The sequence below is a fragment of the Poecilia reticulata genome, chromosome 3, assembly GCF_904066995.2.
Source record: "Poecilia reticulata chromosome 3, P_reticulata-male-v2, whole genome shotgun sequence".
NCBI classification, from domain to species: domain Eukaryota; kingdom Metazoa; phylum Chordata; class Actinopteri; order Cyprinodontiformes; family Poeciliidae; genus Poecilia; species Poecilia reticulata.
In genome coordinates this window covers 24,930,761-25,164,853 of record NC_088832.1, presented here as the reverse complement: position 1 = coordinate 25,164,853, position 234,093 = coordinate 24,930,761, and the positions used below count along the sequence as shown (strand labels likewise).

General features: G+C 37.6%; 1 protein-coding gene and 1 long non-coding RNA gene across 3 annotated transcripts; one reads left to right on the top strand and one right to left on the bottom strand.

Annotated features, from left to right (window-relative positions):
* Positions 1–37,895: 37,895 nt before the first annotated feature.
* mdga1 (MAM domain containing glycosylphosphatidylinositol anchor 1) lies at positions 37,896–213,909 on the bottom strand. Of its 2 annotated transcripts, none has more exons than XM_081605316.1 (18): positions 213,018–213,909; positions 211,978–212,067; positions 158,258–158,397; positions 136,078–136,252; positions 102,813–103,009; positions 101,003–101,135; positions 87,988–88,257; positions 83,956–84,285; positions 81,302–81,598; positions 74,955–75,221; positions 74,708–74,856; positions 66,081–66,261; positions 65,937–65,960; positions 63,202–63,354; positions 62,212–62,373; positions 58,083–58,213; positions 48,096–48,213; positions 37,896–40,875 (listed from the first exon to the last, which is right to left on the bottom strand). In XM_081605316.1, exons 2-18 carry the CDS (start codon positions 212,042–212,044, stop codon positions 40,790–40,792), a joined length of 2,880 nt encoding a protein of 959 aa, XP_081461442.1. In that variant the 5' UTR covers positions 212,045–212,067; positions 213,018–213,909; the 3' UTR covers positions 37,896–40,789. The 2 variants fall into 2 exon arrangements, with proteins under 2 accessions (XP_081461442.1, XP_081461443.1); XM_081605317.1 differs by having other exon boundaries at positions 48,105–48,213.
* Positions 213,910–220,538: 6,629 nt separating this feature from the next.
* Positions 220,539–226,434, top strand: LOC145551136 (uncharacterized). Its single transcript, XR_014086957.1, has 2 exons — positions 220,539–220,703; positions 220,970–226,434. It is a non-coding gene; the product is annotated as an uncharacterized LOC145551136 (long non-coding RNA).
* The last annotated feature ends 7,659 nt before the right edge of the window (positions 226,435–234,093 follow it).

Genomic DNA, 234,093 nt, shown 5'->3' with positions numbered 1-234,093 from the left:
ATGGGAAATGTTTATTGGAAAGCTAAAAACTAATTAAGTAGAGTTAGAAGAGTTTTTCCTAAAACGCATACCAACAATATTATTTATAAAATAGTTTCAATAATTATACACAATTGAGAATGAAATCAATATTTTCCAACTTTTTCTTTTCAAATATTTTTCGTGTTGGTACTTTAAAAAGATATATTTATTATTTTTTATGTTTTTTCTTCTCAACCCCCCAATCGGTTGTGGCAGATGGCCGCTTGCTTTGAGACACATTTTTCTGTTAAGGGAAGATTTTTCTCTCCACTGTTGCGCCATGAATTCTCAGTGTGAGAGAATTCTGCAATTTGTTGTAATTTGCTGGATTTTCATAGTTAGAAAACTTGGAATTATACAGATTTTAGGTCAAGGAAAAAAAATATCAGATTTATGTTTGCAGCAATTGAGAGTAACAGGTTTCAAGATTGTGCAGAGACAGATGCTATATCGTCATCCTTATCCACCTTAATCCTTGGTTTAGTGATGCACTGCATGCACTCTGTTGGCATCTTCCTCTACATGTAAACAACCTTGAAGAGCAAATGGAGGTAAAAGAAATGTCTTAAATGGGATAATACTGTCATGACAGTTCCTTCATCTTTAACAAACTGGAAGGGTGACCTAAACAAATGGACTCTGAGTACAAATGCCACCATATCGGTCAAGCTCTTGAGCTAAAGATGAATAATAGAGTTAAAAATAAAGCTTAGAACATCATGGATTTGGTGTTTTCTATTTTCAAATCACCAAGAGTGTACTTGCTGTCTTTTGGAAATGCAGTCAGAACTGTCAAACATGCACCAACTGAGTAGCCCATTGATGTTTGCTTAAAGTTGCAGCTGCAAACAGCACAAAAATTAGGAGTATTCAGATCCAAAAGGCTTGTGTGTCAGAAATACATATTTGCTTTGAAAAAAAATAGAAACCCTCATTGGGATTTATTTTTATCTCAGTCTCAAGATTTTTAGATTTTCTAAAATGACTCTGACATTTAGCCTTTAAAAATGTCAGAGTTCAACATTTGGCTTAATTGCTCTGTGAGCTCTCTCTCTCTCTCTCTCTCTCTCTCTCTCTCTCTCTATATATATATATATATATATATATATATATATATATATATATATATATATATATATATATATATATATATATATATATAATTTATTTTTTTATCATTTAACTCCAGGGCTAAAAGACCTGCAGAAAACTGCATCATGGATGCAGTTTTCTTTATTTCTTTTCCAATTCCCTGTTTCTCTACAGTTGCAGCAAAAATAATTTGGTGACTTTCACATTTTGTGTCCCTCTAATTTTGATGTTACCTTTTAGCCCCTTATCATTTTTTGCCTTTCTTTCACTGAGACTCATTGTCACACTAGTCCTTGTCTGCAATTCTGCCTGCGGCCTCATTTAACTGCTTCCATTCATTAGGGCAGGATTCTGCCCTCAGATCTTCTAACACCTTTCCACTTCGAGCAGTCCATTGTAATTAAACAAGGTTGTTGGAGAATGAAGTCTGAGTTGCAGCTAACTGGTTTCTTTTCCACCTACTTTAACCGTGACTCATTTGTTCGCACTGAGCTGAGACACTACTGTAAGACTTTTTATGAGGGAACTGTGTTTAAGTGTCTCCACTAAAACTAAACATGATGGGCTGTTTTGTCTTAGAATACATGATTTAGTACTACACAAATTCAGCTTTTCAAATTTTGGACACAACCGCAAGCAATGCACTAGTGCAGAATGGAACCAGAACGGAAAATGAAATGAGTAATCCTTGAGAAAAACCTTTCTTTATGATCTAGCTGGATTTCCCAAAAGAATTGTAATGGCATTGTATATATAATAAAGACAATGAAAAAGGAATAAGAAAAAAAAAAGCGTAATTTAGCTGCAATCAGTTCCTTTTTGTTAATATACATCAATATGTCTGGGATCTTTAATTAGCATTAATCATTAATTAGCATTTAGTGCTTTGACAGCGCAGGAGCTCATTAAAGCAGACGTAACATGCATCCACATAGCTGTTGCCATTTATTTCGTCTGATTGGAGCAATTCTCTTGACAGTGTGGGTGTGCATACATTATAAGTAAGCATTGTATTTTGTCAAGTTTAGCTACGATATTTGTTGTTAGAATGTGTGTGTTTGTTTTGGATTGACAACTGACATAATCAAGGCTAATGGCTGTTAAAATGTTTCTATTTATGTAAAGTGTCTGCGTGTGTGCATGTGTGTGTGTGTTGAAAGAGTCTAAATTTGGGGAGTTTTCGCCATAGTTATGATTAGGACTCCTATTCCAGGTTCGGTTCCAGCTATTTTGGCATCTCTGACATAGTCAAAGCACATGCAGGGTTCTTTTGCTGTCCTGTGGATTCGGTTCTCCCACTTCCAGCTGTCACAGGGCCCAGTCTGTAACACTGCTCTTTCCTGCTGGCATTAACCAGCAGACCTGAAACCAAACCCACTTCGTTGGGTTAGTGGACCAGTAAAGCACAAGGCCTTTCTTGGGGGGAACTTAACGGGGAACCGGTGAGATGCAGGTCCCGTTTAGCATCTTTGTATTTTTGTGAATTTGCACCTTCACAAATACGCTGACGCAGCCTGTATTTGTGACACATTCATGTTTTAAAACTGTGTGAAGCCGACAGTTTCAAGGAACATTTAGTTTTTATGATTATATTTAATGGGGTTGTGTGACAGGCTTACAGGGCTAAAATTCTCTTTCAGCATTGAATGGATTAATAGGCATACAGGGACAGGAACATTTTCCAAGGGCAAATGTTGATTGGTACGTTGATTCAGTGCTTTAATGTGCTCTTTTTCCTTGTGATGTCTTTTGAAATCTCAAGTTTTCTTCTTCTCTCTGATCCCTTTCTCAGAATCTGAGCAGTGCACCTTAAAAACAAAATAGAGTAAAAGTTTCCTTATTGCACCCAAACTATTCGATCATTATGATTTTAACATTTCAATACGAAAATGAGATTAAAACTTAACATCTTACGTGATTAGTACTGCTCACAAAGATAAACTGAAAATAATTCAGTTTACTGTCCCGCAAAGGGAGGGGAAATTCAGACAGATAAAACATTTCTTTTAAATAATATTACCAAAAGCACAAGGTCACTTGTCTTCATAGACATGAATTTGAGTGACACCACAGTGCTACGTCTGTTGTTGTAACACACTCATAACTGCAGAGGCTGTTTATTTTTATAAAATCTCCAAACACTCTAAACCCAAATCCCATTTATAAACCTTGCATTGTGCACTGATCTTCTTGGAGGAAAGGAGCTATCCTGAAACTGTTTCCATAAAGTTGGGAATGTAAATTTTACCCAAATATCTTAGTAATATGAAGCAATAGGAGATCATTTTGCTTGAATGGGACTAGGATGGGACTAACTTTTGAAAAAACAGCCCCTTCCCACACTGATCCCCTCTCTACCAAACCTGATACTTAACCACTGACAAAAACTCAACATTAAACAAAATCATTATTGTCTTAGAGCAGAGGTCTCCAAACTGTGGGGCGCGCCCCCTAGGGAGGGCGCCGTGCCATTGCAGGGGGGGGGGGGGTGGAAGCCGTCTGGAGGAAATAAATAAATAAATAAAAAAACAAGAACGCTGTATGCGCTGGGTTTTTACCTTAGAATGGCCAACTCTCTGTTATTCCTATGTCAATTTGATACAGTAGGAGCTTCCACTTCCCATATCTGTGTCCTCTGTCACTTTTATCAGCGGTTAAACTGTTTAATCCTTTGTTAACATGTCGTAACCTGTTTTTCCGAGCCGCCTTTAAACGCAACATGATGGCAGCAAACCAGCAAAACGCAAAGGATTTTTCAGTTTTTCCCCCAAACTAACAGTTGAGTAAAGCTGTTGGATGCAGGTAAAGTTAGCTAAAAGATGACTAGCTAATATCAATACAGCACCTTAAGCTTAACAAGTAGCCTGTAGGCTACTGATGTTGTTGTCTATGTTCAGCTACGTACATTCATTTTGCCCCCAAAAAAGTCGAGGTAACTCAGTTGCACCAGTTCTGTCAGGAGGAATGGAATGGACTACATTTCCGGAAAAATACTGTAAGCAACTTGTGCAGAAGAATTCCCAAATTGTTTGAAGTGCATTCTCAAAAAGCAACTCTACACAATGTTAAGGAAATTTTAGGAAATTTCTGAATGTGAAATATCAAACACAGAAAAAACTATCTTTTTAAAGGAGTGCATGTAAATCTCTGATTCAAACCTTTGACCTTCCTTGTGTGGAACACTTTTTTATTTCCTGTAACGACTAATACTCAACTTTGCTTTGATGAATTAATTCAAATTTATTTTAAGTCTTAGTGGAGCTGTGTGTGTGTAGTTAAAAGTTGTACAACATCCTTCTGAAATCACTTACACAGCTTGTAGTACACATGGGTTAGACTTAAGTGGACTTGTGTGGGTATTAATCAATGCTGATACTAAGGACTTGCAGCAGATCTTCCCCAGTCTTTTACACAATATGACGGTTAAAGTGAAAAGTCTAACTAGGTCAAAGGGAGTTTGAAGACACCACCATGTTAGGGTCTTTGAAGACCTGAAGGGAAGGCCTACAAGCATTTTGCATGTAAGTCCTGTGCTGAGTCAATTTTGCCAGGCTGGAGAAGCATATTTCTAATCAGGCTCAGGGCCTTCACCGGTGACTGCAGGCCAACATGACAGACTGGAGTGAGAGACTCCTGGGGTAGGAGGGCAGCTTGTGACCACAGGAAGATTCTGACTTGATTTCTTTATCAGCAGGTGCCAAAGTCCCCTGACACTTGGACACAAGCCAGTTTGCACGCATATTAAAACACGGAGGATGTGTTGCAGGGCCATAAGCACATGCAACCACGTGCACACATATTTGACCCCATTCAAGTGAGGGTTGAGTTCTCGTGTTTAGCTTACACGCTGAGGCAACCCTAGAAGATCCCATATGATGACTTGGGTGTACATTTGACCTCGTTGATGTCATCTTCCTTTTTTTGTGTGTATGGGGGTCACTGCATTGTCTGGATATTTTCAGACAACAAATGTTGATAATTCTCTGAAGTTTCTGTGTTGAAGCTGTTGTTGTACGATCACATTTTGCTTCAGTAGCTCATAAAAAGGTTTTCAGGACTCTGGATACTATTGATTGTTTTCAATCTACACAATTCAAACCTGCTGTCCAGCTTGGCCTGCCTAATGTCATCAGTTTTGATGTGATGCCCTCTTACCCATGTTCTAACAACAGTCAAACTATCTCCATTACATTATCCTTTCTGGTCTTTTTCCTCAACATGAGTCATTATTTCAATTTAACTTGTTTAATTAGACAATGTCATCAATGTTTAAAATAAACTTCTGCATTCATAAAAGCTGACTATTTTCCCAACCCCAGCTTTTTGATGAAATTCAGTTATAAACATTACTGTTTGCTCAGGTTTCATTCCCACCCAAACAAAAACAGGACTCAATATAGCTATGGTATTATTGTTCAGAATTGTTCATTTAATGTGCAAAAACCAGATTCATGCGTTAACAGTAATTCTGTTTAAATTATTTATCTATTATGACACAAGAACTTTACAATGTTGGAAGTGAAAATGTAATGTAAAGCCAGTGTTAAACGAAAACAATGCTCACTTATTTTGAACAGCACCTTATAAGTAGGGCATAAATGTCCCATGGTTTTCTTTTGACACACAAAGTGTTCTATATTGTGATAAACGTTGATGTTACACAAAGGTGCAACTGTGTTTTTAAAGTGGACTAAATTTATGTGGTCTACTAACCCAGTTCTTTGAGAGGTGTTGCTGAGGGAAGTTTAGCACAATGGACCCCAAACCAAAACCTCAACGGAAAAAAAAAAAAAAAAATTCAAGCTGGGTATTTGTCATTGTCATCTGTGAGGAAGCCCCAGATCATAGGGATTTATCTTTACTACAACAAAGTGTAGTGGTTATATTTCCTGTGCATTTATCTAAAAGGAGCAACCTACAACAGTCTGATTTCACAAGGCCAGTTTTCCTTTGAGTAAACCCCTCCAGTGTGCAATAAAGGCTGAATACAAGCCAGAAATATTGAAACACGATTTGTGAATACGTTCCAGCGCATTGTGGAGGTATTAAATTCACTTGCTGACTTTCAAAATCTTGCAAATGAACAATCCCTGCTTTTTGCAATTAATTTCCCTAAACTCTACTAGCAGTATTTTATTGTTTTGCATTAATTTTGAACAAAGTTTGAAATATTACATTGAAACTCACTTAAAATCTGACATTCCCATCTATTGCAACCTTTTTATGCAGTGAGCCAATGCACTACTGTGTTATTGAAATACATTTCAGCCTGTAGCCTAATACTTAAGAAGGTTTTCAAGTACACAATTATAAATCTAAAACACCTTTACCACAGAAAGCCAGCCAGCCTGATTCCTGAAAAGAGTAGCAGATCCAGGATCTGTCATCGTTAAAACTGAGCATATAACACATTGTAACACGGCTGCCGAATACTCCAGCAAGTGGTGCACTTTTTCTTTTAGTGTGACAAATTTTCTGGAATGATTCATATGTGACAACACGTCCAACACCCAGCAGGGCTTTATGAATAAATAATGTCATCTAGTTTACATGTACACACAGCCAAGAGAGAGATGGAAAACCCATCCAGGGGAAGACTCTCGCTAGTTTTGGGATGAGTTTGTTGTGCAGATGAGACTAAGAAAAAAATATGAGGAAAAGTTTAGAGAAATTAAAGTAGTTTTATTCTGGGAAACCCCATAACATATTCTTAAAATATCCACCATGCCATGGAAAGCGTCATTACAGGATGTCATCAAAACATGACAAAACTGTATGCAAATGTTATTAGTTTTATATGGACCAACATTGCAGTCTGAGCGCATTACATCTGTATTCAGCTGGAAAGGATGCATGAGCACCTCATTAGTTTTTTTTAACAACTTCTTCCAATTCAGTTGTATTTTTTGGATTGTAGCGCATGATGGTCATTTTCACTCCCATATCCAAAAATCAAGAAACATACACAAGGATGAAACAAAAGTGGGCACAGTGGAAAACACTACAAAAGGAGTGATAATGTTACCTCTGGAATAATAATAATAAAAAAAACCCTTTAAGTATCATCAAAAAGTATTTCCAACAGAAATATTTATCTTAGGTGATGAGAAATGTATCCTTTTTACATGTTTAGTTTTGCAAAGTTAACTGTTTTCTGCATCAAGGATCTTTGAGAAAATATGAGAGGGTTCCTTCTTTCCTTTCAGTTGCCAAATGCAGACACGCATAGATTTGACATTTTGTCTTTTGTCAGAAAAACAATCTATTTTCTATTTACAGCGAAAGACGGTGAAAGTGACAAAGGCCAATATAGAGCCTACCTAATTTATAGATGCAGAACTCCAAAGGCTGTTGTGTCATAAAAGCATATTTTAACGTTTGTTTTTTCTGCTTTGAAAACCAGAGATGGATTGTTTAATCTATTGCAAATATGTATTTTCTGGCTCTAAAATAAATGATTTGACTTTTAATGTTGGTTGCAACAACTCCAGAAATTCCAGCCATTTTTGACAAGATACTTTGTATCAGCATTGTTATATTTTAAGTTCTATTTGTTTCAAACACTCATTTCAGGTTTTGCCATGCTCTATTGTAGCTGTATTTTGTAGTTCAGTCACGAGCTTAAATGGGATCGGACTTTGGTTTTATTTCTGTTGGTCTGGTCTCTGATTGGTTTTCTGTTGATCTTTATGTTGTGCACAAACACACACTTTATCTGATTTACTCACTGGCACACCTGGTGCTTTTAATATTGAAGTGAAACTCCAAACAGAAAATTATAATAGAGTAAATTGGACATTTTGCAGTTCATACAGTATCACAAAAGTTCATGAACGTTGATTAAGCAACTTTTATTCAAGATATCCAAATACTTGTTTGATTCATTCCTCAGACATAATTAAGTGGAGCAAAAGTTAAATACACGCAAAAGTAAAAACAAACCCTCAGGTAATTATAATAAGAAATAATCTCATTTATGTCTTTGTGATGGATAATTAAAATTTGCTTTGAGTTCATAATAGTCAAACTTGTATTTATTTGGCATCAAATTCCTTGCAGTATTTATAAAACAAATCTACATATAAATGGCAAAATCCCAGAAACCATAATTCAGCTTTTAATCTATTAAGGGGAACTATGTTTATCTCTATTTGATTTTTATAATATATTTAAATTTTTTTTACAGTTTTAAATTACTTGCATTAAGAGCACAACATTTGGATCTGAGGTGACGTTTGTGGCGACGGTAGGAGTTTATTCTGTAATCAGTAAGTTGCCGTCCGAACCGGTTGTAGCAATAGTATCTTGCCACCATAAGCATGTGAATGTGTGCATGAATGAGTGAATGAGTGAATGTAGAGTGAAGCGCTTTGGGGTCCTCTGGACTTGATAAGATGTTAAACAAGTACCAGCAATTTACAACTCAGATGAAACTATTAGAACATGCACAGCTTATGTTTTAGATTTCCATATTGAACATTTGTTTTTAATCAAACCAAAGACCACTTTTTAAGTTTACATCTCTGCAGTCTCACAAACAAGTCAGGGTTGGGCACTTTGTCAGTTTGAGAAACCTTTAAGGTTTGAAATAAAACATCAGCCCACACAGCAGTAAACACTTCTCAAAGGACACACTGCTTTCTGCAACAAGCTAGGCACTTGTGTATTTTCTCATCATTGAATATTTCGCTTTTACCATTCTATATAATGTATTTCAGAAGTTTGGGACTTCAACCCTGCACTCCAAAATTACATAAATTGGGTAGCCCCTCTGTTAACTTTGAGACAACGTTTTGACTTATGGAAATGGAGAGCTAAGCTTTGCTCTGACTTTAATAGAGAAGGCATTGGAACTTGACATTAACTCGACAAGCAGTGCTGTCTTCCTGCCTTTAGCTTTATTTTAGATCCTCACAATGACCTTTATGAATAATGAGGTACACCAGCAGTAGCCCTGACAACAGGTCTACTTCGGAGGTGGTTAACAGACGCTGAGATAAAGCAATTTAACACCTGACAAGGAAGTGCAGTGTGTCTGTTCACCCTCTGAAAAGAGGGATGAAAGTCTCCTGATTAACGCTGACAATCTGAAGAGCACATTGTTCGAGCGCATTAATAATAAACTTCTAAAAAGGCTGAACATGCTTTTACAGCCTTGAAGGGAAGGTAAGATGTGGGAATGAAAGATGAGGGAGAAAAGACAGAGAGGTTAAAAGATAACTTGGCTTGGTTTCACATACTTTATTTTCACTCCATGTCCCGTTTGGAGGACTTTGAAATTAAAATCTGTGGGTACTGATTCACCTATTTTCCCTTTTTCCACCTTGAATAAAGGTGGATAATTGAGGAAGTATAACCCAAGAAAAAAAAAAACAACTGGGTGGTGTAGACTTGGATGCCTCTAAATATTAATAAATCAATAGATCACTAATCAAAATGGGAAGAAGGATATCTAGTTAGTAGAGACAAATATTGAAAACCTATAGAAAGGATGTTTTATAACATGTTTATTTGGATTTAATGCTATCAATCATGGATTTTTTTTGGGTTAAATGCCATAAAGTGTTGCAGACAATTCCCTCAGCACACTGGTGTCTGATACATCAAATCATACTCCTGTAAAACACATATTCTCCAAAAGTCACAAGAATAGTCCAGACTTGAGTGCATCAGAGGATTGTTGGTGAATGATAAAGAAACAACATGATTCCAAAGAAAGTTGTGGAGAGCTGTGAAGCAGGAATAGGTTCAAAAGAATACCCCATACTGTGGACACCTCACACAACCCTGTTCGGTTTATTGTCTAAACAAAGAAAATTAATAAAGCACAGCTGCAAGTTTACAAAGATGAATTTATATACCTAAACTGACAGCTAAAGCAAAGAATTCATTATTCAGAGAAGCTGCCAATGACCCCAGGGTAACTCTCCAGGAGCAGCAGAGATCCACAGCTGAGATGGGAGAATTTGTTGACAGGACCAGTATTTGTCTTACGCTCCACATATCTGGATTTTATGGCAGAAGAAAAAGAAGGAAGGCACTGCTAAGAAAACATTTTGTCACTTCCTATTTAAAATTAGTCTCAAGTCATGTACGAAGTGCAGTATGAAGGTGCTTTGGTCAGATGAGACAAAAAAATTATCTTCTTGGCGTACATGGAAAACAGTATGTGCACATCATCAACAAATCATCCATATTGCGGCAGGTATAATGTGTGGACGATGCCCCCCCCCCCCAAACACCTCTCCACATAAAGTGGATCTAAATACAAGCTAATCTTAAAAACATGTTTTAAAATAGCACAGTCAGACTCAAGAGCAAAATCCAATTAGGATTTGTGGCAAGACCTGAAGTTGTGTCTACACTCATCACCCAGTCTGACTGGGCTTCAGCTATTTCGCTAAAAAGAAAAAAGTAAAAGTAATTCTTTTTACAAAACTCTGAAACTGGAATAATTGGGCTGCACAGTGGCGCAGTTGGTAGAGCTGTTGCCTTGCAGCAAGAAGGTTCTGGGTTCGATTCCCGGCCTGGGGTCTTTCTGCATGGAGTTTGCATGTTCTCCCTGTACATGCGTGGGTTTTCTCCAGGTACTCCGGTTTCCTCCCACAGTCCAAAAACATGACTGTTAGGTTAATTGGCCTCTCCAAATTGCCCCTAGGTGTGTGTGTGCATGGTTGTGTGTCCTGTGTGTCTCTGTGTTGCCCTACGACAGACTGGCGACCTGTCCAGGGTGAACCCCCCCTCTTGCCCGAAACGTTAGCTGGAGATAGGCACCAGCAACCCTCCCGACCCCATTAAGGGACACGGGTGCAAGAAAATGGATGGATGGATGGATGAAACTGGAATACCTCAACGAGTAGGCAACTTGGACTGCAGCAAAACTTAGCTATGTAATAGTTAATGCACTCTAAATTCACCATAAAAGGAAAATTCAGTTAAATTTGTAGTTGTAAAGTTAGAGAATATGTGAGCGAGTTCAAGTGCTATGAAAACATTTGCAAGGCACTGCATGTTGGTGTGTGTGATGGCATTTACGTATGTCTCAAACACTAAAGAGCTGTGACATTTAAACAAACGTGACTCTACAAAAAACAATGAGAAAAGACCGATTAGAACCTTTTCCTCCCATTGTTTTTAGTGGCCAGCTGCAGACTGCACTTAAATTGATTTGTGTTTGAGTATTTTTTTTTGTTAAATTAATCTTTTGACTGTGAAAATTTCAGTGTACTGCAAATTTTGTAGATAAAGGGGAAAAAAAAAACAGTAACTCACATTTACACAAACATTCACAGCCTTTGCTTAATAATTTGTTGATCCACCTTTGGCAGCAAGTTTAGTCTCAAGTCTTTTTCCTGGTGAATATGATGCTACACGCTTGGTTTGCCGATCTTTAGGCAGTTTGGCTCTTTCTTCTTTGCAGCTCTTCCCATGCTTAATCATCTTTGTGAATCAGACCAAATAATTTCATTTCCCATGGCCTAAGAGTACTTCACGTGCCTTTTGGCAAACTCTGGATGGGCTACCAGGTGCCTTTTATCAAGAAGTGGCTTTTGTCTGGCTGCGCTGTACTGGCCTGACTGATGGATTGCTGCAGAGATGTTTGTCCTTCTGGGAGGCTCTGCTGTCTCCACAGAGGAACAAAGGAGCTCCGACACAGGGACCACTGCATTCTTGGTCACCTCCCTGACTAAGCCCCTTCTCCCCTCAATTTAGATGGGCAGTTCTCGGAAGAATTTTGCTGGTTCCATTTATGCTCCATTTATGAATGTTGGAGGCCACTGAGCTCAGAGGGACTTTCAAAGCACAAACCTTAACCAGATTTGTGCCTCAAGACAATCCTGTCTACAGACAGTTGTTTTGATTTCTTGGTTGTTCAGGCTCTAACAACTGTGGGACGTTCCATAGACAGGCGAGTGCCTTTCCAAATCACGTCCAATCAAATGTATTAACCACAGGTGAACTCCATTAAAGCTGTAGAAAACTCAAGGATCATCAAGGGAAACAACTGAATTTTGAGATTCTTCAACAAACTGTTAAGCAAAGGCTGTGAATGCTTATTTAAGTATGTATTTATTTATTTATTTGTAGGACACTCCAAAAAATATTTACTGTCATGAGGTCAAATTTGTGTGCAAAATTTTGTTGAAGGAGATTAATTTAATTCAATTTGGATTAAGGGTGCAGCATCACAAAATGTGGAAAAAGGAGAGTGCTCTGAATACTTTTTGCATACACTGCAGCTTCAACAACACTAAGACTAGATTTATTTTCAAAATGAACCAAACTGAGTCAAAGAGTCAGAAAAAAGGACATTCTGTGATTATAGAATGTAATGGCGACATAAAAGAGTTCAAGATCACAATTTTTTCAAATGCTTTGAAAATATTTACTAATTTGAAGGCACCCTCCATATGATGTGCTGTGCACCAAATGTGCCAAGCCAGTGTGCCAGCTCAGTGGGTGAAACTTCCCTGGTGTCAGATGACCAGGTTGTGAATCATTGATCTGAGCAAATCAATAGTCCGCACGTCCATCTCCCGTTCACTCTCAGTGGGTCACCATCTGTGTGTGTGTCCATATCCTGTCCGAAGCTGTCGCATGGAGCCCACCAGCACGCGCCAGGTGGTCGCCATCTGGGTTTCACCGCTTAACACACAGCATGGTTCTCTGTGTAGGAGAGTGTTATATGGATGCATGTGCTTGGGAGATAGAGAGACAGAGAAAGATAGACTCTTAAATGTCACATTTGTGGGTGTGTATCCACAGTAACTGCGCTGAAAGTGCTCAAAGTGAGCTGCCTGGTAGAACCTTAAAACATCTCTGTAAAAACATCTCTGCATCCAAGCAAAGAGAACATGAAAGAAGGTGCTATTTGGTTTAAAGCTAATATGATAATGATCGGGAAACTATTGTGGTGTGGGCTCATGTGTGTAAACTGGATAAACGTTATATAAATACCATACCATAAAATCTCAGACACAGTAAACCAACATTTACATTTAATGGTGACTATTCCTGCAGTCACACATTGTTCCCCATTACAATTTTTGTTTTTCTTTTTTTTTTGTGACTGTGTTAGAAAAGTGTGGTCACTAAAAGGATCAACCAAACTAAATCACACATCCTGGAGAGTCTCCTCAAATGTTTCTATGCTTGTATGCAAGGATCTGTGAGGCAGGAGTTTGTAAAACTGCAGCTCTGATGAGGAGCTGCGCCTTGGTCCACCCAGGATGTTTACACAGCTGAATGGTTGCCAAGAGAGATTAAAGCATTTTTCAAACATGCATGAAAGAATCAAGGCAGCATTCCAGGTATTCTTTTTGACGAGAGACTAACATTATAACATGATGTAAAGCTCAAAGAGTCGATTTTACATAATGCTGCCCCTGTTAGTACGGGCATCGTGCAGGTTTTCAGAAACATCTGCACGTAGGCAGGAAATTAACTTATTATTGCAGAAGTAGCAAAAATCTAACAGTGAGCAAACATCATTTTCATTCAAATCAAACGTTATACTTTCCACAGTTAGACTGTCTGGAAATGTGACGACACAAATGAATATAAGAAAAGTGAATATAAGAGAAGGTTAAAATGATCATAATAAACATTTTTCCAACAAATTGATTCACCCAACACGCTTCCACAAGACAATTTCCCACTCTAAATCAATGCTCACCTCACTGAGTTCTCTTTAATGTTACACTCAGACTTCTAGTTGCATATTTATACATTGAAGATGAATAAATATGCAGACGTGTTCCACATTCTGCATTCATATGTTATTTAAATATGACTTTAATAGGCTAAACACAGACAGTTGATATTCCACAACAGCATTAATTTAATCAAATCATTAAAAAACTTTCTTATTACTTTTAAGTTCCAAACAGATCCAAAACTGTAGCCAGAAGTTTATTGCCTCAAACGTATTCAATGAAATGACATCACCACAATTAAAGCTTAAAATGTCCAATTCCTCTGTGATTAAATGTTTGGCATGCCAAACATGTGGAGCACAGAAATAACATCGTAGTGTTTCTATGTAATACACTCTCAGTGTGGCTGAAATGAGATTATCTCTATTTAATTGTTTTTATTCTCAGTTTGTGGATAAGTAGATGTATTCTCAAGTTTTCTTTCCACCTTGTATCCGATTACATGTACAGTACATCTATTTAGCACTCCATGCTCGTGCAGGGGCTTCATCCCAAATCCCAAAGCAGTGCTACCTGCTATCAGAGTTGCAGTTACTTAAGCTGCACTGTGGAGCAGAAAAGTAAACACATTGTGAACTACTCTGTGTCCCTAGGCAAAAGCAGCAAGAGTCATACATCACAAGAAAGTGACCTGGAACAAAAAATAAATGAAAAGCAGACAAATGCAGGTTCATAGGTTTGGGTGGCTGCGCTGCTTACTGAACGGAAATGCATCACTGCGCTAAACTGTGAATTTCTGCAGGTTGCTTGCTAATTAAAGAAAAAAATATATTTTGAGAAAATTTAATGTTTCATGAAGAGGTAAGACCTTATAGACTCGTTGTTGTAATAAACTTTTAATTTCTCTTCCTAAATGTTTACTGACCTCCAGGGGATTTTAGGGGCAGAACTCTTCCCAGGTTTTCCTTCTTCATGCTGGTTTTATCTACCCAGATGCTCATTGTGAATTTCTGTAATACTGTTTTAGTTTCCCATCAAGTATCACGTTAACTTTGGAAAACAGAAAATTGTGTTTGTCTGTGAGGATCGCATGGTGATAATGTGATTAACAAGGTGTGTTCAGATCAAGATGTGATCGGTGCTGAATGGTCACAGAAATCCTTTTATTCTGGGTCATCATTATAAAAGTCATGTGGTGAAAGTTAACTGAACTCAGATTTGTGATCAATAACCTCATCTAACAAAATTAAGCTTAGTTTCATGACCAGACTAACACAGATGAAGAAAGTTGTTGTCACTACATTTTCATGTTGGGTTGTATTTTGCTAATGTTTCACTTGGAGATAAGAATGTGTATCATCCAATCTGTTGAATTTTATAAACCCATTGTCATTTATCATTTAGAGAACATTTTTCTTTTTCTGTGTAGGTTTTCCTATACTTATCCATACTCAGCATGAGCTCTGTTTTGGAGGTAAGATTAATTGAAAACAACATTTGTCTTCTCCAGAATGTAACTACAACTTTTCACATACATGCTCTAACTTAGAAGACAGTAGCAAGCTTATAAGTAAGGAGGTGTTGCTAATCATTCATTCTACTGCTTTTGACATAGTTCAAGCTGTGTCACTGTTAAACTACATACATGTATTTTGTTGTTTTTTAAGGTGCTGTTAGTTCAGAGGTTTTCTTCAGAGTTCTAAACATCTAATAAAGCTCTGATGGTAAGAATCCACTCATCATCTTCATCTTAACACACTGGCAGATGCACTCGCTTATTTCATGAACACAAGCAGGCATCCCACCGTGAAATGAAAAGGTATCCCAGCTGGTAAATGTTTAGTTTATTTCCCCGTTTTAGCATGTGACGATTAATTAGAAATTGAACAAACCAAGTGCACAGGCCATGTGAAATGGGATGAATCTGTATTTAAACATTGATTGTTTTGTAGTGTAATTCAGATCGGACCTGACCTTAATCCTTAATCTGAATAGTTATGGATTTTAAATAATTTTTTATGCCGAGTCTGTTTATATCTAACAGAAATGCTATTTGATATCATGATACACACTGCTAAGCTGTTAAGTGCTAATTTTGTTTTCATTTTAACAGCTCATTCACTCTGCACATGTTGCATGGATGCAAGCAGTTTATTAAATATAAAACACAAACACTAATGGAGCACATAATTCTCCCTGCGTTGTTTCTGCTCATAACTATAATGTGGCTGTTGAACTGTTGCAATAAAAAAGGTGATTCTAAAGATTAGAAACAACAATATGGCACACTTAAACATTCAACAAATCTGTTTCACTATCGTCATTCTAACCTACAATGTTGTGCTGATAAAATAACGTCAAACTTAAACTTTATGAAAGATGTGCCAGTCGATTTTCTCTTGTTCGTCACATTTAACTTTGTCTGTTCTTATTTCTTCCTATTCATTCAAATTCTGTTTTACCCTCTTTTATTTTGTAAAAAATGTTGTTTGATGGTCATAATTGTCTCATTTTAAACAATGAAGTATAATAACATAACAACAATAAAGTGCTAGGTATCCATTTGCCTTGCAGCAGCTCATTTGAGAACACAGATCCACAAAGACAACTTTGTTCTATACGCTACGGCTCCGGAAGGTCATTATAAGAATATTCTAATGCATTTATTGCTTTATTTACTACAGCAAACTAAGTCAAGCAAAGCTCTGTCATCTGAGTGTAGACATAGAGAATCAAAACAAATAATCATACATAAACATGGGTACACACATAACCTCATGCTCACGGGCAGTCAGACGGAAAATTGTTTGCTGCTGATCTACCATGTATAGGAGCCATGGAGAGAAAGGCTGAGAAATGGAGAGACTTTTCAACAAATCCATGTTTATAGTTAGCAGCACACATTGTAAACTACACAACGATTTACTGAATGAAAACCACCCTGAAGTTTCTGCACTACAATGGATCAGTTGCTCATCTTATATATGAATGGGAGTATAAAATGCTAACTCACCTCAAATTCCACAAAGTGCATGACTGATACGAAATCATGTATTTTGTATCAATCAAAATATATATAAAAATTTGTACTCAACAGGGCTGCACAGTGGCGCAGTTGGTAGAGCTGTTGCCTTGCAGCAAGAAAGTTCTGGGTTTGATTCCCGGCCCCGGTCTTTCTGCATGGAGTTTGCATGTTCTCCCTGTGCATGCGTGGGTTTTCTCAGGGTACTCTGGTTTCCTCCCACAGTCCAAAAAACATGACTGTCAGGTTAATTGGTCTGTCTAAATTGTCCCTAGGTGTGAGTGTGTGTGTGCATGGTTGTGTGTCCTATGTGTCTCTATGTTGCCCTGCAACAGACTGGCGACCTGTCCAGGGTGACCCCGCCTCTCGCCCAGAATGTTAGCTGGAGATAGGCACCAACAACCCTCCCGACCCCACTGAGGGACAAGGGTGTAAAGAAAATGGATGGATGGAATTTGTAGTTGACTGGTTGTTTTGTTGTTGCTGTGAGTATGTGGCTTATTTCTATGAAAACGTTGTTAATTCCTTTCTCACAATCAAATACAGCTTCGGTGGAAACGGTGTGATGGTGAGACTCTCTGGAAAGACAAGGATTGTCATTATTGGAGGCAAACTTACTGTGAAGATACGTTGAGACAAAATTCTGCAAATAGTGCACTGAACTGAGCCATATTTGAGATGCCGACGTCTGCCCCCACAGAGCAGGTTTTATGAGAAACTAGAACCAGCATTTGGGAGAAGAGAGAATAAATTAGCCAGCAGTCCTGACCTCGACCCCACTCAACAATTTTGGCATCAGCTTGAGCATGCTGTTCCAGCGAGTGACCGACACAACCATATTGGCTCGCTTTCCACAAATGCAGGTTGAAGAATAGGATTTTATACGGCAACGATATATGGCCAAGTTAGTGACTACTATGAGAAGGAAGTGCTAGATGTTGTATGGTCTCCTGTGCAATGTTGAGGTCACTGATGCTTAATTCAATAAACTAAATGATCAATATGTCTGTTTTTTGTTATCTTTCTTTCTTTTTATCCAGCATCTAACTGTTTGACATTGTTGGAAAAGTTCTTCATGGATTCAAGGCGCTTACTGAACTCTGCAGCACAACTTGCTCTTCATTAATTAGTTTACAGATCTTGGTCTTTGCTATACATGCAAACCTTTGACATTTACAGTGTGTAAGTTTTGTCTCAATCTGACCAAAGCATCTTGATTTTTTTCAACATGGCTTGAGATGCAAATGTTGATAATATTACTGTACACATTAAAATTTTCTTAAATAATTGGATTCAAGACTTTTTAAGCAAAGACATGACAACTGTGAGTAACTCCAAAAAGTGTCTAAAAAGATCAATTTTTTAAAGGATTAAATTAATTCAAATGTCTTTAGCTTTCAAACCTCTTTTCTATGCACTTAAAAAGGTGAATTGTAACACAATTAAACAGTAAAATTAAAGTCCTAAGCACCCATCTGGAAACCACAAAATAGGGCCTCCATCTTTTTGTAATAATTTGTTTGCAATAATTGAGTCCATTGCAATGTCTCAGAGTGTGACATGATGCATAACACACATATCGATGTTTACTTTCCTCATCGCTCACAAAAAAAGACTCATCACAGAGTCACGGACTTCATCTCAGTTATTGGGTAAAGCATTAATCACACTGTCACAACAAGCCTTTGATAATGTTGTCTCCTCTCCTGGAGTTGGGGCTTCTGAAGGCATGAAGCAGAATGGTGAGTTTGGGATTTTTAATTACAGCCGTTGGTTATATCTTTGGCTTGATTATATAACAGTGCAGCGCTGCTCTGTTTGGAGTGAAAGAAAGAAGAGGCTCCCTCACATCACTTCTCATTAGAGACACTCCCGGGGCCTCATCAAAGATTTCCCTCCTCTCTGCCACTTCCCTTCCTCTATTCTTCTATAATGCACCGTTTTCCCAGAACACCACTCCCCACAGCTTGAGGACATGCTCAACAAACACACCAGCAAAATACTCCTCTTGATGCTAACTTTTCAATATTTTACTTTACCGGAGTTTAAAAGTAATCTTGGCAACTTTCTTCAACTTCCAGCTTCGTTGGGCGTTGTTTGCGGATAAAAGATGGTTTTCGGAGATTGATGTTTGATCTGTACTGTGTAAGACAGGGAACCAAAGCTACGATGCTGTTTTAGTGGAGTTGATCCGAGATTGAAAGACTCGTCTCAAAAGGAAAATGTGTGAGCCCACCGTTTTATTCTGTGTTGCGTGAGTGAAAACATTTTTTTGTTCAGTTGCTCACAGAGTAACAAGTGTAGCTGGAGGACAAATCCAGCTTACCGCATAGGAAGACTGTGAGGTGAAAAACGTTTCGCATAAAGCGAGTGTGTTCAACTCAAAATTCACTTTTGTCTATTATTTTCCAAACATCATTTAGGAGGAAGTGATCAGCTGCACAAGTAGTTGGATGAAAAAGTTCTTGTTACTTATTTTCTCATGTTTAGCAGTAACACTGCAGGAGCCGGGCTTAAAAGATCTACTTTTTCTCATATCAGTGATTTTGTTTTTCTTAGTAGTAGGTGCCATCAGTCCTCAAACATAATCTGAAATTCTTAAATCTAAGAAAAATAAACTCCTCAAAAATTTTCCATTTCTCATCAAGAAGGCTTTTTCATGTCTGTTCAGGATTTGGGAATTTGAGGTTTAGAAGAAGAACAAGTGAAAGGATATTTAATTAACTAAGGTGCTTTGCTTAAGCGTTCAATCACATTTTCACTTTTCCACATTCTGCTACATCACAACATATACCTAAATGTATTTTATGTAAATTCAAATGGTTTGTAATATCTTTTATGAATAAAAATCTGAAAAGTGTGGCAGGCATTTATATTAATTTTTCCAAACCACCTTTTGCTTTCTTACAGTTGCAAATGTTTATTAGTTCATATTTGAATAATAACTCAAGCTCAGTCAGATTATTAACAGTATTTTTCATCTACTCCACTTTGTTCAATTTGATTCAGTTAAATTCAAAGTCAAACCAAATTAGAACCTTATAGTGTTATCTTCGGAAACAGATGCTGCCACCACCATGCTTTACCATGCTGTTTTAAAAGTAATGCACAATACTTTTTTTCCTCAAAACTGAAGGAAAAACTCTGCAGCTCCTCCACAGAGGCTGCTTTTTCTTCTCTGGTTCTTGGCTCCCCTTGTCTGGCTTGTCATGGAAGGCAATGTGTCAGCACTTGTGTCAGAGAAAAAAGGTTGTTTGAAAAAAAAAAAAGAGTTAAAGTATCTTTAAAATCGGCGTTAAACACTGGAGAATAATATTAAGCACAAAATAAAGCCTCAGGTTCCATCTTTACAGCACCGTGACCTCCTACAGTGCAGTCTGTACTGCAGGATGGAAAGCTGGGGCAGTGAGTCATGTGACCTTCACAGCCCGTTGTGGTTTTTGCAACAATGAATCATTTCTAAAATTCTCAGCCTTTAGGATGAAGGACAAAATGTCTTTTAAAAAAGGAGAGCAGGTTCAAATGCCTTTGTATTGTCATGTCCTGTAGTAATAATTCACACCAATTCACACCACAAAGAGCTAATCTTAGTTCCTCCCATCTGATTCTGTAGTTTTAAACTATTTCTGCTCGCTTGGTATGGTGCAGCTAAACGAAAGGGAAACATGACATGAAGTTTGAGAAAATCTGTGGCTGTGGAGCTTTTATCAACATACCTCACTTGATTAACTGTCCAGTCCCCCATGAACTGTAAATAATGTCTGTAAATGCAGCTCTCTTCATCTCTTTCACAGACATGTCTGAATGAACTCTGAGTGATTAATGGTTACTTATTAGCATAGATCTTTAACAGACTAATGTAGTCGATAATGTTGTACATCTCATGTCAAATCATAAGATTAACATGTTGTTAAAATACTTCAAAGGGGATGTGAAAGTGACAAATATGTCCCCCCCCCCTCCCCCAAAAAAAATCACTATAAGTTTTTTTCAAGAATTATTTTGAGTCTGCCTCTCAAAAGGTCATCTGTTTATTCCTTTGCAGCTATAAGGTGGGAAACAGACAAACAACACGTGTACATAAAATGCAGAGGCTTTTGCTGAGCAAATAAATGACAGAAAACAATGTAGGAGTTCCTTTATCCTTAACCTGCCTCCCTCCATGTCTCCCTCTTTATATTCCTTTCTCGATTCACAGCAAATTGCTCTGAGACTTATAAAGCTCCTCTAGCAGAGTTATCACCAGGGAACTGGCCCAGGTCTGAGATCTATTCCTCATGTACCTCTAACTTTAAGTGTGATGCCATCTGCTCGGCCAATTAAGTCTCTTGTTCCCCTTAACTTCTACATTTTCATGCTGAAGCTGGCCATTAGCGAATGAAAATAAGGCAGATTGTTTTGGCAGGAAAAGAGAAGGCGTTCTTTGCAGTTGAAGATGTCGGCTTTTTGACGTGGTCAAGCTTTAATGAATGTTAAAATCAGTGCTACTATATGCATTTAATAAGGTTAATATATATACATTGTTCCCTGGGGAATTTCAATGCACAGGCAGCTATTATCAACAGTCTAATTTTCCCAGATCAAAGATAAAATTGGGAACAAACATACTTGCATTAGACCCCACAAATATGTAAAGATTTACAATTGAATAGACGTAAGAGAGAACATTAAGACAAAGTGAAACACCATGTTTCTGAGTGTTAATAGTCTCCTTTGAGAATACATTAGAATTCCATTAGTTCTAGAGGATCCATTGTTTAGTTCATTGTAAATACATACAAAAAGGTGGATATAGTTTATGTGCCTCAATTTGCTGTGGAGCAATATAACATAAGTACACCATTCTCTGAGCTGAAATAAGCTTAGCAAGTAAAAAATGTGGCAGTGATGCACATCAAAAAAGCATTTCTCAAGTTCAGCTGGAAAATTCAAACATCGTCTTCGATGTAAAAAGCATTTTAGTCGAGTTAGCAATTTGAAGCTTTTCTAATTGAAACTTTTTTGTTTATAACTCTTCGTATATTTCTAAAACTGACAGACCTTGTCGATATGTGGCATTTAAGCATTCGGCAGAATTTTAAATAAAAAAAAGTTATGTGGCGTTTTGGCAAAGAAAGTCATTTCCTTATGTCACCGAGTGCAATATAATGTGCAAGATGCAGCTGTGTAAAGCACATTGCAGCTGGACGTCAGAGCAGCTGAGACCTCTCTATGTAGAACCCTGATGAGAACCATTTCCCAATAAATTACTTTCCCTGTCAAGGTTAGAATAATGGAATAATGCATCAAAATGGGATGATCATGGTGCATGACAGAAAATAAATATGCCTGGATTTATCTCCCATCTCTGGTCTCATTGCCACATTCACATCATCTCAAGGATTTAGTAATTCAAATATAAACAAATCAAGCCTTACTTATTGCATATTAAAGAAGCCGAATTAAATATTCAAAATGACTGAAAAAAAAAACATTGGAGACTAAAGCCATGTAGGAAGAAATAATTCAGCAGGCTAAACTGTTCCCCACATTCAATGCCCGCTCATTCTCTCCCTTCACCTCTTCTGATTGCTGTGATGTTCATTTGCACCCCGTAATTAACTCAGCATATCGCCGTCATGATGTGGAAATAAACCACAATTTAGCTCAGAGGGCAATTATAGCATGCGTGTGTGTATGTGGAGCAGTAATGGTAAAACAAATGATATGAAGAGGTTAATAGGAAGAGAATTAAAAGTGAGATTATACACTGATTAGCCTGCATAGAGCCGGTAAAGCCAGATGATGAGTGGAGGAAGTAGATGAGTGTGGATTAGGAAAGAGGCACGTGATAAAAGAGTGAGAGGCACTGAGTAATGAAAACAGGAGGAAATACAAAATGATTCCAGGTGCAAACACGGGACAAGGAATACAATTCTACAGGTAGCTTCTTTAAGCAGCTTTTATAACTCAGATACTGATTTTATATGTCTCAAAGAGTGATTCATATTGCACTGATCTACATCGCTAAGGACTACAAATTACTACAAACCCCGTGCGTTATGGATAAGACGCTATTTGATTTCAGAAAGGTCAAATTTTTGGCATGCATCAAGCATTAGTTCTTAACCCGAATACTGGTTGGGTTAAGAACGGTCCGATAAATTACTAAAAACTGTAAGGATAGCGGGGAAACCGCCATCTTTGTAGGAAAACAACATGATTGAAAAAAAGAATCTCGAACGATTGCCGATCAGTTAAACGTTTTGTAAAATCAAATTGCAAAATTAACAAAAACAACAAACAGAACTCAAAAAGAATCTGGTGTTGCTGCAATAAGTCAAGTCAAGTTTCTTTTGTGTGGCACATTTTAGCAACAAGGCAGTTCATATGTTATCAAAATAACTCAGCACTGGAAACCATTTTGCTGCAAATCATAAAATAAGCACCAAACATTGCACTTTGTCAAATGCCATAAAAAAAAGAACATGAATAATAACATCAAACACATCAATATATTGACCAGCATTCCAGCTAAAGGCAACTCAAAACAAGTGTGTTTTAGCCGTGAATTAAAGGAACTCATTGTTTCAACTACACCTGTGAGTGTGATTAGAGAAAAAGCGTGGTCTGAGGCTGAGCTGTTTTCATTTCCTCCCTCACCACAATAGAGATCTGTTTTTCTTCCTCATGTCCTCATGCAGCATAAGATCAAGTGGATCTATTGCAGAGGCCCTCGGAGGCTGTGCAGAGTTTGAATGTAACACCATGAGCTCAACTGAAGTCTCCATTAACAGTGGCTGAGTACTTAAGCCTATTACTGAGAGTCTGAAACTAACTGACAAATTGATGAAAACAAAACACAAGAAATTGTCAATTACCTTACTTGCAAAAGTGAGTGAAATCACCTTAAGTCTAGTAATTGCATGTCTCTGCTTTGAGCGAACCTTTTGGGAGTTAGTGTGAGTGCAGGAGTAGAAGTATATAGCAAATTATTTTTGGTCTACACATGCAATTGTTGTTTTTCAGTGAAAACAAAGATGCCCTCCTCTTTTCCTTTGGTTTTATTCTGAGAAAAACTATAAAGAGAATGATTAGTTTGCATCAAATGCAATGCATACTATGCACAGCTCAGGCAATAGGGCAGGGCTTGCATCAAAGATCATGATTAAACTTTTAAAGATTTTCTCCAAGCCATTCCTTCATCGCAACACAAATATGAATGAAAAGGAACAAATAAATGGGATGCATAACATTTTTTTAGCTTGGGTAAAATGCTGTATTTCAATCACATTTCTGAATGTATACAAAATCATTGCAATGCTGAGATTTGTAAAAAAATAAAAATAAATAAACCATCTGTCCCATCTCCTTATTCCTAACCAGGATCAATTCCCCTGCGGCGCCACAAACATATGTTATATACACAAGAAAGCTGGAAGTACACTTGCCTGATAGAATGAGCTGCAGTAACTTTAAGTTTTTACTGGCAAAAACTACATTAAGTTCAAGGTTCTCAAAAATGTGAGCTCCACTCAATACCGAGTGTTTTTACTAATTTGTGTGACTAGAAATCCCAACATTTTGCTGGCACAGTTCCTACACCAAGCTTGTTTTTAGTTACTGTTTCGTACAACATCCTGCAGACCTGCTGTGTGAAAGACCTTTGAAAATGTACAAAAGTAACCTTAACTATCAGTATCCTGTACTGAGAAATGTATTGCTGCAGTTCTCTAGCTTTGAGCTCTGGAGAACTTTTCACCTCCAACCTCCTAGCCCGTATGATAGGAAGACAGACGTTTGTTTCTGCCCAGTCTTGACACAGTTGCTTGTTTAAACTTGTTTAATAATTTCTCTAACTGTAAATGTGAGCAAATTTGGGCAAGTAGCTTGTTGTTTTATTTATGTTTCCCAATTATAGACGATTACACAACTGCCTTGCCTAAATGACGCGCTCTCTTTCTTTCTGATGTTGAAGAGTATAAAAAAAAAAAAAGCCTCTGTGTTCAATCGTTCTTAAACTCCAGGGACGCATGGAGTAAGTAATTATTGTTCCTTGACTCTTTTAGTCAAACTTAATTGGCAAAGGGTAAAATACAACAGAGCTTCGGTCACATTTATTTGCTGCCACTAATTGTGACACAAGCAACTGTATGAAAAAAAACCTCTATACGTAATTGTTTCCTCACAGAATGAATGTACTATAAAGAGCATTTTTCCAAAATGTTCAATGTGAGATTGTGCTTTTCGTATTTTGTATTTTTTTTTATCTTTGAAATTAACCAGAGGGACATGTATGTTATTATGTCTCCCTTTCCTCCCTGAAAACACTCTGTCCTCACAACATCGTGTCCAGAGAGCCTGTCGTTGCATTTCTTCACACATTTGTTATAAAGTTTAAATGTTAATATGTTGGTGGACATTAGTAAAGCACAGATTTATGACAAACTAACAAACATTTATTTGACTTTAATCACTATAATGAAAATGAAGTGAATTTAAAAATGAATTTTACAATAACGCAAAAGGAAAGATCAAAGAGAATTATACCTTGTTGTTTACTGTCAGCATTGCAGTTTGGTTGTAGTTTCTTTTTCCTTGCAAAGCAAATTTGAATGCAACTGGCCCCAAAGCAAAGCAGGTTTATTCATCTCGTTTTATGTATGCATCCCCCTTGTTTGTTTGCTATTATTATTGATGGGTGTTCTCTTTTGTATTACCAGAACAAATTTAATTAGAGCTGAAGGAATACAAATCAGAGTTCACCCACCAAATGCTATTTGTTCTCCTAATAAAGGACTTGGAGAGAGGAAGGGAAGTATTACAAATGCATTCAAGGGCTAGAAAGAGAATTGCTTGAGAAAAGTAAAGTCTTTTTACAAATGTAGGTGATTTTACAACTTAGCCCTACAGGCCAAAAGAGATGGAGTGTCAGAAGTATAAAAAAGTCTGTTTTGGTCCATTACAATATCAAAGCTGTAAACAAAAATACATGAAATGTTCGAGTTGAATTTTAAGCATTTCCAGCTGCTGTGATATCACAACATTAAACAAATTCAGTCAAACAAGTTAATTATGTTTATGTTCAACAGATGTTGCAGATATTTTGCACTTTGGTGGTCGTACCTCGTAAGGAAGCCCACTGTGTTCATGCCTGAGTCTTGAGTTTGTTTGGCCACGTTAATGTCCACATTAACATTTGGGAAGGAGATGATGTGGGATGATCTTTAACGGATTGTGCTAAAAAATACTGCATTGTGGTTGAATTAAAACATCCGTTGCAAGAAAAGAGGTGACGTTTATTAGGTTGAGGGAGCAGTTCCTGTTTCACATGAGACTAGGTTGGTTTGAATAGCTATTTTACATCAATAGATGAAATCGTTTCTAAACTTCACAGCCACTTTTAAAGGTCGTCTTAAAACCCATCTATTTTACTTGGCTTTCAACTCCAGCGGGATCTAGTTTTAAATTGTATGTTTTTGTTTTTAAACTGCAAGAATTTTTTTTTTAATTATTATTATTATGTTGTGTTTTAATGTACAGCACTTTGTATCAGCTTTATAAATAAAGTTGGTATGGTATGGTAAACTGCTGCTGAATTTGTATTTACTCAATTTATCTTTGTTTTTAAGAAAAAATTAAATGGAAATGGACAAATGCTTTTCACAGTAATTCATTATGTTAAGCACCAATTCCAAGAAGAATTAAAAGTGTTTGTTTTTTTTAATTACAGATTAGCAAATTGTCTATTCCATTTGTTCTTAAAAACAGTTTGACAAGTATAATGACCTACCTTTTTTTAATGAAGCACTGGCAGCAATTACAAATTAAGAATATCAGTGGCGGAGTTTTAAAAGCAAAAGGTTAATCGTCTGTGACGTCTCAAACTGCTCTGGAGGCTGACCCTTGGATAGGTCACCAGTATTACACTTACAATCACACACATTGAAAAAACTCAGTTATTACCACGGTAGACTTATTTACCCTGATAACATCCTGAAAGGGAAGAACCCTCAACAAATTTCAGCAAATAAATCTTGAATCGATTTCCATTGCAGATGTAATGCAATCAAACCACGAGTTTAGTCAAAACAGGTTTGACTTTGTGATGCATAAAGATATTTTGAGGTAAAGTGACACATTAAAATATATAATTTTTGTACTCCATTTTAGTCCTTACTGAGGATCCAGCAGAAACGTCTGGTTGTCCGTTTGTTGGACAGGTACTCTATATTCCTATAGGTTTCCAATGGAGTAGTGTGAATGTTTTTGAAAGATAAGATGGTCTCAGAAATGATCATGTACCATAATCACAACTTTGTAGTATGACTCACTGTTTTCTGTTATTCTGCATCAACTGGTAACTAAGTAATAAGATATTTGACTTGAAAAAAGTAAAATGGTGGAAGGAATCCGATCATTTTGGGAATACTGGATCAAGTCTCCTAACAAGGTTTAGAAAAACATACCAGCCGTTTCATTAACCTGCTTTTATGTAAGTGCCCTGAACGCCACATTACGGACCAGTTTTATAATGATACTTTCAGTTACTGTTAATTTTTTACATGTTTAGCATATTAGAGACAAATAGCAATGACGATTTGCATTATTCTAATAAGGACAACATTGGATTATACTTCATTTCTAATAAAACACGGTTTTTAAATAATCTTTCCAACTTTTTATAGAAAAGTCACTTTTGTGGCCCTGCAGACACTGCATCAGCCTAGCTGATTGGCTGCTGCGGCCGTGACCTTTTCATGAAAAGACTGAACGAAGCGATCAGTGTCAAGTAAACACAAAGCCATGGGTTGTTTCTAATGCTGGATTATCAGCCAATATTGGATCAGATGTTGGTCAGTAACAGTGAGCAACTCAGTTGCTTTAGGGCACAGGATGAGAGTTCAGGCTGTCTTGGCTCGCAGGCCAAAAATGATAAATACATGCTGGGAGTACAGCATGGTGCCAGAGAACCCTCTCCAGGAAAAATACAAGTAAACAGCATTCATAATACTGTCATCCTGAAACATCCATAAATCTTTTACATTGTATACAGTATTTCAGGTACAGGGGGCATTCATTCTCTGAGATGGAAGCCATCTGCCAAAAACAGTTTGGAATAATTATTATGGTGTTTAATGCTATATTTACTCAGCAAGGTTGGCAGTATCCTTGTTCTAGTTTGTTATAGATTCGCTCATGGGCTTTGGAAGATAATCTTTTGCTTAAGCCAATTTAATCCAAATTTCAGATGTTGGAAAAGATGGCTGCATATTTGACTCTGGAGTATTTTCAGAAGCAAAGTAGACCATAATTAACTCACAGACTGAAGTTATCTAAATGTATGAGCAAAGCAAGCCTTAGTCATAAATGCTCTGCAGCTGTGCTTGAACCTGGCCACTGCATTGTTTACACAGCAGGCAATTTCCTGTTAGCGTCATATCGCAACATCAAATGGTACTTATTGATGAAACTTATTTATATTTTGTTTTTAAAACCTAATCTGAAAATCTAATTGATCTTTAATTCTTTTTATGTGCCAAAGTAGAATGTCCTAAAGTCTTTATTTCTATGTTACAGTCAACTTTCCTCAAATCTATAGTATATTAGCTATTCAACTGCAATAAAAATGTCTAGATTTTGCATGTAGTGTTTACCCACCTCCACTCATCCAGCTTTTCTTGTGAGCGCTCCAAGCACTTCTGAGAAAAATCACCTCATTTATCTTTTGTAAACCTTTCTTATCATCATTTTGAATAAACAGGGACCACACTGTTATTGATTTCCCCCCCAAAAAAGAAAAATCAAACAAAACAGATTTTGCATCCTCAACCTGAGAGATGGTTTCTCATCCATGCTGTACCCACTTCTGGCTCTTTTTGGCATTTTATTCCGTGGATAATACCATTTCCAACTCATTAAGCTAGGCTTTTTTTTTTGATTGAGTTCAAATTAAAGTACGGGATGCACTTTCTTCATCCTCCTTCCACTTTCCATCTGTATGAATCCGACTCCACCTTTTACACAGTCGAGTGTTATGGTGAGCATGACTTTGTCTCTGAAGCACTAATATACAGTCCATCTCCTCCATATGCTCCATGTGGCCCCTGTGTGTGCGCTCAGAATTGCTTTTATTCCTGCAAATGCAAGCAGAGGTGATATTTATTTTTCCATATTTAATCTTGTTTCAGTGGAAGCTTCAATTCACACGTTATAAACTGAGTATGAATGAAAAGGAGTCAGTTTATCTTAAGGTTTTGCTATTCATTTTTACATTTTCCTCAACTGTTACTTGTTCCTTTATGTTAACAACATGAGAACAAGCTTCTGTTTTTTGATATATTGCAGAAAATAATGTAAAAAGCATGGTATTTCTGAAAATCGAATGTGTGTTTACAATATCAATTGAATCCATTGTATTATCGGTCTTTGATCATCACTAGACAAGCAGCACTACACATACAGGAGCTAACGCTAATTAGTGGATGCTGAATATATCATAAAGATGTGACAGCTGCCGTGGTGAGTCTTCAAAAGTTTGATGTTTTCTGCAAGCAATTTTGATGATAAGTGCATCTCTGCATTAGGGTCCATATGGATAATTTCAATTTCAATCCCACAGAAAAGGTAGAAATGTTAGTATAAATGTGTTCAAATCCTTCTCTTTCAATTGACTTCAGCAATTTTTGCTTACAATGTAAATAATTTGCTGATTTCCCTGAAACCTTTCAGTAACCTGAAATAAAAGATAACACATCCACTTTGGTGGCAGTAATAGCTGTTATCTAGCAATGAGCACCCTAAGAAAGCAAACATACTTAACGCAACATTCTATATCTGGTCCACTACAGAGTTTATACTGTACTGATTATGCCTGTGGGTGATGGAGGCAGCCTGTTTATGCAGAGAGTGTGCAAACAGAGGAGCAGATAAGCAGGCATTTCAGTGAAAGTGGAAATGAGACTAATTGGCCTGCAATAAAACCTTTGGCTAATTACTCACAGCTTGTCTGAAGCAGAAATCACGATACTCAAATAATCTACACAAGGTCAGTGATAATCTGTGGCAACTTTTCTGCTGCTACACACCTACTGTGTGTTTAGAGTTAGTTGGAAAAGCTAGAAATAATCTGATTGCAATTGATAACCAGCGATAAAAGTTTTAAAGGGACAATTTAGATTTCTTAAGGAAGCTGCAGCATCTGCTGTGGATTACTCTGGGTTTCAATTTCAAAATTCCATATAAATTTATATAAGCACCTTTTTCTAAATTATAACACCAATTATGTTCCCATCAGATGGTTGTTTGCTCACAGGTTGATGATTAGCAATAATCCATCATGATACCCTTCCGCCTATGAAGCATGCACTGCAAAACAGAACTTGTTAAGTATATCTCCTAACTGTTGCTTTGCTGCACTGCTGTGTTTCTGCCATGTCTATCTCACCACCATATCCTAATATTTTCTATTCTTCTTTCTTCCCTTTATTTTACCAGGTAAAACCCCAAATAGCAAAACAGTTTAAAAGCAATAACATTGGTTAATAGAGTCACGTTGCTTGTCTATGAGAGCCTCTTGTCATAATTCCAATGAAATAAGACATTGAGTTCAGACTGGAGCCAATTCCGTAACACTGAACGCTCGATTCTCTCGCTCTGTTTGAACACGTGGAACATGCAAAAGAAAAATCTTGCTGGAGCGTGAATAATGTGCGGTAATTGATCATTGTAAAAGATAATTTAAGTAAGCTGGAGCAAAGCCAAGTAGTTTCATAAATCATTATCATCAGGTGATTGTGTCTCCGTATGCTTGAAGGAGACCATTCAGCTTTTGGATACAACTCCCAATGATGTGTAGGATGTCTGCTGCCAGTTAGAAACCTCAAAGTGCAATCATAGGAAGCATTCAAGGATCGAAGACATTTGGTCAAAGCATTCATATATAAAACATCTCCTTAATTCAGGAGTAGTGACAAGGTAGCTGATACCAATATTCTTCAAGCTTTGAGAGAAAAACAGGATCCATTCCTGATAATAAAACCCAATCTTCATTCTAGGTGTCTTGGTGCCATGTTCACCGATGAGTCTCTGGGATTTAATGACATGTTTGTTGTAAAGAGAGTAAGTGAGAATACAAGGTGCCAAAAAGCCCCCAGCATTTCAAGTGGGGCAAATTTTATTCAGCTGGTGTCTCTGAACTTTTCAAATAAGCTTAGTCAATCTGATAAAACTTTGCTTCCACCTTGGCTCGGAGAGAAGCTCAGCTGAGACACTGCTGGGGCTTCAGCTAATAATTTGGACAGGTACGGCCTGGGATTTGTACGGCCCTCCGTCACACTAATCTCTACTTTGGGGCTTTCTGGAAGCGCGAGGCCTTCCATATTAAAGTGGCTGCACATTATTATGTTACAGTGGAATATTACAAAGTAATTAGAACAGTAATAATATTCAATCTTTGCAGTAATGAACACTTTTACATTTATTTAATGGCTTTGTTTTTCATGTGCATTTCTGGCTTAATATTCCTACGTAAGTTTGGGAAATTTTAGAGCTTTCTGCATCTCTTCTACTTGGAATATTTACAGCAAAAGAGATATAGGTTTGTTGAGGAATGCAATATCTATTTACAACTACATAGTTTTTTTTTATTACAAGCAGCTCTGTCATTGCAAACAAATTTTATTGAGAGAGAAAACATATATATTTTTAAGGTGAGACTTTTAGAAGCTTTGTTTTTGCTGCATGTCCAATTGGAAATATTTGGAAACGATGACAAAGCAGCTTCTTTTCAGAATGACAACTCAAGCTTTAGCTAGTATCCACAATAGCAGTAGAGCTATAAATGATGTCAATCAGTGCTTTCCATAGACCCTCTAGCAGGCTGAGGTCAGGGAGTTCCTCGCAGGTCGGTCAGGTTCCTTCAAACCAGACTCACTCATCCAAACCGGAGAAATCCGTATCTGTCTGTGCCTTTGTGATTTACATCACTACATCTGATGGTTTATATTACACTTACTACTGCAACTGCTAATCTACAGGTCACAGGATGCGTGGACGGTTGTAGATACTGACCATGCAGAAAAGTTGCGACTTCGGGGCACTCTGCCTGTCAGCGCGAGCTGATCCTGCTGAGCTGTCTTGTCCCCCACTAAGAGTAGCACTTCATAGTGTTTAATCAAAGACATTTTTAAAGGTTTCATTGGCTCTAGTGGCCTTTATTTGAACGTGTTCATACAGGAAAGTGAGAGGGGGAAGACATGCTGCAAATGTCACCAGGAACTCTAACCTGTGACGGTCGTGTTGAGGACTAAGGCCTCTATACCTGGGATGAGCTTTGCCCTGCGGCACCACAACACCCTTAGTCAAAGACATTTCACGGCACTCTTTGGAAATAACCATTCTTTCACAAATATTTGTAGAAGAAGTTTAACTGCTGGATCATCTGCATCTTTGGCCATGACCCTGATCATCTGAGGTCAGTGATTTGTTGGGGTGTCCGAATGCTTTTGGAAATACATGTCATAAAAGACTGGATGCAAGCAGTTTAACATTTTACCTCCTGATTTTTACTTCTGACAACACATTTAAAGAAGAGCAGAATCAGAAGAATTATGCAACCAGCACAATTGTCAGAATGTAGACACCTTCTGTCCCCTATACTGAGTGTCTACATGAGCACATAAGATATCTTATGGTTGAATACAACACAAACTGAATATTCTCCTCAACCATGACAGAATGTGTCTTAGTCCTTAAAGAGGAATGCACACAGTGAGGCCTTTATTTTAAATTTAACTTTGGTTTGTTTGTTTTTCTCTCTCTCAGGGAACACAGCTCATGGAGATGAGCAGAAGTTGATTTGTGCAAAGCAGGTACAGAACAGACCACAACATGTGAATGTTAAGTCTCCAATTGTGCATGTTCTGAACATTTTCTTCCTTTTTGTGTTTTAAAAATTAATATGTATTGTACCTTGGCATCACATTGTTGATTTGGTTTGGGGTTTGTGACTTCCCTTATTAAAGTTTTGAAACCAAACACGTGTGTTAGTGTGAGCCAGAGACATTTTCTTTAAAGCATATACAGTATAGTTTAGGGGAAAGATAAACCTAACTTTTATTTCTTAGATGCCACCACTTTCATTAAAGTACAACTAAAGAATAACCAACATTTTAGACACATAAAATACTTTGAATACTCATAATATAATTAGTATGGCAATTTTGTTCTTTCTTTTGTCTTTACCTATGTTTTATATCTGCTATTTTTTGCTCCCACTTCTCTCTGTCTTCTTCAGGCTACAGTCTTAGAAACAGCTGCAGGATGCAAGAAGAACTTATTCTTAGAAGCAAGACCATTCAGGACAGACTGCTTTGCTCTGAGTTCCTGGAATACATTTGCTGACATTCAGCGATTCTGTGCAATAATGGTACATAGCCGATAGGCCTAAAAATACATATTTCCAAATTTAAGATCAGTATACTTAGTATCTAGGACACCAATTGCAAGACCATCCTTGTTGCACTTTTGCCTTAATGTCTAACTATAGTCCAACTCAACAGTTGCTCAATGAAAGCCTGCTGTCTCTTGGCGTTCTCTAAGGCGTCTCTAAGAATTTGCTCTGCTATACAAACATTGAACTGCTAGCTGTATCAAGCACTTAGCATTGGATTGCTAGCTGTACCAAGCACTTAGCATTGGATTGCTAGCTGTACCAAGCACTTAGCATTGGATTGCTAGCTGTACCAAGCACTTAGCATTGGGTTGCTAGCTGTACCAAGAACTTAGCATTGGATTGCTAGCTGTACCAAGCACTTAGCGTTGGATTGCTAGCTGTACCAAGCACTTAGCATTGAATTGCTAGCTGTACCAAGCGCTTAGCATTGGGTTGCTAGCTGTACCAAGAACTTAGCATTGGATTGCTAGCTGTACCAAGCACTTAGCGTTGGATTGCTAGCTGTACCAAGCACTTAGCATTGAATTGCTAGCTGTACCAAGCGCTTAGCATTGGGTTGCTAGCTGTACCAAGCACTTAGCGTTGGATTGCTAGCTGTACCAAGCAGTTAGCATTGGATTGCTAGCTGTGCCAAGCACTTAGTATTGGATTGCTAGCTGTGCCAAGCACTTAGTATTGGGTTGCTAGCTGTACCAAGCACTTAGCGTTGGATTGCTAGCTGTACCAAGCACTTAGCATTGGATTGCTAGCTGTACCAAGCATTTAGCATTGGATTGCTAGCTGTATCATAGGAGTACCACAACTGCTTATGTCCCACCCTTGGCTAATGCTGCAACAGCTTTCGATGTTTACTCTACACCAGCAGACTCCAAAGACAGCACTAATAAGGCCTCTTTCTAATCTTTGGTGACTTTAATAATTTCTTTCTTTACTCCACTCTTCCCACTTTCACCCATTATAACACGTTCTAACACCAAAGATAACAAAACGTTGGATCTAGTAACACCAACACGACGGGGACATGCAGCTCATCGGCTCTGCCTCTCCTCGGGGACTCAGTTCACAACCTGGTTCATCTCCAGCCTACCCCTCGTAGACAGAGACCCAGCTGTGACACACACACCGTCTGAGGAGTCTGAGGAAGCTCTAATAGATAGTTGCAGCTCTACTCTGTGGAAAAAGCTCTCTGTCATCATGGGGAGAATATTGACAGCATTACTGATTGCATCATGGGCTGCATTAACTTTTGTGTGGACAACACTGTATGTTGAAGTAGTGGCTAATCTACTTGTCTAAGAGGAAGAAGTTAAATAAACTAATCAGGAAGGCCAGTTCTGTGCTAGGATGCCGCCTCTACCCAGAGCAGGTGGTGGGATCTAGAACGACTTTGGCTAAAATGACGTTAATGATGGACAACGTCTCCTACCTCATGTATGAAACTGTTGCTGAACTGGACTGTCATTTCCTGTATGTTCCTGTGTGTTGTCGTCTCAGTAGCTATTATTTGGAAATCCTAGAATTTTTCAGAACAATTTTCAGATACTCGTTGCCACTGCTTTTCATTTAGACAATAAGACATGCAGAACGTGTCAGCCTTGAAAAATCGAATAGAAAGGATTTAGGCTGCCTGTTGTGATGTGAACTTGAATGAAAGCAATGATCTCAAAAGGCAAAGAAAAAAAAAACATTTTAGGATCAGATCACCCAGCACAGCAGTTTGCTGTTGTGTGTGTGGTGCTTTTATTACCATTTGACACAAGACTGTTGCATTTTCAGTCTTAAAGAAAAAAGGGCAAGATCAGAGGAGGCTGGGAAGATCATGTGGTAATAACACAATGTGTGAAACTAATCTATCTTTTACGGGAATAAACAAGCATAGAGCTTGCTGCAGGCAAAGAATCAGATTATGACAAACCTAATTACTGTGGAATGTCACATTGTGAGCATGTTGCCAAGTGAAATGTAAAAACACCAGACATAGAATTTTATTCAAATGTCAATAGAAGTAGAAAAAGAAAATCTGTTAAAAGAATTCAAAACATGACTTGTGTACATAGAAAATAAAAAGGTATGTGTAACTAAAAGGTTTCGTAGCCTTTCAGAATAAAATTACCTCTGCGGAGACTGCTAATGACCCTGAAATTAGTCATGAAGAAATCAGATCATGAAAAAAAAAAACACTAGAGGATATTACGTTATGTTAATTTTTTGCAGCGTGTCTCATTTAAATGTAAGTGTATCAGTATAGGAGAAGTGGAATAGCTGAATATCATTAAAGTGATGAGTACAGTCTATTAAAATAAGACGTCCCAATCATTTAGATGCTTTTTCATATGTTGAAAAAAACAAATAAAAAACAATTAAATTAATGGCAACATTTTTCTCAGTTTAAGTCCAATGGGAACATTCACATCAGGAGTCAGCCCATGTAATCCACATCCAAAAATAATTAAAATTATTACACAAAAACACTAATGGCTAAATAAAATAAGCAATGAGTATTGAACACATGAAGAAAATGGTGTGCAAAACTGTACAGAAAGCCAAAACTTTCCTGCTGCTATGAGGCAACAATATCTCCAGCTTAACATTGACCAAGGGCCTTTAAAGTTTCCTTTCACAATCAAGTCTTACTGTTGCAAAATATACGAATGAAAATGGTCTCAGCTGCATTTGTCAACTTCTAAATGTTCCAGTGAACAACATTTGAACCATAATCCACAAATTATGAAAATAACAATTTCATAATCAGCCATCAACAGCTCGGTGCCTCTCGTAAGATTTCTGTTTGGTTTTCAAGAGCAACACCAAAACCTCACCAAACGCTTAAGAAATGCCTGGAAATAGCAGGTACAGTTTTCCCCATGAAAACAATAAGTACTGCACTCAGCCACAATGGCCTCTATGCCACAAACTGCACTGGGAGAACGATCAGGTCAAAGCTGTGTTCTCAGGATAACTTAGCACACAACAGAGAAAACATCTCCACAAAAACATCATGCCAAAAGAGTAAAGTGTTTGTTCCGTATTTTACTCACTGTACAGCCCTTCTAGAAGTGGAAGGCCCTAGCACACTCCAGGAGGATCTAAAAAGTGTTAAAAGGGAACAAACTGTCTAGGTTCTAGTTCTTGACCTGCTGTCTGAACGGACAGATGGGTGATGAAGGATTTATAGATAAAGGATTTACCATTTTCATTTTAACACTGACGGCAAAAATGACAAGGACAAGTTCTTGGTTGACATTTATTCAAACCTTTTTGTCATCTTGTAAATATATTGTCATGTTAAATACTTATGTATTTGACAGAAATATACAATGTGCAGCATTATTTGTTCCCATCTGTCTCATTTTGCTCAGAAAATGCTCCTTTTAAATGCTTACTTTAAAAATTACATTGTCAAAAGTGTTTGTGAAAACCTTTCTGGATGTATTGTTATAGAAACAAACACTTTCCTTAAACTCAACGTGAAGACGGTTCTTTTCACAGTAGGTTGAAACAGTCTCTTGAGTCATTAAGGAAAATAATGCAGTATATAGGATTTTAAGGCGTATCGCTTTGAAGCTCCTTGTTTCCTCCCATTAAACTTTTTTGCACAAATCAAAGTGGGCCATGCAGGCATGTATGCAGTTGTGTTTTTACAGTGTTTTTAACTGCTGCTTCTGCTCGACTCAGTGAAACGCAAGCTTAAAATGGAACAGCTGTAGTTAATGTGCACAGCCTGTACCGTTATTAAAGCTTAGGCTACAACTGGTCAACTGCAGAAAAACCTGGAGGGCCTTTTAGGAGTGATACGTATAAAAGTATGTACAAAGGCTAACAGTGGACAAAGGAGCTGTGCAGAAGTCTTAAGCAAGAAAATGCTTCACTAACATGCTAGGTTTCCTTAAATTATGGAAAAGGACAATTGTACGTTAAATGTTAAAAATATATGGCAATTGCATCTGAGCAACCTACATTTTCTTTGGCCAAGAGAAATACTGTCACCACACAGTTATTGGTGAAATGAAAGTAACTAGAGAAAACAAAAATTATGAATGCATCCATCCCAGGTTGTCATGTACATAAAAATGTACAAAGGTTGATTCAGATGTTACTATAAAAGGAAAGTGCTGGATTAACTTCAACTTACTTCACCTTCACCACTTGACAATTTGGTGCATAGTGGCACTTTACTTGTAAATGGCTGCACATGCAAGTTTGTGTTAATGAATTAATCAGCATATTGCTAAAAATATGTGTAAAAGACAGGTAACTAATGCAAACAATCTGGTTCTTTTATTTAATAAAAATCTGTCTTAAACTCTCAGAGCCTGCGAGGAAATGAAAGAATAAACAGCTCATTGTCATTTCTAGGTTTTACAGTAAAATTTCAGTCACTCTTCAGTTTCCTGTCTTTAGATTTATCACTTCATTTAACAACACATTTGATCCCACCTAGTTTAGTAACTAGACAATTCCTTAGAAGATTACACAAATCATAAAGTTTGTTTCTGGAAGCAATAAAATATAATTTTGGTTTTCATACGAAAATAGACCAAAGTGAAATTTCATGTTCTTCAGTATGTGAAAAAAATGAGTTATGCTTTTTATGCTGTAACGTTTGAGTGCAAAGGGACAAAGGTTTGTTTTACGTTAATGAAAAAATGAGTGTCACTTAATAAATACGTGAAAATTTTAGCATGTCACTTTATTACGGAACATATATGGAACCCTCCTGTTGCCCAAAATACAGTTCTGCTACAGGCTTAATTACATTCTTATGAACTATTACTTAAGTTCTAAGCAACTACTGAAAAATGTCTAATTTGAAAAGATGAAAATGTAAGTATCCATAAAAATATCATTAATGACTTGTCTGTTTAAACAGGAATGAAACCACTGTACTACTTCATGTCTTACGGTATTGGATTGTGATGGGATAAAAAAATGAAATTATTTCCCCTATCGGATTAAATGTCCCCTTCCAACAATGTTCTCCCAAAGGACCATTTTTAGAAGATGTCTCTCTTTTAAACTCAAGTTTTAAGTTGTCACAAAATTAATAAAAAAAATGTGTTTCCTATTGAGTAAACCAAAATAAAAGCTCATATGTGGCACTAATACCATTAATAATTTCAAAAAGCATCATGCTCGCATTCAGAAACTGCGAGCATAAACTTTCACCACTCACTACTTCTACCTAAGCAGTAAGAGGAATGGCTGGACAGTTAACATGAGGAGATGTCATGCATATGAATGCCTTATATGCCATCAACATACTTGCAGCTAAGTATAAAGTATTCACATATGCAATGTGTACTCATCAGTGTGGAATACTGCTTATGAGCAACTTAACCTGGAATTAATCCCCCAAGTAAACAACTGTTTAAAAGTTACTACAAAACAAGAGGTATTTTCTAAGACGGATGTAGTCAGATAAGATAATGCACAAATCATTTCTTTTCCCAGAAACCTGTGAAAACTTAAATTTGTGTGAATGTTGACACTGTGGGATCTTACAGATGTGTTCTTATGTGCTCAAACAAGCATAAATGGGTGAGTCGATATTTAACAGACACATGGCGCCTGTGTGCTACTTATCCTTCAACAAAAACAACAACGTAGCTTCGTAAAACTCAAATAAAAAAAATAATGAAGACAAAAAAAAAAAATGTAATGATCAACTCAATGTTAACATGACACAGGTAAGAAGTGAGTACAGGCATGAACAGACAGCTTCACATGCAATATACATGGCAATGAAGGTGATCAGCATACAGAAACACATTAAAAATAAGTTTAACAGCTGACAGTTATTTTAGGTAAAGCATGGTAGCAAACCACAACTGCATTCAATTTAAGTAACATTAAATAAAAGATGGATTACGCCTCCATTAAGTGGTTCATCTGCACATTGAGGTTGATATATGACGCTCAGATTGCTTAAATTTAACAATCATGTAAATGGAATTATGAAATCTGATTAATCTAAAGACACAACTACTGGACTAAAGCAATCCACACACACCACCTGGTAGACACAGAAATCCTGCTGTGAAATATCCATACATAGCATCAAATGTTAAAAAGAAATCAGGGAAAAGGGTTTTCTTAATATTTTTCAACACTTTAATTTTCTTTATATAAGGAATTTTGTTTCTATTTAGTAATTTAAACATTTGTTCTTTTTTTTTTTTACAAAAACAAGTGCATCAATATAGTCGTTAAAATCTTGTCAACCATTCTTTTTATTTTTTTTTGCTTTATTCAAGAAGCGGTCTTTCTGCAGGGTTTACGGTGAAGGCAACAAGGATAGATGGGTGTGTGTTTGTGCGATGTATGTTTAGAGGCGTGTGTCTTTTAGTGTTAGTGCAAAAGAAAAGGTTGTGGTTTCTATCCAGATGGCTTGAGTCATGTGTGTATTCCCCCTGCGTGCTCAGATCAGGTTCAGGACCATAAATCATCCTCTCTACATCGTATAGATATGAATATAATAATACTTTATTACTCATTGTCGTTGATCCTTAATATGGCGAAACAAAAAACCCTCCAAAATATCAAAAACATTGAAAAGATTTGACTGCAACATCACATAGGAAGTGAAATAAAACTCAAAGGTACAACAGAGTAGTATAAACATTGTGCTTCTTTAATTTTACTTACTACAGTCCTCCATTGTCCTTGTAGTCTTTTAGTTTAAATTTTGTTATATTTAATATATAGATATATATATATATATACTGTATGTATATAGAGAGATAAATGTACACGTATAATCCGCACTGAGGTTTGTCTTTTGTGGCAAGCAGAGAGGCTACTGGGGGCGTCCAGCTTTCATCATCCTCTTTATATGCGTCCTTTTTCCACAAACAATTATTTTTGCTTTATTCATTCATGTGGTTCTTCATCTCTTTGTCAGTAGTTTCCAACTACCCCAAAGAACGATGCAAAAAAGATGGCAGTCTTTGTAAAAAAAAAAAAAAAAATCCCTTTTTTTAATCCTCTCCTGCTTCTTTTCTCACTTTTCTTTTTGGAATCCCTGTTTTTCGTTTTATTCCCTCAGGTTCTTTGTCATCTTTGGTAGCGTGTCCGACACTTTGCTGTGTCTGGAAATAGGGTGCCAGGAGTGTGGGATGCGGTGGTTGGAGGGGAGGGTGGATGGTTACAAACATTATGCACATGGACAAACAAGGCTGATGAAGCACAGAGAAAGGCAAGAAAGAGACACTAATATGAATAAGGTGTTCCTATCATAGTGTTTGAGGTGAAAGGTTTACTCTTCTACAAGTATGTCAACCCTTAATACCGATTGTGAGTCAGATGATTATGCTCTGGGCATAAATGCTGCAACAGTCAAAGAAAGAGGACAGAAAGTTGACAAACTGATAGATCTTTGTGACGTAGGAATGGAACCGATATAAGGCAGGAGGAATATGACAGCGAGCGAGGAGGAGCGACGACACATGTACAAGAGAGGAGGAGGAGGAGGAGGAGGAGGAGGAGAAAGGGGAAATTTAAAAAGCGCGAGTCAGGGCAGTGTCTGTTAGTACAGACAAGTGGTGGTGCTGTGGGAAGTGCTCATCATCTGTAGAGGAGTGAGAGGGAGCAGGAGAGGCCAAAGGTCAGCCACCTGGCCAGTGGGAGTGACCGTGATCCTCCAATGAGAACTACGGGAAGAAGGCAAACAGAAAAAGTCTCATCAGTTTATGCAGAGAGGCAGTGCATTTACACTTGACTTTTGAACAGTTTAAATGATTTTTGTGAATCAAAACACTATGAGGTGTGTTCACAAAGTCAATTGGAGGTGCTACATTTGGCCAAATTTTAGTTTATTGATGATTAAAATTCTCAAATTAGAGGCATAACTGCTCTTAAAACAACTTCACCGAGCACATCATGTCTCTGCACAGTTTGCTGACATTTAAAGAAAGTACAACATATGAATTTAGTTTGAAAAACCAGTGATAGAGGTATGCATGTATGTGTGTACAATGCGGGTATGCACACTTTTTGATTTTCAAAAATAGTGTGTGTGGCTTATATTCAGGTGTGCTCAATAGTTCGCAAATTATGACACAACATATAAACGTTAATTACAGAACACAGTAAAAGGTATAGAAATGCATAGAAAATAAACTAACTTTGTTACAACAATCCATGTGAGTTGTGGAACAGAGGCAATAAAGAATCTGTCATTCTCCTTATTTTCAAAGTTCAGAGCAATGCCTCATCAGATCAATAATTGGATTAATGAAAGTAACAAAAACAACAAGAAACAGAAGCATTGGTATCTCACAAAATGGTTTATTTCATTACTACTTCTGTGTTTTGTAGCTGATGCAAACGTAGGTGCAAACTGCTTCCATCTCCTGAACTGTTTGCTCCTGCATGTATTTAGTGCAATTTGTTTTGTAAATCCAGGGCAAAATAAAAGCAAATAGTTGGTTGGTCAAAAGCAGGAGGCTGCAATTCCTCATGAATTCCCCCGACGGGGTTTTATTGGTGAGTTTAAGACTGATGTGCTTAAACGGACTAACATTTCCTTATCAGTTCTGCAGCGATGATGATGATGATGATGATGGATGATGTCATAAAATGTAAATAGAGTGTTTCTTGGATGAGCAAAGTGAGCTGAAATGAAAAAAGAGAAGAGTAAACAACAAATTCCAGACTCATTAAAGTTAGTCCATGGCTCTAATCTCGTTTTTAGACATGTTTTTAGATAAACATGTTTTTAGATAAACTCAACCGTCAGCTGGACATTCAGGATCAACTGAAGTTTATTTTACAATGTTAAAATCTTATTTTCCTTTCTAAGTTATTTACTACACTCTTACCAGCCATCATCTCTCCTACTACACAAACAGTATAGACTAGTGCTTCATAAAGAAATTAAAATTGTTACCTACTTCAACAAAGTTCTATGAATAAAAGAGGGTGTCGTGTATTCCAAAATCAATACGATTTCATAAGAACTGTCCATCCCTCAGGCACAAAATCAATATCTATAATAAAGCTTAGATCAATAAACAGTGCACTCCACATTCTTGTAGCACAGAAGATGGACAATAAATTGAAATAGAATCTGGTGTTCTTGTTAGAATTTTTATTTTGACCAATTAGTCTTGTAGTGTTTTTTTTTTTTTTGTTAGTGTAGAAATCTGTTGAATGTTTTGTGGTCTTTTGGTTTTAACTTTCTATAAAATCACATATTCTCTTACTGTTGGTCTATTTTGTCTAGAAATCTATTCTGAGCAACTCCATAACCAGGTGTGAGTTTCTCATCACTACCTTTAAATTAGCAGTTTTTGTTCCCCTCTTATCATATCCATAATTCTGATGGACATTGAAATATTTGGTTTGTCTTCAAGTCTTCGTTTGGAATTTTAACGCACATTTTTTAAAATGCCTCATTACGTTTCTGTTTGACTTTGTAAGTCCAACTGAAATGTTCAATTGTATATTATTTATACCATTGTGCTGGAATATTGTGGTTTGCATATACAGGCATTTAGTTTTATATACAATTGTTACGACTGGCTCAATGTCATAACAAAACGGGAGACCATGCAGGGGTTAAAGTGTAGAAAAATGAATATTTATTAACAAAAACAACAATGGATTGTGGATATCAGTGGTGTAATGCAAATGCTTGGATGTGTTGTATGAGTGCATATGGAAGTGTTGAAGTGCCAAAACAAAGACAAACGCAAATGTGCAAAAAGGAGGGGAGCTGAGGCCTGGCAACAAAACACCACAAGCGTCAAGTGGCAGAGTGGACGCTGAAGGCGACCCAGAAGATGGAGACAGCCAGGTTTAAGTACTCTGCGTTCCCAATCAACCTGATCAGCAGCACCTGTAAAGGGGAGGAGCACAAGGACAGACAAAAGCAACACCTGCAGCCCAGCCCTTAAGGCCCAGGGCCGTAACACCCCCACCCTTAAGAAAAGGGCCCCAAAGGGGAACCTTTAAAAATTCAAAACAAAAATGAATTTAAAAATGTTTGAGCTGGTAGTACATTACCCAAGAGGTGTTCATGATGACCACCGTCACATCAGCCTTCATGTCTCACTGGTTAGGAAGAGTAGCACAGAATGGTCGAGCAGCCAACAGGACATGTTCTGTTTCAAAACGTTCAAGGTACCTTACGAGGAAAGAACCCACTTACGAACACAGACCTGACACACAAGTGACCTACCACAGGTTCACAGCCAAATCAAAATGGATTCACCCAGTTACCACTCGCTAAAGCAATAACCAGTAAACCAACCAGATCTGAACTGGTGATACCCAACACAAAAGGTCACAGCAACAAGTGGTCCACTACCACAAAGCGTTGCTCCACAAGTCAGGTAACCAAGCAAGTGACAAATTATGGAGAGCGACACCCACAACACGATGACCCTTAGCATGGTCCAGCACCATACTCAAAGTTACTGCCGTCTCACAGCCAGCAACACCAAAAGGGCATCAACCAAAAGGGAGCCGACATCTCCACAAAACCAAACAGTCACATCATTGCTTCACAAATTTTTCCCTGGATTCTCATCACATGACCAACAAAACACAGAGAGCCACACGCATAACAAACCCAGCATGGTCCAGCACCATACTCTCATGGGATTCAAACAAAACGTGGGCCAACTCCTCCACCAGAACGGTCATTTCACAGGCACAACCTGGCTCAAAGCACACTTTCCTTCCACTGAACTTGAAACGCAAGTCTGTTTGCTGCCCACCGGACAAACCAGTAACGCTCGCCATTAAGGACGGAGACGAGTTTAGACAAGGCTTAAGCACACACCAATCTCAAATTTAAAATTTCTAGACGTGCCGATCACATACGTGACACTCAAGTGATCATCATAATGCTCTGCCATCATTATAATTGTTCTTCACACTTTAACCATTAAAAGCCTAAACCTGATCCATGGTTTATAAACAGACAAGCGACAACATGCACAATAAAAGCGACCACCCGCAGCGTGTCCCCGCTAACTGCCTAGCGAAGAAGCTTACAAACTCAACCCTAGTCTTCGTGAGGCGTGGCGATGGGTTCTTATGCATTTAAAAACCAGTGGTACAAGAAAGGCGACCAGCAGGCTGTCACCCCCTCGAAACCACGGAATGCTCCCGAGCCGATGAAGGGAAAGGGGAAGAGGGAAGCTCCACCCGCCGTACCTCCACACTAATAAAGAACGCGGTGAAACCCCTGTTGGGAAACGCCGCTAAAGCCTACAAGGGGACACCTGCTCAAAACGTTTTAGTAGCGCACATTTAAAAACTTGCCACTTCCCTATCGCTAAACTCAAATCCATGGAACAAACATCCTGCTCCAACAAAAATGCACCGCACTTCATCCAAACCACCTGCATATCCCCCAAGAGCGCACAAGTCCAAATAAGGACAATTGCGTCACGGGCTTCCCCCGTCACCAATTAAACGCATGGAAATGAGCGTCCAGAGCGAAACGCTAACAAGCAGTTGACCAATGCGAAACAAGCGCTCACAAAGAAGAACGTAATTCAGTTAACACAGCAAGAACAAAAGCCAAACTTACCGAACCGAACATAACCGACAGAACCGTTTGACGAGCCCCCAATGACAGTTTTTTTTGTCAAACCAATACTTTAATTTATTTTCATTTCTGAGGGGATCATCTCTAAAAGCTTCAGAAAATTCTCCCTGCTTGTATCATCAGCAAATAGTATGGATTTTACCATGTTCAACACTATATGTGTAGTTTAAATATATCACAAACAATTGATATTACTGACACATGATCTGCTTACAAAGTCATTTTGAGTCAGTGAAGCTGTTTGGATTTCAAAAATTTCTGGTTGTAAGGGTTTCTCACCCCTTCGTAAGACTGTAGACTAAAGTCTTATGTGTTACTGGAAATGTCAATTCTGATAAAAAGTCACTTAGAGAGATTTATTTAAATTGTATATGTTTTTGTAAAGGTACCGTTTTCTTTTCCCGTCTCCTTTGCTCCGTGAACAACATAAGCCAGGTGGAGCTCTGTGATTTGTGCAGCTGGAGTTGCACTAAATAAGTCAGAGGCAATCATCTTTCATTTAGCACAAGAGTCCCTTGTGTATGCACTCTGTTAACCTGATATAAATGTGAGCATTGTTAAATGTAGGCTGCTTATCTATAGTGGTAATAAATGGAAAAACTTTTGGTCTTGTTTTGTCCTGATGTCATTTTTACACAGCGTGTGGTGTGTGACTATTTGGGTCAGGATGAAGTTCAAAATGCCGATCACTTGTTGGCCTGGGAAATCATAACTCATGCCATGATAACCGGACTATTCAAAATTTTTTCAGCCACAAAGCTAAAGATTGTGCTTAATGTTGAAAGTAACGTTAGCCCAGCAGAACACTTTCAGACTATCCTTCCAAAAAATACAACTAAAATCTGCAGGTGAATCTTTTTAGATGTGGGATTTTGTGCGGTTTGTGCGTGAGACACAGCTTGGTTTTCCATGATGGGGGATACGACTGAGCTTGGTTCCTCTCCCACAAAAGGGGGAGGCAGAGTGGGGCCGGTCTCTGTGGGGAAAACAAAGTCCCAGTGGGAAAACAACACCTGTACTTAAGCCTATTTAGGAACTTTGGACACAAGAAACAAGGTCAGAACTCGTGCTTTTAAGGCTCAATACATGAGATGCAACTTGCATTCATCACGTTATTTTATCTTCTTTTAATTGTGCTTCCCTTCTACTTCATTATGTGCTGAAAACTCATTATGTGCTACTTATTTTACCTTGCAGAACCAATGGAGGTAACATTGCAAGAGACATACTTATGTCTCTTGCAATGGCAAAGACCTTCGTGTCGCCCGCCTGATAATTACCCATCTGTCTGTGCCATGCGAGTCTCAAAGAACCCGTAGGACACAATCGCACATGCACACTCTTTGAGCTCAAGAGCTTTCCTCTTCCTGTTTATGCCATCATCTATTATTTACACCATCCGCCAGTGTTGTTACATGCACATATGTGTTACATTGCAGCACAGGCTTGTAGGCGTGCTCATACACATGCATCTCACGCAGAACGTTCCAAAAGGTTTGAAAAGAAAACACAAGTTGTTAATAATTCAGTGACGTTCATGTTTTTTTTGCTGTTACGAGATGATTTCGTGGCTCTGATATTTTCTCTTGTCGCAAATCCAAGCAAAAGTTAACAAAGCCCTGTAGATTCCCACCACATGTTGCTGAATAAAATCAAGCTTGTTGCTCTAATACTCAACTCACACGTCTCACTTCTTCCTGGAGTTGCCGCTCTTTTGATCTGCTTGAGGTTTATTTAGCGTCTTTGTCTGTTAGCCTGTATTTTTCACAAGTTTCAAAGAATTAAGAGCACAGGAACACTAAAAGCAGCGGCGGCATGGACTAAGCCAGCTGAGTCAGTGCTGAATATATATTTTCTATGAAATAGTTTCTGACCACATTTTAGCCGTCTAAAGCGTATGTATTCACACACTTTAGTCTCTCTATGTCTTTGACCTTTTGTTCTTTCTTTGACCCTTGAGGCTAGTTGTGTCACTCCACATGCTTATTTTGACATGAAGTGTTTTGCTGAAACCCTTGTGTGTGTGTGTGTGTGTGTGTGTGTGGGTGTGTGTGTGTGTGTGTGTGCGTGCGTGTGTGTGTGTGTGTTACCCTCAAGGTAAAGTTGCTTGATAATGGCCGTGCTCCTGTTTTAGAAGTTTAATCTCAGTTCATCAAGTGGCTTTTTTCTTTTTCTTAAAATTATTATTAGACAGAAGAAGTCTTATGTTTGCAGGTGCAAATTTATGTGAGGTACACACTAGTGCTACCTCCATATCCACCACCCATCTCTCTCTGTGCTAAAATAATGCAAAACGGCTCAACATGCAGCACAAAAAAGTGAAACTAATAAATATTGTTAAATGTGACCAAGAGTTAGTGAGAACCTGATTTATATGTTGGTACTGGTGCTGGGTCAAAAATAGGTAATAATCCCATGAATTAATAAAGATACCATTAATAAATTTATTAGTAGTATTAATGATGCTTTTTTCAAAGCAGTTATGATCAGGGAAGCTTTATAGAAAGACTATGGGAATTTAATATGAAAATAATAGATTGTGTCAATGCAAAATGAAAACAAAGATAAAGCAAGGACAATATAATTGAGCTTTTACTGCTTGTTGGCTTAGTAGCAAACTGGGGTCCCAAATAAAATTCATGTAACATTCATACAATTATGAGTCAGCTTTTACTGAAATTCTTCCTAAAAAACACAAAAAATCTGTTAACAATTTAAAGTTGTCTTGTTTTTCTGTCTTTTTTTTTTTTTTTTTTTTACCTCTGTGTCATTTACAATCTTGAAATTACGCTTATTTTATAAAAAAAATATATTTTTTAACAAATGGTGTTCTTTCATTTCCTTTTCACGCCGAAGGGTAAATAACTGAACCTCTCCAACATGAGGCATGGTGCGCAGAGGCAAACATTTATCAGAGGGGAAGATGGAGCAAGGAGGAGAGGTGAGGCATAATGAAGTTGAATATAGGGAAGGCAGCAGGAGTGTGATGTGACAAATTAGAAAATGAAAACAGGTAAAATTGGGTGAAACAATTGCTGCTGAGGAAAGACACACAAAAAATATTTCCTCTATGTTCCTAAACACAGAGACGCGTATTTATTTCTCTTAAAAGCTAAAGAGAAATAAACCGCTTCTTTCTCTTCAGTAGTATATTATGCTTTAGCTAATATTATTTCAGCTTAAATTAAATTGTCTACCTTTTAACACATGCTGCACTGGTTGTCTTAGTGAAAATTTTTCTGCATGTTCAGACGCATTTCTCTTCACACACACTCGGGCACCAGTCATTTCCCATCAGTCACATCTTACCTGTCTTACCTGCGTTGGCTACCGTGTTCTCCTGCTTGCACTTTCCTATGGTGATGGACACATCGTCGATGGCGATATCTCCCTCAAAGCCTGCGCCTCGGACTCCTTCAAACACAATCTGTTTGGGAAAGACAGAGACGGGCAAGGTGCTGCGTCAGTTAATTTAAAAGGTAAACAACAACCAGAACATCTGCCTCAGATCCACACCAGTGCAGTTGTCAGTGGTAAAAACGTGGTGGGATATTTTTGTGGTTGGTTAACGGCCTGTTGGTCATTCACTCAATCATGTACAGTTGTAATACAAGGTACTACATTCACCTTGTATTGCAACTATTCTCAAAATGTTCTACATTTCCACAGGAATATATCTGAAATGAGAAAACCTATCTCATTGTTTTTCTCATTTCTTGGGTTTCTGAAATTATACCTTAAAATATTTAAACATTTAGGGATAAACTTAAAGTTATTATTTTTTTAAAGAGCTTTAAACAGATACACTAACAAGAAACTGGAAAATATGAATACAATACTCTTAGCATTCACGCTCATGTATAGTAATGTTTTCTGGGACCACAACAACAAGACTAAACAGGAGTCTCATCTGAAAACTTCCCATTTTAGCCAACAGCCATCTGGTTTCTGAGTGACAGCCTAATTACTGCGGTGTAACAAAGGCACCAAAAGCCCATTGCACCCAGCTAATCAAAAAAACAAGCACATTCTTTCTGAGGAAGGAAAATAGAACAAACAAGGAAACTTTGTTGCTTCAAAATACAGAAAAAAAATACAGACCCCACATTTCTAGCCACTGCTGGAGTTTAATATATGACAAATGCAGCATTTCATAAGGGTAAATAATACATATGATTTTTAATGCATTAATAGTTTGATTTTTCAGTTTTACAGAAATAGCAAGCTAATTTAAGTTTGGTCAATACACACAGTAATATTTCCAACATCATCTGTCAGCTAACTTTAGAGCAAGGCTATCTAACTTTACAAAAAAAAAAAAGAAAAAAGAAACAAGTGTTGCTGTGTGTTGAAATTCCCTGCTGAAGAGCAACCTGCCTGCTCTGTGCTTATATACCACCTCTATACATATAGCTAAAGCTCGGGTTAATAGGAGCAGGTGCAGACATAGAGGAATGGCAAATAACGCATGACTGGTTTCACTTTACAAACTCCATCTGTTCACGCTAACATGCTGCAGTTAGGGGACATGCCCTGCCATCAATTTGCGAGTAAATATATCAAACTAAAACAAGTGTGGGTTCCATTAACCTGACTCCGACCCAGCGAGTGGAAAAGCCTGACCTCAGCGCTCATGCTCTCGGTGGATGAAAGGTGAAGAATGGGTGAGCAAACGGCACGGCGAACACACCTCATGTTTGATGCCTTCCATTGCCTTTGCTTTCATCTGCGAGCACTGTGGTGTTAGTGCCTAACAGGAATGTCAAGTTGAGGTATCAAACATAAAATTCATTGGGCAGAAACCAATAATCTAGCCATGAGCGTGTGATGCAAGTTCATTCACGTCTGGGAGGGAACCTGAAGTCTGTGAAAGCGATGCAAGATTCCCCGCAAAGTTTGATTAAGTTCTGATTAAGAGTATGTATAGATTTACGAAATGTTTCCTTTCTGGGTTTGCTGATTACTTCATGCAGTCCACGACCATCCGTGTAATGACTGCGGATATTGAAGAAGTCTTCTCTGAAGCGACCAAACTCACTCTTTGTCTGAACGAGACTTTTAACATTTTCATTCGGTTTTCAGTCGCCTTCTCTCCAAATAGAGTCCAATCAATTACATTAATAAAAGGAAAGGAAGAACGAGTGCAGTGCCACCCTTGCACTATTTACTTTAATTTAGGTGAGGAATGAGAAACCTTCTTGTAATGAACAAATAATATAAGTAGGAAAACCTTGAAGCTGATTGGGTGGTATTTAGGGGGATAAAAAGAAGGTCGACAGCATAGTATAGATTTAGGTGGTCGGCTCATTTGTGCAAGGGATTTGATTGTTAGGCAGACTGGAAGCTGTGAAGAAAACCTTAGGAGAGGGAAAAGGCTAATTGGGCAAAAGTCCACAGTTCTCTAATTTATATACACTTCCAAGCAGTTTCGTCACTGCTTAGCTGTGGTGAAATGTAACGCACCATCTTTGTGGAAACGTTTCTGCCAGCTGAATCAAGTTTTACGCATTCATACAATAATACCCCTAAAACTAACTAGAGCTTTAGATGCGTACATCCATACACCTGCGACTGCTTCCTCCACGAGGAGTATTCCAGATTGTCGTATAATTACAGGAGATGAGAAAAATAATTGAGTCAAGGAATCCCAGAACTGTCGCTGGGTTCGACGCACAAAAAACACAGAACTACAGCATATTTAAAGTACAATACAAGTTGCGCAATGTGTAATTACTCCTGCAAAGACAATCAACATACTATAGAGTACATAGAGTGCATAAATATATGCTTTTCATGGGGAAAATGGGCTTGTGCCCTTTCACTGAATGTGTAGTGTAAAAACAGCCGACTGAAGTGTGAGTCGGCTGTGTCAGCAGTGCCTCACACTTATAAATCACTGCTGGTGACTAATTCGAAGTCAACTACATCTGTTTCTGAGCTTGGGGAGTAGAAAGGTTGTTCATGAAAAGCTTTGTAGACTAATAAAGGGAAAGAAAAGCTTTAAATAATCAACAGTAAGCCTGCTAATTACAGGGCAGAGGTACAGAAAATGACATAGAAACAAGAAATACATTAAAAGTTTCATACAGTAGAAAAGACCCAAATTTTTTATTTTATTTTAGTTGATCAATTGTACTTTCCTCCAAATACAAAGCTGTTATTTGAAAAATACATCAGCAGTATTGTTATTGTTGTTTAGGGGTTATCTAATGTCACAATATTATTTTTATTACCTCTAAGAATCGTAGACAGTAGAAGGAGGGACCGGGTCGGTTGGCATGCTTTAAGTCTGTCGGCCATACTGGATTTAACAAAAATAATTTCTTGCGTTTGCAGCTGATGGCCAGTAGTTGATAGTGTATTTTATGATGCATTAGTGTCCACTTCAGTGGTCTGTGTGCATTTATAACATAAAAATCCACAAGAAGCACAAGAAAATGGCTTTTAGACAGCTGTCCACTCTAGTGGCCACTATGCATGAAAGGGTTAAAACTCAACCCTAAATTTAACTTTGACACTTCCCTCTGAGTCACAGATAATGTGATTTAACATACACCCTATATTAAATCCTTAATACTTATATAATTTGTTGCAACAAGACAAAACTCTCAGTTGGGACTTCCCGCAGTACAACATCTTTTGTAGACGTAAAACAATTACATTTATTTGAAAATGTGCAGAATTGTTATCAACCTGTGAGAGTAAAAATGACCCAGATGGACAACCTGTGAGTGTGTAGGTGCAGAAAGAGATTCCAGGATCAAAGGAGGTACAGTCAGGTGTCAGGCTGGAGCTGTGAGAGTGTTGTTTTGTCGAGTCTTGTAACCTTTAATGTTCCCATTGATGTGCTGTCCACACACCAGAGGGGACACGGTCTTGGGAGAAGGAGGAGAAAAAAATGATTGACTTTGCATGTGTTAGAGAAGGAAAAGAACTCGCAGATATACAGTGAGGACTTTGAAATGCCAACGCGGAGCAGATTCCCCCTGCATTGCAAGGCACGAGGAAAATATAGGTTGGCCTGGTTTCCCACATGCCCCTCAGGTACGAGGACACTGTGAGGAACACAGATGGCCTTGGGTTAATCCGAATAAGGGTCAGAGGAAACGAATGATCTCCAGTGTGTTACTGTGTTTGTGCTATTGTGGCACAACAGCACAAACACAAATCTATTTTTTAATTTATTTTTAGAAGTGGATTTCACTGTGAGCTTACAGACGAGGAATTAAGCATTATGAATTTGTTGTGATGTGATTGACTTCTTTATTTTACTGTAATTCATTTAATCTCTAAATATGTAGGTATCTAATTAAAAAAGAGAAAACTTTGCGGGCAGGAAATTAATTAAATTGCAAAGCTAACTTATTGGATACAAATTCCAATACAATTTTTATTTTAATATTACACAATGGGTGGACTACATCTTTTTTGTAAGACAACTAAGCAGCAACATTATTCAAAAGGTATATTTACATTTGATGGATGGAGCAAAAACAAAGGGAAAATGCAAAGATGAGCAGCAGCACCCAAAAGGCCTGTATGCAGCCATGGAGCTTTGCATGGGATGAAAAGGTTTGTGCTCTTCATGGACACGTCTGCACTTCATAAAAATTAATGTCATCATCACACTAAGAAATTGACTGAATTTAAATAACTTCTACATCTTTGAGAAGGAAAAACTAAAGAGAAAATAATGGGTCCAGGAAGTTGGGCAAAAATGTACAATGTTTTTCTTGGTGGAAGGAAAAATACTCAGGAGACAAACAAATAAGTATAAAATTTCAATTGATAAAAGTTAAACTGTTGTAGTGAGTCAAATATAATACACAACTTATTAGTTTTATGATTATTACGAGACAGAGTTAAAATCGAATTAATTTTATTCTAAAGCAGCAGTGGAAGTCGTTGATCAGGTCAACATAAAGAAAACAAGTCAAGTCAGATCTCTGACGACACAACAGGTCAGACGCTAAAACAGCCAAATGAAAAGTGAATCAGGTGTTTGAAAAAATTAAAAAACATGGAGAACATCACTAATTTGTCCCAAATGAGAAAGCAATAGCTGCTCTTTGAGTGAATTGAGTGAAATATTGTTAGTCTGTTGGTTGGAAGAGCAAATAAGTAGACTAAGATGATCATAAAGGAAAATATTTTGATAAGTGAAATATAAAAGCTATAAAAATCCCATCAAAGTTTTGTAAAAAATTATATAACAAATAGTCTCCTATCAATTCAGCCATCCAATAATATGCTGTTTCATTTTATCGCATATCAGCTTAAATTCTCTGCAGTGATTCGTTCATTTACTCTGCATCATCATTTTAAAAACCTGTTTGTTATCCTGCATGTGAGGCATCTGAATAATAAAGTAAAACTGACATTTAAAGTGAGTCTAAAGATAAAATGAATATCATTTGAAAAACAAAAATACACCAGATTTGAGATGAACGTCCCTACCATAGTGAAATAACTTTCCTCATTACAATAACACAGCATTTATGAAGCCCTATGAACATATTGACTTGGTGGCAGAGGCAGAATGTTGATGTTCAGTTTATTTAAATAGCACTAATTCACAACAAATGTTGCCTTGAGGCACTTTACTAAAAAAAATAAATAAATAAATTCAATCGCACATCTATTGCACTTAAAGTCATCAAACACTACAATAAGCTCAATTAATTTTTCAAAGTAGTTCAAAAAGTTTATATCTTAAGAAACAGCAGATTGCATCGAATCATTGACTTGTAGCAACGATATAATTTTCTTTTTTTTTAAAGATAAAATCACGCAAAGAATTTTAATTTAAAAAAGGCACAAGTATAATCTGACATTTCTTAAAAGTAGTTGTGCTGCCATCTGGTAACCCTGGCAACTGAGTATGGGGAGGAAAAAGCTTGTTGCTTTTTGTGGCACCAGTATGTAATTTAAAGACATTAAATGCCTCCACCTGAAAAGCAGGCCTAGGATACATTGACAGTTCATTATTCCTGTGAGACCAGGTTGAAGAAAAGACATACTAAGAATTGGTTGGAATCTACAGGTTAAAACAACAAAAAAAAAAACTACTTCAGCTAAAAGGTTTTCAAACAAATGCAAGGGATGTCTGAGCTGTCCATTACGGCCTGCAAAGTGCAAGAAGAGAGACAAGAGGTTATCTTATGGTTGTCTTGACAGATGCTCCTTTCAGATTTGGTAATAACGCTTGAGAACTGCAAATGTAATAATTTTTTATTTATTTTTTGTTTAAACACTTTTTAATTTTTTTTTAAATTCAGAAGTAAACACATCATTGAGAGGAACATCTGTTATGTTAGGAGATACAGCAGGGGTCTTCAAATCCTGACCTGAAGGCCGAATGCCCGGCAACTTCTAGATCAGTGGTTCTTAACCTTTTTTGAGGTACCAAACCCACCAGTTTCATATGTGCGTTCACTGAACCCTTCTGTAGTGATAAATAAAATATGATCTTTTCCCCCAAATTCAAGACATCGGGGTGACCCCAGCTAGAGTCTTGATGGTGACCCACCAAGTCGTCTTAAAAGGTAGAGTCTCTGAGAACAGTTCAACAGTTCTTCAAAATATAATCAGTGTTTTCAGCACAGTTGAGCTGACTGTCAAGGAATGGCCAAAGGTATTTAAAATTTGCCACAGTTTCAGCAGGTTGGCCTTCGAGAGAAACTGGGACCACTTCCAGGTCTTGTTTAGATCATTTAATTAGCTCTACATTCGTAAGAGTATGAAAAAATAATAATAAATAATGAAGACTTTGCGGTATTCTGATTTAGTAACGTAATTATATTAGTTGTGTTACCACCCTCACGGCACTAGAGGCAGTAGCAACCCCGAAAAGATGCGACTTAGGAGCAGATTCAGAAGTACACCGAAAGCTACAGAATTTGGTAAAAACTGAGCTTTGCTGAAGTGACTAAAGACACAAGTTCAAATCCATGCTGAGAGTGGAGCTCCTTCAATCAGTGCTCCTCCGCAGCACTGATTGGCTAAGCAATGTAACGTGATCCTCTGCATTAAGTGGCGCGTCATCACGACTTTACACAAGTGTGTCTTTACCTCCGCGGCAGAGGCTCCGCCGAACCCCTGAGACTGACTCATCGAACCCCTGGGGTTCGATTGAACCCAGGTTAAGAACCATTGTTCTAGATGTATCCCCAGTTCAACACCCTTTATAAGCAGCCAGTCAAGTCATCCAGAGTCCTGCTAATGACCTCATTATTTAACTCAGGAGTGTTGGAGCAGAGACATATTTATAAGTTGCGGGACACCAAACATGATAAAGCATCTGAGGCCCCTGGAAACTCCTGGAATACGATTTGTTGGGATTTATCCTGTGATGTTTAAGGTGGAGTTCTGGGGATTAGACCTGCATTAAATAAATAAATAAATAAATAAATAAATAATAATTCTAATAATAATTTATTACATAGTTTAGGAAAAAACATGTATAATAACATATGTATGAGTTCACATAAGAAATGCAGAGATTTGTAGATGGGAGGTATAAAGCATATTCTACACCCACTGATTCAGAAAATTGTTGACCTTTATAAAACAGTGTTTCAAAAGCATCATAAATACTGAGGAAATGACTTCAGCCCACATTAACAAAACACCACAAGTGAACAGCCTGTGAAAACAAAACTAGTAGGGATCCTTAACTCACGTGCAGCTATCAAATGATCCCACAGACTGATTCCAATGTAATAATTACTTAAATGTAAGTTGTGTGTGAAGTTCATTTAAGCAAATAAGTACACGGTGAACAATTAAGGGGCAGTCAGCTCAGCACAACAGTTGAAAACTTTAGTTTTTAGATTTATTGTGTTATCAGCCCTGAGACAGGACAGAATGAAGCAATTGACCCATCTGGTTCCCCACAGAAAAAGAGGAAACAAATGAAAAACAAAATCGGAACGAGATTGCACAAAGGCTGTCGATGCTGTTTCCTGGGTAGCATCCTTGACTGTGGTAGACACACCTTATCACAAACATACACACACAATGAGTAAGCAAAGATGGGAAAATGAGTGTGATGAGGGGATGCATGGCGTCAATCGGAAAGCTGGACTGAGTCATCGAGTTTGTTTTGCCTACAGGGAAAAAAAAGACGACAAGCAGCCAAAGAGCCAAAGATGCTCAGTGATGTGTCAACAGACAGCACTAAAACACAGGCCTTCTTTCTGCCATGTCTCCCAGTGCACTTCCCTCAACATTGACTGAATGTGACCAATTCATTTGAACTTTGACTGTCCTATAAACCTGAAAAAGACTAAGTGACAACTTGCCTCAAAGCATCAGAGCTTGCTGTAAGTTTAATTTGATCTAAAAGTTAGTAAGTAAAGCCTACAAAACAACACTTTTTTTTTAATCTGTGTAGTATTACAAGTTAATTAGGTGCTCAGAGCTCTACCTTACAGTTTAGCTCTGACGTCTGTGGTCGTAAAAACCTTTGAGCCCCAGCTGATGAAGCATCTGAAAGACATCACAGGCCCCATGCTGGGCCCCCTGCAGTTTGCTGACTGAGCCAGCAGGTCGGCAGGGGATGCAGTTAATTTGGGTCAGCGCTTCATCCAGTGCCACCTCGACCATCCAAGGACATAGGCCAGGATTTTCTTTTTGTAGACTTCAGGTCTTCCTTCAACACCATCAACCCAGACATCTTCCACCAGAAGCTCATCCAGCTCACTGTACAAGCCTCCACATGCCAGTGGATCACCAACTTCCTCGCTGATCAGCTGGAAGGTCATTTCTCCAGCTCAGGAAGCATCAACACCAGTTTTACTCCCCTTGTATACAAATGCCTGCAAATCGATTAACGCAGCTGTTCATTATCAGGACACAGACTGTTTCAGGACACTGTCATTGTCCTGATACAGTCTGCATACACACATGAGGTGGATTGGTTGGTTCACCGGTGCAGACAGACCCACCTGGAGCTAAACCCACTAAAGACAGTGGCGATGACAGTGGACTCCAGGAGAAACCCCCCTACGCTGCTTCCTCTCAACATCCTTAATGTGACATCTGTGAATAACTCCCAGCTCCTAGAATCCACACTTAGATTTCCCAGCAGAGTTCATGTCCTACGGCAACGTAGAGTTCATCTTTCCACATGAGCTGCAGATCATTTTCTACACTGCCAGCATACAGTTTGCCATGTGTTCATCCATCTCTGTGCAGTTGGGCTCATCCACATAACATGTAGCAAACAATTAGGTCTGCAGAGAAGATCATCAGGACAGACCCTTCCTTTAACCATGACCTGTACAGGTCTAGGACCAGTAAAACATATCTGTCGATCCAACACCTCCTGGTCACCTGTTATTTAGTCTTTGACTTTCAGGTTGGCATCCATCAATACTCTGAAGGTATTTAAACCTAATGGCGAACAGTAGCTATTAGAGTTGGCAAACCTTTTCCTCAGCTTCAACAAACACATTTATTGATGTCTGTTAATGAGTAAAATTACACCAACATGAGATGACTTCTTAATAAAGAACAGACTATTTTATTGGGTGTCCTATTGATGTGAGGTAGCAACCTTTCCAGAAGTAAATATGAGGCTGTAAGTCTTTATTCACTGATTTTCCTTTGCAAACTTCAAGACACTGCAGAAAATACATTGTAAAAAAAAAAAAAAGTATAAAATTTGATTCAAGGCAAACTTTCAGGTCCAACTGTTTGTGGGATTCTGTGAACCATGTACATATAACTCCCCTGTTAATTTCTGGCTGTATCAGAGGTCTTTCTTCTGGGGAAGACATAGTGGAGAAGAAATGGCTGCACTAAAAGAAATGTCAAAAAGATGAGAGAGAGATGACAAGTAAAAAGGAGTTGTAATTTATTTTTCTTTCTTCTGCCTCCGTTGAGTGAGCCAAAGCGACAGTGGTGGGCCATGATAAAAATCAAGGAGCAAACACTAGGAGCCAAATTGCCTTTAGAGGCTGGATTCTTCAAAACTCACGTTAACAGTAGAGAGGACACTGCATGTTTTTCCCTTACCAGATGACTGGGTCATACCTGCAGGTCACGTTCTGAATTTCACGCAACACATCTCAATTGTTGAGTGTGATGAGGCAGGGCAGAGGGGGAGGGGCCCTGCTGTCATTCAAACAAACACACAGGTTCCCATCTCAGAACTGCTGAGGTTTTTCTTGAGATATCGGTTTTATATTTGAAATCCTATCGAAAGATTTAAGTGTGCAGGTTTTTCACTGCTATATTATTGACTTTGCTGTTCCCTGTGTTGGAGAGAAGACACGGTGATAGAGGTTTTACCTGGAAGGGTCCGCTGGGGCTGATGTCAAAGAAGGCTTTACTCCAGTCTGGGCCCTGATGACCTGATTTTGTCCACACCACTGAATCCACAGGCGCAATACTTCTCACCCTCAGAAGGACGTTGAGCGTGCCTGTGAAAAAGTTACACATCAACGACAAATGGTGAATCTGTAGCTGTCATGGTCTCACTGTAACAAAATATTTTTTTATTTTTACAGACAATTCAGGAATAAACAAAGGAATAGGTCAGGTTAAAATCTTTTGTCACTAAAGACATATGCAGAAAAGTAGGCACCTAAAGCAAGCCTTTATGACATTTAGGTGAGATGTTTAATCTGCAAGACTTTCTAACGTTGAAATTTCTCCTAAAATGTGTGAAATGGCAACACACCGAAAAGGCCTACTTTGACACAGCTGTAAAGCACGGCAGAGAACATGGGAGAAGAATAGGAGAACGTGTTAATTAACCATTCTCTTTTAGTATATTTACAGTATACACACTTCGCTCTCGTGTGATGTGTTAGTGTAAGGAAAGAAACACTGTGTGAGCTATGAGAAGGGGCCCTAATAGGCTCGCTCCCTCTTGTCTCTATCTCACTCAGCCCTCTAGGATGTGAGAGAATCATTCATCTTCTTAACGACCACCAGCCAGCCCCTAATTGGAACATTAACCAACCACCAGTCTTCTAAACAAATACACAAGCAGGGGGCATCCGTGCACTACATGTGGCATTAACGGGTGTGCAGACAGAAGTAGTATCTATATGTCTGCACATCAGAAATCCCTTCTGTATTAAATGTGTGCTGTGTTTACATAGTAGAATTATTTAAACCTTGATTGAGATAAAACCTCTTCAGAAGGCTGAAAAATGCACACAAAAAAAAAGTACCTGTGCAAAGAAACCCCTCAAGTAAGACTAATTTCATGATATGGGAATGTTAAACGAGTTGGGCTTTTTTTGCTAAATAAACGGTAATAATATAAATAGAAATATATTGATATCAGGCTGCACAGTGGCGCAGTTGGTAGAGCTGTTGCCTTGCAGCAAGAAGGTTCTGGTTTCGATTCCCGGCCTGGGTCTTTCTGCATGGAGTTTGCATGTTCTCCCTGTGCATGTGTGGGTTTTCTCCGGGTACTCCGGTTTCCTCCCACAGTCCAAAAACATGACTGTCTGGTTAATTGGCCTCTGTGTGTGTGCATGGTTGTGTGTCCTGTGTGTCTCTGTGTTGCCCTGCGACAGACTGGCGACCTGTCCAGGGTGACCCTGCCTCTCGCCCAGAAAGTTAGCTGGAGGTAGGCACCAGCACCCCTACTGACCCCACTAAGGGACAAGGGTGTAAAGAAAATGGATGGATTGATATAGATTTGTATTTATTATTTTGTTTTCAGACATGGATATTTTTGTTTTGCGTGTGATGAAGAGATACAAACTCAAAGGAAGCTGTATTCAGAAGTTAAGTTTGAATCAGCATAAAGGCTGGAAACACTGTTTTCATCACCAAGCAACCACAGAAATGATGCGTATCAGAAATGTCTTCCCCAGATAAATATTACGTGAAATAGAAAGGGATCTTGGAGAATCAGTAAATTAAACAAAGGAAAAGCAAAGATTTTGGAAGAAAAAAAAAAACAGAAGAAAAGAAATAAAATGATTATAAATAATAGAGGAAATCACAGATGAGGTGACGAAATACTGTTAAAAATAATATGCTATCTATTTTCATAAACCCACACACACGCACGCCCACACACACGCACGCGCACGCACACACACACACACACACACACACACGCACGCACGCACGCACGCGCACGCACACACACACACACACACAGTCTTTCAGTCTACAACCACATATTACAGCCTCATATTGTTCCTTTTTTTGTTCAGCTATTCTCTTTCACCACCTACACACACACACACACGCCATTCCTGCAGGTCCACATAAACTGCACAGGATAAAGAAGACACTGACAGGCAGCCTACTGATTGGTCAAAGGCATGGCAAAGTGTGGTGGTAAAAGTGTCAGAGGAACAGCTCTATCAGACCTATTTATCCACACTGTCATCAGAGGAGACAGTGTACAAGAGAGCCACAGCCTCACAAACTGACATGAATGAACAAATGCTTTTGAACTCAAATGGGTTATTTCATTTGGATGACTGAAATAAAGCCTTCATTCCCTGTAACATCCCGCTAACCCTTCGTTACCACTCCATTTTTTGCAGTCATTTATTGTCAGAACCAAAAGTAAAATCTAAAAAGGTGAAACTAACTGGATGTCACGTACATGGAAGTACTGTATGCATAAAGTGCGAAAAGTTTTATCCAAACAAAAAATTACATTATTTGGAAACTTTAGTCTTTAAAACATTCCAGTGAATGTATTTATGCACGTCTTGCTGCTCTCAACAACAGTTCTAAACACTTATCCAATGACCAACAAAATTTTATTAAATGTAGTTTGCTGTTGCTGACAGTGATCCCAAAGAGGAGCAGAGAAACATTACCTGAGGTATGTGTAAAAGATTCAGTCCAACTCTTTCACAACTTATACCTAACAGTGAGAATAAGGACATCTTCCCTTTTTTTGTTGTAGCAAACAACACTTCATTTCTTTTTTTTATCTTGCCCTGGAGACATTTAATCAGTACTGCCTTTTTAAACAACATTTAAGTGTTGAATCTCAAGCATAAAGGCATAAGACGGGGGCTGGAGCCTTTATTGTCCAAAGAACCTTTGAATTTGTCCAGATCCAGAAAATACAAACAGCCTAAAGATAGGAAACGACAGCTTGTCAATAATTAAGGAGAACTTTTGTGTGAAATTTAATGGTTAAACAGTTACAGTTTCATTTTGAAGTCTAAAACTTTTAAAACTTATTGTTTTAAGTTGTTTAACTTTTAAATTGGCCTGCTAGTCTTAATTTTTCTTTGGAAGAACCTTAACATATAAAAGAGTAAAACAATGTAATGAGAAATTTTTTATGTAATAAGGTTGAAGATAATTGAAGAATTACAAGATTTTATCTATTTTTCATCGTCAAAATAGTTTGAAAAAAATACATGCTTTTGGTTGTAATGTGCTGTAGATCAACAATGGTGGGAGTTCTTAGTTTTGATGAATTTAATGAGGATAACTGAAGTTCAGATTTTTTTTTTTTTGGCTGCTTGACTGATGGGTATAACTTTCTCATCATGCCTACATTTTAACACATTGATCCATTCATATATCACTTTGCGACACACACTGTTGCGTTAGCTGTTGGACAGTCAACATTAGTCAAAATATGGGATACTTTTTTCTGCACTCATCTTGAAACCCTCATAGTCATCAGCTTGACTTTAAACTCATCTTTGTACTAAAATATACTTGAAATATTTAAAATGACATTCGTTAAACAGCTAAAGTTTGACAAGAACCGGGTAATCAGCAGAACAGTTGGAACAGAAAATGTATAAAAAGTTGGCAAAAAAACTCTGAGAACAGAAGAGTAAAATTAAACCCAAATGAAATGGGCAATGTAAAAAAGTGGAGCAAATTCCTCCACAAGATGGAGAGAATGATGATCATGACCTTATAGTGTTGTTTAAGTGTGGTTACAGTGTTGCTGCTGTTTGTGTTCATGCATATACATTATTTAAGAACAGTGAATTGAAGCCAGTGTTTTCATTTATTAGTGTTCTGGTCTGTGTACATGTGTGTGTGCAACTGTGTGTGCATTCTAGCGCCGTGACAGAACATATTATGATGAACAGCTCTGCTAGATGACTGATTGTATCTTGGCCCCTGCCATAAATCACAAAGCCTCTGCCCCCTTTAGCCACCTCCAAATGCACACAAATGCAGACACACTGATGCACAAGCAAAAACGTGCAAACAGAACACTGATAACATCCTAGGGCACACCCTTTAACACCCCCCCTGAATAATCTGTGTGTCCTGCAAACACACACACTCTGCGTTATTGTGTCACACAAGCTCCACACATAGGGGTCAAGCTCCAAATTCAACCTTTGCCCGGAGACAGAGGTGAATGTTTCTGCTAGTACATTCTTGTGCAATGTGCTTCTATGATTGCTTTTATATGATAAATGAAATTATGTGAATGTTTGTGAGCACTCACCAATATGTTTGCCCTTCATGTGATAATAGAAGGAGACGCAGTACGGGACTCGGCCGGAGCCCTTGGGACCCCTGACTGAAGACACATTAAAAAGTGGAGAGAGAAGACGAGCCTTGTCGCCTTGAGCGCGCGGCCGTGATGCTTCGATGTACATGTAATACCCTGCAATCAGCCAGGAAACAAAAAGAATTAGAGCTGAGATTTGATTCTGAACTGTCAAGGAGTCATTAAAAGTCAAGACAGTGAATCAGTGTTTAAATAACAGGGTCACAGGCAATGATTTGCAATGTTTTTGCAATTGTTTGGAGATGAAATTAAAACTGAAATCCCAATTTAATTAATAGCATTTCCTTCGTTCTCCAGCACGGTTCAACAATCCACAAGCAAAGATCAGAGTTTCCTAAGCCTTATTTTTTCCTATTCTGTTTCTGCAGGGTGCACATTTTGATTCACATTAAATAATAATTTTGTTTAACTATCAACTGCTTAATGCCAGATAGTTCCTGCATTTTGGTGCTCCAGCAGAACATTGTATAACATTTTTATAGAGGACATAAGCTTTGAAAATTGTTTTAATTAATTAAGTTAATCTTTATGCAGATGCTGTCAGACAGACTGTGACAATCAAATAGAGCCACTGTTGACACTGAATAATCTAGCAGTTCAAGACTCAACTTTAACTTTTCAGCAAATACTTTAAACCATTATTTTACACACATTTTTGTGCACTTTTGATGTGAATGTTGCATCAATATTGGCCAAATTATTCTTTTATTTTAAATACTTAATCATGACATGGTTCAATATCCACTCATACACACATTTTCTTTCCAATTATCCTTGAAAAATGATAAGGCTAACTAAAAGTACTTCTCCAAAGCCAAAGCTCAGAATTCCTTCCATGCCCGAGTTTCTGCCTCTTCAACCACTGGTTCCATGTTTCTCTGCAGAAACGAGATCAGTTTTAAGACGACTTCCCCATTTCCTTACCCTCTTTTGTTCCACTGCGGTCACTCTCTGGTCCAGTATTCGCAGATCGTTTGGGATTGTGCGTCAGATTATTCTGTCTTGTCCAATCAAAGTTATCGCTCCGGTCTTGAGAGAAGCCACAGATCCGGTCATCCTCAAACCCACACACCTGGTCTAAGATGTGTGAATATATGGGCGAAAAGAAATGAGAGACAGAAGAAAAAGGGAAAAAAAAACTTTTATTCATAATATATTATGTTGGACAAAAGCTGCACAACACATTTGTAAAAATTACCTCCTCGAAATGCACTACAGAGTCAACAAACTAGTAATTACTAACAAGATGATAGACACAGTGTGGAAGGCAAGTTAGATATTACGATTTGGCATCTTGGCATCTTATGTCTGAGAAATAATTCAGACATAAGATGTACACCAACCTGAATAAATGTAGATTTATTTTCCAAATCAGTTTTTATTTTGTGCTGCACATTCAAAATCCCCCCCCAATTTAAATTACATGATTGAAACAGTAACTAACACTAACATGTACATTCAGGAAGTTTTTGATTGACAAAGAAGAATAACTTAAAGACAAATAAAAAAATTCCCCAAGGTGGCTACACTTTCATAATGTAAAATATAATTGTACTCAAAGATATAAACTGGTGATGTGATCAGATTTAGTTTTACTACATATTCTTCTGGGATTTTTGGAATGACTTTCTTGTCTTCAGATTTACTTGTTTCCTTTTGAGTTACGGTGAACGTCAGAAACAACATATTTCATCATTCCTAATGCTGACGTCTCTTGTTAAGCAAGATAAAGTGGCTTTTCTCTATGGTGTTGTCACCTTCATTAGCCCATCTGGTGGGCTTTGCCATTATCAAAGACTCACTAGACATAAGAGTATGACAACAGCCGTCTAAAACCATCCCGGAGACACGCAGACATGCAATCTGATAAAGATGCTCGTGGTTCTCGCTCCCCATGAGGATGGCCCGCGCGCTCTCTTTTGTTTCAAGGAGCTAATCTATTACTATTCACACCCTTCTCCACTTCATGCACCGCTTTCAATTTACACCGTTGTTCCCGCAGTCTGTTCCAATCTGCTGTTGTTTTAATTGCTTCACCCTGGCAGAGCCAACTGCCACTCCTGGCAGGAAAATGCAGCGTGTCTCTTAATGAACAAAACACAGAAGACCCGACTGACTGAGAACGACGGGGATGAGATGCATGGAGACAGTGGAGTGTGCTTAATAAAACCAATAAATGCAGGAGAAAAGGAGGCTAAATTGTACAGTTTGATGTAGTATGTTTCAGTGGTATTGGTCCATAACCTGATAAAACTATTTTTTTATAATTTACTTTTATATTATATTTAATTATCTTTTCACATTTTTAACTCCCTTTTGTCTGTAACATAAAGATATGCTTGCAAATCCCACTTTAGTAAGGCAGGTGTCATCTAACATTTATCTATGATATAGATTTGTATCACACAGAGTGTTGCATATTAAGCATTTATTTCTCATAAACTTGGAGATTGTTCTTTATAGCTAAAGGAAAACCCCAAATTCAGTTTTTCCAAAAATTACAATATGAGATAAAACCATTTAAAATGTGTTTTTGATAAGAAAAGGTTATTGTTATTTTCTATAAATCACTCCATCAATGTATAGTAGGTTGATGATGATCAGATAGAGGCTCCGCTAACGTGTTACGCCCAGGTCAGTTTACTAGCAGCCTTCAGCTCAATTGTTGGCTCTGGTATCTTTCACCTTCCTCTTGTCAAAGCATCAAACACTGTGAAACCTTCAGCAATGAGGATTCTGTGCCTTTCCACTCTTGCACAATGCATGTTGATATAAAAAAAGGGACTTTGGACTACTAAGCAACAGCCAACTACTTTTCCTCCTCAGCATAGGTAAAAGGTTTCTAATTTAGTATGGTGCAGAAGTGGCTTAACACAAATAATGTGATAGTTGAAGCTTATGTGTTTCCTCTTTCGGCAGTCCATACACTTTGAATTTCCCCTGGCTTTTAAATGGGCTTTGCGTCAATCATCCTAAGTTTGTGGTTATGCCTGACAGTTGCTTATGCACATCTTTCCATAACACTTTTACATAACTTTTAACCTACCATTAATATGTGTGGATTTAGCACTCTGTAAAGCACCAACTTCTTAGCAATGACCTTTTGTGGCTTACCTGCCCTATAGAAGGTGTCAATGACTCCCGATTGGAAAACTCTGAGCTCACTAAATAATATGGTCAAACAACAACCTTTCCATATCCATAAGTAATATTAAATTTTTTAAAAGCTTTTATTTCCAGTAGCCGTAATCATAATAATCTACATTAACAGAAACATAACAAGGATGTCCATAAAATACCTGATGATATTCTAATTTACTGAGATAAAGGTCTGCACAGACTAAAAAGGAAAGCCTCATCGTTGAATTTCTCGACATTATGTTTGTGGAAACGGCTGTCAAGTAAAGTAAATTCACTCATTCATTTAAAATGGTGGTTATGCTACCCAGTCTGGCTCTGTGACTGTTCCTCTTGCGAACTCAATGGCATACTAGTGTTAAATCAAATCGAACCCAAATTCTTCTAAAGTAGTTTAACAGTGATGGGCAACAAAATTATAGCATAAGCATCCTTAGTTTGAGGAGTAAGGTCTGAAAAAGAGTATTCCTCACTTTAAAATAGAAAAATGGAAAAAATAAATAATATTTGTTTGGTCTTACCTGAAGATCGTGGATAGGTGTAGGCTGTAAGAAAATTACATTTGCATTATTATCTAGATAAGCACATTATTATCTGTGTTTTGAGCATATTCATAAACATCATAATTCTTTACACAGGAACGAATGATGTGAAAAGAGACTTACGTTCTGAGTACAAAATGATTCGGCTGACATAGTCCCCCGTGCTGTAGGTGGTGATGGGAGCCAGTCGAATCTCATAGGACAGGGGGATTCTCAGGTCTGTTATTATGTGGGACATCAACACGCCTTTCTCTGGCTCCTTACCCTTCAGGTCTATTTGCTTTGACACCAGGTTCTGCTTGTTCTGTGCAGGTGAAATGCAAAACATTTTGCAAATATTAGAAGAGCAATGCCGCAGGAGTATGATGAATCCCGCTCACACTGTATTTGGCACTGAAATTCATATATTCACCACTGCCAGTCATCATTCCTCATCCCTAAACGAAAAGTGGGCATAGTGATGTTCACTCAAAAAATAAGAAGTGAAACCAGACTATGAGTTGAAGATTTTTCTTTGTATTATCACTATTTGTAAGTGCCTTTATCAGAGTCTTAATTATCCACTATCACCACTGATACAGCCATTTTACTTAGTAAATGTGAATACAAACTTACCACATCTGGGCATTTTTCCAACATCATACCACTGGGCTTAGATAGTCTTGAATTCCATACAATTTTAAGTCTAGTTTTTTTTTTAATCCAAAACAAATCTGTCCTGCTTTACTCATTAAAAGCTTTGGAGGCCACTGCATGCAATATTACTTTGGAGCTCTCCGTCTCTCAGCAATTTGTGGTCTAAAAAATACATGTTGGTCCAGTTTTAGAGCACTCAGCGAGATAAGTGATTTTCCATAATGATGACATGACAAGGACTCAATAGCCATTACTTGAGAAGCAGGAATCAAACACATATTTCTTCAACTGTCTCTGCTCAGCCATTTTACTTTTCAGCAAGCGTTGCAATGTACAACCAAATCCCATCGCCTCCCACATAAACAACTGTAAATCAATTAAACCGGCCGTGGATCATACAAATGTAAAATGATTATCATGTTAACCAAGTCCAGTTATTGTCTCATTTTTTAAGTTCTTTTTTTTTTTCTGTCACCATCGCATTTAATAAAGAACTATGGCTATGTTATTCCACCCACGGAGAGAAGGATCCATTAGCTGTGTATCTGCCTCTGATCCCAGCTACTTAAAGACCTGACAGTGAACTCAATCTAATGCATTAGGTCAGCCACTTCACCATAACAACTTGGTACACCCACAGCATGCCATTATCAGGTAACTGCATGAAGAAGAGCTTTCTCTCTCTCTCTCTCTCTCTGTGTGTGTGTGTGTGAGCAGATATTATGTGTGTGATTTTGTGGTAATGGTAAATGTGCAGTGTACCAACTCTAAATGTTCAGCTAATGGAGCCTTGGGTGATTCTTCCAATTTGTCTGTAGCACCACCTTTATTTAGATTTGTATCACATTTGCTGAGTATGATTTCATGTATACCTGTTGATGTATTGTTTTTAACAAACATAAAAGTTGGCTACTATCCTGTTCAATCTCTACACCACCATCATCCCCATAAGTGTTTTCTTTCACATTTTTGTGTATCTGTTCTTTTATCTCAGTTTTCTACATCACCTAAACATAAAACAGTGAATTCTTTGGATTTTATCAGTTTTGTTAGTAAAATATACAACCTAGCAGGTTTATTTCTATCAAACCTATGTACTGCTTCCAGGTCTACATCAAAAACATTTCCAAAAGTCTTAACGATTCTGGATCCAATAACATTTCCTATAATCTTGCTACATGCAGCTCCGTACACCATGACATCCCTACTCAGGTTTCCTCTGGCAGTCAGTTTGAGGTCTTGCTGCTTCCATTGTATTCCCATAAACCAACACAAATTCAAACTTAGCCTGGCAGAGTTGATCATTTTTATTGACAAGACCACAGTGAGTCATGCCCTGGCTGCCAGGAATTTGGTTCTCTCACTCCAATTACTGTTTGAGCCTCCCATGGCAGCCACAGCCCCAAGCCCTCCAAGTGTGCACTTGGCAGCGAGCTTTGAATCAAATCCTTCTTTCCTAACCAGGCTCTGCGCCACTAGCTGTTCTGCCTGTTCATTCTCCTTTTCTCACTGCCGTTCTGGCTAGGTCCAGGCCAGTTGATCCAACTTTTCACACTCTGTTCCCAGTCAGGAAGGATCTCCACCCCGACTTTCTGACACTAAACAAAGCAAACAAAATGGTGGGTTTTCAGATTAAACCTTTCATCCATTTAGTAACATACCATAAGATTCAGCATGTATAAGATTAGCTGATGCTTGAATGATAATTCAGACAGCAAACTTGACCTGTGCCGCTGCTTCACATTTGATCATATTGGCTGAATATATTAAGCATGTACTAACAATCTGTGTGGACTATTTAAGCTACAAGACCTCTGCATCTGCCTTTGAGGTCAGAAATCTTCTCCTCACTTCCTGACATGGAGAAGACAGATTCAGAAATGTAGAGATGCACCTGTCATTTCATGATCTGTTGAGTAGCATGGCCATGGGGTGAGGAGATCTGAGAAAAGATGCCAAACTCTTATTGCATTATATTCCCTAATAAAAAGATTTTTAAACATTTACCTGTTAGTTGTAGGAGTAAAAAAAATATATAATTAGGCAATACGTTGCTGTATAGTTGATGAAAAGTTACAATTAAACTTTAAAATGACACTACACAGTGCACTAGAGAGTGAAGCTGTGGCCAATTTAAACAGAGCTTGAGCTTTATGTAATATTCTCCCTGCCTCTTCACCTGTGCTTAGTTCCCCTTTTATCTGCACCTGTGTTTTATCTGTTAATTACCCTGCCACTATTTAGGTGTATTACTTTTCCATGTAACTTCCTGATCATCTATCTTGTCTTGCTTGTGCAATGGGCTATTTTTTTTCCCTTAAGATTTTTTGCTACAATTCAGCTGAGGTTCACACATTTCTAAATCTGCTTACTATTTGTGTTTGGCTCTGACCATACAACCAGTGACAAACTTGACCCATATATTACAGATCTGAACAGCTGAAATGAATGCAATGTAATAACTGACAAGGCTTCAAGTGACTGTTCTCAAGGTTTCTGGTGAGTGTCTTCATTGGCATCCAGAGAAAACTACATGGGCCATGAACAGATACATACAGACACGGGGAGAGAAGAAAAAATGTTTCTGCAATGACAGGATGAAATATCAATAACTGAAAATCTATTCACCTTCTATTACTGTCCAAAATTCTTTAAATAATTACTTGCTGAATAGGAAAGTGGTTGGGACAGTCATCTTGTTTATGCCACTTCAATTAATTAGCAAATGAAGGTGTGTAATATTTCATCAAAGCAGACGTAGCATCTGTATAGAACTTCATGGAATAAGAAACTTCCAATTCTTGAATACTACCAGCATAAATTCCACAGCAGTAAGGTCTTCAAGTTGGGTATATGGTGTCTAAGAACTTTTTGACATGTCCAAGATGTATGTGACATCTTGGCTTAATGTATTATGTATAGTGCAGTGTTGGGTGCATGGAAAGGCCATGCAGGAGCATTACTTGCAGGAGCATTACTACCTCTGTAGTAAACACATACAATATTTCACTCTGTGGGGAATGCATTTTTTGTTTTTCTTTAATACAACAATGCATAAAAAAAATCTGTTTTGAGAGGAAATGCCTATACAGAGACATTTGTTGCTTTGCACAGCTAGTTTAGTCAATTGCTGCAATAAAGCTGAAAAGGTATGGTGATGTAATAAAAAATTACACGGTGATAATTTTGAGATGTTTGAGCTTTAAGAATAAAGAGAAACAGTCTTTATGTGTGAGTGACCATGTTCTGAAGACAGACCTATCTGCTCTTACACTGAGGATGAAATGCAAAAAAAGATATATATATATATATATATATATATATATATATATATATATATATATATATATATATATATGAATGCTGTTTTCAGGGTAGGGTTTAGGTATGAATCAAGTTTAAATTAGGATTAGGATTAGGGAAAGGTTCTTGTGAAGATAAAAAAGACACTATGTATAGATGTGTGCTTGGCTCTAGATTTTATGTAAGAAAAAAGAGCAGGATAAGAAAGATGCAAAACATATTTTGAAATGGAAAGATGTCAGATGATAAAGTCTATATTACCACCTTGATGTGTGCGTGTGTATGTGTGTTTTCATTGGAAACAGATGCTCCCAGGAATTTCAGTCAGGAAGTGTTTGTAGCTGTTTCTTTATCAGATTGTCATCAAAGACACAACAAGACAAAGAATGTGTGAAAGAGGAGACAGGCCGCCATAAAACACAAGCACAGTCTGATATATAAGAGACTTGGACTGACAAAACGTGTGAGGTTAAATTTTAATCTGTTAATGGATCTCTTTCATCACTAATTAAGCAAATGAGAGACTTTAAGTGATATCATGTGTATGTGGAAAGTTCAGAGAGTTGACATCCTGTGTAAAATATGGATGTTTGTATGTCATCTCCTAATAGAGCCACTCATGAATCTATAAGCACGCTCTACCTGCACAGTTAGAGTGGAAATCTTCACGAATTATTCACAAATTTGATTCAATGCAAAATATGTAATGCGTCATTAATATTTTCAATCTGTCATATATATGTTAACGGGGACAGCGGTTTGTCCATTTTAAAATGTTAGATTAAAAATGTATCCATAAATGACATACATTACATTTAATTGCACTAGGACAATTTCCAAATTGACTTATAACATAAAAAATTAGTTTGTATGAATTTCATTTGCTAATTTAAAACGAAAACATGTATGTTTAACATAAATAGACTTCTAAAATAAACTGGGATACAATCTTGTATAAACAGGAGGAAGTAAAAAAAGTAGCAAAACTGCAATTTTGTTGTCTGAAACATATGGGAGACTACTCCACTGGTGATATATTTCTTTCAGATAAAGGACTACAATAATTCATTTAGATTTATGGTTGACATTCTTTTCAACATAATCTATGTACAAATATTTGGGAGTAATTTCAAAAATTTTGTAATGAGAACCACAAATAAAAAAAAAACCTTTGTGTGAGTCTGTTCTTGGTTAAACTAGACTATGCTCCTACTCTGCATCAAACACCAAAAGGCTTACAGCCTTGCTTGACAGATTATAATGTTGAGTGTTTTCCATTAACTGAACACACTGATTTTACTTTGAATTGCACAAACTGCTTTCTATGCGGCCTTTCAGATTTTATAATGCTTTCCCTTTCTTCCTTTGTTTTATATATCGATTTAGGATGTGGATATTAGACAACTGTGAGTCACAATGCTGGACACAACCTAAGGGAAAGAATACTAAATTGTAATGTATTTTCTTTAAGTCAGAAAAAACTAGTTTCAATTTAGGGCTATTTTATTAGGGCAATCTTTATTCAAGTTCACCAGGATCTTTTTTTAACTGTATGCTCGTTATTATTAAGAAATTTTTAGCTGATTAGACAATTGAAAAAAACTGCAGAAATGATAATTCAGTAGGCGCTACGACAAGTAATTTATAATGGTTAAAAGTGTTAATATCTTGGTAATACAATAATAATGTAACTAATTTGATTAATTTGGGTATCCTAATATAATGTGTTACTGACCTTTGACAGCATTAGAAAAAAAATATGTAATGAAGAACAAATTGTTTAGTTTATTTGGCTGTCCTATTGAAAATAAAACTAAAATGATTGTATAACAATCACTTCCAAGAGGTAAACACATCAATTTCCAATGATACTTTGGATGAAGATTATGCTGCAAAGAAATGGAGTGTATCGTCTGCTTGATAGAAAAAGTACGGCCTGTCAACGCAGCTAATTCCTACACAGATAAATCCCCCCACTGTAAGATAACAAGCAGTCTGACTCTGACTCACATGAATATACATGGATATTGGTAAATGCACTGGCGGGCAATTAAACACAGTATTTACATACTCCAAACTGAATGGATAAAGTTGAATAAATGTACACAGGCTTACATCAGAAAAACACAAAATTAAAATGCAAGTACAAGCAAATGGAAAAAAAAAAAATTGCAGCCATGTTTCAGATCAAACAGTACAGCGAAACATGAACTGAGCCTGTCCTCATGTATTTCCCTGAGAGTTTGCATGTCTCCCTTGGGACTCTACATAATTTTCTATGCTCTGAAAAGATAGACTGTCAAGGCGTTAAAAGGATGAACTGTAAAAAAAAACAAAAAAAAAACACAAGTAGAAATAGATGGGTTGTGAAACTGAGATGATATTACATTTGAATGATCCACTGGTGTACTTAATAGTCAAGAGGACGTGTGAGATTTCATGTTTTTCTTTAATTTGCATTGCAGCCCTCTACTTTGCACCCTTGCTTTCTTGCACACTCTCTTTCCTTTTTTCCTCTTTCTGGTTGCTCTATACTCATGTAAAAAAAAAGTGCAGCAAATAAATACATTAATTAATACATTTAAGTAAGCCAAAGTTCATCTGACAACATCATGCACTATGTGAAAGCAATGATGTTGAAATGTGAAGTGCCATGAAATGTAAGGCTGTATGTCAATTTCTTAGCGTAGTAATAACAGAACAGAAAAATAGATCATGGTGGATAACAAGAAGAAATCCCAGAAGAGAGAGAAAACAGAGGAGAAAACAAAATAAGTCTGAACAGAAATCTTTATACATCTCCAAGTTACATGGTTCTTCCCTAATGTGAAAAGTACAGCATCAGAGTTTATCTGGGATTAGTAAATCAATACATGCTTCTTGTTGATGTCCAGGTTAATATCTGAGGGCAGAAACTGATTTGTTTATTAAAGCTATTCTACTACAGTCCAATTTGTGTGTACAAAACTAATTTAACACTTTTATGGTCATGTAAAAAAGCTTGCATCTATCAATCTTTCGGTAAAACGTAGAAACGTGAAAGATACTGGAAGATTTCAACTCTTTCCAAGCAACATTCAAATCAAAACAGCAACAAATACCCAGTGCAGCATTTTTTATGATGTTAGGTGCTGAACTGTTTTGTGAACATTGGAGTAAAGTCCTTTGTGATAAAGAAAAGTCAGGCATCTTATAAAATGCAATCTGACTATTTTGACACGATTGCTATCCTCAGAATGAATAAATCTCACTGTCTTACATTATATCCAAACTTTTCCTGTTTTAGATAAATTTGGATTGCAAAAAGTTATTTATACAAAAATAATAAGACATTTTGTAGACAATTTCCTAATGAATGTCAATAAATTCAAAGCCGATGTTTAGAGTACTCATCAAATTTTCTTATTTTAAGAAAAATGTTCTATGTATTAAGAAAATAAATCTCATATATTCTATTTGTATTAGTAAAATTGGCTTGTTTTAAGTACAAATATACTAATTTTAAGATATTTGTAGGATTATCTTGGTTAGATATTTTTTCTTGTTTTGGAAAATCTTGACAAGATAACTTTTCTTGTTCTGTTGGCAGATAATTTTTCTTATTTTAAGAAAATTATACCCTATTTTTGTACTTTTTTTCTTGTTTTTGAAAGGGGACTTTTTGCAGTGCAGAGAGCTACAGATAATTTGTGAGCAGAGATGGAAAGTGTGTGAGAAAGGTGTCAATTACATACGTTTTGTCAGGAGGAATGGGCCAAAATCCCTTCAAGTGTTGTGAAATGTGGAAAGATGGCCAAAACATTGGATCCAAGTTTGCAATGCTATGAAGTAAGTGTATGCGAATATCTCACTTTGAGGAAAGAAAAACAATTCTCAACTTAAACTGGTTTTCACTTGATGGGAAAAAAAAGTTAATCCTAACATGAAGAGTTTAGTCTGATGTCACAGGAAGAAGAAGAAAAGGTCCTGTGTCTTTTTATACAGACAATATAAATATCTAGTTTAACTGTAGTTGAAGTAGGAACATTTTGATTTCTTTACCTTATTCTTCTTTACACTTATTCAGTTCCAAATTTACTGCAACATTGTTCGGATCTAAAGAAATAGCAATTTCACAAAACAAATATAAAATTAAAGAACCTTACGAAAAAAGAAAACACCAAGGAAAACTGGTTGTTTTATTTATTCAGAGCAGGTGTATATTGATGGACTTCAAATGTGTGACACTGTTAAACCCTGTAAAGCCCCTGTTTACTAAATCTGCAAAATCCATGACAAAAAATGAAGCTCTGATACTTTCCAACTCAAGGTCACTTTTGCAAACTTAGGACGGCTGACCAGTGTTTGTCTTCCATTATGCTCTCTGACTTTACTGTTCCTCCCTACCCAAGAGGCTCTCTCACAATCTCTGTGTGCGTTTCAGAAGAACATCAGAAAGCAATCGCACTGCATGGTTTCCTGTAGTGAACTCTTGTCTCCTTTTGCCTGCAGAATGCTTAGCCTACGTTTCTCCATTGTTCTTTGCAACTCCTGGGCACCTTTGTATCTTATGCACCGCTCCATTTGGAGATTACTTAATCTAGATTATTTCCCTCTCTGCTCTGCCCCCCTTTCTATCAACAAATTTGCACAAGTACTCTACATCAAGCCATTTAGATCCTAATAGAGCCTCTCTTTGATCTTGTTTTAAGCTATTGTCAGCATTTGAGCATGTCAAATCATAGTACTATTATCTAGATCATATACAACAATATGAGTATTGACACAACCGTTTATGTGTTATTACTGGTGTCTGTGCAGACGTACTTTACCTTTCGAACATTTAGCCAGTAGCCAATGATGCGGTCGGTAGCCTGTGGGTCCCTTTGTGTCCACTGCAGGGTGTAGGAGTAATTATTTCCCTTCAGAATGCGCACTGGGTTTGGTGTATCAAAATAAAACTCAGCATTGTATGGTTGTGCTGTGGGCCAGGAAGTAAAGCAAAATGATAGGTGTAAAAATGAGCCACATAGAAAATGGATGATACATGATAAATAGAATGCCTCTTTTTTCCCTTACCAGAGACATTAAATCGGCACGTTGACGTCCCTGCACTGTTACTGACTCTGCACTCGTACGTCCCGTTGCTAGTGGGTTCCAGCTTGAACTTCAGCTCTGGTGTCTGCTTCAGGTCCTGCATGGACATTCGGATGAACTCGCCGTTGCGGAGCCATCGAATGTCTGTTAAGCGAGGAGGGTTGGACCGTAGCACAGTGCATCTCAGGGTCACTGTCTGAAAGTTCCTGGACCGCATATCCTGAAAGACTGGGTCCAGCATGGGAGGGTCTGCAAAGTCAACACATGATAATTCATTATCACAGCTTTCGGGAATTCTAATCACTATTTTATTTATTTCATCATGTTTTCAGCAACATTATTTTTTTCAGATTGTCACAGAAATACAGGCTTTGACAGATTATCCGCCACAGAAAAACTACTGTTGCCAAAGGGATCAAGCATTACAAGGTGCGATCCCAACCCTGCTGCTAACCAATCCTAGCCGGTAGTTATTAACCTGTCTGAAGTGATGTGTGGCTCTGCAGTTAATGACTGACTAGCTACTGTTGCCCTGGGGTCAGCAGAGACACAACACAGCCAAATTGCTCTGCCACAAATCACAGCCGGGCTAGTTCATCCCATGGCTAATCATGTAGATAGACAAGACACTAATAGTGCTCCTGCTGTATGAACTGTGATGAGATTTTGTGTTAAGGCCCCCAGAGGTGAGGTAGCATCACAGTTGTCCCTTATGCATCAAGTTTATCACGCACTGAAGTGTAATTATGTTCTAATCTATGTTATGTGTGTAATTTAGACAGACACAGAACAGGCGGGAGAAAGACAAAAGGATTATGGAAAAGGCAGTAGAGGAAAAATATGTTTTTATCTTGTTTTGTATCAAATGAGAATATTAATTTGATTTAAAATAGATTATTGCTTCGCTACCGATTGTGGAAGTGGCGTTTTCTGCTGTTTTGCTATTTTAACTTATTTGTGTGAGTTGTTATAAACCATACTATTATAGCTCTAACTGTATGTTTAGGGTCGTTGTTTTGCTTTAAGGTAAACCTCCTTTCTCATCTTCAGTCTTCTGCAGCTTTTCTTCATTTTCTTTCATTCTTTTTCCCATATTCACTCACCGGTCTCCCTGTTCCTGCTGAATAACATCCCCACAGTTTGGCACACCATGTTTCAAGTTGGGATTGGGTATTTGCGCTGGTGTTAGGAGTTAGTTTTATACCAAACATACTGTTTTACAATTCAGTCATAATTTCATCTGACGACAGCCTTATGCGTTTTTCAGTTGTGACATATCATTTTCATTTTTGATTGATGAATATTTTTTCATAAACTAAAACTACGTTAAACTTCTTCACAACTTCCTCCCTTGAACCGTATTCTGTGGTTTTCAGGTTCCCATTTATCTACTAACGTTCTCTAACCAACCTTTCAGACCTCCGCAGAAAAAAGCTCCATTGATACTAAGATTAAACAAGTTGGAATAATTATCAAATGCTACACAGACACAGGATACTGTTAAGTGCTTTTACACTACAACCACATAAACCTAAAGTTGACAACAAGGACAAAGAGTCACACCTAAAATGTTTGTATTGGAAGAGAACCACTTTTCTCACTGACCCACAGTTATCGGAAGAAAATTGGTTGGATTCAGGGGTGTCAGATTGACGGGGATTAGATACATTTGCTTGTCATAATTTTCAGATTTCTACTCTGGCCTGTATTCTTTTCCTCCCCTTTAAGGGCTGCACTACCCAGATTAGATGGGTTTAAATGAAGTACACCTATATTGTGACTTTGAATTTTAATTCATGGTTAGTCAGACAGTTTTCAAATTATGATCATGGCTTGTGTTGAAAAGGTCAATGGGGAGGAAATCTGGAACAGCCCACACATTTTTTATGCATTTGGACTTCGATTTGTAAGGCCTGCCCATCTCTATCTCTGTGGAAAGTTAACATATTGGTAAATGTTTCATTTGTTACAGTTCAAAAAAATATCTAAACAGGTTGACTTTAGATTAGATTTAAAGGAACTCTGTTTCCACCGTTTTGCAGTTTTCTGGAAGTTTCTTCCAGATTTGTGGCGCATAGAAGCTGAATGCTGCTTCTCCATGTTTGGTTCTGGTTTTGGGGAAGCAGAACAGATCAGAACCAGAAGGTCTGAGAAGTCTGGAAGGTTGATATAACAACAGCATATCTTTCTTGTGTTTTGGTGGTAAGCCGTTCAATGATTTATAAACTAACTTTCTGAGCTACAAGGAGTCTGTGTAAGGATTTTAGAACTGAGGTGGTGTGTTCTAGTTAATTATTTTTAACTTAAGATAAATAGAATATATAAGAAACAAAATATTTTAAACTACAAGAAAAAAAAAAGCCAAGACAGACCTGCAAGCAAATATATAAATGTAATCTTTTTTTTTCCCATGGAAGAAAGTAGGAATGAATAACAGTTGCACTTGCTTATAGGGAGTAAAATGTCAGATTTCTAGTCCTTCCTCTGCAGACCAGTGAACTCAGCCAGACCAAATTCCTGTTTGAAACCAGTTTATCATTCTGTGCTTGCACTTCAGTCTGAGGAACACGAGTGAGCACCTGAATGCTAAGGAGACGCGAAACCACCCCAGCATTTACCTTCCCAGTTTCTGTGCTGCCTGTTGCTTTTTGGTCAAGACTTTCTACATGTGGATGTGAAATCAACATAGTTTCTGACCTTTTTAGTTATTTAACAATTATTGTCACATACTTTTCATATATCCATGAGCCCTTGAGAATTTAGATAAATACTATAAAAGTTTTCTTTGGGATTTTGTGTTATAGATGAATACAATGTATCACGTACATATAAAGTGGTAGAAAAATGACATATAATCAATGTAATTTAGCAAATCTAATGTTGCCAACCAAATGTCCTTGGAACTTCTAAAATTAGCACATTTTACAAATCCCTGGGTTATTTAATCCTAGAAACAATCAAGCATTTGCGTAAAGACCACAGAGCAAACAATGACCTGGCCAGATCAAAATTAAGTTGAAAATCTTGGTGGAAAACATCAAGTGTTGGAAAATCTGATATTGGCTTAAAATCCAATCACTAAACATCAAACTGAACAAACAATCCCCATGGTAAAATGGAGTAGAGGCCGAATTATGCTTTTGGGATACATATTAAGAACTGAAAAAAGAAACACGTGCAGAGAAACAAACTAATTGTGAAGTACTGGTATTAGAATTAGAAAAAAAAAGAGCCTGTGTTCAAGCAGTTTATAAATTATTCTACTCCCTCTGGATTCTGGAAGAAAAGTCATTATTATTAAAATCCTTTACCTAGTCTCATGTATTTTCTGAAACAATTACAGAAGTTTCCAGGCAGTACATTACACTTTTGAAGCTCATGGGAAATTTCTTTCGTACTTGACTCTCCAAATTCTCTCAAGCCTCATTTTTGCATTCAGTTCCTCCTCATTTGGGGCTGACGCTACTGCACCTCAATGTTTCATAGTCAGAATGCTATAATCCAAGTAAGCACGCCACTGCTATCTGTCTTATTGAATACAAAATGGTTTCAATTCAGCAATGCAGCACTGATCAAGCCCATTCACACAAAACTGGAAGGGTGGAGTAGGTGTGTGTGTGCGAGGGGTGGAGGTTTGCGGTGTATAAGGTGTTGTGAGTTAAGAGAGAAAGAGCTATTTAAAAAAAGACAACAACGAGGAAGACAAATGACGGAGAGAGTGTGGTGTGAAAAAGTCAGTGATTGAGTGTGGGAGGTGCTGAGCCAATGAGAGGATGCAGGATGCAGAAAGAGAATGGCAAGACAGAGAGAGGGCTTCTCTCATGGTCAACAGTTGGCTGATTGATGATGATGAGAATGGCAATGAGGAAGAACATCCACCGCTGTAGGAAAAATAACGAAGAGCGGTAATGGAAAGAAAGGACCCGAGACAAAGTCGGCAGTAGGACATGCAAAAGCAGCGTATCTGTTTAATTATAGCTGCCACATAAAATGATGACATCTGTTCTTCACATTGATCTACCCCAAAAAATGAAGGGAGAAAAGAAAGACAAAATTAAACTGAAAACTTGTGTTAGATAGGGCCTGGAATAAAATAGGTCAGAAGAACAACAGTAAAAAAAAAAAAAAATCTGGTTTTCTGCATGTTTAATGCTGTACCCACAGAATGATGTTCTTATTTAGGTTGTTTTCTATTTGCCAACCTTTTTTGCTTTCCTCCACTTTCCCAGCTTACTTCTCACAACCTCTCTCTTAACCCCATATCTCTCACTCTTAGACTAGTTCATGTATCTGTCTCTTTGCTCTGTTTTTTTTTCTTCTTCTCAGTCCAAAGTGGGGTGGCCACCTGCTCCATTAATCAGAGTCGGCCCTGTGAGGACAGCAGTGCTCACAGTGTTGGCCCTGCACCCTGCCACCATTAGCAAGCTTTCTAAATACTTTGTGCAGAGAATAGAAAAGGAGAGAATGCATTAATTTGTGCCTTTATATTAGGTGGATAAAGTGAGTGCTGGACACAAAGACATCAAAGCAAACTAGGCCAGAAATTAAGTTATGTGTAAGGAAATTAAATGACACCAGGAATGAACAAACTTATCAAACATTTTTTGGGAAAAGCGTTTTTTAGTGATGACAATTTCCAGACGTTTCCTGTATGGAGAAGCCAGGTGTGATTTTAACTTCATTACAAATCGTCTCCACATCTAGTAGAGGTTCTTTCTATGTGCTTGGATCTTCTCTTCTTATTTACAGATTTAAATTTTTTAAAGATTATTTAGGCCCTAGTGGCCTTTATTTGATAGTGAAGTGATAGGAAAGTGGGTTGTTAGACAGGAGGAAAACATGTGGCAAAAGTCAACAGGTTGGGACTTGAACTCATGATGGCCGTGTAGAGGACTGATACCTCTTCATACAAGTGTCTCTCACTTAAACCCTGAGTCACGGCTGCGCTCACAGATTTACAATTTAAAACAAGTTCGAGTCACAGTCTCTGAAACCTATTAGGAGTTTCCTTGGTTGCATATTTGGGAAATTAACACTCACAACATTTAAAGGTTCACCTCAAAAATTTCTCAATTTATCAGTTCATCCTTTGATTATTTGACGTCTGATTTTTGGAAAGATTTTCAGCAATTTTTCAGAAACATTTTATTTGCAATGAGATTAAGAGAATTCAGCTTTGGCCTTATCTGACAAGACTATATTTTCTCAGTATTTTAGTGGTTTCAGTGGTAGATGCGAGACACCAGGCCCAATAGTATTAAAGAAACCTGACTCACAGACTCTTTACCTCCACATCATGTTGCATTAATAAAAGCAAAATAAATCGTATCCGAGTGTTGAGTGGAGATCTGGTACAGCAAATAGACAGAAGTACTTTTCAATAAATCATTTGTGCCTTAAAGATGATTTTTATTGAACCTTATCTTATGAGAGGCTGAATTTTGTGTTTCAATAGCTTCAAATTACCAAAATAAAACATTTGAAAACTAATACCCTGGGTGTAATGAATCAATTCGATAGAGGAGCTTCAATTATTGAATTGAATTAAAGAAATAAATTACATTTTATACCGAGATGCACCTCTACATGTAGTTAAATAACATTAAGGACTAAAACTATTTACTGATTTGCAGGGAGTTGATTGATTGATTGATTGATTGATTGATTGATTGATTGATTGATTGATTGAAAAACTACCAAACGATTATAAAAACAATATTCTATACATTTGTGAAACAGAAAATGTAGACAAAATAGGGAAAGTCTAACCAGCATGATTTTAGACAAGAAGTAAAATAAAAAGTAAAAGAAGAAAGAAGTCAATCATAATTTCATCAGTTGTTCCATAATGTTGTTTTCTGTACTGCAGTAGATATTATGATTGTTGTCCAACCAGTTGGTTTTATTTATAGTTGGAGCAAACGCTTTTCTCTTAGTTCCTTCTTTCAAAGTGACACTATTTGTCTTTAACAGTTCACATATGAGTAAGGGTGTTTATGTTTATTCTTTGGAAAACTTACATTCTTTCAAAGTCTTCTCTATTTTGACTGCCTTATTTATTAATTAATTAATTTAACTAACTACACATACACCCACACACACATTTTTTGCATACTTCTTTATACAATTACAATAGAGATTCTGACTTACCGTAACTAACTTTGGTCATCTGTGCTTTTTTTAAATAAACCACACGCTTGTTTATATATAAGATGTAAACTCAGATGTGTTATTGTCAAAGTGTGTGATTGTCACCACATGCTTTTCCAGACAGTTGTAAGGTGTTGTGTGTAGAGTTCTCAGGTGAAAATAATCTGGTCCACACTTACATTGCACATTCAGTTGGACCTGTGCCTCTCTGCGCTTGATGTTAAGGCCGTTGTATGAAGCTGTCTGACATCGATACACCCCCATCATGTCACGGCTGACGTTCTTTAGCCTCAAGCGGCCGTCGGGTGTCTCCACTGTGGGTTTCCCCGAAGGCATTAGCAAATCCTTCTCTGTCCGTGACCACAGAATTGGAGGACGGGGTTTGCCATCGACCAGGCAAACTAACTCGGTGTACCCTCCTTCACGCACACTTACAATCTGACCTCCTGTTGGAACTGACAGCATCGGAGGAGTGACTGGAGGAAAGGAAAAGGCAATTTTATAAAAAACATCTGAAGGAAAACAATATAGAAAGTTTATTTATGTATGTATTCTTTTGCTTTTAACTCAAGTAATAATGTTGTAGGCAAATTTTAAAAAAAGAAAAAGCTTGACGTAAGTTTATGCAGAGATTTATTCCCTTTCGCTTCCTTAATCATTGGATCATGATGAATTACTGCAAAAGGAAAACAATGGGAAGAAAAGCTACGTGACTGCATGAAATATTCAGGAGGCAGACATGACTTAAACATTAAATGCTGCATACTGAGGTAAACCTGGAATAACAGATAGATGACTATGTATTTGGTTAAAACTTACACTGAGCTGACAAAAAAAAACTAACTAATAATAAAACAGTTTTAGTCCCTATAACAAGGCTTAACATGAAAATACAGAAACAGATTTAACCACATTTTGTTTTTACCAAGTAGTGCTGTTATCCAGCAAAATGCATCAGAGGACTGGATATTCAAAGACAGAAAACTGAGAAAATAATTTGAAACATATAATACGTGTATATATTTATATTATATATATATATATATATATATATATATATATATATATATATATATATATATATATATATATATATATATATCATGGTAGTATATAGTGGGCAATACATCATACCAGGAGAGCAGATACACCAAGAACCATACTGTCAGATGTTGCCCAACCCAGTGTCACACAATCATGGCACTTTGATGAGAAATGAGCTGCTGGGACACGTCGGCAATGGACACGGGAAAAGAATAATACGCTATTGAAATGCTACTACTCCAGTAACCCTAGGCAACAGGGCTAAACAAAAAGACTGTGGTAAACCTTGATGCTTCAAAACTCACAGTCTAAACTAACTAATGAGAAATCTAGTAGCTCAGTGTTCCAACATACACAAATGGTTTCACAATTAGAGTTCCAGGAGATACAACACATTAAGGCTACAGCAAAAGGTAGCAAGAACACAAAGTCAGATTGGGTACCAAACCCAAATGATGCAAGATTTGATGCATGATTATGGGTTTTCTGAGAGCCTGTCAACCACGACACCAACACCGAGGTTCTCATAGACAAAGCACAGTGACTATAGAAACCAGCAAGCAGAGATACTGTAATAACAGCAACAATGAGAGATGCTTAGTAATGGTAAAGTTAAGAGAGACCAAAATGGACAATACCCACAAGGATTAGAAGTATAGAAGCCAAAATCGAGGTAACAAGGAAAGAAGAAAGCCAATTGTCAGAACTCCAGAAGGGGGCGTCTCAGAGATAGAAGCAGTTGCCCATGCATGAGGCCCTGGAAATTTACCAAAGACTCAGAGCTCTGGCTGTCCAACTAAAGAGATACACTAAGGATAGAAGCCAGATGAATAGACGGGCTGTTCTAAACCAGCTACAGTGAATTCCCAGTGGTAAGGTAATAACACACAAGCCACCAATGGTGAACAACACTGGAAAGGTACATAAAATAAATAATTATTGCTTAGCAATGATGCACAATGGCGGATAGGCAACAGCAGGCCACACTAATTTCCCTAAACATTACAATGGCAGATATCCTATAACAAATCTCAGGTATGAACAAATGCTAAACATAAAAAAATAATAATAAAAAAACAAAAAAAATAAATAAATAAAAACAAATGCTAAACATGGTGCTAGGAGTATCGTGCTGGGGAGATGCTTCAGGGGTTCTGTGACTTTTAATCTCGTCAAGGTTGAAGGAATGATGAATAAAGGGTGTAAGGATTTTGAAAGGAAACCTCATGCAATCAGCAGCAAAACTGAGATTCCTCAGATTTCCCAAAGATTTGTTGCAAACTACAATAAATGACTGCATGCTGTTGTCCAGCAAAAAGGATACACAACTGACTATTAGCACCAACCAGCTAATAATTTTAACCCTGGCAGTTTTTGGTTTTTCTGAAATAATTTGTTTTCTGTGTACAAAGCAAATTAATGCAAGCATTCAAAAGGATATCTGGAAAAGCTGTATTTAAAAAAAATCATTACTCTGTTTAACAGCACTTGGGAAATTTTTGAAAAAAAGCCATACATTTTTTTTAACCTCAACTGAATATATATATAAAATTTGGAAAAAAAACAAAAACTTTTTTTCCTCTATTTTTTGGCTGATTAATGCAGTGCTCTCTCTGTTCAGTTTATCAGTCTAAAGGTCAGTCTAAATAAATTTTGTTGAGAGCTCCTTGTTTGAATTTCCTTAGTGCTAATTAGTTATGTCCGAAAATAACAGCAGCAAAAGGTTTTTTCACAGTCTGACCCAGTCTCCCAGAAATGTGAAATAGAAACAGAGAAATTAAAATCTTACCACTGTTTTGGGAGATGTTGACATCCACACGCAGCTCTGGCACCCTGCTGCCTGGGAAGTTTGCCACACAGCTGTACATAGCCAGGTCTCTGAACTTCATGTCTACAATCTCCAAGCTACTTGTGCCGGGCGCCATGTCAGGGTCACTGCGCAGTAATATCAAGCTTTCCGAGTTGAAGACGGCGACACCGTTTTTGTACCAGGTGTAGTTGACTTTGTCCTGTGGAGTGGCGTCAACATGGCATGACAGTTTCAGGTCCCGACCCATTTGGATGGTCTCACTGTCCTTGTTAGAGTCCGGTGTGATTTGGAAAGTCAGGTTGCTCATTGCTGTGAGTTGCAGTAACAACATTAAGAAAAGGACAGAAGAATGATTAAGATGTATTACCGCACAGGGTGTTGCAAAGAGAATTATCCAACGATCATCTTTTTACGATACATGCTTAATAAAGTTTTCTAACCCTCTGCTTAAGAAAACTCACGATACTAACATTGTTTTCTTGTTGGAATTTTATCTCTTAATGTGAGGAATTAATGATTGTTTTGACCAATTACTGTTCCTAGTCATTTATTTTAAAAAACAGCTTAAGGAGCATGCATTTACTATCATAAATATAGGTAACTATCACTTATACGCAGTATTAAGTCTGAACTTTATAGATGTAGAGCACTTGTTTTAAATGTTATCAGCCCATAGCTTTTATTCCTCTTCCTATTATTCTACAAACTAGACAGACTGCAGCTGCTAAGAAGAAGGCATCTCTTCCTGTGGTTTGCACAGTGGTTCGTAAGCTTTGAACTCATTTAAAAGGATCATAATCAGAATTTACTGACACTGTGTGGCCAAGATTGTGTGCACAAACAAGGAATTTGACTTTGGCTTAAAGCACTGACAGTGTACAGACTAAAAGCATTAACATGAACACTTTAGAGACTGCTGTCCCATGTTCCATGTTTTAAATACTGTCTAATTTAGATATTATAAACATAGAGTGACATTAGACCTCTTACTAATACATATTGGTCCTAGAACACTGCACAGAAAAAAATGGCAATAAAGTAAATACAGACAACTTGCAGTGCTTGCAAAGTAGCTATACCGAATGACTTTTTAGTATTTTGATGATGCATGCCTTTAGCACAACATGAGATGTGCTTCCAATTCCTACTTTTAAAAATTTTTGCAAAGTCTGGTGTGTATTTATATCCAGACCCTGTAAGTCGAAAAACCTCCTACTGCAATTACTGCAGCAAGTCTTTTGAGATATGTCTCCACCAGCTTTTGGCATTTGGAGACTGAAATTTTGTCCCATTTTTTGCAAAATGTCATAACCACAGTTAGACTAAATGTGGACCATTTGTCAGTTTCACATTTTCAATTTAATTTATGTCTGGACTTTCACAGAACTATTTTTACACATTCACATGCTTTGATGTAAACAACTCAATTACAACACCCTGGTTTTCTATAAGTTTTACTCAGGATTCAGCTTCATCCATCTGCTCTCTATCTGTCACAGAAATCAGAAAGAGATACTTTAAAATGTGTGGTTGAAAATTGTAAAAATTTAAAAATTGTCAAGGGTATAAATACTTTTGCAGTCACTTGGTTAGAGGGTAAAATACTGGAAAATGTACTTACAAATAAAACTGCCTGCTAAAAGGCAATAGAGTTTTACAAGGACAAATTATAAAAATACACCAGAAAGACTGTGTGTCAATGAGGGAGATAGCCTGGTCATACATAAGGAGGGAGCATGGTGATAAAAAATAATAATAAATAAAAAAAACCCAGGGGAATAAAAGAAATGGGAGACAAAAGAATGGAAAAAAAGAGGAAGAGGCAAATTGTTAAAGATTGCAAGGAAAAAAAAAAGGAGCCGGGATTCAGAATAAAATAACAGGGATATAAAAAGAAGGTGGGGGGGAAACCAAATCAAGGACAAAGAGTAACTTTCACACTGTCACATTTAATTTTCAGTTTCAAAGGCTGCATTTTCCCCAACTGATTTCCATGTTGAATGCAAAACAGCTCTCTGTTTCCCTACTAAACGGCAAGACTGGAGAAGAGACTTCATGAAATACAGAGACTGCTGCAAGACAGTGACCGAATGGTTTACATGTAATTATCAGCTTCGTGTGAATGGTCTGTTTATCTGCTTGAGTGGTTTATGGATGTTGTGCATTTACATTTACACAGTAATATTGCATGGTCTCCTCTTTATCATATGGACAAAAATTGCTTCATTATAATGTTTGCTCAAAGCTAAGATGCAATTTGAGGTTTGAATGAGAGCTGAACTCATGGAAACACACGTATGTGCACATGTATGTGCAGGTGTCACCTACCGACTTCTTTTGCGCTTCCACAACTTTAAATGCATCTGCCTCTAATCGTCTTTCCACCTGCGCTGGTGTAAAGACGCGTTCAGGCCCATTAGACTAACAGGAGAAGCGTATTTGGCATACGTTCTCCACAGTGTTAACTAACAGAAGAGACTGTCACTAATTGCTTCCACTCCAGTCTAACTAATTGGAGTGAATAAAGATGATTAAAGGCGCCAAAAATAGCCAGAGGCTAGGAAGAATGGAAGGTTTCTGCTTTAATGACAGGGAAATTACAAAAAGAGCAATACTTAACCCGCCCACTCTGACAAGATCCACATCAGCTCAATGTAATGATGGATTAACTGCTTACAGCACACACAGACTTTCCCATTAATACAGTCCCAAATTACTGTCAGTGACTGGAAAGGTAGTTTTTTATCCTCAGTGAAAGAAACTTTTCCCGCTTTAGGTTATCATTGGTATTAGTAGGAGGGGAGCTAGTAGTATTGTGAAGCAAACCGAAAAGATTTATGTTAAATATTGTATAATAACTCATGCTGCAATAACATTTCCCAGAAATTTAAAAAAGTAATCAGTTTCAAAAAGTAAAAATTAATACCTAAATTAAAGTCTATTTAATTCCTTGAATTTTCACAAAGGGAACTATTATTATGCGCTACTTGAGAGCGACGACGCAACACCCTCAGCTCTAATGCAGCAAGTTTTAAGCTTCTTTGGTTTTGATATGTTCCAGTTTCTGTGCTGCACTGCCACATACAGGACTGAAATTGTTATTAGAAAGTTTTGGTTCGTTTTTTTATGGAGGAAGACATTTGTGGAAATGACGGCATGTTCGTGAGAAACATTTTAGAATGAAAGAATACCAAGTTGATTTTTAAAAATAAACTCCAGATTCTGGAAAAGAAGGCCGAAATGTCAAAAGGAAACCTGTATGGACAGGGTACCAAAACTTTGGGCCAAGTATGACACTTTACCAAATTTGGCTCTGTGCATAACAATGCCAGATTTGGCATAATGTTATTATGCCAACACAAAGCCGGTGTGTTATTTGAATCACACTGGCTTTGGTTAGAAAGGGGTAAAGACTTTTTTATAGATACATTTTATCTCATCTGTTTTGGTCACAGCAATAATTAGTGTTTTTTTTCTGACAAGTTTTTTTTTTTTTTTCAAAAATAATATTGTAAAAATTGCATAACCTACATTTGAATAAAATTCGGAATAATATTGGATAAAATTTTCTTTGAAAATTTTGGTTCTTTTTCTGTTTGGCCTTAGGATGGATGGAGAGCTGTCCTGTATGGTGAATCCGGCTTCATGCCTGTGAACTAGTTTAATTGGCTTTAGCTACTGCAGCCATGAACCGGACTAAGAGGATAATAAAAACATAGTGAACAACCCTTGAGTAAATATTAAAATCTGAGTAATTATTGTTAAATGACCTTGTTCTCTTTCGTCTAGAGATTTTTCCAAAAACTATCAGACAAAGCTGTATTTGAAGCCTTCTGCCAGGGTTTTCAATAGCAATACCTCAAGTTCAGTTTTTAATTAAATATTTTCTGCATGCTGTAAATGCATTAGTGAACATCTAATGTTATAAACTCTGATGCCCCAAAATACTGCAATAAATTCACTAAACATTGTCTCTATATATTACCAGGAGAACAAAATAAATTCACTCACTCCTGACAGTAAGATTGACGTTCTTGCGAGCGGGGTTCCCCACGTTGTTGGTCGCCGAGCAGTTGTAGAAACCTGCATCCGCTGGAGTGACTGCACGTAAGAACAGCGTCGGACCCCGAACCTGGGCACTGAGTGGGAGGGCTCCGGGATAGCGGGACCACGTCACCGTGGGTGAGGGTAAACCTGCAGTCACCTCACAGGTTATGACCACATCTTGCCCAGGATCTACCACCACCGTGTCGTCGACTGACAGCCGGATCATTGGGGGAGCTGCAAAGAAGAGAAACGGTGTTAAATGAGCATTGCACTGCATTATGTGGTTGCACAGAACAAAATCTTGCCCTCTGTTTTTCCAATTTGAAGTATTAATGGTTGAACCTGTAAGTGCATGTGTATAATGTGCTTTAGAAAGGACGGAGAGCACCAGTCATACTTAAAAACAAAGTATGACTAGGAATTGAACCTATTATCTTCCACCTGAAGATAGTTTAATTTACCAAACATGAGTATTCTAATGTTATAAACATGGGCTTTTTAAAGTATGTTTATAATTTTTTTTAATTGTGCAAACATTTTATCTCCCTTTTAGTTGTTGCATCTAGGATGGGAAAAACCGCCACAGGAGGCTGCTAGGATTTTTGCTATACCAAAAGTAGCTTAATAATTTTAAGTAAACATACATTTGAGAAACGTAAGTGGATTTAAATGGTCTATTTAACCTATATTGCACTCCTACGTACAACATTCTGTAATATGTCTTAGCATTCCACACCTCAATGGGATGACAGAAGCAGCACATTGAGAAAAATGAGCTTGCTATCAGTTTGTTGTCTGATGAAATCCTTTGAGCGGTTAAAGGTTTGCACACTAACCATCTAACTAGGCTCTACTACAACTAGAACTCCATGACACAGAGGAGTCAGGCACCTCTTGCTCTTTTGATTTTTGTGTAAGCCTTCATGTCATTGCACACCATCGAAGAAAAAAAAAGACCATTAGTTTTACTGCAGTAGAGCTAGTAGTAATTAGAACATTACAAAACTATTTGGACACAGACTGCTTGTTACATTATTTTCTGTTTTTTTTCCAAAAACTTTTTAGTATGTTTTTTGGTATGTATATTTTCACTGTCATGATTCTCTCACATCTAACCGCAGTCGTCTCATCTAGCTCTGTGCTTTCTTAGTTTCCGTATGACTTGTTACTCGGTCATACTTAGCAGCTTTGCTCTCAACTTTTCTTGTCAGTCTGGAAAGCTCAGTGTTGCTTTCCTCAAAAAAAGCTCAAACATCCCCGCAGCCCCTCCCTCCACCGACCAGCACCGGGATCATTCTCTCATTATGAACCAAACCCACCACCAGAATTTGCAAGAGCAAAAATGTCTCTCCTATTTTTTCTTTCCGTTAAAATCTTCCTATGTTCTCCACAGATGCTGCTCCGAAACGGATTCTGACCCTCCTGCTGTAATTCAGTCACATATTTTCAATTGTAATTAAACATCTTTCATTCATTCTGTGTCCCTGAGTAATCTACCAAAGATATGAAGTTAATTTAAACTCAATAAAGTAAATTAGGATATCACATAACTATTTGTAAATCAACCTCAACAGAGATTCCAATCTAATATGTAACTTAACTGTTGTAAAGACATTTAGATGTTTGGTATCAAGTAATGTTGTCATTGGGTAATTGCTCTAACACTGGAGTAGCACTTGCACTGATTCTGTTGCAGTTGTGAATATATGTTCGTATTTGTCAAGTGACTTTCTGATAGTCTGGATGGAGAAAAATGAAGGGGGTTTAAACCTTCAAACAGGCTGGACAATAACATAGTTTTAACCAGAATTGTTATTGGCAATTCAGAGGGTCGTCTGTATTTATCTATAAAACTGAGAAACATTTGACATTTAGTTCAACTTGTACAAAACTACAGTTAAAACCAAATACAGACCATATTTATAAAGTATTTTTCCCATTGTCTAAAATTAAATTAGACTTCTTGTATTAGGTTAGTTAGGATTAACAAAACTATTTCCATTACCTGAATTCTAGAATAAGGATTTCTTTCAAACTTTTTATTACTTCCTTTTCATTTAAAAATGTACATATTATGTCTGGGACAGATGAAAAATTAAGCAACTTGTATAAAAATTAAGCAATTTTCTTGCTGGCAGAAAATTATCTACAGTCATTATCCACAGATCATGTACCAACATTGAAAGGTCATTCAAAGAAAAGAAGCCATTTCTCCAAAAAACATAAAAAGAGAAATTACAGTAAGACCCTAATTTGAGGAGGAATACTTTACGGTTTGATGAAACTAACATTTTAAGTGGTATTATGTTGTGTGGGTGTTATTTTTCTGCAAAAGGGGCCATTTAACATAATAAATGGCAATATAATTAAATAACATTGTGTGGAAATATTAAAGCAATATCTCAAAACCTAAGTTAAAGAAAGTGTAAGGAAGTTAAAGGTTAGTTGATAGAAGATCTTCCAGATGAACATTAGCTGTGGATATACTTGTGTGGCACAAGAACAGCAACGTAAATTATTTAGAGTAGACACCAAAGTCCAAATCTCAATCTCATAGAGAAACATGATTCAGTTACATTACTTCTGTAAGGAGGAATGGGCCAACAATCCTGAAAAAGTCAAATGTTTAAGAGAAGATTGTTTTAGTATACATAAAATATTTAACCCCAAGCACAGAACAATTATAAGAAATGCTCAAGTGCATCACGGTAGTCTGCAAGGAAAAACACATAACCCTCTGAATATAAAAGAAATATATATGCTACTCCTGAAACAAGAAAGGTATAGTTGGATTTAGTGTCTTCTAAAAACAGAGAAGGCAAAATATATGGTTTCAGGCATACAAATTCTCAAAGATAATGTTTGGTACAAGATGGCCAATCTTTGCTAATTTGGTAAAAAGTGTTCAGCCCGGAAAGCTTCTTTGGAGGATCAAAAAGTCAGAAAAAAAGATCATCAGGTGTACAAATCAGAACAACTTACATGGACAAAACAACATTGATGCATGTCATCTTTAAACAGTATTTTTAACGTATATATTTCAGAGCCCACTGGACCTTGGAAGTGGAGTTTAGCTTGAGAAAATTAATCTGTCAGCGCAGTGCTGTGCCGTTTCACTGGCTGAGCTCACTGCTGTGTGCTAACAAGAGCACATAACATACTGTGTGGATTATTTCAAAATTTATTTATTGTTCTTGATTTCTCTGAGAAGTGTCTTTCGACTAAAAAGAATAGTGGTCAGATATAACATTTTGGGATTTTGTTTGTATAGAAGGACTGCTGGAATTTAGTTGAAAAATAGATTTTGTAAAACCACTACATTTTAATCCATTAAACAGTACTGCAAACAAAAATAACATGCTTCCTTAAAAAAAAAAAGTACTTCTGTCTATTTTTTGTCTGCACTGCAGAAGTAATAGATAAAATATTATGATATTTTGCATGTAAAATAAAGAAAAGTTAATCTCCAATGAGATGCAAACCACCCGAGTGCAGGAAACAATTCATTGCTCTAATAGATTTTGTACAGTACATCCTTTCATCTAATCTCCTTTTCAACAGCAATTATGAGAATGAATGGGGTGTGCAGATGCTCAACAAAGTACTTTACGTATTCATGTTTCAGCCAGTACAACAGTGTGCACAAATCTGTGGACTCACACAGACTTGCTGGCAGTGTCTATAGGGACTGTGCAAAAACACAGACGCACTAAACTGATCGCTTTAGCTCACTTCAGAAGTGATGGCTCTGAATCTGACAAGAAATTTCATTGGCATAACAGCTGCAATGAGAGAATAAATAGTTCTGTCTATTTCCATTGTATCAAAGCGCTAAGAGAGCAAACTCCTGAAGGCCTGCAGAGTTCAGAGCCGTCAAGAAAACTTTTTCTTGAGTATTATTTTACTTTGACGAACCATCAATGAATGCATTTGGTCAGAAATACTTCAAGTATTATTTCTGTAGTGCTACATGCTAAAGTTCATATAATAATGAAGATCAGATTGGCAATGAGTCATTTTTACTTTGAAAGATTTGAAATCAACACGAGGCAACAGGTTTGCCATGAGTAAATATTCACTTTTTAATGTTCTAGTCTTATTTCTCTCTAGTCATTGCTACGATTATCACCTTATTCCTCAATGTTCTTATAACTAGGCTATAATTCATTCATTATTTTATTTGTTACTTCAAATATTAATACAAACTGACAAACACAAATGTCAGTTTGTATTTGATTAATCCAAACAGAGGTTGAAATTGTAGAATTTAAGCAACAAATTTTGATGAATCATAGTTTTAGAAAACTTCAAGGTTACAGAGCAGGAAGTTAATTAGTTCTGTCAAAAATACTGACATTTCTGAACATGTAAAGGCCTCCGTATCTCTAATCGCCGTGTTACACCCAGAAATCTATGTATAAACATAGATGAGTTTGGAGGATGAACTGAAGTCTAACATAGCTGTATTTTGGCTCCTAAAGCAGTAAAACTTAGGTGTGTCTTAAGGGAATAACCGGTGCAGCAGCCTCACATACCAAGGTAACAATGTCACTAGTTTATCTGACTGCAAAAAATACTTCATTGCCAGCATCCTGGTTTACTTGGCATAAATCTGATCACATTTTTTGCAGTCTGCAACTAGATGAAGTAAAAAAAAAAAAAAGAAATCTGTAAAAAAAAAAAAATGAAGAAGCATAGAGAAATGCAGAGGTGGAAGTGAAGATTTGAGAATTTTATTTTTCTTATAAAGGGCATGTGTGGGAGTTATCAAAGTGGGATCATATACTTTTCCCACAGTAGCTTGCAAGACAGTAAAAAATGCCTTCCAACTCCTTGCACCTTACTTGCACTGTCAGGCCGTCACTTGTATAATTTAATCTACTTTTGTTCAGGTCAGGTAAGGTTCTGTTTTGTTCTCTGACCTTATTCATTCCATGTTTCCGCGTTTCCTGTTCACTCTAACTTCATGCTTTACTATCTCCATCAACCAGAGACAGGACCTCTCATGTTACCTTCCAAAAATAAATAAATAATTTTGTTGACAGAGGTGCGGATAACACCAGAGGACTACTAAAAAAAGACTGGAGAACATTTTCAGCAAACCCTCATTTAGAGAGATCATATTTATTCCAATGATGATGCAGGTGGATGAAACTGTCAGACACCAAAAACCTGAGTTTTGACTCGAATTTTAAATATGTCTCACCTAGTGAGTATGAACACAAATAAAGAAATGACTAAGTTTGAAAGCAATAGTTTGGCACACCTGAATGAAGACACAACAGGCCTATCTGAGTGTTAATGTGATAACTTTGTTGGGGTTCATTTTGTTGTCAGACAAAACTTCCTGTCACAAAAAGAAATGCAACTTTTAAAAACATGTTAGTTATAATTTGGTAAGAATATACATGAAATTGTAAAGAGAAACATGTTGCTACTGCAATATTTTCACAAAACAATTACAGGATTACATAATGTATTTAGTATTTAATTCTTTAACAGACCTTCAGACGTTGCATAAAAACTATTAGTTGTCATATCAAAGAACTAAAATCTCTTTATATGTAAAATTTAAGGATAAAAAGACAATTTACTATAATGTTAGTATCTCAGTAATAATTTTGAATCAGAGCTGCAAAGTGACCAATGAATTGTTTTGATTCAATGGTGAAGTTGCTTTAAACCGAGGAGGCCGAGAATTTAAAATAAGGAACTGGGGGTCTGTTCTTCTTAAAGGAGAGTTGCTTCACCACTGTCCACTCCATTCATGCTTGGATGCAGGTTCAACTCCACACAGCAATCAATATAACCTGTTCCTTTGACATAGCTGGTTATAAAATTATTTAATGAGTACCAATAAAGTGATTCAGACTATTTTGCATTGAACTACAGTACATTTATAATGGGATGGATTCAGTTTAGTTGGATTGAATTGGATTCTAATTGGAATAAATTCAATTAAAGTAGACAATAATTAATTCAAATTGCATTACAAGGTCTTGCATACTTTGCCAAGTAATTGAGATACGTTTTGTAGTACAATGGCAGTACATGAGTATACATAATTGGACATAATCATATTTAATCAAGGAACAGAGCCATTTCCATAACACTGATTGAGCAGACACTGGCCAACTAAAAAGAATGGTTTCAATAAGTTTTTGGCGAAATCATAAGAACTGAAAAATCCAATTATATAATCAGATATTAATTTATATATTAATTTGCACAGCATATAATATGTGATTGATTAAGTTAAAAATAAGTTTGTGATGCGCCAGTTAAAACCACTTATATATATATATATATATATATATATCATGTTGCAGAGCAATAGGACTACGCTAGCTAAACTGAATTCAGAACGCACACAAAGATTACGGGGAGTGATGTTATGATTATGTAGTAAATACTTTACCTCCTGTTGCCTCTTTATAAGCTTATCTTTAGTATCTGCTCTCTCTGCTGAAGTCTTTCATTCAAGGCTAATTGTGGACTGAATATTGAGAAACATGGGTTGTACTTGGATAAAACACTTGTGGCAGTAGTTTCAAGCATTAATGCTTCGAAAATCCAGAGCTATTAGCATAATTGCGGTGTGTGCAGCTGCAACATTGGATGAATGCCCTCGATTTTCAAAACTCTCATTATGAGATAATTTATGTAAAATAGTTGCATATGTGCTTTTATTACAGTCTTCCAAACAATTCTGAACATAAAAACATAGACTAGGCAAAACATCATCACCATCTATCCAATAGTTTGTCTATTTTACTGCCAATATAGCCATGATTAATCGAGGAAGTTATTCCACCAAGACGTTACCAACCAAAAGATGATTGGGTATCACATTGCCTGATTGTTCCATCAATAAATAAGCAAATTATGCTGAATTGTTGGGCATGTTATGCAGATGTTCCTGGCCATCCACCTGATCTGACAGACAACATGATTCATCACTCAAAGCCACCTTCTTCCATTGCCACAAATTTTGAACCACTGTTAATAGCTTCAGTATTTTGAGCTTCAGTAGCTTCTCTATTGAATCTCATCTGATGGGCCAGCTTTTGCTCCCTAAGTGCATCATAGACCCTGTCCCCAGTTCAGCAGCATTCCTTCCTTGAATTTCTTTTTTAAAGGTACAGACTTCTGCAAACTGGGAGCGCCCCAGAAAAGCTGGAATTTCACATATGGCCTCAGTTACATGAACTTCATCAAAATTGCTCAAATCCTTATAGCCTATTGTTCATGTTGCTTAAATCATTGAGGAGAAAACTTGCAGCTTTATGTATTTACCTAAAAACAGGTTATATGATAAAAATTAAATATCTTTTATTCACACAGCTGCCAGAGGTCATAATGTTATGCTACATCTCTGCATGTCAAAATATAAAGATGTAAGACTATGTAATAAAATAATTTTTAAAAATGTCTGAAACTCTGTCAATATAAATTTCAGAAATTATATTTGACATCTGCCTTTAATTTATATTTGCAAAATAATAAGAAGCTAAAAGTCACTGTATGAATTTTTCTTGCCTGCCTCTGATGTTACTCACAGAAATACATTTTTCAAATCCTTTCCTGTAAATTAACGTTCGCTCCATTTATGTCAACAGAGCAGGAGGGAGAAAATATTCTGCACTTCAGAGTTAATACCTATAATGACACAGAAAGCTGAAAACTTTTTCTGAGCTTATCAAAGGCAAAGCTGTTATAAAACATTTTGAAGTCTTTGATGTATATAAAGCATAAATTATTTAACAGCAACAGCGACTGAAAGTAAAAAATATAAATAAATAAAATAGTTCAGGATTTGAACATGTTAATCCAATGTTTTTATTCAGACAACTTGATTGAGAGTGATTACATGTAAACAGGGAGCATTTAATAACAAGATTTAATGACAGTAGAAACTGTGGGTCAGGAAAATAATTTAGTTCAAGACAAAGGTTTCCCGATAAACTGTGCAGGATCACAACAAAAAATGTCTTATTTTGATCCATTTCTTTCAATAAAAAAACTAAGAGAAGAGAAGAGAAACTTTTTTTTTAAATCTTCATAACTTTTTTTTTCAGAGAGAGGAATAAGTTTTAGGTAATTGTTTTGATTTTCTCCGTCTAATTGCTATTTAGCTCAAATTAATAATTTGCTCTGTCCTAGCACTTTTAAGAATCACAGCGATCACAAATTTCACATTATAAGTCTTAAAGAACTAATTGATGTTTTTGCTATGGCAAAGTAAACTCAACTTTTTTTTTATCAGAGTAAAAGAGATTTATGAACTCTACCATAAACCTTTACCCCTCCTGACTCTGGAACTGTGATGATAAGAACTACAGTTTCCCTCTTCACACCGTTTCATTTTATGAGTCAGGGGGAAAAAAAAAAAAGTCACTGATTGGAGATAAAAAGGTTCCAGTACTAAGATCCCCAAACCAGGATTATAAGCAAAACCAAAAAGAAAGTGAAGCCAATCCTATTGCCCAATAGGATTTGATTAATTCATTTGCTTCATTTGATTAATTTAATCTCAGCAGGGACTAATGTTGCAATGATGAACAGGAAAAACACAATGATACAATATGCCCAGAGGACAAAAGAAGAGAAGCGGTGTATTTTTCTCTTGCAAAAGCTTCACTTTTAATGAAAAACTGACTCTTCTTCCCTCACACCCGATACATTTCTATTACTTAGTTGTTATTTTAAGTTTCCATTTATTTGTGTTTTTGCTGTCAGTGTCATTTTAGAGCTCTGACTCTGATACTGTAATTTTATTATATTTGCAAATGTAATATGGATGTTTTTTCCCCTTTTCTTGTGACTCTTATTTATTATCAGCCTATTATAATTTTCTTCTGTATTTTTGCCTTAGGACTGTATGCTTCCTTTTCATGGAGCCAAAAAATAGCAGCATTTTCACGTATTTCTCATTTTGACTAAAATCAGGGCAGTGTGCTTTCTCAATCATTCAAATATGAGACCCAGTGTTGCGTCGACACAATACAGTCATGTCAGATTTGTACATATAGATATTTAATATTTACTTTTAACATTTACTAAACAGTACAAGTACTATCAAAAAAATATAACATGAAAAAGAGGGTTCTTCTGAGGAACATGATTAGACCACGCTAACCATTTTCAAGGAAATGCATGTTACACATGCAATGTGACTTATTTGTATGTAACTTTTTTGTAGAGCAGACTTTGCTGGGAGAGTGCATCATTAGAAGGAGCTCGCCTAGAATATCATTCATAGAAGAACCACAGTCAAATAAACAGTCATACTTTATCCCTTCCTATTCTACCTCATCCCCTTCATTGTAGATGCTCCTTCCCCAACAACTACTCACCCACACACACACACGCACGCACGCACGCACGCACACACACGCATTCAGAGCAGAGTTTTTCCATCACTCTTTGAGAACGTGAGGTCCTGACAGATTGCCTGTTTTGGCAAGTCTCTGAGGCCTGATGCCAGGCAGACAGTTATTGTTGTGGCTGTTGTGGATCCATGTGTGTCTTTGTGCTTGTGTCGACTGCACAGTCGGGATACAATTGATCTCGGCCACAGGAGCCCAAGACAAGACGAGAAGAGTAGAAGGCTGCATCAATGAAAGTAAGGAATACCCATCAGACACAGGCCACAGAATCTGTGAGGGCCACTTTCCTCATTTGTTGGTTTTAAAATTGAGTATTTTTATGAGTGGTAGGCAACAACAGTAATAGAAATTCATTAAATAGTGTCTAACATTAGTTCTTCTCATCACATTTTAGTTGCTCCTTCATCTGTGATCTATTGTGTGTGCTCTAATTAATAGACCGCAGTCTTTGGTGAAAGCATTTCTCAATCATTTTTTTGCAACCATGATCAATTTTTTTACCTTCAGTTTGAATGATTCTCTACCGGATAAAATGCTCATCTCGGCACTCAGCACTCCTGTTTTGTGTAATGTGTTTTTCTTGTAGTATAAAATGTAGACATTGTTGAACAGCTGGTGCACTTGTTTTATTAAAAACACATATGGTACGTGGTAAAATTTACTATAAATACATAAAAAAAATACTTGATGTGGAGATAGCTGAACAGATCATATGATTTCCAAAGAATGATGACCTAATGTATGGAAGAGTGTAAAGCTTACAGCTAGTTTTGCAAGAGGGGAGTAAATGGGAAAAAACCTTTAACCAAAAAGCATATATTTTTTTTGACAGTGGTCCAAAATTGGTGGGTTGCTGGAATGATCCCCTCCCTGTCCACCTCTGCCAGACTGCCCCAGGGCAGCTGTGGCTACAATCCAGTAGCTCCAATCATCAGTGTGTGTTTGACACTGAATGTAGTGTGAAGCAGTTTGGGGTCATCTGGACTTGATAAAGCACTGTAGGAGTACAGGCCATTTACCATTTATATATTATTTATATCTGGAAAAAATTAAGAGACTTCTTAAAGTGATCAGTTTCTCTGATTTTACTTGTTATAAATATATGTTTGAGTAAAATGAACATTGTTCTATTATTCTATGAACTACTGACAACATGTCTCTAAAGTTCCAAGCGAAAATGTTGTATTTACTTGCAGAAAATGAGAAACGGTCAAAATCACAAAAAAGATGCAGAGCTTTCAGGCCTCAATGCAAAAAACAAAAAACAAAAAACAAGTTAATATTTATTTAGAAACAACAATACTAATGTTTTTACTCAGGAAGAGTTCAGAAATCAGTCTTTGGTGGAATAACCAGGAGGTTTTCAATGGGGTTCAGTGCAGTGGGCTCTTCATTTTTTCCAGAGCTGTATGTATGTAAGTGTATATATATATATATATATATATATATATATATATATATATATATATATATATATATATATATGTTTTTTTTATAGTGTTGCTGCCACATTTGTGCCCACTTCTTCAGGAGTGTTAAGAAAAAGAAGATACACTGAAAGACAAGGACAATGTAAAACTTTACACACCCTCTAGAAAGGTGGAGTGTGTTTTTCAACTTCTACCAAATCCAAATCCAAATCCTCAACATTGATAAGTTTTTTAAAAAAAACTGTGTCCGTTTAAGTAAGAATGTTGGGAGAAAGTTGATTATTCACCTTTTCCAATGTATTTAAGCACTGAGATTTGGATTTAGATGCTCACACAAGGTTACAGTTCACTTCACAAAGCTCCGGGAGAAAAAACTCAACAATTACACAGTGTGAACATGTGTCTAAAACGGTTTATACATCTAAAGAATTTAGATATATTTAAAGTGAAGGTCTGATTTTATCAATAGATAATTTTGAAATTTTGAAGACGCCCAACCAAATTACTTGAATCTGACAGAATTAGTGGAAGACATTAAGATTGGGGTGATGGGAAGGAAGATTTCCAGCCTTATAGACTGGAACCTCATCAACAAAGACAATTGGTGAAATTAACAGTGGATTCATGCAAAAACCTGGTCTGTAATTATAAGAAGGGTTTGAGTGCTGGAATAAAAATAAAGATTTGTCCACTGTTTTTGAAGAAGGGTCTAAAAAATGTTAAACAAAATGATTAAATAAAGTGGTTTTAAATCATGCATCACAGATAGCTGTTTCCTGATCACAAAGAAAGATATTTATGTTGGATAAATGAGTTGGCTACAATACTAAATAAACCCAGCTGCTTTGATAATATGCAGTAATGTGTTAAGACATATTGACAGTCAATAAGTCACTGGAGTAACGTGCAACTTAAAACCATCACTTTTGCTATAGACGCAGTAAATAAGGTGTGTGTTTAAACTTTAAAGCCAAAGAGGTCCTAGTTGGCAGATTGTATTACCTTTGATCAAAGCCAAGACAGGTTAGTTGCTGCTACAGAAAAAAAAAGTAAAGAGAGAAAAGAAAAAAACATGTGATAGACCTTTTCATCTAAGGAAAAAAAAAAGCGCATTACCAAAAACGTCGAACTATTGCTTAGAGGGAGTATTAATGTTTAATTTTTTCCAGTTAGGGTGGAGATTTAAAGAAGGGAACCTTAGCATGCACGGTTGTGTATCTAGCCAGCAGCATCCACTCTAATAAAACAATCATTAGAATTTAGCCTGCTCCATGGTGCTTGCTTATTCTTACTCAGCCTATTTGACCATGAGAAAAACAGGATTACAAGCAGCCTTAAACAGTCTTCATAACATATAGCCAAAAACTTTGTTTTCATGTTTTATGGAGGATGGTTTTATTAAATTTGCCAGAGATCAGACTTAGAGTAATTAACTTCTTTAGAAAAAAGTTTTTAAAAAAAAGAAGCCCCAAATTGATTTGATGGGAGGAGAGTTTAGCCAAAGAGAGGAGAGAACAAGATAAACACACAGTGGAATAAAAAGATTGATAATATACACTAAGCTCAGGGTATTCCCTTGTGGTGCATCAGTCTGACCGTAACAAACCTGACAGGACTGTCAACGGCAACAGTGTTGTTGTAAGTAAGAGAGTTGCCGGGCGGTGGCGTGTAGATGGACAGACCGGTGCAGAGAGAATTGGAGATAACAGGGAGCGTGACAACTGAATTACAGCTGACGGCCCTGAGATGAGCTCTCAGCAACAGAAAAACTAGACAGGCAGACAACGCCGCGCACAGGGAGGCAGGCGAGAAGATAGAGACAGCGAGAGGAAAAAGCCAGTGGAGAATAAAAAAGATGCCCAGACAGAAAGGGAGGTGGAGAAATGGATACACACCAAGGAAAATGAGAAGATGAGGCAGTGAGGAATGAATAGAGTTTCCTGCTCAAGAAAAGAAAATCAGATTTCTAAGCAGAGAAAACTATGATAAAAAAAAGAAGTTTTATGAAATCAAAAAAGGAGCGAAAAGGATGAAAGCAACCTATTCGGTAGAAAAGAGTAAAATATGCATCTGTGGAAGCCTGTATGTGGCTGTGGATTGCAAGGATGCATTAGCTTTTTCCCTTTCTTTGCAAATACAAAGGCAAACAAAAAAACGTACCTGTAGCATTTGTTAGCCTGAAGGTGACTGACTTATCTTCAATGTTACACACATTGCGGACAGACACCTGGCAAGTGTAGTCGGCAAAATCCTTGGTCCTTAGGTTTTTCAGTTTTAGCACCTTGGTCTCGCCCTACAGGAGACACACAACACCAACACAGCTTGCAATGTAAAAATGTTTCCCTCAAATTAATCTTAGTGTGATTATTTAAAGACATATTAAACATTGAACTAAACAAATATAGTCTCACAACACCTTCACTGCATTAAATATCACTGAATTAACTTTTATCTTAGTGTCTTTTAAGCTGCATTTAGTCTTATAAAGCATAATCAAATGCAATATGTGTGTCTCATGTACCATGCAATCATCTAAATCAACATTGCTCCATTAGGATAAAAATATGGAGCCTTTAGAAAAGGCTTTTGCATGTGCCATTAGGAAAATTATTTTTTTCAGATTTTCAGATCAAAACATAAAAACAAAATCCACCAATCCTCTGCATTGTTAAATCTGTCCTTCTTATGATCATCTCACAACCTCTCTCTGTTTCTCATGATATAACAGATGTATAGACAGAGGCATTGAATAAGATAAGGCAGCACCAAGGTTTGACAAGTGCTATTGATTTATAAATATTATTTTAGCATTCAAGATAAAAGGCTTGAGTGAAGACTAACATGTTCTCCCAAATAACACGATGGGGCATTATGAGATGTTCTGGGGGTTTGCTGGAAGACAAGCTCTTCATAAATCCAATAAAGAGCAGGACAGGGCCACCAGGTCTGACACTGAATATAAACTGTGAAGAACTGATTTGAATAGCTGGAGTCTTATGACCCATAAATTATACTTTTGGAAGATAATATAAATTGAATGAAATGCCTCTCAGCCTATATGTACAAATGAAAATGTCAATGACTGCACAATTACAAAGTTTATCTCACCCTTAAAGCTATGTTTAAAATGAGTTTTGAATCGGCTATACATGCTGTTTCTGTTCACATGACTTTGCAACCTCCTTAATTCATGTAAAGTTGTACTTTGACTAAACTGCACCACAGTGCTGGTTGCACTAAAGCAGGAAGGCTCAAAATGATTTTTTCTTCAAGTGGTTATTTTGAATTGTCTTTTTTGAAAAAAAGTTGTATCATTGCATTGTCTGCAGTCTGCACACATTATCCATGAACAATGAACCATAGATATATTTTGAGAGAGTCTCAAGACTGGTACAGATTATAGCCCACAAACTACACTGTCTAACTGACAGTGTAGTTAGATTAGCTCTTTGCTGAAATTCAACCTTTTTTTCATTTGGCCATAACTCTATGAGCTTTCTGGTAGAGGCTGAAAATTTTTCCCTTTCTTGAACAATCAGACAGATAGCATTTGTGAATAATAACTTTCACTTTTTCAAATTTTTCTACTGTCCTGTATTTAGCTTCATTCATCTTTGTATCAGTTCTGACCAGTTTTCCTGAACCTACTGAAGAAACACCATGTTTCATTCTGGGAAAAGCACGCTCAAATTAGTTTTCTACCACACATATTTTACATGTAGGCCAAAAAGATTCACTCTGGTCTCACCTGGCCAGCAAAACGCGTTCCACATATTTTCTGTTTTCATCATGGCTTTAACAGACGTACTGCAATCTTTCAAGAATTCAAAGGGCTTACCCACAGGCTTTTGTAATGCGAGAGGGGCACTTGAAGTAGCAGCTAGCGAACAATTGCATGCGGTTTTTCTCTTTCTCCTGTGCCTCAGCCTCATACGGTTTCAGAAATGCAAGAAACCTTGTTCAAGTGTACCTGAGTATAAAGAGGTTCATAGATGTCCACGCCATTGTCTTTGCTCTGTTCGATGACCGTAGCACCACGTTTCCAGATGAATCTTGCAGGAGGGTTGGAGTTGACGGTGCAGCGGAGGAATACTGTCTTCTCCTGGTAGAAACCTGTACGAATATCGCCGACCGTCTGGTGCACAGTCAAAACTGGGACATCTAGGTCTGTGAGAAAAAGCAGTGGAAAAAAAATCTAATTATGGAGAGCTTAATGTTGGAAAGAGGGTTTTTATTATTATTTTTTCAAACATTATAAAAAAATATACAGGGGATCACAAAGATTAAGTTCAGTTAAAACTGATTTTCATCTTATTGATGCTGAACAGCTTCTCTGTGCAAAACGTTGGTAATACTGCGAATGGCAAGGATCGGATTTGGAAACTCAGGCACAACACTGGCTCATCACATGCAGTTTGTTGATTGAATTATCCACCCACACTTACAACAACTATCCAAACACCCAAATATTTCTAATGGGCACAAATGTCTAAACAGTCTGTGTGTTTTGCCTTTACCTCTCTTGCTGTGACTCTCCCACACACCAGATTTATCTATTTTTTCCTGTCATTTTTCTGTCATTTCTCTCCTGCCTTGCCTTTCCAATCTCCCTCGCAGCTCCCCCATATGTCTTTTTTTCTTGTGTATTTCCTTCATGGAAGTGCCGTTTTCCTTTCCCTCAAGTGGAATGGATTTCAGCTGCTGTCATGAGCACGGAGGCTGCTCTCCCTGGTTTCTACCATTCCTCCAAAACTCACTGCCACTTTTGCTCCACATCACCATCCTTCCCCCTTTTTCTATCCTCTTCTCCTTACGCTTTCCCTCTCCCCCCTGACAAGGTAGACTTCTGTGTGTTTGTGTCTGTGCAATTCAGAGTTTGTGAAGGCTAATTAGACTGCTTCAGAATTTAAGAAGGAAACCATTTTCATCATTGTCGTGTGCACTGTTTTCCTACTACTTTATCTCCTTTTTCCTATCTTTTGTCATTTATTTACAATGTCTTTAAACTGATGTCCCCTTAAATTTTCCTGTCTCTTTTTTCACCTTTTTTCCCATTTCAGTGCTTCAAATCGTCAAACTAAAATTGTATATCAGACAAAGATAACCTGAGGAAACACAAATACATCCCTACTGTGCATCTTATTAAACCTCTATATCAGATGGATAGAAAGATGTGCTCTGAATTTTATTGAAGTAAAAAATCTGACCAAACTGGCTGCTGTGCTTTAAAGCAGAATACAATCAAGGCTACCAATCCCATAGTAAAAATATTCCATGTCAGAGTAGTAACACAATTAAAACTGTACGTAAAGTCTACAAATAAAACTCCACTTTATTAAATAACAGATATTCACTTAGGCCAAAACTTGCACCTTTATTTTAAAAGGCAACTTATTTGAATACTTCTAAGGTACTGCAAAAAAGTGGCATAAGTTAAATTTCGAGCTTCTTTTATGTTTGACTTGGATGTGGTTCAAAAATATGTTTTGTGTCATTTACACACTTTTCTTCAGAGTGTATATATGCTACCTTAACTTAACTTCTGTGGAAGAAGTCACCAAGAAATCTACACGGTTAGGTGAATGCATTAAACAACAAGGGGCCTTTAACCACAAGGACACAAAATATATATAAAAAAATAAAAAGTAGACTCCAACTCGACTACATTGTCTCAGGGATAAATGATTATGGAATATTTTTAGAACTGTAGAAGAGAGCAAATTGTACATTGTTTTATGTCCCTGCTTAAAATGGGCTGCACACGCGGTCTGCAAAACATAAGGGATGTTGTAAACTATTATGTTAGTAATTAAGTAATCTATTGATTATTCTGACAACCGAATAATCAAAATAAAATATTTGATGAAATATTGGTAAAAACTGCCATAACAACAGTATTAATATCGGATATCAAAATCAGTCCACATTTTCATATTTGTGCATCCCTAACAATTACTTTTCTGTAGTTTAGTAAATTAACCTAACAATAATAGTTCACTTTTTAAGTTAATCTGGACAAAAGATTTACAAAGGTCTGAAATAATATTCAATTTAATAATAAAGTAGCAAGTAGTGTTGTAGTCAAGACCACCTAACCCGAGACCAAGTCAAGACCAAGACCAGAGCGTATCAAGACCGAGACAGAACCAAGACTTTTAGGGTCCGAGACCAAGACCGGCGCCCCACGATACATGACACGATAAAATGTGAAATATGATAAAAATTGCTTCTCAAATTGATTTTAAAGATCCACATTTCCATAAAAACACCCTAGATATGAAATTTTTAGAGCTAAGATAAATTTAACCAATATTATTATCAATTCAAACCATTCCGTTTTGCTTCCATCTCTGTGCCACAATCCGCGGAGGTCTCGTGCCATCCCTAAAAAGATAACTCCCTGGGCAGTTGCCCATATCGCCTATGTCAGAAACCACCACTGTCTGCACTTTTAAACATAGCAATTAAAGCAATGCCCTAACAGTAAACAACGCTCAACTATGAACACTGGCCAAGGAGCAACACTCAAGAAATAACCAGGCACAAGGCGTTCACCGTGACTGTTCTCACTCTTTCCCACTGCATGAAGCCAGGCAGCACAGTGCTGTAATATCTGCCACCATGACAGGTGACGAAAACAACCAAAGAGCAATGACCATGCTCTTCCGTTCTTGTGTTTTATTTATACGCTAATTAAATAAATATCGATGTATATAATTAAATGAAATAAGAAGGCACACTAGGCGTGCCTAGTGCATTACAAGAATAAAGAACGGCTCTCAGTGAGGCTCCAGTCCTATCTTCTTAGTAAAGAGCCGTTCAGAAGAATCGGATCGTTCCTGAATGTAACATCACCGTTTTGCAGACTTTGGTCACAGCGTTGTCCCAGATATGCGACACGTCAGCCAAGACATCCGCACAATAATTCAGCGCAGTGAGTGACGACGCTTTTTCATTGCAGCTATGTACAGCTAGCTTTGCTAAAATCACGTCAACAGAGCTTACCTTTCTTTAAGCTACTTTTCTAAGTGACGAAAAAAGTTAGACGTAGTCTCACCGTCTGTGAAAGCGAAGCGCTGCTGAATTAGCTGTCGCCTTCGGATTTTTTTAAATTATTTTTTTATGTAGTGCAATTGTATTACTGATGATTAGACATACATCTTCAGCCGCTCAGGGAGAACCACTGCGCATGTCCCGGAGCTCCGTGAAAGGCTGAGGCGACTTTCAAAGTCAGTCGAAATTATGACTTTGGAAGTCGAAATTATGACTTTGAATCTCATAATTATGACTTTGAAAGTCGTAATTATGACTTTTAAAGTCGAAATTATGACTTTAAATCTCACAATTATGACTTTGAAAGTCGAAATTATGACTTCCTGTTGGTCTTTTTTTTTCATGGCGGAAATGGGCTTCCATATTAATCGGTATGTTTTGCATCCAGTGAAAACAAATATGTTAACAAGTAAACTGGACAGTACGCTGGTAGTGATGTGGATGTGAAGCTCAGAAACTTACATTTCACATCATACCCCCTTATAAGACACTATATGAAGAATCAGGAAATTGAAAGACTTGACAGAAAAACACTTCACAAATAAATACAAACACCATGAGTATCTTAACACCATAATTGTCCCCTTATCTAGAGAGACATTTTAGTGTTAAAATACTCTTTAAAAATACTCAAACTCAAACTGTTATTATCAAAGCTATACCCCACAATGTCCCCATCTACATAGATGACCTCAGTAAGGTATAGAAAAAAGGAATAAAAATGAGTTTAAAAAAATAAATAAATTTTTGCTGCCCTAATCATTGTATTAATACTGGTCCTTCAGAATAATACAAAGCCTCACAGTGAGTCTCAGTCTGGGCCCATAAGTAAATGGAGACACAAGATGAAACTGCAAGGGTACAGAAATACAATATGAAACTTTAATGAAGGTTCTGATTTCCCCAAAGTCCTGCCTTTGCACACAGCTTAGATCAATTGCACTGCATTGCTTTTGTTAGCCATAGCTTTTAATGTGAATCTAAGCTTCCAAATTTCAAGCTGCTCTGGGGGCTTAATATTGTTTTCTGCTTTGACATCACATGCTAGTGCTGACTCAAAGGCATTTTAGTGCTCCCCTAGACCCCAGGTCCTTACATTGTTGGACACAGACATGTGGATAAATCTGCAAATTGGGTAGCTTTTATTGTGCATGCAAACACTTTTTGACCATTAGGGTTCTATATTTTGTGTTTCAAAGTCTCATGGAAATGGATTAAATTAATCCCTTTATCTGACTGATCTGAGTTTAACACCACACTGATTAATGGAGGTTAATCACTGTGGTGTGTTAATATCAACTCTTAAAAAAATAGATTAACAACTACAGAGAGAACCACTACTTTAAATAATGTGCAAGCACCTTTGCAATGACACTAGCAGTTTAGCTTGGGTGGATTCTGCTTCACTTTGTGGCATAAGGATTGATGCTCCGTCATCTTGTAGAAATAAATTGACCTTTTAAACAGCATAAAAAGGCACACATCCCATTTTTTACTCTCAATGTATGCCTTATAGTTGTTAATATCTTGGAATCATGTTTGACTTGGTAAATGAAAGAATACTAAGAGATAATTTTTAGAATGAAGTTTATTAGATGTGCTAATAAACTTAGTGACTACACATTTGACTTGTTATCATTCGGATATTTTGCAACATTTTAGTTAAATGAAGGTACCCTTGTGGATGTATTTTAAGATCAACCAAGCTGCTTCCTTTTGTGACATTTTGGAAAATCTAAAGTCTGGTGACAAATCAGGAAAGGGAATTGAGGACCTGCACAAGTGTGGTTCATCCTTGCATACAGTCTCAAGTTGCCTGAAGGTGCTTTGTTCATCTGTTGGAGCTACACTGTCACTTCGAAATGTGTAGTTTTATTTGGGGTTATAAAATCAGCCGATATCTGGTGTGACCACCATTGCCTCACTTAGTACAACACATCTCTTATGCATAGAGCTGATCAAGTTGTTGATTGTGGTAGGGTTTTCAGTAAAAAGACAAAAAGTTATAATTTGTAGACTTGGTTTCTTGCATGCATAAATATAGTTGCTAGAACATAACAGAAACATCTGGCTGGGAAAAGTAACACCTCAAATTAGACTTCCCCCAATCAGACCAAAATACAGGTAGTACATCTTTAAGAGTTTGCAACACTGCGATTTTGCAAGTGTGATCAGTGGCCCAGTTCCTCTGAAACTCTTTAGTCATTAGAAAGAAAAATATACTTTATCACATTTGCTCTTGGTATCAAGATTACATTAGGGTAATCTTTAGAAAAAATATGAATATCAAATTTTAAGCATATCAAAAATATTTATTTCAAATTTGCTCATGGCAGTTTAAATTACACATATTTCAAACTTGCCCAGTAAGTATATAAAAGCAACAACATTTCTGTAATATTCATACTGCAGCAGTGAACAAATATTTTACTGACTTAAAATTTGATTGCTGTTTTCCAATCTTAACGCCGATATGACGTACGATTACTTTTTCAAAGCCAATCCAGAGGGGCTGTGAGTGTGTTTTTGTAGCAAGTTGACCTCTGATGGTCAGTCTTCCCTGCAGGAGGACACCCAGGACTCCAAATCCTCTTTGATTTCCAATAACATGTCCCGTACTCTAATAGGTCTCCAGAAGTAGATGGCCATTAAGAGACCAAAGGGAAGATGACAGGTTCAGTTGAGTGAGCATTTAATGGAGGAGGTGTGGTGTGTGTGTGTGTGTGTGTGTGTGTGTGTGTGTGTGTGTGTGTGTGTGTGTGTGTGTGTGCGTGTGTGTGTTTGGATGGAGAGGAGAGGCAAAGGAGACATGATTGCTTCAGTACAAAAGTTCACTGCCTTGTGTTTTACAAAATACAGTGCTAGATGGCAACACAGATACAGAAAGGCAAAAATAAGCAGTAATAATAATTAAATAAAAGAGCAGCAGAGATACACTTCTAAAGTGGGCAAATCTGTTTACACAACGATTAGCATAATCGCTGAACTGACTTTTATAGAAGAGTGGCAAGATTTTCTAAAGAAATCTATAACAATTCACCTGTGGATTTTACAACAAGCAGTTTAATGGAGACAGAAAACATGTGGATCAAGGTGTAATGGTTAGGTGGGACCAGAATTAAACTTACAAAATTATGTGTGTTATAGAAAACTAACACCCAGAAAATACCATCCACATTATGACACAAGATGCTGGCAGGGACAGGGATGCTGGTCAAAGTTGGTAAGAAGATAGATGGAGATGAATACAGGTCAGTCCTGCAACAAAACTTGTTTGAATCAGAGCTTAATATTTTAGAAACTAATGTACATTAAAATGATTTACAGCAAAGCATTTCCATGTACTACAATGGTTTGGATTTAAATATAATTTATATTCTGTTGTAAAACTTGGAAACTGATATTCACAGATGGTCTACAGACTTGCTCATCGAGTCTGAACAGTTTAGAAATAGGAAAGGCCAAAACGAGTCTCTACACGAGCAAAGTTAGAAGAAGGACGATTACAGTTAACTTGCGACTGAAATCATTGCTAATGGTGGCTTTTCAAAGCTCTGCTTAGAGCTTTGACAGCTGCTTAGAGCACACCAGTTTTTAGAGTTTTGTTTGGAAACAATTTTGAAACGTGCTTTTTCTTCACTGTTATGTGCTATTCCATTTATGTATTACTTTATATTGGTCTACAATGGACATCTCAATAAAATACATTTATGTTTATGCTTATGCTTGTGGCAAAATGGAGCGGTTGGAGGGGCCATATTAAGTTACTAGGAAAACTGATTCAGGTAGTTGAATGTGATGAGACAAATTTGTCTGTAATAAAACTGTTACAGCTGAAAGACCAATATATATATATATATATATATATATATATATATATATATATATATATATATATATATATATATATATATATATATATATAGTTTTTTTTTTTTTTTTTGGTAAGTTGAAAAGAGCTTTCAAGTAAACAAGCTGTATAAATAATTATCAAAAGAACAAGAATTTGTATTGTTGGGGGGGGCTAGGGGTTTGCGTTTGTTTTCTGTTGTACCTGTGAAGTGACAGAAACAGAAATAAAATTCATGCACATTATCGACCACACACAGGCCCTCATGGCTACATGCAGACTCACAGCTAGAGAAAAGCTTATGCATACAGAGAAGCACAAGCAGATGCAAACTTCACTGTTTGATCCCGCTTCGCTTCTCATCAATTATTTAGCCTTTTGCTCATAGACATCAGCTTAAAGAGAGCATAAAACATGCACGAGTCCCACATTTGGAAAATAACGAGAACATAGCCTTGGTTTAAAATGCAGTGTTGAGATGTAAAGATTTATTTAGGCTCATTTTCTGTCCTCAGACTGTTTTCTTCAGCATTTATTTAGAAATTCCAGGTTTAGTTTTGCTGTTTGGAACCACAAACCTATGCTTTAGTTGCTAAAGTGATGACTTCAAAAAACAAAAATAGACAAACTGGGACTGGAGGTCTGATTGTAATATAAACTACAATCAACAAATTTAATTGATATCATGGCATATTGTAAAATAAGCATAATCAACTACAAGCAGACATCTTTTCTGCATTAATTGGACTTAAAATCAGCAAAGTTTCCTACCATCTCATAGGGGACCAGTCTAAAGATGAAAGGAAAAATACTTTGGTTACTTATTTATGACAAACATTTTCCATTCTACACTTTAGTGAGTAGCAAATGCATGTTATAAGACTCTGCTGGACCCGTCTGATGTACAAAGCTGCATCTGAATGTTAACAGTGGGTCTTTATCAACTTGGAAGAATTTCAGCAACTATTTGCCACTACTACTCAAAAACTGTTTGACTATGATGTTTACAAACAATAATTAAAGTGACAACTATTTAATCATCAGTCATAGAAATAGATCTAAAAATGGACTTCATAATTTGACATTTTCAGTTTCATATTAAAGGATTGTTCTAATTATTTTAAAAAATGTTTTATTGTTCATCATTGATTTTCTAAAAGCAGTAACAAAATAAACCATCCAAAGGTGAACACTTACAAAGTAATCGATCATCAAGCTTCCCAAAGGAGTGTACCATTTTCAAATGTTTTATTTAATATTTTGCAGATACATTGGGTTTACATCATGCGTGGTAATTTTTTTTTATTGCATTTAGAGTAACTTATTCATCACCTTTGAACTTTGTTTGGTAAAAAAGACAAATATAGTTGATCATGATTTAATTATAAAAGCAATAGAAGGGTAAAACAATCAAAGCATTTTTATGTAAATAATTTTCTAATCTATAAACTGTTGAATAAAATAGTTTTGTGTCATATTGTGATTTCTTTTTTTTGCCTTTGTTTTTTTTACAAAGCAAGAAGAAATGAAAGCATCTTGAAATATCAGTGATTAAATATTTTTACAGGGGAATTGTCCAATAAACAATATGAGCTAGCAGTGACCATCTTGTGAACACTGTCTACTGTTTACTAGACAAGCCAAACATATTTTTCAATTGGAAAAACACAGCGAGTTTTGGACCATAATACATCTCATAAGTCTACTAAGAATGGTACATTTTTGTAGAGCCTGTGTTTCATCTACAAGCCTTAATTACGCCTTTCTCAGCATAGAAGCTGAGAAAAGCAATTAAACATTCATGAGTCATGGTGTGGCTTTTACTCTGGGCCCAAAACAAACCAATTTGGGCCTGGTTATTCAGCATGAGCGTGACCATGTGTCTGTACAGTGATGATGATGGCGAAGGAGAAACAGAGGCACAGTGCACTGACTCAGCCTTTGGGCTAAAACCATATGCACATGTGCAAAAACACACAAGTTGCTCAATGGTGCGCGCAGTTATACAACAGCATTCACATACACATACAGATACACACGGGTAAACATACGCATAAACTCACTAACGGATACACACAATTCTCCTCAGGGTCATGATAACACATGCTTCTGAGCTCCCATGCTGCAACCCCTCAGGGCAAAAACAAGAAAGACCTTCTGTGTCCCTGTAAGTGGCTTCTGAAGATTTCTGTGGGGAGCAGAGTGGATAAAGGATGCCCTTCTTGCTCCTTTTCATGCTCCTGTGAATGTATTGTGTAGAAGCTGAAATCCATACACAGCTTTACTTCTTATGAAGTTTAACAAAAGCAGTTAATTGACATCAAAAGACGAAAAGGCTGCAATGGACATACATGCACACCTGCTGCACTTTGCACTATTTTTAGTCGTATAAAGTAAAGGGTAAAGTACAGCTTGGGTAGACAGACAATATGCCAAGTAATATAGGCCATTGTTGCTCTTAGAATTATTAAAGGCCCTGTGTTTTTATTGTGCTGAGTTAAAAGACGAATGTCTGACTCATGGGCAATCTTTATTAGTCCATCTTCGGTCCACCTCTGTGAATTCCTGCCCAGACACTAAGGTTGTACCCAGACACAACTTCCCTTTCATTGTTCAGCTCAGTAAACAAATAAATAAATGAGAATTCAGAGACTCCCACGACAGTAACACATAGTTTTGAAAGAGTCTCGCTGAAAAGTTAGGATGGTTTAGTGTCCTTTTTCCCAACCTATAAAAATGCAACATTAACACACCGGCAGTGCTGCGGATAAACAAGCCATTAGCTTGAAATTAGCTTTAGTTTGTTACGTGACGAGACTCTTTTCTTCACATGAATTAGTGTGAGATTACACAGAATTTGGTGTGTGACAGAAAATATTGGAAAATTTGTGAATCTACTCAAAACTATAGGTTTTACTCAGCAATCTAAAGGCCATTTCAGATCACATTTGGGTCTTTTATCCACTAATATTCTTTACACACCACAACCAGCTGCAGCTGATGTTTGTGTAAAGAACAAGCATCAGCTTTTGGCTAAGGTAAGTATTTGGCTTTAGATTTCATATAACAACTCTGTATTGCATGTCCAATTATGTTATTTTAGATACAGAATACATGACAGTAACTAAAGACCGTTTGTTTAACAATGAAAGAATCTAGAGTCGTGAAATAGTTTTGCGGATTGTAATGGCAGATATTATGATGACACAAAAGTTTGTAAAAATATATTTGAAAATTGACTTAAAACAAGCTAATAAAGTTGATACATTTCCGTGGAGTTAACAGGTGAGTAGGTAGAATTGTACAGTAAGTCTGAATAAGACACTTCTAAGTAAATCAATATTTGCATCTAACCACTGCTTTTTTTCATGGATCTACTTAATATCTTAGGAAATTCATAAACGCAGCTCAGGAGTTAATCTGTTCTCAGCAAGATCTAATGAGAATCTTCCCAAAAAGCCCCAAAGCAAGACACTGATATCCCGCCCAGTGTATAAATATTAAACAGCAACAGCTAAACACAGATGGTTTGAAGCAATGCAGTCACTTTTTAATCACAAGTCATTGTTATGAGACTGTGTACAATATCTAAAGTCCACAATTCAAAAAAATATTTGAGACCATCCAATTTAATACGTTTGACCTGAATAGTCCCACTGGATCCTGTCTAGAAATGTTTTATTTTTTTTCTAAATAGCCTAGAGAATAACATATATATCAAAACTCCCCATCCCAATTCATCACACAACTGTGATTATATAAGTAGTTGTCATTCCTAGGGCATCATATATTGCTTGTGTCAAAGCCTGTAATGTCTCAGGGACATGTTTTGGTAAAGCTTAATGTAAAACTGCCATTGTACAGCACAATGTGTCTGCCTCAGAGTACCATCCTTTTTAAACAATACTTTTTATTTTTATAATGTGTATATTTAGTTTGTGATCCATTCAGTATTTTTTTATATATATTTATTATTTTGTAATACAAAGTGTAAAACACTTTGAATTACCCTGTGCATGAATGCTGCTATACAAATAAGCTTCCCTTGTCTTCAGTATATCAAAAAATATAAAATTAATCACAAGGATACCAGGATCCAAACATAGGATAGGGGTTCCAAGGATAGTATTTTCAAATGATCAGTGTAATTTAAAAAAGATCTGTTATTTGAAATGCAACTCCTTGATGTCTGTTGTCACCGTGGCCTCAAGGTTTTACTTCAGTCATTGCATCAAATCTCTCACTTCCCATAAAAAACTGCAATGGAATGTGAGAAATAGAATGGTTAACATATCTATCTATTTGGTGTTTTGTTAAGACATAAAAGGCAAAGTGTTTGGTCACTACCAAACTGTGCAGTTTCACCGAACAATCAAGAATATATTATTGAAATACACACATATTGCCAAATTCATCCTCAAAATTAAACATCACTATATTACTTCTACTTTATATGTATCATTGGCATTTTAAAAAGAGAAGTTCTCAAATCAAAATAACTTTATATCTATAATTTCACACATCCTCTGTTTTATATTCTTGTAATCCCCCTGTATCTGCCCTGCCGTCTTCATCTTCTTCTGCTTTTCATTTTTTTCTATCCACGGTACATAGGCAGTCAGCCGGCCCTAGGGTATGTCCCATACTTTATGACACTGTCTTTGTTGCTCAGCCTTGTGTCATAAAAGAAAATAAACTAAAGAGGAAATGTTAGAGAGAAGCAAAGGTAGAAATATAGGACAGAAGAAATAAGAGTAAAAAAAACCCAAACTGGCTAATTCTGAAAATGCATAAAGGACAACGGCGAGCAACAGTGAGCAGAAGGTATGCAAGAACCAGGCAAAATGGATAAAAAGGAAGAGCAAAGCCATAAAATAAAGTTAGAAGTTATTGGAAGCTGGCTGAAGGAAAAAAATCCCATCATCATAAAATAATATTGGAACTGGTCTGGCCTAAAGCCATTGATGAATACAGATACAGCTCTTTGGGGTCTTTGGCCTGAGGAGCAGGCTAATTTGAACAGCACATCCCACCCGTGAGGTGTTAAAAATATTAAAAAGTTTCACTGCCAGTTATCTAGTTTATCATTCCACATTTCCTCCCAATAGTGGCTTAAGGTGTCACCCGAAAGATCCACTCACAAAAAGTAACTTCCAAAAGAAGAGCTAGTCAAACGTGGAGTGTGTTACGATTTAAAAAATAAATAAATAAAGGAAATAAAATAATATTTGGAGTGACAAGGGCAAAGCCTTGAGTGAATGTTGCACAATGAAAGCAGGGGTAGTCTTTCCCTACTCCCCCCTTCGCCACATTTTCAATAACGGGCCTTAAGGGGCCATTAAAAGAGGCCAACTAATGACAGCTGAGTGAAAAGGGACCTGCTGAAATCAGATCACGTACAGTGACTGGAAGATACTGAAATGACAGCTAGATATCTTAATTACAGCCTTGGTTTGTTTGAGACAGAGACACAAAAAAGAATGAAGATTAATGAAGATCAATTTTATGCTGTTTATGATATGAAATGTGTTGATGCTGAAACTGTTGGTGTGAAACCACCTGGAAAAGACTTTCATGTGGACTCAATACCGCCATATTACTTGCAGGCTTAACATTATGACCAGTCAACATCCTCATTAGCTTGTGGCACTGCAGTGTGTACCACTGCTGACTGGAAAGACCCCACCACAGTTTGGGGGATGCTCTGACGCAGTCATCTCAAATTCGTCAAACTACATAGAATTCTTACGTCTGAATATTTTTATCACACCAACTTTGAGGACACTGTGTTCCCTTACTGCCTAATATTTCACAGTCACTAATAGTTGATATGGTGAGGAGACAATCAGTATTTCTCATTTCACCTGTCACTGGCCCTTACATTATGTCTGAATGTCCTAATCTGATCCCAAGTTCTGATTTCAAGTCAGAGCAGTCCAGAGTACCGGTAATTGCATCAGAGCAACTCCTGACACCTTCAATCATTATGATGGGATCAGTCTTAATTGATATTCACATAATTTGTTATGGCTGATCCATAAAGATATCATTTATTTTAAGTACTCGCAGCTCAAATTTAGGTCAGTGTGAACTCTCCAAAACTTTAAATTTCAATCTCGTTGGATTTAAATTTATACTGACAATTTTACCACCTTCCTCAGCCTACGATACACTTTGAATAAGAAGTTTGAACGGGAAGAAGTCTGTCAATTTTAGAGAAAAACTGTCTCCAATATGATGTTTTAGTATTCCTTGACCTCTCAGCGAGCTGGCCTCTCTGCAGAGACTGCCAGCCAGTGAACTTCTGCTGTCAATCACAGCAAGTTTTTGTGGGATACACTGAGTTTTACAAAAACTATAAAAGTTCTGCTGCTTAAAATCCATTCATGTGACTGTTATAAAACATGGATGCTAAAAAATATTCAAGAGCAAAAAAATATCCAATCTGTAAAGCAACAAGACTTCATTTGATTCCAGATCCTGACTTCAGTCTGCCAACCTTCAGTTTAAGAGGATACAGGGAGTTAACCCTCTTTTTCATCTCAGTTGTGAGTCCTCTCAGACATTTTCCACTCTGTTTTCATCCCTGATTCCTCAGACAAGCTTAGAAAAATGTTTATTGCGTTTTAACACAATTACTGAACCTGTAGACATGTTGGCATCTCCTGTCTATATTTGTAAGCATGAATCAATTGACATATCTGAGAGCCGATTTAAAGGTTTTGTTGGATTGAGTCCTACTGTAAAGTCATTTAGATTAAATTTGTACTGGATTTACACAAAGACTGAAGCCCATCTCCTAGTCCCTGATCACGTCAAACAATTATCAGTGCAGCAACATACAGAATGTATTGTATTGGATTAATACTACCAGGTGGTAGTGTCTGTGTATTTTATGCACATTTCACTCGTATAGTGAAACCTCGCTTCCTTAACCGTGAACTCACTATCATGCTTTATGTCTTAAAAAGACAAAAAGCATATTTAGATAACTCATAACTGGTCCTTACTTAAAATATTAATTACTGATTCTGTCAAACTCTAAATATGACTGTTAATGATGTGATTTTGGCATCAGTCATCGAAAGTTTATTTGTAACAAAGACGTAATTTGTTTCATTTATGATGCCTTGAGAAAGCATGATTAAATTTAATAACCAATGTCAGGCACATTTAACAAGAAGGTACAATTATGTGTTAGATCCACCAGGCTGCATCTGATTGATTGCTCCCTTATAACTCTGCTAACCTGGAAGAAAGGCTCTTTGAGGGTAGACTGATTGGCCTGCGCATGTTTGACAGATGTTGGAAAATTCAGTTGGTCAGCACTGTGCGTTTAGCTATGTCACGTAAAGTACCTGCTAAACAGTTTCTTTCTTCTTTTCTTTTTTCGCAACTCCACTTTCTCAACTTTGTAACATCAGCAATACAGTCCTATCGTGACCCAAAGACCAGAAAGAGTTATCCATCTAGCAACATGCTCAAGAACTGAACGCAAGCCGGCTTCAAAGCAGCCTCCAGCTGATTCAGACAGCTGCTGGTGTGCAGACAGCAGATTTTAAAGCACACACCTGCTGAGAGCCAGTCAGATACCTGAATTGTGAAACAGTCCAATTTCAGAACAAGTAAGTATTTCCACTTTGCTTTGCTGAATCTGATGTGTGCTGCTGAAGGCTGACTGATTCGAAACACTGGAAACATCAGCGAAAGGTTAGGTTTAAAACTGGACCACAACATTAATCCTCAAGTTCAGAGAACCCTACAGGCCCCTGCTAATTATTAGATTTCCATCAATTTGAATATAAAGATTTTAACAGTTATTGAAAAAAAAAGATTGTTCAATTATTCAGCAATAAATAAGTCTCAGCTGAATAATATGAAATTTTGATTTCAGTTATTAGTATCTAACTGCATCTTATAATTTTCAGTTGAGTCTAACCCTGAGAAATAGACTTCTTATTTCAATCTATAAAGATCAGTACCTGGAAAGAAAACACTCAATTCTTCACACAGATGATTTGAAACTAAATGTTGTATAAACATTGAAAAAGTCAAATGTTTTTTTTTTTTTTACTCTTGTTTCACTTCTATAATCCAATCCAGTTAACAATTGATGTCCCAAAAAGTAAATATACACAATAAAATTCTCTTGGCTACCAACATAATTATATAGTTGCAATAATTGATAGTACTCTTGGTTCTAATGACCCTTTTATTACTCATTTTTATGTCTCAAGTAAAAAAAGAAATACCTTGTACATATCTTCCTTTGCATGCTTATTACTCCTTCCCCCGTGCGAACTGCCCCGCAGAAAACCCACCATGAAACCCTCAATTTATTGTTTATTCCAGTGTAATAGTTATTTTCTTGGAGGGGAAAAAATATCAGCATGTGCTAGTAGACCCAGTATTAAGGTCAGGATAATTTCAAACCTGCACTGCGTTGTATAACCTTCATCGAGTAGAATGAGTCAATAAATAAACGATGGAAAAACAAAGACAACAGAGAAAAGCACATTTTAGATAACGCCAGCCGAACGATGGGGAGACATGAAGTAGTCTTATCTCTTCCTGGTCTGGAGGACAGCTTATAACTAAGCCATACTTCACCTTTAGTGAAGGATGAACTTGTGAATTTAGTGGGACTTTGTGTTTACTCTCATATAAACTCATTGTGTGTATGTGGTCTGCTAAATGCTCTAATCTTTTATCAGACTCTGTTCAGAGCTCAAGTTTTGTTTTCAACAAACTCATTTCTTGTTTGACCAGGTCAAACAAGAAAATTTGACTTGATCATGACAAATGTGCAATGTTCTTAATGTTTCTGAATTTTAATCTTGGCCTTAAACTTGATTTATGACATTTAGACATTTTAATATTGTTTGTTAGTTTATCTACCCACTCATATATTCCACTGTGTCTCTGTACTGTACGATCTCTCCATTGTCTGACAGTCAGTCTTCTAATCTGTGGAACAGTTTTATCGTCATGTCTCCACCAGCAAAATGATATAAGAGATTCCCCACATTGACTATGTATGAGACATTGGCAACCTGACATATAAAAAATATATATATATATTCTAGCTGAACATTTATAGTGACTGCATATACGGTAAGATTCAGCTTCACATTGACTTCTAACAATAAGACCATATTGCTTTTTTTTTGTTCTTTTTCTGTCAGCAGCAGTGTTCCACATTTCGCTAATGCTGTGTATCCAACTTTATTCTTCTTTATATATATATATATATATATATATATATATATATATAAAACTCCACACCAAACCACAGTAGCCCCTTTTCTATGAAATCTCTCGTTGTGATGTCCTTTCGCTTTATGGATCTCCTCTTAGGACTCTAATATTGAACATTTTCAAATAAAAAAAAAAATTCTTAAACCACTCCCAATTTTTTTATATTTTCATCTAAGGAAGTGGATGCTCTTGTAAATATATAAACTGGTTGTATCAGTAACTCTCCCAGCCTTGTGAAGGTCATTATTTGGACTTTGGCTAAAATTTGCACATAAAAGATTTGGAATTTGGCAAGCATAAAATCTAATGTTAAAGTGAAGTATTAAATATATATTATATTTAAGGATTCCCCTAAAACAGTGAGAACAAGCAGTGTCTTTGTGACAGGTCATAAATAACAGAGATGCAGTTCAAAATTTGGTTTTAAAAAAGTTTCCTTATAAGCTTTTAAACAGTTACCAGCAACTTTAGTAGTCACAGCTGTTCAACTGCTTCTTAAGACAACAATCAGATAACAACCTTTGCTACTAGTTGCTACTTCTTCAACCAGTCACAGAGTTCGAATCATCTCAACTCCAGTGGTCTTCGCAGTGAGATCTGTGTCTCACAGTGTTAACATAAATAAAACCAGCAGACCATGTCATGTAATTGTATTTTTTGTGCTAACTGCAATCATTGACACCTCACACACTACTTGAAGCATAAAAAGGACAAAAGTGGGAATGTCAGTGTGTTCCTGTAGATTTATGTGTACCTGCCATTCTATTCCATAAGCTTGCTTTATTTTTCGCTAGAAATTTTGTCATGTATTAACTGATAATTGCAGAGGCAGACACATTGATTAGCCTTTGAATAAAATCTCAAATGAAATATATTGTTGGCTTTGTTGTTGGTACAGTGGAAGTTGTGCAACTCAACATTTAATGTGTTCTGAAATGAAAAGGGGAAAAAAAACTTATTTAAGACATCTGAATTACTGTTATTACAATTACTATAAAAAGCACCATCAAGAAAAGCTGTTGGAGCACGCTGTGAAATTTGATAGAGCCTGAAATTTGAATGAATGAAACTCCATTATGCTTGTGCAATTGTGTTTTGTCATATTAGGCATATGCTTTGGAAGAAATTGCAGGCTGATTGTTGTTTGGGTTCATCCCCCCATCTGCTCATCCATATGGCTTGACAACAGCTTATTTGCAAGCAAAACATCTCATATCACACTAATTGGGGACCTCTAATCAGGCTGTGGTAAAATGACCTGAATAATACTGGCTGCATTCAGTATTAATTACCTGTCAAAGACTAAAAATGGCAATAGGAAATTTTACTCTTAAGTCTGGAGTTATTGCCACAGTGACACTTGTGAATAATATAATGAGACTCAGACTTCAATCAGCAAACCCAGTTAATGTTAAATATTGAGTCTAATAATTTCACATTTCAAACAAAGGAATCTTTAATTATACTACCAAGAGTTCACAAAAGCAATACTAACATTATGGAGCCAGACTGTCAACTTGAATCTGATTGAAAATCTGCAGAGGGAACTAAAGATTATGTACAGGAAGACGTTCCAACCTCAAATGTGTAAAACAAACATTTTGAAATATGATTAATGCTGTAAGTATTTTTGTACATATTTTAATAAAATAACCAAACAAAAGAAACAAACCTCAAAGGATTTAGAGCCATAATCAAAGAGAAATTGTCAAACCAACATGCAGTTATAAAAGGGTTTTGACTGCTGTAAAAACAGATTCTTTAATTGTGATTGAAAAAGGAAACAATGTTCTTTTAATATAATTTTTGACAGCATTTAAATAGAAACATTAATTGAATAAAATAATTTAGAATCTACACCTGCCATATTGAAAGGAAAAATATCTCAATAAATAAATACTTGACTGATTGAGACAATTTACATTAAAGCATATTTGTACTGTCATTTTGAACTAGCAGCGGCCAAGGTTAACAATTCAGTGTTAGGAATTAATTGTTCTTGTTTTAGACTTTTACTGGATACAAACTCTATTCCTTAATAAACACACTAAACATTAAAGTTACACTTTAAGCTTCGCTATTGAACATAGAATTAATACAATGTTAATTACAGCAGGGTCTGCCTTTGTGTCAAGAGCTGTTTTTCAAACAGTGCACACCCGCAAGTTAAGAGTAAATCAATAAAATTCAATGAAGACAAAGGGAATACAAAATCAGCTGTGGCCTAATATTTCAGTACTTTTATATGCATTTATTTCTATTTAGCTTCATTTTCCAGTTTATCTATTATGTCTTTTGTTTCTGTCTGGATTCCTACTGTCCTTTTCACAGATGTGAAAGGACATCCACAGCTCTGTAAAACTAGCTTTGTTGGCTTGCTGTTTTGTCTGAGTTCCAGTATTTCCTGTCATTTCATCAAGCATTATGTGACTGACTTGTAAATGACAATCTCAGCTGGGGGATTCTCCAGCTGAGAACTGGAGCTTCCTAAAAATGGAGAATAAATCATAGATAATCATAATGAGTAATGCCTTGTTTGCATTGATGAGGACGTTTCCTTGATTCATTGTTATACAGGAGCAGAACCGGATGATAAAGCTCTCACTTCTTTGGTCTAGCTTTGGTCCAGCTATCACTGATGAACATAAAGTAAGGATTGTGTAAAAGGAACAAGATCTTGGATCCAAGAGGTTAAAATGAGTTTTCTCATTAGGAAGAATGGGCACTGCGTCAGAGATGGAGTGAAGTAGGTTCGGAAAAACTGATGCTCATCTGCTGTAAGACAGAGTCAGTTGACACGTTTGGTTGTTTTACAGCACTTCCTGGAAAATTTACAGGGTAAAAACCACCAAGAGTATGTCTTCATACTCAGTACTTGCTGGAGGAGACTTTATCCCTTCTTGAGTGAGCAGGACTGTTGCTTAGAAGAAAGATGTCAAGCTTTCCTTACTGCATCTTATCTTCATGACCATACATCTTCAATAAGCAGAAGACGATAGATGGAGCTCCTGCTCTTTCCAACTATGTGCCTTCAGCACGTCATCACAAAGTTTCCCAATTATAGCGTTTACAACTATTCTCAAGAGCATTGGACTGATAAGCTCAGCAGAAGCACTGTTCTACCAGGTGTTTGCTAATTGCCACTAGTCTGAAGGAGCTCTGTGAGGTGGAAGCTTGGCTGAGGACTGCAGCTCAGAGGAGGAGTTTTGTGTAACTAGGTGGTGATTTGTGTGAGCAAGTGTTTAGGAACTGCCAAATGGCTGCCACTGGAGATTCAATGATTTTTCATATATGTTTAACAAAAAAATCTAAGCAACACACCAGGTATGGTTTTGATAAGGCAAAACCATGATGGCATGATGTAAAGGTGAAAATAGTCTATTTACAATGCTCCCCCACTAATGACATAAAGGTGCATCTACTTGATCTTGCCGGGTCATATTTTATGTTTTCTTTAAAATGCAAGGTTATACATCATTGCACATTTTTGACAATGTACCACATAATTAAAGTTTAGTCAACATTTTCTTCTATTGTGGTGAATAAATGGTGGATTGATGAATAATGCAGTCATTAGAATCTGCACTACTATTATCAAGTGGCGCAGTTGGTAGAGCTATTACCTTGCAGCAAGAAGGTTCTGGGTTCGATTCCCGGCCCCGGTCTTTCTGCATGGAGTTTGCATGTTCTCCCTGTGCATGCGTGGGTTTTCTCCAGGTACTCCGGTTTCCTCCCACAGTCCAAAAACATGACTGTCAGGTTAATTGGCCTCTCTAAATTGTCCCTAGGTGTGAGTGTGTGTACATGGTTGTTTGTCCTGTGTGTCTCTAACCTCTGTGTTGCCCTGCAACAGACTGGAGACCTGTCCGGGGTGACTCCGTCTCTCGCCTGGAACCTTAGCTGGAGATGGGCACCAGCAACCCTCCCGACCCCATTAAGGGACAAGGGTGTAAAGAAAATGGATGGATGGATGGATTATTACCATGTGAACATGTTTTCCCCAAAATGTATCCATAACTAAAGTACATCTGGGCAAACTGCATCAGCTCATAGAGATGTTATTTGCTTAGTAAAGCTATTTTAGAAGCAGATCTACCTTTAAATCTAGATTCACTGTTACACTGGGTTATGAACAAGCAGCATCCACAAATTGCTTCAAGAATTTGCCTTTGATGGTTAATTGGTTTTTCAACATTTCTAAACTATTTTGCAGAGTACAATAGTTGTACTTATCTGCTACAAAACTGTGGTGCCACATTACTTCACTTTAGGAACAACTTACTAGATGAAGCACTGCAACAAGGTGAATCCTTGTGGCCAATATATTATTGAGCAGTACAGGCTTCTTTTGTCTTGATCTTTTTGAGATGTTTTACACAAGAATGTAAGTTAAATGCTGCTTTATGGGAAATGGAGAGTCTTTACTTTTAAATGTGGATATTCATCTATGTAACCTGACAAAACAGCAAGTACTTATGCTGTGCAGGAAAAAAAAAAAAGATCCTAATACAACCTGAGGTGTGTAAGATTTTTGAACTGGGAAGAACACTTTTAAAAACGCTGCTTTCCTTGTTGATCAGATGAATTGTGAGAGACGTTTAAGTGCTTTTCCCTGTTTGGTTGATCCGCGCTCTCCTGAACACAGAGAAGCCATTATCTGTAGTGGGGACTTCTTTGATATTCCTCTATGTTCCTCCATCAAGGTGACACTAATACACTTGTCTAGGAATTCATGTGTCAGAGAGTAAAATATGCTTTTCACTGTAAGGCAAAACTAAAGAATCAGATCATCTTCCTCTCCAGCTGAATGCTTATAAGTTAGGAAGTAAAAAATAATAATTATACCACGGTAGCTCTGTGAGGCATAGAGATCCATTAGTAACAGGTCTAAAACATAAGAGTCTCTTTAGAAAACTAACAGGGAACTGAAGAGCAACACAAATAGCATTTTTAATAATCTGAAAGGAGACATTTGTCTTTGTCTTTCAGCTCTATTTATTAAAAGACAGATTAGTTAAAACTACAATTAGTGCCCACATAAATGTTGCTTGAGTTTATTTGAGACGAAAACATGTAACATAACATTATCTAATATATTTTTAAGCAAATACATGAATGTTTGTTTTGGGCTGACTACTTCAAGGATGTCACAAAAATTATTCTGGAACAAAACAACGGCTATCAAATATTTATTGTGATGTAGTCCTGTTATATTTCACGTTTTATACAGGCTCTACAAAATATTTTTTCTCAAGGTATTTGTTGTAATAATAAAATAAATATGACGTGAAATTCAGACTACCCGACATGTTACCAGTTTTACAATATCTCAGTGCTGCTGTTACCATGTCAATGACAATATTCTTGGTTATTTACACAAGCTCGAAATAGTCTAAAACAAAGTAAGGAAAGAAAGAAACATGGAGAAAGGAAGAAGGGGAGAAAGAATGAAAGAAGCAGAGAGAAAGAACAAAGAAGCTTATGAGCAAACAAAGGAGGAAGAAATAAATAGAGAGGAGAGTCAAACAAGCATTAAATATTATTTGCACAATGAGCCATTTGAGGCCATTAAACAACGTGATATTATCTTTGCCAGTGCATTGCATGGTGTCAGGGTTAAAATATCTCTACCCACTCCATATGTGCAAATTTAGAGATAATTTTCATAACAATGATCATTTTAAGCTTTTATGCAGGATAGAGATGTCTTGGCCTTTACAGAACTATAAATAATTCCAAGGTTAATGACTTTCAGATGGTGACCATATCAAAGTGCCTATTAAATTGGCCTAATGTGAAATAATTAATGACTTGACACACTCTTGCAGAATGCATGAAGTACTTTGTATTGCATTTAGAGGCTATTTCAGGTTATTCAGCAACCTTTATTCACTTCATATCTGTTTTCTTGCTTTCCTATTGTTTGCTTATTGTTTATTAATCAGAAATCTGGATGGTCATAGCAGAGTTTTCCTTTCACCTTTACTAAAGATATTGTGGGAAAGTAACAAACATCATGACTGACAAATTTTGAGCAGGTTGTACATTTTTTGTGGTGCCTCCGACGCTCTGGAATGAGGCACATTCCTCCAGTTGATGCTTTTAAATCTAATCTGAAATAAATTAGATTTAAATTGGCTTTTAAAAAATTGTAAGAGTCTGAAACTGTCTGTTACCCTTAATCTAAAAATTGTCTTGCATTTTGTTTGTATAATTTAAAATTCTATTTTTAATTTTTTATCTCTGCCTGTTTTTTCACTTGTTGTGAAGCAATTTGGTCAATCTGGTGTTGTTGATTTTTTCTTTAAAGAGCTTTATACATAAACATGGTATGATATGGTGAGCATAGTTTAAAAAAAAATTAGAAAGTCAATAAGGAAAAACTGGTGTAAAACTTTTCCATACATTGTTTTAATCTGACAAATTCCTCACATAAATTGTGCAAATAATCATAATAATCAATAATAATCAATGGCTTTGCACTTACTCAGCATTTCATGAGAACAGAAAGGAACTGGTTATCGAGCAAATGACATTTTTCTGGGCTGATCAAGACAGGAATTTGTGAAATTACACAAACACCATTTGGCCATCATATACAAAAAGAGCCTCGTTTATGTTTTTTAGTTTGTTACATATGAACATCAGCATTAAAATGCATTTGTGGGAGCTAAATATACAGAATTAGAATGTTTTTTGTTTTTTTATATGAATCAAATCCCAGCCATTATCAATGAGAGCAATCAAATGATATATTTTTCTGTGGTATTTATTTGCCCAGAACACGACATAAGATTAAAAAACATCGTCCTTAACCCAGACATAACTTTGTCTGTGTTTCATTGGATAATGATAACACGAGGGGCGATCACTTCAACAATGAGCTAAGATTAGTATTTTCATTAAGATGATATGAATGGTACCTTGGAGCCAAGGGTTGGAAGGAAGTAATATTCTTCTCCTTTAACTCTACCTAAAAGAATTCAAATATCAGAAAGACGAACTCGATCACAATAAAGTGTCCATGAGCTGCATAACATTAGCTCCTTCACCTTTTTATACATTCCTGTTCTTGTAGCTATAAATGTACCTCTGGACTAAAAGTAGCTTTGATTAAAAAAATATAAGACAAATGCCTTTGACACAACAATAGCTGCCAGAGCTTAAAGCTGCCTTTTAGAAGCACATACACTAACTCTGAGTGATACTCAAAATGTATAATTCAGCATTTTCAGAAACATAGAGAGAGCAACTCTTTTGGTTCCAAAAAACACATAGATGAACAATTCAAGATCAAAGTAGAACCCACTCTTTTGATATTGCATATATACATTCGATTGGTTGAAAGATGTATTTTTGATGTTAAAGCAGTAACATATGAGGTGATAAAAGTCACATTCAGTTACAAAACTCACAAGACCTTAAAAGGAATGGGTCAGTTTCATAATGTGCAGGTATTTTATTACTTCATCCTATGAATCCATTTCATTTGCAGATTTCACTGCAGGGAATGTGGAGGATTGAGATTTACCTTAAAGATACTAAAAGTTGATATTGGACTAAGATGTCTGATATTCAACCACATTCCCTTCCATCAATTAGCTATTTGCTAATGAGTGAAAAACAATATTTGTTGAGATCATATTTGAAACATTATAGAAGTTTTATCACAGAGATCTTGGATATTTATGATCTGTTTTAAAGTTGGCCATTGTTTGTCCTCAGCTACCATCCATAGAAGTGACCATCATCTTATGTTGTTAAGGTTTGACGTGCGGCCTGATCAGAAAGGCTCTTATGTACGTTTGTAACAACTAGCAATTTGAGTTAATGCTTCTCTTCCATCTGCTTGGACCCATCTAGCCTTTTCTTTTTGCCACCAACTATGAATTTTTGCCATAAGATCTGCCACTCAGGAATTTATTTGTTCCTTTTTATAGCTTCTATTTGTAAAGCATACATTTGGTGTGGTGTGAGTATTTCAACCAACCTGTCAAATCAGCCTTCATATTATTTAACATCTAATTTTTTAACTATTCATACTGTTGGTTTTTATTTTGTCTTGACTAGATAGGACAATATTTACATATAAATCAAAGTTAAATAAATGTATTTATTTTGCTGAAATAGTTTTGGATTTGTCTTTGTGGTTGTGACTGTTCATTGTAGTTTGGCTGCTGATCTCAGCACTTTTTATCTCTCGTAATGTTTTGAGTTTTCATTGCCACAGATTTTAATTCTGCTACTTGTTCAACAGTCTGTTTTGAAAAAACAGAAAAAAAAAACCCAAAGAAAAAAATCATGTATATAACAATTTGAAATAGATAACCATGGCTTGAAGTCATTGAAAGGGGAAAGGGGGCAGTCTGTGTTTACCTCTGGACACAAATATGGAAGCAAACACATCAACGTTCCTGCGGTCACCGTGACAATTGCGAGCATTGCAGAAGCACTCAGAATAGCACGAAAATGTATGCAGACTTAAAAGAGGGCACAGAATGGATGTAGAAGTATATGTACAGGCCCCAACAAATGAAAGATGACCCGATTAGGCAGTGGAGGGACTTTCTAATTAAGGTTGATATGTTGTGTAATTTGCCAAAGAACTGATCGTTCACATTTACCAATGAATTGATATGTAAACAAACAGCATGGGGGTCATCTGAAGGAGTTGTCCCAGTGTTGGAATTTACAGCAGGCTATTAACATTGTCCTTTATGACTGCAAATCTAATAGGAATGGTCAGCTGCAGAAAAAAATCACAACACCTCCATACACCTTTCGCTAGCAATGTAGTATTCTTCATTTCATATATTCATGTTTGCGAAAACCATGTAAAAACGTTAGAATACGTGTGAGGTTTGTTAGACTAAACGTACCTTTTGAAAATAACAAGCAGAAATTCAACATACTTTGAAAAACACATTTTAAACATAAACTCACTGAGCTACAATACAAAAGCACCAATTATTAGGTAGGACATTTTTACAATTTGGTTTGTAGCCTTTGGTTGAGACGGTTCCAAATACTGGACAGTCGAACAGAAAATGTAAGTTAATAAAAATTAAGTAAGTTTTCAGCGTTTCCACTTTCCAAATGATCACATATATTTATTTGTTTTCATCTCGGGCTGCATAGAGGCAAAGTTGGTAGCACTGTAGCCTTGCAGCCAGAAAGTTCTGGGTTTGAATCCCAGCCTTTTCTCATAAAGTTCACATCTTCTCTGTACACATGCATGGCTTCCCTCTGGTTACTCAGGCTTCCTTCCACAATTCAAGAACCTGACAGTTCCCCTAAGAACATGACCATCTCTCTAAATTGCCCTTAAGCATTAGCATATGTGTGTGTGTGGATGGTTGTCCTGTGTGACTCTGTGTCGGTCTGCAATGGACTGGTTACTATCTTAGATGAACCCTGCCACTCGCCCAATGACTGCAGGAGATAGGCACCAGCCCCCCACATGTATGGATAACACTGTATCCAGCTGACTTCCCTAGTGGACAAAGAAAGACAAAGAAAATGACAAATAGTTGGGGTTTTTACATGCCATCACTGTACTGACATAAGCAAGCAACTGGTTATTGTATTTATCACATATTAACATGAAAACATCTTTTTGATATATCACTGGCATAACGAGAGCCAAAACATTTTTCATGATGTTGCGTTTTTCCAACAACCCATTCAGGATTTTTTTTTTTTTTTTAGGTTTTAAGCTGTTTCCAGTGTGTTAGACCAAACCAATCAAACCAGAGTGTGGAGCAGTGAAGTGAGAATAACAAACAATGAACAGCCATATAAAAGATGTATCATGTGTTTGCTCCTTCAATAACAGTCCAACATGGGGAAACGTCCCTTCTTTTCAGTGACATAAAGAATAAGAAAAGCAGACAGGAGATGAAACTGTCAAAAGCAAGGAAGAGACATAAATCCTACAGAAGCTGTGAGCAACAGCGAGAACACAAACAGAACCACAGAAATTATATAGAAGCATGCACAAGGTGGCATCAATAACACAGACAGAGGAGTAAGCTACAGTGTGCTGTGGACAAGAAGAGAAAGTGAGAGAAATGTGAGGAAGAAGATCAGAAGGGCAGAAAGTTTGTGTGAGTTTTTGCAACACTGTGTGACTCAGACAGCAGACTGGTGACCCAACGACTCACCCTGTGGCTTCAACCTCAATCCCACTAAAAGGTCAAAGCTTCTTTTAAACTACCTGCTTCTGCCTCTCTGTTTCTCTCACTATCTAAGATGCTGTTCTCTTTCCTCCTCTGTAAACATGTAAACATTTTTTCCCCCATCTACCATCAGAAGTCACTAACAATTTCTCTTGCTTCAACTGGAACCCACATGTCGCTGAAGCACAAAGATTGCACTGTGACCAAAGACGTGTTTGTCTTTGGTCACAGTGAAGAGTGACCTAAATGCCACCTAGCCTGGTATTTAAGGGTGTAAAAATGTGAGCGCAGTCAGCTAGCAATAACACAGTTTTGTGGTACTTGAATGACTGCTGAGACTGTTTATAAAGCAACAGTTGTGCAATGGGAACAAAGATCCATTTTGCCTTTTATTAACAGCTCAGGCTGATGGTGATCGTCAAGAGTTTGGGGAGTGTTTTCTTGGCACACATTAGGCCCCTCAGTAGCAATTTAGCATTCTTTAAATGCCACAGTCTGAGTATTATCCTACTTTCACTAGGATAATGCAACAACAATCACTTAATCCCAAATTGGTTTGTTAAACACAATGAGTTCAGTGTAATTTAATCACCGTCCTGATAGCAACCAAATAGAGCATCACTGGATTACCTTTCTACCACCATTTGGTGGAAAGGTAAATTTGTCATTTTACAGATAACAACAGCACCATGTGCAGCCTCAGCACATGGTGGAAGGGCTTTACCAAATGAGCCACACAGCACCCCGTAGCAATAGTTTAGTGGAAGAATCCAGCAATAAGTGAATGAAAATCCATCCATCCATCCATCCATCCATCCATCCATCCATCCATCCATCCATCCATCCATCCATCCATCCATCCATCCATCCATCCATCCATCCATCCATCCATCCATCCATCCATCCATCATCTTACACGCTTATCCCTAATGGGGTGGCAAGGGGTGCTGGTGCCTATCTTCAGCGGTCAATCGGTGAAAGAGGGGGTGTACACCCTTTACATGTCACCAATCCATCGCAGGTGAATGAAGCTAAGGAGCTTACATATCTTAGAAATATGATTGAGTACACATGAGTACAATCAATGAATGTACAGCAGCTGGTAAAGAATCTGAGTAAGGTACTTAAGGAAGAAAGAATAATGGGCACTGAATAAACTGTAATGGAAACAGAAAGGCTCAAAATACATACACAAATAAACCCAAACAGATGTGACCGGAAGAACACATGGGAACCAAGGGAGGGAGGCAAATTAACACAAGAGGGCCTGGACTAAAACTCAAAAAGAACAATAAACCATTGGGAAAAGACTGACATGGATCTAAGAGAAATACATCCAAATGGCCACACAAACATGGATTACGAAACTTGATAGAAACCAAAGCCATCTAAAGAGATGCACACTGTATATGTACAATGAGCTGATCTGGATTAAATAATTTTGGCTGGTTATCCTTAGCATAAACAGTAAATATCTAGACTAAAAAAAGGTCTTTTGGGGTTAAAGTGTTATAGAAGCAAAAAAGTTAGATCAAAACTAAAACATCAATTCTAAATACAGCTGTTTAAAATAAAGCTTAAAATAACCAAGAAAATCTCTCATTTAACAAATTCACCAAGACCCTTACCCTCATCCCAGAAGGTCACAGGAGGTTAATCATCATCAGTATTTCCCCACTTACCTTGTTCTGACGTTAAATCCACAGGGACAAACTAACATGTTTATGGTTTGATCCTTGGTTTTCATGATCTCCACCATGGATCATTGGTTGGGTTTCTGAACCAAGTCCATCCCATCAGTAGAGGCTACTCAAAGTTAAACCCCGCCTGCTCACTGTCCCACTGTCCCAGTGGTTAGAGTGCCAGGTCATTGGTCAGCGTTGTCACACAGAGGCAATGGTTGACGTGTGGGTGGAGTGTTGAGAGGAAAATCATCGGTGAAGACATTTTCATAGTGAGTATTTTCTGGTAGAGTGTGGGCAAAAATTTTACTCTCTCACAAACAGAAAAAAACAAAAATATCAATTCAAACAATGTGCTCAAAGTATAAAACTTAAAGACAGCGTGGGAAAGAAAGTAATTCTAAACGTGTTATGTAAAAATACTGATAATATTATTGGCGGTGTGAAGGACAAGAAGCAAAAGTGAACAGAATGATGAGTTCTATTCAAAGAAGGATAGTGAATACTTTGCTTCAGTCCAGAAAGCCTTGACTCATTTCCCTGCTGTCTTTTCAGTTTCCACCTATCATTCACTTTCTCACTTCCTTTTTCTTCCCTATAGTACATCTCACTATCACACTTCAAAGTGTGAGAGTGTGTGCTTTTGGCCTTGTGTATTTGAGTACAATTGTAAATGGATTCAAGTTATGAGTGTGTCTGGTCAAAAAATAGATTTTGTCAAGCTAACAAAATAACAAATCAATTTTTAAAAAAACTTGTTCTGTTTTTAGAGGTAAACAAAAAAAATGTACTGCTTTGTACTCAATTTCAGCTGGCTTTCATATTGTGTGTTGCTGCTTGCAGTGAAGCTAAGGAAGAGCTCAGTCATTCTTCAATGAGCTTACTTTTCATCACAGGACAATCAGTGTGCATAATATACACAAGTTACACACACCTAATATTGATAGTTTTAACTCATACAAGCTTAACATGGAATAAATTACTGACAGTATATTTATGGTTTCTAACATCACCGTGTTGGTAGTTCAAAAGTGCTGGTTGACTCTAAAACTGCTGCCACATTGTTTTCTGTTTTACATTTTGCAATAGAAATTTCTAAAGATATTTTGAAGAACATGCTGTCTGAAAGCTGCAATTTTTTCAACTAAATATTTAATGTGAGTTTTATCCTATGGCTTTGGCGCCCTATTGGTTTTATTGTTTAATGACCTCAACACTTGTTTACTGTGAAAATGTGCTGCTTCACCTGCCTATGTGGTCTTCCCTGCCACCAGGTCATTATTGTAAATACAAATGTGGTTCTAAAAAACTGTGATTATTTAGAACTGTAATTATTAAATTAAGACTCAAAACATGTGTGTTTGCATCTGGTACAAAATATAACGCAGGTGTAAACGTAAGTAAATGAAGTGGATAATGTGCAGTAACTCTCTATGTACTCCCGGTTTGAGCACTGTGTAATGAATCAAAGTAGTGGTATTCAGTGTTCAATTGCATTAGAGTAGTATGATGATGTCACCATCTTGTATTTTTTTTAAATATATTTAAGGATTTTGTTTCCTTCTGAAAATAAAATGTTAGTTCTGTGTTAGAGTCCCTAAATAATCCGATAATTTTTTAGAAATTTTTAGAGAAAATGGGTCATGCTGCCAGTTTTATTGACACCAGAGAGCAGACAACATTGCTGCTGGTGATCAAATTATGTATGATATAATGCTAAATGCTGAGAAATGCTATGTATTTATCTACTGTTTACCTTCCTACTCTATTAAAACCCAAAGCTGATGCCCAGGACTGTTGAGGTGTATAACTTGAATCACTTCATGCCTTTTTACTGCTCCATTAATAACATTCACCTGCATGTACTTGTACAGTTTTTTTTTTTTATTGGAACCACTCTAGTTGGTCAGTCTGTGCACGCAATTATGTAAAACCTTAAAATGATTCAGTTGATTCTCTTTCCAACCACTGTTATGTTTCATAAAGGAAAAGAGGGAGGAAGTAGATTAGCATGTGATAGGAATTAAGAATGAAATGATGAAATGGATAAACTTTGATTGAAATAGGACATTTAAATGTCTTGCTGTGCCCTGTAAGAGTAACAGCATGTCCTGCCCTTTAGATCTATTTCATTTAGGAAACACAATGCATCTACTATCCCACCTGAAACTCTATTACTTAGATTTTTTTTTGTCCTTAAGTATTTTTATTTGTTAATTTGACTCCATTTGTGACTTTTTATACGTCATCATATTTTTTTTTCTTGCTTTGTTGTAGCAAACTCCAGAGTAAAATCTTCAATTCATTTTTTCCTTCGGCTGGTTATGGTTTGTGCTTTACGGAAATGTCACTGCTCTCAAGGTGACAAGAGTTTGATCTGCACATCACTACCTACTGCATATCGCCGTTAACCCAACCTTTTGTATTTCACCTCAAAGTATAGATCTATTTATCTCTTTGAACATTACATTATTTTTCTCATTTTCGTGGCAGTTTGGTGGAAAAACTAAGATTTCATCTGTGATGTCTCAGATTTTTTTTTTCCAAGTTGCTTTGGGGATTTGGAGTTTAACACAAACTGCTTTGTTGTTATTGGCTCCGTCCAAAAATGACTTTTCTGGCAACAACAATGTGGAGGAGTTTTCATAAGCAAGCAGTCACTGAAGTGACTTCAAAAATGGTTGAGGAAAGCGATTTTCTCAAGTGACATTGTTTAATTACATCCAAAATTAGAACTGGTGTGGAATGATTGACATTTATTAATTGATAAGCACAATGCATAAAATCTAAATACTAGTAAATTAACAATTTTTTTTTCCTTACCATCAAACATACTTCAATCACTTTTTTGTCAAAAATCAAGGTATTGGAGAAGTATCGACATTAAATAGTTGTCTTTGTCGATGTTTCTGGCCAGCTAACCTTGCTGTTACACCCTCACTTCTTAATCTTTCTTGCCCTCCACGTTCGTCTCTCTCATTCCCCGTGTTTCTCTGGAAGCCTTGGCTAATTGTTACATCGTCCTAGCACTAAAGATGCTCGGTGAAGCGAGCACAGATGATCGCCACTGGGTCTAACATAGCATGGGGGACAGGGAATTGAACAAGCATTGACCGTCAGAGCTGGTTAGCTTCACAGAGTCCTTGTCACAACTACGCTCACAACGCAACCTGTTTACTTGCTAGGCCCCCCTGCAATTACCAGCTCCCCAGCAAGGACAGAGCTAACTCCTGGGGAGGACTAACACTATCAGCAGAAAGAAGAAGTGGGTGAAGAAGGGAGGGAAAGCCTTGTTAAAAGGCAAAAGGGAGGGCCGGGGCTAAATGATGAATCTCAAAGGGACAAGCATGGCACAAACATGTGTGTGTGTGTGTGTGTGTGTTTGTGTGGTGCGTGTGAAATGGTTCACTCCTTTGCACTGCACCTTACCCAAAGCCAACAAAAATGAGTTCAGTGACAAGAAAGTAATTGGTGTTAAATTTTGCAGCGCCCTCGGTAAAAGGGATGTTTTTCTATGAGTCTATAAATCCGCCATTAAGGTGATTGAATCAGCAAAGGAAAAGAACAGCAATAGATTTAACATATGAGTGAGGATCTTAGGGCATCAGAAGCATGTTGCATGGATGTACAGAGTGTTGTGTTAAACAACCTTCAACCGTGACCTGGCCCCTGACTCACTGGGACAGTGGGGCAGTGAAACAAGCAGCAGCACGGGACCCCTACAACACAATGTTGCTTCCCAGCTGTCGCATGTTGAACAATGTGAAAGCTGTTTGATTTGCTGGCCAAATAGCAGAACAGAAGAGGTGATCCATAATGGAGTTTTCTTTCTTTTTTTTTTTTGATAAATGACAGGATGATGATTCTGTCCTCCTTTAAGCATTAAAAAAAAAAAGATACTTGACTACCGGATAATTAAAAGAGACCTGTAAATCATGTTGCAGCTTCCTTTATTTCAGCAGTTTACTTAGTTTTAATTAGAAATTCTGAAAATGCTGCAGGTCTCAGAGTAGTGTGCTAGCAGGGTAAAACTCTTCAACGTAGAGCTGCACCCTAAAAATTTACTGTTGTCAGTATAACAGAGCTTTGCAATTAAATCTGGTATTCTGTGTTGCATAAACAACAGGGCCGATGCAGACCTCCAGAACAAAAAAGCAAGTCAGAGAGGGACTGAAAATGGGAAACTATTTGTAAATTGTTATCCGATTGTTGATTTACATTCTAAATTTAAATTTGACTGTGAAAATATTTGACACAGAGTGTTTCAGTTCAAGCCACTGACAAATCAAGTGGTTCATTGTTGTCTCGCCCCCACTCATTTAGGACAGAAGTTGGCTAAGAAACATTGAGTTAGGGAGCCCGTGCCACCTGGACTAACTGTTATAAAGCTCACTTTAGGTCCCACAGGCTTCACTTTATTCCCAAAAGTATCTGATGAAAGGTGTCTTTGTTTCTTTTGACTTGTATTGGTGAAGTAGAGCATTTGTAAAAAAAAATATGAATATGTTCAAAATTTTAGACCTTCAAACATCATTAATTAGATCAGTCACGATTTCTGGTTGAAATTCTATTTCTATTTCTCAAATAATGTACTGGTAGGTGTAGTAGAGATCCAACAGCAATGGCTTGGTGCTGCTGATTCTATTATTTGAACTATTTTTTTCAATTTACTTTAAAAATATTTTCTAAAGCAAAAAGGAAGGAACTGCTTTTTATGCAGCCAAATATTTCTTTCTGCTTTAATTTCTCTAAATAATTACTTTCATGTTTAATTTTGGAACAGTATGTGCTACTGACTGTAAGGTCAAGCTTTTATAGGAATGTAAGCCTTGCTTTTTGTTTTTGCTTATTATTACACAGAGAAACAGATGCATATTAAATATTTAGGAACATAAAACTGTTTTATTGCATAGAACCTTTTTGTTTTACAGAATTTTCTGATTCAGCTTAATTTGATCTACCCACCCTTCTCGCTTAATCCTCCTAGCATGTTTTTCATCCTCTCAACCGTAATTCATCAGATACTCTTGGAAACCATTCCCACCTGAAATCTCATCATCCATCCAATCAGTCTTTCATCTTTCCTCCTGCTATCTTTCCATCTCTGCCCATCTCGACCTTCTCTAATGTGGGAATGGCTGCAGTGAAAGTCTGCTGTGGTCTAAAAGTGGAAGGAGTGTTCTCTCTTTTCCTCTTTTCTCCCTGCCCACTTACACTGCACATCTACGCGGATGGACTTGATGGCAGCCACCCCCACCCCGTTGTCGGCCTTGCAGTAGTAGCGGCCCCCCTGCACCCGCTGGATGTTCTCGATGCGCAGCGTCTCGTTGTAGATGGATGTTTCCTGAAACTTGTCTGAAGCGCTGCCTGCCGTCTTTGTCCACCGCACCTGAACAGAGAGGGGGAGGGAAGACGACATTGAGAGAACAGACAGGTTGCTAGAGAGAGAGCGAGAGAGACATATTTTGAAGGATAAAATCATTTAAGTCTGATTCAAATTATGTCATGAATAACATTTCACCATTACCAACAAGTAGAGTAACATCGTTACAGTGTAATGACGAGCTAAAAAAAGAAGCTGGTTGAAAAAAGCCTACTGATAATTATAAACGCAACATCAAATACATCTGATCATACGTTGGTGGTTTCACCATCGTCTTCTTTCAAACCGCAGTGTCCGTCCTCCCTTGTGTGGACTGCCTGCCAAGCGAGGCTGTATGTAAGCCCTTTAGCTTTTGTCAAGCCAACCTCTCATTCTAAGAGCATCAAATTGAGCCATTTTGTCACAGCTGGCAGAATCTCGGAGATACCATACAAGGTGTCCTCTGTGATGCTGTGATTTAACACCTGCTATGGTTGACCCTGGGAGCAAATGCTGCTTTGTAAGAAGTCGTAAAGTCTGCAGAAGGAAGTAGGAAGCAGTGGGGTAAGGACAAAAGATGTTTGTCTGCGAGAGTTGGGGTTTAAAGTCCCATCGGGCCCATTCCGTTTCACATTTGAGACCACTATATGTGCAGAGCAGATGTGTCTTGAAAATGCTGGAAGGAAGCTAGACCTGGCCAAGCTCATTTGATTATTTGTAAGGTGAAAATCTGTCCAATGTTTGCAAAATATTCTTCTCTGTAATTGCAAGGTAATAATGATCAGTTTGTCCAAAACCTTCCAGTTTTTTATTCTGTTTTGCTTTCAAAATCTGGCTCCTAGCTGGTGTCAAAAAAACAACAACAAATGGTGCTTGAGGGGCTACCTAAATACAGAAACAAAGAGAGAGGCCAAAATCGAGTTTATTGCACAAATATAAAAAGTGCAACATAAGCAGGATGCTCACAACATAAAACTACAGCATTCCAGAAGAAATGACTGCCAAGTACAAAATGGAAAAAGACACAGAAAGGTTGCTTTGGTGATGAACAGGGTAAAGACTTCAAAGAAGGGTCGACAGAGGGACATGGGGGACATGGATCTAAATATAGGGGTGGTTGAAGTTAGAAGAGGTGACTTGATTGAGTCAAGGAGGAAATGGATGTAGCCAATATTACACAAAACTAAGTTGAAGTTGGACAGGAAAGCATCGGACTTAGCACCTGCAGGACAAATCCTAAGAAATTATGATGAGTAAACATAGAAGGTACCAAAACAAGAAATGTAGGAAAGAGTTAGCCATACTGGAATTAGTAGGAAAAAGAAAGAAATAGGTGTACTCAAACTTTGTGTTGTCTGAATTTCCCACACTGTGTCCAAAGTACAGGTAAAAATTAAGGACTTAAAGAGAGATTGGAGTAAAGGAATGACCAAAATGCAAGAACCAAGATAAAAATAAATTAACTACAAACCCAAAATCCTATCTGCAGCTTGACAATCTTCTCTTTGGGTCAATGAAAAGTGATGATTAAAAATATGTCATATTTAAAAGTAGGTTTGCAGCTAATGCCTAAGCTCTCTCTCTTTTTTTTTTCTTTTTTTTTTGTTTGTGGCGGAAACCAGCGCAGGGTTCTACGATAACATGGCACATGCTTGATAATTCAAATTAAAGATAATTGCCACCCTGGATTTTCCGTAATAAATCTTGCATAAATGTACTTATGAGCTGTTGAAAAGCTTGTTCACGAAGGAATAATTAGATGGCAAAATGTTAAAAGAGTAAATACACTGAGACAGACAGTTAGATAGCCTAGCGATCCCTAAACAGGTCATTAAATTGGCAAATGGATAAAAGTTTATAAATGGGGCTATCCGCCTTCTAGTGATAAAATCTGTCTGATCTGTATGACACTAAGCGCTGTGCTCAGGGTGTCCATGCTTTTCGGCCCATTAGGAGTTTTGACATCCTCTATACGGATTTTTCACGCTTCAATTATCTCATCAAGCAGGGGGAACAGCGTGCAGCAGACAGCTACATGATAAGTTCCTTCGAATAATCAACTGCACAAACTCATCCTCGCACACACTTACACACACGCTTCAAAGATGTACAAAAGCCTGTAAACTCATCAGTGCAGGAATTCTCTCGTGTGTGTGTGTCTACACAACTGTGTGTGTGCAGTCCATTAATCCCTATTAACCCTTCTGTCTGTTATCAACCTCCATGGGACTATCAACCATACCCCTCAGAGGAGGTCAGAGAGGATAATAGGGAAAAGTCAGTTGTGTGTGCCTCTGTGCATGCAAACATTAGTGTGTAGAAGTGTGAGTTTCCTGCTTATATGCACTCGTCTGCTATATGTACACAGTATCAGTGTACATATTCACTGCGGAGTGCAGGTTTGTGTGTGTTAGGGGATGGGCATGGGGAGAGGAGGTGTGTGTTGATTAGAAAGCAGGTTATATGGATTAGCGGATTATCAGTGCCTGTGTAAATGCTCTGTGTCTGTTTGTTCAGGTCTGTTTGTGGGAGGGATTTGGAGGAGGCACACCGCCATTGATCCAGCCAGCCAAGGTGAGCAATGAACTGCACCCCGTCTCTTCATGGTTTAGTGACTTCAGCTAGAATGCATGCATGTGTATGGAGTACAGACTTTTGTGAGAATCACAGAAAGGAAGCATGCTAAAGTGCGTAATGAGCGTTTATTGAAGAAGTAAAAGATTAATGACAATTTTGCAAATGGTTGACAGTTTTTGAAGTTAACCATGACGGGAGATTAGAAACAGAGCTGAAAATTTTGACTGAATTCTAATGAAACGATTATATGATAAGGACTTTGGAAGGGAGAAATGAAACAACACCTCGTCTGAATAAAGAATTTCAATGGTTTTTCTGGTCAAGTACATTTATTTTTACAACAATCATGATTGCAATGGTCCCGCATGTTTTTCATGTGACACATTGTCTCACTCTTTTACTCACTGAGGAAGAACCACTGTAAGAATTGAATTAGAAAGTGTAAAGAAAAAACAATCAACTAAGGTTTAATCAGATACTTGACTAAAATGTGGCTTAATGATACTGGAAAATCAGATGGGGTTCTTTTTGTATTAACATAAAACTACTTGGTATATGTGCCATTCAAACATAGGAAATCTAATATTTTATGGGCACATATTAAATATATATCTTATTTTTGAACCCAGATAATTAACAAAAGAAACCTGAAAGCAGAATCCTGGTGTGGGATTCTCAGGACAGTTCTGGTTCATTGTGGACATTACTGTCCCAGATTGTCTGTAGCACAGTTGGGAGAAATTTAATCATGTTTAAGGGCAAATTTTACTTTTTTGGAGCAAACTTCCAAAAAAAGAAATAAATAGCATCTAAATGCCAGTACTGTTTTGTGGCTGATTTTTCATAAATCAGTTTTTCTCATTTGTCTTACATCTTGTGTGTGTTTTCAAGATGTTCATATCACCAGTGCTCAATAAAATAAGCATTTTTACATTATTGCTTTCTTAGTAACACACAACCACAAAGCTCTATTCTTCTTTTATTTCTCAGAATAGACAGACACTAAGAGATCACTGTGTGCTGCTCTTGCATGAGCAGATACTGCTGCGTCTGTCTTCGCTTTGTAGCCGTGTCAGCCTTACATCACATCGCGGTTTCGGTCAAGATGCAAAGCAGGGATAGGTCAACTTCAACCCCCGTCACTACTCAAAACCATTTTGATGATCACAAGAATATATATGAGTGTAGGTGATTTTCATGGATTGAAAGTATGGTCTGATAGGGGATTTAGGTCAAAGGGTGTTTTTTTTTCCTATCTTGCAGGCATAACCTCAGCATTTCCTCAATAGTGTCCACCAGGTCAGAATAAAATATCCTCAGTTCTCTGGGAACAGTAATTTTCTTTAGGGATGTTAAGCAAATCATATTTAAAAGCACAAGTTGCAAGTTGTACACACTGTTCAAAATACTATTTGTGTTCAAATTTGTGGAAAACAGACCTAAAAAGGTGACCACCCTACTAAAAACAGGGCATGTTGAGCATATAATCACAGTGACCTGCTGCATTTGCCATATTACAGTAGAAAATAAAAGCAACACGTGTGGCAGAAATACTAGTATTCTACTAAGAACTATGTTTGATAAGGAGATGGCACGTGAGCAGAAAGAATAAGGTGGAAAAAAGCAGGAATACTCTTGATATTTGGGTGAGGAAAAAAGGGCAGCACCGTACAGTTTTCTTTGGAGCATAAGAGAGAGTAGAACAGAGGATGATAGGGAATGATGTATGCAGTATTGCTGGCAGCGGTGTGATGGGAAGAGAAAAAGTGAAGCACATTGGGAGTTGCTCCACCAGGGTGGCAGATGAAGCAAAATAGAAAAGGGTGATATTGTGAATAAAGGGGATATTGTGTGCAATGCAGATGACAGCCAGGCGGCAGAGGAGCCTTTATCTGGCTGTGACACAAGCAGCATAATACCATCACCTGCGCTCTCTTCCTCTGACCTCCTTCACTCTCCCTTTACACCTTTTCCTTCCTTCAATGGATGAGTGAGGCTGCAGTCTTTTTTTTTTTCTGCTAAGGTCCTGACGGATTGTTCTGGTTATCTCTTTCAGCCCTTTTTTCTCCCTCATCCTCTGCCTGTCTGGGCGCTTTCCTTTCCCATTTTCCTTTTATTTCTTTACAAAGTAGGAGAAAGCCAAACACTCGCTTTTCACCAAATCTCGTGTCCACCGATTTACACATGAAAAACAAACTCATCCCCCTCCAGACTGTCCTAAAACCACGCCGCAAGATTAAGGGACTTTGTTGAGTCGGAGACTTTTGTGATGATATTTTATTTACGTCTAGTTTGAGGTGTAAAGTGAAGCGAAGCAAAGGTGTCCCCTGAGATGCAGCTTGACATAAAATGCAGAAGGTTTTCTGTACTGTTTCTGTATTCAGCTGTGGGGAGACATGCTTTCTATGACGTGGATGTTCCTACATGGGAAAAGAAAATGCAGATGGAAGAGAAGTAGCCATGTGGAAGCATTGCAGGAGAAGAGAGGAGAGCAGATCGCAGTCTTTACATGGGAAGTGGATGGGCTATTAGGGTGTGTTTAATACGTGGTTATTAAGGAACACACAATAAAGCTGGCCACAGACAAATGGGCTTGTAAATTTTCCATTAGTGGTAATGTGCTTTGCTGTAGTCATAAGTAATAATTCCATCTCACACTGAATGTGTTTATAAACTGAGTATTGCACTTTCTGAACCATTAGAAGCATAAATATTGGCATTTTAACCACTGAATTGTGTCCAGGGATGCAGACTGAGGCAGAGCCTAATAACCTTCTATCATCTGGCAAAGCAATAATTTTAAAATACAATGTCAGATTTCACAAGGTGTTGGTGAGTCAGCTGAGTCTTTGAAGTTTCCATGTTCAAGTCCAGAATGCCAAGTCAATATTTATCAAAGAAATGCATGTCTTCATATCTCAGGCTAAGATCAGCCTCTTTTGGCAGTTTAAGCAAGGCAGAAGAGTTCTTTTGAGAAGTGGTTAACCAACGTATGGTGAATTTCTGCTATTTAATTTGACTTATTAACAAGTTAAAATTCCTGAGTGGCTCAGTGCATCTCCAACTCTGGGAAATTTTGATTTATTTCACAATGTAGCAATAAAACATCAATTCCCACTGTTAAAAATGTGCCAAAAAAAAAACAAAAAACACCTGAACTACTTTTGCTGGAAATGTGGAGACAAAGACAAGTTGTCCTCATGTTCCTCCAACTCATTTGTAATGGGTCGGTGCTTCACTCAAGCACCAACACTTACAATGTCACATATATTTCACCTTGCAGCAGTCTCTGTATTGCCAAAAAAGACTATTTTGAAGTTTTGATCAATTCTTAGTAAATTTTTATCAACACATATTGAGATAAAACATTAAGACCATATTGTTCATTCTTAATCCTACAAAAGACAATAAAAACAACAAAAACCAAATGCAGTTCTCTGGTAGGACATAATGATTTTGAATACAAGTCTGTCCCATAGTCTCAGCCTTATTTCCTGGCACAACTCTTACACAGTTGATGTCAAATGCCCCAGTTTTATACAGTCTGCTTCACTCAAGCAGTAAGGCTCATGACACGATAACATCATGAATCTAACTATTGTTGAAAATAAACCATTTAAGGCTTTTTCTGCTCATTAGCAAATTTGTGACATTTTAGGCTTTCATCAATGATTTAACATTTTTTTTTATTTATTTCACCAAGATAAAATTCCATTGAGACTATAAACCTCTTTAAAAGGGAGGACCTGGCCAAAAGGCAGCAACACAAAAAGTTACACAGATAAAACAAAATGACAAGCTAGACTGAAGAATAAAACATTGAAAGAGTAGCTAAAATCACCTTATTTTGCTTCCAAAGAGTCTGTGGTGCCGCTTTCCACGCCTTTAAAATAAAACTGCTGTGTCCAACCATCAGAGATAAAAACATCTCTTAGCCTTCTGTGGTCTTTAGGCCACCGTCTCAAACGTAATGTCAAAAAGCCCTTGACCTCTCACTGCTAGTGTAAAACCAGGGGAACTGCAGCGTAGTGCTTCTAGAATAAAATGCAAGATGATACAATCTGACTGTTGGTCTTTGGAGAAGCCAAGTTCTGCCTGGAGGCTCCCAATTATTTCTGATGTGGACTGGTCCTCTGCTCGTCTGCTTGAGCAGCAGCCATCTCCTTACAATTTAGTACAAACTTTGTCAATAAAGCAATCTCGATATTTCAGCTGAAAATCTACAAATGTTACAGGTTAAACTCTATCTGGCAGTGTGGGAAATGTTCTCACTGCTTATGTTCAAGTCTTACTTTTATCCAGTAAACTTTTGTTGACACATTCACCCAAATGTTTTCTTCTCCTTCAGGGATTCAGAACTATTCATCACTCACCTTACGCTAGTTTGCTGCTGATTTATTACTCAGTGACAGAAATGTAGCTATGACTTCTTGTAGTAGTTAAAATACAACCTGCTGCGTACAACCTAACAGATTAAAACATGATTTGAACTGAAATAATGAATGTAAAACAAACGCTGGGACTCGGCACCACACACTCCAGCTCCTGGGTTTGTGAGGCCTGGCTTGGGGAGAATTAGGCTGTTTTGCACAGATGGAAACTACAGAGAATGAGGTCAGTGATTGGTGTCAGTTTAAAAAGAGGGACAAAACTAGACCTTAAAAATTGATCGAGAAGAATCCCGCTGAAAATGTCACCACAGAATAATTGTTTTCATCTCTCAGTACTTGATGCTGCCATAGTTAATTTATGAGTCCTAGACGCTTGCATTGTTCATCATAATTTTATCCATGAGCTCTGTAGGTAATTTTACTCCGACTATAATATTGCTCATTGCAAAAGGTACCAAAATTCCAGCAACGCTAAGGAAATAAAAGAAAAGACTGCAAAATAAAATGGCAAATCCAGTAAATATAAAAGTGTGGGGAGAGCACGATGCTGCAGAACAACCCTCGACTGTTTTGTATTTCTGCATTATAAAAATGAATGTATAGTTATACCAACTCTCTCAAGTCATCTGGGTTCACCGGTTATCACTAATAAAGTAGTTAATTTTATTAGTTTTGAGAAAGAGTGCTCACGATGAAGATATTAGCTACAGTTTTTTAACTTTCAGTAAAGTCCAGAATCAAATTTAAAGATCTTTAAATTAAATGTAAATGCTCCATTTTATATTAAATATATCAAATGTTTTTCTATGCAACAGTTTTTTCTGTAAAGTATCCAGTGCTGGTATTAGTTAATTGTCTGTAAGTAAATAACCAGAGATGAACTGACTTGAACTCAAAATATATCTTCTTCTTTGTTTTCTTCTTCATGACATTGGTGTGTTTGCTTTGAATAAAATAATCTTTTTTTTTCTTTGCTGAGCTTTACAGAAAGGTTAATCAGCAGGTTATTGTAAGTTTGAACACTTAAATTTGAAAAGCTCTTTCAAATCCTCTGCATTAGGAAGGAAATGACAAAAAGAAAGAATGAAAGAACCAATGTCAGGAAGAGTTGTTTCTGTTAAACACATTGTTTATTTGATTGATTTCCATTTCTTTGCTGCTTCTTTAACCTCAGTTTCCTTAATTGTGGAAGGTTCTTTTTTTCCAGATTAGATTAGAAAAAACACATCAGACCAATAAAAACAAATTTCTATAGAAACGAAGGCTCAATAGAAAGTATGTTTTGAACCTGCTGGACAGCTTGATGTTTGGAAAAGATAAGATTAATATTACAAACAAGCTTAACTGGAAGGAGTATTTTTAATTTACTGAGCTGTATGTGTACATTGGTTGAATTCCCACAGTCTTTCAGTCTGCATGAGAAGAAATAGAAGCAGACAACTTCCCTCCACACCCATCGGCGCTGACTCTGGTATGCTGGTTCAAAACCTTGTTGAAAATCAACCCAGCGATGTTTCAGTCCATAATTCACCCCAGGCTATGTTTTTATTTGTGCACTGAGAAGCTTTCCCCATTCTCTTAAAGCTCATACACCGGAAAATCCCCGGGAACAACAAGTCTTAACTATTTGTAAAATAAATGAAACAAGGGGTTTCTGATCTTTTACATTAGTATAATGCAGACTAAAACACCACCTTTCCTTTTTAACCCCTTCAAGCCATTGACAAGAAATCAAAGAGGAATGAAGATTAAGATGGAATTAAATTAAAACCAGGAGGTGGGCGTATCCTGGTAATTTCTTCCATGTTATTTAGTCTATCTATGCTTTATCATTCTCTCTCTCCAACTCTCCAACCCTGCTTCCTAATATTCTTCTACAAGTCTGATTTTGTTTTTACATCATGTACTTTGCTATATTCCTCCCCCTTTTAACTCTCCCTTTCTATCTTTCTCACACACACACACACACACACACACGCACACACACACACACACACACACACACACACACACGCACACACACACACACACACACACACACACACACACACACACACACACACATACTTTCAACGGCCAGTTAAATCTTTCTCTGAGACTTTGAGACTAAAGAGTGACAATAGGATCAATAGGATTCAACAGTCCAGTGGCTGTCAGGTCCTTTTGACCTGCAGTTAAGACTGAAAACTGTCGACACACCAACTCTAAAAATGGAAGTACGATGTCACCTGAAGATGATTTAGTGGTTTTGTTTTTTTTCAATGCCAACAGGGAGAATTTAATTTGATTCAAAGACTACATAGAAATAAAGAAAAGGTTTTATTTTTGGCACTTTGTTACAAAAAAGCGTGTTTTAAATTGATTGAAAGGTTACTTGTGGGACACATAAAGCAGCAGTGACATCTGTTCAACAAGCAGAATGCATATCAGTAATACATCCTGTGAATAATCAACGTAATCAAATTATTTTTTAGAAATAAAAGAGGTATATACTCTTTTGCATTGGGTTGTTGTTGACTTGAGCAATTGAGGCTTGTTTTGCTAGTTATGCTTACTTCAAGTGAGCTGGATCAAGACAACAAAACGCTCATTTTAGCATAATGGCCGTCTATGTCTCTCCAGTGGTTGGAATTGCATGCGACTTTGAGGGCCGTTTATATGTTTGTAGTGGTTATAAAAAGATCCACATCTGTCTTAAAGTACACGGACTTCAATTCAAGTTTTGCAGCTCATTAATGTATGTCAGCGAAAGGCCTATTAATGTCTATATAAACTTTTATCCAAGTTTAGGAACTGTAGCAGAGACACAATTGCCTCACAACCACTAGGATGATTTTGACAGTTTTATTATATTCCAGAATAATTTGCATCTTTCCTGTGCATAATCGTTACAATTTAGCTGCTGGTTGTAAACGTTCTTTTATCTTAGCCGTCTACTTGGGGAAGCCACATCGTTCAGTTTTACAATTAAATAAAGTCTAAAGCATAACTGTAGAAGAAAATAATTTCACAAGAGTTAAATCCTTACTGCGTTGACAGAACTGTAAGCAATTCCTCGCTTTCAAGGGTTCCCCTTCTCTAGACCACAGCTGCTTTCAGCGATGTTAAGCATCTCTGAATCCTTTATACTCCCTCCCAGAAACTCACACAGAGCTGGCTGGAGCTGCCTTATATAATTTTACTAACTCTTTTCTTGATGTAACGCCAGTGGAGTTTACACTACAGCGCTATATCCATCCAGCTGGCTCACTTGCCATGAAAAGTCTTAAGATGGTAATCCTGTTATTGGGGAATACTACTTGGCATGGATGCAGACCCACAAACACACATGGCTGCCCTAGGATAAACACAAATGCGTGCACAACACAAGAAGCACAAGATCTAAGCAGAAATGTGCAAGAGCAAAGGAAGAAATAAGCAGAAATCACAACAAAAGTGACAAAACAGCTGAATCCTGCAGGCTGATGATGGCAGCTCAAAGTGATAAATACTCTGATGTAATCAGTGCTGTCTTACTTTTCAAACAAAGAATACAATAAAATACTTAATGTGACAATGTGAAGATGACATGCAGTATACTGTGAGACAAAAAGCACTGCAGCACAGAAATATCGGTTTTAATTATCTGTCACTTGAAAGCAGCGAGGGAGTGAGAAAACTGGGTATCGGAGTGAAACGCAAAACTCGATGCTTTAAAAATAAGTGAGGGGAGTAGTTAACAAAAACTATTTCAAGCATCACAGCTTATATGGTTATTTTTCAATGCATTGCACATAAATATGTGAGCTTTTTTTTCTCTTCTTGACGGGGAATGGAAATTGTAGTAGAGAAGAAAAATCAGGACCAACTTCAGAGAAAAGGAAGAAGGTGGTAGGAAGAACAAAAGACAGAAAAGGGGAATAAAGAAAACCGCAGGAAAGACATAAATGTTGAAAACAGAATACTATAAGAGAGGTAAGGAGCCAAACAATATAGAATCGAAAGAGTGATGAAGAGTGGGAAAAGAACTGACAGGAAAGAAAAATGTGCTTAGATGAATTTTTAGCCATAATGTCACTAAGACATCATTTTCAATATATGATCTGCAGGTATTAATGCATTTTCTGCATAAATCTCCCTATGAAATACACTCTATCAATCCACGGCGTAGAGAGATTTCACAGTGAAAAAAAAAGAGAGACTCATTGATATTGAACACACCATCCCTATGTCTCGGGCAAAACAAATGCTTTTATCAGACGTTTTGACTGAGGCAGTCATAAAATTACAGGAACTGAAGCTGATTACACATTACCAATAAGTGTAATTTTATAGCTAAAACAAAAAGACAAAATATTAACCATCAAAAACCACAAAGCATAAAGAAAAAATATCTTTTTTAAATACATGCATTTCACTAAGAGAGAGAGAGAGAAAATTTCAAACAGATCTAAGATGAGGATTTTCTTCATTTGTGGCTGACCAAGGTTTGAGTCGGAGCAGAGAACATGGCGACAGACAGCATCAGCAAATCCACACGGCTCTCTTTACCATGCAGACAGTCACGAGGTGCGGTGTCAGCTGCTACCGTACACAATCCGCCCATGTTGGATGACTGCAAGTTAGTTGTAATGAGCACTGGATAATTAGCACAAGCAAGGCTTAGCATGGCGAAATTGGACCTCTTGCCACTCGCCTTTAATTATGTGCAAGCAGATGATGTCATTGCTTGGCAGTAGGACATTGCACGGTTGCTGAAAAAGGAGAAATTACAACTAGGTTGATCCATGAGAGAAAAGTGCTACCTAGAAATGTAAATGAAGGTTAAAAATACATGGAAAAAAAGGAAACATATTTCTACAGTTACCCAATTTCTGGGCTTCCTCTTGAGTGTTTTTATGACGTGTGTGCCAAAAATAATCTTGGGCTTTTAATTTCTCTATGAAGTTCAGTTGTATAAAAGTATGTACATCCTGTTTATCTGTTGCCATGCTTGTTCTGTTGTATATTTTTTTTTTCCATATTCTTAGTTTAAAACGAGAATTGAAATAAATGTGACACCGGTTCAAACAGTCACTTATCTGACGTCAAGGAGGATTTCATAAATATGAAATCTATGGCAAATTGCTAGTCTCTGGTACATGTATGTGCACAACCCTGACATGTCTATAGCGACCGCATCCAATTATGAGTTCCTAATAAAAACCACAACATGAGAAGATAGAGGAATCATTTCATGTGTGTAAGATAGAGTTCACTGTGAAACTGATTCTGAAAGTTCTGAAACATATATGTTTTCTATAGTTGTTTGTTTAAAATACATTGCAAAATAAGGAGTCAAGAAAAAAAAACTGTCTTTTAATAATATGAGATGTTAAAATACATGCAATATATGCCTTAAAGTCGTGTCTGGACAATTCAACAAGGCTGCTCCTGTTTCTCTCTGTCACTTATATTGCAAGCACATAGATGCAGACACCAACACAGAACTTATTTTTATTAGTTTTAGCATTAGTAAGGGGTTACTCAATCAAGCACAGTGCGTTGCTACGGCAGCAGACACTGCAGAGACATTCAGATATACAGACGAAATGTACAGGACCAAACAACCAGGGACATCTCTCACACAGAAGTGTTTTATGATGAAAATGAATTTGATTTGGTCATTGTTTGGTCTCATGCTGTCAAGGGTGCTGATCTTCACTTTTATATATATATATATATATATATATATATATATATATATATATATATATATATATATATATATATATATATATATATATATATCTTTTGTTTAATAGGCATAGAATAATGAGCCATGCAGAAGCTTTATTGCCATTGGAAGCATTTCAGTGACTGAGGAAAGAAGTCAGTTTAACAGGACCAACTTTAAAAAAGATTCAAAGATGAAGATATTATGTTTCTTTAGTTTTCTAAACAAGTTATTTATGATCATGTTTTTAATTTTTTTTAACCGTTTGGGAAGATTTTGATTAGCTAAATACCGGAGCAGGATGAGAGCGGAAAGAAAGCTGGATTAAAGTTGTGTTATTATCTAAAATATTTAGAGTTTTTTTGTGTTTTTCAGATTCTTTCCTGAACTTAACCAAGTATTTCTGTGTACAGACCCAATCCAAATATAGAATTTTGTAGACTTAACTTGTGATTCTGAAAGTTAATCAAGCAGTGATTCCTCAAGCAAGCAAAACTGCAAACATTTATTTAATTGCTAGTTTTGAGGTCTTAAAAGAACGTCTCACTTCTGCAAATGATGAAAATGCTCATAAGCTAACTTTCAGTCATGATATTTACTGAGCTTGGCGTTAGTTATGCACTGTCACCAGAGATCAGAGTACCCTGTAAAATCAATTTTAAAGCTATTCCAGTAATTTTCTACATTAGGCTGAGATATTTGCATTGGAATTGAACTTTTTTCAGCACAAATGTACTGTCAAAAAGACATTTAAATCAAGCTCTCTTGGATCATTTGATCAATCCTGACCAGTTTTTAGCCAAGTATAGTTGATTCACATTGCAGGAGAATGCAACTTTGTTGAGATCTTGAGACAAATATTCAAATATATGGCGTTAATTGAATCACCTTTATCTCTTTTTCTGGAGAAATCTACCTTATTTGGTGTGAAATTGTGTAGTTCTCTTGTTACGCCTACTTTCTCCGTTCAGTGTCACTGTCACTCGGGGATTATCTGTAGCAGTAAGTCATCCGTGTGTAACTCTGCTGGATTTTCCTCAATTTGTCATTTTGAGCTGGAACAAGTTGCTCGCATGTCTACCATGAATTTACTATTTTTGTACTGACTTTAAAGTAATTCTTAGTTATTAAGGCAAACCTAAAGCTGAAAAGACTGAAAGTCATCTGTTATTTTAGGAACATTAGATCATTCTTAGTGTATAAACAATGAAAACACTGCAGTTTGCAAGCTATTCAAATGAATTAAAGCATTCATTGAGGCATCACTGTGGTGCAGTTGGCAGCACTGTTGCCTTGCAGTAAGATGGTCCTAAGTTTGAATCCCAGCTTGGGGTCTTTCTGCATGGAGTTTGAAGTTATTTTCCCATTTATGTGTCAATTCTCTCCTGATACTCTTGCTGTCCTCCATAATCCAAAAACATGACTGAAGTTAACTGGTGTCTATGTTGGGTGACCTATATTGAACCCCAGCTCTCGCCAAATTATAGACAGTTCTTTGAAAACTCTGTAAATGCAACAGCTCAAATATTAAATATAGTCATCAAACTAAACACACAGCAGTGATCATCAATGCTTATCAGTTTCTACTCCGTTTTTGTTGTCCATATCATGCCTTACAAATACACAAAGAACCACACCGATGTGCTCTTTCCTTCTCTCAAACACATCCACAAAAAGCCTGATGTTCCGAGGTTGTTGACAAAACATCTTTTCTTCTCCTGTTTTTCCTCCTTTGTTTGGTCTCAAAGACATCCTTCCTTTATGGCCAGTGCACAATAAAAACAAGCTAATGAATTTTCTTCCTTCATTTGAAAGTTTTAAAGAAATTCACAAACACCTTCGAAGAACCATCTCTTGAACTTCGATGCATCTTGATTTTACCCTAAGCCTCTTCTTAGTTCTGTCTTTCTTTCTGCTCGGGGGGATGGGGGGGGGTTGTCCAGCAGTGACCTTGTTTGTGTCTAAGCTGTGTTCCTGCTGAGTGCCTGTGCAGCCTCGTGGTGCCACCCGATCAGCCTCACTTTCAGCTTCACTATTGATCGCCCTTCACTCTTTCCTCAAGGACGGAAATCCAAACCCATATTCCAGACCGCAGCACTCGCCTCCCTCTCTTCAGTCCTCTCCCTTCCCCGCGTCTTCCCCTGGCCTCTCTACTTTTCCCAGCTGCAGCTTTCTCCACCGTTCGTTCCCCTGTATAGAATTTATCACACGAGTCTCAAGGTTGCAATGACCAGCAGACCCATGAATAAATAATAGGGAGGTAGGAATCACTTTCAGAAAAACCATTTACTCTCCTCTCTTGTGTTCTTGAAGAAGCCATGAGAGCGTGTGCATGGCCTACGTGTGGGAAGCAAAATTGGCTTTGTGGATGAGGGTATGGGCGCTTTGTTAGCTAAAGCCCAACTGTCCAGAAAGCTACTATGAGCAATACTTCAAGCACTTTATGACCCATCTCTAGCCATAGGATTTGTTGCATTGGCGAGTTGCAGTTTTTCTGCATTTTTTTCCTCATATCTCTAGCTCACTTCAAGAGGTTTCCAAATGCTTTAATCATAATTTGTAATACAAAGAATAAAAAGAGGACAATTGGTAAAAATGCAGATTCTGAATACGTTTACATTTGGCATGAAACAAATAAAAATCTAATGAGCATTTTGACTTCTTACCCAAACAAAGCAGTTTCTCACTAAAGTATCTTAGCCTTGAGAATGTTGTCACATTTTGTCTTGTAACAAATAAAATCTTCAATATATTATATAACAGGTTAGTGTGGGTCTATCCATTTCATGTTATGGATGGACCAACACTAAAGTCTTGCATAAGAATGAAGTGAAATAAAAACATAATACAATCTAAAAAATGTGGTTTATTAATTATTTTACTCAATACTTTGCAGAACCACATTTCAGCAATCTAAAATATATGCATGTATTGATCCGAGTCATTCTACTGTAGCTTCCACTTTATGTTTAGGCGGACCTGTTATGCAGCCATTAACTGGTTTTCTTTCAGAATTACAAAGTTTTAGCTCTATTCATAATCTCAATAGTCCTGTCCCACTTCTCTGTCCCCGCATGCCCACAGCATGACACTGCCAACACCATGTTTCTCAGTGGAAATTGATTATTTGAATTTAAATTGACTATTGTCTCATTTGATTAGAGCACTTTCTTCCATGTTTGCAGTTTCTCCCACGTGGCTTGTGCTGAACTTTAAATGGGATGACGCATGGCTACCTTCCAGCAATGGTTTTGTTCTTGAGACGTGTCCATAATATATTCGTTTACATGATTTATACTGTTAACTCCAAATTCATAATTATGGATGGTCTATATTTAAAATGTGTTCATTTCAGCCAGGAAGCTTAAATTTTCCGATTGGAGAGGATTGCGGGTGGCTCTCAAAAGATAATAAAACTATGTGGAAGGGTGAAATAATATTTTTAAAATTCTGTTTTTATTTACGTTTTATGTAATGCCGCATTGAAAAATATCTACATCTTTCTAAAATTCCTCCATAGTTACCAAGGCCCTCTGGGCAGCCTCCTCGATTCATAGCTGGTCCATGACTTTAGTTTAGATGAACAGATAGGTTTTTCACCTTTGACACTGTTTATATTTTTAAACAGTGTCAGTATGGTGGATGGAACTGTGTTCTGTCTGTGGTTTAAAGGTTTGGATATTGTAGCATGACCTATCCCTGTATTGAACTGTTCCATAATTGTATACCTGCCCTGTCTGATGTATTATTTGGTGGCCATGAAGCTGTTTGTTCACTTACAAACATCTTCTGACTTGATGTATGATTTGCTGTTAGTCAGCAAAGACAGAGCATTAAGGAAGCATGAAACACACAGAAAAACAAAACAAAACAGAAATAAACTCAACATGGACATAATCAGAACAAATGTGAGGATTGCCTAGAGAAACATATAGGAGAAACAGAGAAGATAGACATGAAGACTTTTGATTTAGGAGCAGTAAAGATGAAAAAGAGACAATATGAAGGTAAATTGAGCAACAAAGGCAGGAAGGAAGGAAGACAGAGAGAAATGATTGGATTTTTCTCCTCTCTGTATGGATAAAGGCGAGAGCTCTCTTTTCATTGCAGTCTGGCTCAGGCAAAGGTAAACAATCAGTCCTGATAAAGGATTGGATAAATCCTCAATCAGACTCATTTTCTGTAAAGCAGCTATTTATTGGTCTGGCCTGACCATGGCTAAATTGGATCCTCTTTTTGAGAGAATGAAAGAGAAGAGGAGAAAGACTGAATGAGATAAATCTTCATCATCGTGATATCGGAGGGTACAGATTTTGTTTTTTTGTTTTTTTATCCACCAAAAATGCAGCTTGAATGAAAGAAAAGAAAAGTGTGACATTTGTGTATTTAGTGGTATAGTCTAGAAAAATCAAGTGTCAATCAGAACCCATGAATCATATTCTTGTAATATCAAATAGACTCATTAAAATGGGGGACATGAGCAGCTCCTTTTCCAGAGAAAGAAAAAAGAAACTGAATTGCTAAGAAACTGCTTATCTGATTAATAAAATAAAAAACCCTACAGTCTTTACAGCAATGTTGTTCTTAAGCCAGGTGTGTTTACTAGGAAACTAAAATAATAACAATAAACCAAGTTGCAGAAGAAAGAGGTCAATGAGGGCAGTGAAATTTTGTGACAATAACTTCTTCTTCCCTTGTCATATCATTCGCACCGCAGTGAAACAGTCTTTGCCTTTTCCATTTAAAATCTTAAGATAAATGCTTCAGAAAACAGGTATGGCTTATAAGTCCTCTCACCAAACTATGTCTAAAAAAGTGAACTAGCACATCTTTTTTGGTAATGTTTAATCTACTTCTCATTTAGCAAAACTCTTATCCGTCGTGTTTAGAATAGTTTAAGCCAGCAGCATATTAGGGTAAGTGTTTGTAGACTGCAAATTCTCTCTCTTTCTACAGCAGCTATTCCAGCCACGTCTATTGAGCTAAATTTCAACACATTCTTAATTCAGCTGCAAATAATGGCACAATGGCCAAATACAGTTTTCCACGTTGCAATATTAATGCTTAAAATCTTAGCAGCACTTGAGCTTTAGCAGACTACTATTTTGCCAAAGACAGCAAGCAAACTTTACTCCATGCACTCAGAAAAACAACATGGACGTCTGAAACCACATTTCACATGGGGTTTGTTTATGTTTTTTTTCTTCTTCTTTTAGCTGTTGAGAAGCTTCTGGCAACTTTCAGATAATGTCACAGAATATATTCATCGAGAGGCCCCCTAAGGTTCCTTATTGGGATGTGTGCTATGTGTCAAATGAGAAGCGATGGGAGGGGTAAAAAGCATTAACAATAATTCAACATTTTTCTACAAAAACAAGCAAACAAAACAGATAAAACAGTGAAGAGCCTCAGCAGAGCGGTGCAATATAAGACGAGGTATGGAAAGCTGTAAACATGTTCAAGGAGACAGGAGGGTGACAAGGATCAGGTTATCGATGCAGCAAGTGGAATGCGGTGGAACCTCTGTGAGCCCAAAGGGACTCGCAGCAGAATGCTGCAGTGTGCTACTCAAGCAGAATGCGCTGGACAGAGGTCAGCACACTGTTTGCTTCTGCTGTCACCACGACGATATCCTGAATATAAAGACCACCGAGAAACACTACTCTCTTTGTAGACTTTATAAAAGATTGTTGTGACACCGACAGACACCAGAACTTGTGTAATTTTTGTTTGGGTTGAATAATAAAGATATGGACTAAACACTTTTTTTTTATTTTGTATGAGAACACTGTTCTGATATTGCTGTTTACACACACAATTTCGCTTGTCACATACATGAATGATTTAATTAAAGTATACCGCTTCAACGTCCCCCCTAGCGTCCCAAAGCAATAAGTTGCAGGAAAGTTTTCACTCCTGCAAACTCTTTGCAAGACCTCGTCTCTGCCTGCCTTTGTTTGTTATTGTCAGCCTTCATGCACATTTTCTCGCTGACAGACTTACACATGCACATGTCCGTTGCGAGCACCTGCCGGCACAAACTTTCACTCAGCCAGCGTCTCTTTGCCAGAGGCAGGGTAAGTCTCATATATATATATATATATATTTTACATTCTGACAATGTGACCACAGCAATCATTATTCAAAATATACACCCACCTCCGACCTAGAGAATAAGCAATCACTGACGCAATTTCCTACGTCTCTGAACTGCTCCAGGGAAATGGACTTGCATAGTATGTGTTATTTGCAGTGCGTCGTTGTATTGATTAATATTCCGGCACTCTGGGAAAATAAAAGTTTCAGAAAGTTCATTGTGTTTTTATAGGCAGATGCCTATAAATGTGATGATTAAATTGGGTTGTCAAGTGCAGGTCTGTATTTATCTTTTTTCTAAGTGTGCTAACAAAGATAACTCAAACAATAAAACTACCACCATTTTTAAAGGCGTATATATAAACATTAACTCAAGAAAATTAAGCAATTGTTTTGCATTACACATATTCATCTCCACACAAACATGCATATAAAATCTGAATTGTAGCCCCAAATCCATCTGCTTTCCTATGGCTTTACCATGCAGACCAAGGTGTGTGTGTGTGCGTGTGTGTGTGAGGATGTGTGCATGATCTTCCAGAGACAGATATGAAGTGAAATGATGTATCTGCGGAGGGCTTGTGTGTATCTGTGGGATTGTGTGAGGTGAGAAAAGCAGTCTTTCTCCCGGCTGCATGTCCACTAGCATCATATCAGCATGAATAAAACAGTCCCCGGGTCTAGGCCGTGTTTTTTTGGCATTTTGTGTTTACATGTAGTATGTAGACTGAATATTTTTTATGTCTGTTTGCACTGTGTCCATTTTAAACAGCTTTTCAACTGCTGAAGATGCAGCAGTTGAAGAAGATGAAGCTGGTGTGTTCATGTTTGTATGTTTCTATAGGTATGTTTACATTTGACATTACCTAATTGGTATTTATTTAGTATGTTTAAATGCTTATTAAAAATACACTGAACTAGCTAACCTCAGGGGAACATCTCAATGCATTTAAGTATTGAGATGTTTTCAAGATGAACCACTGAAGATCAGAATGTGAAACAAAGTGGATTTAAGTGATTTTGAATGTGTTGGTTCTTGACGGACTGATCTGAGCATTTCAGAAACTTGAGATGTCTTGTTTTTGTCAGATGCAGGAGGAGAATGAGCAGACTAGTTTGAGATCATAGGAAATCATCAGTATCTCTAATAACTACAACCAGGGTATGTCAAACATTGAACCAGATGGGCTGCAGGATCAGAGAGCTTCATCAGGTGGCACTCGTGTTAGCTTATTCAGGAAACTATGGCTTTAGTTGTCACAGAGTTGCTGAAACTAAACAAAAAGAGGCTGAAGAAATGTTCCAGGGTCTGATGAATCTTGGTTTTAGTTGTGATTGTCTGAATGTGGCATAAACAACATGAAAGCATGGATGGATCATGTCTTGTAGTGATAGACCAAGAGTGTTTGGGATACATTTTTTCACACTTTCGGACCTACTATGCATTGTTCAAAATGCCTAAGCCTATTGCTGCTGTGCCTGTCTGCCCCTGCATGACCCCAGTGTGCCCATCTTCTACTGCCGGCAGGATAATGCACCAGTTGAATTAATCTGAAACCGGTTTCTTGATCATGACAATGAGGTCAATGTACTCCAGTGGCCTCCACAGTCACTAGATCTCAATCCAATAAAACACCTCTGAGGTGTGGCGTAAGAGGAGATTCATATTATAAATGTGTTACCGACAAATTTTGCAGCAAGTGAATGATATAATCATGTCAGTACGAACCAAGATCTCTGAAGAATTTTTCAGTCACCTAGTTGAATCTACACTGCAAAAGACGGAGGCAGATTCAAAGGTAAAAGGCTGTCCAACCCAATACTGGAAGAGTGCACTTATTCACCCATGAGTGTGGAGTATAGCGATGTATAAAAACATGTTTTTTTCTGGGGTTTTTTAACTGACTGGATGTTCTCCAACACGTCCATATGGCCAAAGCTAAAAATGGACAGAGGACTGTTCACTGATGCAGAAATAGAATTCAAACCCTCGTTCTGATTTTCGACTCACGTTCATTCATTTGCTCTCATTATGTTCTTTTTCAGAAACCTTACTTCTGTGTGTTACATCAAGTTACAAGTAACAGCAGTGGTAGAGTTAACCTTGCTCAAGGCAAACGCTGTAATTCAATTCTTAACAGCACAGAGCGCATTTATCCAATGAGTTGTTTTGTGGAATTAAACCTGTGACCTTTAAGTCCGAAAGCACATTCTCTGCTCTGTTGCTCTTTCAACTCATGAAAGCCATTTGTTCGGCGCTAACCAAATACGGTGACAGTCCTGCTAACATGACAACAGACTGAGCGCAGAGCCAGGATTCATAATGGTTCAGCTGAAACTCCTAGGGCCGGGTTTGCACGGAGGTAATCTCTCTATATGGTGAGTGAAAGATGAGGCAGTGTGACTCAGCACAAACTGAACCTCTTTGACACCGTAAACACAAGTAATTACTCACAGGTACATCATGGCATGCTGGTAGCCAGTGGTTGGGCATTTCTAATCATAGAATGCCTTCGGCTTTCTCAAACACCAGCTTGTTTCGCCCCCTAAGTGCCTGGATGTAGCAGCCAAACCATCCAAACAAAGTTAAGTACTGCCAGATTTGCAAAGGTGCTCATGCATTCTAACAACATCAGCAACTTGATAAGACCTCCGGCTTTGCTATTTTTGAGTCTGAAAAATGGAACTACATGAAGAGTTGCAGGCTTGAATGCGAAACTCTGACAAGCCAGCAAACCTAGGAGATAGAAATTCCTAAATATTGAATTTCAAGAGGAAAGTGGGGATATGGGGGCTGATCAAAGCGGACTGAATATTCTGACTAGATGGAAGATGAATGGAAAAGAGATGTATGACTCTATCAACCACATTACCATCCATTTGGAAATAAAAGTCACCAGCTATCTTGAAAGTGATTACTTCACTCCAGTTCCCTGCAACGTTTTATGTAATTTCATACATAAAACAACACAGAGTTTTTATACATCAGCTGTCTAAACCATGGCATGAAATATTTTAACGTGTGTTATTTAAGCAAACACACTGAAAGCTTGCATCTTCTAAGCAGAACACTACAAAAATTATTTCATCTGTCCATCATTTTAGAGGGACTGGAGCACGTTAGATTGCTGACAGGCTATTTTTCAAAGACATCGTGATTTTGTCAGAATGCCTTTAAAGAAAGAGACTCCAAACTCCACTGCACACTCAGGGTAGAAAGGCATGAGCATAAACCTAAAGCTGCTCACACACACACAAAAAAAGTCAGCCTACCTGTGGTCGTGGGTGTCCTTTTACAATACACTGCAGCACCAACGTGTCTCCTTCTTTAATGGTGTAAATTCTCTCGCTTATGTTATCATCCTTGACGTTACATGCAGCACCGGAGTGCACAATCTGTGCATTAGCTGGAGCTGTGAACACACACACACACACACACGCAGACAGACACACAGACAGACACAGGCATGTAACCATGCAGACAAACAGAGAGAGAGAGAAAACACATTTAGTAAGAACAATCCCAGCAGCAAAAAGGTCATTCTTTGGAAGATGAGTGATACTAGAGCAAGTATTGATGACTCAGATAAATAAATATATCACATTACTCCTGTATCTGCATGAACAGAAGCCTTTCCAGAAATGCTAGAGTTATATCTGTATCAGTTTCTGATCTGGGATACTGATATTATTTGGAAAACTGAAACCTGGGACATCGTTAAAAGGTCAAAATGTAATTTTTTTTTTGACTTTGTAACTAGCTATATGTCACACGACAAAAATACCTAACAGGGACAAACATGCATATATTTGAATCATTTGGATATCTCATATATAAGATTGTATTAATCAGAATTTAACACACCAATAATCATTACTTCATTTAAGATTTTAAATAAAAACTAGTTTAGAATCATTGCTGCAATATCGTCTGACAAAAATGGATTCCCTCCTCTTTCAGCGTCTGATGGCAAAACATCGGCATCAAAACACAAAACAATTAGCATGAGACTCAAGTTCACAGGCGTGCCTTCCGGTGGGTCTCCCTCAATTTCCTGTCGCGTCCACCGACTCTCAGGCATGTTAATTATATCAGGGTTACAAACAATGAACGTCAAGGCCAAATATTGAGTCACCTTTAGAAAGACTGGCAGCATGAGTCACAAACAGGATTGGTAGCAAAAGATACTTCAAAAAAGTCTAAACATTCTCAGTCAGATTAGGTTAGAATGCTATGTTTAGTTTTTTATTTGCACAAATATTGCCTTACACTTTTATGTGGAACATATAAAAATAATGGTGACATGGACTGCTGTGAGTTTTAAGGTAGATTAGGGTTTGGAAAAAATAACATGCTTTCATGATATCAGGATATGGAAAAAAAATGGATAGTAAGAGCATATCTGTTGGCAAAATAACTTCAAATTATATGTTTTACAGTATTAAGACCACATATAGAGTTCACTTAATTTTTCTTTTACTTCAATAAGCATAACAAACCCAATATTGTAGCAAGATATTAGTAGAGAAGGCTCAAATCTGCAACTCTGATGGCCTGAAACATTTAGATGTCTAACTTCTTCTACAAACTGAATCAAATATTTATAAAAACCACTCTGTTTGCATACCGAGGCCGTAAATTAGTCATTTGATCGTGATGCGTCGAACCCGTGATGCATCTGAAAGTTGCAGGATACCAGCAGCTGAACTCTGGAGTTTAGAGACCATGTTTTATTCAGGCTACCTGCTCAGGTGGTCAATCTGTCAGCTGATTGACAGGTACACTGCTCACTGCCTGCTACTGTAACTTTAAAACAGATTTGGATTGATAAGAGTGAAAGGTGGAGCGCCTTCAGTTTCCACTGCATGATGAGAGTTTTTCACAGTAAAGATTATTTCCATGATGACATTTTCCTGACTTGTTAGTGAGAAAGAAAATGTAGTAGCCTTCTTCTGGTAATATAATTGTTTAGGAGTTTAAAGATTTAAACCGTATAATTTAAAGTATGTGATTTAAAATCTGGAACTTTTATAAACTTGGTAGCTTCATACAGAGGGGATGTTGCTGTAAGGATGTCAGGCTGTTTGAGTTTGGTTTTGGGGTTTGACATTTTTTGTCTTCCTTAGCTTTTTCTGTTAGTTCTGCCTCGTTTCCATTTCCTCTTCTGTTCTTCTTTAGTGATTCTAGTTATGTTTATTTATTGTTTCTAGTTGCTCTCAGTTCCTGTAGTTTATGTTTCTCTTGCTGGTTTCCTTCTTGTGTATTTTTGTTTTTTGTTCTCACTCCCTGTTTCTCCATGCATCTTTGTAAGTTTTTGTTCTTATATTTTTATTAAAGTCATCACCAACTTTTCAAAGCCTCTGTCATCTGCATTTGGGTCCACCTAAAAACTACACATCATGACAGCTGTGAAGATTATAGCTCCACTAGGTCGACCGGCTTTCTTCAAATCTTTTTACCAAATTGAATAATAAACTGAGCTTCACTACACTGTTTAAAAGCTTTGATTGAAATGACTCTGAATCTGTTGACATGACTAGATTTAAATGATGACAATCATTGCGAATAGGTACTAAATAAGCAGAACTGAACTGAACAGAACTGATACCAATAACCCGCACAGGACAGATGAAAACAAGCCCTAAACATTTCAGTGAATGAAAAAGTTAATTATGTTCAGCTTTCGAACAACAGACGCTAACTGTTCAGAATAAGACACACTTCCTGGTCTTTCATTTAAAGCAGACATGTCTTGCAAAGTCCACTTTTTTAGCCTGTGAATAATTTTTTTTGTGTAATTTGAGTACCTAGGAGTGAAAAAATGTAAATTAATTTTCTCCTGGTGGTGCATACATATCTTTATATTCACTTTGGGTCATATTTTTCAGTTTGTTAAGTTTTTCTCTACTCATTCTTACATTTTCTTGTCGATTACGTCTTTGGAACTGATAAACTAGCTCAAGGACCTCCACTTAATCAGTTTTGTGAATCCCTCATGTTTTTTTTATCACAGCTATTTTGCAGCCCAAGTTCAGTTATGCCAATCTAGCAATAGACAAGTCAAAGTTTTTGGTTCTAGCTTGTATTAACCCCCAAGATTCCTAACCTTACCCCTTGGCATCAGAGCCTCTTCAAAGCGTCTGGTTAAATTTTAGTTTTCTCTGAAATGTACCCAAGTATGTGGGGAAAGTAGCCCTAGCTTGAGTGAAGCACTGAAGGACGACTCCTTCAGCGACCTCCGCCATGTGTCAGCGGGATTTTACAAAATATTTCATCTGATTGAGGGGTCAATTCCATCTCTCTATGGAAACGATGTACACAGCAAAGCAGTAAGCTCCAAAGAACGCTAAAATGACAAAAAAGTATTTCAGACACAAATTTGCTCGTTGATAATGACGTTCTGGCCATTGGTTTGATAGCGGTATCATTCAGCCTTCCCCTTCTGTTAGCACTGTGTGCTAACTTTCAGCTGCCCTCCTTGAGGATATAAATGTACTACATATTTTGGACATAATTATTTGGGTTTGTTTTTGCCATTTACGTCTTGGCGAACACATGATCCAAATGCATTCAGTGACGTTCTTGATGCTCACATTATCTAACTCCTCATATTGTGGTAGCATTAATATTTTAATATGTAGCTAACACGGATGGAGAGGGTATAAATACAGTAACATTGCACTGCATTCATTTGAATGTGTGGTTCTGCAGGTTCGTCATCTTCATTGTCCTGTTCTGGGTCAGACTCTGGCTGGACTGACAAGTCTTCCGTTGTTGGCATCTTTTATAAACTCTGGGATGAAAGTTTCTCTTCCAGTAGATAACTGTATGGCTGCCGTCAAACTACAAAAATGGCCAAACGGGGAAACGTAAGAGAGAGATCTGTGGAGCTACAATAACGATAAATTCAGACCAGCGCATTGCAGTTCTGCTTTATATAGACCATGAGTGAATGACTTGCATGTAAAAAGGAAGGATTTAAAAGCATGATATTTCCACTTTAAATGCTATTTTTATAAGAATACTTTTAGAATACCGAGATTTGCACCTGAAAAAAATAAATGAAAAAGTTCCTTTCGAAACATTCCCATTAATTAAGGCCACTTTCACATCTAACCGACTTATGCAAGAATCAGAGCCAAACACAAAAGAAACATGTTATCTCACTCGTCTTATTGATCCCCCAAGTAAATTGCTTTTCCACACAAAGTCTGCTTTACATGTGGGAAAACAATCATCAGTCACAACTGGTGCAGAAACAACGGATGAAAGATGCATTATGGGAGCTCCCTGCTTTGCAACAACTCCAGTGTCAGCGTCTTCTTGGTGCTGACCCTTCTGGAGGGCTGGCTTGCGTGCAAGTAGCCTCAGATGGCTTATGATGAAGGGAGACAGGAGGGAGGAGGGGAGGGACAGAGATGGAGCAGGAGAAGCAGCGGGCGAGGACAAAGAGGCTAGAGAGGAGTGTGAAGCCCCAGAGAGAAGCATGAGGGACGGGGCAGCATGATGATGTGATTAGCATCGATTCGCAGCGAGAACAAATCTTCACCACACTCTACAACTGTTATCATTGAGCGGACAGAAAGTGGGTGGCTTGTTTACATTAAACTTTAGCTGGTCTGCACACATAACAATGGCTGGAAGCGCAAACAAGGTTCAGGATTAAAGGGGGGAATCCTTGGCTCTCTAAAGGTTATCCATCTCTTGTGTAATAAACTGGAGGGCTGGAGTAAACCATGTACGTCCACCTGCTTTTGCACATTCTCAAAAATATCTTGCCTTCACAACAATGGGAAAACTGAAGTCTTAGAAATGTTACAGCAGGCTGTGCATTTAGGTGATAAATGAAAGATACGTTTAGTTCAATGTCATGAATAATTTTCACAGAAAAAGCAAAGTTACATTTATATTTTACTTTAGATGGTGGAGTTGTTTTATGCACGCTCAAGTAAACAAGATTGGGCCAACTGATTAAAAATTTTAGACATCAAATGTGACAATAAATTCAGAAACGTAACTGAGGGTAGTAATAAGATGATCAAACTGTTTTTTTTTTTTAATTAAAAGTTCAGTGGCTATTTTCCAAACACTGTGTATTCAGGGACTTGAGACATGTGAGGCTCACATTAAAAGATCCATTAAAATTGAAAAAGCTTGATATCATCATTGCATTGATCTCTATATTAAATCTACTATAAATTAAGTCAAGTTTACTTGCATATCATGTTTCAACACTTCAGTTCAAAATGCTTCATGCCCTGAATGAAATTACTCTTTAATTTCAGGTTAAATAAGCATCTCCAAACCAGATACTAATTTTAGTATCATCAGCCCATCTGCAGTGTAATGTACTACGTCTTTATATTGCGTACATTATGACATCCACTTTTCATTTACTGGAAATCCACATAAACAATGGAAAAGTGATTCTGGTCTAACTTTTTTCTTCTATAGTGTTGGTTCCACCCAAGGTGATAAGCCGAACTAATTATAAAAATAAATGCTACATCTAACAATAAAGCTTCTCTTTATGGTCTAATAACTACAGTGTTTATAGTCTGGCTGAAAACAGAAACATTTTCTCTGATGCTCAATATTTATGATCTGCGCTTCATTCTGTAACACTATAGTTAAGGAGAAGAAATATGCTGAACAGCACACTTCCAGATTCAACAGGAAATTCAGAACCAGCAAACCAAGCTTTTGCACTGTGCTCACACCTGCTCCACATATTGTGGTTTGATATGCGCTATGTTTGTGGTCTATGTCTCACATTCAAGAAAAAAATCCCTGCATCATGCCACAAGCTACAACGGTACAACCCTTGGCACTCAAAGTGTTTTGTGAACCCAAGATTCCAGCAGGGAGAACATGTTACATGAATTATGCACAATGTGATGTTTGCAACACGTCTGTAAAAAGATGGATCTAGAGATGCATCTTTTCTATTAGAGTACAAATTTTACTCTGAAACATCATGGAGAAATTAGAGCAGCAGCTGTTGAAAACCAGAGCGAAGAGAGGGAGAGCTGGGAGAGAAAAAAAATTCAGAGTAAATCTGGAACAAATCCACCAAAACCAGTCCAAGACGAGTAGAGTGAAAGAAGAAATAATAATTTAGAAATGTGTATCAAACTAGATTATAGTTGCTCTGATGTCATTTTGACATCCCTAATGCAGCTACAAAGAAAAGCAACAAGAAAAAAAAGAATAAAAGTCGTTCTAAATTCTGAATTATTTTGAGGGGATGGAGTTTCTTCAATAACCAGTCTTACGTTTTTGAAGTAAAGTTAGTGCAATTATCAGCAATTTGTATCTGGTCTGGGGAAGACTGAGCTGAACATTCTCAGTTTGATAAAACAGACATTTCTTCTGACAGGACAGTTAAGCTAACAGATAGAGCGAGGCCAGTAACCCAGCAGATTTCTGCCATCTTAAAATAGCTTTCAGAGGCAGGAAAAGTGAGCGATAAACAACAGTTAAACCAAAAATAATGCTTTCCTGCACAGACATCTCTATGCTGTAGTCATTCAATTGTCTATTTCTGTCAGAAAAACAATTGAGAGAAGCTCACGAGCAATAACGCAGCTCAGCACTACATCACACAACTGAAGCCAGCTCTCCAGAATGACTCCGTCTCAGCATCATTATGTATTTACATTTTAAAGACAATCCATGAAAGCTTAAGTTTAAAGTCGGAGGCTTACCATTGTGAGTTTCTGCTTGTGAACTTCACAGAATTGCACAAGAAAATATCTTAATGTAATGGAAAAGTCCATTAAAAGAAAAGTCAGTCAGTTACTCCTTCAGTGTTTCCATGATCCATTCAAAGACATTTTTATTCTTCCCACCATGGCAACAACTCACATCATGCAAAAACACTCATCGGCTCTCTGGTATCTTTTCCACTGTGCAGGTCTTTCATAAGGTCACTTAGTGTTGCCTTTTAGATTTCCAAAGTAAATTTGAAAAAATAAATTTCAGCGATTGTCAACGCTCCTGTGCAAAATATATGAGATTAATAACCTAAAGTGATTAGATTTGTGCTGTTGAATACAAAACATCCAGTCAAATGGCAGTCTGATTTTTTTTTAGTAAATGCTCTGCTTATAATCAAACACTTATTCACCACATGCAAAAAAGCTGTTGCTATAATTGGAGGCTTTATATCGGACACTCAGTGAAGCAGTCGGGGGTTAAGAGGCTTGCTGCAGGGCACACTGACGGCAGTTGCCGTAGGAAGGAAACTCATGCCTAATTCATCCTCCTCCTTAACCCTCTAGATTGGTTTTCTACTTAGCTTTCTCATCAGTTAACTGGTTGGCCCAGTAACGAAATTCGCTAGCCTGGAGCTTAGCTAGTGCAAATGTTCATCCATCAGCTACAAAATAAAGGATCTGTGGAAATAAAATGCTCTTAAACACAAAGGTTTCATAAATGTGCTACACCTGCCTAGAAAGACTGAAAGCTAATGTTAATGGTGAATAATTGTATCGATAGAACTTGTTGGCGTTTCTGCATTAGTTTTTCTCTCTGAAGAGGGAGGGAGGTCGGGCAGAGCGGCTTCTCTGCCAGATCTCGCCTCCGGCTGCATGGCTGCTTCGACTGTCTGATCGACTGAGAAGAGATAGACTGCCAGAGAGGTAAGAAAGAAAGGAGAGAGGAAAGGGGAAAAAATGAGATAGGGAATGCATATGTTGAAAGAGATGGAGAGAAAAGAAAAGTGAAGGAAGATAAGATTAGGAAGTAATACAACTGTAAAGGCAAGGCAGAGTAAGAAAACAAGCAAACCAGGAAGAGGACAAAGTGAAGTAAGGTGGAAGTTTTCTGAGAATGAGCAAAATGTCAGGAAAAAGACAGTGTGAAAAATAATTGGGAGTAAATAACACCCAAAATGGGAAACAGACAAAGAAAAGCTCTCAATTCGATTAAAGAACACTTAGCGATGAAAGATGAAACAAGGGCAAAGAAAGTAGAGACAAAGTAGAGATATGTGGCAACTGAGTAATTGCAGGATTGATAATCACTGACTGAGATGAGTAGCAAAGGACTGAGAAAGGGTGAGAAATCTGAAACCCTGTCAGCCATTATTCTCTGACTTATCCCTGTACGCCACTGGATGTGTGTGCTCTGAGGTTTTCTTCTATTTCAGCAGCTTTGTGTCACAACAGAGCGATTCAGAAGGAGACCGTGTCGACTGCATAAATCTATAGGGAGCATGGGTGGGATCGCATATTTTCTGTCGTACCTAATAACACTTTGAACTCTTTTATTTGTAAAAATATAGTGCTTATTGTTTTCACCTCTTTAATATCTTGACATTTTATTGTAAAGAGTTAAATTCTTCCTACATGTTAACTTTTGACCACAGGTGCTTTTATCCGATATATGCAGGGTTTTTGTTTCTGGGTGTTGATTTGATTTTCTGTGAAGTTTCTTTATTTCTCTGTCACAAGTTGATCTTTCTGCAAGCATATGCCCTTTTTTTCCCACCAGTTCAAAAAAACTTCAAAAAGCTTTTCACATGCTGTGCAGCATGTAAGTTGTAATCATTAAGCATTGTGAAGATTTAAGTGCATCACGTCCATCATATAGAGCCGGCTTCTTCAAATCCAGGCTTGCTACTTTTTAGACGTGTCTCTGCTTTAACACACCTGAGTCAAATAATGATGTAATTAGCTGGACTAGATAACTTGGCTGCACCAAGCAGGTAATTCAGCCAGTTCATACGAGCGCGTTGGACCAAGGATACATCTAAAGGTTGTAGGAGAGCGAACCTTGAGGCCGGGATCTGAAGACCCCAGATCTACTTGGTCTACTTAAAAATGTAGCAAATATGCAGACCAAGACTCCCTTTTAAAAAATGCTGAGGATTGTTTGAGTGAATGTACATTAGCACAAAAAGAATTCTAAATGAATATGGATCAGAAAGTGTTTACCTGTAAGTAACTACAGGTCACTCAGGCATTAAACAAAGACAAGAAACACATCATAAACATATAATCTTCATTATTTATTCAATGTTACTGAAATTGTTGCTGAAATTGTGCTATATAAATAAAATTACCGTATTTTCCGCACTATAAGGCGCACCTAAAACCTTCAATTTCCTCAAAAACCGACAGTGCGCCTTATAATCCGGTGCGCCTTATATATGGACCAATATTGAGAGACAACAGGTCTAGCAACTACGGTAAGCAGCCGCCGACTTCATTTTCGCCCGTAGAAGAAGAAGAGCGCGGTGCATGCTGGGATAGTTGTCAGAATGCTGGTTTGTATTCTATTAATAAAGTTTGACTGACCTATCTACCTACCAACCTGATAATCAGGTCGTCTGCAGGTCATGTAGCACCAAGTTCTCCACAAACATGCTGTGCGCGAACGGAGAAGGGTGACCATCGTCCGGCCACGCCCCGGCCCAGTCGCAGAAGGCTCTCCTCGCAGACCGAGTCGGACTGTTTTGTTGACATTCCCTTTAGTGCAGCTCCATCTAGTGGATGCATAACGTAACTCCAGCCTCTACTGTAGCGTCTATTCTATGCGCCTTATAATGCGGTGCGCCTTATATATGAAAAAAGTTTTAAAATAGGCCATTCATTTTGAAGGTGTGTCTTATAATCTGTTGCGCCTTATAGGGCGGAAAATACGGTACCTTATATTTAATATGAAATAGTCATCTTAAATAATATATTACGATACAAAAAAAAAAAGAAAAGTCTGTGAGGCTCCTACTGAACAAGCAAAACAAGTTCTAACACAATCACAACATTCAAACTCAAAAGTACATTAATTCAGTTAGTTAGGAAAGAGATCATCCGTCAAAAAGAGGCTCTGCTTTGACATTAATCTATCCGCCTTCGATGTTTCATTGATCAAAACCGTTGAGGGGTTTGCTGATTGCAAGAGTTGCCTGAACATTAATGGAAACTTTTCGGAAGACATTCAACACACATTAGTTTGTAAGTGAAACATAACTATTGGCAAATGTCCCGTCTGATTAATTGATTTGTCACAGCCTGCCATGTTTGTTTTTGTTCAAGGGACAGGACATCTCTCACTAAAACTAATGATGAGAAGGGAGAGTCGGTGTCAAACCGCACTGACAGCTGTGACAGAGTGGTGAGCAGCGGGTGTGAGATTGTCACTGAAGGAGTGCGTGCGTGCGTGTGTGTGTGTGAGTGTGTGAGCACTTCTCAGATGTAAGTGTGCATACATATATGTCAGTTTGTGAGTGAGCGAAAGTGTGTGTGTGTGTTGTCTTGTACATTCCACCATATCTTGCCAGAAGAATTCCTTAGAAGGTCACGGATCCTGTTGAACATGAGGAGCGTGATTGATATGCGTAGTTACTTTGTGGGAGCTGCTCATGCATGCAGATGAGCTCTGTCTCAATTCACTTCATTCACAAGAGACTGTTTATTTGCTTTGCCTCATCCTCTGCCATCGTACGCAGAGGGGAGAGGGAAAAAGAGAAGAAAGTTAGCGGAGATGTAGAAGAGCTGATAATGGCTATCTGAGATAACAATGTTTATGATTATTAACAGCAATAAAAGAGGGCTTTTATTTCAGCCAGAGATACAACACACACACACACACGCACACACACACACACACACACAGACACCGGCAGACTCGCATCGCCTCACCATTTTATCAGGACGTTTCTACCGCAGACAGGATAGAGAGAGATCAAATGGCTGATGTCATGACCTCATCCTTTTCATTTTGGCTCTGAGCTCTGGATATCAAAACGCATCAGCACCATTGATTTAACTTTTGACCTGACCGTTTAATGGATGCTATAAATGAAAGAACAACCCCTTGCTAACCCCTGTGAAGCTTCCTGTCAATTGCCATCCCCTGCTTGTACACTCAGACAAACATCTGCAGAAAATAATAATAATATATATAAAATAATAATAAATTACTGATTCATTAAAGAGGTTTGTGGTATTTTATATTTATATGCAGTCACATGCTGTCATTTTATTGCTTGATTTTGTTGTAAAAATGCCGTATATGTCAAACTTAACTTAAAAGAAACTTGACTTTGCAATCTGATGCCTTCAAATTGGCCTGTGTCTGTTTTAAGAAGCTCCTACATTTTCTGACACCACCTTCAATATGTCGTCAGTTAGTGAACTGGACTTATTTTAAGCTGATTGTTTCATTATTATGTGTTTATGTTAGGGCTATCTGGTATGTTTTTTTAATTTTAGATAAATATATACAGATATGTTGTATTCTTAAGAAATTCATCTCTGGAGACTGGATGTAAATATGCAACTGACAGCGTCGTAACTTTTTCTGTTCTGTGATGCAGATAACACCTTGTAAATGTTCCCAAAAGTCTTTTCTTTTCCGCTAAGCCTTTTTCTTTCACTCAACTTTTCATCAGGATAATTGGTTACAGTATTATGTGAAAATCCAACTTATTAAACAATGATCATTACGAAAAGTATCAATGGTTATCAGTGGGTCAATTGCCACCGTTATTTCTGTAATTAAAAAAAACAAGATCATGTTTGGGAGTTCTCATTAGCTAAAATTAATATATATAAGTGGTAGAAATATGCCACCTTGTGTGCAAAATTCAAATACTGAAATCAATTACTTTATGATTATATTCCAATTTATTGAGATCGACTTCTTTATGTACAACCATGGTTACATTGCTTAACAATCCTTTGCCACTTCTAGTGAAAGCATACAACTCCACAAACGCAGATGGATCTGTTGTTTACTAAAAAACTAAGTGAGGTTTGATATGAAAACAAAAGTTGTCAACCTGAATGATTTTAAAGAAAAGGCTTAAAAACAAGAAAAAGAAAAATAATCATTCTTTCAGTGCCATTTTTCTTGCTTTGATATTGATGGTCGCTGCAACTGATTTGGGAAGAACAGTTTGACAACTGGGACATTAAAGGCTCAATTGCACCTTCTTTCTTCCCACATGTCAAGTGTCCAAAGGGAAGACACATCTAGCTGCTTACCAAGTCAATGTATTGATGTGCGTGGCACTTGTGTGTGTAAATAGAGGAATATGTCACTTTGTTTTTTTTTATAAAAAGACCAGAACAGCACTGTATGAGTGCAGTCCAATAATAATGGGCAGCACATTCCCTCTTCCTGAGGCCAACCATATTCAATTGTTCTGCGTTACATTTAGTTTAATAGTTCTGAGTATTAGACACCGGTCATGTCCAAACACATAGGTCAAAACCCATAAAAGGGCTCACTCATAAAACACAATTTAGAGTACAGCTGCTGCTTGTTCACTACTGTTTTGAAATGAACATAAAAAGGGTAGAGGGCAAATTTGGATTGTACTAATTCCAGCCTGTGGTTTCATTTTAGTTAGAATCTGCTGCTTTGTCAAGACTTATGGTGGTAAGGACTAGATGAAATGTTTAAGAATGTTTTTTTTATTTTTTATCATCAGCGTACCTTTGCTAACTCTGAAAAAGATCTATAAATGATTGTTTTGTTTTACATTTGCTTGTGGATCCCTGATGAACAAATGTTTATTACTGAATATGCATTTCTCAGATAATTTTGTGTGTTCTTGTCCCCATTTGTTCACCTATTTTGTTTATCCAGTGGCAAAACCTCTTCCATTTTGTCATTTTTTGACCCTTTTGGTTCCATTGTAGGTCTTTGTAGCTTCTAAAGGTTTTAAACGTCTGATCAGCTGATGAACAGTTTGAGTTTAGATTATGCTTTCAACAAACTACATGTTCCCTCTATATCACATCTTGCTATTGTCTCTTCCTTTTTCTATAAGCTTAACCCACTACATGCAGCATGAAGTATGAACACTTGTTTTTTTAAGTTTTAGGATTTTGATTTGGAAAGTTTGTGTTGATATTTGTTTGAGTTTCTTATTCATAATGATTGTTTTCTCTGTCTAGGTGTACCAAGCAGACAACACAGGAGACTAAGACAACAAATAGATTGGTAAATATTTCTTTATCCTATCCACTCCACAGGATGGCTTGTCCTGTAAAACACTTGCATATTTTTCACTGACATTCACTAACTGATGCACAGCTTCTGGAAATATATGAATATGGTTACATTACAGCACAAACCAGGATAATATAACATCTAAAAACGCAGTAGTAGAAGTGTGTAGGAGACATAATGTAAATAAATAAACTGAAGCGATGACAGAGTTTCCCATCGTTGGATTAAACTTAAAACCAACAAAGGCCTTGAAGAGAACAAGCGGCTTTTAAAATCACTGCCACATAAACAGATAAAGAAAAAAAAAATAGAGTGTAAAATGACAGCTTTGTGAGATTGGGACAGAAGGAAGCAGTCAGTAAAAACAACAATTCAGAGGTGGAAGAGTGGGGGACCGCGACTGCTGCGGAGGACTGGAGAGATGTGAAGTGATTGGGGGTTTGTAGAGCTCGGTCAAACATGACTCGCAGCCCTCAACAGGAGTAGGTTAGCTGCACTTGAGCCTTCCCAGGATGAGAAGATAAAGAGAGGAAAGAGAGACAGAGAGAGGTCTCCCCGTCAAAGAGATGAAAACCGCTTAGATCTCCAGGCTGGATGGACAGAGGGGGGAATGGAGAAGTGGAGGAAGGGAAGGAGGGCAGAAAAGAAGAGAAAACAAAGCCAAATATATGACTGGCATTCTCTTTGTGAAAGTTCAATTCAAAGCGCCTGTCGTGTTCACGGGTTCTATTTACTGAAACTGACAGCCTATGGAAGAGAATGAGGGAAAAAAAGAGAACAGAACATAATTTAGACTGTTGATTTTCAACCATGATGGACAGAAACAGAATGTTTTCTTAGTTAATAAAGTCCTATTTAAACTTATTTGATTGAAGCTGCTGTTTCCATGACACTTTTGATAGCTCAATTGTGAACCTTGAGGAAACAAAATTATATTTGGCATTAATATAAATTATTTTACTATATAGTTATATTTCTCCATTCCTGCTTAGACCAACTTGTTTCATTACTCTGTAGTTGGATATTGGTGCTCCAACCCAACATACCACAAACTGTGCTGCTCTGGTTATTCTTTCACCTTTTCCCAATAATCAGCATCAATATTTTCAGCAATTTGAACAATTTGCTGGACCACACCATATGGGTCAGCTGTGACTCTCAGTCTGCATTACATTAAGGAACAAAGACATGCATACTTGTGTTATTTTAGCCGATGGGTTTCAAACTTGAAAATTAAAACTATAGCTGATGCAGTTGACACCAAACTGAAACAAATAAGATTTCCAATCACCTTAAAGCTGAAGTCAAGCAGACATTAAGCAATTTGAGCTACAAGAACACTTATTGATATCCTCATTAGAGTTTAATCTATTTTTTTAGGCATCTATAAAATGCCCACCAGTACATTCCCCCAACCTTACACACAGAAATGCATTAACTTTTTTTTATGGAAGTAAGCACATCTGTGAGCAACAGGAGCCCCTGAGGAGAGAATTATGCCTCTGCAAAACATTTAGAAAGTACAAAGTCACTGTGATCATGCATCATCCCCTGAGTTTATGTTAGTAACAAAATACAATTTGGTCCTTGACAGAATCCGTATGTTAAACCTACATCGTAGCTTAAATGTCTAAGATCACAGCGGATCTGTCTTACAAACATCAATTTCTCCTTTCACATTATAACTCCCCTCTGGGGAATCTAGAAAATAGCCTCTCTGAAATGTAGGATTTTAGGATTTTCAGCTTAATTGGGCACCCTGATGGGAAAACTATGAACCCCTGCAATCTAATGTTTAGCCTCATCTCTTTATAGCCCTCCAATCCCTCACTACCACCCCCCATGATGCTCACAGTCCTGTGTATTACTCACTGAAGTATTACTTCATTTTATGTAAAGCACAACATGAAGAAATTACAGTGATGTCTCCATGAAGTGTCAGTGATGATCAACATTCGTGCTTCTCACTTCCTACGTAATAATTTCTCCTTCCTATGAGTCTCTCAAAGTGACTAAAACATCTGCTAAGGCAGGAAAACACAATGGGAAAACTGAAAAGCAAAACAAAAGCAGAGACAACAGCTGGTGAGTCCTCAGTAGAGTTTTGATTGTTTCAGAATATGTTTGTAGAAATGCTTTTTTTCTTTCTTTTCTCTCCGTTAAGCACCTTGGCTATAACTTTAAGCAATTCATTCTGCAGCAGGATAAAAAAGAAAAGCAGGAAAAACATTCTCAGGTTTTTACATGAACAAACAAAAGAAAGGAAAACTATGTGCAAAAGAGAACGCTACTTAGAAGCACAGGGAAACGTGGCGAAGACAAGAAGGGCCAGCATGGCAGTCATGTGCCTCGCATCATCTGTCTGCCAGACTGTCAGCTTGCCCTTATGCTATTCAACCATGATGCTCCTGCTTGCTCTGACGCCAAGTAAAACGGAAACACACACTCAATTGGACACACTTGCACACTTACAAATAAAGAGCTCACTTGATGTGAACAGAAAAAAACAAATGTGTGTGTGTCTGCGTGTGCACATGTGTGTGCATTTCCAAGAAAACTACACTGGAGCAGCGTACAATGCACAGGGGTCAGTCTGGGTGAAGTGTTTGGAGGAAAGGCAGGTATTGAGAGAAGATGTCGCTCAAGAGGCAAAGCAGCATTTAAATAAAAGGTCAAGAGAAAAAGCTGCAGGTAAGGAAGGGGGCTCACAAGAGAGAAGACAGGATGTGAAGGCGAGGCTGAGATATTACACGTTCCATCTGTCTCGAGCGTTACGCCAATAAAAGGGACTGAAATGGGAAAATTGAAATAAAAAAAGAAAACAAAAAGGCCTGACAGACATGGAGTTGATGGCAAAGAAATGCTGAGGACATTATCAGCGCAGACACAGAGAATGGCAGAGATGGAAAGGTCCTAACAAGTGAGATGTGTAAACCAAGTACGGAGAGAGGACAGCGCCGAAAGTAGGAAGAGACACATTCTAACAAAAGAGCCGAGAGACGGAGAGGAAAAAATAACAAAGGCAGCAGTTAATGCACATCTAAAATGGAGCCCTGGCAAGCCTGTCAAAATAGACTTTTGATATTAATTTCAGTTTCATTAGAGCTTTCCAGCTCATTGATAAATAATACTTCATTAATGTGTCACACTACATTTATTGCGGGGCTTTTTCAGCTTCTGTTAGGATTTAATGAAGTAGCCTACTGGCTTACAAAGACGCTGGTGCTCAACAAGAGTGCAGAGATATTATTGTTTCATGTTCAACAAGAAGGATAAAAGATCTATAAATGGACTGAACACTCACAGAGAGAATTGATTTTAGTCCACACCATCTTCCTTTTCCTATTTTAAAGTAAGGTTTACATTTTAAACCCATGGGAATAAGGATATTTGGGATAAGCGTGAAGGGGACGATCTAGGCTTCATTTTTTGCACATACCTATTTTGCCTCCAAACATGCGACATAAAACACACTACCAGGATTATTTCAAATCTTTTTCAATTAAAACTCAACAACGCTGAGCCTTCTGAACGACTAAAAAGTTGTTTTTAATTTTGAAGCACACTCCACACTGACAGAGAAGTTTGTTCAATTCACCTGATTTTATTGTGTACAATAATCTGCTGGTGAAAGAGTCTTCAAAGATTTGTTTTTTAGAGTGAAATTGTTGTTGGGCATTAACTCTCTTAATCTCTGTGGAACATTGACACCATTATATAAAAGTTATTTGACTATAAAGGTGATACACGTACTGAGAGATGGTTTTCTGCATATCTTACTAAGTTAGCTGAGCTCTTGTTTCCTTTCCACAATGTCATCCCAGTTTGCCCATTCCTCTCAGACCTGTAGCATCATTAGACTTTCCATCTGCACAAACTGTCATTTACTGAATATTTTCTCTTTTTTTGGGTTGTTTCTGGTCTGAGAAATGCTACGAATAAGTTTCTATAATTTGACAAATTAGTCTGACAACAATAAGCATTGAAAGCCACCTAAATGTGCCTTTATTTCCCATTTGCATCCTTAGTTTGAACTTCAACAAGTCTTCTTCACCTATCTAGACGCCTGAATGCTTTGACATGTTTTTTTAAAACACTCTTTTTGGTGACAGGCAGTTGCACAGTTGTACTTAATATAGTGGCCAGTGAGAATAATTCTCTCCACAAATTAGCAATATCAATTGATTTTTTAGCAGTTGTCCTTGATTTACTTAATTCATAGGTAAAAATCAAAAAGTACACCGTTATGGGAAGAGCGCATTTAGACATGATTTAGTGTTGATGCGTTGCTGAAAATTGTGGGAGGCTGTTAAGGTATCCAGGAGGAAAACATCTGGTGTCTCTGGTGAAGACAAGCAACGGTAATTACAGCTACTAAAAGTGTGTGTGTGAGAAGCAGAGGAGGGGGAGAGGAAAAAAAATAAGACAATGCATGTTAACAACTGTTTTGTGAAATTGTAAATCTGTCTCATCTGAACGCAACCCAGCCTGGAACTACGCTTAATAAATCCGTTCATACAAGCATAACTAATACACCACATGGTGGAGAGGCTTATAATTCACAACAAACGTAACCCTTCTAAAAATAGTTGTCCCACTTCTTTTGCATGCTGTCCGGTGTGAAGAATATCGGAGTAGATTAAGGAAAGGAGGTGAAGGAGGAAAAAGATTTTGAAGGACAACTGCGAGTCAGAGAATCGGAAATGAGTCACAGGAGTGAGTTTTACTACAAAGTATTTTCTTCTTAACGAGTGAGGTGAAAAACAGACTAACCAAGCGCACCTAAGCATAATGGGCATGTTCATTAGATTAAAAAGTGTGAAAATGTCATAAAGATGTGTTGATGTAATTCTTCAAACAAGAAAACTATATATATGTGTGTGTGTGTGTGTGTGTGTGTGTGTGTGTGTGTGTGTGCGTGTTTTTACGTGTGATCTTGTTCTTGATACAGTGTAAGGACCATTTTCCGTGATAATGGTTAGATTTGAGTTAGGGTCAGGGTTAGGTTATGGAAACGAATGGAAAATGAATGGAAGTCAATGCAATGACCCTGTGAAGATAGAAAGACATACTGTGTGTGTGTGTGTGCGTGTGCGTGTGTGTGTGCGTGTGTGTGTGTGTGTGTGTGCGTGTGTGCGTGCGTGCGTGCGTGCGTGTGTATGTGTGTGCCAACCAATACCATCAGCCATAATGATTCATCAGATAAAGACCTTCCCCGGATGAGCTCTTCATTGGAAGTGGAGCAGAAAGCAGCTAAAGCCTAACAGCTGGCTGAGGATCATCAAAACGTGGCTGTTCGGTTTAGAAAGTTCCAGGACAAACGGAAGGTTTGTGGTTTAATTTTTTTTAAACTATTTATTAAAAATAATCAAGAAAAAAATGTATATTACAGCAATTTTCAATTGACACAACAACCAGTATTCTATCTATTGTGTCTTCCATTAATTGTATTGGTTCTGGTGAAGAAAGCCTTCAAACAGGGACTGTTTAAAATCAAGCAATGTCTTTGTGTAAAATACCACTTATAAAATGCATATTTCATACTGTTTATAAAATATGGGAATAATATGATCATATTATTACATAGTCATACTGCCATGTAAAATAAAGGACTCGTCATAAAATGGTGACGTTAAAGTATGAAAATCAGAGGGTTTACCGACCAATGGTAAATCATCTATTTTGGCAAAGCAATTACTAATATTACATGATAATATAAACTATAAGCTGAATCACTGCAAACTGCAACATTACGGCAAGCTAGAATAACTCATAGAATTATTTGAAACAAACTGAGGAGGTCTGGGAGATTTTATAGGATCAAGAAAATCATCAACTGGGCCAACAACAGTAATTTATGACACACTCTTGGTTAAATTAAGAAAGCCTAGAGCCCAAAAATGCCTGGTATGGCAGACGGCCTGTCCATGCCTGACTAGTATAACAGTTCATGTTAGCTTAAACTTGCCTTCAACACCATTTAGGATCACATTGTTTTGTCACTTTTTTAGGGGCCTTCAGTGAACAGCAGTTTTTCAGGAAAGAGGGTGAATAGAAAAAGGAACACATGCAGCTCCAGAAACTGAGCCACCCAGTGACCACATTTTGTCTCATTTTTACCTTAAAAAGCCTGAAATATGGCAAAAATATCCAAGAAACCAAAGCAAACCAGAATAATAAAAAATAAAAAAAATCCAAGAAAGGAAACGATCATGCAGCCTCACTCTGCAGGATGTTCCTCCTGTCTGCTGCTGCTGCTGCTACATGGATCTCTTTAGCTGTGTTAATGTCATTGACTGGCATGATTTATGTGATGTGATTTATTTAAAGCCCATCTCAGAGGGCTGCGAGTTCCCGGGCGAACATAAGATGCTGGAGCTCATATATGTTTATAAGCATGCATCACATAACACTGACTAAGCTACACTATAAATCCTACTGCACATGTAATCTAAGTGGAATATGTCAACAAGTGCAAAAAAAATATGACCATTATTGACACAGTCTATCATTTTCTCATCTATTGCAGCTTAAAAAATATTTTCTTTGCAAACACGAGCAAGTTTCATATGTTGTATGGAAATGCATACTTATTTACTTACAGTTGGAGCCAAGATCACATATTTAAGACCCACAGCATGACTGACTGCACCAGGCTGCATATGGAAAATGTTTACTTTAATTATCAAATTAAATATTTTGGAGTTGTCATATTTTGGCACCTTGTAATGACATATAAGACATATAATGACATATATATATATAACCTGACATATAAGACAAAGGTTGTTTTATTAAGGAACAATGCTAAAGAAAATTACATGAAAAATAAGAAATACATTAAATAAAGATTTGTTAGTACAGTTTCAACAAAGAAACAGGTCAGAGATTGTAAAGTATAATCTCTGACCTTTGTTAAAAAAAAAAAAAAAAAAAGCTATAGTTAACTGTGCTAATGTGTACAGTTTTCAGTCCCAATTTAAAAAGGCCAATAGTTTCTGTTTATTACAGCTTTTTATGATGTTGGCGCCAGATATTTAGAGAACAGAATTTAAATGTTGCTTTCATGCAGCCTCTATAATTTGATGTGGTTGAAAACTTGAGCGACTGAGGAGACTGCAATTGTAACACCTGTCACAAATTTTGCACTTGTTACATGATCTCTGAGTACATGTACGCAAACTTGGGATGACCATTTAATCTGGAAGGTAAATGAGAAGGCCATCGACAAAGTTTTAGACATGAACCTGCATCGGATTACAGGTCCGGAAAAGGATTCTGCTCATCCGATTTTTAATCAGCATACGCCTCTAAAGTGTATTGAGATTAAAATTACAGTTTGTGATTGGTCATATTTCCAATGTCACTGTGCAAATTTCTTGCAACCAAGCGTTGTCTTTCAGTTAAGGGCGGCTCTGATTTTTGATAAAGGTTCCAGTGGATAGCTTGTCAAGTGAGAACCCATCCAATACTGACTTAGCTAACAAGAATTTAAGCCCCAAAATGCATTGCCAGAATAGAGGATAACACTCAAACCCTCAAACCGGGCTTGAATACAAAACAAAATGAGAAGCCAACTGAAACACAAAGAGGAAATAGACATCTGTGCCTCCTAATTGATTGCAGTGTTGTGCACAGGGTCGTTCTCTGTCGGTGACATGTTCAATTTTTTGTCCAAATTAACTTCTGAATGACTTCAATCATATTTCAAATTCTGTTCACATTCTTTTTTTTCTTCCCCCTCTTTCTCTTTGTCTTTGCACAAATGCCTCATAAAAAGGAGGCTCTGTACTTTCAATCTGGGCTTCAAAAACAGGGAGGAGGGGTAAAAACAAGACAACCAAGTCTTTTGAAGTCTTCTCATCTGTGTTTTGTCTAAGAACTTTGACAAGAGTGGGGGAGCAGCGTCAAGGAGAGCGAGCAGAGATGGCTCCTAATTGGCCGAATGATGAAGAAGAGAAAAAATCAAAAATATTTCTGTTTCTCACTGACAGCATCTGTGAGCATCGTGCTCCCAGCTGCCTGTGTACAACCTGTGGCTGTGTTTTTAGAAGGTGCAGTCCCACCAACAGGATCATCAGCATTAAAACAAGCACAACCATGCATGCAGCTCACTGGTTACCGCATAGGGACTAGGCTGCGTGGGATGGGAAATGTCCAAAATCAAAATTATAACTAGAATTCATCACCAAATCAGATGCAAACATCAGGTGCATTTAAATTACATTTCTGTGTTTCAGCTCTATGTTATGTGTGAAATATCTAAGAATAGAAGAGTCACTCTTCACCTGGGAAATTGAAGTAATTCAAATATTTTAGTTTGCCCACAAAAAACACACATCTGATGTATACAGATGAGTTTATCTGTATACATCAGAAATATGCATAGAGATATGCATATTTATTTTGCAAAAGAAAGATTTCAGTTTCTTTTGTACATATTTGATATTATTTTTGCTTGGCTAAGCTATTTAACATACTGTTTGTCAGTGTTCAGATTCATAACAGGACCACTATATGATAGGACACAATAATTTCCTTAATCGTCATTTTTCTTCAAATATCTTAAAAGTCAAACACTGATGCAAGGTTTGTGATGGTTTGTGCATCATTATGTACAACCATCTTAAAGATAACAATAATAATGGGGAAGTGTTCAAGGTGTTTAGGACAATGAATATGTATTTATTTGCGAATCAGTCGATTCAGAAGTAAATAAATGGACCATCTCACTATTTCTAATAAGGAATCTCTAGTTAAGCATCTAAAACACTAAAAGAGGTAAAACTTTTAAGTGGATTGTTCAAAGACTTGTAAAACATAACTGCTATTCATGAAACCATTTGCTGACTGCTATTTTAAAAAGGTTTTAAATTACTCAAAATTTAACAATAAAGGAACCCAAGGCTTTCAAATTCTAAAACCTATTCAGAAATTGTTAGTGTGTTGCACTTGTGTTCTGTTGGTGAAAAAATATCAAAAAAGAAGAAGCAAACCTTAGCGACAATAAGACTTGCTAAAGCAACAAAATTGTTTGGCTTCTTTGAGGCAACCATTTTGAAGGCAGGAAGCCAAATGACTTCTTTTCGCTGCTGAGTTTAAAAGGGAAACATTTTAAGAAATATAAATAAGTCAAAATGAAGGAATAAAGTCAAAGAAATCTATGTTCGACTAATCCTAGGAATTAAATGAGAAGAGAAAGGCAGAAGAGAAATGCTACCATAAAAACAACAAATATTAATAAATTGTTAGTTACAGAATTAAGAATCAAAGCACAAACTCTAAACAAGTGAATTAATACAAACTTAACTGTTACTAAAAACTATGGTGGAAAAATATACACAAGTTTTTGTGTGTGTGTGTGTGTGTGTGTGTGTGTGTGCGTGTGCGTGTGTTCATGTGTAACTATCCAACAGGGGACATGCGTGTCATTTTACACTGACCAACAGGGGACTCACCGTTGAAGAGGGGACATTTTGTAGGTCCCCTCTTGGAAATGACCCTGTTTTAGGGTCAGGGGTTGCAGTTAGGACTAAGGTGTGAATTGACTTTTGGTTAGGGTTAGGAAAAGGGTTAGGTATGTGATGGTTAGGGTTAGGAAAAGGGTTAGGGTTAGGCTGTAGAAATGAATGGAAGTCAATGGAATGTCCCCTGTTGGATAGTAGCGTACGACTGTGTGCGTGTGTGTGTGTGTGTGTGTGTGTGTGTGTGTTTAACAGCTAATGATGACACAGTGCTAATCCCTACTGCTGATTGTGCAAAAAAAATGTTTAGATATTTGGTAGCCACATTTAAATCTTCTACTTGCATGAAGCGCCTACATCTAACTCTAAAATCAGCTACCTTGTTCATTTTTATTTTATTTTTCTTTGTAAATAGCTATGTTTCAGACACAACCAAGAAGCAACAAATGTATAGACTCGGGACAAACCTTTGCTACTTCACTGAGCAGAGAATTCACAACATTAGCCCCTGGGATCTAGTTTGTCTTGTGTAGCAGCACCACTGGCATGACAAAGAACAGGAAAGCAAGCTGAAGCCTTGAGAGAAAACCACAGAGACAGTCTGCCACTTTTAATTTTCTCCCCAACTCATCATTGGGATGTAAATCCAGCAGAAATCACAGCACAGGCGCAGTCTTCAACTTAAGTAAATGGAAGTTTTATCAGATGACAATGGTTTAAAATAAAAGCAAAAGAAAATCTGAATTTTTTTATTTTATCTGAACAGAGACACAGTGCTTTAAAAGTGACAGCAGGGTGGGTAATGTTTCATCTTACAACAGACAAGAGGAAAAAAACTACGGAACGTGTTTATTATTAACTCTTTTGTGCAAAACATTGAAAATCGATTTATTCACTGCATGTTTATGTCTGTGTAAGGCTGAGATGGAACTGCACATGAAAACGGCCCTTTAAACCATTCAGACTACCAACACAAAAAAAGACTCAAAAATAGTCCAAATAGTTTGGATGTATTATTTATTTCTTTCCTTCTTACGGAAAGAAAGTAAAAGAAATTAGGAGAAAACAAATGGGAGAGCGTGTGAAACCAGTCGGATTCATCGCTTGTGTGCACGAACTTGGCCAGTAAAACCGATTCTGATCCCGAGTCCAGAAGACATTTAATAGAAGGATGCCTCTCCCAAATACTTCACAAGCAAAGGACGGGACAGGAGAACACAAAAGAAGACAGTGACAAATATGAGGAGAGAAAGTGAAAGTGGAGAGCAAACGATGTGCTGTCACTGAGTGAAATGCCACCCAGCCTGTCACATATCTCTACAATATTAATTACACTGTGCCACACTTCTGAATAATGGAACAGCCCTATTTAACCAGAGTGAATAATTTAGGAGCTGTTTAGCGTAGTGTATATATACCAGGATCGATAAGCACAGAGTACAGGCAATGAAATTCCACAGAAAACCTTAAGCAACAAAGCTGATTTCACCAACATTCAAAAAAGTATCTACAAAACCTGGAGGGGTGTTTTGGTGGTGTGTGTGCTGTGTGTGTGTGGCCAAACTTCCTCACTTTCTACTCCAGAGTTTATTTACAGATGCATTAACTGTGTTTAAGATTAACATTTCCTGAAGAAGCTGAGATCGTTTGTGCATCGGCGTCAACTATTCAAGCGTGTGTGTTAGTGTGTGACGTTGTGCCTGCATTTCTCGAATCACACTAAAATAAATAAATGGAAAACTATTTCGTCCTGAGTTCATTCTATGAGTTCATATAAAACTTGTTTCTAAAGTTTTAGCGATTTTAAAACTAAGATTATTCAGGTTTGTAAGAAAACTGAGTTTTGAAGAGGATTCCCTCAAGTCTCAAAATGGGTTTGACATTCAGCGTCAGCCTGCAGTTTGCCTGTTGACAGCAAATGAAGGACATTCAGATCTGTTTGCTTCCTTTTGGAGTTGTTCTTTCAGTTTGTGCCCAGAAAGCTATCGATTGTAACTTCATCTTAAAAGCCAAAATTGTTCCGCTAAAATTTATAATACCAGTCTATGTGCTTTGATTTTGGTTGTGTATCAAGTAAAATGACCTCATTCTGACCGTTAGTGCATGCATGCACATTTATTTCCTGCTGATGCGCAGCAAGAGGAGTAAGGTACTCTAAAGGACTTTAAAGGGTATTAAATGTCCATATTTGTAATGGACAGTTAATAGAGTTGCACAAAAAAGAAGTAGTTCAAAAAATATACATGCCATCAAAGCTATAAAGTTAGTAGAAATAGTAAAATAAAATGCAAGCCAGCCTGTGGCTCCTTTATAGGGTCAAAGCATGAGCCTTCCTAAAGAATACAGAGCTCATGAACTTTTCTGTACTTTTCTCAGGTTACAATTATCAGTACATCTTAAAAATTTTAAATGTTGCAGTCCAATCTTGCCAGTCATCTCAGAAAGTGGAAAAGTCATCTTACCAGACCAGTTCCTTTCATCCTTAGTCCAGGTCTGTTATCGCTCCACGACCCTCTCACAGCTGTTTCTCCCTGCTGCTGATGCATATTTTCCTACCACACTTCTTCCTTCTACTCGATTTTCTGTTAATGTGCTTAGATACAGCAGTCTGTGAACAACTAGCTTCTTGAGGATGGATGTTCTGTGGTGTGACACCATAAGTGTTGCACTCTAATCTGTTATTTCACAGATTACACACACTGTGGAAATAGCCATTTTCTGAGACAATAATTTTGGGTTTTCATTATTTTGTAAATCTTATTAATCAAGATCAGAAGAAATAAAGACTTGGAATTTATCACTTCATGTGTGATGAGTCTATGTAATGAGTTTCAGTTTCTGAGACGACTGCCAAGAAATACGTCTCATTTAAGCAATATTCTGTTTGAGATGCAACAGTACATGCCCAGCAAAATAAACAGCCCAAAAGAAATCATTAACGTTAATAATTAATAAATTATCAGTGGTCACCTCTCTCTCAGCCGCTCATGTTTTGGATACCATTCCAACCAATTGATAAAAAACCACGATGAACTTCAGAGGGAACATGGGATACAAGTAGAAAACTGCAACACAGACATGTTTAACACACAACAGTTAACACAGACACACACACACACGCGCGCACGCACACACACACACACGCACTCACACGCATGCACACACGCACGCACGCACGCACACACACACACACACACACAGACAATGACATCAGGGATTCTCTGCATATGCACACAGTATGTGCAAAATCACAGTTTCACAGAGAGAAAGAACGCTCCCAGCGGAGGTCTGAGTTTCATGTAAGCTATTCTATTCGAGATAAAACATTCAGATAGGCCAGTCCCTGTGAGGGAGGTCTGTTCTGCTGGAAATAGGCTGGAGTAATAACAGAACTGACCTTGTAGTGTTGGGGGGTTTTTTTCTGTTCACGTAATGTGTGTATTATGTTTTACAGCTTTGTGCGAGCATTCGCAACGGAGTGTGTTTGGGAGTGCCGGTGTGTGAGTGGGACAGTGCGTCGATTGGACACGGCAACCCTCTTCACAAATTAATCTGTCCTGCCATCCTCCCCTCCCTTGGAAATGGATGTAAGCGAAAGCTTAAGAGACTAATTCATCAATAAATCACACAGGAAATTACAGGTGTTTGCATTGCCTGGGACAGTAGAGAAGCTTTCATGAAACGTGAAAAAAATCTGCGCTCACGTCCTGCAGATGCTGGATGAGGTGAAACAACTCAGAGTAATTCATATAAAGCCTTACAGGCAGTGAGAAACAGTTAGCAGAGCTGTTCAACTTTCACTTACTCCTCGACTCGGCCTTCTCCCACCTCAGGTTATTATCTACTAGTAAATAGTAATTAAACTTTGTTATAAAAGAAACTCCAAAGAATTGCCTGGTGCCCTAATAACCTGGCCATTAGCTGATTGCTATTTTAAAAAGGTTTTAAATTACTCAAAATTTAACAATAAAGGAACCCAAGGCTGTCAAATTCTAAAACCTATTCAGAAATTGTCAGTGTGTTGCACTTTTATAGACTTATAAAGATTGTCTGAAAGTTGTTTGGATCAGAAGTCCAGTAGTGACTTTTCCACATCATTGAGCTATTCTGAGAAATCTCTACATTCGATTCAAGGGCAAAAAATGTTTTAAATCTTTTATTTGATTGAAATTTACTCTTTTTTACTTAGCTGCTTCCCTATAAAAGAGTATAATGAGCTCTTGAAAATATATGATATGTATATATAGTATAAAGTCATAACGCATAACATATTGTACATTTGAATTAAAGAATTATTTTCAATATTAATCAATGGTCATAAAATAATGTCCTCACATACTCAAGGGTCTTTCACTCAAAGTAGACCTTTGTGGTAAATGGGGAAAAAAAGAAAAGTATGATGTAGGGTCAAAACATTTAATTAATTAGAGTCTAATAAAAGCTGTTTACAGAGCGGATGTTTTAATAAATATGTCTGGCATTGAACTTTTCCTGGTTACTGAATGCTGACAGGTGATCAATCAAAATATGTTATTCTGATTGTAGCAGAAACTTGTGGCTGTGATTCATGTCTTTCTGACCTGATACATTCTGCCAAAGATTTCCAATGGCCCGAAAAAGCAAATATCTACAGGTAATGCCACATGGATTCCAATCTTGCAAAGTATGCTAACGTTTTGAAAAGAATGTGTTGGTCTAAACATGAGATTTAAAGTCCTGTGATGTTTTTGAGTTATGTATCGTTTTTTATGCTCTTGTTCTGAATAGCAATGGCATACTGACATCAACAGGGTCAGCATATTGATACAGGGTCAGTCGATTCTTGTATCGAAGGATCAACTCACCATCTGGAAATGAGATGTTGATGTTCCATAAGGGATGACGTTAATCCGACTTTCACTTTACAGCACTAAGAACCTTACTGTTAATTCAGACTAGCACATAAGATCACCTGTGAAATCATAATGTAGTTGGTAATGTAATTTCTACTCATGTTGTGTTGACCAGCAATCTTATCAATATATTTGTAATTCACATTGCACCCCTAAAACAAGGATATCCACTGCATTAGGACTTTGGCCCATTGATCGTCAGAAGGTTAGTAAATATGCCAGAGAAGGTCCTAATTAGAATAGCTAACACACACACACACACACACGCACACATACACACACCCCCACACACACACGCGCGCGCGCGCAACCCCCCCCACACACACACACACCCATGCATACGCTCCTAAACACACATACAGAGACTCACATCTTCAAACTTCCCTTCTATCCCCTGCGGAGAGTTCTTTTTACCACTGACTTTCATTTTTATTAGAGCACTTGGCATCTGATTAGTTCCCGTTTGGGGTGTTAATTAGCTGAGAAGCTCTGCTCTAACTATCTACACAACAAATAAGGCCAAGACAACACAGAGACTGGACCATCAGGTTTTCTTGGAGAGCAGCTGTGGGGTTCTAAACTGTAAAAGGTACACATTTTTCCTGATTTGATATAAACACGAGTAGCATTAAAATAAAGCAATATAAATGCAAAAATGTTGCTAAATTCAAGTTGTCTCGCACTTTACAAGCATACCAATTAATTTACAACTGTCTAAACTTGAGTTTGCATCCTCTCTATCACTATTACTTGTGTTATTATTATTATTTTATTTTATTTTTACTGGGAACATTTATTTTTTACTTTATTGCTTCTACTATCTCTGAAAATATGTGGGCCATGACCCAAAGTAACTGAGATAAAGTTCTGAAATTCTTTAAAGAGCAATTAGCGTGGCTCTAGATCGATTTCGTTCCCCCTGGAACCTGTTCATTGCCATTTTCTCCATAACTTTAAAACCAAACAATTCACATCCATGTACTTCAAGAATGGTCTACAAGTTACTGTTTTGTTTCGTGAAATTTGATATTTTCATGAATTATAAATAAAAATAGTCATAACATGCTAAAATAACACCTCTAACCAATCTGCATTTACAAGAGGACCGAATGTGTTGACAGTGGTGAGAATCTGGAACTATTTTTGTTAAAGGTTGGGCTCATGAAAACACCAGACCTGTTCTGCTGGCAAGGAAACCCACCCACACCCGACAAAGGTATTTCTAAAAAAAAAAAAGCTTGTAGACAATATATATAGGAGTGTCAATGTCGGTGCAAAAAACAACAACAATAACAAAAAAAACATTGTTTATGACACCCATCCAATCAAACTGTTTCTTTATAAGTATCCGCACAATCTCTTGAAATCCACTTGACTTTTTGTGGCACATCTGTTTGATCATAGATCCTTTTTTAGCGCCAACACTCACTGTAGCAGCGGCTCGTGTTGCCATGGCAATTAACAAGATGTGTGAATATCAAAGTCACGGAGACAAGAGGCTTATGACTTTCACAAAGAGAGATCATTCAACTGACAAATGGATTCATTAAAGCATGGGTTTAGTTATTCCCTGAAAGCTAAGGTTGCATTATCTCCCCTGATCACAAGCAAACAAAGCTTCCCTGCCAACAGACTTTGCTAAACTTGATTATGTGCCATATTACTCCCAAAAAGGTTTATCATACCATTAATCTTTATTTCTACAGAACCATGATGTGCTTGACTGTGTCTGTTGCTGTTTGGCTGTTGTGGAAGCCAAATTGGGGAGTGTCAGAATAACATGTTTTGACCATCATGTGTAAGTGCCTATAAAAGTCAGTTTTGTTTAACTTTAGGGCTCCTATGTGGTCCACTACATCCCGATATAGTTTTCCAAACATCTGCTGAGCACAAAAATAATTTATTTGCCCATACCTACACAGGGCTGTACATTTAAATCCCAGCGTTTCCACTACTTCCCTTGATTATTCTAAAATAGAAAACAGTGTGCATGCATGTTGGTTAGTTTACTCGTCCTGACAGGCTGCAGATCTATCCAGGAGGTATTCCTCCAGAAAACATTTTTTGTGACAAACACAAGTATGAATTACATCAAAACGTTCCTTGGTTCGAATCCTGGTCTGCATGTCCTTCCTGTGCATGAGTGAACCCATGGATGGATGGATGGATGGATGGATGGATGGATGGATGGATGGATGGATGGATGGATGGATGGATGGATGGATGGATGGATGGATGGATGGATGGATGGATGGATGGATGGATGGATGGATGGATGGATGGATGGATGGATGGATGGATGGATGGATGGATGGATGGATGGATGGATGGATGGATGGATGGATGGTTAAATCTTTAAATCTAACTAAATGAATGGATTGACCTCCTATGAGGGTCAACCAGATTTATGAAGTGATTTGTTTTTTTTCTAATTCTAATACCCAAGTCAATTTAAAAATCTAAATCTAGACAATCTAAGCAACAAAATGTCCTGATTCAATATATATTTTTGGACTGATGCATTCACTTGAGGAAAATGTGTAAAAAAAATAAAAATAAAAAAAGACATCTTAATAGTGACATTGCATGTTGATATAATGTTAGCAAGCAGCAGGAGATCAGAGCAGAAAAAACTGTAGGTGAACCAGGATATGCAAAGGAATTTGTGCATATGAGTGTATGTGTGAGCCATATGCCTTTGCATGTGTGTTTAATAGGCTCTGATTTTTCTCCTTGGGGCTTCGCTGAAAGTATAAGCAGAGAGCACATTGAATAATGAGGCTATTACAACTACAACAGAACGAAGAGCATTGCCTGCTCTTATTCAATAATGTGTGTGCATGCCTGAATCAACAGTAGCGTGTGTGTATTGTGTGTGATCCTCCTAGTCAATATGCTTGATGGACCTTTGCTCCATATTTTCTCCTTATGATACACTCCTCCTGGAGCATCACAAGTAATCCAATATTTGGTTCACAGAACGAGTCCTGTGGAGAATTGGTAGACTTGACTCGAACATGCCTCTGTGTGTTTGCATGTGCAAATATTTGTCTATTAAAAAAAAAACAAAAACATAAATGCAAAGATGCATTTGCAAGAAATGTTGCAATATTCTTTTTAGACTCCACTCATCTGGGAACACATTTACTTAAACTCAAAATGGTGTTTTGGTAAATCATACCTTCTAAAGTATCTCATGGTATCGCAACAATGCTTATCTGTGTTTCAATGTTAAGTCCTGCAGAAATAGAGGGGGCATACAGTGTATCATGATCCACTTGTTTTAGCTAGAAGTTGACTGCTAACATTCAGAGGTCTGCAGAAAATAGGTTAGGAGCACGCCATGTGATCATCAGATATTCCTTCCTGACGAGGAATACAATTTACTTTGCAGACATCTGGAACTAAGTGTAGGTCTTTCATAAATCCATAACAAAGCTTTTGCATTAATTCACTCTTTCCCAAACAGTTTTCCATGTTGTCACTTATGCCAACATGGAAAACTGTATTATTTCTTAGTGCAGTTTTGCAATGTTAAAAAGAGAAATTCTTAAGATATATTTCAACTTTTTCTTCCTCTACCAAATTGGCAACAATTTCTTATGCATTTACCAAATTCCCTTGCATTATAAAAGTGTTCTTTTATAATGCAATAATTACAAAACTATCCAATGAAAAATTATCATCTGTTAACCACATGGACAATAATTAATGGACACAATGCAAAAATGGTGGTTTCATTTTCCAGCGTCCGCCTATGTTTCTACTGAGTATGAAATCTATCACCTGTATTTTCGTTGTTAGTCATCTGGAGAAAAAAAAAGAACTCCACTGTATGATTAGCTGAAAGCAAAAGAGCCAAGAAGAAAGCTTTGACCTTGTTACCCCCTTCAGCCTCTGTAATGACTCCTCTGTGATCAAGTACTGTGTAAAGACACCAACACCCCCAAAGCCAGCGATAGGCTTTACATCTGTCCCAGTTCGACTGTGAGCAAGCAGCATGCGAAGACAGTGAAAGAGAAATTCCATCTCAAAGGTAATTTATTCTGACAGGGTTGGAGCTGTTTAATTAAGATCTTCTGAACTTTATGTGACCAATTCAAAAGTGCTATTGTACTTGCAAGCAGTGCAAACTTTGTGGAGGTTGGTGGGTGGATGTGGGCGAAAGGGCTTAACATCCCTGATTGGATCTGAAAGAAACAAAAAGGGGGAGGAGGGGAAAACAGCTGGGATGACATTGGGGTTGTCGGTAATTATTTCATATATTTTATAATGTATTTATACTTTTTGAGCATCAAAACATTTGACAAATATGATTCCAATCACGGCAGAATTAGAATATAACTATTCTCATACGCATAAGTTAAACTATGGCAGCTAACTGAAACTGATCAACACTTAAAAGTATTCAAGTAGCCATCTGAAGTAAGTTAAAAAAATAACTTTTCCATTTAGTGTATACAAATATTGTAGTGAAGTTAATAAGGCGTTCAGAGTGTTTAAGATACATGGATGCCAACAGAGCAGAAACTGCAACCAGAATTTTAGCTTTTGGAATAAGTTTTGTAACAAGTGTGATTTGCCGCTGTGCTGCTAACAGACAGACTGAGCTCTTGACAGGATTTTCAATCCCTCCATGTGGTGCCGGTTTCCTAAGTCTCCAAATTACTGCACTAAGGCAACATTTATCCTGGCTTCTTCTTCCCCACAAGGCAATACAAACTGTGACATTATTTATATGTCACAATGCAAGGTTTATGTGAGGTCATCCCTCTTTGGTCAGCTATACCTGACTTATTTACTCACAATTATTTTATCTTAATTCAGACGAGTCCTCATTTAATTATTTAACATTTAATTTACAATCCAAAAAAATTGCAAAACACCTATATTATTTTTCACATTGATCATATGTAATATTTACCCCAACAGAATTATAAATAGGCATGTTTAGTGTTTGAATTAATCAAACAAAGGGGTTTTTAGTCTTTGCAAAAACTAAGTCAACACCTGTTTATTCTTGCCTTCATGCTGTCCACTCTTTCACTCAGCAGAGTTTGGATGGTTTTCTACTTCTAACTCTAAGCTGGACAATTTTCAAAAGCATTGGGAAACTATTTCCTGAGTCAATATTTGCTCTCAATTCTAAATAGCAAAGATGCTCAAATTTAAGTAACAGATTGCAACACAATGCACAAGACAAAAGATTGAGTAAAAAAGATGTGCCCTAAACTACTGAATGAATGGGACAGGAAGTGTTTTGTGATATTTTCAGCCAGAAGTATCCTTGCACTGACAGTTGGCTTATCAGTGAGAAAACGATGGAGGTATTTTATGTCTATTTGCTCTGAAATTATCCAAAATCGTTAAACACGGTGTTTCATTGAAAAGACATTCATGCCTCATAGATTGTTATGAGCCAGTAACGGCCAATAATCTACAAACATCACTGGCTAATTTTCAACTGCATCATTTCACAATAACGTATACGCAGCAACAGCCGCTGTTAAAGACTCAAATTAAAGACTCAAATCTCAGACCAGGAGTACAAGTCAGGTTTTTAGAACGCAAGAGCCTAAGTGAAGTCTGAAGTTTTTATTTCTGCAACTTAAGAGTTGCAGAAATAAAATTTGAAAGGATTTTTATCCTATTGTCACTTTTTTTTTCATTTTCCCATACACATTTGGTCCTAAAACTGAATATACAGCCATCCTGAACCACAAGTTTGAGCACAACTGAGAAGGAAGATGTATAAAAATCACTACATATCATGATATTTGATATGGACCAAATATCATGTGGTCAATTTGTATTAAGTATTATTAAACCTAAATTTACTCATTTGCAAATTGCGCAACTTTACAAACATCAGAATTAACTTAACTTTTCAAACTACCTGACATTAAGCTTAGTGAATAGTAGGAAGGTCCACTGGCCAAAGAGCACTGTTAATGGCATCTTGTCCACTGTTCTGTGTTTGTACAGAGGAAATCTAATTAATGGAAAAGGAAGGAAAATGTGTAGGTTTGATAACCCCGTCGTTGCACAACTTGGACTCGCTTTGCAAGTGCACCATAAATGTTTCCATCATGGTCTTATGTTAAAAGCAAGGTGCATATGGAGTCTTAAGGAATTGGGTCAGGAGGTTTTCACCAAGAGAGAACAAATGGGCAGATTTCTTACAGAGCTGAGCTGTGTAGATTGATTGATTTATCTCTATTATTAGAGATAAATGATAGTCCTTTTGGACCGGACTATCACCGGTCCAAAAGGTCATTTACAAAACAGCATTAGAAAATATTAGGAAACAAGGAAATAACCCATAGAGAATACATCATATGTCCAGATTTGATGACAGTCCAATAACAATTAAACATTGTGAATAGGCTGGAAACATTGTCTGAATGAGAGTCCATCACACTGACTGCCTTTGTCCTCTATAGGACTGTTAGGGAATCCATTAAACTAAAATGGAAGTCACATTAAAGTAGTTAACTTTACATGAAGATCCAAATGAACTGCGAATGTACAGAAGAGCACATGAACTCCAAATTAACAGCACATCTAAAGCCAGGCAGTAATGAAATCGAGGGAAGACATAACACTTAATTATGAATAAATGATCAGTATATAAATGAATTATGAACCCTACATTTGAAAGGGAGTTTCACATTAAGAAACAATCATACTGATCCGTCTGCATTTCTAATAACAGCTGAGTCAAAGAGGTAAAATAAATCAACCACGCTGACAGGAGAAGCAAATTCATGCATTAAAGTCCATGAGAGAGTGGTTGTTAGCAGTAGGAGAAATGAAAAGACAAAATAGATAGGCATCTTGCTCACAAAACAAACCCAAAGCTGCATTTATTGGGACTCTGCCTCAGATCCTGATGAATTTCAGTGAAAACAGTTTTCAAGTAGGTAACTCAAGCGGAGTAAGTCAGAGAAGGCATTCAAAGGCATGAACTCAGAGAGTTTATGACAAAGATGTGCGAAGTTTCTTCCACATATGTACAGATTCACACACATGACCAGATGAGGGATCCAGTCTTCTTCTTTTGCCTAAAGCTGATTTCACTTACAGATGTTCACAAAGACCGACATTTAATAACAGACCAAGAAATCAAAACTACAGACAGACAAGAGTCCATTCCTCCTTCATGACTGGCATGATAATTGTACTCTGACAACATCATGGAGGACTGACCTGTCTGAGTGCCACTCCTAATCAGACTTTATTCATCAGTGCCCACACTAATATCTACTCTTGAGTAAGTATCTCAAGAATAACGCAATTCTTGCGTGGGGTCCTCAAAATTGTCAAGCCGAGAGAGTTGTGTGCAGACCACATAAATCATAGATGATTAAATAATCCCACAGTGAAATGAAATCACTTGATGCACAAATTATATTCCTATCCATATCTAAAATTGTCAGCCGCCATTGTGCAATTATTAAGACTATTTAAAAATACTTTTCAAGCCCAAGTACAGCCGAAGACGTCAGAGAGATCTGCATCAAAGATGAGCCAAAGTAGATTCATCAAGAGCCAGGTATTTAATGGGATTTTTTTCTTTAAAGAAAAAAAAAAAACTTTAAATTAAAATTTAAAAAAATTTAAATGCTGCTTCTACGCTCAAACAAACCAAATAACTTCCAGCCCAGAAGATCCAGTTACACAAGACCATCTTCAGCCTGTGGAGGCCAGAGATATTTCTAACAATCTGAGTCCTTACAGGTTCATAGTGAGATAAAAATCTACCGACACAGACTTGAAATGTCAACGTATCTTCCCAGCACTCAAAGTTTGCGCACTATGTCGTTCGTCAAACATCATGATAAAAGCAGATGAGTCGCATGTTCTTAACCAGGGGTCCCGTTACATCTTGTTAAAAGCTAAGATAAAACTTAATAAAGGAGCATAAACATGAATAAGTCAGTTTGGTGTTTTAAGAATGGTTGCTACTGGCTTGGCACAAATTAAGAAAAGAAAAAAAAGAAGTCACATTTTATGTCTTCCTTTGTTCATTTGCCCGGCAGGAGATGAGGGAATAAAACGTTCTTGGAGAAATTTGTAAGGACTCAAGAAAAGACAGCTGTGCTGCAAAATGAGTAATATAAAGCAGCAGTAATTTCCCACACACACTAAAATTAAGGATTTACAATAAAGTAAAAGTTTATTTTCTTTTAAAGTTGTTTCTGTTAAGGAATAGGACTAACTTCTCCTGTTTTAACAAAACTAAAGGTCAATAAAGAAATAGTAAAGCTTCTTTTATACACATTTACAGAACTGCAACAACTGCTGTTATAGCAACCATTTAGATTTTCCCAAGTCATTTCTCACAGCTAGGAATGTTTAAAACTCAAAATGAACAAGGTTGCAATGTGGCATGGGGAAACATTCATGGGTGTGTTTCGCTAAGAACATTACATTTTCCTTATTTCTGGCAGGTGTTTTAGTTTGATCATCTCTAATGCGTGTCTTTAAGTTGCTCTGCCCATTTTAGCATTTGTGTTCTACTATTCTGTGTGAAATCAAGCTTAATTTATTGTTTGATTGATTGATTAAAGCTACAACTGGCTGACAGTTTTTCTGAATAATCCAGTAGCACACAGAAGTTTCATTCTTTGAGGTCTGCCTGTAGCTGCTTGACTGACAGGAGGCTGTAGTGTCACATTTTACACTTTTCCTGTCTTACAGCCACATCAGCAGCATGCTGCTCTCTCATTCCTGGTTATAGACAAAGTCTGCTCTGGTGAAGCCAAAGGCCAATGTCTTAAAAAGGTGTCAGAACGTGGCCTAGTTTATTGGTCTGCTAATACATTGCCCTACCTATCGCTGGATGCACTTTTTTTGGCAAATGCTCTGAAATTAAGCCTCTTTCTGTTTTGCAAATTCCTGAAGAGATACAATAAGTTTCCTGCAGGCAAATAACCGAATGCAATTTCAGTGCCAGACGATTTCTCTTCAGATAAAGTTAAAACTATGAATTTTTGTTCTCCTGCATTCTGAGTGAAAGCCTCTCGACAAACTAGAGCTTTGTTTAATTAAACTGCAATGCAATCTGGTGCCTAAAGACATAACCAAACAATTCTGAAGTTATACTAACAGTGGTGTTTTCAGATGGCTTCAAAGCTACAGAGAAGTGTGAGATTTCTCTTTTGCTCTCATGTCACCGTGTTTCTATCGACTGAACTTTTGGTGTCCAGGCTACGTGGAGAGAAAACAGAAGAGATGCTTCAACGTCAGCTGTTCACAGTGCGTAACCTTCTGCGTATACACTTCCACTTTGTGACTCATTTCAATCACGATAACAAGCTGCACAGCAGAGAATATTGGTTAAGGACACTCATGATGTCTGCTGAGAGGCCTGGACACTAAATAAAGCATCGGAAAAGGTCTGACAAAAAAATAAACACTGGCAAACTCAAATATGTTTATGTTGATTTTCAAGTAAGGAAGAGAAGCAGGCACCAGGCAGCCGTGACTGAGCACAAAGTAGCGCTTCCAAATTTTCATCCACACTCATTTATTATGAAACCCGAAAAGTTAAATTCAGTGGAACCAGCTCTGTCCAATAGCTAATACACAGAGCCTACATGAATGTATTCTGAGTGTAAGTGCTTTACTTTGACTCCTCCTGCTCTGCACAGGTCTTACATTCCCCACCATCCCATGCTGCTTTTACATCCCAGATCGGAGCCGCCCCAAGCTCCAACCCAACTCCGACTCTACTTGGGGATCAATTTATGGCAGAGGTGAAAAAAAGACAACAGTTCAAAGCGTTGAAGTCCGAGGACAAAGGGTTCTGTTAGCAATATGAACCAAATCCATACACAGATCTGTGCTGTATGATGGAGGTGATGCCAAAAGATCTTTTATAATTTTACTATAAGCATACATTACTGGTCAAGAAGCTGCACTATGTAACTTTTATTATGAAGAAAAGAAAAAAAGTATGAATAAAAATGCAAACCCAAGAGAAAACCAAAACAATTTGAGATCCTTAAAGGTGCTGCAGACGTATCTCAAAAGAAATACGGCTGTAAGCGATGTCTCAAAAGAAAAAAATATATTTCTATTTTTTTTATCTTGTTTTCATCATGTATTTAAAAGCAATATAAAGATTTTTTAATGATCATATCAAAAATCTTAAATGCACCAAGATTATTTGTCTGCCCAACAAAAATCAGGAAAGTTGAAAGGGTTTGAATATTTTAGCTAACGAAACTCTGGCCTTTTTGGAACATTTTTACTCTCGGAAGAAAACCAGAATAAAATGTAACACGAGGAAAGAAAGAGAATGCAAAAAAAGGCCGAAAAAAAACAGCAAGAGTCAGACAGATGGACTGAATGTATGATGGCATGTAGGCAAAATCATTAAAAAATATATTTTACCTTTAAACCTATTTACAATTTCATCCCCAAAATATCAAAAACTGTTTTCGTAAAACCCGGAGCGCCGTCATTCATTACCGCTGAATTGTTAAGGAACTACGTACAAAATGAGATTTATCTGCATGTTTGCACCCTGAAACCCCTCATTCGTCTATCCCTCCCAACAAATCTATCCTCTCCGTTTCCATCATCCACCCTTATCCCTCCCTTCTGCCGCCTCCATCCTTCCTCTGCGGCCCACTTCTGCGCAGGGGGAACAGCAGCAGCCGCTTCAATAATTCACTTCCCCTCAGAACAGGTTGTGTTTGCATTGTAGGGCGCTGCAGGCGAGAACAGAGAGGGCGAGGAAGAAAGATTAAAAACAAGGAGGAATGAAGAATGAAGTTGCAATGAATGAAGACTTTGACTACAAAGATGGAATGAAAGTTTTAAAAAATGCAGCTGTGGCCCAGGACTGTTGTTGTGAGTAATTGTGATGTGGAAAAACAAAGGAGAGGATGGGGGGGAAAAATGGAGAAAATGGCTTACAGGAAACAAGTAAGCTTCATTTGTGATCACAGATGCACTTGCCGTCTTTGGTGGATGTCCTGTAGTGAAAAACTGCCCTGCCAGGGCGTACCCTCAAAGGTTCACTTAGTAGAGAGAGTAAAGCAGAGAGATTAAGGAACAACAGAAGCTCCAGAAACAGTAAAATAGTGAGCAGCAGCACAGAAATATTTCTGTGACGCCCCAACACTGTTCAGAAACACTCTGAGGACTGAGCCAAGAAAAGAAACATGTCAAATACTTGTAATTGTTTAACTGTTTAGTTCTATTAGGTCACCTGCTTTATTCACGTCAGACAAACTGCAGTGGTTGAGAAAGTTCACACTAGTTGCTTACTGCATGTTAGGGAATGTCAATAATATATATATATATATATATATATATATATATATATATATATATATATATATATATATATATATATATATATATATATATATTAGTTATTTTGATCAGAACAATTGTATTACAACTAAGGTTAGATTTGAATGTATAAAATGAATCCAAACATTTTTCTGTTTGGATTGAACTGATCTGCTTTGGACTGATCAAAATTTTGTTTACAAACTGTCTGAATTGTAAAGTATTTATTATTATTATTATTATTATTATTATTATTATTATTATTATTATTATTATTATTATTATTATTATTATTATTATTATTATTATCATTATTAATCCAATAATATATACAGAGCAAATGTTTTGTTTTAGCTCCAAAACTTTCAAATTAATGATCTATAAAATTTTGTTTTTTAAGGCAAACTATTTTATTTATTTAAATTCATAGACACATCTATACTTTTTAGATGAAAGAATCTGAAGTTCTTTGTTCCTTCAAAAACCATTAGCCTTGATAAAAATTTGATTTCAATTCAATGAAAAAATAATTCCAAAAACCCCTAAATGAATAAGTCTGAACTGTTGGAAACTGCAACCAAACTGTCTTCATTCAGTACATTTACTTCTGCCACATGTCTAGTGAATCATACGTTTTGCTTTTCTAGTTGTAAGTTCATAAAAGAAGCCAAGTGGAGTCCAACCAGAGTAGCCACAAGTAGCAGCTGAAACCCTTTTTTGTCCCCAAAGATTTTTAAGACATGAGAAACATATACCATGTTTTGAACATGATTTCTAACCAACATACTATATCGCATGAACTCGAAAGCTTGACTTTTCCCTCCTGTCTTTCACTTGTACTCGTATGCATGAAGTGCTGCTTCTCCCTATTTGCTCTGACAGTGCATCTGTTTTTCCTCCCGGCTTTTTCAGGCTTCAGACAGAGAGATGTGGCTCAGTGAGGTACAGACTGGGACTTTTTTTTTTTTTTTCAAACAGTGCAACATTGGGAAAATAACTTTTTGCAAGACCTGAAAATAAAATCACAAATCTCTCAAATGGCCTTTGTATTACCTCGTTAGGGTGGCTAAATCACATGTCCAATGTACCAGATGTCCATTGTTGTGCTCCGAAGGGTAAATCTCTTGCAGGTTTGTATCATTTTGATCCTTTTGTAAGTAGATATTGCTCTCCAAAAGAACTGCATGTGAACATTTTTTTTCCTTCCTATTTCAGTCTGGACTAAAGCAAATAAAGTTTAGGTCTCACCCTTTTTTCCCACTTTCACTCCTGCTCTCGCTGAGATTCATTCCCTCTGTTCCTTTCTCATTTTCTAAGTCCCTTGTCGGCCTATCTCTCTGTCTCCAGGGAAGCCTTTCTTCTTTTAGCTGCTCTGTATCTGGCCCTGCCCTTTTCAATGTCACTCTCACTGTGTCCCTCTCCGTTTTTAATACGTGCATTTTCTTCAGCCACATGTCGTGTCTTTTTTTTTTCTTTTTATCCCTTTCATGAGTCAGATCCCATCCACTTTATCACATGTCAAAATTGAATAACATTTCCATTAGAGTTGGCCTGATATTTTAATGCCTGAAGTTGGAAGGTGTTGCTGTTGATGACTAAATGAGGACATACATTTTTCAGAGGTATATTTAATTCACTTGAGCTTTAGATATGTATGATGAATTATGAAAGGGATCTCCTTTAAGGTTATTTTTTATAAGTCAGATATTTCATACATCACAGCTGCTAAAGTCTTACTTTTCAACTGTGTCATGACTGTACGGTCCTGAGATCAGACGACAAATGGGAATACTGCTGAGTATCTTTGTATTCTTAAGTAAAAAGTGTGAAATTTACCTGATGCATAATCTCGCCTCACAGTACATACTCCACAAATGAAGAATGGAAAAGAAATTACATTTTTGCAGGGTAACATGTCCTCACTGAGCCAGGGGCGTCACAGTAATTGAGTTCAAAAAAAAAAATCTCATGTAATCATTTGGAAATAGAAAATCTAGTTATTATTTTTTTTCCCCCACATAGAATACATTTTTACAAACTTGCTTCTCTGAAATTCTTTGCCTTACTTTGACAACTTCAAAGCAGATGTAAACACAGGAGCTTCCCTTCATTTTACTGCTTTAACGGTGAGAGGACAGTCACTGACTGCTGGTTTTCTGAAAGGCACCCAAACCACTTCACGTCAGAGAAGAACAGAAACTAAAGATGTGCAGCAGAGTTAAGGAGGAAGATGTTTCAGCTTCATGTAATGCACACAAAAACTTCCTTGAATCTCCAAAATATGAACGTTTGATATACTCAAGTAACGTTTTTTTGTTGTGCTTTTTCCAAATGCCTATCGCATCATGTAACTGTTAACACTACCTATGTCCACAAAGAGAACATAAAAAAACAAAAAGTTTGAATTATTTAACTTTGTTGCATTTGTGTGCAGTTATTTTTGCCTCCAAACTTTTATAAGCTTAATTGTGTAGTTTAACGATGTGATACGAGAGGTAAAAAGAAGAGTAACTTTAAAAAGCTCTGTGAAAGATGTTTACCCATAAAACAGCAGAATTTTGTTGCACATAGTTTATGCAGCATGTAAAAGTGCCAAAACATTACACATGCGAAGAGATTGTGCGAGGGGTTTTATAACGTGTTGATCACAGCAGTTTAATTATCTTCAAAAACAATACAGCCTTACTCATCTATATAACATTACACTAGTTTAATTTTTTTTTTTTTTAAATCATGTGTTTATAATATTTCAGATAGATGTTTCATTGCTTCAGATTAAGCTGATTTTGACACAGTTTTTTTCTTTGGTAACAAACTGCAGTCAGACTGCCAAATGAATGCAGATACAGGCGTCCCAGACAGTCATCTGAATATCACCTCCCTCTATGCGTCTTAAGGAGTGCGTCTATATAGAGTTTGGACGTGATCGGATCGGTCAGGAGACATCTTGGAGCCAAGTGTGAATAAAGTCTTAATGACCAAGACTAAGACTGGCGTAAAATGGATTGATGTGAATCATATTTGCATCCGTTTGTCTTTTAAAGGGCCTTGAGATAACACCAGTCATACTGAGTACAATAACTGCAGTAAACTGACATGTAACACGTTCTCCTTCATGCATGCATGGATTCTCTCCGGGTACTCCTGCTTCCTCCCAGTCCAAAAACATGACTGTTAAGTTAATTGTTCTGGCCAGCTTGCTCTTGTGTACGGGTGCGGTGTGAGCATGCACGGTTGTTGGTCCTGTTTTCATGTGTTGCTCTGTGTTGGACTGGCGACCTTCCCGGATGTAACCTCGCCTCTCACCCAGTCACTGCTGCAGAAACGCACCCAAGTCTGAGAACTTCTACAAAAGCAGCATGACTCAAAATTTAAAATTGTGACTTTGAAAACTGCATAGTAACTTGATCGTGAATCAGCCCCTGCCTGAATATAAGTTTAACAGGTCGAAATTAGCTCAGTCCAAGAGGTTCTCTGCACTTCCATTCTTCACAGAAAACTTAAGAGTCTGAACTGTTGTCACTTCAGCTCAGCTACCAGTCAGCAGGGTCCGAGTTTTAGAAGTGTTTTACTTGGAAAGCATATTTTTAGCCTTGAGCTGAGGCACGAAGCAGACATTATACATTAATGTCCTAAACTGACGTTCCTTGAGACAGAGAGAGCCTCAAAGTACCTTTTCCCCCCACCAACATGCAGTAACACAGTTAATCCTTTATGACAGAATCCGTTATGTGCAGAAACAGAGGAATTGAAACATGTCCATGGCTAAACTCCTAACATTTCATGCTCTTTCATATAATCAATGATATTAATTAAAACCAGCTCAAACTGCTAAATTATTAACACCAATGCTGTAGCTCAAGGGGCTTGTGAGCTTATTTGATGTTACTGAGGGAGTACATCAGTATGAAAAGGTTGTGAAATGCTGAACTTCACCGAGGGTGCAAACTAGTGTATTCATGAAAATATGTGGAAAAATGTTTATTATTTTGCGGCAACAGAAAACATAAATGTATATATCCAACGGTTAAAACTGTGCTGCCTGGTGAAAAGAAGAGTAATTTAAAAATGAGAAATTTCTGCTTTATATCATGTCTTATTTTCTTTTCTTTACTTTAACGAGTAATGAGATGGGCGGTCGATGCACCTTTCACTCTGTCCTCATTTCCTGTAACTGTGTCTAACCTATGCGGTCTTCTTGCTCCCCAGTGTCAGCGTTCCACCCCGTTTCCCGAAAACCTTTCTGCAGCTTTCAATGACAGTATGAGCTATGTCCTATATATGCTGTAAGTGGAGAAGTGGGTGGATTCTTGCCACTGAACTTTCAGATGATAGTGAGAATATGACAGGGCTTTGGAGGAGAAGGGTACAGGATGTAAAGAAAGAGAAGGATACCAAGCAGAAGACGAAAGAAATTGAGGGGAATTAAAGGTTGTTTTTTTTTTTTCTGCTGAAATGGTTTGGATCAAGAGAGGGAATTAAGATGTAAAGAGGACAGAAAGCAAAGAAGTGGGTATGCTTTATTTGACATGCTAAGGGTATGCATGGCTGGGAAAAGAATCAGCGAGAAGCGAGGAGGAGGAGGGAAGGCATGAAGATGACAGGAACATCTTTTTTTGACAGGTAAAAGTTTAGTGGACGGGTAAAGACAGAGTGAGGGAGGAGGAGAGACGGATCAGGATGTGTAGCTGGTGGCAGGTAAATTGCTACGCTGAGAACATGGTTACTTTCAGCATATCCAACAGATTATACCCCCATCTTCTCTGAGCCAGCTGAGATGGGCGGAAAAGGGATGGGAAAAGTGTGAGACCAGCAGGCTAAAAGTGCGAACGTTTTAAGTGTCAGATTTTTTTACTCAAACTACCATTTGTAGGAGTGGGGGGCGGGGGGTGGGGTTGGGGGGGGGATCTTTGCCACTTAAGAGAGAGCAAATTTGAGACAGCTAGTGAGACTGGCGAAGAGGCAGGGAGAGGGTGAGCTCTCGGAGCAGCACGCATCACTGAATTATTGAGGCCAGAAGTGTGTCGGAGCAAAAGAGAGATTCCACTGTTGATCCCCTCTTGCTGTCAGAAAGTTTAGTTGGACATGACCGGATCCACCGATTGTGGTTGTTTGCTGCGGTTTCTGGGTTTTCACAACAGCTTCAGTCAAATCGTTGGGTTCTGACTGCCCTGTAATATTTTCATGACATTTTTCCAAAGGAGTCATTGCATTTAGCTCTTGGGATAGTTAAAAGTGTGAGAAATGAGCAAGAATGGTTTCTGTTTGCTTTGCGAAACAAGTAAAATATCTTGTTTTCTAAGTGAGTCGAGAAACGACCATTTAAAAATCCCCGAGGAGATTTACACCAAAAGCTGACGAGAGTGCCAATACAGAAACTGGATTGTTTCTTTTTCCTGACAATCTGAGTTTTCTTCTCGGCTTGATAATGAAAAATGAAAAGTTAAATGAAGTAAGAAAGGTTTACATGAAAACTATCTTACAGGATTTCATTGACACCTCTGGTCATGTCTGATTTTGTCGATGTAGAGTGATGGGAAAACGTATTTCGGTGAATCGCAATACAAATTTTGTCAAATCATATTTACATCAGAATTTCATTTAATATAATAAAGTAAAACATTTTTGGGATTTATTCCACGTCTATTTGTTTTTCTTTCTGGTCATTTTCATGTGTATCACTTTCAGTTAAAGAAAACTAAAATCCAGTTCCTCAGAAAATGGGGTCACTCCACAAGACCAATGAACGGGAGTTTTAATTGTAAAATTTTAGGTTATTGATTGGTTACACAATCGCTGATCACCATGGTGATGAACCTGGGAAAAAATGTTATGCAGTGTTGTGATACTAAAAAATGAGCTGAACTTGAAGTCTCCTCTTTGAAACAACAGATCATGTGATACCGATGGGGTTTTTTTTTATTAAAATACTCAAATCTCTGATTCTCATTATTTTTGTTGGTTTAGATACTTTGGTTTTAAGCTTTATATTTCTCTATACATGCCCTGACCAGCTGCTGTTTGCTTCTATCCTGCCTCAGTTTGTGAGGCCAGTCAGTGTTTCTGGCTCCAGAGTTGCCCCATAGATTACCGTATCTCTCTTTATGTATTTTAGTTATTGCTCTCTTGGGAAATAAATTGTTATAGTCATGCTAATCCACTTAATCTCTAATGTTTATTTGTTTGGTTCCTGAAGGGAACGACGCAATCGAAACAAATCCTGAACACTGATTGATGCCGAGTTTCATAGTAAGCAGATCAGGAACCAATTATTCTTTCAAACAGAGATGTTGGCAACATACCTCAAACAGCTCTTTAAAGCCACCCTTCATCAAACTGATTTAAAAGACAAAACACTGATGTAGACGGCCATAAAAAAAAGTGCATCTATTTTCACTTTGATTCAAAACTCCGAATAAGGACTGACAGATAAAAGTGCTGCAAAGCTTTACAAGGCAACGTGAAGGGATACGTGTTGAGGACAGCGGAAAGTGGAGTGAAGGAGAGAAGAAGAAAGAACAAGTGACAGGGTAAGGGAAGTGCAAGAGGAGGCAGACGGTCTCTGATGTAAGCCATGTTCTCACCACTGTTCACAACCATCCTGTTGCCTCCATAAATAAGTTAGATGCCAAATGTTCCCTCCTTCTCATGTCCAATGTGAATGCACAACATAACACACTTACTCACACACAGGGACCTTCCTCCTGCACTCCAAGGACAACAGCACAAAAAAAAAAAAAAAATCCAACTAAAACAAAATGGAAATTAAACAGTATGATATTCTCTGTCCCTAAACAATGTGACTGGAGAGACAAGCACACACTTCCACACCAAGACACATGCACACAAAAACATATATTTCCTCCCGAGGCCGAGCCAGCAAGAGGTGCTTGATAATGTCTGACAGAGTGACAGGACTACAGAGGAGAAAAGTGAAGTTTGCCTGACAGTTTTTTTCCAACCCACAGGGCGCCCACATTGCCCGGTAAAGCTCAGAACCACTCTAGGTGTGCATGCGTGCTTGTGTGTGTGCATGTGAAGGAGAAGGATACTGACAATTTTGAAGAGAGAGAGAGGGTCAGAGTGAGCTAATGATAAAAGTGCAGCAAAAGGTGAGCAGTGGAATTGGTGTTTCTGCACGTGGGTGTCTCTCTGTGTGTGCATGTGAAAACTGTTCTAGTGCACATGATTGTATGTGGATGGGATCTGCATGAACCAGAGCATCATCCAAATGAAAGGGCGACGTGCAAGGTAAGGCGGTAAAAAGGAAATTTAAATAAATAAATAGTAGGTGGGCTGCGCTGTAATTTTAGAGAGAAAATTATAGTGATTCTGATGGCAATTGAGCGCCTGCCAGGTACTTCTGTAGTCTGCAAAATTGCACCACATTTTACTTGTTTTCATCTAGCTTTCATCTTTGATTTTTTATATTTTGTAGAAAATTGCAGGAAAATATTCAAAAGGAAATTTGGTAATAGCAAACAGTTTGTCAGGGTGTGTTAATTCTCTTTCAGTGCGTTGTAATAGTGATTAAAGCTGACTGGAAGCAGGAACTAAAAAAAAAGCTCAAAATAACATTTAGTACCGACAAACACTGACAAAACCTATGATATTAAACAATCGAATAATTTGGATTACAATAATTGAAAAAAATGTTTAATAAAACTAATAAGTTAGAAACAAACTAATGGGTAACTTGGGGCTCGGTGTTATTTCCATACAACCTTTTGAAAAACCTGGACCAAATGGACGTTATATAAACTTTTTAGTCGTTATTAAGTGTCAAGCTTACTTATTGGTCCTTTGGCAAGGCTTAGAAAGAAAATCAATAATAGACTTCAGCAGGGCTTTTCACAAGGATAACGAATAACCAGTTAGGTGGTCCAGGGCTTCGCCCCACTGAAGAAAGATTTCAACGTTGTGCTTTGCAATTAATTAAAGTGCACAGAGTTTGAACAGAGTTCATCGATTCACTAACTTACATATGATTCCCGCTGTTATTTAAATACATTTTAATTGGAACGAGCTAACATTTACTGACCTTTGACTTTAAAAACGGTGATTAAGTTAAATTAATTTGACTTTAAAAATGCCGATTAAGTCAAATTAATCGCAAAGTTTCTTCTTTTGAGCAGTAAGAAGTTATACGGGTTTTTTTAGAGAACACAAACACCTATATTAGCTACAAATAAATGGTTTGGATTAAGCCTCCCATGGTCTTAGTGAGGCAGTTAGGAGGAGTGCTGCAAATGTTAGAGAGTAAGAAGGGGGTTGCCCTGTCAAAAACCACTTTGTCACTTTCAAAAACCACCCAAAAAAACCCAAAACACCTGTTAAGCGCACATGGGGTCAGTGCGACCACGTCGGACCGCGCACAGAGAAAAAATCTTTTAAGACCGTGGAGGGTTACAGTATATTCCTGTGGTAAACTCAACCAATCAAAGTTCAGACCTAAATCTAATGGTTGTTGACCCCCAAAATGACGACCCAGCTCCACCCTGCGTCCTTACATCTATCTCAGGGGTTTGAGGGTATCTTGTCAGAAGGTGATAAATCAAACGACCTCCCAATATATGTTGTCTTAACTCTTTTATCCTTTACCCCTAGGTAGCAAGGCTAGTGTAAAACAGCTTCAGCGCATCTCTGTGAGGCAGGTCTGTGGCTCTGCCGCTGACCTGTGGGTTAATAGAAATGTTGTCAGGCTTTAATATCCAGTCAAGCACAAATAAAAAAAAGGCAAGGAGAGAAAGGAGAAGCACAAAGGAACAAGAGGAAAAATGCATCCAAAAAAAAAATATCCATCTATCCATCGATGTTGGAAAGACATGTTTTAATTTGAAGAAATGTAATATATTGCCTAGAGTGGATGTATTTTGTTAGTGTGTGTTTTTGTTGTTCCTCATGTTGTGAGGACTGAAATCTGTTCAAGCAGGCGTATCGTGTATGCATGCACACACTCCGGAAAGCGCACCTGTGAAAGCATTATATGTGGACACATGCAGAAAAACTGAGCAAAGAGGGAAAGAGTGGGAGAAACATGGTGGGTGTCAGATCGTGGGAGGTGAGAGATTCTAATCATCTCTAGCTTAATGCTTCAGTCTCTTCTTATCACTGTCTGCCCTCCCCTTCTCCTCTCTTCCTCCTTTGCCTCAGAGCCACCGATAAATTATGGATGCTTATTAGAAAAAGGGCAATATTCAGCATCCCAAATAAACTCCGCGGCAGGAGGCATAAAAGAGACGCAAACAAAAAGTGCTGATCTGAGGAGCGGAAGAGCTGGAGTTCCCGGGAGCAGGTGGTCGGGCCAGTTAAACCTGGAGTGATCTCTTTCTAGGTCATCGACATTAAGGCCATGTGCCCGCAGTCAAAGTGGAGGAAGCGACCGAGTCTTTTGCATCTGTGGCAGCCGAATGCCGCTGAATGTAGAGGCAGAAAGTGGTACTGCGACAACACAGAGACGTAAACTCAAAATAAAAAAAGTGTTGAAAGGCACACTTCTGAATACCATGTGGGAATAGAGTTATGGACTTTGACTTTAATGCAGTGTGATGGACTGGAGATCGGTCAGTCCATCGCCCTGCCTCATTGGATGAGATGCAGTCATTGTCCCTCTCGCCCAATGACTGCTGGAGCCCTAGAGAGAGGCAGCACGAAAAAACACAGAAACAAGGTTTCTGAATTTTATTGGAGTCAAAAACTACATAAACAAAGTACTGCTCTGGACGCAGCAAAAATTATGTCCATTTTGATCTTTGACTCCATCCAACCTACAAAGTGGACTACTTAGTCTGCAAATGCAATAAAAAGTAGTGGACTTTTTAGTGGACAGGAGTCAAAATCTTCTGTTGAACTGAGCATGGTTCCAGAGTCTCTTTAAACAGGCAGGAACCCCTTATTTACAACATTATTCAGGTTTTGCTAAAGACAAAAAAAGCAAATGGGACATATTCTGAACTTTTTTTTCTTTGCTGCATTTCATGTTATAACATGTAGTGCAGGTTGTCATAGTTACACATCTGTCTACTGAAAACTGTACTTATTTTAAGCACATATGTTGGTCACTTCTGGTGCTCCAACTTAAAGGACATTATTCCATTCAAAATAGAAAATTACACACTCACCACCAGGCACTTTATTAGATGTAACTTGCTACTACTGGTATGCTTTCCCTTTTGCCTTAAGAACTGCCTTGGTTCTGTTTGGAACAGATTCAACAAGGTGTCGCAAACTTTTTTTTTTCTGAGAAATGGGTCCATATCGACATGGAAGCATTGGACAATGTATCAGCTGAATGTTCAAGATGCAGCTCGATAATCCCACCACATCCCAAAGTCAGACTGAGATCTGGTGACTGTGGGCTGCACTGGACTGACTCACTGAAAGCAGCTTGAAATGATTTGAGCTCTCTGACATGATGACGCCTCATCCTGCTGCAAGAAGCAATTAAAACGGGGGTGCCCTGATCCAGTCCTAAAAAAGATAGCATCCTGCAACTTTTAGATGACTTTTTTTTTCTCCATCAGACCTGAATCAGTTGGCTGAATTTCCTCATCATCATGTAATTGAGCTCTGTGGAGGGCAGAAACGAGGCATGCATTTGGTTCAAGTGTGGTGGAGAAGTAGCACATCCAGAAGTTGGAGGATGGTAACTCTCGGGAGCTGGATAAGGATACATAGTCAGCAATAATATTCAAGAAGGGTGATGTGGAACTAAGGGGCCCAAAGTGTGCCAAAGATATCCCCCACTTTATTGCATAACCAACAGCAGTCTAAACTATTATTATAAGGTTCAATTTCTGAAATAATTACACCATCTACAATGCAACACTCTAAATCACTTCTACTCTTTCCCCATTCTGATTCTTGTTTTGAACAAAAACATTTCTTTACCAAATCTAGATGGCTAAATGCAATAACTTTCTACCATGTGATTGGTTGATTCTCCATTTGTGTTAAGCAATTGAACAGCTAATAAAGGGGGGTGTATACGAACTGACGCAACAATAGAGTGTAATGAATCTCTGATAGGGATGAACTGGACTCAACTCTTTTCAACTTTTAACTCAGAATTGTAGCAACTTTCTCGTCACTCACTGCAGCGAATAAACCTCCTGGTTAGCATGAACGCAAATATACACAGCCACACATGGATGCACGGATAGAGTTGGTAAAAAAAATCAAAATAAAAACTGAATTAAAAATGTATCCCAAGCATTCAAATTTTCCTCGGGCGACAATCTTCAAAATAATATTAAATTAGTGTACAATTTAGGTACATTAAACTTTTTCAGTTTTTGCATCTCTTACAGTGTTTTGCTTTATGGCCAAGGGCAAGGCCTCTCCTCCTCTGCTACTGCTGCTACAGCCCTACTTAAAACTAAAAAAAAAAAAAAAAAAACCCTGTTAAGCAAAGTCATTGATTTAAGTTCATTAAATTTCCTGTTAACAAGCACATAATGAAGCATCGTATTGCAGGCTAATGCAGTCTGGATTCCATCTACAGCAGCAGCTAATGGCACTGTGTGACTTTGTCAAGCAATCAATAATTTGGTGTCTCTGTGAACTCTGCTGCCTCGCACAGTAAGATGTGACGCAGTGCCATGGAGATGGAAAGACACTTTTTTTTTTTTTCTGGTACACTCTGTCTGTGTTCAGTGGCTCTGTGAAGGATGAACATCATTCAAGATTGTCCTGACATTTTCCAAACCTCCCTTTCTGCTACAGCGTGTTGCAATTTGTTGCATGTGAATGCATGCCACATCAAACTTGAAATGCCCCCAGACTGCAGTGTATCCAGACTAAATTGAAAATCGCGTTATACGTATGCAGGGACGGATGTGGGGAGATGCATATAAAGAGCTTGTCCCAGAGAGAAAACAGCGAAAATACGGTAATAAACAAGACATTATAGATGATCCTATCAGCCTCAACAAAGCAGGATTTGAAGAAAAATATGGTATGCAGCTTTTTCTCCCACCCCCTCCTTGAAATAAAGCATCACACTTCCTTGGTACCTGTCCATTTGTGATCTGACAGACAGGTGTTACAAGCTTTCTGACAACCTATCAGAATTCAGAGAAGAGCAATCAATACCGAACTGCTGCAAGAAAAACAGTGACCGATCCATGAGTCCCTGCTGAGCCAGCAAACTGCTGCAAAGTGAAGAAAAGTGTGGCTGCCGCAGACAAACACGTCCCACTCAGGCTCTCGCACGGCAATGCACACACACACACACACACACGCACGCACAAACTTCGAGGTTTAGAGGCTTGGACACTTCCCACACTTTGATGCACGAACACCTGCATGCACAGATTCACACAAGCCCGGACTGACAACAACACATGCATCCAAACACACCCTGGAGAAGGCTACAGTAAATGAACCTCACAGGCGTCCAAACCGCCGACATCAATCAGGCACACTTCGCCGTTCGGTTCCCGACGGGCGCTGAGTCGCATCTGTCTGCTAAAGCAAGTGCTAAACAATTCCAAAGTGATGGAAAGCATTTTATGCATATGTGCGTGCAGCGTGCCAAACTCGTTGGCTCTCTTCCCCGTTCCTCCCAACTTGTGTTGTTTACCACATTTGTGCAAATTGTGAGACCGGCTGCTTTCTTCGAATGACTCCTCCTGGTCGTCAAGTTTTACCAACGCACAAGAAAGGTGCTGCGCAGGTATATGCACAGCTGAGCACCCCCACGTCCGGTCCCACGTGATCCACCTGGGAGATTGGTTCCTGTGAATGCTGGCCAGTACATTCTCACAAAGCCCCGGGGCTCCTCTTCCCTTGGCAGTGACTAAAGGGGCCCAGGTGCGCAGTACAGAATCATGCCCAACTACGTATATACTTTTCACAAAATATGCACAAAACAAAGGCACATATGAGTGGTTTAAACAATTTTAGAATTGTATGTTGTGTTAATGAGAAAAGGTGTTGGAGAGATAGCAGTTAGCTGTGGCTATAAGAAGCATAGAGTACTGAGCACTGCCAGTGTGCTGGCTGAAATAAGACTTTTATCTTGACTGTCTTCTGTTAGGACATATATCTTGTCATGAAATAACACAAACTGTCATGATTTGCAAACTAAAGGATCATCATCTTTTTTTTTAATTATCATGATAAGGAAAGTATGCTGGAGTTCTGCACAAAAACCTCTATAAAATACTACTAAATGTAGCTAACAGCATTATTATTATATTGTACATTTAAAGCAATATGTCACATTATGTAAGTATCAGTAGAACATTTTTAATTAAAACAATCACATCATGCCATGCATTTATTTTACATTTTTGCGAAAAAAATGTAAAACAACCATGGAAGTCCTAATCTAACTTAAGAAAACTGTTTACATTCATTGAGCTATACAGCTGGCAATTTAATAGTGAGAATTATGTTTAATTTTAAAAGTCAAACAAAGTAACATTTACTTAATAACCTTTTGATTAATGAAAATGGTTTTAATTTCCTCAGCTAAAATGACACTGATCCGGCCTTGTAAAAAATAAAACTGAAACGACTCTTAGCGATGATGTTGATCTAACCCGGATGTTTCCCATTACAACACGAGTACGTCAATAAAAAAGAAACTATGTACGTGATTTATTACAATTTTTAACTTATGTTTATGCAGCAAGTTTATTTTTCACACACCGCAGTGACCGATCCACGCTTTGATACACAAACACCTGCATGCACAGATTCACATGGACCGACAACACATTCATCCAAACACACTGCGGGGAAAGCTGCACAACAAAACCTGTGAACCCTCTTCAATCGAACGCGTGCTTCTACCGGAATTCATGACGGACAAATATTAGCAAACTGTGAATGAGCCTGAAGCCAACTTTAAACAATTTTACACAACAGAGAGGGGAAACAATGGGGACAAAAAGCACAAGATCAAACCGACGGGAAACAACTAATCAAACGGTTCGTACTGAGAGTAAGCTTCATCCAGGATCCCATATGTTCTTAACATATATTCTACAAAATGTGTGCTAAAAGGGTTATGCACAAGCAGGAACTGTTTGTCACTCCGTAAAAGCATACTGAGCTGTGTATTTCACATAAGTACAGCTCAATTTTTTATTTTTTTTTCCTAGCAAAGTTTGACATTTCCAGTGAAACTGAAAGACTTTTGAAGAATACATCCAGAGCTGTCTCGCTGCATTAACACTGACATTTCTGCTGTCGAGGACTACAAAACATCCAAGGCTGTAAAGGAGGATTCCCAAAAAAAAAAAAAAACATGCAACTCGTGCTACATTAAATAAACCACGAAGAGATCTGCGAACCGTCTGGGTTGTTTGCGCTTTACACCGATATTGATTAGTCAGCAGGACTGTGAAGTATCAGACTCGTGCAAACCTGATTACTTAGCAAGGACTTTTACACAGGCCTTACATGCTTCTGCAAATCAAAGACTGTCAGCGTCTCACACCGTGACGGCGGGATGCGGGATCGTGTGTGACAAGCGCACTCTGTGCAACTGTGACAAAACAGAGCTTGTTTCCAACGGCTGCCACATTTCTCCAAACGTCAAAAATCAACGTATCAAAGCAGACAGATGAGTTTTGTGTGTTCGCCTTGCCCAGAGGGACAGGAGGATGCATGTCTGGCCAGGCGCCTGTAAGCTCGGGAAACTGAGCCTCTGTAATACACAGTGAGGCTGCAGTCTTGAGAGGGCACAAATCTGAGGCCTTATCCTCAAAAGCGCAGAGTGACTGTCCTGTTTAACCTGACAAGAGACGAGCCGCATCCCAGAGAGCTTTGCCATGCTTATCCTCGCCTTCAAAACCTTCTCGGAGTGTGTGGGTGCGTGTGTGTATGTGTGTATGCGTGTGTATGAGCAGCTGATTTGCTAAGCATGGGAATTTTTGATGACAAAAATTTTCCAGACGGTTCGAGTTTGAAAATTTGTTTAGTGAAGCAAAAAAAAAAAAGTAACTCCATAACTCAGCAGCCACTTCTTAAAATGCATGATTTAGATTCTAAAAAAAAAAAAAACTGAACAGAACTGATTTCAGGCAATAGGAAGGTTAAATTATAGTTACACCATTAGATGTTCTGCAGCTTTTCTACCAAATAAATGTTCTCTTCAGGATAAGTGGCAGTCTGTCCACCTGGAGCTGTTCTGGCAGTAGCTTAAAGGCCGTTATTGTGAGCCTGTTAGGGTGTCATGCTGACATGTCAGCTATAAAGATTCTTAGGTGAGTTAAAAAAAAAAAAAAAAAAAAAAAAGAACTACTTCTCATCACTAACACAACGTGGCTAGGTCGGTCTGAACTTGCCAAGCATGGAAGGAGGCTGCAGTCTGGATAATGAGGAAATAAATTGCCATCGTCCTCTTACCGTAAACTCCTTGCCCCCAAACAAGAGGATGCGCACTGGAAAACAAGACAATCCAGAAAAGCTCCATATTCAGCTCAGCTCCGTCATAACCTGAGAGAGACAAGAATGTTGAGGTGAGAACAGGAGAAAATAAAAATAAAAATAAAGAGTTTCTTTCGCTGTTTACCCCCGCCATGTCCAGCTGTGTCTCTTTCAACCCCGTAAGCCGTGAAAAATAATGTTTCGGAGCAATTTACTGCGCGCTGCAACGCCTACATCGCCTCATTCAATTTAAAGGGCGGGTAATTCAATCACGACAGCGTGGATTATACAGGGCTTACAAGCGGCGCTGTGTGCTAGAGAATTGGAGATTGACGGGATTGTTGAGGTCTGATGTTTTGGCTTCTGCCTCCTGCTGAGGCAGGTGTAGTCGGGACAGGAGGATTACACCGCAGTGAGGAAGGACGGTGGGTGGATTAAAAACAACAAGTGAGGCAATACATCCACTTTTAACTCCAAAACATCCTAAAATAACAAATTGCCGTTTTCAGATTTAAGCAGGGTAGTTTTTATCTTCCTTTCATTTTTATTTGTATTTTTTAAGTCTAACGTGGACCGATGTAGATGCTGCATGGTTTTGGTTCGGAATCAGTGGGAAAACCGACGAAGAGGAATGAAAATGAGGAGTCGGGAGATAATGAAGCCTCTTGTGTGACTGACTCCTCTCTGACCTAACATGTTTTTAGAAGTGGACGGCTGTATTGGCAGGTTGCATTAGAAGAAGGCGAGCTGTGATTAAAGTTTCATTGTGACGCCTGGGGACTAAAGCAAAGCGAAGGTTGAAATAAAACAGCTTTAAAAATAAAAAATAAAAATCACACAAGTTGATTTTTAGCGCAAAACAGAATATTATGAGACAGATGGCGAACTTTGAGACCACATCGTGTAAGTAAATTGCTCTTTTTGTTGGTTTTTTTTATTTTATTTTTATTTTTTTAGGAAGCAAAGTACAAGTTCATTAAAAATTTAAGATGGATACAAATTCAACGCCTGGGTTCTACCTTGTATCTGAAGGCGCTGCGCACTCCTCCCGGCTCAGCAGCAAGAATTCCTCCGGTCTCAGCTCCTCTTCTCCTAAAACACCAGTTGAAAAGTTATATATCCTCTTCCACGGAGAGCGTGAAGAACAAAACTCCAGACGGAACACGGATGGTAGTGAAGTGGCGCGTTCCAAAGGAATTTCCACTTGAACTTGTTGTTGTTGTTTTAAGTGCGGCAGCGAAGCGCACAGCTGAAGTGATGATGGAGTCTCCTCCTCACAAATATAAAAAAAGTGGAGAAAAAAAAGAAAAGGACAAAAAAAAACTCCTAAACCTTGTAGAAAAAAAAAAGGAACCCAAGCAAGTCCCTTTAAAAATATAAATATACACCCCACACCTTGACTACTCTCCTTGAATTCACTGAGAAAGGCGTGGTTGAATTGCTGCCTCTCTCCCTCTTTGGCCGGTGACAGTAGAGTGGAGCCTCTCTAAGTGATGCGCTCTGAGAATGAGCTCCCCTCTCCGCTTGTTCAATCAGCACTGTGTCTGTGGAGTCCGGGGGATGCTGGCCAAGTGGAATGTGTGCAGACTGAGAACGACCGCCCCTGTCTGTGCGTGGAGGGAGTGAGAGAGAGGGAGAGAGAGAGGAGGACAGGCGCGGGGATGCGCTCAAGCTTCACAGCTCCACACTGAACAGGTTGTCAAAGAAGCATCACTGCTCAGTGCTCCCACTCCCAGTTTGTTTTCCGCTCTCACTTAGGTTTCCACAGGACGCCTTTGCCATGCCAAGGGGCGCGGCGGTCTTCCTCTTTTTCAGTCTATCCTTCTATTTGGTGCTCGCCAACAATCTGCGCCAATTGAAAAGCGCTCTGAAACTTCTTTACTTTGATGCAGGACTTCCAACAACCACCAACCCCACGTTTACGCAGACAAACAAACAAACAAACAAACAAAAAAACATGGCTGACCTAGTACGGATACATACACCGACTATCTCCCTCCTTCGTCCACCCGTTCAGTTCCTCCTGACGCCAAAGTTATTCGCGCGACTTCCACGTGGGGCCACAGGAGGGCGCGTTTGAGCCCACAGCCCCACTGTGATGTTGGCGCGCCTGACAGGCGCGTGCAAACAGTGTGCAGCTCTGTTTGTCCTCGAGGTGATGGGATCTGAAATGAGCTTGTGTTGAGAGCCCCTCTCTCCGACAGACCAGTTCAGTTCGTCACTGAAAAAGGTCCTCCAAGAAGAACTAGTGGATGCTTTAAAAGTGACTTTTACTCATCCAAAAGTAAAGTTAAGGCATATCTCATTTTCTGTAATTTAATAGATTAGCAAAAAAATAAAAAAAATAAAAATGAAGAAACACAAAAAATAATGAAAGTCTGACTTAAAGGATGTACATTTAAGAAGGCGATCTGGCTTGTAAACTCTTCAGACGTGACATTAATCCTTAATGAATTTAAACAGTCCATTGTCATATTAACCATCAACTGTTTCTAAAGTGTCAGGAGTATTATGCTTTTGTTATATACACGAGAGTCTGAAACTGAGATAACAGCAAATACATTAAGTACAAGTAGGTAAGTCAATGAATTTATTAACTTACATAGCCCTTGCGTAAAAAAAAAAAAAACTTCAAACAAGAGGAATACATAATACCCAATTGAAAATTATCAAAATGAAATCAAAGAACTCTTGTATAATTTTGTCTGAATAGTTGCTTATTCAGTGGCTTTTTAAGTAAGACAGTAGTGTCTATAGAAACTCGAGGAAGTTTTGAGACGGAGGAAGTTTCTTCCAAAGTCTTGGTTTTATGGGCTAGAATGAATCCCTGTGAACAGGCAGATCCATCAACGACCTTTGACCTGTTGATTTCAGGAGGAGGAATGTGGTTTCAGCAGATAGTTGTACTGAAGAGCTTGACCTTTTAAGGTCCTGAAAGTTAGAACTAAAAGTTACAAATTAAGGCCTCTGGGCTGTGCGTTTTGCACTTCCTGAACTCGGTCTAAATTGGAAAACACACCTGTGTTTTATTAAAAACATGAAGAAATGTGGCTCCTTACTGAAGACTGTTTTCACCAGCAATGTAGAAAATGGTGTGAGTCTTTTTGCAAACTTATTAAAATTAGACAACCAAGAAATCACATTTATGCAAATATTCCAGGTCATTGCTTAATACCTTTTTTTTTATTAACGTTTGGCAGCAAATACAGCCTCAAGTCTTTTTGAGTAAGATGCCACAAGCGTAGCACACCTATCCTAAGGCAGTACTTCTCAAGCTTCCATCAGGTAGAAGAGAGATATTCATCAGATTCAAGATATTTACAGTCTGAAGTCACTCCTTTGAGAGCTCCATCACGTGCGTTGGGTTATGACAACCGGATATTTAACACAATACAATTTAACATATTTTGGAATAAGGCTGCAACATAAAATATGGAACAATTGAGGCAGTGTAAATACATTCCAGATGAATTGTATTGCATGAATTGCTGATGAATATCTGTTGGCCAGGTAACTGTTGTGCTGCAGTTTGCTTCAGGTACTGATTTTGCAGTCTCAGGATATTGAGTTGACCATTTTTCTTGCATATTATTAAAGCATGTAGCTGCAAGCCAAATTAATCTCTCCTCAGACCTATGTACTTATCAGATCTTTGTGCAAAAGTTAACCAAAGAAAAGACTTCTTACCGTTTCATTTCACAACTTTATGTTCTAAAATAACCAAAAGTTGTTTTTGTAAGAGAAATCATTCTAATGTGTTTTTTTACATCTGGCATCTTACAAATAGTGTTAGCCACAGTGTGTGTGCTGCTCTGGGTGAATTGCGATGAAAGGTCCTGTTTTTCAGCATGAGTCATCCGTTCCTGTAACCACTTTTTATTTGGTTTCATGGACACCTGATTCGGCTGCCCTAATTTGTAAGTAGGACCGACTGCTTCCACCAACATGTATCCACTAACTGGAGATGACCGTTGCTCACTAGAAAGAATTTATTAAAAATATTCGTTCTTTATAGAAACGGCTCCCTTTTACTTTAAAATGTGTGAACTTAGAGCGATCAACCTTACAAATATTCACCTGTGCATTCTGCAGGAAATTCTTTGCACTTTGTATAACTTCTGTAGCGAACGGGCCATTCTGCAAAAACAAAGTAAGGAAAACATGAAAAACTGAAAACATTTTAAGTAAAAACTTAAATATGTTCAACTGCAACATATTATCCATGCAAAATCTTTAAAATATTAACTTGTTTTACTACATAAACTCAGTCTAAACTACAGATTTCAGAAAAAAGGATTGCTTTAGAAAGCAAATTGTAAAAATTGATCAATATTCATAAATATTGGATGAAAGGTTTTTTGATAGATTTGCAACCTTTTTGTTCATCTTTCTGTGTCAAGCTAATCAATAACATGTACAACTCAGTCATTTCTGGGCAACACAGTGCACCAAACATTTTGGGATTCATTGTGACGTTCCTAAACCGAGTAAAGACTCTGCGTCGTTACCCAGCACCCTCTATTCAAAAGGATTGTACACTCTGAGTAAACAAAATTATTGAATCTGGCTCAGAATTCTCATTTCTTCTTCTTTCCTTTCCTGATTTCATCTCTCGTGTTGGACTTGAGCCAGCAGTCTTGGCATGTCTTCCAGAGAGCACATCATAGCCGCTCAAAGCAGTCAATTTCAAAAAGACAACATGTTGTTGGAACAACCTTGGGTTAGAGCCACGCAGAGACGCAGCAAACTCATCCAGAATGAGGAAGTGATAATTACAAGGGTAGCAGTGAGCAAACAAAGAGGAAGAAGACCAACATATTACATCTGCCAATTTTTACGCAGTTTTTTTTTTTTACAATTTCATATGCATGAACAGCTTTTAGTGACTTGCTCGATGTCAACTATTTGTACCCGTTTATGCAGTTAGTCTCATAATCTATCCAAATAGGTTGAATTGATCAATTCTACAGCTTTTCACTGAGAAGCTGTAGAATTCCAGTTGGTTTTTCTGACTGGGAAGTTGGAATTTCCTAGTTCCGAGTACATCTGGAATGCAGCATAAGATCCTTTCTAAATACAAATTCAACTTCTCAAGAGCCTGCTCTTCAAGTGTAGATGTGTCACTAGGTACTGTACAGCAATTCAGCCTTCGGGTAAGGTAAGAGATACATCACATTAAAAAAATAAAAAGTGCAAAAGGAACCCAAGTATTTTTTTCTCTGAGAGATCACTCTGAATTCCAGAAACTCTATAAAAAGCAAATTATCACTCAGCTAAGGTAACCATTTCATTACTTTGGATGTTTTTCCATTCACTTTGCTGAAGTAAATGCAGAATTAAGTCTAATAGTTAACATCATGAAATGCCATGGGGCTATTCATGGACCCCAGTGAATGGACAAATGAATTTACTTTGCCAAGTCTGGACTGCTTGCAAAATTATGTTGTTTGGTTTGTGCTGCACTCTACCTTGTCAAAGGTAATGATTCTTTGACGACCTGTTGGTTACTTGATCATAATAGGGAAGATTATCAGATATTATATGTTGTTTCCATCTTACCTTCATTCTTTTGTCCAACACTCTGTGTCAAACCAGAGCAGAGGCCTTCCTATGCCTTATATGCAGAGGCTGATTTTGGGATGTTCCATTTCTAATGCAGTGCCTAGGGGTGTTTGTTGTTTTTAACACATTTTTTAAGAAGAGAACAAAATCAGGTGTATGCAACCAGACAATTTGATGACATCATGGTTGTGTTAATGCGTTTGGGTGTTGGTTAATATTATGCAAGTTGTTTATTATTTTTGTCTTTGTTATTGGGATTGAATACCAATGACTGCGGAGAAACATAATACATTTGTTATGTAGAGATTATAACTTAAAGCTTGTGCGGATTGTGCAGTTTGGGCTACAAGAGGCATGATATGCTACAGTTCTGTTGTCACTGTACAACTTTATGAATTTTGTTGAAAGTTCTGCTTTCACAATCTGAAGACTTTAAGAGTCATTTCTCCATAGATTCTTGGTTTTGTATACAAATGCATTATGTTTCTCTGCAATCATTATCCACACCAGGGTTAGGGTTAGGGGAGAGAAGTTATTGGAAGTTTAAGTTCAAATCTGATGTGGATGGTCCTCACTCTTACATTACATATCTCAGGATGGGTAACAGGATAAAATGTTATCCAGATCCCACAGAAGATCCCACTGAGAGACGGAGAACATAAACCCCAGCTACAAAAAATAAAGTCAGATCCTGAAATTCAAGTATGGACAAGTAAACATAATTACTAATCTTGTAAGTCACCATGGAACAATAGTAGGAGTTTTGGAGGGAAACAAAAAAATGAAGGTGGAACTTCTCACACAGCAGGCCAGTCATGAAACAAAACATATAACCATGAGACATAAAAAAGGAAAAACAAACTTGTTGACATGTATTATCTGCCAAAAACTATGATGCAATCTCAGGAGCTTGGTTTTTTTTTTTTCTCTCTCTGCTACTATTCTTTGTAATTGATGCTCCATCAGTGTAATTCAATCAGAGCTCAAAGTGCTGTATAGCAGCACCAAGCACTTCCCCACAATGAAACCGCTAAACGGACAGAAAAGATACACTTGAGACAGAAGATGATTTCATTGTGTTCGGTGCGCAGCGTGTGTGCGTAGGAGCCCATGCTGCAAAGAAATGTGGAAAAGAAAAGCAATAACGTTGTGTTAAACAAAGACGTGAAAGAAGCAATGGAAACTTAAAAACTCATCTCATCAGCGCATTTAGGAAGACGAGCAGCTGACATGAGGAGGAGCTGCCAGAGAAAGTAAAAAAAAAAAGAACTTCTGAAAAAGTGAATTTCAGCTGCTGTTCTGAATGCAGGCCTACATTGCTGTAAAAGATGACCACATAATCCATTTTCATAACATGGGCGTCGGTATGATGCACAGTTCTCTCATTTGTTGCATGAATAAGAAAGTTGATGTAAAGTTTTATGTTTTGGATAATGGTATCAAACGGTTTACATTTGTATTGAAATGACTTTATGACTTTGGATAAATTTAGGAGAAAACATAAGATCTACAGCACACCGTTGTTACTATTGGTTACATTGTGATTGAATACCCAAAACAGATATATGTAAAAAAAAAATATGTACAAATCAAGAACGTCAAAGTGAATAAGTGTAGGTTTGGTATGTAAGGTAAAGCTCAAATGTTTCAGGTTCTCAGTTAGATGCCTGTAAAAGGTCTGGGGGAGAAACAAAAACACTAAGTGATGCTGAAAAAAAAAACAGAAATTAAGTTCAGCTTCCACGGTCATGTCAGTGTACTTAAAGTAATTTAGTTTCACCTCTGAAAAGGTTATTTTAGCACCTAAGCCACCACTTGCTGGATTTATTTGCATTAATGTAATCAAACTCTGGTTTCCATGACGTGCCACCGTTAAGTTAAAGACGCTGGGATGACTCCCACAGAAGCTGCCTAATTGGCAACAGTAGAAGTGTTTAGAAACAATAAAGATGAGGAAAGTTAAGAACCCACTGCTATGGTCTTAAGGGCCATATATCTTTTACTGAAATCGATGGCATACTGCTTCTATCGGGTTTGAAAGCTGACACTGGATATTAATCACTGCTATACATAATTATGCACAGTACCTGTAACTGTGGGAAAACAGTAATGTTTTATTTCCCTTTTTTATGAAGTCTTCAATTAAAGCTTTTCGCATAACACATGACAGTTTGACAGATAAAATAGCCACACTCACATCATCTTAATTACTGCTGGAAATGCCAATGCAAAGAACATAAAACTAAACCAAAGTTTACCTCTTACAGATTGCTGCCCTGATAGCATGTGTAATGGTAACTTAAACAACTGTGTGTTATGCAGAGCTGATCTTCAATCCAAAAAAAAAGAGCCACTCTTTAGAGTGTAGTAATAGCAAAAAATGTCATAGTCCTCTGGAACTGACAGATCATTTGTTGCACCACCACAGCTTCTAAAGGGAAAGAAGAAAAAAACAAACAAGCAAAAAAATGGCTATCATCAGTCACAATGTACAGTCCAGTGTGTGCGTGTGTGTGTGTGTACAGTATGTCAGTGTGTAAAACACAGAGACAGACAGAGACAGGCATTGCTGTCCACAAACATGTGACACCAGCCGGTCTATGTCAAACTCTCCACCCACTCCGTACCCACACATCTGCGTGCAAACACACACACACTTGAGATGGGGTCATTTTTCACTGGGTAATTGGCGGCAAGGCACATTGCCCTTGGGATTCGATAATTCATAACCTCCTCCCATCCAATATTGGATAGCGAGTAGAAATGGGCTGAGACAAGGGGTGATGTGTGCAGAGAGAAGGGGGTTTGGGGAGGGGGGGAGGCTGCATCATTAGAGAGGAGAGGTAATGGCTCTTATTGATTCCGCCCCGCCGGGGCCCCCTCACCATTTCATGTTTAAAACAACACTGATCCTCATTACCCAGGCATCCGCCGCTGCACTGATAAGGAGAGGAAAGACACCGTGTGAAGAAGAGAAGTGAGGAGAGAGTCGGGGAGGAATTGCAGGTGAGAGGGAGCGCGGCGAGGCAAGAGGAAAGAAGGAGAAGAGGAGAAATGAGGAAAGAGGAAATGGCCACATTGAAAGAGAAAGAAGCGCACATAGGGCTTGTGTTTTTCTGTCCAAACACCACAGACTGACTGGAGTAAGTAATTACTGTCACCCTTTAATGCGTGTAATGCAGTATTACTTGTTTAAGCCCCTCTCTCACCCCCTACAGTGTGTAATAAGCCTAAAGAATTGACTCAAACACAGAGTACGTGTGTCTAATAATTCTCTGTGCTATTATCCTCTCTTTGCTGCTAATACTCTGAGCTCTCTGTGTGTTTGGCCACCGGCAAACATTATCATTACTGCAGCAGTGGAATAAGACCCGCTCTAATGTCTTTTCTGTTTTTTTCCTCTCCTTAGTCTCTCCTTGACTCTTTCCAAATATGGGTTTTTATAAGAAGAAGGTAATTTGCTAGATGAAACTGCTCCAAACTATAAAGTTGGAAGTCAAACACTTCAGACCTTCTCATGCCTGCATCTGCTGAATTTCAAGGACTGCGTTCTTTGAATGTTATTTAATGTTTGTGGGGTTTTTTGCTGTGTTTTCTAACCAGTCGCTTATGTTTGAAACTAAATTCAACGGTAATGTAACCTGGAGCTTGTGTGTTTTCACTTCGTATACGTATTGTATCACCATCAAATCTAGTACTTGGTCATTTTTAAGCCCTTGCCCTCTGCTTGACTTCTGTGCAGTGTTCAAGATCAGTAGGTAGACTACTATAAACTCAAAAGAGCTCCACAGTAATTTGCCACCCTGATAGCAATTTCATTCTGTTTGATTTCAGCACAATACCGTAATAAAAATGCTGCTCTTACCGTTTATAAAATGAGCTACATAAAAATCCCATAGGAATCATTTTAGATTTCTAGAAATCACTGAATGCGTAACATTGTATTATATCCTTTACAGTTGTGGAGGAACTTGTTTATACTTCATCCTGGAAGCCAAATTTGGCGTAGTGTACAGTTGTATTGGTTTCTTTCCCCAAAATACAGGTTAGTACTTTTAATTATAATTTATAGAGTTCATTTATGAAACAAACAGAGAAACCCATAACATATTTGGATGCAACACAACAGGAAAGAAGTGAAACTGGAAGAGAATAAAGTTAAAGAGTGCCATTTTGCTCCAAACCCACATTCACACATAAACCTGTTGACCAATCAGTATTCAAAGAGATTTTGGTTGCTGACGGGTTGAACCAAATCAGCTTTGAGCTGAACCAATATCATCACACATCTTAAAGTGATTCAACCCCAAAGGTGCATAAGAAAATGCAGAGAAGTTATAACTACAAACAGCAATCACAGGAATGCTGAAATAAAAATAAAAAAAATAAACTATTCATTTTATTTCAACACAAATTATTTTTGGTGATTTTTTTTTTTAAATGACGCTCAAGAAGGCCACAAGTCTAAAGCTGTCAGTAAAACACTGTGCATCAAAACTTAGGGAAGCACTACACAGCTTTCCACAGTCTGCACATATTTTTCGAAAAGACTTGTAATAGAAAATAACCAACTGGTTTCAAAAAGTTTTTGTATGCTGATTAAAAATCAAAACCATCTGCACACCACTGAACACATCAAAAGCATCTAAACTCTAAACAAACATGCCAGTTGATTGTGCAGCAGTAATTTGATTTATTGCCAAACAACACTAGAACTTTGACAAGAACAGGAAAAGTGGGAAGAAATAAATAAACATGGACGGCAATTGTCTAATTTCTACCGTTTTCTGTGCAGTGATCTGTGAATAGTTTATTTCGGCTTATGCTCCGTCTCTCTTGCCAGTCTCATCTGGTGCTATTAAAATTAAACAGTAAACAAGTGTAAATTTTGTATGAAAGAATGAAGGCCATTATGTCAGGAAAGAAGACCTGGCAAAAAAATCACGAGGGCGGAAAGTGAGATGTGATTAATTCTAGTGTCATCAGTGGCCTTTTATTGTTTTTAAATGGACAATATGGCTACCGCCCAGGGAGCTATTATGTCAGGTTGACAACAAATACCTGCCAAGAGGAGGAAGAAAAACAAAGAAAGAGACAATAACAGCAGATCTCGACACCAAGCATCAGAGAGAAGTGTGAAGAAAAGATGTGTATCTGTATGTGGCTCCCAAGCAGGATGAGCCTACAGCAGAACCAAAGGCAGTGTTGTGGATACGCGCTCAAAACACACGATCTTAAGATTAGAGCTCACTTTTTTAAGAGCATTCATCTGAACAGTGCTGATATTTTACATGACAAACTTGAACCAGATCATAGATCAGCTGATGCCATTTGATAGCGCTCTGCTTTGGGTGATTTCCAGGGGAAAACTTTGGATATTTCATATACGGAAAGGAAAACAACCATATCTCCCAAGTCGATAGCTGAGTGGCTGCTTTGCGCCTGTGTGTCTGTCTGTAGTGGGCAGCAGGGATGAAGTCATGCTGTTGAGCACACACAAACAGTTTTTGTGTGTGTTGCTTTCAATATAAGTATGTCAAATGAAGGTCCATGACCCAACCAGGCCGTTTTCAATGCAGGAATAACCAAACATGCACGTAGACTGAACCACTACAAGAACTCATGCATTCCACTTCCAATCAAAGCCATAAGCAGTAACAAACCGCAAATTGTGATACTGTCTTCAATTTATAAGATTCAAAATTTCTTAAACTTTCAGTATCTGGCAGGCGTTCAATATAACTATGTGGTCTTGAGGGTAAATGAAAACATTTATGTCTGAACATAAATGAATGTATTTTAACCTGGCTTAAAGTAATTTAGAACTAGTTCTCATTAAGGGCTTACTGGAACAACACTAATTATGGTAAATTAAGAATAACCCATTAAATATTCAGTTTTCTATGAAGAAATGTTCGTATAATCATCTCTAATATGATCACTGGAAATAAAGTGATTTAATTGGCCTAAAACAATAAAAGTTGTTTTGCACAGAGAGCAAAAAATAAATAAAATTAAATACAAAAATTCCAGCTGAGAAAAAGTGTGGAAATCCTTCCCCCTAATGACTAGCATTACCTCTTTAGTGGAAATAAAATGAATGAGACGCTTCTCGTAGCCTTTGAGTTGCTCAAGGAAAGGTTGAACATCGTCATCAAACACTTGTTTGTGAAAAAAATGAATAAAACAAGGATTTGCTTTTAACTGATCCAAGACTCTGCATGTGCCCGACATGTGAAGAGGTTCTTTGCTTCAGAGACACTGAATTCAGAAAATATTCCTTGTGGGGATTAGACTGGGGCAGAAGATATTCTCGTATAAGCTACATCAGCTTCAGCTCCTCAAATTGCTTATTTGCTTTTCCTGCCCACACTGACAGCCGAGGGGTCTGGGCTAACAAAACAGTGCTTTCTCTCCTGCTCATGGCCTCACCCCTGCCTTGTTTCTGATGTCCTCTCAAACTGCACTTGTTCTCTGGCAACAAACAAGCAGTCTTCTCTTCCTTTCAATTACGCTTCTATTCTGACACTCACCAGCCCAATAAATCCCTGTTAGCAGTGCAGAGGAGGAGAAGAGAAAACAGTAAATTGGAGACGCCGACCCCTGAGGGGATCATCTTGGCTCTGTGACAATGTTTAGGGTCAGCTTTTTGCATCCTGCATAATAATGGGCAAAGGATGAGAAAAGACTGAAAAGAGACTGATTAATCTGATTAGCCATGCATTCTTTGTCCATCCACCCACGTTTAATGGTGCCGTCCACTCATACACACACATGGACCTGCTCAAAGGTTGTCTTGCCGACCAGGAGATCCTCAGATTAGCTTGTTAAAGGGCAGAGTACCCACAAAGCAGAATTTACAGAGAAAATCATAATCTAAGAGACATGATGCTCCTCATCTTTTGACCTCGCAGTCTGTATCATCTCAGGCCCAAGTAAAAAAAAAAAAAAACAAAAAGCAATGTGCCCCCAAAGTGGCATGCTTGCTTTGGTATCAAATGTTGTGTGTGATTCAGCCTTTAATAAATAATGATCTACCACACACTCTATGTCTGGGTCTCTACATTCCCATCTATTAGATGAACAGTCACCACCTGCCTCACTGTGTGTGTGTGTGTGTGTGTGTGTGTGTGTGTGTGTGTGTGTGTGTGTGTGTGTGTGTGTGTGTGTGTGTGTGTGTGTGTGTGTGTGTGCAACCAAGTGTGTCTGCGAGGTTACTAGAGGAGACATACTTTCTGTAAAATACCTCTATTGATGGTAGTCAAGTCAATGGCATCCTTGCAATAGTCATCCACACAGTCAATTACCTCACAGAATGACGGGTTATTTTGCTGATGCTCTGAGCTGCAGCTGGCTGTTTGCCCAGAGCATCTGCTAAGCATAAATGTATTTTTGTTTTTTAGGGAATAAAAAGAATTCAGAAATTGAGCCCATCAGCAACTGGAAGCTAAAGCGATGTGAGGGTTAAGAGTACTGCTTTAATCTAACTCTTTGAACAGATTAAAATCCAAAATTAGCTTGTAAATATTAGAGGTGTGCCAATCGATCGGCCCCCGATCATAATCGGCAAATTTCCGTGAAAAAGTGCATGATCGGTGATCGGCGATCATTGGCTCTTGTTGCCGATACCGATCACCTGCATCTCATTTCTCAGCCTGCCTGTGCAGCTGGTCTCCTCTTTCCTTCACACTGCGCAAACACGCAGCAACAAATCCTAAGTGAGGTGGAACTTTAACGCACTGAGTGAATGGGGACGTTTGCGTGTTGCGGCGGAAAATTGAAGCACGTCAAAATGCATCAACACGACGAATTTAATATGGCATAAAAACAATGCCATACTTGACGGAGTTTGGCTACATCGAGGCTCACTGCAGTAAAAAATACATATGGAGGATCAGATAGCAGGTAAAGCAGCGCACAGCTACAAACACTCACCCGGATTAGCATGACGGTCAGAAAGCTAAACAAATAACCCGCAAAATTATTTAAGTCTTCGAGCTGCGATGTGGTTCTGCTCTCGCTGTTGAACCACTGCTATGCTACAGGTAGTAATATTTCACAGATGGAGCGCCGCTTCTGCTCCACCTGGTAGTGACTCTCACACCGAACCTCTGCTTAAAGCTGCAGCATCTAACATAAAAAAATACATTTTACATACGTATTAAAACTTTCGCTGTCCAAACATGAGACAGATAATCTCTGAAAAAATAATCGATCTCCTCCCTGTTCTGCATAATTACTCCACTCAGTCAGAAACAGCCAATCAGAACTAGCAGTAATCAGCTAGCCGCCATGCTATCATGATGTTTTCATTCGGTAATTCTGGATTGTTTATTGTAATGGATCCTGTATTTGCCTTTGAATCTTAAGTTTTATACTTGAATTTTTTTGGCAATGTTGAGAGGTTTTATTTTGACTCTTTGCATTATTTAGCCTCTTCAGAGCCTTCATATGTTATCAGTCTGTTAAAGATAGTATTATTGATAGCAGTATAATTTGCACAATACCTGTTTTGTTTAGTTTTCTTCTTGGAAAAAGTTATTAAAACAAATTTTTGTCTAAATTAAGGTGAATTCATTGTTCCTTTTTCCACATAATGTAACCGGTAGTGTTTATGATAAAAAATAATAATAATTATGTGATCGGTATCGGTGATCGGCCCTCAAGGGTGATCGGTATCGGCAGGAAAAAACCTGATCGGCACATCTTTAGTAAATGTACTGATGCCATGAGTTACCATCTTAGCATTCATATTTGGTCATGAACATGACTGTGAGCTCTGACTGTTTTTTCAACAGGTCTGGTGGATAAAATTCCCTGGAGATTGTAATTCTAATCTGAAGAATAAAGACATATTGCTTTTTGCCTGCTGAAGTTGGCGTCCTTACTTCTTCTTGTATCCTGCTGATCTGTGAATAATGTTAAAGGTGGACTGAGGACTACTGCCATAATTATTTCCCCATTCGTTGTAAAGCATGTTAGTTTTCTACCTTTTCATTTGAATATTATTATTTTTTCTTTAGCCACAGGCAGCTTGGAGCAAAATACTTAGCTAGAGATTTAATTACTTAATGTGACAGCTCAGCTCTGTCAAAACTGTCAATCATTCAGGATAGATTTAGCAACTAGAGCTTCAATATTTTAAAAGATGATGGAAATAGCTGTGGCTGTTCTGTCTGGTGAGGAAAACTGTCAGACTATTGTTCTATAGATGAAAATCTAGAATCTGATTAAAAGGGCGGTATATCTATTTCAAGCACATAGTGTTATTTTATAGCATACCATAACCTTAATTTGTTATAAAAATGTTGTAATTTGACTTTGCAATTTTAGCCTGCCTCTTTAAGAAGCTCTGCCTTCAACATGTGTTCACAGCAATGTTTCTTCATTATGTTGTTCACAAACTTTCCTAGGAGTTTGAGAAGTAGTTTGTATGATGCACAGTTACAGCAAGTGATTGCTTATTGTTGATGAAGAAGCGGTGGAAGGATCTAGGGAGGGTTTCTCTGTGAGGCAGTCTGGGGACTGCAGCTCCAAGGAGGAGCTTTGTGCAAATAGGCATCGCTTTTTTGGAGAAAGAGCTTAGGGTCCACCATGAGAGATTTAAGGATTTCTCAAACATGCATGAAAGAATCAAAGCAACCCTTTAGAAGACATGATTTATAAAGGGCAAACAAGGAATCTTGGCAACATTGTTTGCTTGAACTTTCTTGATAAGGAAGCCAAAATGTATATGCTTCCCAGAAGAATCTGTGAGATATTATGTCACCGTTCGCTGGTTTATCCTAAACTTGCATCGAAGAGTATAGCTTAAAGTCAAAGGATCTGATATATTGTTCAATAAATAAGTCTGACAGTTAACATTACGTTATCTGAATTCTGATATCCTAATAAACCACAGCACTGTTGTGTATCTGACTTTTTTTTATGACCGAAGATACAAAACTTTAAGTCAAGTCAGGTTTATCTTTACAGCACATTTCAGCAACCAGGCAGTTCACAGAGCTTTACATGGTGAAACCATAATACAATATCCAACTGTGAAAAAATAAACATTACATTTTGTCAAAACCTATCATAAAAATAATCATCCAATATACATCCAATAAATAGGTTAATGTTCCAGTTATTATGAATCAAAGGGAACTCTAAACAAATGTGTTTTTGGCCTTGATTTAAAGGAACTCTGTTTTGGGCGTTTTGCCGTTTTCTGGTTGTTTGTCCCAGATTAAAGGAGTATTAAAAACTGAATGCTGCTTCTCCATGTTGCATATGTAATCAATCAGTTTAGTCTTTTTTCACATCTGATCCGGTAGCATGTGTAAGTTTATCTTCAACTAATCCAAGCTACTTCAGAACTTTTTTAACCTAACAAAAAAACTGTGGCATAACAGCTCAAACAAATTGTACATGCACGCCAAAAATTAACCACATTCCTGACAGATTTATTTGAAAAGTATCCTTTTATTTTAACAGCATGTTAAATTTAACTAGATTGGAAATTAACAGTTTGAAACAGTGCCAAGGAGGGCTTCCATCCTCAGAGAGCTCAAGACCAAAATATATATTTTACTACTAAATTTTAGAATAAACATAGAATTAAGACAGTTTTTTTTTACTGATCTCGGTTTTTTTAAAATCTGAAACTGTTTTCTTGATTAAAAATAAATAATTTTACATCCAAATCTGATTAGGGTTTAGATTCAAAATAAGGATTACATAGGATTATTATCTATGTAGAATAAAATTTATATAAATCTTGTTCCAATCACCAAAAGATAACATGACTTAATCTCCAATTGGACAATGCAGATTCTCAGGAGCATAACAAGAGTATGGGCTGCTGCTACATGTGGCCAAGCCTGGGTTTTCTTGATGCTCTCTGAATCTAGACACAGAGTGCTGCTGCTAAAATAGATTCACTGCAAATACAATTTCTCTATGTGTAAACACCTTTAAAAAGGGTAATTTTTAATATGCTCCAGCGTATATTATGATCTAAGTTAGCTTATGTTAAGGAAGAATTTTCTATCACTGGTAAATTTAGCAAAACTCTGGCTCTGATACTTCCTTTTGATCCCGGGTTTTCTCGCGTGGCCACGTGCGGGGACAAAAACACAACAATGCGTGTTGACGTCACAGAATTACAGAATTTAATCCAATCAGAAGAAAATATAAGATAGTACAGGAAACTAAAGAAAGACAGATACAAACATTGTTACCTGAGACAAGAAGACAAAGAAATATCAAGGACGTCCTTGGAGAAAGAGCTGGTGCAGAAGTAAAATAAATCAGCTTTTTTCTGAATTGTTTCCCTTGTGCACAAACTTTTATACCTGTAGGTGTGTTTTCCTCTTTAATGTATTCAAATAAGGCGTATCTCTACTTGACCAATTGGAAGGCATCTCTGGCCCTTTTAAATTTAGAAAAAAGTCCCGCAGTTTGGTCGCAAGATCAAACACCTTTTGTTAAATAAGGTGTAAGCAGACTCTCCGAATTCATGGTGGTTTATGGCTTTCACAAATCAGTGTGAAAAGCTAGAACTTCCTACTGATTGTTTCCCAACAGACAAAGAGCAGATCAGAAGATCTTGGCAAACAATCTGCTTTAACTACAGTAAAATATATCAATAGGTCAGAATATGTTATACATTTTAAAACTATAATTATGGTATTTCAATCAAGTCATGATAAATTCTAAAACTAACTTATTTTAAATTTCTTTTCTTAACACTATCCGGCTCTACAGCCATCTGGGCCAAGAGAAACAGATGAATGAACCTCACAGGTAGCTGTGAAATTCTGGTTTCTCTTCTGCTCTGCCAGGAACAAACCTTTAATTCTGTACTTTTAATTCAATGAAAAGTTCTCCAAAAACCCAATTTGTTCTTCTGCACTCAGCATCTCCAAAGTTTAGTCCTGATATCAAACCAAAAGCAATAGATAATATCAACAGAAAATAATGAAGTACAATTCCTGTTTCTAATTAGGAATTAGAAACAAATAAGAATTAAGACATTCATTCACCATAAACCTAAGTATTTTCTAATACTAAACAAAACATTTTCATGTGATTCTAATATAGTCAGAAATAATACAATTTCAAATACATTCATCATTAACTAAATTAATTCTAAAACAAGATAATAGAATTTTTAGTCAAAACATGTTATTAATAACTAAGAAAAATGTCTTACAAATTAAATGTTAGTGATTTAAAACATTTTATGTTATATTCAGTTTTTTGCACCATGTCAGATGTTAGTTTTAGAAGACTTCTTATCCTGGTTACGTGAACCGACCAAAGTTCCCTTTCTCAGAGTAATTCAAGTGATAATGTCCTCCACCTCCCTGCATATGTTAATTTATGACCTCCTGTCTTTAATGATAAGACTCCAGGGGTCTGAGCCGAAATTCTCTTGCAGATCCTATAGTTCTTTGTACTAATTCTTCGGGTTTTAAATCACTCACACAAACCTGTTCAAACTTAAGAAATTCGTTCTAAAAGGTTTAAACTGTGTTAAACACTCAAAATAATTTTTCTCAACAGTCCCCCTTTTGAGGTCTGAGATACACAGACCTCACAAATAAATTGATTAGGCCTTCCAATATAGGAACAAAAAAAAAAAAAATTCCGTGTATTAGAATAACTAAAACATTTACCTTCTTATACAGTCCCCCTTTTCAACAGGACCCCTCAGCTCCACATCCCCCTCATCTGCAGCACCACAGTAAAGCATCTGATAGGGAGGCGGAGCAGGTGGGCCTCTGCTACCCTTATCAGTTTTATGCATCTAAAATTAAACTCCTTATTCTACCTGTAGATGATAGATTTGTTCTGTCCAGTAATTTAATACTCACCTGAAGTATTGCAAAAATTTGTAACAATCTCAATTTAAATGTAAAAATACGTATTAACCTTTTAAAAATCCTATAACTCAATTATTTCAAAACAAGCAAAACACATTACAAATCATCACCCAAAAAGGATAAAATGGAAAAATGACTGAGGTACACAAAACTTACCAAAGATGGACACGAATCACAAAATCAATACTGATCATAACAATTACAATCTTTCAACAGTGTAAAAAGCAACACCAAAAACAAAACTGTCAAGGAAAAAGAAATTAGAACACATAAAAATCAATTACACGTTTCTTTTTTACAGAATTCAATAATCGTCTTAGAGTCTGTATCTTTCTTCTTTGTCTTTCCTCAAAAACAAAAGAAGTTCTTCGTCCAGAAATGATCTAAAAATACGCGCGAAAAAAGAAACGAAAGTTCATTGAGTTCGCAAGAAAAGACGAAAATACGCAAAAGAGAGAAGATGTGTTAACGGTGATGATCCTCTTGTAACTTGTCCTCGTCGGGTCTAAACCTCAGGTTCCCACCTGAGTGTCCGTAGCTCACTGAAAATTGGATTTATTGTGCCAATATAACAGTGAGTTTAAGGAGAGGGTGCAACCTCCTTTTCTCAATATAAGGACACCGGAAACAGGAGTATTATGCCTGTCCGGGCCTTTTAAGCCTCGAATTCCAGGAATTAGAAGTGGTCATGGCAGGAATTGCTGATCCTCCTCGGTCCTGGGAAGTGCCTGCAGACGCTCCTCGTCTGAAGTTGCAGATCTTCTTGTACGTCTCGGAGCGCGTTGTGGCTCCTCAGCTGTTGTGCAGTGACTCCAATGGAACCAGGTGTCTCCTTTCCCTTGCAGACGGACAGCATGAGACGTCCTTTCCACGAGTTGGTATGGTCTGGTGAAGCGAGGTTCAGACCACTGTCTTTTGATGACCTTCAGCCACACCCAGTTGATTCCTGGAACCGGTCCTGAGCCTGGACGGTCCTATGACGTCTGGTATTTTGCAAACTCTGTTGCCAGAACCTGTGACTCACTAAAAACATAATTATGAAATAAATGTGCAGGTTCACCTGTCCATTCTGGAATCCGAGTGCAGGTGCTGAAAACATCCTTCTTGTGTGGAGCTCATATGGACCCTGTTGATTTGTTAATGGACATTCAAACAAACATCCAATAATAAGCGATGCATTTACCCAATTTAAATTTAGACTGTGCACAGTTTATAGCCAATTTTGTTTTATTTACTCTCTCAACCTTGCCTTGTGATTGGGGATAATATACTGTACCGAATAAATGGGTCAATCAGAGCATCTGTTCCACATTCTGCAGATCTTGATTCCTAAAAGGAGTACCATTTACTCACCTGATCTTCGTCAGAAATCCATAGCGTGGAATGTAATGATTGATCAAGCAGAATATGAAAGCTTTGCTGTCTTCCTTTGCGCTGGCCACGCCTCCAGGTACCTTGAGTATTACATCCAGAGGGATTAATACCTACCAGCGTCAGCATATCTATCCTTTAACCCTGTCTTTGAGAAAAGATACCACCTGTGCTCCAGGTTATCACCACTTGTGAAATCCTTTCATACCAAGTCCATAGACTTCTTGAAGAACCTGGAGTCTCATATCAGGAGAAAGAATCACCTTACCATTCAGTCCTTGTCAGAGTCGGTCATTAACTGACTCCTTATTGCTCATCAGACAGCTCCAGTGGTGACACCCCCTTTTTGTGTTAAAATATCTTGTACAGATGATTCTATTCCACCTGCTTCAGTTCTAATACTTACCATTTTAAAGGAATGACAAGAATCAAACAGCCGTCTTGGCTGTGTTGTCAGTGGCAGCGCCTTCAGCTGTCACTCTTATCCTGCTTTCTTCATGACCCCTGTTTTAATCACAATAACAAATTAACACAGGAATAATGCTTCTACCAATTTACATTTCCGTTTCATATTTTATGCGTTTTTAAGAACCCTGCATTTGTTGTCTTCTATGTTTTTGACTAAAGTCCCAGTTAAACGTCGTTAAACTGAAGTCCTAAAAGGAGTGTGGGTTTTAATATTTGTATCTTTTTTTTAAAAATCTCTCTATCTCACTGTTTACTCAATGTCACATGCTGTTTTATTTCAATTATGTAAAGCACTTTGAAATGCCCTGCTACTGAAATGTGCCACACAAACAAAATTCAATTTATGGATTGGTTCTGTTCCTGAAACTCACTACTTAAATCTTAAAGTAGTGCATATGCTGCTTTTATTTCATATTTACAACAGGAACCGTCTGTGTACAGACTTCTCAAATCTTTCACTTGTGGCACTCAGATGTGCTCTCCCCCTGTTTCTGAGGCAGAACTGTGTGCACTCAGTTCAGCCACAGAAACATCCAAACTAAATTGCCAATGGCAACGAGTTAGAGCCAATCGTTATCAGGATAATCTAGGAGCATAATTCCTACCATTCCTAGTCATACAAAGAAAGTGCAGCATGTCCACCACAGTCATATCCCAGGGTGATTCAAACTCACAGCTCCGTGACTTGCAGACATCTAAATGATTTGAAACAACAAAAATGAAAATGAAAAAAAATTAAAAAAATATCAAAACTAAAAGAAGCTCTGTTCCTGGAGACTGACAGCTCAGATGTACACAGTGTATAACACTCACTAACTGAATGTGATAACAAGTATGTGCAGCCTTTATCCAAAAACACAGTGTAAGTGCATTTAACAAAATATTATTCCTTTCTTTACTGAATAAAAGCTTGACCTCTAATAAGTAACACTCGGGCCAGCTTCTGTTGTCCCCTCCACTGCAGCAGACTTATGTAAACGACCAAAAGGGAGGACCTCGTTAAAAATCAAAAGCAACAGGTGTGATGTCAGCGTGCCCCAAGTCAGTGGGACATGTGGCCCAGAACACTATATTTCATATGTTTCATGGATGGGAGAAGAAAAAGCGAGGAGCAGGAATATACCGTCAGTCTAGAATCAACAGGGAGCATGAAATTACACCTCCCAATAACTAAGGCTATGAGCCAGAGTGCAGAGCCAAAAGATCATATGGCACTGCCACTTCTAGCGTGCTTTTGAGTCAAACTCATGCACCAGCAACAGTTATTTAGCCACAAAAATGCAAAAACATGTTCCAGGCACTACCTACTAAAGTTACATCTACCTACTCCTGGAAGCATTCTGTCCAATTAAATAATTTAAACAGGGTGGCATGGGAAAAGGTCAAAAATCAGCCCAGAGAACACAAGTGTTCGGATCTAGGGTTTCCAAAGTGAGAAGCAGGACCAAAGCTTGGTGTGTTCATTCATGTCCAGCTGTCAGCCAGGTGCTCCACTGATAACTGCAGCAGAAAATGTCCATGTGTAAAATCATGCACAAGCGTGTGCAAAAATGTGGCGACAGGCAGAGTCCAGTGTAGTGCAGAGAAAAGAACCACTGATTTTATTCAGTCAGTGTTCAGTATGGAGTGTGCCACTCCTGCAACCACCACAAAATGGCAACAAATGTCCATCATTCTTCACGTCGATCAGGAGATCTGGCAGTGATCTCAGATCAAAAGGTCCTGCGTGTGTCAATATCGTCCAGCTTGTTCGTACTGTGCATCACATCATGGGACCGACGCAGGATCTGGTGCTGCTCTTGGCAGTTATATGTCAGCCGTACTG

Excerpts from the sequence above, each read along its gene's own strand:
- mdga1 (XM_081605316.1), bottom strand. The coding sequence starts at position 212,044 with ATGGAGCTTTTCTGGATTGTCTTGTTTTCCAGTGCGCATCCTCTTGTT. Across the intron at positions 136,253-158,257 it reads AAGGACACCCACGACCACAG|GTGCGGTGGACAAAGACGGC; the intron begins GTAGGCTGACTT and ends CTCTCTGTTCAG. Across the intron at positions 101,136-102,812 it reads ATGAACCTCTTTATACTCAG|GGCGAGACCAAGGTGCTAAA; the intron begins GTACACTTGAAC and ends TGTCTCCTGTAG.